We start from the raw sequence: 288,358 nt of genomic DNA on the forward strand, positions 1-288,358 counted from the left end.
TGGCGATGGCTCGGCAGCTCCTCTGTAAAGCCATGGGCTGGGGGATGCCTCGCTAGTCACTGGTGTAAATTACAGCAGCTGTTATCTCCCAGCTGGCTTGGATGGGATTAAACAGTGGGTTGGCCAAGGTTTCTGCTGGAATAAATCTATTTAGCAATGCCAGTTTCTACCCGCTGAGGATTGGGCCCAGTGTCTTCAAGGCCCTTCAAGATACATTTCTGGTTTGCCCGTGTCGATGTGTTTTGGTCACACACAGAAGCCGGGGGATCCCTTTCCACTCCGCTTCCCCTTGCGACAGTTCCTCCTGTCAGCACGCCCACCCTGCAACGCACCTGAGGTAGGCCTTCCCAGTTAGATCTGCAGATTCCTTATCCCTGTCCACGCCCGGGTGGTGATTCTCACTAGGCCAGCTGAACTGCAGCTCCTGACATAGGTGGTCTGCTTCTGCCTCCATTGGAGTCTCCCGCCGACCAATCCCAAATTCCGGTGCTTGTCAGGCTTTGCCTGCCACTCGCGTGTCGGGAGAAAGAGTTGCGCAGCCGCTCAGCTCTGTGGAACCACGCGACAGACAGCCCTGGACTTTAGTTCTGGTAGCTGAGCCGGAGTCTTTATTCTACAAGAATCTAACACAGCCACTCACCACCTCGGAAACCACAGGTGCTTAGGAGGGTGTGTTTTTAAAGCTGTTTAGAGAGAGACCCTTTCTCTTCCTTTCCTGGGGGTATTCACGGTTTGAAAATCATTATCGACAGGGGGAAAAAAAGTCCTCCTTTCATTCTCTAAAATTAACATGAGGTTCTCTAAACGCTCATTGTACTGTTTCAATTTTTCACACCCCCTAGAGTCTAACCATGACAAGGGGAGACACAGCAGTGGTTATGACCCAACTTTCTGGCTAATTAAGAGCCATGTCAAAGAGAAGTCTCTCTCCCCAGAGAGCCCAGGGCAGGAAATGAGTGACTTCCCATGACATGTGAGCCAAGCTTGAGGCTCATCTGTTTCCCTCAGAACTCACTGTGCAATCAGCGCCTGATTTACAAGACAACTGGGAGGCGGGGGGGAAGCATGACTGTCCTGCCGGCTAGCACGTGCTACCGCAGAAGAAAGGGTTCCAGCACCAGGACCAGGGCCAAGGGAGCTTGTGAGGGGCCCATGAAGAGATGTCCAGGAAGGGCGGGATTCCCAAATTATGGAAGTCCTAACCCGCCACCTGCTGTTCTTTTCCTGAGGAGGCAGGTTGGCTTAGTAAAACAAATCTACCCCCCGCTACCACCTGAAATCAGAAAATCTCATTCAAAAAGTATATGCTGTACATGCTTTGCTGAGCCAGAGAGCTGGTCCTGAGCCAAACCCCAGATGAACCACTGGCGAACATCAGAGGGTTCCCAGGACACGACCCTCTTCCAATCAGGATTTTGCAGCTTGTGACTGTCTCACCATAAAGGCCATTTCCCAAACCGCTATCTCCTCTTCTGCTTCTCCCTGGAAAGGAAAAAGCAATTTCATGGGACAACTTAGCCCATGGAGCTGGCGGAGTTGCCACTTACGATGGTGTAAATCAGCAGCGACTCCACTGAAATCAATAAAATTACGTCTGGAAATCAACCTGGTATGAGAACAGTCAGGCCTCTTATTATAATCTTACTTAGCATTTGTCCTATAAGAGCACCCAAAGGTGCCAGTCGGGGTCGATGAGATTTTCAGAAGTACTTACATGACTTAGGAGCCCAAATGTGTGTCTACATGGGAACACTCAGGAAAGTTAATCTAAATTAACTTTCAAAGTGGATCATTTCAAAGGTCTGATGAAGCTTAGCTACTCCACTTTAAATTCACACAGGCCAGGTCTACACGAGGGGGCAAAGTTGAACTAAGAGATGCAACTCCAGCTACATGAATAGCATAGATTGAAGTTGACGACCTTAATTTGACTTCCTATGGCGTCCCTACTGCAGTGAAGGGGAGGAGGTTAATGGGAGAAACTCTTCTGTCAACTCCCCTTACTGCTCGTCAGCCAGTGGAGTACCAGCATCGACAGGAGTGTGATCAGATGTCAATTTAGCATGTCCTTACTAGACCTGCTAAATCAACCCCTGGGAGATCGATCTCCGCATCGTCACTCTCCTGCTAAGTGTAGACTCGTCTACAGGGATTAAGTTGCTTGAATGTTCCTGTGTAGATGAGCCTTGAGTGCTAATGACAGACAGTGAGACTTAGGCTCCTAAGGCACTTAGGCACTTCTTAAAATTAACCCAGTCTCTACCTTGAAATGCTACATCGTAAGTCCAGATCCAACACCATCCAAAATCAAGAGAAACAGCCCCAGGAAGTGGCACTGGGGGACCTTAAGCACAGAGGACCGACACAGGTGAGGGGAAGGGATGAACAAGGCGAATGATCAGAGAGGTGGGTGCTTTTGGATCCCCAGGATCATGCTGTAATTACAATAATGGCTTCAACTAGCTTATAATTAGGGGTGAACAAGAAGATTCAAATAAAAGAAGAGCCCTCCTGATCTACCCTACACAAACTCAGTCGTTTGTGTCCATTACCCCTTTCCCATAGCAAGCCTCTGAACGAGACCTCCCCTCCTTATGCATTAGAAGCACTTTTTAAAACTTCATTCAACACCATTGTACATGCAGGAGGCCAAGTGTGGTTTGGAGTGGGGGTTAACAGCTTGCGACCCCCCATGACCCCTGAGGGTTCCCGACACCCCATTTGAGAACCCCTGCGCAAACCAAAACTTAAAGGAAATTTGAAAAATGTGGTTAACTTCCTTTCCTGCCCCCCCTCCACCTCTTTTCTTTCTCCTGGTTGCCTCTTCTCTTCTCCATTGTGGACTAGAAGCAGAAAGGCCCTTAACCTGCTATCTCCATCCTACACAAGCAGGCGTCCTGGGAATCTCATAAAATTCCCTGTTTGATTTGCAGGCTCTGGGATTCCAGCTCGTCTGGAGAAGCTGGACACACACCAAACTCCAGCTCCACAGGGTTTGCATGGTACTCCCCACCAGATAATCATGACTTCTAGGTTGAAATCATGGCCACTATCACACAACTCCCACAGCAGCAAAGTATATACTGACTGGAGAAAAAAAATAGTTTTACAGCAGCTTTAAAATGGCTTGCGGTGTATGTGAAATGCAGACATGTAAAATGCTGCTTGTTTCTTGTGCACGTGGCTGGTGTTCTCCTACAATCAGGGATGAAATGAAAATGGGGAGAGCAGGACAACTCTTTGCTACACAGCCTCCTCACAAACCCCTCATTCCATCTGGAAGCCTGTCCCTTCCCCACGCACACCCTAGCCTTTCCCTCTTCTGTGAACCGTAGAAAGCAAATGTTGACTGGGCATGTGTCTGGCGCTTGTTCTCAGAACACTTTTGCTTTTAGATATACAGGCAAGCTAGTAAAAGCTTTGGTGGGGCTATTGTGAGTAAAAGGTGGCAGGCATAGACCAGCATATGACATTAACTTCCAATCCTGAAGCAATGTGCGTTGTTATGACAGGCTTTTTCTCCTGAGTCTTTCTATTTGTGCTATTCCATAGCTGGAGACACACAAGGACAAGAGAGAAAAGAGAAGTCTTGGTTCTCTGTTGACTTATTCATTAACAAATGACCAAGTGTTTCTACTAGTCTGGGTGAAGACCGTCTAGACTCCATTCCTCTTTCGACAGAGGAATGTAAGGCTGTGTCTACACTGGCGCGATCTTGCACCAAAGCGGACGCTCTTGCACAAAAACTTGCTGCCTGTCTTCACTGGCCGTGTGTTCTTGCGCAAGCAAACTGACGTTCTACTGTATAAAATCAGGGCTTCTTGCACAAGAACTATGATGCTCCCACTCAGGAGTAAGCCCTCTTGCACGACTGTTCTTGCGCAAGAGGCCAGTGTAGACAGGCAACATGAATTTTTTGCGCAAGAAAGCCCTATGGCTAAAATGGGCATCAGAGCTTTCTTGCGCAAGAGACTGTCTACACTGCCAAGGATGCTTGTGCACAAAAGCACATCTCTTGCGCCAAAGCACATGCCAGTGTAGACGCTCTCTTCTGGAAGAGTTTTTGCACCAGAACTCTTCCGCAAAAGAGTTTTTGCGTGAGAACGTGCCAATGTAGATGTAGCCTAAATGAAGGACTTGGAAATTGCAAATGAAGTGCTGATTTACAAATTTTGCACTTCATTTGCATAATGGATTCCAATCTCTTTTTCAACAAAGAATTTTTTGGAAAAAAAATGTGGTCTGGACACGGTTCTTTCAGAAAAAAACTCTTTTTTGAAAGAACCTGTAAACCTCATTTTTTCAGGCATTAGGGTTCTTTTGAAAAAGAGGGGGTTTTTTTCAAAAGAACCGCATCTAGACCGGGGGAAGGGTTTCAAAGAATCCTTTGTCGAAAAAGCGATTGGAATCCATTATGCAAATGAAGCATAAAATTTGTAAATCAGCTTTTAATTTGCAATTTCCAAGTCCTTCATTTACATTCCTCTGTCAAAAGAGGAATGTAGTCTAGACATAGCTTTAGAAACTCAACATTTTGGTGAAATTTTCTCAAAACTGAATCAAATTTTGGTGGGAAAAAATGAGTCTCTTTTGTTATTTTGCAAAAAGCGTCATCTCTTTTCGAATTTCAAATATTACATTTGGCACCCAAAAAAAGGGCTGGCATTTTTTGTGGAAACTTTAACTGTTCTAATCCCAACCTAACTGCACACCTTTGTTGTGTTTTTAATTCCACGCCTCCAGCCTAAGCCAATTGTGAGGGGAGGATAATTCCCAGACCTGCGCATTCTACACCAGACCACGCCCCTTCTAATCCAGGCTCCACCCCTTCCAGGGGGTGGAACCAGTCGCATGCCAAAATTCATTAAGTGGCCCCCTGTGGAAATTATTGCCCACCCCTGCACTAGGGAGAGGTAAGGCAAAATCAACTAAATGTGTCAAGTTAAAATGCATTAAACGTCTGCGTGGATGCTCTCCTCCAGGAGTGAAAGTGACCAGAGTTTGCTGTCATGGAGGACGATTAAAGGCTAATCTATACTGCACAGGCTTTGTCACTACCTCTGTGCATTGGCATCGTTGTGGCTACCATCGAGGTTTTGCCATAACTGTCAGCTAGAAAGGGTGGTTTTTACTTGAGTCACCTTAACTTTCCTGAGCGTCCCCATGTAGCCAAGCCCTGACTGAAGGTGTGATGTTAAACTTGATGTAGCTAAATCAATGCAACTTCTGTGCATCCACCTGCCTTTCCAAAGAGGTCCTCAGAGCAGCACCAGCTAGTCCTTTCTCTGCAGAACACTAGCTAACATCAGCCTTTAGGTGGCAGCAGTCCTCTGCCGTTGCAACGTGAAGGGTTTGATTTCAGGGAACTGCAACTGTGCAGCTAAGTTTTGTGCAGATACAGAGAAGGCTCCACAATTCTGAGAGAATCAGGGAAGAGCCTAGCCTCTCGGAAATGAAAATTTCTCTACCGTTACCATTCTGGCCTCCACTGCTTGAAAAACGTGGATATGAGGAACATGACTTGTTTTGGGACCGGTTCTGTTCAATATCTTCATCAACTATTTAGATATTGGCATAGAAAGTACGCTTATTAAGTTTGCAGATGATAAAGCTGGGCGGGGTTGCGACTGCTCTGGAGGATAGGGTCATAATTCAAAGTGATCTGGACAAATTGGAGAAATGGTCTGAGGTAAACAGGATCAAGTTTAATAAAAACAAATGCAAAGTGCTCCACTTAGGAAGGAACAATCAGTTTCACACATACAGAATGGGAAGCGACTGTCTAGAAAGGAGTACGGCAGAAACGGATCTAGGGGACCACAAGCTGAATATGAGTCAGCAGTGTGATGCTGTTGCAAAAAAAGTAAACATGATTCTGGGATGCATTAATAGGCATGTTGTGAGCAAGACACGAGAAGTCATTCTTCCACTCTACTCTGCACTGGTTAGGCCTCAGTTGGAGTATTGTGCTCAGTTCTGGGCACTGCATTTCAAGAAAGATGTGGAGAAATTGGAGAGGGTCCAGAGAAGAGCAACAAGAATGATGAAAGGTCTAAAGAACATGACCTATCAAGGACGGCTGAAAGAATTGGGTTTGTTTAATTTAGAAAAGAGAAGACTGGGGGTATGTCTACACTAGCCACCCTAGTTCGAACTATGGTGGCTAATTTAGTCATTTGAACTTGCAAATAAAGCCTGAGATTAAAATATCCCGGGCTTTATTTGCATGTTCCCGGGCGCCGCCATTTTTAAATGCCCGGTAGTTCGGACTCCCTGCCCGCGGCTACACGCAGCATGGGCTAGGTAGTTCGAACTAAAACCCCTAATTCGGACTACTGTTACTCCTCATTACAGGTCTCTTCCAGTCCTAGTATTCTATGATTCTATGACTGCAGATAGTGACTAACCCATGCACTGTTCTGCAGCAAAGAATGGGCTATGGGTGGAGGTTCAGCGACTAGCAGGAGGCGCTGAGTGGATTAGACATTCAAAGTGTCTAATGGGACACTGGGGAAGGCAGTACAGCTTTAGAAAGAAAATAAGATATCTGCGGATCAGTGCCTTGTAGTCAGCTGCCAACAGAGTGGGAGGAAGGAAGGTCACTGGCTTGGTGTTATCAACCTCTCAAACATCCAAAGCACCTGCATCCAGAATACAATGATTCCTTTAGGCCTCAATTTAAGGCCTATCCTTATTCAGCACTTGAGCACATGCTTAACTTCAGGCATTTGCTTAAGTTCCATTTTCTTTGTACGTATTTAAGCATGGAGAACTTGTCGGAAAACTTTCATCAAAACAATTTCCATTGGAAAATACCATCTTGTTGAAACCAACCTTCCCTCTCCTCCCCGCCCTTCCTCTCCCCCCGCCCTCCAAAAAGTATCCATTTTGATTATTGAATTTTGAAGGGAAAAAATGTTTTCAAAATGGCCTATGTTGACATTTTCAGGGTGTAAAGTTTTGATTGTTTTTACTTTGACATTTCTTTGTTTCAAAATTGACTAGATCTGATATTTTAGAATGGGTCAAAATTGAAACAAAATGTCTTAAAAGATAACTTGTTTCATTAATAATGTCAGCATTTTTTGTCTTTTTGTCCCAGCTTGGGAGGTTGTTTTAAGTAAATCTTTTGCAGGACAATCAGTTTTCTGACCAGTTTGTCTTTAATGCCTACTTAAGAGCCCTGCTGAATAGGGATGGACTTAAGCACATTTTGAAATGCTTTGCTGACCTGAGGCCATAGATGTATTTTAATTGAAGATACATTTCTTCAGCAAGGTGATCAGAAGTCACCTGAAGGCTCTCTTTCAGCCATAGTTTTCAGAGAGATTTCAGTAGGCAAGACTGCCAAATGCTGGCCCGCAGGAAGAGTATGAGTATGAGACTAAAATAAAACTCTTCTCCCTCTACAAAATATATCTCTGGGAAGAAGAAACAGTGTTTTCCTTCTTGATAAAAGTTTTATTATTTTTAGAGCATTGGTCTACAAAAGCCCATGTGAATACTGCTCCTTGAACGATGAACATAAGCCTAAATGCATTATGTAAATAAAAATTAATAATAAATTGATGTAACAAACCAATTTGGAGAAAAGAACAAATGAGGCAAACTCATTTGAGCAGAATGTAAACTAAACCTTTTCTGAGCTTGGATCAGGATATGGGACTGTGGTGGGAGCTATAGAAATATCTACACCCGGATCCTCCAATCACTTATGCACATACTTAAGTTTACTTCCATTGGAGCTGCTTGCTATGCATAAAGTCAAAAGTACACATGCATCTTTGAAAAATAAGGGACTTGGGAAGAGGTAGGTCCTATCCCAAAACCCTGGTCTACACTAGGATTTTATTTCAAAATAACCCCCGTAAGGTCAAATTTATAAGCAAAGTGTCCACACCACCAAGCCCGTTACCTCGAAATAATGAGCCGCTTAATTCGATGCCCACATATCTATACAAGTGAATTCATTACTAGAGCCAACAACATAAGCTACCAGATCAGAAGATCATTCAACTGCACATCCCATAATTTGATATATGTCAGCAATGCCCCACTGCCATATATATTGGACAAACTGGACGGTCCCTACGGGAAAGAATCAATGGACACAGATCAGATATACGTAAAGGGAACATACAGAAACCTGTTGGAGAACATTTCAATCTACCTATCACTCTTTAAAAGATCTCCAAGTGGCCTGTCTTGTCACAAACCTCTACAAGCCAAATACACAAAGAGGCGTTGGAATTACAATTCATCCACAAATTCAATTCCTCCACTGATCACCTTCTCAATCGAGATAACAGATGGCTGGGACATTATCAACCTAACGTTCAGTGAAGTTGCCAACAGCTCTTTGTCTGTGTAGATTCTTGCATTACTACCCTTCCTATCTAAGTGCTATCCTTTGATCCTTATCTGCTTCTTTTTAACTATACAGTCTTCAGGTGTTTATAGATTACCAGTTCTGCCTACTTTGTTTTTCCCTTTGATATTTTCATACTTTCTGCTCCTTGTTTCCCGCCCCCTTCCTTTTTTTCCCTTCCCTCCTCTCCCTTCTCCCCTATATATTTTGGGTCTGCATATCCTAAACTCAAAACTCCAGTCATCTGAAGAAGTGGGCTGTGCCCACAAAAGCGCATGATACCATCTACATGTTTCGTTAGTCTATAAAGTGCTACCACACCATTTGTTGTTTTTTAAGTTACTCCCTGGAGTAATTCAAACTAATTACTCCCCAGTGTTTCCTGGGGTCTACAACTGAGGTAGAACGTCCACATTAATGGAGCCTGCCTCAGACTAATTTTGAGGTTTCCCAGTAGTGTCGTCACGCTAGTTCAATTTTGTTCAATCAGGAGTTATTAAGGTGAATTTACAAATTTTGAAATAGTTCCTTAGTGTAGATATGGCCAAAGAGGTTACACGCTCTCTTAATTTATCAAAACCCTTGGTTATAATTTGCAACTGCCGTGTTATAATCTTGTGTCTTATTTCCTGCCATTTACCTGTGCTCTTTCCTGGACATTGTGAAATGTGCTGAGCAAACCTTTCTCCTCCGTGTCAATCACCCGCCACTTATTAGTATTTTCAGAACATCTGGACTGCCCTTTGGTTTTGGCCTCATGGATTTTAGGAGGTTGGGATGCTGCTCACAATGCAAAATTGCAGCATCACTGCAGTCCAAGAGATTGCACCTCACATCGCTCAGTGCTCCATTGCTCAATCATTTCAGAGCTTTGTACAGACTGAAATTAACAGAAGTGAGTGTCTCTGCTTTACAGATAATTCACCTAAGAACATAAGAATGGCCAGACTGGGTCAGACCAAAGGTCTATCTACCCCAGTATCCTGTCTGCTGATAGTGGCCAATGTCAGATGTCCTAGTGGGAGTGAACAGAAAAGAGAATCTTCAAGCGATCCCTCTCTTGTTACCCATTTCCAGACAAACAGAGGCTAGGGACACCATTCCTACCCATCCTGGCTAATAGCTATTGATGGACCTAACCTCCATGAATTTATCTAGTTATTTCTTGAACCCTTTTAAAGTCCTGGTTGTCACTACATCCTCTGGCAAGGAGTTCCACAGGTTGACTATGCACTTAGTGAATTAAAACTTCCTTTTGTTTGTTTTAAACCTGCTGCTTATTAATTTCATTTGGTGACCCCTAGTTCTTATGTTACGGGAACAAGTAAATAACTTTTCCTTATCCACTTTTTCCACGCCAGTCATGATTTTATAGACCTCTATCATATCCTTAGTCTCCTCTTTTTTAAGATGAAAAGTCCAAGTCTTGTTCATCTCTCTTCATAGGGGACCCCTTCCAAGTCCCTAATCATTTTTATTGCTCTTCTTTGAACCTTTTCCAATGCCGATATATCTTTTTTGAGATGAGGCAACCACACAGTATTGAGGGTGTGGGCATACCATGTTTTTATACAGAGGCAATAAGATGTTCTTTCTCTTATTCTCTATCCCTTTTTTAATGATTCGTAATTACAAAGAGTTATGAGTAGAGCTGAAACACCCAGAGTTTCAAAACAAACCCTACTTTATAAAGGAAGAGGGTTGGCAAGTTTGATCCAGTAGGGATCCTAATAGAGCGGGGTGAATTTCATCATCTGAAACCAGATTTGGCAACACTGAAACAGCTCATGAATTCGTGTCACTTTCACCACATTGTTTTGGACCAAAATAAACTGTATTAAAAAAAATCCATGTTTTAAAAGCAAAGGCTGTGATTGGTTTCATCAAAACTACTTTATGTCTCAGGGTTTCCTTCTGGTTTTATTTTTTAAAAATTCAAAAAATGTTAAACGTTTGTCATCAAAATATTTCGTTTGGGGTTGGGCACAGAAAATTTGTGGGGCACCCAACTCTTTCCTTTTTTCCTCATTGCTTTCAGAATTGCCAGCAAGCAGAAAAATTGGTGGTTGGCCCGTTCTAGAAGCCAATGGGGACAAGAGAGGAAAGAAGTCCCTAGGTTACTGTTCCTATCTGCGGGCCTGCTTGTGGACGTTCAAGTAGAGCAAACTACAACTATTCCTGGCCGTACCCCACACCTGACTCTACCCATCAAGTTTGAATGGAGGGGGACAGGGAACAGTCTTGATTCCCCTTTCACAGGTTCTGACTTTTTGAACTTGTGGATTGGCGCAGAAATCCCAGCACTGTGTATCCTACTGTATTTGTTTCACAATGGAGACTTTTAAACATCAAGGAGACCTGAAACTTGGAAAGAAAATCATCTAATAAAGACAACTGAGCTTAATCATTCCACTCCTGTCTACAATGTACCTTAACTTTCGACCAAGTGTAAATTCCGGACCTGATCCTCTGCTCATGCAAATTGCTATGACTCCATTGAAGTCAATAGGCCAGATCCCCAGCTGGTGCAAATTAATGTAGCTCAATTCAAATCAATGAGACAGAAGCTCAGTTCATGTAAATCAGTGCTACACCAATTTAAAGCAACGGATGACCCAGCCTGTATCCTTTAAACATTCCGCTCTTTCTTATAGTTGCCCTTCTATTTTTTAATTTGTTTAATTGTTTTTTCACTCCATTCAGTAGATTGGCTAACAATGATAACTTTGTATCGCGTTTAGGGGACTTTTATTAAGCATGTTGTAGAAAATGTGACATTTCAGAGTTCCTCTTTTATTCTTTATAGAAATCAGTCCTTTTATTCTCTATAGAAATCAGTCAATTTTATTTTAAAATAACCCACAGCGTCAGGCACAATCATCTCATCAATAGCTCAGACCTAAGAATATTCCAAAAATAAGAATCCCCCTTAAAATTAAAATACTTTAAACATACCATTAGATTTTTTTAGTGGCTGGTTTTTACTTCCTGTCCCCATCCCACAAATATTTTATTGTTCAGCATTAATACAATTAATAGCACATTACATAGACATCTATCAGGGATGGTCTAGACAGTACTGGGTCCTGCTGTCGGGCAAGAGACTGGTCTCGATGACCTCTCGAGGTCCCTTCCAGTTCTAGTATTCTAAGATTCTAGGATTCTAGAATCATGTCCCTAAATTCTATTTGTCACCCATTCCCAGCTTCTGACAAATAGAGTTTAGGGACATGATCTCTGCCCATCCTGGCTAATAGCCATTGATGGACCTATTCTCTATTAACTTATCTAGCTCTTTTCTGAACCCTGTTAAATCCTGGTCTTCACAGCATCCTCTGGCAAGGAGTTCCACAGGTTAACTGGACTGCAAAAGCATCCTTAGTTGAAACAGGCATTTAAGCACACTACTCAGGACTCTAATTTATTTTAAGGCCATGTCTGAAGGGGGAAAAAATGGGTCATATGCCAGCTTTTGACTTCAGCACCGCTTCAGCTTGTTGACAGCAGCAGAAGGTGTGGCTCAGTAAATGTCAGTAATCAAAGGTCCACACAACATTTAAATGGAATTATGTTGGGGAGAGATTTACTGTCTTCACTGAGCCTAGTCAACTGCTGCACACGCCACACACTTTGTCACACACACTGCCCGGCAATGCTCCCATTCTGCCAGGGGTCAAGCTGAAAAGTCCTTGCGCCTGGACTTTAACAGGGTTCAAAAAAAGAACTAGGTAAATTCATACAGGATGGGCAGGAATGGTGTCTCTAGTCTCTGTTTGTCAGAGGCTGGGAATGGATGACAGGGGAGGGATCACTTCATGAGTCCCTGTTCTGTTCACTCCCTCTGCGGCATCTGGTATTAGCCATTGTCAGCAGACAGGATGCTGGGCTGGATGGACCTTTGGTCTGACCCAGTATGGCCGTTCTGATGTTCTTTAACGCACGTGCAAGCTGTGATTCATGAAAACTGCTTAAACGCATGCTTAACATTAAGCAGATGCTGAAATCCTATTGACTTCGGTGCAGCAGCGGATTTACGGCAGGGCGAGTGGGGCAGCTGCCCCGGGCCCTGCGCTTCCAGAGGCCCTGCGCATGAGCCGTGGCACCATGGCGCATGCACCGTGTCAAAGGGGGGGGGCTGCAAAATTGTGCTGCCCGGGGCCCCGCAGCACTCTCCCCCTTTAAGGGGGGACATGATAGCGGTTTTCAAATATCTAAAAGGGTGTCACAAGGAGGAAGGAGAAAATTTGTTCCTCTTGGTTTCTGAGGACAGGACAAGGAGTAATGGGCTTAAAGTGCAGCAGGGGAGGTTTAGATTGGACATTAGGAAAAAATTCCTAACTGTCAGGGTGGTCAAATATTGGAATAAATTGCCAAGGGAGGTGGTGGAATCTCCCTCTCTGGAGATATTTAAGAACAGGTTAGATAGACATCTGTCAGGGATGGTGTAGACGGAGCTTGGTCCTGCCTTGAGGGCGGGGGGCTGGACTCGATGACCTCTCGAGGTCCCTTCCAGTCCTATGATTCTATGATTCTATGCTTTAACCATTCTGGAGATGGCGGTAAATGCTTTGCTGAATCAGTGTCTACAGAACCCCGGGGAGATCTTGCAAACCCAGAGGACGAGCTGGTCCAATTCCAGTTTGGGTGATTACCCTGGGGAGAGGCATTGGCCCCCGAGACCCACACACAGAAAGGACACACGAATGGGCAGTTCAGCTGCCTCTGAGGGTACCATTCCCCACCACTCCTGCCCACGGTCAAAGTCCTACAGCCCTCATTCCCCTGAGGACTGATACTCTGTTGAGATTAAGGGGGGGGGGGTAGCTCAGTGGTTTGAGCATTGGCCTGCTAAACCCAGGATTGTGAGCTATTTAGGGGCCTGGGGCAAATCTGTCAGGGAGGGTACTTGGTCTTGCTGTGAGGGCAGGGGACTGGACTCATGACCTCTCAAGGTCCCTTCCAGCTCTATGAGGTAGGTATAGGTATGCTCCAGCAACTACAGGTTTGTTCACACAGGCCTAAGGGACCTGCTTGCATGAAGGGGCTTGCAGAGACCCCAGTGCTGTGAGACAGTCAGACTCCTCAAGAGGAAGGACTGATCCCACAATAAGGAGCACCTCCCCCAAAGTGCTGCAAGCCCCCTGCATGCATTGGTGGTAACACCAGGAAGCACTCAGCAACTAGGCAGGCTTCTGAGACAAGCTGTGTTGCTCTCCAGTATGATAATTGTGTGACTCTGCCTTTCACTGTATCTTCCATTTCCCTCTTTAATTAAAGATGGGCTGCCGAGCCCTGATTCAGCAAAGCCTGTGCTTAACTGGGAAGTCCTATTAAGCCCACGTCTAAGTGCTTTGCTGACTTGGGGGCCTTCGCTGACTTCCTATGAACAAAGCCAGGGGCAGCTGGAGCAGGAGCGAGCCGAGGTTTGAATTGGATTCTGTGCGGCAGCCTCTCGGTCAGTGCTATTCGTTCACCACCTCTGAGGATTTCCACCCTTTAGAAGTTAATTCCTTGGTAACTTTTAGAGCAATTTTCAGTTCCCATTATGCCCGCTGCGCTGGGTGATAAGTATGTGGCGCGTCAACTATCTAGGGAGCTACAGCCCGAGAGATAGTTCTACCTTCCCCTTGCATGGCAGAGGTGATGCTAGGGAGGTGGGTCTAGGGATTACGATAAGGGAATGGGTCACTTTATATGCTGAGCAGAGTTGCTAACTTGTCTTTCCGTACCGGGGGTTGGGAAGGCTGATTTCCATGCTGCTCTCTATCTCCTATCAAACCTAAACATTCAAATACAGCCGGGATATTAAAAGCAAAGGACCCTTCCTTTATAGATACGGCATCATACAAAACAAATATAACCGTGGGCTTTACACGTAATGTAAGTAACTGTTCCAACATCTAATCAGCAGGCCATGAAAATATTTTTAAATGAAGAAGGGGGAAAAATGACTTATTTCATGTTTTTAATTGCGGGGGAGACCTTCCAAAGGTAGATTATCAACATTTTGCCCCCCGGGACTATAAAACACCTTGTGAATGTTAAAAAATTGATTTTAAAAATGTGGAACAAACGCTGATCTGATTTATAATGGCCTAAGTCCAGCCAGAGTAATTCTATTACAGTCTATGGGAGTTACCCTGGATTTTTGCCAATACATTGAAGATCAGAATCAGGTTCTGTGTTTGTAATAGAAGGGGCCCAATCCTATGAAACACCATATACCTTCAACTCTCATTCAAGTCTGAGTCAACAATGGCAGGATTAGCTCTTAATATATAATATTGTATATGGGCCCAATGATGTGAGTGGAAAAACTCCCATGGACTTCAATAGGACCAGACAAAGCCAGCCCTCAATGTTCATGTCCAGTGGTTTAATTGTAAAATTCAGTTCTCCACATGAAAACACATAATTCACTTTCAATTATGTGTTTGCATCAATGTATTGCCTGCTACATCGGATACTAAACAAACAATTGATTTATGGAGAAAAAATAACAAAGTGGAGAGGAATAACCTAACCATTACTTTTCTAATGAAAATTCAGGAAATGAAAATTGACTCTTGAAAAATACTCTTCTGCATTGTTTTCTGGGTTTGTCAGCAGATATTTATTCAACTGTATGGTGCATTAGTAACTAGATTATCTTCCATCGCAGAGCCTTGAACTGGTCTCAAGTAGGGGAATTTCTTTGTTCAGAAGTCAGCACCAAATTAAAGCGAGCTCCCAGAGAACAGTCACTGAAAAAATACATACCTAAGGGCTCTCCAAGTCGACTCCAACTTCTTTGCTTGCTTCCCCTGTTATATTGACTGCAAAAGTTTCTTTTGCTGCAGTTTTTGATGCTGAGTTTTGTTATCTCAGAGCCTATTAAAGACAATGGGGCATGTGCTTAATTGCAGTATTCCTTTCACACCACTTACATGGAGTTATTCCTGATTTAACCAACACAGCTAGGATCACAATATGTCTCACTGGGCTCATCTGCACATGGATTTCTTGCACCAGTGCAAATTATTTAGATTTAGTGCAAACCCCTACCACAAGCATGCAAATGGATTTAAGTCCGAAAGATCCCTTATTCCTTATTTTAAGAGGGATAAAGGATCTTTTGGAAAAGCCTTTATTTTCCGAACGATCCACGTCTAGACTGGCACTTTTTTCCGGCAAAGCTCCGAGCCGGAAAAAAGCGGCAGCCATTTTTATGCAAATGAAGTGGGCGGGATTTAAATCCCCGCTTCATTTGCACTTGCGATGTGTCTAATTTGCATCCCTTTTACAGAAAAGGGATGCAGTCTAGACACAGCCCCACAGTAAGTTGACCTAAGATACTCAACTCCAGTTATGAGAATAGCATAGCTGGAGTCAACGCACCTTAAGCTGAATTTCTGCAGTGTCCCTTTTGTGGGATGTTGACAGGAGGAAACTGCTGTCGACTTTCCGTACTCCTCACGGCCTGGTGGAATACTGGAGTCGACAGACGTGCTATCAGCTGTTGACTTAGGAGGTCCTTACTAGACCCACTAAATCTACCTCAAGAAGATCAATCTCGATCTCAGGGTAAGAGAAGACAAGCCCTAAGGTCTAGAAAGTTGAGCCACTTGTAAATCTTCTTCCATGTTTCTGACGACTTCTCTTTTTCAGACAAAAATATTGTGAATGTCAATAGTGAGATTCCCCCCCTCCTCCTTTACGGCTTAGTCAGTTTGATGCCAGTTCATAATAAGACAATGTCACAATAAATAAAATGGTTAAAACCATATTTTATAAGAAAGAGGGGGCAACTATACCTCAGATACAAAAGCAAAATCTCAATTTCTCACCTAGTTCAAAGGACAGAAATGTCACTCACTGCCTTTGCAGACAGAGAAACTGAGGCACAGATCAGCAATTTTCAAAGGACCCTCACCAGCTGAGGAGCAGAGCTGAAAATAGAAGGCACATTTTTGAGCTCCTCATTCAGAATTCTACCTATTGACCCACACTGCCCCACCCCACAGTTGTAGTCATTATAACCATGACACCCAGGCTATGTCTGGACTGCAGGCTTCTTTCAGAAGAAGCGTTTCTGGAAGAGATCTTCAGAAAAATACTTCTTCCAAAAGAGAGCGTCTACACAGCAAAAGTGCATCAAAAAAATGATCTGCTTTTTCGAAAGATAGCGTCCACATTGAATGGATGCTCTCTCGCATTTAAACTGTGATTGCTATGGTTGTCGGGGCCACCAGGGCACCTGTGCTTTTTCCTCTTTCCTCTTTTTTTGAAAAAACTCCCTCTTCCTGCTCCACACATGCCTTTTTCCAAAAGAGCTCTTTCACCAAAAGGCTTCTTCTTCATAGAAAGAGGTTTACCAATGTCGGAAAAACCCCTCTGTTCTCTCGATTTTTTCCCCAAAAGAACACAATTGCAATGTGGGCATAAGTGAAGTTTTTTTGGAAAAACAGCTGTTTTTCCAAAAAAAAAAAAAACCTCTGCAGTGTAGACATACCCCTAGAGCCTGCTATGGGAATTGGCCCCTTTGCAAGGAGCACTCTACAAACCCAGAAAAGGCCAACCATTTTGAAGCTTTCAGTCGGAAGATGTAAATCAGGCGTAACTCCCCTGGAGCTAACAGGATTGTGCCCGTGTGAAACTGGTGTGTGAGGATGGTGTAAAACTCACCTGGAGTCTTGATGGTGTGAGGATGGTGTAAAACTCACCCAAGACACAGCTGAAGGAGTCAGGCCCATAACCCTGATGTGCAGAATATTTTGCCACCTCAACTCTGGAAGGCTTTTAAAGAAAGAGCATGCCACTTTATTTTTGATTGGCAGTCTCAGAGTCACAAAGAGCGGTTTGCATGGTATTTCTTGACGGGGAAGGGGTGCGGAATCTTGTTTAGTTTATTAGCTAATAAAATGTTTTCCTTTCCTATTGTGGCATCCTCCACCCACCTTCTGACCTTTTCTACTCGGTGTAATTAGAAGCTACCTGTTGTGAATGAAAAGCCGGGAAATAAAGCGCTCCCAGTGGGGCCTTAGGCTCCTTCCCACTTACTGCTTCCCTTCCAGCTCTGGAAGGTCCTGAAATTCAACCTTGCTTTCGAAAACAGATTCTGAGCCTCTCACAAATTACAGCCTGGAAAGGACAGAATTACAGTTCTTGAGGATTAAAACAGGCCCCGCCAGGATTAGGTGATGTGCCAGGGGGAGGCAACGCGGACAAAGAAACAAATGCCACGGTAGCAGGAGCACAGACCTGCCAAGAGAGGACAGTGATGCTTCCAGCTGCTGCTGTTTTAATAGTGGGTGTTTCGTGCAGGTTTTACAGGGCTGGGAGAAGACCAGGAAAAATAAACTGCAATGCTATTCCTTACTCATGTGCTAGGGAGAAGCTGTCCAAAGCACTATCCTAATCATGTGTTTGGTCCTGCTTCACAAAATCGGAGGCTCCAGTTGAGAGCCAGAAGCCAGTCAGGCAGTGTGGACTCATGGTTAGAGCACTAGCTGGGGATTCAGGTCTAGGTTGTAATTACTAGCTCTGACACTGGCCTGGTGGGTGACCTTGGTCAAGTCACTTCTAGGAGCATGGGTAAAGTGGTACACTCTGATATTCCATACTACTGAGCTATGTTTAGCCAAATAGGCATACTGGAATAAAACAGGAGGAACCAGCTGCCCCTCACATCTCCTCTCAGGCTCTCTGGAAAGGTCCATCTAGGCCAGTTCAGCAGCCACTGCACACTGAGTGGCTGTTTCCAGAGAATTATGCACAATGACTCCAAGATCTCTCTCTGGTTTTATCCCCGTCGTTTTCAAGAACGTCTCCCTGGTCCAAACGAAATTGATTGATTAGAGTTGAAGGAATGAACTGCAGGCGATGTATTTGGATATAATGGGCCAACTCCCCATCTGGCATAAATCTATGTAGCTCCATCAAAATCAACAGAGCGATGCTTTTTAAACCAGCAGAGGGTCTGGCCCATGGTTCTCCTAATGGGGACCAAACTGTAAATAACCATTGAGTAATGAACCATTGGAACATACTACTCAGGGCGTTGGGGGTTCTCCATCACTAACCATTTTTAAATCAAGATTGGATTTTTATTTCTAAGCAAACTGCCCTTGGAATTATTTTAGGGGCAAGTTTCTGGTCTGTGCAGTGGCCTTGGAACTGATGAATCTATGAAAACACAAAGAACTTGTTAAAAGATCCAAGGGGGGGGGGGGTTCGGTGATGCTGGAACAATTTATATAGTGGGGGTGCTACGAGCCACTGAACCAAACTGTAAACTCTGTGTATTATGGGAACCACTTCAAGCGGGGGACAGGGAACACCCCTTGTTCCAGCACCGATGGCCCCATTTCTAAGAGGAGAAATAAAACTCTCTATCAATAAGAATGGGAAAGATTTTGAGCCTTTTCAAGACACCAGTGAGCTGGGAACTGAGAGAGAGAGAGCAGGAGTTGGGAGAACCTTTGCAAATGCACTTTTTTGATCTATGGTAACAACCACTATAGAGAATTAAATGGAATTCATTGCCGTGATGAAGGAATTAATAGCAATGGAGAGAATCAGGTTCAGGGAGCAGACCGGAATCCAAAGAAGGGAATAAAGCCTTGATATTCAAATGGAAAAAAAAATTATTATACAAGCATAAAGGGAACCTATTTTACACCTGTACGCCTCACTGTGTAACTATGCACCAAGTGATCCCTCTGGGAAGCAGGGATTGTGCTTTTAATTCACCTAAACAAATATGCAGCCGGGCTCTCCTTGCAGTTCCATCCATTTCAGGGAAGACCAAGCCCCTAGTGTGGCTTATTCCCACAGCCTACCCGCAGCCTCATTCCTGCAGGGGTTTTCACCCTCCTTTTCCATGGGGCCAGCATCTTCCTGATATTATCAGACCACACGGTGGAATATAGCCAGGTGCTGCAGTTAATTCAGCCGCTTTTTAGCTACAGATTTCAAAGCACTTTCCAAAAGGGGGTAAATGTCTAGGTGCCCTGTTTTACAGAGGAGGAAGCGGCTTGCCCAAGAGAAGTGATACAGTTGCCCCCGCGGTGCCACCCGAGTGGAGACAAAGGAAAATGCCATTTGCAAGGGTAGAGCCAAACCCTACTTGAAACAGCAGGCAGCGGGGCCTGGGCAAACCACAGCTTCCTTGGCAGAAGCTTGGGGACTTGCCCCATTGCAGTTACACTAATTGATGAATCGGGGCTGATCCAGAGGAGACACCAGGCCAAATCAAGGGGTGGATTCAGGGGCAGAGCTGAGTAGGGGTTGAGAGTGCCTGAGTGGATTTTTAGGGGCTCAGGGCTTTTTGAAAACCGGATGCCTTTCAGCTACCTCAAACTGTGCACCCCCAAAACAGAGGCACCCACTAGTCACTATTGAAAAAAATCCTTAATCCTGGCTCCCAGATCCCTGCTCTCACTATTAAACACACTTCTTCAACTTGTAGGCTGCCAGAATCCCCCCAGGTCCCTCGCATCTCCCGTGCCTACAACAGCCCTCAGCCTGGAGTACAATCACACACACACACACACTCACTTATCTCATCTGAGGACGTGGGTTTTGCCCACAAAAGCTCATGATACTAGATATAGATTTGTTAGTCTCTACAGTGCCACAGGACTCCTTGTTCCTTCAGCCTCAATGCCACATGGGTTTGCAGTAGCCCTGCCAGTTCACGGAGATGCAATCGGCTGCTTCTTTTTTGCATTATTTACCCTTTCCCCATAGAAGGTGGTGAACAAACCCAACACAGAGAGGGAGAAAAGCCGGGCCACCCCTGTCAGCTGCACTAGGCCGTGGGAGCCTGTGGCAAGGGTCTGGGGAAATCATCCTGCAGGCAGAGAAAACCCAATTAGGATGTTGCACCCTGACAACAAGTAGAACTGAGCCTTTTAGCAAGGAGTATTTAATCTTCTTTAGAAAATCTAAGCAGGGACTAGCAATGGGGTGGAAGTTAGTGTGGCACTGTTGAATATCTCTAAAGCCACTTACAGGTTCAAAGCCTGAACAAGGCCAGTGCCCGCCTTATTATTTTGATTTGTTTAATGAAAATACTTTGCTCATGCCATAGATGTTATGCTTTGATAAGGTAATTGTTCAAGGGCGCAGCTTACATCCTATTAATGCCGCACTCTGGGCAAATTAAACCTGGCCCAATGGCAAGCCAGCTCCGAGGAGCCCTGTGGAATCCAGAGCAGTGTGTGATGACACTTCGCCTTTTGTTCAGGAGCCTGTCAGGGAGCGGAGCTTGAAGGAGTTTTTTTTCGGGGGGGTTGTGTCTTGCTGTCCCTTGAGAAAGTCCCTGGGAAAATAAATGAATTCCCATTACACACAAATTAACAGCCTCCCTAACGGGCCTTCCTTGTGAGTCTAGCAAGGACTGCATCACACACACGCACATGCAAGAAATTGCAAACAGGGTTTTATTTTTAACACAATGTTGGAGGCCAAACTATTTCTCACGGCCACCTTGAGGCTTGAAAAAAACCGGTGGTCTGAGTGCATGGAACTTTTTTTTGTCAAGCAATTAAGTTAAGGGCATCTCTTTGGCAAATAAACAGAGCCTTGTTTTCCTAAGAAATGGGGGTGGGGGGGGTGGGAGAGACGCCGGGGAAGCAGGAACTCAAACCGAGAATTAAAGACCCAAACCTGCACTCTCCATACCAACTAGAACGGTCGCATTCTGCCGCCATCGAAGTCAGGGAGTTCCAGCAGATTTTAAGTTTTTATAACCGGTGTTTTCCCCTCCCTTCTCAATCCATCCACCTACCTAAAAAGCACAAGCTAAACTAAAAGCAATTCATCTGAATATAGAACTCCTTGCCGGGAGATTTTTGCAGCCAGAGAGCAGGGGGATATATGTGTAGATACTATGATGATGGAGTGTGTTGTAACTTAAAAACCACACACACACACACACACACACACACACAAATTTCCCTCTCATCTTGAATTACAGCCCCTTGTAACCAGTGGGAGATTTCACTGCACTTTGGATCACGCCCTGAAATTCTGCAAGGAACGATTCTTGTCAGTTTCGTAAGGGCGTTTATATCTTGACATCTTTTGTCGAGTGTCGTATTTATTGTGCCCGTTCGAATTTTTTTCTTTATTTGTTTATTTATTTTACTTTCCCCCGGACACCAGATCTTTAATGACGTGGAGCTGTTTGAGCCTCGAACTACTTAAAAAAAAACCGACGAGTTTTCCTGTCTCTTTCGCTCGCTTTTAATCTTCGGTCTCTCTGCTTCCCAGTGGGAAAAACATTTTCAGAACGAACGTGCCACTTTCTTTGTACATCTTTTGCAATGGTCGTTTTCCAACAACGCCAAAGCCCTTCCGAAATGCTTTTTTGAAATCCCCAATTGTCCAGATATATGCATCGCGTTTTAAAGAGAGATTTATTGAATAATCGTTTGAAAACCATGCTTATTACAGCGCAATTTCAAGTGACACTCCCCCCCCCCACACACACACACACACATACACCGCCTCCCCCGCATGAATAATCATCGTGTAGGTTTCAGGAGAAGGGAGTAACTTTTTCTTGCATAATTCCTCTCCGGGCATTTTTTTAAAAATGACATTTTAACAAAATAGCCACCGCACGCTTCAGATTTTAATATTTTCCTAGCACAGGGTAGGCACGTTTGACCATCTTTAAGACTTCTCCTTTCAATCCTCTCTTGGAGCAGTGTTAAAATAAACATGCAGAGGCATCCTAATAAATAAAGAATAAAACCTCATAATTAAGAATCTGTCTCTAAAATGCACGCTGGCTAAGCTGGCGAGAGAGAGAGCTTCGCTTTTGGCAGCATGTTCATTGCCTAAGTGATTTTCCTGGGCAAGCTTAACCTATATGCCTTCCTCCAGTCGAGAATTTAATAAACAGACCTTGACAGTAGCATCATGGTGTTAGCCAGCTCCTCAGACATTTTACATTTGCCTCCCTTCTGTTGAATGGCTCCACGTTCTACCAGAAGCAAAAGGAAGATGAGCGGGGGGGGGGGGGATACACCCCTATTCCCTTATACTTATGAGTTGTCTTTCAGAGCTGATTTACAAGCCACTTCTCCGAAGGGAGCGGTGATATACAGCATTTATCAACCAGAAACATACCTTAGGAAACCATGGAGATAGGCAGAGGAGTGAGGGGTCCCTTTCAAGACGAGAGGAATTCTGTCTTGTTTCTTTAAGCAGTTACTTGGGTCCTTTTCTTGATTGATGCTTGTTTTAATCTATTGCTTAGCGCTCCCAGGAGAGAAAAGAAGGGGTCTCTCCTTTGTGCACATGGGTAATGAAGCAAAGCATTGGGGGAAGGGGGGAAAGGGTCCCCCCCTTTCTTGGCTCTCCGCTTGGGCGCTCAGGTAACAAATCCCCCCTCCCCAGTCCCCAGATCTGCATGTGAAATTGCCATTTCACCCCTGCACACTCCTTAATTGTTGGAAAAATTATTTGTGAAATTGCTTTCCACCAGGAGAGCGGTGCACGCTTATTACACACACACACACACACACACTGCATGGAATTCCCCTGATGCTGACAACCTGCCTCCCCCGCTATAAACCTACTCCCCACCCCACAGGCACAATTAAAACAAAATAGGGGCTGTTTAAAATGCCAGCGCAAAAGCAGGCAGATGCCATCTTTGCCTCGTTGGTTCACTGACAAATGCCCAGTCGTTATTGGACTCCCGCTCTGGAGTTACTGCTTTGTCTCCGATGCAATCGTTCGCAGCTGAAAGTTGGAAATCAAGTGTCAAATGGCCACACACCAGCCCCGAAAAATGGGAACGGGGGCCGCTGTTATATCAGAGCGCCTTCGCGCGGCGCCTTCATCAAGCGAGATTACCCATTGTGTGCGGAGATGTTTATTACAAAAAATATATAGCCACGGGACAAAAAGGATGAGGGAAGAAGGAAGGGGAGGAGGAGAGATGAAGTCTCAAGTGTCAACTCTTTCTCGCTTCTCCCTGCTCCTGTGGGCAGGGTAAGAAAAACAAATCCTACCTATGAGCTGAGATTTTTATCCGAGCGAGGATAAAACCTTCGAGCTCTTTGGAAGGCGCCACATTTTCCAAATCATCAGACATCTCTGTATGACTAGGTAGACATGTCCAGTCTCTCTAAGGAGGTGTTAGAAGCAAGAGGTTTAATGGGGACACTTTTTCCCCATTAATCAGCCAGTGAGTTAGCAAAATCAGAAGGCACTTAAGTGTCAACTTCATGTGTTCCCCCTCTGCTCCCTCCAGCAACGCCCTGTTGAAGTGAAGATACTGAATTGGAGCAACGCTGAAGGAATGCAGTTAAATACCGGTCTGCAAGTCCGTCCAAACTGTTCCTTTTTTGCATCCCTCGCCCCGCATCCCTTAACAGCGTGCGTGTCCTCAAAGTTTAGGAGGCGAGAAGGGCTGATAAAGCACACATTTGAAGCAATGTGACTCTGAAAAGAAATCGACACGATCCGTTTTGTTTCTCTCCCTTCTGAAAAATAATGTTGTGGAACAAAATTGTAACTTTAAAAACAAGGAGCATTCTGTGGCACCTAAAGGCATGTCTACACTGTGGAGATATTTCAAAGTAACTCCCATTATTTCGAAATAATAAGACGTGCGTCCACACTATCTGTTATTTCGAAATATTTACTCCTGCTTGTGAAGTGGGTTTTACCCACGAAAGCTCATGATTCTGTATATTGTGGTTAGTTTCTGAAAGGTGTCACAGGACTGCTCGCTGCTAATTAAATAACTCTCTCTCGATATTTAATTCAAATTATGTATCTGAGAGCTGAACATCTTTCAAAATCCCCTCCTCCCCCACCTCCAGCCCCCCCCCCCCCCCAAAACCACGCTGAACGATTCAACTTAAAGGTACTTTTAAGAAGAAGGAATTCTCTTTTATGCCCTGAAAAGTGTCAGATCTCTCGGGCCCGAGCATGGGAGAAGTGCGAATGATGGAAACATTGAAGAAAAATTGAAGAAGAACGGAGGGTCGCTTTTTAATTGTTGGATTTCGGCTCTGCATTGTCCACCCTAAACGCCTCGGGCATGGAGAACTTGTCTATTGTGAGGACAGATTATAGTTGGAGAGGGCTGTTCTCGCATTATCGGAAGGGAGCTGGAGAGCCCTCATTGTTTCATTTAGCAGCATATTAATTATTAGTAGAAAACACAAACCAGGCGGGGAAAGTGATCAGAACCCTGTATTTGCATGGGAATTCTTCTCTCCTCTGGCTGCTTTTCCAACCGGAATGTTCGCTTTCGTTTTGGGGGGCGATCCGATTGAATGGGAGAGAGTTTGAGGGACCTCATTGGGGTTGCCACAAAGTTCCCCCCTCCCCGGAAAAAAAAGAGAGAAAGAAAAACTGCAAATGTCGTTTCAAATAAAACGTCGCCCGTGATTTCTAGGAAAAGATCCTTTTACAGCTGCAAACAAAAGAGTTTGCAAAGCCCTGGCGTCATTCCCTGCTGAGAAGGAGGGTTTTTCCCCCCCTTAAAGTCCCAAAGCAGCCACCTTCAAGGGAAACATTTGCTGTTTGTTCCAACTGTCCTGGGTCAGCGGGACAATCCCCCCTTGGGAAGCCAAAGCTTCACCTCTAGCTAGTGGGGACAAGCCAGGAGCTCGGCGGCCAACGACCCTGGCGTTCGGTAGCACCTTCTAAAGGAGGGGCCGATCCTGCAAAAGGATTTCTCTGGGAGCAACTCTCCCCTGAAGGAGTTGTTGCCCAGGGGCGGGAAGAAAAAGGATAATCGAGGGGCCAAGGGACGGGTCGGTCGGACCCTGCCTGTCCTCAGTTAAGAGCACGGAGAGGCAGCCACTCGAGGTACTTGAGTTAACAGACCAAGAGAACCATATAGACCACGGCGAGGCGTGATCCTTGCCCGGCTCCTTAGGAGAAGTTTCTTTTTCTTTTTCTTTTCTCACACAACACCCTTTGCCGCTTCTCAGGACACCTGGCTACTGACTCGGCTCTTTCCCTGTGGGACTCCTTGGCTGTCTCCCGCCCCCACCCCGGACTGGGGTGGAAGGTCTCCTAGGAAAAGAGAGAAACTTTTGTCCCCAGGTGTGGTGAGGAGCAGCCGGGACACCCGCCTGCCCGTGTTAGGGGTGGAAGTCACCGCAGCCAAGGGGGCTCGCCAAGGAGCCCAGGGAAAGGGGGCAGGTCGTTTGGCGGCGAAGGCATTCGTGGGGGGTTCCCTAAGCACACACAAGCGGTGACAACTGGGGCCCGGGCAGCATCGGCTCCTTTATTCCCACCGAGCACGTTCGCCCTGGACTCTGCTCCCCTCCGGAGGGGTCGATCTTAACCGTGCTTCGGGGGGGGGGGGGGAGTTGGACCAGCAAATTCACACGAGTAATGAGGCTCAGCCGCCCCTCTCCCCAGCCTCCCTGCGCCTGCTTCTCGGCGAGCCAGCTGCTTGGGTTACTGAGCCTTTACTGGGGCCAAACTCCCCTGGGCATCTTGGTTGCCTGTTAGCATCTCTCAAGACACGCCAGGGGCTCGGGGCTGCCCTTCCTGGGGCTAAGCCCTTGCAGGTCCCTTCTCTGGGGGTGGAACGTGTCCCCCCTCCCGGGAGATGCTTTCCCCCAAAGCTCTCCCCCCCCCACCCCACCCTCCAGTCTGTGTTGGAAAACTCCCAGGCCAAGCCCCGGCGTGAATCCCCAACCCCAGACCAGCCCTGCGCCCCTGCGTGGGGAAGCTGCGTGCTGCCATTGGTCCCTCCGCCCCAAAGCAGTGCTCCTTTCCCCGCTCATGAATAAAAGAACAGCGCCGGAGCCTATCACAGCTCACTCGGGCGCTCTCTCCTGCCTCCCCAATGCGCCAAAGTTCGGCGCTTTAACAACTTCCAAACCCTCCAGCTGACATTACCCCGCGAACTCCCCCTCCCCTCCCCGCCCTCCTCTCCCGAAAACAACCACCCCCTAAGTGATCACCACACACTCACACACACACACAGCAACAACAACACCAAAATAAACCAGAAGGGAGGGGGGAATCAGTCCCCCCACAAGCCCAGCCCAGCACTGCGACCACTTGGGATGTGCCTGCTTCCCCCTCCAGTCTGTGCGCTACATTCCTGAAGAGCGTCTGCACTGGCCGGAGGAGCCACAGCAGGAAACTGTAAGAAGAATTTCGGGGGGTGACTTGCCCCCACCTTTCCCCCGGTCGGAGCAAAGATTTCTCCCTTGTGTGTTCCCAGGGCTGGGAAGAAGGTGAGTCCTTCGCCTGGCAGAAGGGAGAAGACAGAGGCGCCCTTGCAGCTCGCGGGACTTCGCTTCGCTCCGCTCAGCCCAGCAAAGGGGGGCGGCGCGGCTTTGATTTGTGTCTCTTTGGAATCCAGCCTGACTTCGGCATGGCAACTTTACCAGGGACCGTCCCCAGAATGATGCGCCCCGCGCCGGGGCAGAATTACCCCCGCACTGGGTTCCCTTTGGAAGGTAGGTCTGGAGGAACGTCTATATTTAAACTGGCTGGCTCGAGTCGTTTCTAAGCAGCTGTCTGCGGACCTTTCCCTCCCTGCACTGTCCATAATGCAACTTTAGCGTCCAGAGCGGGGATCCGAAGCCAATTCCCCGTTAACTTTTAACCATCGAGTAGGTCTTGTTTGAGTAGGTTTTTTGCAGCAGCCGGCAGTGCTAGCGTGGGATTTGGGGGTGGGGTGGGGTTCCCCACCACCACCACACACAGGCTGGCTCGTATCTCCAAAATCCCACGCCCCTAGTCTGAGTTTCTCCCAAAACTTTCTTGCTTTGTTGCCGGACGCGAGTCGCTTCGAACTTGGGAAGCGACGGAGTTGGCTTCCCAAGGACCGAAGGACACAGCCAGCCCTTGCGGAAGGTGTGTGCGTGTGAAAGGGTCCCCTGTGAATGACAATCGTGCGAGGACTGAAATAGGCCAACCTGCAGCGTCTGGGGAAGGTTGGGGGGCTTTTTAGCTCATTAAAGGCCCCTAGAGCTGTCAGATTAGGAGTGTCGTTCCCCCCACCTCTCGGCGTTGCTGCATTAAATTCTCGATTTATCCGCCCTTGCATTGTGTGTGTGTGTGCACATTACCTTTATTAAAATTATTTCTGCCCAACCTGCTGGCTGTGTGGCAGAGGCAAAATTAGCGCGGGACCCCTCTCCCTGCATTTATTAAACCCGGGAAAGGCAGGCAAGCCGTGATCAAGTGGCTAAGCGAAAACCGATGGAAACCCACGCAGGCTGCAAAACACACAAGCTAGTGAGATTTGCTGAAGTGCTTTTCTGTAGCAAATGAAGTAAAGCAGACGGCAAGAGATAGGATCAAAGGATTACAACAATATTTGCACAACATGACTGGGAATAATGAAAAGAGAGAGGGGCCGGTGATTTTAGTACCTCTTGAATGTAAAATTGGCCACTCGAGTGTTATCTGTCGATAATGATGTATCCAGAGAGGGCTGGCCGAGTGACTTTGAATTAGTGGTGCATGATTCTTATTAAATCGTGCGGCAATTTCTGGAAAAGACTCTTCTTTCCAAAGAGAAACTCGGCCTCCCGCCTCGGCTGCCTCACCTCCCACCGTCACCTCTTCGCAAATTATGCAGCTGAGTTCTTCGGTCTTTTCGAGACTGTGAAATTGTATTAATCTGCAAGATATACATTGCAAGATATTAAACCCATTGAGGGTATCAGATCCGGATTAGAAAGCCCGCTGCCCCCACAATTCGGTGGAGGTTGTATTAGGATTCTGTGACTAATGCGAGCTCAGCGCCGGGTGTTAAAACGGGTCCCATGCAAAAGAACCAACAATTTGCTATGCCAGTTTGCGGTGAAAAAAAAGACGGTTTCCGTTGCGTTGCTTCCTTGAAATTAACAAAAAAATATCCCCTTCCCCTGTATACATAAAGCAAAGAAAGCGACAGAGGTCATTTCCATAGTTTGATTTTTTTAATGGACTTTTCTGGGATTTGGAGCAGGGATTAAAATAGCGCAAGGAAACTTAAAAAACCAGTTGTACACACCGTTGCATGTCGGAGCTAGGTTCGTCCGTTTGCAGTCTCGTTTTACAATAGGGGGCTAAACAGCCGTCTAACGTGATCGATCAGACATTGGTCGTTGGGAGAGGGGGCAGAAGGCTTGTTATGTATGGATAGAAAAACGTGCGCTCGCTTCCTTGTTAAGGCTACAGAGAGCGATGTAGGCGAATCGAACTCTAGCTAAAAATTATGCCGATGAACCGAGCAAAAAAATATACACGGGGGGGGGGGGGGGGGGTGGAAATAGATGCAGATGAAAATGCAGACACCGATCTACCGAGACAGTGAGAAAGATGGAAAGATTGCTAGCAAGAAATGGAGAGAAAGGTCTGCAGCCATCCAGAGGAGTATCTGTGGCTGTAAACACAGCTGACATAGGGAAAATAGAAACACGTGGGGCTGTGTATGGTGCAGGGAAATGAACAGGCACAGAGGCAGACGAGACGGTCTAAGTGCAGCTACCAATGCCCCTGACTCAACTTTTCTCCGCTTTCTCTCACTCCCCCCGGTTCTGAATTCTAGTGTCGACTCCGCTGGGCCAGGGCCGTGTAAACCAGCTCGGAGGGGTGTTTATCAATGGCCGGCCTTTGCCCAATCACATCCGCCACAAGATAGTGGAGATGGCCCACCACGGCATCCGGCCCTGCGTGATCTCCAGGCAGCTCCGAGTCTCCCATGGCTGCGTCTCCAAAATCCTTTGCAGGTATCAGGAGACCGGCTCCATCCGCCCCGGAGCGATCGGCGGGAGCAAACCCAGGGTGAGTGCAAAGCCAAGCCGGGGCACCTCCAGCCGGGCACTGGGGGCTCACAGCTCGGACCCCGCGGCTGTGGAAGCCAATGGAAACAAATAGCTCCCCCTCCGATTGGCTTCCACGGCAGCAGGATCGGGCTCTGACTGTCCAGTGTCCCCCCACCCCGTTCCCGGTGCAATTGCCATCAACTCCGATTTCCAGTGCAGTCCGGGCACAGTATCCCCCCCCCCCCAGTGCGCAGGCCCCCCAAAGCTGAACGCAGAAACCAAGAGGCGCCTTTGCCTCCCAGTTTAAAGGCCTTGTTTTGAGGAAATGAATATGTAGGGGGCGGGGAGCTGGGGGGGGGGGTGGTAAGAAAGCGACAATTTGCAGGATCCAGCGGGCAGAAAGCTGCGCGGCGCGGCAGGCTATGAATAAATTAGAATGATTCCCCGCACGCAACAAGTGGCGCGCGCTGACGCATTGGCTTCGGTCCCCGGTGCAGCCCGGTTGCATTTCAGGGAGGGGGATGCATCGGAGCGCGGGGTGCATGTGTGAACTCAGGTCCCCACAATAGATCCCCCTCCCCCAGACGCACCATACATCCACCCTCGGGACTTTCAAGCCACGAGCTCTTTGCGACAAAAGAACCTTTGGCCTCCAGGTGTTTCTTGGAGAGGAGGGGAAGGGAGGTATATGGGCAGATCCTCCCCCCCCCCCCCCCGATTTACTTAGAATGTACCATCTTTCTTGTTAGACCGGCATAGTGACCTCGGTGGGGAAACCCAGTCTAGGAAAGTCCGTGGTTCTTTTTTAAATTAAAAGTGATTTTTTTCTCTCTCCCCCCCCCACCTTTCTCTGCACGTGCGCCCCCCCCCACCCCATGATCGCCATTGATCACAAAAGCAGGTTGCCACTCCCGACGTGGAAAAGAAAATCGAGGAATACAAGCGAGAGAATCCAGGGATGTTTAGCTGGGAAATCCGGGACCGGCTCCTGAAGGACGGGCACTGTGACAGGAGCACTGTTCCCTCAGGTGAGAAGGCAGCTTGGCAAGCAAAACACACCCGGGGATCACAAGCCAGACAGAAATAGATCCAGGGGAATGATTATCTGCACCCCCCTCCTCAAGTTCATCCAGCGGCTACAAAACACCCTCTTGCGCCCTACGGCCAAAAAAGTTTCCACGTGGCAGTTGAGTGATGCAAGAAAACCCATGGACAGGTTCCCTAGAAAGGAACCTGGAAAGCAGGAAAGGGAGTGGAGGATTCCCACCGGAAATACGAGCCTCGGGCAAACTTTAAAGCCTTGCTCGAAAGGAGGCCCAGTTTATGACACTCTTTAGTCTTCCCCTTAGCCAAGAGCTGTGGACAGAGAGCGCCCACCAGCACCCTGGCCTGTCTTTTCTCGGGTGCCCTCCGCCCGCCCAAACTTCCCTTTCGGGGAAGTAGCACCAAAGAGTTTAAAAGAAACTAGCAGCGGGCCCGATCCTGAATTCCTGCTCCCTCTCCCTTCCAGCTCCTTTTGGCCTCGGGGAAGGAAAGCAAAGGGGAAGGCCAGCTGGATTTTCACAATAAAAAATAAAAACCGGCAAGAGATACCCAGTGTGTGTTTGTGTTGTCGAGTGTGGGACCACGGGTGGGGTGTGTGTATGGCTCTGTGTGTACAATTGTACGGTGTGCGTTTGAGATTTGCACGTGTGCGGGATAAGGGTGCCTGCCTGTGATAAACCGGGGGGTAAGAGAGGTAAGTGCTTGTACATTGATGAGTGCAAAGTGTGTGCGTGTGCTCGTGGTGACAAAGCTTGTGACTTGATGTGTGCATGCATGTGATCTGTGTGTTTGTGTAAGAGTCCATGACAATGTGAGACATTCGCCTGTATTGCTGTGTTTGTGTTTATTCCTGAGTGAGGGGGCCGATTTTTTTGTATGTTTGTGTGCAGATCTGTGAGTCTATATTTAAATTGGTTAGCCCAGTGTGTGTGTCTTAACCTGTGCGTGTATGTTACCCCGATGTATTTTTTCTGGGTTTATTTTGTGTTTGGTTTATTTGTGTGTATGTATGTATGTATAGATCTGGGTTTGTGGTGTGTGTGTAGTTTGTGTCTGTATGTATAGATCTGGATTGGAGGGTGTAGTTTGTGTGTGTGTATAGATCTGGGTTGGGGGTGTAGTTTGTGGATGTATGTATATATCTGGGTTGGGGGGTGTAGTTTGTGGATGTGTGTATATATCTGGGTTGGGGGGTGTAGTTTGTGGATGTATGTATATATCTGGGTTGGGGGGTGTAGTTTGTGGATGTATGTATATATCTGGGTTGGGGGGTGTAGTTTGTGGATGTATGTATATATCTGGGTTGGGGGGTTTAGTTTGTGGATGTATGTATAGATCTGGGTTGGGGGGTGTAGTTTGTGTCTGTACATAAAAAAAACTTGGTTAGGGGTGTAGTTTGTGTCCCTTGCACGTGTTTGCCACCTCGCTGCATAACTTGGCTTTCCTTGTGGCTCAACTTTGTCATGTGTCTCTGCCGGCTTCCCCCCGGTTTCCAACCCGGCTTATATTTGCTCTTTTGTCTTTGACTGTCTGAGGTTTAGTGAGTTCGATTAGCCGGGTGCTAAGAATCAAGTTCGGGAAGAAAGAGGAGGAGGAGGACTGCGACAAGAAAGAGGAAGACGGGGAGAAGAAAGCCAAGCACAGCATAGACGGCATCTTGGGGGACAAAGGTAACTCGAGTCGAGGGGCAGCTAGACTTCGCTGTCCCGCCGGCATTAAGCGCCGCTTGCTTTCTATTGGCACTTGCCGAAACTGGGTTTGGCCGGGACCTGATGTCACTGGAGTTAGGGGCGAAATTCAGTAAAAGCGGGATGGAGCCTGCGCCTGCAAATGTCCACCCCATGGCTTGCCCTCCCTTGGAGGGCTTCAGCATTTCATAAATCAATAGCCATATCAAAAGGCAGCGGCTCTATACTACAGTGCTGGAGACCAGCTTTGGAGCAAGGATCCCGCCTCCTCCACCCACCCACCCACCCACCCTTTTTTTTATTATTATTTCCATCACCCCCGGGTTTAAAAAACAAAATTAGATCAGACACGAGCTGTCCCCAGGGCCCTTTCTAAAAGATCTAAGAGGAAACCAGACACATGGAGAGCAAGGCCTTAATGAAACTGTGGGTAGAAAGGCGCTTGGAGGGGGTGGGGGAGGCGTGGGGTTTTAATGTGATACCTGATTACATTTCGCCCCTTCTCCAACGGCCGGAAAAGAGATGTTGGCATTTTGCTCGCAGTCACTGTGGATCAATTATTTATAGAGAAGGGAGGGAGGAATCAGAGATTCCTAAATGAATTTGTTAAACAGATTTTTCTCCTGCTCTCTAAGTGGTCCCCTGAAACTCTGGCTGACAGTTGAGGGATTGGGGCAATCAATATCAATTAGAGAGGCTGGGATAGTTTCTCCTTTTGGGCACCAGCAAAAGCGCCGGGGCTAACCAGGGAGAGAGACCCATGATGCTCAGATAAAGAGCAGCCAGAAATCTCCCCTGAAAAACCATCGGTTGGTGTTGGGGGGGAAGGCCAGTGGGGTGTGGAGGGTGGGAAGGGTTCTGAAATATTTGTTGAAATCTCCCGTCTTCGGTTTCCTCTCGCGGGTTTCGGTAAGAACACCGGAGCAGACTGTAAACTTTTCTAAACGTATCAGTTCTTGTGTCCTGCGAAGCTGGGGGGGGGGGGGGGGAGAGGGGGGAGAGGAGTTTGCAGAAACAAAATGTTTGCAGCTAAAGTGTTTGTCCATTTTGATTCGTTCTTGGACTCTCCCCCTGCCCCCCAAAAATGCCAGTGCAAGTGAATGAGACAAGTAGGAGAAAGGTGTAAACAGCATGAAGTGGATGTTGGGTAAATAAAAAGTTTGGGAGAGGAACGCGAGTATCCGTTTCACTGTCTGTATTTCTTTCCCACCTACATTAATCTTGCCGAAAGGATGAGGGTCCTTCTTCACTAAAAGGAAAAGAGAAAGATCGGGGTTGGGATTTCTTCCAGTCAGGATACGTTCGTCTTTTAAATAATGAACTAGATCCTAACTCATTAGCGGCAGGGGGTGGAGAGAAACCTGTGTGTGTGTTTGAAGGGAAATTCGCCTTTTTTTTTTAAGTCAGAGATCTCGCCCGCTTTCTGTGGAAAGGTGTAAATGTAGGAAAACCTTCGAACGGGGTTTTTCAGAAGGATTTCAACCATTGTCTATAAATAGGTAAAAAGGTTTGTAGCCTGACAAAATGCAACTTCGTTTATGTTTGGTTGGCTGTGTTTCAAAAAGAATCGTTGATTTGGTTTTTTGGTTGGTTTTTAAGAGATTGCGGTTTCTTTGGATCATTTGCAGTAATATTTAGCGATCGAGTTTAGGGTGAGAGAGAAAATAGTTATTTTCTGCCACAAGCACATCTGAAAATTTGTATGTGGAAGTCTTGCAATTTTTCCCCCACTGGCTATAAAATTTCCCCGGTCTGAGACAATGCGGATGTCTTGGAACACTGAAATCCAGCGGTTTTGTTTGTAAAGGGGGGAAGGGTAAAACGGGCAAACAAAAAGCTTCCAAGTGTCAGTATCAAACATTGGTCTAAGTTTGAAATAAAGGTGTACAAAAGGGGGTGCTTTAAGGATCCGATCCTCTCTTTTTTTTTCCAACCTTGAAGATGAACTTCACTTACAAAGACCTTCAAGTCTATTGAATCTTTATAGGCAAAAGATTCCTGGCCACAAAAGCAAACAGTTTAAAAAAAAAATCTAGGCTGCCTTTTAAAAAAATGGAGTAAAGGGTGGGGGCAGGGACCGTTGTCCATTCTCATTCAAAATTCTGCAGGGAGGAGAAAAAGTTTGGACAAAGGGCCAAGGACGGGAAGAAAAGGAGATAAATTATTCAAAACTCCCTGCTGTTAGATAGTTTTGTAATATTATAGTGCCGTCTGTTGGAAAAAGGCGAGCCGTTGGAAGTTGCAAAATGTTTCTTGTGATTTGGAAATAGCCAATGCTCATTTGCAAATCAGACCTATTGTGTGTGAGATTTTTTTTCCCCTTGCGATATTTGCTAAGGATTTTAGTGCGAGCCGATTGCGTACAAAATTAATGCACGAGCTCGTAAGAAAGCTGCAAAATAGTTTCCCTGTTCCCTTCCCCCCAAAAAAAAGAAGAATGAAAGGTGAAAATATTAATATTAATTTCAATCAGCAAATAAATACGCATTCTTTATTCTCCAGGGACAATGTCATGATCAAAGAAAAGCGTGCTCCCCGATTTATTTAGGGGGGGGAACCCACTTTCAGTCGAGTGCGAATTGTGGCCCATTTCGGGATTTTAAAGCAAGCTAAACAAACGGTGAGCTTAGAAGACACCCAACACACACACACCGCTGGTCCACTCCGTGCCGGCTTCGCATTTCACCGCAGAAGGGCCCTGGTTCTGAGCCTTCTTTTCCCAGCGGAGACTGACTCTGAAAGCGCAGGGGACCCGAGCCGGCTGCCCAGGTCTTGAAAAGAAACACAGCCCCGCAGCAGAAATATGGAAGTAGGCGCAACCGCCATTTGTTTTAGGGGACCAAGTAGGAGGCCCGTGTGCTTGGGCTATGGAAGTTGTGTTTGTGTCCAGGGGCTGATCTCATGCATTCAACCAAGCTTTAGACTAATGGGAGGCGATTTTTAAAAACCAAATCTCCTCACACTCTATACATCTTTTTTTAGTGCAAAGAAGTTTTAAATGCCCCTTCCTTAAAGTAACTATCAACACGAAAAAGAAAGAAAGAAAGAAAGAAAGAAAGAAAGAAAGAAAGAAAGATACAACCTGTCTCATTTTTAATAATCTTTAGAGATTTCACCTCCATGTAACCCAACTTGCAACTTTTTTTAACGACTGACAATCTTTTGGCACGAGTGCCTGCAGTTTTTTCAAATAGAGCCACAAAAGGCTCTGGTCTTGATTAAAAAAAATGCTGTGGGGGGAGGGGGGGAGGAAAAGAAAGGGAAAAAAGAAAACGGGGGAGAACTTTGTTTTGGGGCTTTTTCCTCGTGACAAATGCCTTTGCTCTATTTGTGGACTCTCCTCGCGGGGAGCCGGAGGAAGACAGCCCTAAATGCTCTCTCTTTTTAAGTGTTAAAGAAAGATTCCACCCTGCGCCTGTTTCTTTCTATCATCTGCTTGGCATTTAATAATGTTAAGACTTATTAGAGCTGGTAATGAAAACTGTGGCGGCTGAATAGGGAGCTGTGTTGGAGAGGGGTGTAATAGCTCCGAGGCATGCTAAGAAATGTATTTATCCCCAATCAGTGCTCACTCTCTGAGTTCCAAGCACAAACGTTAAGTTGAAGGGTTTTAAGGCAGATTAAATTGAGCCTTTATTTCTCTGCACTTTCATCTTTAAACGGCTCACTCCAGCTAGCCCTGGGCATATATTCATGAGACTTCACTTATTTTTTTTTAGCCTTGTTAAAACCAAGTTATTATTTTTGTTGTTATTTATTGTTGTTATTGGGGTGCATGAGGGAGTGTCACGTGGGACCTGTAAGTTGGACCTGGTTCCATGCGGAGCGTTTGTGGAGCAGAGAAGATGAGTATGGCCGCAACCAAAAGTTTAGGGTGTGGGGAAGATGCCTAGTATTTAATGAAGAAAGGGAGGGGGCCAAGGCCTCATGAAAACGAGGAAATGGTATTAATTGCAGCCAAGCGTGGAAACGGAAGCGAAGGGGTTACGGTTACTGTGTGCAGTATTTATCCATGCAAGGCATGGCCAGAACTGACCAGGTAAAAATCCTTGTGAGCTTTGCGTGTGTGATTTAGTTGGACATATTTTCCCCTTCTATCGTCTGGTCAGTTTCACACACGCGGGCTGACTTCACCTGCGCCGTTTACAATGGCAAAGAGCACGTGTGGACAATATTTAACCCCCCCTGAGCGATGTGTAGGTATACACACGAGTCATACGGATGTGTGTGTGCCTGAACACTGGGCTACAGTCTGAGGCAGGAAGGTCTGTGTGAAATATTTAATTATATCATCAAATAGGCTTAAGAAATTGACCAAGTTACAGCAAGAGTAGTCTGCGCGGAGGTGGGTTCTCTGTGGGTGTGTATGTTTCAGAGAGGCGGGGGGGGGCTTCAAAAATGGATCAATACCTGCATTTGGCTATTGCAAAAGATCCAGAAACCAAAGCTATGGGGGCGAAAAGGAGAACGGCAAAAGAGGTTTTTCGAAGGACAGAAAACGGGGCGGAACCGTGCACAGGTGTGACCGTGAGCGAGGGAAAGGGGGAGGCGAGAGAACTTGGACACTTCCAATTCAAGGTGGTAACAATTTAATTTGGCAGCAGCAATCGCAGCTAATGTGGTTTTCGGAGGCTCGCGACACTGAAGGAAGCTGTTCTGATTGTGTGTACAAGGACCTGCCAAATGTAATTAGGCTCCGGGGGAGTGAATGAATGAGGAGAAAGAGGGGACTCCTTCCCCCTCGCCCCCACCCCTTTCTCGGCTACATTTTTTTGCTGTCACACCTGGAAAGCGGGATTGTTTGCCTGGGTCGGAGATGGGGAGGGGCGGGTTCCAGGCGGTTTATCAGCCCGCAATCTGCATTGATTTAAAACCAACAAGAGCCTTCTCTGTCAATGTATGTTTAGAAGGGAAAGGGAACAGACTCTTCATCAAATCAAGGGATTACCTAAGGTTGGCAATCTAATCAAACAGAGACCAGGCGGGATTTGTGAGTGTTCGGAGTGGGATCAGCTCTGATAATGGGGGGCAGGAAAAAAGATAGGATGGTGTCAGGCAATTCGTTGGCTTTAGGCTCAGTTATTCTGTGCATATTTCAGTGAGGAGAGAGAGAGGGGGGAAAAACCAGGGAGAGAAGAGGGGGGGCGGAGAGAGTCTATGTGTGAGCACACACAGAGCTTACATGTCACAAAAAAAGCTGAGACAAATGAGGTACAACAATAAACACAGATAACAATTACAAAGGCAAACAGTGGCTTTTGGGAACAAGTAGCTGCAGAACCTGGTCTACATAAACAAAGTAGGCAAATGTTTGCAAGATAAACTCCTTCCTAAATCAAGTGTGACGGGAAGGAGAGAAGAGAGGAGGAGAGATAAGGTTGCAGTGGGAATAAACGAGTATAATCTAATACAAGACACTTTTAAGAAACAAACTTAAGACAAGGATGCGGGGAGAGGGAAGGGGGGTCAATTATACAGCAGGAAGGGGAATAATATAAGGAAGATGTTTATAATCCAGCATTTTGGGTGGGGGTAGGCATGGCTTTAATATGAAGCAGATAGTCCATGATTTGGGGCGGAGGGTTTAGGTTCGATTATAAACCAGGAAAAAAAGTAAGACAATAGAAGGAATAGGTATTTATAAGCCATGGGTTGCGTTTGTGTGGGAGGATGGATCCACTCAATTATAGGGCAGGAAGAATAGAAGTCAGATGCATCTGACCTAGGCCATGGAGCAAGCCTCTGGCCCCCAAATATTTTTTTCAACAGTTTAGGGCTGTGGGAACGGGGCGTCTGATGACCTATACTGTATATTATATACGTGGCTCCATCGAAACGAGCGTTGTAAATAAGGGAAGGGAGATGTCTGGAGTGTGGTTAAAGGAATTAGGTATTTACCCGTTTGAAATAAGCCTGGTATAAAAGAGAGCGAGAGGGAGACATTGAAAAGATGAGACGGGAGAACACTTCAAACGAATTCATCATCTGGAGTGGTGCAGGGGAGATTTAGAGACAGTATTGGGAAGTTATTTAGATATTAATAACATATTTTCCTGAGGCGTCAGGAGTGCCTCCATACGCACTTTTTTCTCGCAGCTATTTGGCTGGGTGAAATATGGGAGACCCAAATGTTGGGAAGAGATAACACAATCAGCCTAGCCCTGGTCCTGTGACTGCATCATAGCATTAAACCCGGATTAACCTCCCCTCCCCCCCGCCCCCAGCTTTCCAAATTTTTCAGTGGAATTTCCATGGCCGGATTTTCAAGCACATCTAACACTAGCCTGAACGCTGTAAGGGACTTAGGGGGGACTCGGGGTGTGGGAATGTGTGTGTGTGTGGGGGGGGGGGGTTACCTCGCTGCGAAGTACCTTTGTTACACACGAAATAAGCTAACAAGGGGGCGTCTAGAAAGCTGAACTTTTGGGCTCGTATGGACCGGCGCTCTGCTCTCGCAACCGGTCCTTGCAGAGCGCGCCTGCCCGCTGGATTTTGCGTGGTCATTTGAAAATCGCTGTAGGCGCCGGCTTGCGGGCTAGCCGTCGGCTGGGGAGTCTGGGGCGAGCGACCCTTCCAAGGAAGAGAGAGACCGTAACCGTGAATCCCAACCAACCCTGCCACCCCTGAAATCCTTGGGTGCAGCAGTGAAGAGCTTTTCCAGGCGGACTGCCTCGGCGGTTGCCAAAATGCTCGTCCTGGCTAGAGGAACGTCCCTAGCACTGGGGAGGGGCGGACAGGTGCGTTGGCTAAACTCCCCCCCCCCCCCGTGCTGATCCGCACAGGCTGGGGAAAAGCCCCGAGCGCCCGCGGGAACAGCTGGGCTCGGGGGTTTATTTTCTGACCCATCAGAAGCGCCAGCAATGCAGGGCTGACGTGGCTGCTAGGGACCAGCTCGCATCTGCTTCCCTCTTGTCTTTCAGTTCGCAAGGACAGTTGGGGTAGGTGGGGGGGCGTGATTAAGCCCCCTAAGAAGACCCAGGAAGATGCAAATTATTATGTTGGAAGAGCTGGTAGGGACCCTCTCGGTCTCGCAAGACTGGAGTTGTCAGGGGAGAGGCGGCGAGTGGGGGGGGGGGGAGAGAAGAAGAGAAAAAGTAGGTGAGGAAAAGTCGAGGCAGCTCGAGGAAATTGAGAAGCTTAGACACTTTGATCCTTGGATGCTTTTCCTTATCAGAAACATTTGTGGTGACACCGGTACAAAGAAAGTTCATCATATTACAGACAGCGAGGGCTGTTCGCAGGAATCACTCCCTGTTAATTAGCAGGCGCTCTGTCTTGTGGGACGCACTAGATCTGAGGGTACATATTGCTGGCTTGGCTGGTCCTGTGATGCATTGTTGAAAAGGGGCCACTTCGGTGCCTGGTCCCTGCAGGGCTAGTCAAAGAAGCCGGAGAATTTCGGGGTGTGTGTGAGAAGGAGACGCGCTCTTCTTCCTGCTCATTCATAAAATAGTCGCACGGAAGGGACGCATCTTTGCTCATTCATTGTGTGTGTGTGTAATTATAACATAGACGTAAACCCTTCCAGGCGGTTCTGCTCTGGTCACTTGCACCCCCGTGGTCCTGGTTTTTGCTATTTTTTTTTTAGTGATTACAAAGTGCTTTAACAAAAACCCTCCAATCTACACAGTCTCTCCTCTTTCTAGTTCTTGTTTTTTCTTCCCTGGGAGATGACAACCAGGGGGGCTGGGGTTAAGTTTTATAGCCCTCCTCCCCCCCGCGTTGGAACAGAAATAGCATGCCGAAAGGGAACTCTTCTTGCAGCCTCTCCGGGCTCCATCTGCCCCGGACCTGCTGCGGCAAGATCCTCACGCGAACGGGGTTACTTAAAAGAGGCGCACTCAGGAAGTGGGCACCTCCATAGGCCCAAATGTCCCCCGGGGACACCCACGCTCAGCTCCTGCCTTTGAATCATGCAAGCCTCATCAAGCCCCGCACCGCAAGGAAACTGACCAGGGGCGCTCTAGATAGCCTGGTGAGGTGCAGAGGCGATTGTGGGAGCCAGGCGTCGGAAGGGGAAGATCAAACTACTTTATATAGATATATAGATACACACACACACACACACACACACACACACAATATACACACACACACAGAGTCCGCTTGAAGTCTTCTGTCCTCTGCCCCCAGCCCCCAGGGCTCCGCAACCCTTCTGGATTTTCACTCTCTTCTGTTTTTTTGTGTCTGTTTCTAAAATTGGAAGGAAGCCCTTCGCCTGACCCTAGCGTAGAATCACCAAGGGCAGAGCTCTTTTGCAAGGGTCCTTTCTCGGTTGAGGTCCAGAAGCTGGGGGGGGGGAGGGAGGAGACCCTCTAAGAGTCTTTTAGCCTTCACTGGCTTCTTTGTCTGAAGACCCTAGAGACCGCAGATCAAAGTGACCTGGTCGCTTCGTTAAAAAGGCAGAGGGGGAGGGGAGGAGAGTAGCAAACTAGTTATGAAACTCCCAAGGGTTGGCTTCTCCCGTGGATTTCCCCGAGATTCTGGGCTGCGTTGGAGTTGGGGGTGCTCGGGATTTCTCAACACCCAAAGCAAAAAAGACTGCCGTCGGGAGCTGGTTTTATTTCTTTCCAGGATCAAGGGAGGTTTTCTTCCGCACATCGTCGCATTGGGAGAGGCGGTGGATTTCTAATAGATTTGATTCCTCCTCTTCCCCTCCCCCCAACTCCCCTTTTTATAATTGTCATCATGACTAAGTGTTGGAAATGGGAAATGAGGTCCAATGTTTAATCATGCTAATAAATTCCGCTCCCAGACTTCTTCCTAAATTGTGTGTTGCCAGAACGCCTTTTAATCATGCGTTTGTTTCAGTCCCCTGGCGCCTTCCCCTGGAAAATGCTCCACTCAAAAACTTTAGGGTTTTTTATTATTATTTTATTTTTCTATTCTCCAGTGACCAGCTGGCAAAAGAACTAGAGGGGGGAAAATCTTCTCCCTGACCTATTGAAATTTACATTTTAGTCCAAATCTGGAGTGGGCGAAAAAAGTCAAAAGCTGATTACAATAATTTTGTTGGCTCCTATTATGGGGACGAATTGATTTGCATACATATTGGGAATTAAATGAGGAAAGGAAAAGTTGATTCAACAAGATTATTTAGCCTGTTTTTCAGCAACTTTCCAGCAAGTGTGTGGAGATGGGGGGAGGGAGGACTTGGGTATTTTAGACTTTCCTAAAATAGACCTAGAAAGGAGGCTGCTCAAGTTGAGTTTGAGAAGTGGGATATTTTCACATTTCATTTTTTATTTTAAGCAAACTTTTTGAAAGACAAATACATGACTGGTTTGCAGGGAATAAAGCTGAATCAATGCAGCTGGACTTCCAGGGCTTCACTTGTCCATGAAAGCTCAACAAAACTGTGCAGAGGAGGAATGATTTTTATTGACAAAGGTCTTTTTAAAAAGCGTGTGAAATATACAAAGGCCGGTTCGATTTCACAAGGCGCTCATGTCTAAACGCTAAGCAATTGTTTCCAAAGCATTTGATTGCCAGGGAAGAGAGACATTGGCATGGCCAGAGTTTTAGAGGTGGGAAGAACCCTTTCTGTCTTGTAAATTATCGCTCTCGAATGGATCAGAAGCAGAAGCGAGAATATATAGTCGAGGCGTTTGGTGACTAAAACTATATTGACTGAAATGTTGGCATTTTTTAGTTGGAGTCATTATTTCTGTGCAGCAAACTTAAGGCTTTCAAATTCTTTCAGCTCCATCCCCCGATCCGAGAAAGGATCGTGGATGCTAAAAAGCAGCCACTGGGGCTATTTGAAGCCCCATTCTGAGAGGGGAGGGGTTGGGTTGGGAATATTTGGTTTGTACCTTGTTGCTTTTTTCCTGCATTTTCTCCCTTAATCTCATTCCAACCACAAGCCCTCTCTTTTTCCTTCTGCCGAATATCCTCGCAGCGGGTAAGCAGCAATTTCCATCCCTCCAACTCCAGCAAAGAGAGCAGAAAACTTTTTTTTTTGTAATTTCTATTTATAATACCTCCCCCCCTCCCTTACTATCTTCTCTTTGTTGGAAAGAGGGGAAAGCAGTCCCTGCCTCGGAGAAATGGCTGAGAATGTCCCGGATTAAAACGAATCCGAAGAACCAATTATCCCGAAACGGATGTATTGAAGTTTGGCTGAGGGGGAGGGGGGAAGACATGTACTGTTAGAATCTCTAGTCTACTGAAGGGAACGTGATTAACGATTAATAGTGCATAGGTAAACAATCTTCCCTATTTAGCCTTGACTACAGGCTGTCCCGCAACTCTGGGTCAAGGCGATTTTTTCCCCACTGTTATCAATTGGAAAGAACAAACATTCGCTCTACCGGTCAAACCCGATCTACAGACTAATAAGGCAGCGGGGCAAATATGTAAAATCTATTTTTTTTTCAAAGAAGAGAGGTTCGCATTTGCCAGGGAGGGGAGTGCAACTACCTTACTGCTTTAAAAAAGCACCCTTCTAAGCAAGATCTTCTGTTCTTTCCTCCTCTATTGTGACTTTGTGACTTGGTCGCCTTAGTTTTTAAACTTTATACAAGGCCGAGTTGAATCCTTTTTAAATAATCTATTTCCCCTCCTTCCATCGTGGTATTTTTTCTCACTCTCTTTTCTCCCTTTAACCTTTTTTTTTTTTTTTGTCCTCCTTTCATTTGAAGTGAGCCTTTACAGCTTGCTACACTTTCTGAGTGCATCAATAGCCACTTTAGAAATACAAACAACTTTAAAGATAAAGTAACCAAACCAGAATGGGACTTTCAATGGGGGAATAGTTGTTGTCCTTTACCATGGAGTGTGCAGCCGTCTCTGCCTAATCCTGCTTTCATTTTCACCGACAAATGCCAAGAATCTATATCTGTCTCCCCACCCCTCAGGAGCCTGATTACACAACAAAAGGGCACCATTATCCTCAGAAGAAAACAGGGAGGGGACAAGGGGGCTCTAGGCTCCGAGGAAGAGGGCATCTTCAAACTATTGACTTAGTGGATGAAGTCAAGAGCAAACACGCTGAGATCTAAAAGGGGGGAAAGCAGTTTGAGGGGGGTGGGCAATCTAGCGCCCGAGAAGCCAAGGAAAAGAGCAGAATGTGCTTGAAACCGACATGGAAGTAAATGGCGAGATGGGAAGCAAAAATCAATCCTTACGGCGCAATTTTCTTTCCCCTCCGGCTTTTCCTGCAAAGTCCTGAGTTTCTCTTTTGTTTGGAAAACGTGTTTGTAACATCTCCCTTCCGCTTCTCCTCCCCGCTTCCCCCCCTCCCCCGGGCTTGGCTCGCAATCCAACCGATCTCTATTTTTGTGAGTCTGATTTCAAAGGGCGCACGCAGCCCCATCCCAAATCTTGCGCTTCATGAAACTGACAAGGAAGTAAGGGGGAGGAGGAAGGAGCAGAATTCCGCTCTGAAGACCGCGCTGTGTCGGCTCCTATCAGAATGTCAGTTTTGGAATGTGCGGAAGTGGCTGGCGACTTTTTTGGGTACCCAGCCCGAAGCAAAGAAACCAGACAGCTGAGCATCCTCCCAGTGAAAATCCGCCTCTTTGGCGTGTCTCATCGGACACCCCAAACACTAGTGTTAGCGCACTCAGATCAGGTGGGCTGCAGAGGGGTGGAAAAAGCACAGCTACCCCATCAGCACAGACACAGAGGGAAGAAGGGGGCAGATTCTGACTTCAAGTTACGCCAGAGTCAGCAGGGTGACGCGCTATAGCCTCGGCTGGAGCGAATCCGAATTCACGCCTGTTTTGATGCAGGCAGGGTGTAAACGGTTTCTCTTTTCGTGGAGTGAAAGTTGCCAGGAGTCTCTCTTTCCTTTTGCGGCGGGGGGAGACAAGAACTGGAAACAAGGCATAGCCGGGGGGAAATGCGATAAACTCGCCTTTCCCAGAAGACCTTCCAGGTCCAGTGGCTGCAAGGGCGAAGCGGCTTCTGTTCAGGTTACCTTGCTGTGTTTTGCATGAGCGCCTAATTAGTTGTTGCTGTGCAGGGATTTGCAATATGGGTTCCTAGGGTTTCCAGCCCATCCCATCCGGGACAAAAGTTATTTCGGCCTTATCTGTAATGCATCTGGGTCACCTAGGGAGAAATCAGCACCGCAGTAGCCCCACTGCCCCCTAATTACTCTTTAATCAACCCAGCACAGTGGGCCCTTGAAGAGCTCCCTCTCGGGCAAGCGCCTCAATTAAAGCATCGGCGTGCTGACACATTCTTGCGGAGGAAGGCACGGAGGCCTCTCAATCTGTCAGGCTGGACCACAGCGAGAGTTCCTTGTGCTGTAATTACAGGAGCTTTAAACCGGGAAGGAAGGGGGGGGGGGTTCGGGGATCTGCTGGTAAAACTACAACCCCGCAGACATGGAAACGGGGGGGAGGGGTCATCCTTACTTCGGTTCGCAGATCGGCAGATGCTAGGAAGTACCTCTCTAGAACCAGAAACCAAGGCTGGGCATAAGAAGGCTACTGAGGGACCCTTCCACCGATTCTGGATTCCAGGGTATCTTGCACCCCGGGTTTGATTTCTTTGAGTAGGCAGGGAGGGGTTTGGAACATGGTGTACGCTCTGAGGTGCATCCAGCCTCTGGATATTTGTTGGGCGTCCCTCGCCGTGGTCTCTAGGCGGCTCTCTTCCACTTATGGTGTGTCAGTTTCCATTTTGTGGCCAGGTCTTCAATAGTTGCTTCTCTCTGCAAGCCTAGAGGCCCTTTCCTCCTTAGGATAAGGGTTTTTTGTAGCCCTCGGTTACAGACACCTGTTGTGTTCTTAGCCTGTAAAGTCCTGGAAGCAGGAACCAGGACTTTCGCTGATGTGCCACGCCTAGCATAATGGAGCTTCTAGGTGCTATCAGGCTACAAATAACAGCAAAGACACGGGAAAGGAGTTCCGCGGAGCGGGGTGGATAGGGGAGGCTATTCTTCACTGACCTCCCTACTGACTGTTCCGGCTTCAACTTCTTTTCCACTCCAGCCCTTGAAAGAGGCCTGGAAAGTTTTCTGGCTCCGGAATCTCCCGGGCCGGCCCCACATTGGCCAGGGCGCATGCAGGACGGTAACTTTGCGACTCCCATATTTTCGAGCCATATAGAAAAAGATATTTCCCTGATCCCAGCACCGACTCGCTCCGCCTCCCTGATGCATTTTGCGACCCGCGCCTCGGAAGCAGCCCAAAGAAGTAAATGGTTCTTTTTAACCACTGGTTAAAAGCTTAATTAACCCCCCCTAAACGGATTGTTTTGAAAATTGACTTGGATGAATGGCCCGTGGGCAGAGACACGAGCTCCCGAGCCGCATCGGTGTCTGACTTGTTAACCCCGCAGAAGCAGGAGGCTGTGGGTAGGGCTGGCGCATGGTCTATACAGCGGGGCTTTTTGTCACCCCCTGCAAATAAAGGTGCCTTTGTTAGCCCTGACGGCGTGGACTTTCTGAGGCTTAATTGAATTAAGCGAAGCTCAATGGGGCTTGTAACACGGGGATGGGAGCTGCTCCTTTGAGCCAGACCCTGCTCCAAAACCCAGGGAAGTTAATGGAAGTCGCCACCTTGCCCTTTACTCCTGGGCATGACCTTGGACCAAGCTAAATGCAGCCACTAGGGGCGTCTCCCTCCCCGTTCCCCAACATAGGACTGGCCCTGAGAAAGGTCGTTGCGTTCTCTACCCCCCCGCGCCTAGGATTGGTTCCCTCCTATTTGGGGTGTGGAAGGGGAGTCGATCAAACATTGCTCGGGGCTGCGGAGGCTGCATGAACTGGACCGTCTTGGATCCGTCCTAGAGCGCAGGCGCGCCCCCCTCCCCCCCGCCTCGCCACCTGGCCCTAGTAAAGGTGACCCGACAGGCTGGGGCGGCCTTAATTATTCGCAGCACTTGGCCGAGGAGGGAGGGGGAGCAGCTTGACCTACTCAGAGCAGGGTGAAATGAAAGTTTGTTGGAAGGGGAGGAAAAGGGAAGTCGCATTTCAGAGCCATAATTAGATGTAAACAAGAATAGAGGCAGGGCTCCGTGGTCAGACAACTTGATTGTGAAGGGATTAACACCTCAGTAAACCAATAAAGGCTCCGCTTTGCTGGTAGCAGGGCTGCAGGCCAGATCGAATTTTTTAAAGCAAATCCAGGGCCAATGGGTATTTTCCCCCCTTCAGAGCTAAGACTGCGCATGGATAAATACCAGACAAGCTAGCTGCTATTTAGCCCATTGTTTGCAAACAATAGCTATGCCCAAGATTTTCAAAAGTGGCTCACGATTTTGGGGGAGGGGTCCAATTTAGAACCTTTTTTATCCCTTGAAAAGGGCCGTGTGCCCACCAAACCAGGTCCCCTCAGCCAGTGGCTCTCAGGCAGAAGTACAGCAGAGAACTTCTCAGCTCATCCAAGTATTTGCCTGCTTTCCCACCAGGCTAGCAAAGTCAGTACAAAGTACAATTTCACACAGGGGCTTGTGTATAGGGCTCTATCTATGGACTGAAATGAACTACCCTCTCTATAATCCCATTGATTTATTTACTAATTGTAGGAATGAGAACACAAACACTTTGTCAGCCGCAGTGTGGCTGCGACACTTGTATTGTTGCTTGATTTTTGTAAGCAAGTCGTTTTTAAGTGAGGTGAAACTTGGGGGTTCGCAGGACAAATCCAGTTCCTCCAAAGGGTACTGTGGTTGGGGTGGTTGAGAGCCATTGCCTTAAACCACCTCAAGTTGGGCACCTACGATCTCTAATTACTTTTGACCATCTTTGAAGATTTATATCTAAAAGAAAACTATGAGCTGGGAAATCAATTCTTCTTTCCCTTGGAACAAACGAAAAACCTGCGTGTGCCGCAGTGGTGTGTCTTGGTGTGAACATCCGTGTGTGTTTAAGCGGGTGTCTGGACATACTTGTTTGAAACAGGGATTTTCAGTCAGCTCATAGATTCCTCGAATCGCTTCCACCCTTTCTAGAGAGTCACTTAAAATCCACCCCATGCAAACTTCCGTCAGCTCGTGTCTCCCTCCTTCTCTCTAGGTTTCTTTTCAACTGTATTTGGGTTGAATATTAAATCGGCTTGAATTGCAGTTTGAGCACAGCTTGCGTTCTCCTTCCACACCCGTGCCTCCGACCTCCTCGGTCTGGCCAGACTTCCAGCAGATCGGGGAGTTTAACCTTTTTAAGATCAGGTCTGCCCTGAAGTGATGTGGGTACCTGTAAATCTAATTTCCATGGCTTTCAGCCTGCCCGGATTTCGGGCTGAGCGGTACCTGGCCGGCTCAGAGTCCAACTGAGCTCAATAAGTTCGTTTTGTTTGGTCCCTAGTGGGTTCTTTACGCCACGGGGAGGGCTAATATTGGAGCAATGGGGGGGGGGGGATTGAGGAGGAGGGAGCGTGTTTCTTCCTCCCTGATTGCAAATAACCGAAAGATTAGCACCAGCAGCTGTTTGGATTTGGAACAATGGCGAGACCTAGGAAGTGGAGAAATTGAAAAAGGAGAAACCCTCTTTCTAATCAGCCCGGCTCAAAGTTCATGAAGTCAGACTGCATGACTTAACATGACCTTCAGCCTCGGCTTCACAGGCTGTTTACTTATATGAAGGCGGGAGAGGGGGGGAAAAAGCCCAGGGGCATTTAATGAAATTCCCCATAGCCATGCACACTTGGTCCGGGGCTCGCTGGCCTTTCTCCCCCTCGGGGGAGATTAGCCCCAAACTCCTGTGCCCAGGAGCAGTCAGCGAGGGGGAGCGAACCAGCGAGCAAACGACGAGTTAGGAAGGTGGGGGGGGGGGGGGGCACGTAAAACCTGCCTGGGATGGGTCGACAGTGGAGATCTAAGAATCTGCTCCCCTCCCCCCGATATTTCCCATTTCCAACAGCCCCCCTCCCCTCTTCCGAAAGGCAAACGCTGTGGCCCCCAAATCCCCTCCCCCACCCGGTAGGCGCTGGGTGCCGCGGAGAAGAGACGCTCTTTGCAAAAAGGGCCCGATCCCGGGCAGCTTTTGGCGACGGGCGCGCGGGGCTCTCCGGGTGCGCAGCAGCGGTCCCGGATCGGGCCCCGCCAGGAAAGTCGCTGTCCAGCTGCGGAGTTTTCCGCTTTGCCGGCGCTTGCAGCGCTGCCTCGCCTGGGTGCAGGTCCCAACTCGGGAGAGGCCCTGCTCCATCCACCGAGGGGGGGCAGGTACTAACCGGCCTTTGCTTTCTCCCCCCCCCCCCTTTCCAACAAGATGTCCGGTTAAAGTACGGAGCCATCCCCCCCCCCCCCAGCAGGGAAGAGGCTCCCCCCAGCGCCCCCGGGGTCCAGCATGAGGACCGCCGAGCGGTCCAGACTGTTCCTAGCCCTCGCCCTTGGGAACCGACCTGACTCGCGGGCGGGCGCCCGCTGTGGCGGTGAGTGACTCGCACCCCAGGATGGCTCGCCAGAGCACAGATCACATCTGGGAGGCGGGGGGGGGGGAGCTCCCCTCCAGCCCCAAAGCGGCTTTGCTGGGGGCGGGGGGACTCGCCAGAAGTGAACAGTCAGGCAAGCTTGGCTGATCAGACGCTCAATTACGGGCGAGGGCTGCGAAGCTGTCAGCCGGGGCCGGGCTGGGGTCTCCTAATGGATTTGACTCGGAAATCTCGACTTGACCAGTTTTTTCCTCTTTAAAACAAACTCATTAAACTTGTCAACACTCATTAGGGCTTTAAAACACTGACCGGGGGCCGCTAGGGAGGGCCTGTGGAAACCGATCTAGGGAGGCGAAAGAGGAGCAGCCTGGAGGGTTTCTGCCCTTTATTTTAGCAGGGGGAACTTTTTAGGTGCTTGGCTCCAGTGAGCGGTTTTGGGAGTGGGGGCCCTACGGTTTGGGGATAGAGTAAGAGCGCAGGCTGCCGGCAACCCTGCCAGTGAACGACTTTCCCCCAAAGTTTCCATGGGTCTGGGCCCCTTAAAACTCTGATCTGTGTCTTGGGAGTGGCGAATTCCCGGCTGGAATCAGATACAAGGCTAATCAAAGGGGAGAAAAATATTTGTGTGTTTGGATACGGGGAGGAGAAAAAAACAGGAATGCAAGGGAGGTGTATGGTCTATAGGGAGAGGGGTGTTGCTTGAAGAAAGGGGGAGAGGGCAGATAGAGCCAGCTCACAACCCTAAATCCTCTGTAAATAAGCGTGGCCTCTGAAATTCTTTCTCAATCCCCCTCCCCAAAATATTTTAAGAGCTTTAAAATTAATTTGCCAGCAACGCCTGGATACATTACCTTTGAGAGAGTCCAAATCAACGGTGTATATTTCCTCCCTTCCCCCGTCTCGCTGAATGGAAGTTTTGTTTTAGGTGGATTTGGGGTTTTTTTAAAAGAAGGGTTTCTGATGCTTTTCAAGGCTTGGTTCCCTTTTTAGAAATACCCCCCCCCCATCCACCCACCCTTAAAAAAAAACAACCCAAGACCTTCTGTTATTTCCCCTCTCTGAGAATGAGAACATCAGCTATTCAAGCGTATTGATGAACTCCCCCAAAAAGTTTATTAAGAGAAGCGAAAACAAAAGAACTAAAGGCTGCAGGCAACTGGACAGCCAGTTTATAAACTAGGGTTCCATTGTCCCTTGAAGGCAGATGCATGAATACCTCTCAATGGGCTCCTTTGGAGTGACAAGATCAAGCCAGACAACAGCATGTTAAAAGGAAGGAGTGCTGTTTCTCTTTTTCCAACCAAAAGATCTGTTCCCCCTACTTCTCTTGCATTAATGTACATCTGCAGGGGGAGGAATAAATAGCTCCTTTGGATTGTGTGTGTGTCTGCTTTTTCCCCACCCCCAACCACAGTAATGCTTCTTGGCACCATATGCTGCAGAGCAGACTCCCAAACCTCTATCTAGTCCGTTGGCTAAAAACCATCGCCAGCCTGAGCAAGCTTGTTAAAATTGCAACTTTAGAATATGCACCTTTAAGGCTTCACTCCGGATCTCTTCAGTTTCTGCAGAGAAATTGAACGAGGGGGCTTTGAGGAATTGTTTTAACTTTCTTTTGCAAGATGTTGTCAGTACAGGTTGGGGACAATAGTCGAACAAATGAATCTTAAAAAATGGGTTTCAGAGGGGAAGCCGAGTTAGTCCATAACTTGAAAAACTTAAAAAACAACAAATAGTCTTGCAGCACCTTAGAGACCGACAAAACGTGCTGATGGTATCATGAGCTTTTGTGGGCACAACCCACTTCTTCTGGTGAATGGAATTATTAAAAAATGCGGTTTGACTATTATCTTCCCATGCTAGGCAAGATTCTGTCCTTGGGCTCTGGGCGTGTGTGGGGAAGAGGGAAATGCGAGTTGGTCTCGATCAGAGAATGACCTGAGATGAAACAAAAGGGGAAGAGGCAAAAAGACAGCTATTAAACCTGGGTCAGGAAGATGAGTAAAGGGGCTACGTAATCCAGGGAGCTGTGCCCTAAGCTGTACTCCAGGCTCGTGGCTGAATCCAAGCACATGTCTCTGCTTCACACCTTGGTGTAGCATGTTAAGGAACAGCAATGCTCTCCGTGCTGTGCCAGAGATCCAAAATTCGCAGCCGCCCTCAAAGCAAGATAGGGGCAAGGGATGAGATCCTGTCTCCACAGAAGTCAATGCCATGACATCGTTGGCTTCATGAAGGACAGAATTTTATCAAGAGTTTGCTTTTTCTGCCGTCACTGGGTTTTAGGCGTCATCCACACTGAGAGGAGGGGGTGAACAAGCTTTTAATACAACATTGTTACAATCAGCATTGTCACTTTTTCCACTACTTGTAGCTTGGTTTCTTCTTTTCAAATCAAATTGCTGGCATTTTTGTTCCCCCCACCCCCACTACCCAATGCACACTCTCCTGCCCACCTCCCCTGCTGGTCTAGCTAAGGTTCTTTTTAAAAGGTGTGCACAGGGGCTCTTGTGTGTTAATTTGTATTTACATTTTATGGCATTTCTGTGTCTATGATCCTGGGGTATTATGAGAAAGCAGAGCTCATATTACCTGAAGGCCAGAGCCTCAAAGATATTTAAATCAATGGAAGTTGGGCACTTAGATACCGTTTGAAGACCCCCCCTAACTTCTTGATACGTAACAAACAACCCATGAACAATGTCAACAGCTAGTTCAGGTCACCAGCATGCCACCGCATTTGACTGGAACCGCATTCCTAGCCTGACACACAGCCCTGCTTGGTTGTATGTTCTTCCATGTTGTCTTTGTCGGGTTGCGGCATCCCATTGTTGTGTCTCTTCTCCCCTTGCCTCCCCCTGTTGCAGAGGTGGGCGGCAGGGCAAATTGTGTTCTCCGTCCCATCGGTGCCTGGCTGAGTCACTCCCCCAATGGGCAATGATGGGAATGAGAGGAGAGTCTTGCTCAGTGGGTGCATCTCAGCCGGTAGCTGCATGAGTGGGTGTGGAGGAGAGAAGGTTATCGGGAGTGATAATTCACATGATGGATGGCTACAGTTACACTGTGGTGATTGCCGGGCCATATGCCTGTTTACACAATCCTAACGAGAGGCAGCTCTGAGTGCCGGGTTGGAAGGTCAACCGCTGATAATAATAAAGAAAAAAAAATCCACACATCCCCCTTCTTCTACCAATGGAACAGTTGCTATTTCATGGCTGACTAAAGTCAAACCTCCCTCAAGGGGGTTTGGTGACTTATGACCCTTGTAACCTGCACTTAAAACTTTCAAAAGGGACAAGTACCCCTAGAGAGATGACCTGAGCAGAGACTAAATCACAAGGGCAAATCAAGGCTATAAAAAAGCTGTGATGGAGAAGAAAAGAACTCCTGAGTGAAAAACCAGAAGAGTTTCCTAGTTACACAGATGCCAGCTCAAATTAACTAACCTAGAACAGCACATACGCTCCCGAGGACTATCAGAATGGGACCCATAACATTTTATGCCATGTTTATATAGACACAGAACCGCCTTATAAGGTAGGATAAAAGTCCTGAATTAATTCAACTCAAGATTGGGGCCTGATTCTGGAAAATGCTAAGTGCCTTCCTCTCCCAGTGAAGCTAATATAGAGGGGAGATAGTGTCCCTCTTCCAACACTGTGCAGAATCAGCCTTTGTTTCATATAGGCTGTGTCTAGACTGGCCAGTTTTTCTGGAAAATCAGCCGCTTTTCCAGAAAAACTTGCCAGCTGTCTACACTGGCCGCTTGAATTTCTGCAAAAGCACTGACGATCTCATGTAAAATTGTCAGTGTTCTTGCGGAAATACTATGCTGCTCGCGTTCAGGCAAAAGTCCTTTTGTGCAAAACTTTTGAGCAAGAGGGCCAGTGTAGACAGCTCAGATTTGTTTTCCGCAAAAAAAGCCCCGATCGTGAAAATGGCGATCGGGGCTTTTTTGCAGAAAAGCACATCTAGATTGGCACGGATGCTTTTCTACAAAAAGTGCTTTTGCAGAAAAGAATCCGTGCCAATCTAGACGCTCTGTTCTGAAAATGCTTTTAACGGAAAACTTTTCCATAAAGCATTTCTGGAAAATCATGCCAGTCTAGACGTAGCCATAGTGTACTTTGTACAAGCGGTATCCCCGAATGCTTTACAGATGAAATAGTGGAAGAGTTTAAAATAACCCATAGGCAGAGGGATTTGGACTAGAAACTTGTGAGAGAGAGAGAGAGAGAGAGAGAGAGAGAAATTTAGCCCTGTTGGAATCCTGTGAAATAGTTGCATTTGGAGCCTTAGTAAAATTGCAGAATTCCCCCAGGACTGAAATGTATAAGGTATATAGACAAAGGAGAAAAGAAATGCTTCCTGCTGAGGTTTGAAATGAACTAGGGAAGCCCAATTTGCAATTGTGGTGATGGTAAACCTCTGCTTAGAGTGAAGATCTTTGGGAGTCAAGGGAAGAGAAACTGAGAGCTTTTTGGTCTGATTCTGCACCCCTCCTGCCCAAAAGTGCTCAGTACCTCTAGCTCCCATTGATTTCACTGGGATTTGTGGATGCTCAGCAGCTCTGAAGTCAGGCTAGTAATGGCAGCAGCACGCAGTAACTTGAAGGTTTGAGCCCTAAAGTCACCTCTGAGTTTGCAACAGGTTAAAATCACACCCCATCAATCCATTGCTTCAAATGAACTCTGCTGTTTCAAAACTAACCTCTGCACATGCCCAGTCCTGCTTGCCAGAAGTCAGTGGGAATGGCTTCTGTAAGACAAGCAGGTTTTGGATCCAGGCTCGTTGATATTATGGGCCTGATCCTGCAAACACATACTTACATGCTCGACTTTACACGTGTGAACTGAATGAATTCACTGCAACTACTGACGGGCCCAGAGTTGAACGTTGTGCATTTGTATCTGCAGGATTGGAGTCTCTTGGGTTCTGCTCTGGAGATGTGCAAATATCTTGGTATTTGCAGATTTTTTCATATGGCTTGTTGGCATCAAAGAGTCCTTTCTGGGGCCAAAATAAGATAGGGAACAAAAAATGTCATGAAAAAAAATCAATCATGCAAATGTTCAGTCCCGGAAGTCACTCCCTGAATCATTAAAAAACAAATATCAACTGAAACATTCAAGTTCCCCTATTCACAGACGAGTAACTGGTAACTCAGCCAGTCTACAGAATCCCAAACTTCCTATTTAACTACTCACAGGATTATCACTTGTTGACAATTTGACACCAGCAGGTGTTTCTAGCAATTTATGATCACTGGGTTTTTTTTATACAGTGCCATTGGTGTGTCTGGCATTTAGCAGGCAAATAGGTCTAATTTAATTTGATATCTGCTCAAGGCAAGGATCCAACTTTCTAACTCAGTGAAGGATGAGAATACTCAATATAGGGGAGAGGAATAGGTTCAAATCTTTGACGGTCATGTGGTCTGCATTAGCCAAATCCTGAGCTATACAACTTTTTGTTTTCTCTTTGGATTTCAAACAAATAGACATAGGGTGCAGCTACACTGCACCCTAAATTCAAAATAAGATACAAAGTAAGATATGCAAATTAGCCTATTTCAAAATAAAATCAAAATATTTCAACATTTGGCCTCTACACAGCACCAAATTTCAAAATAAAGCACTATTTTGAGCCATCCCTTAACCCTGATGCAACGAGGTTTACAGGGATGGTGAAATAGTGTGTCCATTATTTTGAAAAATATTTCGAAATAACTGGTGTGTTCCTTGGACATGGGGTAGCTATCTTGGGATACCTTCGGTAGATTCTGCGGTGTAGACGGACCCAAAACCATATTGAAATGGGGGAACAGGATCCAGAATGAGAACTGGATCAGAACTAGGGTCTCTTTCTGGTGCACACATGTAGGGGTAAATATTGCTTTACTATTGTGTTATGTCAGGGCTGATCATTTCCAGCTAAGATGGGAATCCTAGGCACTGCACATATGCATAGTAAGGGACAATCCCTGCTCCAAAGAGTTTACACTATAAATAGACAAGACAGAGAGTGGGGAGGGGAAACTGAGGCACAGCAAGGGAAGGTGACTTGTCCAAGCCAGCATGTAACAAAACCGGAGCAGGAATGGATCTCACATTTCCTGGCTGGCATCGGTCCATTTGCAATAAATCATACTACCTCTCTACTTAGACCCCCCCCCTTTTTTTTTTTGGCTTCAAATCCACCAATCTTTACTCAGGCAAAACCTTCACTGATGTCAATGGGATGATTGTTCCAAGAAGGACTGAATAAGGATGTCAGGATATGGACTTAATTTTTCATTAGAGCTGAAAGAAATTGAACGGTTGATAAAGAGACATCAAGCCCGTTTTAGGCCTGTATTTACATTAACTGAGTTCACACGAGTTAGTCCACCCATTTTGCAGGAGTGTCTTCTACTGGGAGTCAAACTGCCCACAAGCCTTGTTTGTAGGATCAGGGCCGTGTGTTGCCGCCAAGTGTCCCTCTGTTGCAACAGAGCCGGTGCAAGGAGATGCCTTCGCAGATTTTGTGGTGACACTTTATTCAGAGGATGGTCCATATTTTGAAAATTAAATAGCCGCCTCCTGTTAATCTCAGTCTTAAAATCCAAGCCATGTGGGATGTGCCTGGCCGTTGCTCTGGCGACGGCTTGATGCCTGTTGCAACGGGGGAGCCCCCTGTAGCTGTTTGGGGACAGCTCGACCTGCTGCAAAGCTGCATCCATCGGGCCTGCTTTTTGTTTTTGCCTCGCCCCCCTGGAATGTTTTAAATGATTCTGGGTTTTAATGCAGGGCCTGGAGCTCATTCCACTGTATTGAAGGCATCAAACAAGAGGCTGCTGCCCCCAGCTGGGTTCCTCGAATTTAGAAGCAAAGCTCAACTCAATATTACCTCAATTAATTAACTAAAGAGACAAAGGCTTTTGAGGTTTCACCTCTGTTTCCAGGGAGGGGGTCCGTGGGCAGAGACCTGCCATAAACTCATTCAGAACTCCAGCAAAGAGCCACAAGGGGAAGAGTTAAATGAGGCTATTTACTTGTTTACCAAGACAATTTATGTCTTATTTGCCACTCCCCCCCTTCTGCCCCATTAAAATCTCAGTTGGGGGTGATGTGTGGAGGGTGGGGGAGAGAAGGGAGTATTATTCTCATTAACTTAAATCAGTGCATATTCCCATCTTAAGAAAATACCACTTCAGAGCATTCGGTATCTTAATTTTTTAAAAAAATTAATTTGCACAAACTTTTGAAGCATTCCAGGTTCAATATAACAAATCTGAGCTTTGATGCTTTAAAAGTGCCGTAAAGAGCTACGGGCAACTTCACGGTTAAACACCGAACCGTTTCCAGGCTCCCAGCGGCACTCGCATCTGTCCCGAATGTCGTTCTGTTCTTTTGGGGGCAAGTTGGGAATAAAAGGTTCTCTGGCTTCTTCCACCCAGGGGCCACATTTTGCCACCAAGCGAAACCCGCCAGAAAGGGCATTAGGGAACCTGACTAGTTGCATATCTCATGATCATTAGTGGATTTTAGCTTCCCAACACCGGTGAGGCAGGAAAGCACTGTCCCCATTTTACAGATGGGGCACCACGTTCCATTAGATTAGACTCCTCCAGGATCACCCAGGGAGTCTGTGGTTGAGCTAAGAATTGACTCCAGGCTGACCCAATCCCCCAGCCAATGCCCTACCTCCTTGCCATTCTTCCTACCCACAAATCAGTTTGATGCCAAGATTATAATTCAATCATTCTCCTCGGCTGGACCATTCCCAATCAGAGGTCTGGCTAAGGAGATCTATGTTGATTTACGTCATCTGTGGAGCTGGACCATACACTAAGGGCATCTCAGATCACCAGATCCATGTCCCTTGGTATCTATTCTTCCTAAAGGCTTTGTCTAGCCTATTTTCAAATAGCTCTAGGACTGGCATGTTGATGTGTGGAAAGTTATTTGACTGTCTATTGCTCCTTCTGACATGCAAGCAGATCTCTGCTGGGAATGTCTGCACAGGGAATGTACATAGTATTTCAAGAGATCGGCTCAGAGAGAAGAATTTAGCCATTTTTATCCCCTTTGCAGCTGCAGGCCCTGTTCTGGTTTCCCTAGAACCCAGTTTTGTGCATGTAAGTATAATAGGGACAAGTCTGAGTTGCAGGATGAGGTGGGCACGGGAAAATGCCATCGTTTATAACTGCCTCTCCCACATTTGTGATGTGACCCTCTAGAGCCAGGGGATACGTCTAGACTCCAGGCCTCTGTCAACAAAGAGCGTCTAGACTACAGCCAGTTCTGTCGACAAAGCAAGCCGCTTTTTCGACAGAGTCCAGACACTCTCTTTTGACAAAGCACAGTGTGGCTGCAACAGCGCCTTTTGTCGACAGAACTCTGTCGTAGAATGAGGTTTACCGCCGTCAACAAAACTGCAGCATTCTGTCGACATAACGCGGTGATAGTGTAGATGCAGTCCACTTTTGTCGACAAAACCCTGTAGTCTAGACACACCCATGGTGTCCAGCCAGCTCTGGCTATTGCTATAGCGAACTAGCCACAATCAACTGAAAATGTAAATGTAGTGGCTACTGCTATAGCCAACTAGCCACAATCAGCTGGCCAAATAGCCACATGTGGCTAGTGGCTAGCATGTTGGATACACAGCTTGAAAGGCTTGGGTTGAGGCCTTCTTGAATTTTTAGTTCTTAATGCCTCATGTCCCAAACCTGCAATTAATTATGCACATGCTTCACTTTTTTCTGGTGAGCCGTCCCAGCTGGCTGGGCATACACAGACGCTCTACTAAGGAAGGTGCTTCCGCCAGAATCTCCCTTAAAGGTGTTGACCTAGTGATGATTCGTTCAGCCAGGGGGGTGATATTTTCTAGGTTTTTACGGCTGCCCGTTTGGTGCCCTTGTCATAGGGGCTCTTCAGACATTCCACGGCTTACAGGCCAGATCATTAGCTGCTGTAAATTGGCATTGTTTCAGGGAGGCAGGGGAGCTATGCTAATTTACACCAGCTGTGGATTTTGCCCATTAAATGTTAACAGGACGCTACCTTGAGCTATGATGGTATCTGCTTTCTCATGGCAGATGGTCGAATGGGGTGGGAACGGGAGTGGGACTTTGGAGCGAGGAGCTTTCAGCCTGGCTTTGCCCCGTGACCATGGGCGAGTTACTTTACCTCTGTCTTGTCTAGTTAGTAAGTTGTTTTGGTCAGGGACTGTCTCTTACTGGCTACGTCTACATTGGCAAGATTTTGAGCAAATACTGTTAACGCAAGATCTTTTGCGTTCAAGTATTTGCACAAGAGAGCATCTACACTGGCATGTGCTTTTGAGCAAGAGATGTGCTTTTACGCAAAAGCATCCGTGCCAGTGTAGACGCTCTCTTGCGCAAGAAGGCTCCGATGGCCATTTTAGCCATCTGGCTTTCTTGCGCAAGAAATTCATGTTGCCTGTCTACACTGGCCTCTTGCGCAAGAACAGTTGTGCAGGAGGGCTTATTCCTAAGCGGGAGCATCATAGTTCTTGCGCAAGAAGCACTGAGTTCACACATTAGAATGCCAGTGTTCTTGCGCCGGAACTCCCCGCTAGTGTAGACAGGCAGCAAGTTTTTGCACAAAGGCGGTTGCTTTTGCGCAAAATCTTGCCAATGTAGACACAGCTACTATGTATTGGTACAGGGCCTCGTACAACGGGGCGCCAGTCTTGGCTGTGGTCTCTGTGATACGAATAATCAATACTAAGAATAAAACAGCTCAGCACTGGGCTTGAGTGGCCTTTGGATGGGGGATTTTTAAGGAACATGTAGGTAATACGAGAGGCGGTGCTGGTAATTCAGCTGGTGGCACTCTGAATCAGCCCTTGACTATCATGCCACTATGGTCCCAGTAGGTCTTTGCTGGAGCTGCTGTACATTGGACAAGCCCAGTATCCTGTCTGCTGACAGTGGCTAATACCAGATGCCCCAGAAGGAGAGAACACAACAGAAAATTCTCATGTGATCCCTCTTCTGTCACCCATTTCCAAACAAACAGAGGGTAGAGACACCATTCCTACTCATCCTGACTAATAGCCATTGATGGACTGAACCTCCATGCATCTATCTAGCTCTTTTTTGAACCCCATTAACGTTCTAGTCTTCACCACATCCTCTGGCAAGGAGTTCCACAGGTTGACTGTGCGCTGAGTGAAGAAAAACTTCCTTTTGTTAGTTTTAAACCTGTTGCCTGTTAATTTCATTTGGTGACCCCTAGTTCTTATCTTGTGGGAATAAGTAAATAACTTTTCCTTATTCACTTTTTCCACACCAGTCATGATTTTATAGACCTCCATCCTATCCTATTCTAAACTGAAAAGTCTAAGTCCAAGTTAAGGTTAAACATCATTATTCCAAGTGTTGTACTTCTAAATAATAAGGATACATTTTGTTATATTGTGGGTTAACTCTGACTAGCCATGACTCCTCTGGATCCTTGTTGGCTTTGCAGAATTACCTTTAGCTACCCCCGTATTCTTGGAGCCCGAGTACCTGATCTTTGAGGGCTGGGGCAGGGCTGTCTACTTTAAAAGCATTGAGACCAAAAATGATGTTGCAAGAAGTGGTGCTTTTTTGTCTTCCCTCCAGGGACCTTGGCTCAGACCCTCAAATCCATTTAGGCACCTAACTTGCATTGATTTATTTGGGGATTGAGGCCCTCGAGTTTTTGGGACTTTACAATTTTCATGCCAGGCTTTTCCATTCACACAAATGATCCCAGAACAAATTATTCTTGGTTTCCTACAGTGAACTTGGCTTTTCTCGGAGAAAATAACCCCATGGGTCAGTTCCCCATGGAAGTCAGTGGAGCTACACTGCCTTACGTTTGCGAAGTGTCTGGCCCCATGTGGTTAGTGCTCCTAGAAACTCTTCTGTCTCTTCAGAGTTCTCTATTCCATTCTGGGTAGGGGTGGGGTCTACATGAAGAGAGGAAATGTATGGCTTATTCAGCCCTGAGTCTCCTAGTACTGAGATTTCTAAGTTATAATTACCTAAACCTATGGATTTGGGGGAATTTGGTGCCCTAGGGGCTCAGCTGAGGTTGACCCATTCATCGCTTGGGAGACTCCAGTTTGGACTCAAGCCAGGAACCTGAGGGAAAAGGCAGGACATTTTTGAAAAAGGAGGGTATAAAGGATTATTGGATAAGCCACCTGGCTCCCTTTTCCCATCAGGCTCTACTTAAGATGATGTACCTTTAAGTGAGGCGGAGGAGGGAGCAGACTGGAAATGCTTCAGAAATGTAAATGCGGGCCATTTGTTTATAATTTTATCCCCCAACATGTAACCTGAACCTGATGGAGTCAATAAAGAATCAAACCTCCGTATGTTTCCTACCTCAAATATACTGGAGCAAATCCAGGGCTGGCAGAGGCAATGATTCCAAAAAGCTCAAAGGAAAAAAGAAGGAATTAAAAAAAAAAAAAGAATGCAGATTTTTTTTTTTTTTTTTTTTTTTTGGTATATGTGTGTGGTTTATTCCCCCAAAGTTTTGAAAGAGTGCCCTTACTTGTTCTCCATCAACGGGCATCCAGTGCCTTTGCAGGAGCTCAAGCAGCTACACATGAAGCGAGCCCCACAACTTACAAAACATGACATGTGTCCAGGGGAGTTGGGAGAACAGGAACGAATTCTAAAGAGATGAAATTCTTCAAGTGAGAGAATATTTTTTTAAAGGAGAGTAATTTTCCGTTATTAAAAAGCTAAGTAGAAACCTCAGGACAGAGGCAGTTGTTATTATGCAGGCCTTGGTGGCAAAGAAATGGGGAATATGCATTTGCAATAATTTTTCCTGTACAGAAGTCTCAGCGGGGTCGCCGTGTTAGTCTGTAACTGAAAAAAAAAACTTTAAAAACAACTCATAGTCCTGCAGCACCTTATTTTTTGTTAGTCTATGAGGGTATGTCAACACTACAGTGTTTTTTGGAAAAATGGCCATTTTTCCGAAAAAACTTCATTTACGTCCACACTGCAATCGCCTTCTTTCTGAAAAAAATCAAAAGAACAGAGGGGGTTTTCCAACATTGGTAAACCTTTTTCTATGAGGAAGCCTTTTCTGGAAGAGCTCTTTTGGTAAAAGGCACGTGTGGACGGGGAAGAGGGAGATCTTTTGGAAGAAGAAGAAAGAGGAAAAAGTACAGGTGTCCTGTTGGCCACTCCATCCATAGTAATCACAGCTTACATGTGAGATAGCGTCCACAGTGAATTGGATGCTATCTTTTGGAAAAGCAGATCACTTCTTCAATGCGCTTTTGCAGTGTGGACACACTCTTTCGGAAGAAGTTTTTTCAGATCTCTTCTGCAAAAAAGTCTTCTGAAAGAAGCCTGCAGTCTAGACATAGCCTGAGGTGCTGCATGACTCTTCATTCCTGCACAATGAGCTTTTATGCTGGGGAAATGCACTCTTTGAGAGAGAAGCTGAGCTGCAAAATACAAAGCTGGACTTTGCATGTCACAAATTTGAGGGGAGTACAACTCCATGATTGGGCTTGTGCTAAAGCCACAGGTGGTTCAGGAGGTATAGATCTGGTTCTATCTCAGAGTTGTGCTCAACTTTCAGAAGGGCTTGTTTGTCTCCATCCTTAGGCGACGGAGAAGTCCTTAGAAAGGTGCCGGTCGTTCCAAAGCACTGCGGTTCTGCTTTGTGTTTTGGAGCAAACTTTGTAATGGAGAGGGAGGGTGTGTCTTCATGGTGAGATGATCTCACTGCATTTATTATTGCTGCGACTGCTTATTTTTTCTGAGCCCAGAGAGCACACAAAGAGGGATGAGAGCAAAAGCTCCCCACAATTGCGCTATAGGTGCTTTTCTTTCAAACAGGGTTTCCTTTGGGCCTAGTCCTTGAAACAGAAAACAGCAGCTAGCAAAATTCTGTCCTCCCCTATACCTATACAACCACCAGTGCTTAGACTGTACATCTCTTTGGAGGCAGGGACCATATTTTTGTCCTATGGTTGTACAGCGTCTAGCACAATGGCATCCTGGCTTGTGAATGGGGCTTCTGCACCCATAGAAACACTAAGGCTGTGTCCAGACTCAGGGGGGTTTTCGAAAAAAGTAGCCTTTTTTCAAAAAAAAACTTCAGCTGCGTCTAGACTGCAGCCGCATTCTTTCGAAATTAAATCGAAAGAACGCGGCTTTTCTTTCGATGGCGGTAAACCTCATTTCATGAGGAAGAACGCCTTTTTTCGAAAGTGCTCTTTCGAAAAAAGGCGTCAACAGGGCTTTTTAAAAAGAGAGCATCCAGACTCACTCACTGCTTTCTTTCGAAAAAGCGGCTTGCTTTTTCGAAAGTACTGCTTGCAGTCTAGACGCTCTTTTTCGAAAGAGGCTTTTGAAAAAGCCTCTTTCGAAAGAGGCTTGCAGTCTAGACATAGCCTAAAGGAGCAAAGGGCAAAACTTCAGCCTGCCTGCCAGAGATGTAAGTCTGTGTGATAAGAGCTACATAGAAATGACATGCACCTTAAACCACGATATACTTAGCTGTCATCAATTAGGGTGTGTCTAGACTGCAGTATTTTTTCAGAAAAAAGGCCCATTTTTAGGAAAAAACTTCACTTACGTCCACACTGCTATTGTGTTCTTTTGAAAGAAAATTGAAAGAACGCAGGGGTTTTTCCAACATTGTTAAACCTCATTCTACGAGGAAAGAGCTCTTTTGGAAAAAGGCATGTGTTGGACGTGGAAGAGGGAGTTTTTTTGAAAGAAGAGGAAAGAGGAAAGAGGAAAAAGCACAGGTGCCCTGGTGGTCACTCCATCCATAGTCATCACAGCTTACATGTGAGATAGCGTCCATTCAGTGTGCACGCTATCTTTCAAAAAAGCAGATTACTTTTTCGATATGCTTTGTCAGTGTGGACTCTCTTTCAGAAGAAGTTTTTTCGGAAGATCTTTTCTGGAAAAGCTTCTTCCGAAAGAAGCCTGCAGTCTAGACATACCTTAGAGGAGTGGAAGGGAAACACTGGGGCTACGTCTAGACTGGCATGATTTTCCGGAAATGCTTTTAACGGAAAAGGTTTTCCGTTAAAAGCATTTTCGGAAAAGTGCGTCTAGATTGGCAGGATGCTTTTCCGGAAAAGCACTTTTTCCGGAAAAGCGTCCGTGGCCAATGTAGACACGCTTTTCCGCAAAAAAGCCCCAATCGTCATTTTCGCGATCGGGGCTTTTTTTGCGAAAAACACTACTGTGCTGTCTACACTGGCCCTTTTCCAGAACAGTTTTCTGGAAAAAGACTTTTGCCCAAACGGGAGCAGCATAGTTTTTCCAGAAAAGCACTGATGTTTTTACATTAGATCGTCAGTGCTTTTCTGGAAATTCAAGCGGCCAGTGTAGACAGCTGGCAAGTTTTTCCAGAAAAGCAGCTGATTTTCCGGAATAACTTGCCAGTATAGACACAGCCTGGGTGTAGGAAATCTTACGAAGGGCGAACCTTATCCAGTCACGTATCCTTATCCTTTATCCAGCAGCGATGTTAGTGCTACTAAATCCAAATGGCAAAGCTTGCCGACGACTGCATGCCGTGCAGAGCTGCGAGAAGTGAGCCATGAGAAACTGAATCCAAATCGTTTGACACAAAGCAAATGGGGCGGGACAAGTGTCTGGCTGGAGAGATTCGTGTTCTAGAAAGGTGTGTGTGTACGCCGGACTGCATCCTCAGACAGTTTAAAGTGGAGTAGCACACAATGGAAATATGCTGCTGTCACTCTGTCGATAATTTGGCCTTTCTCTGATCCTTTGTGTTAAGTACAAGGGCCATATTTTGCTCCCCGTTACTCAGCTGGGGAGAGCTCCATTGACTTAGGGCCAAGGAGATGGCAGGGAGTAGGGGTTGGCTATAAATCTCTCAAAATGGCCGGGTGGAGGGGAATCACTTTTTGCCCCGCATAGTGTCCTTTTATGTGCCCCATGTGGATTCAGTGCTCCTCATTGGTTCCAAAATCCATCACAGAAAATCTTGGCTCCACTCACAAACTGCAGTAGCTGCACTAGCCTAGCTCAGAGCATCGCAAAGGAAGGCAGAGTCATAGTGGGTGATATAGTAGCCGTGAATGTGCCAGCTGAATGTGAGCCAGATTCCTGGAGGTTTACGCCCTGTTGTCACTGTCCTGTGGACTGCGAGGTAAGCAGCACACTTAACGTCCTGTCATACTAGACGCAACAGACAGATCTCTAATCTGGGCATGGGTTGGGTCAGATATGCTAAAGTCCCCCGGAGGGGAGGGGGAGAAACACTACCCATTGTCCTTTTCACAATCTGCTTCACAGTACAAAGTTAGCCAAGCAGCGGGAACTATTCTCCGTGTGCTTAGATGGCGTTAGTTCCGTTTTTATCCTGGATTCTTTGCTTGGAGTTAGTTGTTGGCTTAGTGATCTCAAAATACCCTTTTGGGGGCTTAACTCACTCCTTTTCCCAGAGTCGTCCATGACCCCCAAGTAACATGCTTTCAGAACAGGATCTCTACTTCTTTCTTTCTTTCTTTCTTTCTTTTTTTGGCTAACTTTGTCCCTGCACCAGCACGCCTCGGAGTGTCAGCTTGACATAATATGTAACAGTAATTAAGAAATAAGCCTCTTGCCCGGTTTCACAGCAATCATTTAGCTAAGTAACTACCATGGTCCAGTGCCTCAAAAATCACCATTAGCCCACGCCACTTATGGCCATAAAATTTCTTGTTTTCTGCTTTTCATCGGCCTCACCCTGGAATCTTCGTTTTGCTTTATTTATACATTTGCACTCAAACAATGGCAATAAAACCCATTCCCAGAGTGTTGCAAATCAGAAATTTGTCCACATTTTTTCCACCACCTTCCTGGGTGAAGCTGCCTTTTGCTTGGGAACGGTGGTGGCTGGAGCCAGCTGGGAGAGGGGGCAGGGTGTCGCATGTAGATTGATCGGTGCTGTTGGAAGTTGCGAGGACGGGGCAGAGAAGGGGAGCTGGCATGAAAAGGCAGTTTGTGGCGACAGGAGTTTCTTTTGAAAGATGTGATTGAATCAGACCTGAGAGGCGAAAAAAAAAGGCTGCTGCTGTTGTGTTTTATCAGCTTTTTCTTTTCCTCCCACCGCCAAGGGAGAAGTTGTATGTTAGGTTGTTTTGATTTTTGTTTTTAATGTTTAAACTGGAAGGAATATACAAAAGATCCTGACGTCTTCATTCGGTCCTTACAACCCGTGGGCCAGATCGTCATCTGGCATAGACCAACAGAGCTCTGTCAATTTCAAGGGAGCTCTGTTGATTTACATCCGCTGAGCATCTAGCTCTTTGATGCAGAGGTTGCCTTGGTAAAGGAGGAGTAAGGAGCTGTCCAACAATTGGTTCTTACTTACGATGCACTTACATGAGGAAGTCTTATGATTCCAAAGGAATGATTTGTGGGGCAAAACACTCACTTAGAAATGATCCATTACAGGTTCTGATGTGACCTTCATTATGCTAGTCCATCAGCGCTTCCCATTCTTGAACATAATTATTATCACAGCACCCCCACGAAGTACCCACAGCACCCACACTCCTCCTTGTGCAGATGGGAAACCGAGGCACAGAGCGGCTAAGTGACTTTACAGGAAGACTCTGATAGAGTAGGGACTGGAGTCTCAGTCTTCCCAGTCCCAGAATAGTGTCCTAACCAAAAGCCCATCCTTCCTCTCTGGGTGGCATGGAATAGCCTGCAGTGAAATGCCTTTTGTAGGGCCAGCATTTGAGGTCCTCGCTCAGATTTTCTGAGTTTTTACTCAGGCAAACTCCCACTGCAGCCTACAGAGTCCTTTCAGATTTACACCACCGCAAGGTCGGGATAGCTTTGAGCAAATGCTTTGGGCTTCGGCCCACTGAGCGTCAATGAGAGTTTTGTCTGAATGGGGAGAACAAAGGAGAACAGAACAAGGGCTTCAGGGTTTGGCTCTGAGTGAACTCCAGAGGCCCAAATTGCTTCAGTTCTCCAGCTCTGGAGGCATTTTAAGACTGGGCAAAGTGCTAGGATGTATACTGGGCTAGCCTACTTTAAGCAGAACTTCCCACTGACAGCCCACCACAGGGAACCATCTTGCGCTGACTGAGATATGGAGGAGAGAACCTACTAGGTCTGTTTACTGTTACGCTGATTGCTGTAGGCCTCTCCTCTCCTCCACCCCCTCCCCCCGGCCACCTTCCCCATCCAATACTTTGCTGCTGAAATTACCTTCCTTTCCCTTTACCCCCTTCACTGGGCTCCTTGACTCTTGCAGCCACAGATTCCAGCTCTGGAGCTTCTCCTGCAAGGTTTACCCCCAATTCCACCTTCCCACTGTCCTTCCTTCTCGCTGCCTGAAGGGCAGTCAAACTTCTCTCCTTGTTTCTTTCATCTCCTCTCCTGCCTGTCATGCTGTCCCCGACGTTGGGAACAGCCTCACTGACTTCCCCAGGAAATGTCATCCCCCTTATTTCAACATTCCCCCTTTAAACGGCTTTCTTCCAGGTGCCCCCTTCTCCTCCACTCCCACATCCTCTTCACTTCCTTCTTCCCTTCCGTGATTGTCACTTATTTATCTGTAGTTTGCTTTGTGTGTCATCAGGCCCAATCCCGCAAATATTTGTACCTGTTGGCAAGATGGGGTCCCTAGGCTGTTGGCTCAGAAATTCAGGGAGCATGTCTTACTCTATGGGCCAAATTCTGACCCCCGTTAAAGGTCTAGAGCAGTGTTTCTCAACCCTTTTTTAAAATAAAATACCCCTTTAAAAAATTTATAAGTACCCCCAGTACCTACAGTTTTCAGACACACACATTTTTTTTCTACCATTGCAACACATTTGACTAAACAACTTAATTGTAGCCGGCCGGGTGATGAAATATTTGGGTGTAAAAAGTACACAAATAAAACGTAGTAAAACTTAAAAAAAAATTCAGTTTTCTCCAGATTTCAGTTGTGTTCATAGACTCATAGACTTTAAGGTCAGAAGGGACCATTGTGATCATCTAGTCTGACCCCCTGCACAGTGCAGGCCACAGAATCTCACCCACCCCTCCCAGAATAATCCTCTCACCTATATCTCAGATATTGAAGCCTTCAAATACTTTGAAGACCCCAAGATGCAGAGAATCCTCTAGTTGTGATCTGCGCCCCATGCTACAGAGGAAGGTGAAAAACCTCCAGGGCCTCTGCCAATCTACCCTGGAGGAAAATTCCTTCCCGACCCCAAATATGGCGATCAGCTAAACCCTGAGCATGTGGGCAAGACGCATCAGCCAGACACCCAGAAAGTTCTCTAGTAATTCCAATCATCCCTCCATTGACCTATTTCCCACTGATAATGAAGGGTCAATTAGTTACCAAGATCATGTTATCTCATCAAACCACCCCCTTCATAAACCCATCTAGTTTAATCTTGAAGCCAGATAGATCTTTTGCCCCCACTACTTCCCTTGGAAGGCAGTTCCAGAACCTTACTCCTCTAGTGTTGACGTACCTCCCAGACTTCTCTCAAGTACCCCTATGGGTACTCATACAACTGGTTGAAAAACACCAGTCTAGAGTAAACCCCGATTAACTGCGCAGATAATGAAGGAGAAGTGAGATCTGAATTAGGCCTTATGTATGCAAACTGATGGTGCCATCTCAAGTCTTAGTCTTGCCTTGTGGCTGGGGATCCTCTAGGACTAACGGGGGTCTGTGCACATGTGGGGTTCTGTCCTCGTGGATCAGGTTGCAGGATCGGGGCCTCAGCGCTAACTAATAATATAACAATATTGTTTACGACTCCGTTGACAGTGGCTGCTGACCCTCTGTGATAAAAGCAGGTGGGGTTTGTTTTTGTTTTTTGTGAAATAACGGCTTTCCTAGATGCTCAGCTGATGAAGTGTTGCCCACGGAAGCTCGTGATACTATATATATTTTTGTTGGTCTCTAAGGTGCCACAGGACTACTCGTTGCTTTGCTAGAGTTAGTCTTTGTGGGTGTAATATACAGTCTATCAATTCGAGTTTCCTAAGGCAAAATAAAAAAAATCATATTCATAGTCAAAAAGACATTGGATTTCAACACAGACAGGGAGAGGGGTGGATGGATAGATAAGAGATAACATCCAGCTATTTCTAAGAAGGCCACTGTGCCAGGGAAACCTATTCTGCAGTGAAAATGAAACAGGCAGTTGGTAAAGCTCTTTGGGGCAGGAGCCGGGGGTGAAATCTGACGTCAGTGGCCCAAGGATTTTGACTCATATGTTTGTACAGCACTTTGCACTGTGCATACTTCTCCTCCTCCGGCTCCCTACATGTTTCACTAGGTGCGCCTTCCTCGCCAGCCTGAAAAAAGAGAGGGTTATTTTTGAAATGGGTATTTTCAAATGAGAACTTTTTAAGTGGGTAGTCACGCCTATGAGGCAAAGGATTATCAGTCCCATTCTCCATGCCAGGAAAGTTACCAAGTTTACATAAGGAGTCAGTGGAAAAGGAATGGAACCCAGGAGTTCTGGTTCCTAAGTCACTTGGTTTAAGCACTAGTCTCTCCCACGTCACCTATGTTCACTGGAGCGCAAACTTTTCTCTTAATTTCTCATCTGAGCTGTTTGGGACAGGGACTGTCATTTGCACTACTGTATATAATTACTATATATGTGTGTAAAACCTTGCATTGTGGATCCTCTGCTTTTCTGGCCATTTGGTACTACCCCAGTAGAAATGTTAGATGATGATGATGATTGATGATGACTTTTCATTCAACCAGTGCCCTCCTTTCTAAAGAGGTCTTAGTAAGTAAGGGGTCTCTGTTGTTTTACTAGTTTGAGGTCCATCTGTCTTTCTGTTGTCCCTTTATTACTGCTTGCGTCGTTCCGCAGCCTGATTTCCAGATGAACTTGATGATTCTGATTCTGATTCTTTAGTCATAGGCTGTGTCTAGACTGGCAAGTTTTTCCGCAAAATCATCTGCTTTTGCGGAAAAACTTGCCAGCTGTCTACACTGGCCATTTGAATTTCCACAAAAGCACTAACGATCTCATGTAAGATTGTCAGTGCTTTTGCAGAAATACTATGCTGTTCCCATTCGGGTAAAAGTCTTTTTCCGAAAAACTTTTGCCCAAAAGGGCCAGTGTAGACAGCAGAGATTTGTTTTCCGCAAAAAAGCCCCGATCGCGAAAATGGCGATCGGGGCTTTTTTGCGGAAAAGCGCATCTAGATTGGCCACGGATGCTTTTCTGCAAAAAGTGCTTTTGCGGAAAAGTGTCCTGCCAATCTAGATGCGCTTTTCCGAAAATGCTTTTAACGGAAAACTTTTCCGTTAAAAGCATTTCCGGAAAATCATGCCAGTGTAGATGTAGCCATACTGTGTACTGCTTTGGAACAACACCAAACACTGATTTTGGGTCCTGCTTCTCTGATGTCACCAGGAGATTTGCTGTAGGTTTCCTCTGGAGTATCATAAGGCCCAAAGATAGAAATGGTGCACCCTTGTAGCCAAAAAAGGTTAATGGCATATTAGGGTGCATTAGGAAGAGCGTTGCCAGCAGATCTAGAGAAGTGATTATTTCTCTTTATTCAGCACTGATAAGGCCACATCTGGAGTATTGCATCCAATTCTGGGGCCCCATTACAGAAAGCGTGTGGACGCATTGGAGAAGGTCCAACAAAGGGCAGCAAAGATGATTAGAGGGCTGGAACATGTGACCTACAAGGAGAGGCTGAGGGATTTGGGCTTAGTTAGTCTACAGTAGGGAAGAGTGAGGGGGGATTTGATAGCAGCCCTCAACTACCTGAAGGGGGTTCCAAAGAGGATGGAGAGAGGCTGTTCTCAGTGGGGACAGATGGCAGAACGAGGCGCAATGGTCTCAAGTTGCAGTGGGGGAGATCTAGGTTGGATATTAGGAAAAACTATTTCCCTAAGTGGGTGGTGAAGCACTGGGATGGGTTCCCTAGGGAGTGGGTGGAATCTCCATCCCTAGAGATTTTTAAGTCCCAGCTTGACAAAGCCCTGGCTGGGATGATTTAGTTGGGGTTGGTCCTGCTTTGGGCAGGGGGCTGGACTCGATGACTCCTGAGGTCTCTTCTAACCCTCGGAGTCTATGATTCTATGAAACGACAGTGAGTCATGCATGGTGGCTGCGAGGGGGTAGAACCTTTCCTCTCTGGGCCAGTGACAAAGCCTAGGGCACCTACTCGGTTGTTCCTACTGCTCACAGGCTGACGTAGCAGCTGCCACCACAACTGCTGTCCCTTTCCAGGCCCCCGGCAACAAACGGCAGCAGTGCAGTCGCTGTAGCATGTTGGGCTACCGTGGTCCACCAAAAGGGGGCGGTAGTGAGTACAAATAAGACATCCATCCACCTTGCGGGGCAGTGTTGTGTGTAGACGTGGAACAAAAACTGCCTGTCCATGTAGATTCCTAAGACATTAAGGACAATATCAGGGATCCTCAAGAGAAATGCAAAGGTAACCTCACTCCACCACGGTCTCCCTCTCCTTTCTCAGGGCCCTACTACAATGGTGCTAAGGACTCTGTTCCTGGGATGGTTACTGCAATGACTATGGTTGGTATTGCTGGAACTCACCCCACTCCCCATGTAGACACACGCTTTCCAAGAAAAACAAACCCCCGCAAGCCAGCTCCTGCTCCTGTCCGAATGTTTGGCAGGTGTACAACAAACTTACACGAGTCTTCTTAGCAGCAGAGCCATAGATCAGGAGGGGCCGAGCGGGGGAGAGTCACTCCAACAAAAATAATAGAAACAGCCCAGCTGAGTTGTTGTTGGGTTTGTTTCAGAGAAAGTTGATGGGTTAGGAAACCCTCTGCTAGGCCTTGTCTCTTGTTGAGCGCCATGACTTCACTACCTGGGCTACCCGCAGCCTCCAGCTGGAAGAGGGAGGAGGAGAGAAAGGGAGCCGGGGGAAGCAGTTTTCCCTAGGCACATGGTCCATGCTCAGAAGTACATTTACACATCAGCGGGCATAAATCAGTGTCGTTCCATTGACTTACCTTTGCAGCTGTTAAGGATCCGTCCCATTGATTTCAATGGAGCAATGCTGATTTACACCAGGTGAGAATTTGGCCTGTTGACTAATGGAGTAATGTCTGTTTGCACTGGGGCTGAATCAGGTCTTGCGTGCCTTTCTTCATCTTTCCCTCTTGTTTTTACCTGGAGACTCAAAGCTGGCCATGTAAGCACACCACTTGCCTTCAGCTGGCCTGATCTCCTCTCCTGCCTCTGCTGGCAAATTTGCTGGTGAAATTTCATACTTCCCTGCCCTTCACCCATCTGCTGACTGATCCACGCATCTGCCAGTCTACTGCATCTCATTTCTATTTCATATTGCCTCAGACGGGCAACCTGCCAGGTGATCATCCCCTCCCTTTGCTCGTGTTAACTCTCAAGAGATGCGCTGGCAGGTGCAGCGTTACCTCCATCCCATGGTGAGACACAAAGGGAGTGGAGAGTATGCTACTTCACCTGGTCAACCAGCAAGAAGAAAAAAGCCCTCTCAGAAGGCAGTGCAACTTTAGTGCAAGTTCCTTCTTTGATCCCCCTTTTCCTGTGTCCCTCCTTCCACTTCCCTTCCCATCTTCTCCCCCATGAATCATCAGCGCTGAAAGTCTCAGCTCCCTCACAGCCCAACCTCATGCCTGTCAGGATGGAATCTGCCACCGGCCCAAATGGAAACTGTTAGACTCCACTTCAATCTTTTAACTTGTCTCTCTTGGCTTCTTGAGCAGCCCCGGAGATCATCCCGGCCAACATAAATGCAGGGAATATACAAGAATATCTTTTACTAATTATGTCAAGAATATCGTATTTCCACTGTGATCCTTACCTTGTCTTGCACAATCCCTCCTCTTCCGGGCACTTTTGCTAGTACCGGTACCAGATCATCTTGGACAACAGATACATCTATCGCTCCGTTCTAAAACCAGCTGGCCCACTAGATCCATAGGAACCAGATGAAAATGTTCCACTAGACTGTCCACTCACAGGCACTAAGCAAGGACCGTTTGCTCTCTTGAGAAAACACTTGGAATGGAAGGCCAATGTTAAATTAAAAGACTGTCCTGGGCCCATGGTGTCGGACTAGGTCTAGACGGCAGCGTTTTTACAGAAAAAGCATTTTGCGTCGCTTTTTCTGGGGTTTTTTTGGTTTTGTTTTTTTTTGGAAGAGGCTTTTGAGCCATCTAGACAGGGCCAAAATGGCAGAAAAGCCTCATCTTTCAGTGGAGCCCTTATGCCTCATGAAACAAGGTATACAGAGTTCTGCAAAAAAAAAAGTGGAAGAGCAAATGCATTCCTTGGACATGGTGGGGTTTTTGCGGGATACTCAAGGTATCCTGCAAAAACCCCGTAGTCTAGACATAGCCTAACACGCTAGTCACTAGCCACATGTGGCTATTTGGCCAGTTGAGTGTGGCTAGTTTGCTATAGCAGTAGCCACTATAGCAGTGGGCCCCAACCTTTTGGGGCTGCCGGGCACCTGGGGCAGGGCCGCACATGTGCCATGCGCCCGGGGCAGCACTGCGCATGTGCCACGTGCCCGGGGCGGGGGTCACGCATGCGCCGTGCGCCTGGGGTGCAAGAAAGGCTCGGGCCGGCCCTGGTCACTAGACTATTTCAGCAGAACCGCGCAACAGCATACATAGGTTAACAGCTCAGCATAAAGAGTCAGCCAGTGGGAGGCAAAAGAGATGGCTTTTCTTCAACCATTTGGTCATTTTATAAATGTTAAAGGAAAATGTCTTACCAATGCAGAATATGAGTGAATGATCCAACTTAGATAAAATATAATCCCCTCCACTAAACCTTCACTTTCCATCACAGCCTCTTGTCAGGAAATAGTGACATGTCCAGATCTCACTTTCGGGTGGGTTAGGGGTAATGGGAGGGCTGCTCTTTCATTCATGCACAAACTTTTCATCATCTGAGATGGGCGCTGCATGGGCTAGAAAGCTTTCTGTTGCTGCTGTTCTGGTGAGATTTTCTATTATTGACCTGGTTGGTCAAACTCAAGGGCTACGTCTAAATTGCATCCCTTTTTTGTAAAAGGGATGCAAATTAGATGTATCGCAATTGCTAATGAAGCGGGGATTTAAAGCTCCCCCGCTTCATTAGCATAAAAATGGCTGCCGCTTTTTTTCGGCACAGAGCTTTGCTGGAAAAAAGCGCCAGTCTAGACATGGATCTTCCAAAAATAAAGCCTTTTTCTCTTAAAATAAGGGATAAGGGATCTTTCGGAAAAGGCTTTATTTTCCGAAAGATCCGCATCTAGACTGGAGCTTTTTTCCAGCAAAGTTCTGTGCAGAAAAAAAGCGGCAGCCATTTTTATGCTAATGAAGTGGAGGAGATTTAAATCCCCGCTTCATTAGCAATTGCGATACGTCTAATTTGCATCCCTTTTACAAAAAAGGATGCAATCTAGACGTAGCCAAGAAGTTCCAACAAGCATCCAAGCTTTTAGATGCTTACCCAAAAGTGACCTGCACTCAGGATAAGATGGTTTTTTTCTTTGGCTCTGAAGGTTTGTATCCCTTCTTTCTAAAGCCAGCCATGAACTGTTGGGGGTAGAGATCAGACTGAGAAGAACCTAACAAGGGTTATTTCTTAATTGCCTGCTACTGGATTTCTTGCACTTTCTCCTGAAGTATTAATGACTGGTTGAGAAAGGGTTAGTGCACCAGATGGACCACAGGTCTGACTTGATATGGCCATTTCTAGTTATTAATGAGGAAAGCAGGAGTATAGATTTCAAAAGAAGCAGCCCATTATTTTGAAATAAAGGGCTTGGTAGTGTGGATGCTCTGCTTATTAATTCGACCTAAGGGGGGTTATTTTGAAATAAAGCCCTAGTGTAGGCCAGGGCAAAAATCCTTGAAATCTGAGGTGTGTTGAACTTGTTGAGATTTTGAAAAAGAAAAGGCCAGATTTAGCAAAAATCCAGCAACATTTTATAACTCCTTGCTTGCAAGCACCATTGCCTTGGACTAATAAGAGAGTTTTCATTGAATATCACTTTTTCTGAGCTTAAAAATTCTGTTTTTGAAATTTTCTCTCAGGAAGATTAATGTTTGCCCCCAAACCTCCAGCCATTTTAATTTTCTGCAAGCCAAGACTGATTTTTGTGAAAGAAATCTGGACATTTTCCAGGCCTGAAACTGATCCAAATAACTCTGTGAACATTTTTTGGGTGGAAAAAAATCACACTTTCACACAGACCTAAGAGCCTGTTACTGATAAATATTAGAGTAGTCTGATTTCATCTGGGAAAGAGCAGAGGGCAGTACAGCTCAGACACGCTGGCTAGAATCTGCTCTGGGCAGTGATTACAACCTTATTACGTTAAAATATGGGTGCAAGTCTTTGGCGCCGATCTCGAAAAGTGGTTTGTGGGGTGGGTGGGGTCCTGACTGGGAGAATGAGGATCCGAGATGGTGGGCTGCAGGGGGCAAGTCCTATGTCATCTTATGTGTTTCTTATGGGTTCCCAAACTGGGGGGTATGCTCCCTTGGGGGGGCGTGAAGAAATTCCAGGGGGGGTGCAAGACGACCCAGCCCCTCCCATCAATAACCCCCAAGAAAGAGCCCTGTCCATCTGTCCGCTCAGGCTGGCTGGGGCAGACTTCAAAATGGCCGCCCTAGAAAGGCAATGCCTGCTCTGCTCTTTTAAAAGGGCAAGTTATTTATTTGTTCAACAAGTTTTGCTGCTATTTTGGGAGGGGAGGGCGTGAGGGTTTCTCAAAAATCAAAAAGGGGGGGTGATGCTGAAAAGTTTGGGAACCACTGCACAACTGGCCCCCCACAGAGTGACCGCAATGTAAATAATAATAGTTTAAAGGGGTTGGTTTTCATAGGCACAAATGGGTGGAAGTCTTGTTTCTCCAACGGTAGTTGGTTGCTCACTGCATGTGACAGCTTAGGAAGGTCTCCCCTGTGAATATCAGTGACCTCTGTAGATCACAGAGGGAGACAGTGCAGAGCACTGAGTCTTTAAAGGCATCTCTTTGCTGCATCATAAACAGGACTTGAGGGGTCTGGGCTAGCAGACTTAACGTTTCCAAACCTGGGCGTGAGCATCCACATGGCATCGTAAGGCTGGATTTGGAGCCAGATCTCACAGCTGTGCTAGCACTTGAGTCTGTGCCTTGAGCTGCATCCACACTGGAAAATGGCAGGGCTCTGACACCTTTCTCCCCAGTGGGGTCTGAGACCCAGGGCCTGAGGGGCTTGCTGCCCCAAGTCAGACCGATGGGGGGGGGGGGTGTACATGGAAGGTGTGAAGCCAAGTCAGAGCCTGGGCTTACTGTGCAGTGCAGACATTGCTACGGAAGCCCTGCAGTGGCTTCCACCAGGAAGCGCAGAATTTGTTGGAATGTCAGGGGCTGGGTCTCTGTGTCAGCTGTCTCTGTGGGGGCAAATCAGACAGCTGAGCTCTGGATGAAAAGGGAGTGGGAAATCTCTCCAGTATTCATTGGAGCCACAGAACCTGCAGTATTGGACCAAAGAGCAGATCCATCGCAAGGAGTTGGCCGGTTTTCCCCCTCCAGTTCCCAGTGTGGTACTAAAGCCAGTTGGAAATACCAGAAGCTCAGCTCCCTGTCAAGTTTCTAACTAGCAGAAGAAAACCATTCACAGAAGTGTCCGTGGGACCCCAAGTAGCCCCCCCCAAACGGTGTCAGCTCCCCTTGTCACCAGTCCCATCCTGATGACTGAATATCACATGGTTTTTTTTCTCTCAATCTACAGCATTCCTGGGGCTCAAATTAACCCAGAGGTGTGATCTAGTCCATTGTTTATTAAAAAAGGTTGAGAAAGTACCCCTTTTAAAAAAAATTATAAGTGCCCCCAGTACCTACCGTTTTTAGACACACACACAAAATTTCTACCATTGCAACACATTTGTTTAAACAACTTAATCATAGCCCAGCAGGCAATGACATTTTTGGGTGTAAAAAGTACAAAAATACTGTCAAACTGGAAACAAAAATTCAGTTTTCTCCAAATTTCAGTTGTGTTGACGTGTCCTCCAGACTTCTCTCAAGTACCTCTAAGGGTACTCATACCACATGTTGAGAAACACTGCTCTAGTCCTTTCACTCATGGTTGGCTAAGGTGTTGTGTCTAGGTTTGATGCCCCCACTTCAAATCATTTCACTGGGAGATTCATTCATTTTGATTCATGGAGAAGACGGTTTGTCATTTACATTAAGACACTGACAAATGCTGTGAATATAAAATGCTTTCTTCTAACTCCCCAAAGCATGACATTTAGTGACTGGTGAGCATCCAACAACTCAGAGGTAACACCCAAACTTGCATTTTTTATCATTCCTCAGACCAAACTATTGACAAGGTTTGGACTTTGTTAGATGAAATTCTAATGCTTTGTCTGATGTTGGGGATGTGTCTTACTGCCACTATCCCACGAATTTGTGCAGTCCTAAGTCTTATGCACTGTGAGTTTTCTAAGCCTGGAAAGAAATATTGCAATAAGAGTTGTATATTTTTAAAAGTGAGGATGATTCACCATTGGAACAATTTATTTATATGTATGGTTGCTTCCTTGGCATTTGAAATAGAGGTTGGAGACCTTTCTATAAGGTGTGCTGAGTCTAGCTCAACCAGAAGTTATGGGCTTGATCCAGGAATCCCTAGGTAAAGTTTTCTGGGTCTAGGTTATGCATGAGGTCAGACGAAATTTTCATAATGGTTCCTTCTGGCAATAATATGTATGAAGAATGATCCAATGGATCAGCACTGGCTTGACTTAGGAGTCAGAAGACTCAAGATTTGTTCCCAGTTCTCCGCTGATCTGCTGCATGACCTTTGACCTCACCTTTTGGTTTCCCCTCCCATCCTTCGTCCTCTTTGTCTGTTCAGACAGCATACAGTGCCTGCCACAAAGTCTGCAGACTTTAGGGGCTACTAGCGTACATATAAGAAATAAATGTACAAAGGTTGAAACGCAGAGATTCAGGAAGATGAAGACAACGAGAATTAAATCACCATCACAAAAACTTCAGGAAACATTTATGTTCCATTCAAGTATGTTCTTAATTTATCCAAATCAGCTGTCTCTGTCCCAAGAGAAAATAGCCACCTCAGCCCCTCATCAGTGAATTATCTGAAAAATGATCTACGCACTGGAAAGAGGTGAACATCTAAAAAGGTTCCTGAAACAACCAAACATTGAGATGCTTCCTTGAGCCTCTTTGGACTGCAAATTTTAGTTAGAAAGAGAGATGGGTGAGGGGTCTTGGGTTTTCTAATGGACTTGCGGTCTCTGTTCAGGCTAGAAAAAGAACAGGTGCAAGAATGGTCTTTCTCGTGGCGTTCCTGGTCCCAATAGAATTTTAAAGAACGTTTGGTTCGGGTTTTTGGCTGAGGCTTGGAATGAGGGGAGATTTGTTCTTCTTTTCTCTACCAGATCACTCATCCCTACTCTTAATCTGTTTGCTCATCTAACTTCAGGCGCCTGTCTGTCTAGTCCCCCCATCTAAGCATCTACAGTCCCATCACCATGCTGTCCTCTCTGTGTCACAGAGTAGATCACTGGCTTTAGCTCTGCTTTCATAGGCCACAGAGCACAACAAGCAGAGTATGGGGTCAAAGCCACAAACAGTCTCCTGGCAGTCACACAAATAGTGAAGGAACGGGGGCGTGATGCTACAGACCTGGGCAGCCACCCTTGTTTAATTCAGCCAGCTGACTCAGAAGTGAGCACAAACCGGTCGCGCACGCCATTAGACCCTGGCAGCATCTTGGCACCTTTTGGCCAGGCTTCAGGCCAAGGCAAAGCTCAAGTTGTTGTCAGCATGTGGACATCGTCCTATACTGGCAAATGTAGGGACGTGTGTTAACTCAGTGTCGCCAAGACGAAGGGGAAGTTTCACAGCGGCTCCCCGTAACCGCTGCGTTCAGCCTAGCTTCGTACCCCACAGTGTGATTAGGCAGCTTCAGGGTAGTTGTCAGAGCCTGTTCTTTTTTCCCAGAGGCCCTGTCTTGCATTCCAACATCTAAGCTTTCAGCCCCAGGCAAAGGTTCTTCCAGTCACAAAGAAAAGCTGTCCAAAGATGAGCTAAATGAAAACTTGATGCAGTGAGGTCTGCCGGAATCTGCACCAGTCTGGCACAAAGGTTCTGGCACATGTAACTTGCCTCTTGTCAACTCAGTTGGGCGTGTTAACTCTGGAACCTAGTGATGTAATTTTAAAATGTATTGACAATGTCAAATATTTTCCTGCTGATCCAAACATCCATGAAGGAAGAGAGGGGATCATTTTACAAAGTTCTGTGCAGTCTTCTGGGAGTGACATTTTTTTTAGGCATCATGAGAGTTGAATCAGCTCTCTGCCTCAATTCCCCATCAGCAAAATAGGGATCATAGGTCTTTCTTTCTCTTGCCATCTTTTGCCTGTCTTGTCTATTTAGACTGAAAGCTCTTTGGGGCAGAGACTGTCTCTTACTATGTGTGTGTACAGTGCCTAGCGTAATGGGGTCTGTAGGGCATTTCCGTAAAATAAATAATTTAGGGGAGAGATGGCCCTTTTGATCCTTGTGAGGATAAAATACCCACCTCATGAAAGCAAATATTGAATAGATGTAGTATGAGTGGTGCGTTGTATTGAGAACATGGACATGCTCTCTGCACCAAGCAGATTCCTGTGGGTTTGGACTGGCCGGAGCCACGGCTTTCTTCATGCCAACACCAGTGTTCCCTGTAAGCGGCATGTTTGGGCGGCCACCAAGGGTGCCATCCAGCAGATTGGCAGAGCACCCTCAGTGTCCACAGGCAGCAGCGTGTGTTTCCATTAGTGGTGCACACCCACACATGCCTTGGTGCACGTAACACAATTTATTCCACACACAGGTGGAAAAACTTAGCGGGAACACTGTCCAAGACCCATAGTGGGGACTCCCATCCTGACTGGAGTATTGAAGATGCTGGGAGCACCCTAAGCATCAAGACTCCCTCCCCTGGCCAGATTGTGCAGCGCTGTCAGGCCTCTGCAGGGTTCCTCTGAAGCCCCTTGTACTGGCCGCCACCAAAGAGAGGATACTGGGCTTGATGGGCCCCAGTCTCATCTGAGCTGGTGATGCCTCGTCTCAGGGCCCTGAGGCTGAGGACAAAAGCAAACACTCACTGGCCCATTTAGTTGAGCAGCATTTTTGGGTTGTCTTGCCCCCCCCCCCCACTAGCTCTGCCCCCCTTCGTCCTCCTCTCTTCCCCCTCCTCTGCTCCCGCCCCCTCCTGCTCCACCCCAAGCTTCTTTCCAGGCTGCTCAGGGTTTTAATATTCAAGCCGCACCTTCCACATGAGCAGCGCTGAAGAGTTGACGTGTCGGAGTTTATTGATATCACATTGGGCAGCACAGGGCTGTCAGCAGCACATTCAGTCGCTAACGGCCCCCTAAGGTGCCGGCTCTGGCAGCTCTAAAGGAATCTGCACAAAAACGCCTTTTCGTTTTGTCCAAGGTGAGACAATGCGACCGGGGCTCTGCACCAGATGACAGGGCTGATAAAGGGCCCGGCAGCGCAGGGATATCTTGCTTTCTTTTTGCTCCTTCATTCAATCCTTCTTTCTGTCACTTTCATTCTCTCCTCCCGTTACTTTTCTTTCTTCTCTTTCTTCTCCCAGCCGGGCTGAGAGGAGAGCAGCAAAGACAGGCAGAAGGGTTCAATTGCAGGCGAATGTCACAGTCCTGCTTCTCAAGGCGTTTCTGACGGCCGCGGAGGTGCCGTTGGCCAGCGTGAGGAGGGATTCTTGAGGGCACCCTCTGCCTGGTGTCTGGCTAGTGGCTCCCAGGGTCTCTGCACTCACCCTGCCTTTGCTTTTTCCGATGCGGGAGGATAGTTCCAGAGGGAAGAAGAGGCAGAAAGGGGAGGGGGCCAACCATACCGCAGAGAGAGTGAGGGAGAGAGAAAGGGAGGTGACAAAAAAGCAGAGAGGGAGGGAAAGAGAAGGGGAGAAAGCAGAGAGGTAAAAAAAAATGCAGAGGAAGAGGGAAAAATATAGAGGGGCAAAGGAAAGGGAAGGTAGCGAAAGAAAGACAGACGGACGAATGTGTGTTGTCAACATGTGCTGCGTTGCTTTGCCGTCCAGTGGCCCTGAGCACAGAAGGGACAAACTAGAACCAAAGAAAACCCCTGCACTCCACTCTGCTTACCCCACCTTGCTTCAGCCTGGATAATTGGCACCAGGCCTCCGGCAGCAGGAGGAACCTGCTTCTCCCGTGGTGTTAACTGGTCTCATGTTTCCTGGCTGGTTCTCCAGGAGTGGAAAAGGTTTCCACTGGCGCATCTTTGCTGTGAGAGCTTTGTCCTGAAAGGTCTGAGCTATCCTTCCGGGGAGGCCCAGGGCTGGCATAGCAGGGAGCAGCGGGACAGGCATGAGGGGCGTTGGCAGAGCTGCAGTGAGGGCTCCGGACTGACCCAGAATGGGGTGTTGCAGGTCAGGACGGAGGTGTGAGGGCAGAGCTGAGTGGGGAGCCCAGGATGGGAAGAGGGAAGCTGCATTCAGGACTGAGGTGCACTGGAAGAGCTTTCGGAGAGCCCGAGACTGGCCTAGCAGGGGGACGCTGTAAGTCAAGTCTGAGGTAAATCCACAGAGTGACAGTGGGCCCAGGACTGGAAGAGCCCAAGTGAGGCGCATTGGACGATCGGTTTGCATGCGTCACGTGGCATAGCGGGGTGTCGACAGCTTGGGGGTGGGGCCCGGCAGCTCGGAGGGAGGGGTCCAAGACTGGAATAGCAGGGGTGCTGCATGTCGGGACTGAGGTTGCTGTCAGGATAGGGGGAGGAGCTTGGAGCTGGAGCAGCAGCCTGGCTGGAGTCAGGGCTGAGGTGAGTGGCCAGGCTTTATGAGCCAGGGATGGGAATGGGTCAGAAGGCTGCTGATCACCTCCTGAGCCCCAGTGATTAGGAAGGAGTGGGGGGTAAGGGAAGGTTCTCTGATATATCCATGTGGGGTGGGACATAGGGACTCAGAGGCCGAACAAGCCCCCTCTGAATTGTTTCCTCTGCTATTATCTTGGACCATGGGGATGGTGAGGAGAGTCGGTAATGGTGCTTTGCACTTAAACCTCCCCTTTCCTCTGCATCATGATCGTTATTTAGCTAGCTCAGAATGTATGTTACACACACACTCCCCAATCCCAAGGGGAGAGGCAGTGTGGCCTACTGGTCTGGGCCTTGGGAGATGTGAGATTTATTCCCTGTTGTGTACCCCAGGGCAAGCCAAGGCTGATCCTCTTCATCCCCTCCCGCCCCTTGGCTCTGTAGAGCACAAGCGCTTTGGGCCGCTTTGGATGTAAATGTAGCAGTGCCCAGAAAAATGGAGGTCCTCATCTTGGTTGAGGTCTCCAGAGGCCTGCCGTTCCAATATATCCCCCAGTGCTTTTGCAAATGCTGTTCAGTAAAGCACCTGTGAGGCTAGGTGGGGCGTTATCATCCCCTTTTCATACATGGGTTGGGGAAACTGAGGCACAGACCGAGCTTTTTAGGCCAACCTTTTCAAACTGGGGTGCTGGCAGCAAGGCCTTTAGATCCATAATGAAGGCCTCTAAATATGAGCAACCAGCTTTTCAACTGCAGCTCCGACTGTCTTCAGCCTGGCTTCTGGGCACTCCCGTCTCTGAAAACCAGGCCAGTCCTATTCAGGTGCCTAACAACAGATGTGGGGGCTCAGCGTTAAGCACCTGAGTTCGACAACCTCAGCCTACGTGACTTGTTCCAGGTCTCACTGTGGGTCAGTGGCAGGAGCCAGGAACAGAATCCTGAGAGCCAGGAGGGGGCTCAAGAGATGATCTCCCGTTACGTTTTTTTTCCTCTTGTGTTTACGGTGGGGAACTTCTAGTGCAGCCAAGATTTCCCCACATCCATGAAATTCCAGAGCGACTTTGTCAAGCAGGCCTCTGGAAAGGCCCTTCCCCCATACGGCGTCTGGACAAAACCTCCAGTTTTTGCCACATGGACATGTATGCATTTGTGTGTTCAGATGAATATGTGTGCATACAGCAGGGATGGCAACACATACATGTGGGATGTTTGCATACGTGAGCTTTGCATGTGTGTTTTGAGGCCTGCCTGATGTCTTGTGTGCACTACATTTTAGTTTTCCAAGGCTAAGCCTACAATTTGTCTTTCTTTTGCAAAGGGCAGTGAGTAAATTGATGGCACCGGATAAATATGTTTTTTAAATGATGGGGATATTGCATTGATATTAGAGAAAAATTCTAAGCCACATAATGCTGATTTAGCCAATACATCAACGTTTAGGGTTAAGCAGGTCTCAGAGAATCTGGGTTTGGGCCCATTTCCAATTGTGGTGTCACAATACAGCATCGTGCAGCTATAATACAACCTCACGATGTTCTGGCATGATTTTTGACCGAAAGGATAAATAGTTTGCACTCTTCCTGAGCCTCTCCGCTGCAGCTTTCTGCTGCCTGCTTCACTGCCAATCCATTGAGTGTCTTCCCATTGATTTGGGGGCGGCTGTATTTGGCCCTGAGCTATGCCTGCCTCTTTCTAACCCAAGCGCAGGCCCAGGGAAGCTAATACCAATCAGCTATCTTCACACAAAGGCCCCTGCTTGAGAGTGGTGCCCTCCACCGAACAATAATGCAATGGGGCTGCCTGGAAAAGCAAAGGGTAAAAGTGTCAGACGTTTTGAGTCCTGTCCCATGGCAAGGGACACTGTGCCAGCACCCAGCCAGGCTTCAAATTGTGACTCGGAGTCCCCATTTAGACTCTGCTCCCTCTAGCTTCGGGGAAGAAAGCAGAACAGCTGTGTCTAGACTGGCAAGTTTTTCCGCAAAAGCAACTGAACATCTGTGTCTAGACTGGCAAGTGTTTCCGCAAAAAGCTTTTGCGGAAAAACTTGCCAGCTGTCTACACTGGCCACTTGAATTTCCGCAAAAGCACTGACGATCTCATGTAAGATTGTCAGTGCTTTTGCGGAAATACTATTCTGCTCCCGTTTGGGCAAAAGTCGTTTTCCGAAAGACTTTTGCGCAAAAGGGCCAGTGTAGACAGCAGAGATTTCTTTTCCACAAAAAAGCCCCGATCGCAAAAATGGCGATCGGGGCTTTTTTGCGGAAAAGTGCGTCTAGATTGGCCACGGACGCTTTTCCGCAAAAAGTGCTTTTGCGGAAAAGTGTCCTGCCAATCTAGATGCGCTTTTCCGAAAATGCTTTTAATGGAAAACTTTTCCGTTAAAAGCATTTCCGGAAAATCATGCCAGTGTAGACGTAGCCAACCAGTTTACTTCTGCCACTGCATCAGCTTGCCTGTCCTGGCAGGTGCTTTGGGGAAGTGGCTCCCAGGCTCCTTCTACTCCCCCTCCCCACCTGGCAACCTGGAAAGGAGAGTCGTGGCTCACCGATATGCACAGACTGGGGTGCAAATAGCCTGTGCAGGGAGTTGTGGGTACGCTCTATCCTCAGAGTCCCCTGTGTGGGCACCTCACAATAAGCCCATCTAGATGCACCTGCTGTGAAGGAGTAAAGGTGTCAGAGCATCATTTCGTCTCTCCTCATTGTTGACGGCTTCCAACGACTCTAAAAGAAAACCACCTGGTTCTTTCCAGCTCGCCAACCATGAGCCAAAGCTAATCAGCGTGGATCCCAGAAAGAGCAGGAAAGATCACACTTTGGGGCCGGGGAGCAGGGCCATAGGCAGCTGCTTTGACATGTGTATCTGTGCTGGCCAATCCCTTGTCCGACACATGCTGTAGTCAACTCACCAGGTCAGTCTAGTCCCTTGTGTTACTCCAGCATCTCCCTGGGTAGTGATGCTAGAGAGGCAATGATCACATCTTCTGTCCCCAGCGCTCCTGAGATTAAACACATTGTACAATGCCTAGCACAATAGGGCCCTGGTGCGCAACTCCATTGGGCTGCCAGGCACTACCCTGGTACAGATAACAATAATTAATGAGACAAACTTTGGACCCATTTGGAGCTGACCAAAAATATCAAGGCAACACTGTAACGGGCGGGCTGGGGATGTTGTGTTTTGTGTTTGGTATGATGATTTTTGCAGGAAATGCCTCTTGTTTTCAGCCACCTCTAGTCCCAGTCAACTCAAGTGCAGAACATCGATTTGAGGCGGGCCAGGGTCTTGGCCCAGTATAACAAATAAAACAAGTAAAAGGACGTTCTTCTTCACACAGCGCACAGTCAACCTGTGGAACTCCTTGCCTGAGGAGGTTGTGAAGGCTAGGACTATAACAGGGTTTTAAAAAGAGCTAGATAAATTCATGGAGGTGAAGTCCTTTAATGGCTATTAGAGGCTAGGGACACCATTCCTTACCCATCCCAGCTGTTTGTCAGAGGGTGGAGCTGGATGGTAGGAGAGAGTTTGCTTGATCATTCCCTGTTCTATTCACTCCCTCTGGGGCACCTGGTATTGGCCACTGTTGGCAGACAGGATACTGGGCTGGATGGACCTTTGGTCTGACCCAGTCTGGCCGTTCTTATGTTCTTATGACTAAGGCTGCAGCTGCAGTTAGACATAGGCCACTTTCGGCCATGATATGGGGTCTGATTTATGCTGCACTCTTTGGAATGGGGACAGAAGGCTGCAGGAGCCCACTCAGGACCCAAATACCTTTGACAATCTGTGCCTTAGAGATGCCGATGCCGCCAATCCTGCTGCGGGTGGCAGGGAGCAAAGGGAGCACAGAAGGTGCAGACAAAACCATGGGATCCCTATGCGTCCCACCAATCTCCAGTGGACGCTTCAGCTCCTTGGAGCAGGGTCTCCCTGAGCCTGGGAACCAGACATGGGTTGGAATTTCCCACTGCTACCGAGGACCATGCATTGTGCCTCGTGGACCAGGAGGCTTTTCCCGAGTCTGGCCATCTTTTCAAAATCAAAGGCAGGGGCACTGCAATGCCCTCCTCTCCATGTCCTACTCAGGTCCCCCTCCCTTGTTGCAGAAGGGCTGTGAGCGTGGGCCATCTGTGTCCAGTTCTCTTTGGCCACCCTTCAAGAGAGCATCGGAGGTGCAGACCCGCCGCTGGTGTTACATTGGCACAGCTCCATTGAGTGCGCCGGAGCTGCCCTGGTTTGCACCAGCTGAGGAAGTAGCCCAGAGGCTTGTCCTATGTGTGTGGAAAATTCAGAGAGGGAGCTAAGGAGGTGGAGCTGGCCAAGGAAGGGAATGTGAAGGGAACCCTCCAGATGAAACAGATCAGGCCCCTCCCGCTCGCTGGCCTCCATCCTCCCTTGCAAACTCCCTTTGCTGCCCAATTTTGGGAGCCCAATTTTGGGAGTGGAAATGCTGCAGCTGCCGAGGCACCAAGCGGAGGAGCGGGCGAGTCCCCTCGGTCTCTCGCACGCTGGTTCCCGTGCCTGCCACAAGCAGGCCGCTATGAATATTGAAGCGAAAAAGGCCTTTTATGGACTTCACAGATGTGCTGAGGAGTGGGGAAGGGCCCCTTTACCTCGGGGTGCTTTAAAAGGCCAAACAAAAGCCAGAAGAAAAGGGGGGGGGGGAGGCGAGAACGAGAAAAAAGTTGAAAGAAAAGAAAAGCGACTGGAGTTGATGGATATTCCATCTGTTTATGCTCAGGCTAGTGCAGGGAATTGACAAAGGCTGTCGGCAGCAGAGTCTCCCTCCCTCTCTCTTCTCCCCACTCCCTCCCTGCCATCTCTCTCCAAATGCTCTGGATGCTTTGGCCTTGTTCGCCACTTGCACGTCACAGAATCCGTTTTCTTTACTGTGGGCCTTTCTGTGGGCACTTCAGCTGCTTGCCAAGCGGGGCCTTCCAGTGGCCCTGATGTTTTTGATTTGGTTTGCCTTCAGAGCAGTTCATGCCGCGGGGGCAGATCCCCAGGGGTGCCGCTCGGTGGACGTGCCAGGATTGACCCAGATGTATGCCCGCGGAGGAGGCGGATGGCTTGGTGCAAGTCAATGTTCAGGGGAAGCGTTAGGAAGCCTCCTTCTGCATTGCCTTGCATCCCCTTGGCACCTCTGAGGCGCCAACACGTAACTGGCAAAGGTCTCCGAATTAATCCTGATCAGTCCAGGAATGTGCACGGGACCTGGAGAATTAGCCAAATCATAGCTCATGTAGCGGACTTTCTGTGTATTTCCAAGGCAATGGAACCAGGCTAGGTGGATGGCTAGGTAGAGGAGAGCGTATGTGATAGACAAAGAGACTGGTATGGGGGGAATGGGGGCAGGACTCCAAAGGGCAGATTCTTGGCCTTCACTCAATTCCAGCCTTAGTAGCAGTGAAAACTCTTGCTGACGGAGGAGCTCCCTAGTTCTTCCCCAACGAGCATCTCTCCAACCTGGAGGCCTGGGTGGTCCTGCTGATGGTCTGGTTCCTGCTTTCCATCCTGCATGTCATGCCCTGCTTCGTTCCTGCAAGGCCTGTTGCTTCACAGTCCACCCTGCACAACAGCATGGGGGTCCTGAATGCACAGCAGGGGTTGTGACATTGTGCAGTTGCCTGAGCAATGTGCTTTCCTTGCACATCATGCCATCGTGTATTGGCCTCATCCGGTGGTGCTCTGCTGGGAAAATTCTACCCTGGCCAGCCCCTAGGGCAGAACCAATGTGTGTCTGCAACTTCAGCCACTCGCTGCCACGTTGTAGAATCCAGCACCCAGGACACCCTGTGCCACACTTCCGCTGGCTCTTATTGTCTTATGGAACTCATCTCCTTTGTGCTGAGACCCAAAACGCACAGCGTTGGGCTGTGGTTTAGTTTAGACTGAGAAAGTGCTTGTATCTAAAGTAGGTACTAATATCACCCCCACACACCCACACACCATGCCATAGCATCTGATTGCATCACAATCTTTGTAATGTATTTGTCATCACTCCTTAGAGGTCTGGATTTCCTCTTATTACTGATGGGGAGTTGGGTCACAGAGTGACTAAGTGACTTGCCCAAGGCCACACAGATGTCTGTGGCAGAGCAAGGAATAGCTCTCCTAAGATCTGCCATCGCCAAAATCCAAAACTAGTGCCTTATCCACTCTACCTCCCTCCCTCTCCTTCACTGACAGTCGTGTGAACATGTCAGGCCAAAGTGCCAAAGGAAATACCCCCCAAATTGACCTTTGGTCTGAGCCCCCAACTCGATTGCAAAGTGGGACCTGAGCACTAGTGGAAGTAGGGCAGTTTTGCCATGTTTTTAATCTGAACCCGTTTCACTTTGAACCTTCAGCTTCATCATTTCACGTTTAAACTTCAGTGTGAATGCAGAGGGCTCAAAATTGGGAAAGAGACTCACATCACTTGCCGCAGATCTGAATCTCTGGGCATTACACGGCTCTCGCTGCACTTAGGTTTGCTGCCTGATGCAACCTTATGACCAAACATGAAGAAGGGAGCTGTGAATGACATTTGATTTTCCATTCACTTCTTTTTCAGGCTATTTCCTCTCCTGCTTTCTCTTCTCACTAGCTTCTCCCCTCTCACGCACCCAGAGACAATCTTGCACCTTCTCAGAAGCCCACGGTGCAGCAAGGGAAATGCCTCCCTGCACCCCATCTTAAGGAGCAACAGCCTCAGTGTTAGTGTTATTGCCAAGTTGTAAAGTCCATAATGGACATTACCTCGATCTGTGGTTTGGTTACAGCTGACCAGTTCAGTGCCTGAATAAAAAAAAAAAATCCCTCATCTCCTAAGGCCCCATACTAATGCTTTGCTGAACACTGCAGTCCCCAGCTGAGCTGTAAATGATTTTTTCATTTTCCTAGCCCTGCTACCCAGTCTGCTTGGTATTCAAGGGCACCCCACCAATACGCACTAGCACTCGGCTTGGACCGCATTACTTGATTAAAACGCATATCAACTATTATGTGATTCAGTTTTCTGCTACTGCTTCACACTGCAGCCCCTAAACTATGTTAAACTGTAATACAACCAAGGTGGGGCGGGGGAGGGCTACAGGAGACAGAGGAGTTTACAGGTTGGGGAGAATGACGAATCCAAGCTATATTGGATGGGCTGGTTATTTTTTCTTTGTGGCGGTGGTGGGAGCTGCATCTGGAGTTGGAATAGCTCTGTGGTTGTCTTTGAAACACACCTGCCACTAAATAGGTAGGGAGAGGGCGGAAGGGTTATTCTGCAGAAATCCTTCATATTTCGGGCTCAACACTTCATCCCTCTCAAAGAGAGAGGGGGGGATTTTTATCTTCACGTTTAAAAAAAATCTCCTGGAAAATATAATTGTTTTGTGCTTGCGATGCCGCGGCCGCTCTCCTTAACTCACTTTTTAGATGGTCTTGTTTGCATTTTGATGGATTTTGTTTGCTTTCCGCCTGTCCCTGCTCCAGAGAGAAAGGCAGAGACTCTATTCCCAGGGCTGCTCAGCTCTTGCTCAGAGAGAGCCATCCACTGTGCTCAGAAAAGGGGTATCTCTGCAAATTAAAAAATGCATCTTGCTGTTCTGTGTTTATCCCCCGAATTGCTCCCATCTCCAATTGGGGAATCAAAGCAGGGATTTTATGACCCACCTTGCCACCTGGCATCCATGCCCTGTTCTTTCTGCATCCTCCTCCAACCCTATCGGTATTGATTCTGCCTTCTAGACAGCAACTCTGCGACAGATGCAGCCGGCCGAATAGAAACCCCCTTGCTCTCCTGCGGCAGTCTTGGCCGTTGTATAAAAACTTGTCTGGGTCAGTAAACTAAACAGATGTGGGCTGCACCAAAGGCCATTCTTAACCTGGACAGACTCGTTTTCCTGCAAAAAAAGAATAACTAGCCTGCAGGGCAAACAAAGCCAGTCTTTGGATGTCCATGCGAACCTGTGGGTGGCAGTTCGGTGTGTTCGTACATTAGGGTTTTATATTGTCACCCATGCCGGAGTGTCTGAGTGTCATCCAAAGTCTTTTTCAGGAGGTAGGGGGAGGAGAAAGCAAGATGGTCCCAGAGCCAGAGAGCCGGGCTGTAGTCCATTCAAGCCAGTAAACGCCAATTCAGAAGGAGGGTGCAGAAAGAGAGGAAGAATGCAGCCGAGAGAGGGGGAGTCTTTCTATTGCAGAGCCAGACTGTGATGCCCGTGTTCCCACTGAGTGGGGCCTTACCTCATGTGTAGCCCCATTGATTCAGCAGCGTGGAAGGTGCCGCTCACCATGAAAAATGTGGTCACAGTCTGGTCATGGGCATGTGCCATCGGGTCCTCATCAGAACTTAAACCACTCAGTGAGCAGGGGCAGCAGGTTTGTAGAAATTTTGGTGGTGCCCAAAATGCCCAGATCCCAACACTCCGCCGCCCCCAATTCCCTCCCCCAGCTGCCTAAGGCTCTGGGAGGAAGTTTGGGTTAGGGAGGGTGAAGATTCTGGGTGGGATCAGGGGAAAGCCCCAGCCCCAAACTTTGATGCAGCAGGATCTCCAGGCCAGGAATGTTCCTGGTGCCTGGGCACCACCAGCCCATATAACTCGCCACCTATGCCAGTGAGCCTTTTCCTGGAACACTTTGCTGCACGGTGCCAGCATGGCCCCTGCTATCGAGACAGAATCGTTATGTGAGGACACGGCGTCCTCTCACCACGGGAGCTCGCCCTTGGGTCCCCAACCAGACACTAAGGCCCCAGCATGGTGCCCTTTAATTGCCCTGTGAAGGTGGGAAGAGCACACGGCCCAAACTCAACGGCTTCAGGGCGGAGCTTGGGAGTGGGTGGCGGAGTCCCCCACACGCTTGCCCAGGTATGGCTCCAGGCAGTTGCCTGCGAGGGCCACCCTGTGGGTTGGAGCTGGAGGACGGGGTGGGGGGGGGAGTCTTCAAAGTGGGTGAACGGCGCCCTCTTTTGTGCTGTTGATTTGAGGCTTCCCAAAGCCGTATTGAGTAGGCACCACAGCCCCTTTGGTGAAGTCTTCCTGGGATGCCCCAGCTTCTCCCAGGACTTCAGAGTCGTTTGGGATACAGCCCCTTTTATGCCACGACTTACCGTCCGCTGACAGTGCCCTGACTGGCTCTGGCAGGCCCTGCCAGCCTTGTTCCCTTCCAGAACCGTTCCCTCTCTCTTCCGCTGGGTCACTTTTTAAGAGGGTGCCGGTGGAGGCGAAAGACAGAGGAAATGGAGTTAAAGGAGAGCAAGTGACCGAGGGAGATGGCAGATATTGAAGGAGAAAACATGCAGGCCCTCCCTTCCCTGCTGCCAAAATCCGATTTCCACTATAATGAATGCGTCTTCATGTCCGATCCTGTCTGCGAATCCTTCCAGAAAGCGCCGAGTGCTTTGAGATGAGGCAGCGGGCCCTTGTAGAGCATCGAGGGTTCAGTCTGAGCCTGGAGGGGCTCGCTGTGGCCGATTCCACCTAATCCTGTTGATTAATTTAACTCCAAGGCTAAGAGGCTCCCAGAAGGAATGGAGGGGGAAGGGCTGAGAAGAGACAGGAGAAGTCTGCCCCTTAATTATTGAGGGTTTTTCTTCTCTCCCCCGTCGCCCCGCCGTCATCCCTATTCCAATCGCAACCCTTTCAAACTCCCTCAAACTCTCTCTGCTCAGCTCCTCCTAATTACACGCCCCACCTCAGCTGGCATCGTTACCCAGGAATGCGCATTCGTGGGCCATAATTTACACATTTTCTCATGGTAGACTGGATTGTAAAACCAGCTCCCCCACCCCTCCAGCCCTCTCTTGTCTGTCAGACCCGCTCCCCGAGGCACCAAACACACCTGCACGTGCTGCTTTGACCATACACCCTTCACCTCAGAGGAGGAGCCATCTTGTTTTATCCCATGCACCCTCCCATCCTCAGATCAAACACGGGGCTTGAAGCGGAGCACGCAAATCTCCAGTTAGCCCCTCCTCACCTTCTTTTCTCCCTCCTCCTGGGAGGATGTGATGGTGTCAGGCTGTTATTGGGATAGTGAAAGTTGACACGCCAGTTGGGGGTAGGCTGTAAGTCCAGCTCTGAATGCCCCCAGCATTGGGACAGTTTGGATCCGGTTTAAGTTTTGCCGTGTGGGCTCATTTCTACTAGCCGCTTTGATTTACTGAGCCAGTATCAGCATAGCTCCCCTGATTTCAACGGATCTGTAGTGACTGACGCCGGCTGCGGTTCTGGTCCATTCCTATCTTTATACGTGATTCTATATTACAGCCATGCCCTCTGGCTCCAGTTGAGAGCAGGGCCCATTGTGCGAGGTGCTGTACACAAACAGAACATCAGCCCTTCTCCAAGGGGGGAAACTTATAGAGTGTTGCAAACTTTGCCAATTTTTCAAGTTGGCAAACTTCCTCCTGTGCTGGAAACCCACATTTGTTGCTTGTTTCCAAGGGTGATTCAATTAAAGAAAAGAAAAATGTTTTTTCTAGCCCCAGGGCAGCTGTGCTGTGAATTGGAGATAGAATCACCCCTCAAGAACTAGACCCAAACCAGAGTGTGCAGAGGGGTTGCTTTTTCATCACAATTCTCCCTCTCCCCTGTCTGTGCCATTTTTCAGTTCTCTTCTTTCTTTTCACATGCAAACCCTAGGCATCTTTGTGTGGTTGAAAGCAAGTGAGCTCATCTCTCCTCTTTAGCAGGGCTGATGTGTGACTCACCCAAGAGGTGCTGCCTGATTTTTTTCATGACCTTGCCTTTCGGGTACTCTCTTCCTTCCGCACAAGTGTGACACACAGTACTCCTCAGTCGCAATTCTCATGACTGTTTTCTGTGCTGTGGTCGCACCGGGAGGCCCTAGCCCCATTGCACTCAGTGCTGAACAAACGTATCACAAAGAGACAGCCCCACACCAATGTGTTTACAGCTAAAGTGGGGTTTGCCACCCTCTCACTCCAGTAGCAACATTACACCCCCACTTTGCACACCGTTCCTTAGGTGCAAGTGATTACACCTGGTGTAAGGAGGGTGAAAATCAGGCACAGAGGCTGTCTCTAGACTGCATCCCTTTTTCGTAAAAGGGATGCAAATTAGACACATCGCAATTGCAAATGAAGTGGGGATTTAAATCTCCCCCGCTTCATTAGCATAAAAATGGCTGCCGCTTTTTTCCGGCTCGGAGCTTTGCTGGAAAAAAGCGCCAGTCTAGACGCAGATCTTTCGGAAAATAAAGCCTTTTCCAAAAGATCCCTTATCCCTCATTTTAAGGCTTTATTTTCCGAAAGATCCGTGTCTAGACTGGCACTTTTTTCCGGCAAAGCTCCAAGCCGGAAAAAAGTGGCAGCCATTTTTATGCTAATTAAACGGGGGGGATTTTAATCCCCGCTTCATTTGCAATTGCGATATGTCTAATTTACATCCCTTTTACGAAAAAGGGATGCAGTCTAGACGCAGCCATAGAGTTTATATTTGAGGCCTTGTCTACATGGAAATGTCCCCCTTTAACTCAACTGCAAAAGCAGCACAAAAGCCCTAGTATGGATGCAATTATATCTATATAACAATGACAAGGGGGATCCAGTGGCTATAGTGTACTTAGATTTCCAGAAAGGCTTTGACAAGGTGTCTCACCAAAGGCTCTTAAGTAAAGTTTGTTTTCATAGGATAAGAGGGAAGGTCCTCTCATGGATTGATAACTGGTTAAAAGACAGGAAATAAAGGTAGGAATAAATGGTCAGTTTTCAGAGTGGAGAGAGGTAACGAGTGGAGTCCCCAAGGGTCTGTCCTGGGACCCATCCTATTCAACTTGGCTACGTCTAGACTGACGTGATTTTCTGGAAATGCTTTAAATGGAAAAGTTTTCCATTAAAAGCATTTTCGGAACAGACCGTCTAGATTGGCACGGACACATTTCCACAAAAGCACTTTTTGCCGAAAAGCGTCCGTGCCAATCTAGACGCGCTTTTCCACAAAAAAGCCCCGATCGCCATTTTCATGATCGGGGCTTTTTTGCGGAAAACAAATCTGAGCTGTCTACACTGGCCCTTTTGTGCAAAAGTTTTGCGCAAAAGGACTTTTGCCCGAACGGGAGCAGCATAGTATTTCCACAAAAACACTGACAATCTTACATGAGATCATCAGTGCTTTTGCAGAAATTCAAGCAGCCAGTGTAGACAGCTGGCAAGTTTTTCAGGAAAAGCGGCTGATTTTCCAGAAAAACTGGCCAGTCTAGACACAGCCCTTATGTATAAAAGGGGTAAGCAGCGAGGTGGCAAAATTTGCAGATGATACCAAATTGCTCAAGATAGTTAAGACCAAAGCAGACTGTGAAGAACTTCATAAAGATCTCACCAGACTAAGTGATTGAGCAACAAAATGGCAAATGAAATTTAATGTTGATACAATATGATGGGGACTAATTTAACTACAACTACTCAAGAGCGAGATCTTGGAGTCACTGTGGATAGTTCTCTGAAAATATCCACTCAGTGTGCAGCAGCAGGCAAAAAAGCAGACAGAATGTTAGGAATTATTAAAAAAGGGATAGAGAATAAGACAGAGAATATCTTATTGCCTCTATAGAAAACCATGGTACGCCCATATCTTTAATATTGTGTACAGATACGGTTGCCTCATCTCATAAAAGATATATTGACATTAGAAAAGGTTCAGAAAAGGGCAATAAAAATGATTAGGGGTTTGGAATGGGTCCCAAATGAAGAGAGATTAAAAAGACTGGGACTTTTCATCTTTGAAAAGAGGAGACTAAGGGGGGATATGGTAGAGGTCTATAAAATCATGACTGTGGAGAAAGTGAATAAGGAAAAGTTATTTTCTTGTTCCCATAATATAAGAACTAGGGGTCGCCAAATGAAAATTAATAGGCAGCAGGTTTAAAACAAACAAAAGGAAGTTTTTCTTCACTCAGTGCTCAGTCAACCTGTGGAACTCCTTGCTACAGGATGTTGTGAAGACTAGGACTTTAACAGGGTTCAAGAAAGAGCTAGACAGATTCATGGAGGTTAGGTCCATCAATGGCTATTAGCCAGGATGGATAGGAATGGTGTCCCTAGCCTCTGTCTGTAAATGGGTGACAGGGGAGGGATCACGTGATGATTACCAGTTGTGATCCCTCCCTCTGGGGCACCTGGCACTGGCCACTGTCGACAGACAGGATACTTGGCTAGATGGACCTTTCTTATGTATGTCTCAGAAGGGTAGCCAGATTAGTCTGTAGCTTTAAAAACCGAGTGGTCCTGTAGCACCGTAGAGACTAATAAAAAATGTTATATAGTATTGTGAGCTTTTGTGGGCAACCCACTTCTTCAGGTGAGCAGAGTGGAGTGAAAAGCAGGAACCCTCACAATTTACAGCAGAAAAAGAAGCTGGGGGTAGTGGAGGGAACCTGTCAGTTGTAGTACTGGTGCTAATAAAGCTAATTATATATTTCTTTAACCATTCTTAGACCTCTATTGCTTATTCCTATAAGGGAAGAGGAGTAAATTAGAAGGGTATGTCTACACTGGGCCACTTATTCCGGAAAAGCAGCCAGAAGATTTTACAATCTACTGTAAAATTGTCAGTGTTTTTCCGGAAAAACTATGCTGCTCCCGTTCGGGCAAAAGTCCTTTTCCGGAAAAACTGTTCCGGAAAAGGGCCAGTGTAGACAGCACAGTAGTCTTTTCCGCAAAAAAGCCCCGATCGCGAAAATGACGATTGGGGCTTTTTTCCGGAAAAGCATCCTGCCAATGTAGACGCGCTTTTTCCGGAAATACTTATAATGAAAAACTGTTCCGTTTTAAGCATTTCCGGAAAAGGGTGCCAATGTAGACGTAGCCGAACAGTATAAGGCATCTTTGTCATAGTGTAACTGTATCTAAACATGAAGATTAAAAAGCCCCTCAGAGGTGGAACTGACGTATTTAGGGCCCCAGACTTTGTATTGGTATAATTAAATGATGCTTCTCAAAACTATCAAATACCTCGGGTTCCACCTGTTTTGAGGAACAGGTTGGCATGCCCTTGTCAGGGATGATCTAGGTATCCGCAGGTGCTGCACAGCAAAGTGGGGTGGCCTGGATGACCTTTGGAGGTCCCTTCTAGCCCTACATTTCAATGAGAATCAAGCTGGGTATTTTACCCGGTTTCTTTTTCTAGCCAGGACCCACCTCCAAAGCGGCCTGTGTTGTACTGTTTTGCTGCTTCTGCTTCCTCTCCTGGCTGGAGCCCCGTTGTTCAGCGGTGCCCAGAGAAGAACAGTAATAAACAGGAGAGGCGAGGAAGGCATCCAAATGTTTTCAAACAGGAAAAAAAAAATCCGTTCAAGTTTAGCTGGAGGCTCCCGGTGGTGGAGGGGAGGCCATTATGTGTGTGTTATACGCAGGTCGTGGTTATTCCTGTGGCTTTGTTAACCTTTTGTTCGTGAACTTTGCTGAGAATAATAGCCGTGGGTCTTCCCCCGGCCCAGGCTCCCCCTGACTAGGAAAAGACCTGTTAGAGCATTGAGGCCATTTTATGTCGTTACGGGAGATCATCCCCTTGATAATAGAGGATGCATTGGCTGAGACTGCACTCAATCTTAGCCAGAAGGCTGGCCGCATTATTTAATAAAACAGTGCCTGACAGTGGCAGCTGCATCCTGCTAAGACCAGCTGGTTCCAGACATGCCCTGGGATTTCTCTTGCTCCCTTGTTGTTCCGTACGGGCTTGTGGTTGAAACACAGGACTTGGCATCAGGAGTTGTGTTCCCAGCTCGGCGGTGTGAACACAAGCCAGTCGCTTCCACCCTCCACGCCCCGTTGGTTAGCTAGCGCCGCGTGGGAATGATCAGACGGGCAGTACTAGGGAAGGCCACTGTCTCATGGCAGTTCCTTTAGAATAGTGGCTCTGACTTTCTCCCATCTGGCACTTCAGGCGGGTAGAGGGCCGGCCAGCTGCAAGGGACCGTGTGGGTACGGCAAGCTGAGTGTCATGACAACTGGCAATTTCTTGCCAGGCTTCTTGTGAGGTATTTTAACCTGCCAATTTGCAGATGTTTAAAGAAGTCTGGCTCCATCCCATGGCAGACCACCATGGAAAACATGCACTAGGGACACGATGGAGAGCCAAAGGGGTGGGGGAGATGATGCTTATCTGAGGTTTGAGTGTCTCTCTTGGTCTATTTCCCGTACCCCTATACCAGTGGGTAATATTTGGGGTTGCAGCAGGGCTGTACGGATTAGTGGCAGGTATTCTGGCAGTAATTCCACATAGCTAGATGAATTGGATGTGCTGTCCATAGAGAGTGCAGCATTCCCCCTAGCTCGACAAAGGAGTCGGGTGTATTGTTCATAGATATTCTAGCACCTCTCCTAGGTAGACAGGCGAGGTGGATGAAAATACGATTGTTTATTGTTAAGGTAACAGACAAGCTCTCTCAAACAGATCACAGATAAATGTCTGTCTGTGAGCGTGTCTGTCTTTCTGTCCGTCTGTTCAAGAACTCCTCCGAAATGAACAACAGGTAGTCCCGTAGCACCAACTAACAAAAAAATATAGACAGTGTCATGCGCTTTCGTGGGCAAAACCCACTTCTCCTAAGGGCTTGGACCACCACATTTGGTAAGCCGTGTCCTCTTCTCATAACTCAAAGCAAGGTCAGGGTTTGGTTGGGCCAGGACAATGGGAGGTGCCTGGAATGGGATTGCTTCTCAGAAAACAATACAGAAGAGAGACAGACTCACTAGGCAGTGAAAGAGCATTGTTTTCTAATGGCCAACAAGACCCTCCAAGCCAATAGCACAGTCCATCTGAAACTCCATGTAATTACTGCACAATGAAAAGAGAAGCTCTATGTAGCTGTTCCTTATGCAACAGCCGTTCTGCGTATGTAGTTGTCTATGCACCCCAACATATTCAGGTGCAGAGCGAAATAATGTTCCATTTGATTCATTCGCCTTCACAACTCTCTGTGGTGTATGGAGGACTGTGTTGCAATTGCAAGCGATCACAGGGTATGGGGGAGCTTCCTGGCCCAGACTGCAGGTCTTAGGAAAGCATGTGAGCAGAGTAAGTCCGGAAGGATGCAGTGTACAGCAAAGCGGGGAGAATTGTGCCTTGCTGCCGTAAGGTGCTTCTACCCTGCACCATAGCTCGAAAGAAGATACGTCATTTTAGATACACAAATGGCACATCTCATTTCAAAATAGCTTATTTCGTCATTTGGCGCTGTCTACACTGCACCAAATTTCAAAATAACCCACTCTTCCGAAATGTCCCTTATTCCTCGTGGAATGAGGTTTGCAGGGACGTCAGAACAGCAAGCCCGTTATATTTCGAAATAACGGGCTTGCTCTGAAGATGCGGGATAGCTATTTTGGGATACTCCGGTATCCTGAAATAGTGTTGCAGAGGAGATGTAGCCTTAGAAAGCAGCCTGCTTTCTCTCTCTCTCTCTTTTGGGTTACTGTGTATTGTTGTGGAGTCTAGGAACAAAAGAAATGTCCCTCTGACCTTTTCCAGCAAGAATGTTTTACATTTTCTTTAATCTAACTTCTTTGGTGGAATGCTGTGGACAGAACTCAATCAAGCACCCTCTCATTACCAGAGAAAGCCTTCCAAACTTACCCCTGTGCTAACCTTTATTATTGAAATTTATTCCCATCAAGAAAGCCAACCAATGACAGTGACAGTAGCTTGTGAAATATATAATTATATTTATGCCAATGAATTAATAGTATGTTAATGGATTCCAGATGTGCTTGCACACAGACTGGATCTACAGAGCCCAGATGTGCTGGCCAGAATTGTCCAGGGCCCAGCTGTGTCTGTTGCACCATTTAAGAATTTAGAGAGTTTCCTGAAAGGCAGGCAATGACGCTGACTGTATACCAGATTTGTACTGCTATCATGATTCTAAAGGCTTCAAAAAATATTGGCCCAGTGCAGGTCTTAATGAGGTCAACAGCAGAACTGTTGTTGATTTTATTGGACCCACAATTTGGCCCAATGGGAATAACACATGTGAGATATCAAAAATGGGAGGACACTTGGAAAAGGATCTAGGGGTCATAGTGGATCACAAGCTAAATATGAGTCAACAGTGTAACCCTGCTGCAAAAAAACAAACATCATTCTGGGGTGTACTAGCAGGTGTGTTGTTAGCAAGATACAAGGAGTAATTCTTCCACTCTACACCATGCTGATACGGCCGCAGTTGGAGTGTTGTGTCCGGTTCTGGGCACCACATTTCAGGAAAGATGTGGACAAATTGGGAAGTCCAAAGGAGAACAACAATTACTAAAGGTCTAGAAAACATGACCTATAAGGAAAGATTGAAAAAAATTAGTTTTGTTTAGTCTGGAGAAGAGATGACTGGGGTAGACATTTTCAAGTATAGAAAAGGTTGTTACAAAGAGAAAAAATTGTTCTTTAACCTCTGAGGATGGGACAAGAAGCAATGGGCTTAAATTGCAGCAAGGGAGGTGTAAGTTGGACATTAGGAAAAACTTCCTAGCGCTCAGGGTGGTTAAGCATTGGAATAAATTGCCCCAGGTGGTTGTGGAATTTCATCACTGGAGCTATTAAAGAGGAGGTTAGACAGACACCTGCAGGGATGGTCTTGAGATCAGTGTTTCTCAAGCTTTTTTTGTATAAGGTACCCATCTTTAAAAAAAACCTATAAGTAACCCCAGTACCTACAGTTTTAAGACACACACCATTTTTTTTTACATAAGAACATAAGAATAGTCACATCCATCCCAGTACCCTGTCTGCTGACAGTGGCCAATGCCAGGTGTCCCAGAGGGAGTGAACCGAACAGGTAATAATCCAGAGATCTCTCTCTTGACATCCATCTCCATCCTCATACAAACAGAGGCTAGGGACACTATTCCTTACCCATCCTGGCTAATAGCCATTTATGGACTTAACCTCCATGAATTTATCTAGTTCTTTTTTAAACCCTGTTTAGTCCTAGCCTTCACAACCTCCTCAGGCAAGGAGTTCCACAGATTGACTGTGCGCTGTGTGAAGAAGAACTTCCTTTTATTTGTTTTAAACCTGCTGCCCATTAGTTTTGTTTGGTGGTCCTATATTATGGGAACAAGTAAATAACTTTTCCTTATTCACTTTCTCCACACCACTCATGATTTTATAGACCTCTATCATATCCCCCTTAGTCTCCTCTTTTCCAAGCTGAAAAGTCCCAGTCTCTTTAATCTCTCCTCATACGGGATCCGTTCCAAACCCCTCATCATTTTCGCTGCCCTTCTCTGAATCTTTTCTAATGCCGGTGTATCTTTTTTTAGATGAATTTTTCTACCACTGCAACACATTGGTTTAAACAACTTAATCGTAGCCGAGCGTGTGATGAAATTTTTGGATGTAAAATGTACAAAAATAATAAAGCGCTGTAAAACTTAAAACAAAATTCAATTTTCTCCAAATTTCAGTTGTGTTGATGTACCTCCCCAACTTCTCTTGAGTACCCCTAAGGGTACTCGTACCACTGGTTGAGAAGCACTGGTCTAGATAATACTTAGCCCTGTCATGAGTGCAGGGGACTGGCTGGGAAGACCTTTTGAGGTCCCTTTCAGGCCTCTGTGTCTATTGGTGGCCCACGGAAGGAAACAGAGGTTGGGTTACAAGCAGTGATTCCCACAGCTCTGAGAACATGCGCTCACTACAACTACACCAGAGCCCATAGCGATCCTGGTCCAGGTTAACTCAAACAGACGTGGTCCATCGTGCCTGCATCTAACAGCTCAATTCAGACACTCCTCCCATAGAACCAAGAAATGAAAGCATCCTGCATTGCAGCATGCTGGATCCAATGGCATGTTTAACCTGCTCGTTATAAATAATTGGCCCCCATTGGGACATTTGCCTCATGCTCCACAGGCCGCCCGCACTGTTCAGCAGCTGTTGAGAACCACAGCTGGGATTCCTGGTCCTGGAAGGAAAAAAAAAAAAGAGGTTTTGGTGGAAAGTTCTGATCATCACATAAGAACATAATGGAGAAAGGGGCCAGATTCCTCCCTGAGACAGCTCTGTTGACTTAGATTGATTTGCCCTAAATACTTTCCTCTTGGATTTAATCATAGCTGATAAAGGTTTGGCCTAATAGCAGCAGATTGGGGTTGTGTGTGAACTATGCACCGAAACAGATTATGGTCCTGATTCTGCTCCCAGCTCCATTGGTGTGAATTGGGAGTAACACCATTGAAGTCAGTGGAGTTAAAATGCTGCAAGGAACATCAGAATCAGGCCCCCTGTAGGTTATGCATTAAACTAATATGCATTTAACTAATATGCATTTAAGGATAAACCACTGTATTAATGAGAGACAGAGGAAGAGAAACAGACAGCTCAGCTCTCTTGTGGCACTGAGATCTAACACTTTATGTCATGCTCTCTGATCTGCTTCCATGCTGACCAAAGGCCTATATCACCAAAGCTGGAGTTGTCACTCACCTTCCCAAACAGAGACACAGGATACAGGCCTAGATGAAGCATCAGGACCTGCACCAGAGGTGGCACTTAACCTGCCGCAGGGTCGCAGAGCATCTGTCAAAACAAGTTTTGCACTGAATGGCCTCAAGGAATCACTAAAGCGTGATGCACTCTAGCATCTTTCTCCCAGTAACGTTCACTGGGCCTCATTTTTACACTGGTGTAACTTTGTGGACATCAGTTGAGTTACTCCTCATTGGCACTTGTGTACATGAGACCAGAATCAGGCCCACTAATAATAATAATTTGGACTCTTAGTCCAAATAAATTTCTTTCTTCCTTTCTTTCTTCCTTTCTTTCTTTCTTTCTTTCTTTCTTTCTTTCTTTCTTTCTTTCTTTCTTTCTTTCTTTCTTTCTTTCTTTCTTTCTTTCTTTCTTTCTTTCTTTCTTTCTTTCTTTCTTTCTTTCTGACAGGTCTTAACAGGAGACCTCTGAATAGGAGTAGGAAACTGACTTAACAGAGAGTGCAGGAATGTAGAGAGCTATCACTCATTTCCAAACAGCTCACAGGGAGATTTCTCCTGTTAAGATGCTCTTAGCCACTTAAAAATACTACTTTATGGACTCATCATCATAACTCCCTCAAAGCGGGGTCTAAGGGATGTCCTATGTGCAGAAATCAGGGAGTCAAATGCTACCTTTGAGGATGGGCTATGGGGGAAACGTCTCTGGTTTTTCTCATGACTTTGGTCCCAGTAAAAGATGCTGGATTGCCAGTTCTGGAGAACAATTTCCCTTCATTTACTCCTGGGGCAGGTGGAATAAGGGAGCAGCAGTGAAATCTTCCTCGATACTGCCACCAGACAGGGGCACCATGCCAAGCAGAAGAGAGGCCCCTCTAGGGTTGACCCTGGGTGGTCCACCCAGCTCATGCTCTTTCTGCAGAGATGGCCAACAGCAAGCATCTGTTGTGGTGGGTTTGAGGGAAAGAGGGTGCTTGTTTACAAGGAACTGAAATGAGACCCCCTAAACTCAAGTCACAAAGGGCCACCAAACAGCCACCAGCCAATAACAGCTACCAACTCGGGTTGGATTTCAGCTGGTGCTGCAGAGACCAGGATGTTTTACAAACATTATTGATCCCAGCTATCTGTTTCAGCCCCAGGGACTCTCTTATCTCCAGAGTTTGGTAGGATTTCCTCCATCCTAGCATCCCTGTCTTAATACACTAAGGAGCTGTTTCACAGCAGTGTAAACTGTCTGTACTCAGGCTGCAACCTGAGTTCTGGGACCCTCCTAGACCCCAGGCCCTAGCCCAAGACCGAATGTCTACACCACAATTAAATATCCCTTTAACCTGAGTCCCATGAGTCAACTATTACAGGCCTATCCCGGTGTCTAATTGTGTAGACATACTCATTGTGGTCTCATATTGGTGCTTGGTCCTCTGCCCTGCATTTAAAGCCCTTGCTTAGTCTACAGAGAATGAACGTTCAGTCACTGAGAGGTGCGGTTTCCATCAGCATGAAGTCAGCAGCTCTGTGTCCTCCAAGCAGGCCAGGTCTAGACCTGGGCTGGAAACTCTTTTGCTTTTGAGATTTTGTGTTTGTTTCCTTGCTCTGAAACAGAACAAAAAGTTCACAAATTCTTACAAACCGATCATCCAAAAAATATGATGATAATAATTGAACTGGGTCCATTTTGATGTGTTGATGATGATTCGGTGTTTCCTTTCAATTCTGACTTTTTTTTTTTTAACTTTGAACCTTTTTTTTAAAAAAAATAGAAACATTACAAAATGAAAAATAGTTCTGAACTCAACGATGAAATATTTTGTTTCGAAATATACCAAAATGGGATATTTCTACCATTTTTCCCAACCAAATTTTGAATCAGAAGATTCATCCAAATGGATCCTTTCCCACAAACTGTTTTGGTTTCCAACAAATCAGTATTTTCCTGACAAAAACGTTTTGTCAGAACGTCCCTGACCAGTTCTATCCAGAATTAGAAGTTGACTGGACACTGCCACTGTAGACTACAGCTAATTTTGATTGTGAGGTGGGTAGGAGGTCAGACTAGCTGAACTGATGGTCTCATCTGGCCTTAAATTCTATGACTAACTTGTATTCCCTTTCCCTTCCTGTAGTTGTTTAATTCTTAGTTCTACATCCAATTCCCCTTTGGCTTTTCCACCATTTAAGCCTCAATTCTTCCCTCTTTCCATCACCAGGTAACAGGCTGGATGAAGGCTCAGATGTTGAGTCTGAACCGGACCTACCCTTGAAGCGCAAGCAGCGCCGGAGCCGGACCACCTTCACGGCCGAGCAGCTGGAGGAGTTGGAGAAGGCCTTTGAGAGAACCCATTACCCAGATATCTACACACGAGAGGAGCTAGCCCAAAGGACCAAGCTCACAGAAGCCCGAGTACAGGTAAGGACAAGAGTCGGAAATGGCTGAATCCCGGGATAATAGAACATCCAGAGAACTCTCTAGGCCCACTGACAAGGAGAAGGGGCCGCTTCCATTTATCCAGGAGGAGGAAGGGCCGGGAGCTGAAGGATGACATGATGGAAGTTCTATTTCTAGAGAACCAGGTGACTTGGGTCTGAGATGCACAGCTAGGATCCAGATCCAAAGTTTCTTCATAGTCCAAGGATGGTCCCATCTGGGATTTTGGTTTCACCCATTCAGTCCGGTTTGGGATCATGATCCGAACTTGCCCAAAGCTGATGGGGTGCTCACATCTGTGCATGGTGCCTTGAGTGGGGAAAGAGGCTGTATGTCATTTACCAAAGAGTGACAGGGGCTGCTTCTACCATTTCCCCTACCCCCGCCTCTCCTCTCCCCACCCTGGAGTTTGGCTCATTTTTTGCAAAGGTTGCAAATTCGGCGTGTGAATTTTTGTCTCTTTTTGTAAATCTCCGGAGAATTGGCGAAGCAAAGGGAGGGGAGGGGAGGAGGATGGGGAGAGAGCTATGACATTAACACCATTAATAGCCCTTATGGGAACTCCACACACAGACCCTTATGTCTTCCAGATAAAGGCTGGGTCAGCAGTGTGTGCAAACATGCCGAGGGATAAGGAGTGTGAACAGATCGGTGGGTATAATAGAGTCCCCCGGGGAAAGGGAAGGGGGGGGGCTGAGGATTGTGCTGGGCTACAGAAGTGAAATGGAGACCCCAGCAGCCAGTGCGGGCAGAGCTATTAGGTTTCAGGCTCAGCACCAGGATCTCTGTGTGTCGAGCCCGGAGTTAAATTGCGGACGTGGGAGGGAGAGAAAGAGTAACCCCGTCTCATGCTGGGGAAACAGTTCTGCGGTTAAACAACTGTTGGGGAGCAAAACGGGCATTTTTCTGTCTTCAAACGACCAGACCACTCGTAGGGCTGCCTCCTCCCAAAACTGCCTCACGCATCTCGGACATCCACCTGGGTCACGGTCTTGCCCCCGCCACCTCTTTCACCAAAGGAGGTGGAGAGCCAGCAATGCTAGGGCTCACGGAGTTTCCCGTGTGTCATTTTGCCTCCCGCTGGCTTTTCCTGCTCGATGCAGGTTCTCTGAAAGCAGCCAAGACTCGGGCTCCAACTCACAAGTTCAGTGACTGCAGCATGTCCCCTGGAGCCACCTAGTGTCTCTCTGGGCCTCAGTTTCCCCTTTGGGATCATGGAAACGATGACATTGTCCTACATTGTAAAATGGTTTGAAGCCTATTGCTGGAAAGCTGTATAGGAGAGGGAAGGGATTATTATTATCTTCCTGGGAAGGGAAGATCTGACCCATTGGACCTTGAGCTAGAAAAGATTCCCTGTGTTGGGGTGAATCCTTCTCCCTGTGAACACAAGCTGAATTGCCCCAACAGATGTAGCGGGCATTAGAGCGGTACTAGACATGACCTTAGCCCAGAGGGTCTTCCTGAGATTTTAGCAATAATAATGCCCCCTTGTGCATGACGAGCCCAATCCAACTCCCACTGAAACTCATGGAAACCTCCTCCCCACCCGCTGCCCGATAGCCTCCGGTGAGCATTGGATCAGACCCTATGCTGCTCCAAGCATTTATCTTTCGCTCTGCATTGGGCTAGGTAGCTCATCCTCTCAGTTTACAGCACATTAGTGGAGGAAGCCCATCTAAGATAACTGGTCCAGAGCAGACGCGGCAGCAGCAGCAGCAGCACTGGAATGCTGCTTTATTTCCTTATGGGCAAGGCCAGCACAGTCACGGAGCTGGGAGCCCAGCTCTGAGTGCCCTTCTCCAGGACAGTCAGCATGGGGCAGAGACGGAGACACGTCCCTGGCTCGAGGGTGGGCCGGGAAGAGTCTCCATGTTAGCGGTAAGCCAGCAAGGAGAAGGCAGCTCCACTAAACAGGAGCACCACGAGATCTTCTGAGCTCTTGCAAATTCTCCACTCCCCCACCTGCTCCCAAAGCATGACACGCTCCACCCGGCTTGGCTGTATGGACGGCAGGGGTTTAGGCTGGAGGTAAACTGCAAAGGGCGCTTGCGTGCCCCTGGCCTGATTTACTTTGGCTGATAAAGACAGAGTAACAAGAAGTGAGTAACAAGAAGTGAGAACGTGCAGGTAGGCCAGAGAATGGTGCTCGGGGTGGGGGTGGGGGACTTCTACTTGGGCAAAGGCTCCTACCCCCATTTTTAGGGTGACATCCGTATTCAGTGTACTGTGGTGGGACTGGCAGGGAGCGGAGGGAAAGTGCCAGCGAGCTCCAAATCCTCCCCACCGCTCTGCCAAGCCTTCTAATCCAGGCGCCCACGCAGCTGGAAGAGCCGCCCTGTGAACCAGCGGCAGGTTCCTTCCTTCCGAGGAGTTCCAGCCGGAGAGCGACGAGGGGGTGGAGGGAAGCAGAGCCCACAAAATAAATAAATAAATAGCCCCCTTCCCTCAGCTCAAGCTGTGGTCTCTGAATCCCTCTCCTGGCTCCCAGGCAGCTGTGGGCGGGGGGGGGGGAGAATGCTCCTGCCAGAGTGCTGGTAGCAGCTGTTCTCCGAGGCACATTCCTGATGGCTTTTTCATTCCGACATCCTGGCAGGCTCGGCTTCTTCCCACCACTTTTAAGCCTGCCGCCCCTTGTAAAATTTTCTGGATATCAAGAGTGGACCTTTCACTGGCTCTCAGGAGCCACAAACATTAGTCAATCAAGTTCTCGCGGAAAACACACACACACACACACACACACATATTCATAACACTGCTGCCCTTTCCCCCTCGCTTCCCAAATGCTGCAGCCAGAGTGGATGTCTATTAGCAGTAGGTGATAGTGACATTACAGTAATGGGCAGAGACCCCAGACAACATCATTGTGCTAGACACTGTGCGTCCGCATACACACACACACACACACACACACACACACACAAAACATACAGTGTGAGAGAGAGTCCGCACCCCAAGGCATTCACAAGGCAAAAAAAGACAAAAGAAAGCCAGAGGGTACAGAGAAGGGAAGTGTTTTGCCCCCTGTGACATAGCTGATCCAAGATCTCCTGAGTCCGACCTAATGCCTTACCCATTGGGCCCCACTGCCTCCCAGAGCAGCTAGGCTGACTTCCTACAAGAGAGAAGCAGTGGAAATTCCCCCAGTCAGAAGAACATGTGGTCAAGCTAAGGCACACTCTGGTTGTGTCTAGACTGGCAAGTTTTTCCACAAAAGCAGCTTCTTTTGCGGAAAAACTTGCCAGCTGTCTACACTGGCCGCTTGAATTTCCGCAAGAACACTGACAATCTCATGTAAGATCGTCAGTGTTCTTGCGGAAATACTATGCTGCTCCCGTTCGGGCAAAAGCCCTCTTGCGCAAATCATTTGCGCAAGAGGGCCAGTGTAGACAACTCAGATTTGTTTTGTGCAAAAAAGCCCCGATGACTAAAATGGCTTTTTTGTGCAAAAGCGCGGAAAAGCGTCCATGCCAATCTAGATGCGCTTTTGCGGAAAAGCGTCCGTGCCAATCTAGACGCGCTTTTCCGAAAATGCTTTTCACAGAAAACTTTTCCGTGAAAAGCATTTCCGGAAAATCATGCCAGTGTAGACGTAGCCTCTTAGTATAGGCCGACTAGTATTATTTGTATTACTGTAGCATCTCGGAGCCCCAACCCTGGGCAGGGATCTCATGGTAGTAGCACTGTTCAAACACAGGACGAACCCAGTCCCTCTTCTGTCTCCCTTCCCGTTGCCTCTCACTCTTTCCCTCACCACGGTTTGGTTTCACATCTGAAATGCCTTTGTGAACTCGCCCCCGCCCGCCCAGTTCCAGTTAGTGTCTCTGATCCCTGACCCTTCCCCACACATGCCCCTCCACCTGAGCGGCCTGTAGGTCTGTTGAACTCACTGGCAGAGCTTTGGAACTTGGCGGGTCCTGCAGCTGTCCAGCTAAGTGGAAGTTTGACATGTTGACAGCTAATAAAAATTTGCAAGCTGCAGAACAAGGGGAGGGAGAGGCAGGCCAGTGGCGGGCTCCTATTTCTCATCTGCTAAGCTCGTTGAAGAGTGAGCAGCATTTTCCAGAGGCGTGTGGTCAGGGTGCAGGGTTCCTGCCTGCAGGCACCGACAGCATTCAAGATACAAGTCCTTTCAAGACATGTTAAGTGAGTGGAAAGGCTGCCACTGATTTCAGGGGGGTTTGGATCAGGTTCTTAGGGCCTGATCCTATTGCCAATGAAAAAAGCAGCCATATCCCCCTTGATTTCAATGGGAACGGGATAACGCCCTTACTTGCGTGCTCCCCCAATTCTCCATGATGGGGCTCCTTTTTCTCACTTGCCTCGTTTGCCCCCGCTCCTACCCCACACAAGCAAACCACTGGGGCTGTGTCTAGACTGGCAAGTTTTTCCGCAAAATCATCTGCTTTTACGGAAAAACTTGCCAGCTGTCTACACTGGCCGCTTGAATTTCCGCAAAAGCACTGATGATCTCATGTAAGGTTGCCAGTGCGTTTGCAGAAATACTATGCTGCTCCCATTTGGGCAAAAGTCTTTTTCCGAAAAACTTTTGCGCAAAAGGGCCAGTGTAGACAGCAGAGATTTGTTTTCCGCAAAAAAGCCCCGATCGCAAAAATGCCGATCGGGGCTTTTTTGCGGAAAAGCACGTCTAGATTGGCCACAGACACTTTTCCGCAAAAAGTGCTTTTTCGGAAAAGCATCCTGCCAATCTAGACGCGCTTTTCTGAAAATGCTTTTAACAGAAAACTTTTCAGTTAAAAGCATTTCCGGAAAATCATGCCAGTGTAGACGAAGCTTGGGAGTCCAGTGGGGCCACGCCTGCGGAGCACTTGCATTTAGTCCCCAGTCTGGTCAAGCTCCCCATAGCCAGGTGTGAGACGTTCAGGTGGGGTCACTGCGGGGCTGGTTGCTCATCAGGGTATGTCTGCACATCACCGTAGGGAGGGCAATCTCAGGTCAAGGAGATGAACCACACTAGCTCTAATCCAGCCTCATGCCCTGTAAATAGGGGATACCTGCTACACCAGGCCCTGTGGGAGGGGCTGGTCTAGCTGAGATGCAAGACCTGTACTCAGCATGCCTAGCCCCTCCCGTTGCTCACGCTCCATTTTTAGCAAGCTCGCTCCCTCAGATCTAGTCTTCTCGAGCTGGGAATTACACCCCCTGCTTGATGTGTTGACATGTCCTTAGCCACATGGTGTAGAAGCCGGTTTGGGGCATCTGCCCTGCTGATTCCGATGGTAGCAGGGGAGCCTGAGCGGACACTGGATTAGAGTTGAGGGTCCAGTCTCAGGAGGGTCTATGGTTTGATAGAACCTAGAGTCATAGAATCATAGAACCCTAGAACTGGAAGGGACCTCGAGAGGTCATCGAGTCCAGCCCCCTGCCCTCACAGCAGGACCAAGCACCATCTAGATCAGGGGTGGGCAAAAGGGCCTCCGTGGGCTGGATCCGGTCTGCCACGCAGGTTGAGTTGGTCCGTGGAGGTCCTGCACTCCCCTGCTGCCAGGCTAATCAGGGCCTAGGGACAGCGGAGTGCACGGTGCTTAGAGTCAACCCTGGCAGTTGACTCTAAATGACATGCACCGGAGGGCAGGGAGCAAGAGACTTCACGCTTCCTCCCACCCCCAGGTCAATCAGAGCCTGGGAGTGGAGAGGAGAGGGGAGAGGATGGGAGGGGAGGGGAGCGGAGCGGGGGGGAGGAGGCGCAAAGTCTCCTCCTGCCCTGCCCCTACCCTGCAAGGAGTATGCAGCACTTGGAAGTGCCCCCAGTCAAAAATTATTGCCCACCCCTGGTCTAGATCAGTCCTGATAAATGTCCATCCAACCTGCTCTTAAATATCTCCAGTGATGGAGATTCCACAACCCCCCTGGGCAATTTATTCCAGTGTTTAACCACCCTGACAGTTAGAAAGTTTTTCCTAATGTCCAACCTAAACTTTCTTTGCTGCCATTTAAGCCCATTACTTCTTGTCCTATCCTCAGAGACAAAGGAGAACAATTTTTCTGCCTCCTTGTAACACCCTTTTAGATACTTGAAAACTTCTGTCATGACCCCCTCAGTCATCTTTTTTTTCAAACTAAACAAACCCAGTTCTTTCTGTCTCCCTTCATAGGTCATGTCTTCTAGACCTTTAATCATTTTTGTTGCTCTTCTCCGGACCCTCTCCAATTTCTCCACATCTTTCTTGAAATGTGGTGCCCAGAACTGGACATGTAACTGCCACTGGGCAGGTTTGAACCTGGGATTTCAGGAGCTGACTATAGGAGCCTCTACCCTCTGAGCTAAAAGCCAGCTGCCTCCCAGCCTATGCTATAGAGGTCTCTTGACCTTAATTGTTGCTGTGGTCTAGGTGCCACTTGCATTACTCAATAATCACACTAGGGCTATATCTACACTGGTGGGTTGTTGCACCAGAAGTATGCAAATGAGGCTAAGCATGGAATATTGCCGAGCCTCATTTGCATACCTAATGAGCCGCCATTTTTGCGGAAGAGGCTCTTGCGCTAGAAGGAGCTGTCTACACTGCCCCTTCTTGCGCAAGAAAAACCCTCTTGTGCAATGCCGTTATTCCTGAAAATAATCACGCTTAGCCTCATTTGCATATCTCTGGCACAAGATCATAGCTTAGGTGTGTGGGTTACAGACACAATACTCCAGGGCTGTGTCTAGACTGCATCCCTTTTCCGTAAAAGGGATGCAAATTAGACATATCGCAATTGCAAATGAAGCGGGGATTTAAATCCCCCCCACATCATTTGCATAAAAATGGCTGCCACTTTTTTCCAGCTCGTAGCTTTGCCGGAAAAAAGCGCCAGTCTAGACGCGGATCTTTCGGAAAATAAAGCCTTTTCCGAAAGATCCCTTATTCCTTATTTTACAGAAAAGGGATGCAGTCTAGACACAGCCCAGTTGAGGCCTAATCAGCGCAAAGTAGGGCGGAAGAATGACTGTGTCTCTTGCTTACAACACTCCTGTTAATGCCTCCCAGGATCATGTTTGGTTTTTTTTTTTTTTTTTTTTTTTTTTTTTTGCAAGAGTGGCAAACTGTTGACTCATATTTAGCTTGTGGTCCACTCTAACCTCTAAATCCCTTGAGATTAATGATGGAAAGCTCTTTGCTTTGTTATGTAGCCTTGTTTTCAATGAGCTACCTGTGCCCACCATTCAGCTCAGCATGTGGTCCTGTGGGTGCAGTTAATTACATGTTGTCTGGCTAGTAATTACTGTCCGGTGATCAGGTGTGTAGGGCCTGATTCTTAAGAGGGGCTTTGGATTGTGCCCTGAATATCAGGACAGTCAAGCTTGAGGGGGGATTCAAATCAAGATTCAAGAGCCCTGATATGGGGCATCTGCCCTGCACTGGCCCTTTAAGGGTAAAACCTCGGCTGAGGGCAAAGCCCACAGCTGAGGCTGATATTGCCAATTAAGACCCAGCTGTGGACTGTATAAATAAGGGCTCCAGGAGTGTAGAGGGCAGAGATTCTTGCTGGGGGGAGTGAGGGATTTGGCTGCTGTGGAAGCTGGGCTGGGCTGGGCTGGGCTGGGCTCCTGATCCAGAGTAGGGCTGGAAAAAAGCAGGCAGAGCTGGGGAGCCCTGAGCTGGCCTTGATCCCAGGCTGCAGGGCCTGAAGCAAGGCCTGAGAGTACTAGGGCTGCAGGGGAGCAGTTAGGATAGAAAGAGGCAGCAGGTTCACCCCCACCTCCTTGCCAATGCTGAGTGGCCATGTCAGACTGCAGTTTGCCCTGTGCCTGGGGCTAGGTGAAGAGTGGTTGTGGGTCACTGAGGCAAGGTGGGTCCAGGGGAATTGGGGGTCCCTGGGAGGGGAGGACCCCAGAGTGTGGAGACTGGTAAACACTCTTCTCCCCCTTCCCTTGAAGGGGGCTGAGAGCTACTGGAGTGGGCACTGCTGGAGGGCAATGTCATGAAGGGGTTGCTGTGGTCTGGGAGTGAGATGGGTCCAGAATGGAGAGCGTGAAGTGAGGACCCGGGGGATGCCAAGCGGCTTTGCATGTCTCAAAGGCAGGTGGGGGAATTGGTGACCACCAGCCTCCCAGCTGATTGTTTTCATTGCTCAGCTCTCCCAATTTCAAAAGTGGACAGTGATGCACAGGGCCCAGCGCAAACAGCTGGGCACCATTTCTCCTGCCATTACAATGAGTCAATGTATGATGCTCTGCATAATTCAGTAATGCAGGTTCGCGGGACAAGAGCCTCAGGGGGTTCAAATCGATATTGACTGCAATGATGATCAGTGACTTCAAGGGAGCGAGACTAATTTCCAGCAGCTGAGGGTCTGACGTGAGTGGCTGGGAAAGTCCTAGCTGGGGAAGGTAGCCGAAGCCCCACCCACTTCTGCCCAAAGCCCCACCCCTTTCCTCAAAACCATGCCCCTTCACTTCCTTCCCCTCGTCCAACCAAACCCCACCCAACCCCAGCTGAGGGCTGGTGCTGCCACATGGCATGACTCCAGCCTTCCTCGGCTGCCACAGAGGAAGCTGGTGGCTGGGCAGGGTAGGCAGTTTTGGGAAGGCAATGCCTTCCCTTGCCTACAATACCTCCCCTCCCCCTCCCATGGTCCCAGCCCCTTCCTGTTCCAGCTGCAGAAAGCCCTCTGGTCCGGAGTCCAGTTCCCAGCAGGTAAAAGAGGATCCCTGCAGTGTGTCAGGGTGTTGGGGAGCCCAGTGCTCTGCCCAACAGGAAACTCTGGTCAGTGGCTGTTTTGCATAGCAAAGTCTGTTTGTGATGTTGTCGGTCCCAGGATATTAGAGAGAGAAGGTGGGTGAGGACCAGTCTGGTGCTGGACCAACTTCTAAGGGGGAAAGAGGCCAGCTTTTGAGGTGGCACAGAATTCTTCTTTGGGTCTGAGCAAGGGAGCCAACCGCCTCTGCGGGATCCTTGGCAATGGGGGAGGAGGAGGTTCCACACTCCCAGAAGGGGTGGGCCTTAGGTAGAAGGGGCGGGGCCAGAGGCAGCCAGCTTTCTGGCAGCCATTTAAAGGGCCTGGGCTCCAGTCGCTGCTGCTGAATTGCTGGGCCCCAGGGCAACTGCCTCCTTAGCCCCCTTCCCGTTGGCAGGCGTGGGCCTGGGAAACTAACTCCGCCTTGTACCGAGCTGTGGCGCCGAGTTAGTTCCCCAGACGTGAAGACCAAATGTGCGCAGCCCCAAAAGCTGTCCCCACGCCCCCGGGTCTGGCCGAGGCTGGTCGTACTCAGCAGGAGGTCCCTCCAGCGCGTGGGGGTGTTCCATGACGCCGGTCAATGTCTTCCCTCAATCTCAGTGTTACTCGGGGACATGTGAGGCCGCTTGAGTCTCATTCCGCGGGCCTGACTCGTTGATTCCAAAGGTCTTTGGGCCGTTTCCAAAGGGGAGCTGTTGATGCAAACCTTCCTCTCCCAAAGGGCAGCGGAGAATGTTTTCTTTCTTCCACGGGGTTTGCCTCGTTTGCATTGCTGGCCTGGGGGCCTCAAGGAGGTTATGACACAACAGCAGCAGCCAGGAGAGACTATGCTCAGGATAAGGGACTTGCGCTGGCAGAGGCCAGGTTGGCATGTTCATTGTCTGTGGCACGCAGCCAGCTACATGGCTCTCTCCTACACGGGGGCACCCACACCGAACTGCTCCTGGCATGATGGCAGCCATTTCAGTGGCATTTCCTGTACGTGCCCATGCAAGAGGCTGGCAATGAAATTGATGCCTAGGCATGCCAGTCAGCCCCTAGCTCCTGGGGAGAGAGGTTGGAGGGAGGTTAGAACATTTGCCGGTCAAGTTGAAAAGGGTATTCCCCACTACCACCAGAGAGGATTGTTCTGCATTCCTCTCCACCATACTGCTCCTCCCTCTCCGCCTCTCCCCTGCCCCAGTCTGAGAAACAGAAATGGAGATGGATCAAATAAAAGGAAAGCCCACAACCCCTTTGCCTCAAACCACACTCTCCAAAGAAGCCCAATACCTTTCCATTAGCCACTAGCTTGTAACTAAAAGCTTCTGCTCTCCCAGATCTCCCAAGCCCTGGTTGGCAGTTCTTCTCTGCCTGGAGGTCTATAAAATCAGGACAGGTGTGGAGAAAGTGAATAAGGAAAGGTTATTTACTTGTTTCCATAACATAAGAACTAAGTGTCACCAAATGAAATCAATAGGTGGCGGCATTAAAACAAACAAGAGGAAGTTTTTCTTCATGCAGCGCACAGTCAACCTGTGGAACTCCTTGCCAGAGGATGTGGTAAAGACCAGGACCTTAACAGGGTTCACCAAAGAACTAGATAAATTCATGGAGGGTGGGTCCATCAATGGCTATGAGCTAGGATGGGGAGGAAGAGTGTCCCTAGCCTCTGTTTGTCTGGAAATCGGTGACAGGGGAGGGATCACGTGATGATTACTTGCTGTGTTCCCACCCTCTGGGGCACCTGGCATTGGCCACTGTCAGAAGACAGGATGCCGGGCTAGATGGGCCTCTGGTCTGACCCAATCTGGCCATTCTTATAGACTTACAAAGTTAAAATCTATAAAAATTGCCAGGATGCCCCTCACCTCCCGTCTGTGTGTGCACCCATGGGTGAGCTTAGAATTGCACCCGTGCTTGCTGCTATGCACGACAGAGACCCTGTAACTGACACAGCCCCAAAGGGAAACAGAAAAGTGTCCGTTAAGGGACTGAGGCCAAGGGGAGGGCACTTTACTGGAGAGAGTCTCTCCCGCCTCATTGAGTGTATTAAACATCACAAAATAAGACCATAGTGGGCCCTGTAAAAAGAGTTGCCTGGGGGTGTCACCCTAGCTGGGCTGGAGCCCCTCCCCCTGCCCTGTTTCCAGCATGGCGTTGGCCTAGAACAGCTTGTAAGGTTGAGACTTTGGTCCATCAAGATTTGCCTATCCTGACATGCTTCTGTGTGTGGGTCAGACTGGGTCAGACCAAAGATCCATCTAGTCCAGTGTCCTGTCTTCTGACAGTGGTCAACGTCAACTGCCCCAGAGGGATCCATCAAATGATCCATCTCCTGTCGCCCATTCCCCCACTTCTAAGGACGCCATTCCTGCCCATCCTGGCCAATAGCCATTGATGGACCTAACCTCCATGAATCTATTTAGCTCTTTTTTGAGCTCTGTTATAGTCTTGGACTTCACCACGTCCTCTGGCAAGGAGTTCCACAGGTTGACTGCAGGATCTTTGGTCTGACCCAGTGTGCCTGTTCTTATGAGCTAATGAAGCTGTTTGTCAGGGTAGGCCTATAATGGGAAATCTTGATGGACCAACGTCTCAACCTTACACGTTGGTCGATAAGGGAGTTCTGTGAACTCTTAAAGAAATTGGAAACGACAGTCTACCATCCTCAGACTGGTGACCTGCTGGAATGTGCGAAGAAATACTTCCTTTGGTTTGTTTTAAACCTGTTACCTATTAATTTCATTTGATGACCCCTAGTTCTTGTGTTATGGGAAGGAGTAAATAACTCTTCTTTATTCACTTTTTCCACACCAGTCATGATTTTATAGATCTCTATCATATCCCCTCTTAGTCTCCTCTTTTCCAAGCTGAAAAGTCCCAGTCTAATTAATCTCTCCTTATATGGCAGCTGTTCCATACACTAATCATTTTTGTTGCCCTTTTCTGAACTTTTTTCAGATGCCAAAATATCTTTTTTGAGATGAGGCAACTGCAAATGCACGTAGTATTCAAGATGTGGGTGTACCATGGAGTTATACAGAGGCAATACGATATTCTCTGTTTAATTTCTATCTCTTTCTTAATGATTCCCAACATTCTATTTGTTTTTTTTAATTGCCACTGCACAATGAATGGATGTTTTCAGAGAACTATCCACAGCGACTCCAAGATCTCTCCTTTGAGCGGTAACAGCTAATTTAGTCCCCATCATTTTATACATATAGTTGGGATTATGTTTTCCAATGTGCATTACTTTGCATTTATCAACATTAAAATTCATCTGCCATTTCGTTGCCCAGTCACCTACTTTTTTGAGATCCTTTTGAAGCTCTTCACAATCTGCTTTGGACTTAACTAATTTGAATATTTTGTTTCATCTGCAAATTTTGCCACCTCACTGTTTACCCTTTTCTCCAGATCATTTATGAATATGTTATGAACATGAATACGTTGAATAGTGTTGATCCCAATACGGACCCCTGGGGAACAACCCGAGTTACATCTCTCAATTCTGAAAACTTACCATTTATTCCTCCCCTTTGTTTCCTCTCTTTTAATCAGTCTCAGAGAGGTAGCCATGTTGGTCTGTATCTGCAAAAACAGATAAGCTGTCCAAATAAATCTGTTAGCCTTTAAGGTGCCACAGGGCTCTCATTATCTTTTAATCCATTATCATTCCATGAGAGGATCTTCCCTCTTATCCCATGACAGCTTACTTTTGCTTAAGAACCTTTGTGAGGGACCTTGTCAGAGGCTTTCTGGAAATCTAAGCACACTATAACCATTGGATTTCCCCTTGTCCACTTGCTTGTTGACCCCCTGAGAGAAATCTAGTAGACTGGTGAGGCATGATTTCCCTTCACAGAAACTTTTCCCCCAACAAATTATGTTCATGTATGTGCCTGACCATTCTGTTCTTTACAATAGTTTCAACCAATTTACCCAGTAGTGAAATTAGATTTAGTGGCCTGTAATTACCAGAATCACTCAAGAGCTCTTATAAAAAACTGGCATAAAATTAGCGATCCTCCAGCCATTAGGTACAGAAGATGATTTAAAGGATAGGTTAGAAACCACAGTCAGTAGTTCTGCAATTCCACATTCGAGTTCTTTCAGAACTCTTGAGTGAATGTCATCTAGTCCTGGTGACTTTTCTTATTATTTAGTTTATCAATTTTGTTCCAAAATCTCCTCTAATGACACCTCAATCTGGGATAGTTCCTCCGATTTGTCACCTGAAAAGAATGGCTTGGGATTGGGAATCTCCCTCGTTTCTTCAGCCATGAAACCTGATGCAAAAATGCATGTAATGTCTCTGAAATGACTTTATTATCATCCTTGAGTGCTCCTTTAGAATCTCGATTGTCCAGTGGCTGATTGTTTAGAAGGCTTCCTGCTTCTGATGTACTTAAAAAATTGCTGTTGCTTTTTGAAGTTTTGTCTAGCTCTTCCTCAAATTCCTTTTTGGCATTTCTAACTATATTTTACACTCCATTTGACAGATTTTATGCTCTTTTCTATTTTCCTCACTAAAATGTAACATCTATTTTGTAAATAATGCCTTTTATCTTTTACTGCTTCTTTTACTTGGTTGATAAGTAACAAGTGCACCTTTTTGGACTTTTTGGTTCTCTTACTATGGTTTTGTTTTAAATTCGGGGTATACATTTAAGTTGAGCCACTATTATGAGAGCTCGCTCCCTATCATGCTCGCATTGCTCAATCACAGACATATGGCTTCTGGGCAATATGTTGCATAATCTACTACTGGTACTAAGATATATTAATGGCCCTCTGAACTATCCTCTCAAAAGGAGTTCCCGGAAGAGACAGTGGAATGAGGGGCACCTGCTTAACACCCTTAAGCTTAGAGAGGTGGCTGTCTGGACTGGAAGCCCAAAAATCCACATCTTGGAATACCTGAGGCCTATAAGGAGGTCAAAGTTTTCTCCCTCCCCAGATGTCCTGCACAGAGGGCCTCTTAGGCCAACCTTAGTACCTTTCACTGATAAATGTTAAGGACTAGCAACAAGACCCTGGCTTTCCCAGTCTGTCCGTTTTGTTGTTTGCAATACAGCCATTCCCCTCATAGCTCAAAGTGAGTCATCTCTCTGGGCATCTATGTTCCTCCATGTTCACTACAGGTTGTTTGTCTCCCCCATCTGTTGTTGCCAAGTTCACCAGGATAGTTATCGGGGAAGGGCACTAGAGTTAGCAACCTCTGAAGCCTAGGGTCTCCTGAAGTTTAACGACTGACAGCATCTGTTGCACCAAGTTCTGTGGATGTTCCTGTTGGCATGTGGCTAATTCCCTCAAAATGTGATGTTGGGCTAAGAGCTGTAGCCTATTGCTGCTTGCTTTTTGTGTCCCATTTTAAGAGCCATTCCAAAGCTGCTTTGGTCAGGTCCTTCTCAATCTTGAACCCTTTCTCCCCACTCCAGCAGGGCCGAACCAATGCCCGCATTCTCCACCACCTGTAAAAAGAGTATTTCTTGGACATGCCCGTAGCTGAGCTGAGGCCCCTTGCCTTGCCCAGTTTCCATGAGGGGATTGGCCTAGAACAGGCCACAATTTCTTAGTCCTAATAGTGGTCCTGCCCTTGTGGGCCTGTTGACTTTGCATTTGGATGGGGAAAAGTGAAAGTCCAGATCTACACAAACCAAGCTCCTTCTGGGTGCCTTACTTCAGAAGTGCCTGGATAGCAGCTTTGTTGGAGTCCCTATGGTTGGGTAGCTGAGTCAGTTCTGCCCTAGAAGGGTTACCCTGGGGTTTGTTTTATAGTACTTCCCCCTTGTGTATTGCAGCTTCCTCCTTTAAAAGGCCTCCTCCCTACCTCTCATGATTGGGCAGGACTACATTAGCACATGGAGTCTCCCAAACCCTTTGCCTGTCAGTGAAGGATTTATATGGTCAGATAAAACCACCATTGAAGTCAGTGGGAGCCAGAACTGAGGCCAGGTCTCTACTACACTCAAAAAGTCAGCTGAAGGGTCGCAATTCTAGCTACATAAATAACGTAGCTGGAGTTGATGTATTTTAGTCCAAACTTGGCACCATTTCCACAGCAGGAGGTTGATGGGAAAAATGCTCCTGTCCACTTCCCTTAGTCCTCGTGACAGCGAGGAGTAGTGGCACCAGTGGGAGTATCCTCAACATTCAATTTAGCAGGTCTTTACTAGACCCACTAAGTAAAATACAGGAAGATCGAGCACCACAGCATCACTCTTTCCCAAAAGAGGAGACATGGCCTAAATAAGAACTTCAGGACTGGATCTATCATTAGGCAAGATCAGCTTGTTTTGCTTTCATAGTGTGGGGGTGGGGGGGGTCTATATGAGGTAATTTACAGCAGAAAATGATGGTCCTTTTCATACTTGTTTAGTAGTGAGTGTAAGCTTGCAGAGTAGATGGAATGAGTGGCGGAATGAGTTCAGATGAAATAAAAATTGGAACACAGTTTTCCCTGAAATGCTACCTGGCAACTTTTTTTGAGATTCAGCAAAGTTTGGAGCATGGGCTGTAATAACAGGGATACAGGAGAGAGAAGGCAGAACTGGTGGGGGCAAAATCAAATCAATATCTTAGTTGTCTGTATACAAATGCAAGAAGTATGGGGAATAATCAGGAAGAACTTGAAGTACTAGTAAATAAACACAACTATGACATAGTTGGTATCACAGATACTTGGTGGGATAATACACAATAGATTGGAATATTGGTATAGAAGGGTACAGTTTGCTCAGGAAGGATAGGCAGGGAAAAGTGGGAGGAGGTGTTGCCTTATATATTAAAAATGTATACACTTGGACTGAGATTGAGATGGTCATACGAGACAGACTTGTTGAGACTCTCTGGGTAAGGTTAAAAAAAACAAGGGTGATGTCATGTTCGGGATCTATTACAGACCACCTAACAAGAAAGATGAGGTGGATGAGGCTTTTTATAAACAACTAATAAAATCATCCAAAGTGCAAGACTTGGTGGTGATGAGGGACTACAACTATCCAGATATAATACAGCAGGGCACAGATTATCAAACAAGTTCTTGGAATGTAATGGAGAGAATTTTTTATTTCAGAAAGTGGAGAAAGCTAATGGATGGGAGCTGTTCTAGACTTGATTTTAACAAATAGGGAGGAACTGGTTAAGAATTTGAAAGTGGAAGGCAGCTGGGGGTGAAAATGATCATGAAATGATAGGGTGTGTCTAGACTACATGGCTCCGTCGACGGAGCCATGTAGATTAGGCAGGATGGCAAAGGGAAATGAAGCAGCAATTTAAATAATCGCCGCTTCATTTAAATCAAAATGGCCGCCGGGCTGTGCCAATCAGCTGATTGTTGGCACAGCGCGGCAGTCTAGACGGGGACCTACCCCGTGAAACTAGGCTTACAGGATCTGCTGATGAAGGGTTCTGGAATCAGCAGATCCCCAGCTAGACTGCCGCGCTGTGCCAACAATCAGCTGATTGGCACAGCCCAGTGGCCATTTTGATTTAAATGAAGCAGCGATTATTTAAATCGCTGCTTCATTTCCCTTTTTTGTGTAAACTAATCTACATGGTTCCATCAACGGAGCCATGTAGTTTAGACGTACCCATAGAGTTCATGATTCTAAGGAATGGTAGAAGGGAGAACAGCAAAATAAAGACAAAGAATTTCAAGAAGGCAGACATTAGAAAACTTAGAGAGCTGGTAGGTAAGGTCCCATTGGAAACAAGACTAAGAGAAAAAAACAATTGAAAACGGTTGGCAGTTTTTCAAAGGGACATTATTAAAGCAAACTATTCCACTTCATAGAAAAGATATGACACATAGCAAGAGACCACCCTGGCTTAACCAGGAGATCTAGAGTGATCTTAAAATAAAAAAGGAGTCCTATAAAAAGTGGAAACTGTCAAAGTACAAAAGATTAATATAAACAAATAACATAAGAATGTAGAAGCAATATTAGGAAGGTGAAGGCACAAAACAAGCTCATCCTAGCTAGAGATAAAGGGGAACAAAAAAAATCTACAAATATATTAGAAGCAAGAGGAAGACCAAGGACAGGGTAGACCCATTGCTCAATGAAGACAGAAAAACAATAACAGAAAATGTGAGACAGGGATGCTTAACGACTACTTTATGTTGGTTTTCACCAAGGAGGTTGGTGGCGATTGAATGCCTAATATAGTGAATGCAGGTCAAAATCAGGTAGGCTCAGAAGTTAAAATAGGAAAAGAACAAATTAAACATTTCTTAGAAAAGTTAGATGTCTTCAAGTCAATAGAGCCTGATGAAATGCATCCTAGAATACTCCAGGAGCTGATCGATGAGGGATCTGAGCCATTAGCTATCATCTTTGAAAAGTTATGGAAGATAGGAGAGGCAAAGATAGGAAAGAAAACTGGAAAAGGGTAAATGTAGTACCCATGCATAAACAGGGAAATAAAGAAAACCCCGGAAACTACAGACCAGTCAGCTTAACTCCTGTGCCAGGAAAGATAATAGAGCAAATAATTAAGGAATCTGTCTGCAAACATCTAGAAGATAATAAGGTGATAAGTAACAGCATGGATTTGTAAAGAACAAATCATGTCAAACCTGCTTGATAGCTTTCTTTGACAGGATAAAAAAGCCTTGTGGATAAGGGGGAAGTGGTAAATGTGGTATACCTTGACTTTAGTAAGGCATTTGATACAGTCTCACATGACCTTCTTATCAATAAACTACTAGGGAAATACAACCTAGATGGGGCTACTATAAGATAGATGCATAACTGGTTGGATAAACATTCTCTGAGAGTAGTTATTAATGCATCACAATCATGGTAAAAGGGCATAACAAGTTGGGTTCTGCAGGGATCGGTTTTGGAATGGGTTCTGTTCAATATCTTCATCAACGATTTAGAAAATGGCATACAGAGTACGTTTATAAAGTTTGCTGATGATACTAAGCAGGGACAGGTTGCAAATGCTTTGGAGGATAGGGTCATAATTCAAAATGATCTGGACAAACTGGAGAAATGATCCGAGGTAAATAGGATGAAGCTCATTAAGGACAAATGCAAAATACTCCACTTAGAGAGAAGTAACATTAGTTTCACACATACAGAATGGGATGCAACTCTCTAGGAAGGAGTACTGTAGAAAGGGATTTAGGGGTCATAGTGGACCACAAGCTAAATATGAGTCAACAGTGGGACACAACTGCAAAAAAAGCAAACATGATTCTAGGATGCATTAACAGGAGTGTTGTGAGTAAAACACGAGAAGACAGTCTTCCACTCTGTGCCGATTAGGCCTCAATTGGAGTATCGTGTCCAATTTTAAACACCACATTTCAGAAAAGATGTGGAGAAATTGGAGAAGATCCAGAGAAGAACAACAAAAATGATTAAAGGTCTAGAAAACATGACCTATGAGGTAAGATTGAAAGAATTCGGTTTTAGTTTGGAAAAGAGAAGACTGAGAGGGGACATAACGGTTTTCAAGTACTAAAAGGGTGTTACAAGGAGGAGAATGGAAAAACTGTTCTCCTTAACCTCTGATGATACGACAAAAAGCAATGGGCTTAAATTGCCGCAAAGAAGGTTTAGGTTGGACATTAGAAAAAAACTTCCTAACTGTCAGGAAGGTTAAGCACTGGAATAAATTGCCTACAGAAGTGGTAGAATCTCCATCATTGGAGACATTTAAGAGCAGGTTAGATAAACATCCATCAGGAATGATCTAGATGGTGATTGGTCCTGTTGTGAGGGCAGGGGACTGGACTTGATGACTTCTCGAGGTCCCTTCCAGTTCTAGTATTCTATGAGGCTACGTCTACACTGGCCCCATAAAACGGAATAGTCATGCAAAGCAGGTAAGTCAGAATAGGGAAATCCGCGGGGGATTTAAATATCCCCCGCGGATTTAAATAAACACGTCCGCCGCTTTTTTTCCGGCTTGGGGAAAAGCCGGAAAAAAGCGTCTAGACTGGCGCGATCCTCCGGAATAAAGCCCTTGAAAGTAGGAATAAGAGATCCTCCGGAAAAGGGCTTTATTCCGGAGGATCGCGCCAGTCTAGACGCTTTTTTCCGGCTTTTCCCCAAGCCGGAAAAAAAGCGGCGGACGTGTTTATTTAAATCCGCGGGGGATATTTAAATCCCCCGCGGATTTCCCTATTCTGACTTACCTGCTTTGCATGACTATTCCATTTTATGGGGCCAGTGTAGACGTAGCCTGAAAGTTTGCTTGAACATCAGGTTGTTTGCGGCCGTCTCCCAAAGCCCTCTGCATGTCTTGGTTTGAGTCAGAACCCAGAGCTGCCAAACTCATGGTCATCGGGGCATGAGCAGCAACCACCCAGCAATGTGCGAGTTGTTTTATATTCTTATGAGGAGCTCAGATGCTACAGTGATAAGAATGGTTTCAGTGTCTGGATGACTAATGGGTGAGGTCCTCAGCTGATACAAATGTCCCTTCCTCCATTAAAGTAAAGGGAGCTATGCTGATTTACACCAACTGAGAATCTGGCCCTTTGTATTCAGAAGCAGAGCATTCTAGAGGCCTCCTACGAAAGCACTCTCTTCCATTATTTCCAGCCCCAAAAGGTCCAGTTCATTAAAAAAAATGAACACATATGAAAAGGACAAATCAAATTTCAGAACAGAAGGGGGATGCGGGGGGAGGGGGGAAAGGTAAATGTCTGTGAGCTAATGGTATTAGAGGTGACAATTGGGGAAGCTATCTTTGTAATGGGTGAGATTTTTTTTTAATTGTTCATTTTTAAAAATTATATCCTTTGGTATATATGGTTGTGACTATTTTCTTCCACTATTTGATCTGAGGAAGTGGGTCTGGCCCACGAAAGCTCATCATCTTGTTAGTCTTTAACCAGCTAATAAACCATCTTGTTAGTCTTTAAAGTGCTACATAGTCCTGTATTTTGTTTCAGCTACACCAGACTAACACGGCTACATTTCTATCACCCTTCTCTAAACAGAATCTCTAGCTCCACCACAGCCATCATCCCATCTGCCATTTAAAGGACACAAGTGTGCCATTTATCCATTGCTTAGAGCCAGTGAAATTCATGGCACTCAATCTATTCCCCTGGTAATCACCCCGTTAAGCAGGTCTGCTATTTATTAGGGCACCAATTTAGTGGATTTCGTTGTGGTTAACAATGGAAAATGTTTATTAGACTCCAGTGTGGTGTTTGCCAAGATATTTTAATCGTTTATCTATTTCCTTCAGCGTCTAAGCTATTTTTGCAGGCGATTCATAGCTTTTAATACTGCAAAGAAAATCTCCATAATATAAATCAATGTGCTGCTGTTCTGTTGTTAAAGCCTATCACCAGCCAGACAATAGCAGTGGGAAATCTACTTCCCAACACCTTATTCACCTCAGTGAGGTGTGTACATCAAAGCCTGTTTTGGAAGGCTTAAATGCAACGGTAACACTGTTAAGATTGGGCCATCTAAGAAGCAAGGTATTCAAGCGAAGATCAGGCACTTAAAAAAACCAAAACCCACATCACTCTGCAACTGCTTTATGCCATTGGTGAATTTATTCTAATGTCTTTCAGCTTCCCCGTTTATCCCCAGGACATACAGTTTGTAGGGGAGATAAATAGATAAAACAGTGATTTTGTTCTTTTTGTTTACATAATGGCCTTTCTTTTGCCCACTGTAGAACGGGTAGATGCTGCAAAACAATGTTTGCAAAGGTTCATTCATATTCCAAACAGCTGTTCTCTCCCGCTATAGTTATAGTCCTTTTTCTCTGCTAGCTACAGATAAAAAGGATCCTTCAAAAAGCAAGTAGGAAGGATGCACAAGTATGCAGTACTCAGGACTCTAGACATGAAGGTCCAGTTCATGGCTCAAACAGAAGATCCCTGTATGACCTTGGGCAAGTTACTTCATTTATCCTGTGCCTCAGTTTCCCATCTGTTACAATGGAAGTGATAGTTTTCCACGGTACAGGAGTGTTGATGAGAAAATCCATTTGTGATTTGAGATGCTCAGATACTATGGTGATTAAGTACCATATAAGCAGTTGGTTGCATACGTGCTTGGAAAGTGAGTGATTCATTGGATTAACGCATGTACTTACATGTGAATGGATGCATTCTTGAATGGACAGTAGGGTTCATAATTTGTTGTTCATTCTCTGCTATTCATTATTCCTTATCTTCTTGTTTAAAAACAATTTCAGGCATCCAGTCAAGGATCAAAAACAATGCCATGAGACTTAGCTGGCCAGTCATCTTGAATAACTAGCGGTGAATAGCACATAGCTGAGCTAAACAGCTGGCAAACTGTCTATACAATTCAGTTCAACCCATTCTGTAGATACTTACAAATTAGTAACATTCACAGGCACTAGGATTTTCAAAGAGAAAATTTGGCTAAATTAACTGGATAATTTTCTTTGTAAAGAATAATTGGATCAGCTCTAATAAAATATTTAATTATTTATAGTGTGGCAGGACCCAGAAGTGGTCGGGCCCTAGTGTGTAAGGTGCTGTACATACATAAGGCCTGTCTACACAGCCAAAGCTGTGCATAGGCTAGCTTACCTGAGCTAACTGAAATCCAACTAAAACAGGAAACAACAGCAGTTAACACAGGCTTCAGAGTGGACTAGTGAGATTAGTATGTACCCAGGGTCCATGGCAAACTTGACCTGCTGTTGCTCCCCTGCTAGTTGGATTCAAGTTAGTTTGCATATGATAGCTCAAGCATAGCTTTTGTTCCGTAGCAATATCTGTCCAGGTAGATACAATCCCTTGTTCTAAACATATTCATAAGCAATATTCTAAATAATCTGAGTTCCCTCTGTTATCTTTCTTGCATTTCTCATTTTCTAGTAGAGGAAGTCCATGGATAGCTCTGTTTAGCTCTCTTACATCATTATATGGTCCCAGCCCTGTCATCTATACACCGCACTAGCTTTACTGTATGTATGCCTGCTGCTTCCTTATCCCCATTTTACAGATGGGGAACTGAGGCACAGAGAGACCAAGTGACTTGAACTGGGGACCCAAATTAGTGCTCTAACCCCTGGGCCATCATTCCTTGAGCATATGTGTTCAAAATTTGTGCTCTTGATGGGTGATCAGAGAAAGAAGCCATGGTCTTCTGTTTAGTTGTTACGTCATTACATTGTAAATACACAACGGCTCTAGGGGCCCTGACAATTACATTTCCAATACAAGAATCCCCCTGGGTCGCCCGCATTAAAATGCAAACATTTAGACAAAAACGCTACTCAGCCAGCCAGTTCCAAAACGTTCCTTTCCATCCTACATCCCCACCATTCCAGGACAATTGCAGGTAGACGGGACAAAGCGCACACACACAAATTTGCCGTCGGAAACAATGTGGCGCAGTCAACTAGGTGTTAATTAAGGACTCAGTCGTGCAAACTGTAATCCCATGAGCAATCATCATGCCTAGAGTTGCCAGTTTGGGTTGGACATATTCTTGGAGGTTTCATCACATGGCTGCAGTTTTAATTGAAGATTCGTCTTTAGTTCCTGGAGACTCCAGGACAATCCTGGAAGGGTGGCAACTTTAGTGATGCCGGCAAGTTGCCACGTTGACTTAAGTGGATTCTTGGTGTGGTTGGGCCATCTCTGATTGAATAGGTCTTTTCCATCCCTGAGTTCTGCCACTGTCTGAACATATGGAAGCAAACGCATGTTGCGCTTATTCCCTTCTGTCTGAGGAGGAGGGCAGAACTTGACTGTTCCATCCCTGTTTTCACTTACCAGCTCATTCATTCTGTCCATCTTCCTCCAACATCAAGTCCTCATTAGGCTGAGCAGGAACACAGCAGCCTTTCTTTCCCACGGGAGACTCTTTCTGACCTCCCTTCCTTCTCCTTGTCTGACAAATTGTGGGAGCTGACCCAGATCTCAGTGGCTGCTAGGATAATTCAGTCCAGCCCGCCCTGGCAGGCAGCTGACTCGGCAGTGTTGCTGTACTGGGTGAGAACAAGTGTCTAGTATAGCAAGTGTAAGTATTGGCAGGACTGGGTGCACGGGTTCATTTAAAATAAGAACCAGCTCTAACCTTTGTCCGAAGCTCAACCCGAATCGACCTGAGCTGCCAAGGCAGAAGGTGGGTGGTTTTGTGGCCAAGGCGTCTGCCTGGTATGCAGGAAATCTGGATTCAATTCCTGGACGTCCTCCCTGAATGACTTGGGGAGGCTTTTTTGTCACTCTGTACCTCATTTCCCCATCTGTAAAATAGGGTGGGTGAGGAAAATGCTCTCAATTTTTCTGCCACCCTTATTTAATTAGAACAAAAGATCTCTGGGGCAGGGACTATCTCTGACTATGTGTACATGCATCTCCCAGTACAACGGGGCCCTAATCATGGTTGTGACCTCTAGGCAGTATGGGATTACAGATAACTTTTTTCTACTTTGCAAGTCCCCCATGCCTATCTACCTACATGGCTCCCCTGCACCTATAGCAATCAAAGTGGTGCACAAAAAATCAATGTGTTTGTCCTCTTAAGGCAGGGAAGTATAATTACCCCACCACCACATTAGAGAAGAGGTCTTCACATAGTGGTCCATATTGAATGATTGTGGCTAAGGTAGGATTTGAATCGAGATATCCTGGCTGTTAGTCCCATGACTTCACTGCAAGACCACATGTCCTAGGCTGACTGGGAGTCAGATCAATGAGGAAAATAGTGAAAGTGAATCTGTTTGGGCAGGTCTACACTTGCACCCCCTTTCAAGAGAGGGATGCAAATGCAGCTGAGTGAAATTGCAAATGAAGCATGGATTTGAATTTCCCATGCTTCATTTGCATATTCGAGTTGGTGCTATTTCAAAATAGCGCTATTTTGAAAAAAGAAATGCTGCCGAGGCTTGGTTATTTCGAAAGAAAACCCTTCTTCCGAAATAACTGGTAAACCTTGTTGTATTTCATAAGAAGCATTTTCTTTCGAAATAACCTTGTCTCGATAGTGTTTCTTTTTTCGAAATAGTGCTATTTCGAAATAGCTCCATAATGCAAACCCGTGCTTCATTTGCAATTTCGCTCAGCTGCATTTGCATCCCTCTCTCGAAAGGGTGCAAGTGTAGACACACCCTTTGTGCGGTAGAATCATAGAATACTAGAGCTGGAAGGGACCTCGAGAGCTCGTCAAGACCAGTCCCCTGTAGCTTTGTATGACTGGAAATTGGAAATACGAGTGGTCTCACAGCAAGCCCAATTTGAGAGGTGTTAGTGGGTTGGCTAATTCAGCCAAGCGCCCAAACTTCTGACTGCTTGTCAGAATCAAGCTCAAACTTCCAAATCCTTTGAGGGTCATTTCATTAACCCCAGCAACAGGGAGCAGGGAAAGGAAGAGAGAGAATCTTGTGCTTTTCCTAAAGCCTCTCTGATTAGAATCAGATTCTCACGGAGCACATGGATACACCAGGATCACTATGCAAAATAGGCGAGATGAAGGAGCTTTCGGGGGGATTTGGAGCAATATCTGAGCTCGAGAGTCTGCCTTTGAAATAAGGGCTGGATTTTCTCCTTAAAATGAACCTGCAGTTCCTATCTGTCCAGGCAAGCAAGAGCTTCTATGTTCATGAGCAAATATGGGTTCCTACATGACCAGTGGGAGAAGGTCACCCATGAGCAAGTCTACATGAGGCCTGTGCACCATGTAAGCCCACAGCGGGTAAATGTCAGTGTTCCCTGTAAACTGTAAGCTGAGCAATTGGGCAGCCACTCAGGAGAGATTCAGGTGCCACCCAGCTGATTGGCAGAGTGCCCCCAGCTGACCACAGCCAGCAGTATGTGTTTCTGTTGGTGGTGCACATCCACACATGCCTTGATGCACATAACATTTATTCTGCACATAGATGGAAAATCTTAGTGGGAACATTGGTAGACGTAAGTGTTGTATAGGCTTGTTGGAGCACAGGCTTTGTGGGCTTTCTGCACAGGGATAGGTTTCCCCTTCCAGTGACTGGCGGGGCATTCTGAACTGCAATGCCATGCCACCTGTCCGTTTGTAAGCACGTCTCGTGGCATGATTTACAGAGAGTCACTGGCGGGCTGTCTGCTTTGTTCTCTCGGACAGGCCATGAAGATCACTGCAGTGAGGAAGAGTTAGACTGGAAATGGGAGGTGGATTTTGCTTTGTGTTTGCAAGCCTGAAAAGGGCACCTCCTCATTCCATCTCCTTGCTCCCTGCATGTCTGCCAGCCACACCAACTACCTTTACTGAAACTAGCCTGTTTTTCCTTTCCCGCGATCCCTGCTGAGACAGTGCAGCTATGAGAGAGCAAGCTGGGTTCTGAACTGCACGACGCAGTCAGTACAATTGCCCGGCTGAAGTTGTGGAATCTATATTCTCATTAGAGATACCAGAGGAAGAAACAAGACAGGTTGATTCTCAGATCCCTCGTGGTGCCGGTAGTGCAGACAAGAATCTCTTCTCCTGTTTCCAACAGCATCAACTGCAGCTGCTATATTTGCAACTGCTTTTGTGATTATACACACAAGAGAGACCATGTGGGTAAGACAAGAGGCAAAGTCCCTCTCGGCATCGTATATAAAATGAAGATTGACAACTCCCTGTTTAGGCTCTGCCCAAAAGTAAATACATTTTTAGAGTAAGAATCTTCATGCAGGGATATGGGAACAGTAATCGGCTCTTTGTGACCTTTTATGTCTCTGTATCGCACTGATGACCTTGCTCTTGGAGAAAGACCCCAAATGTCTTTAAGCAATGCAAAATGCTGCCTGCTGTGTCCTATACTACTTCAGCAAGACAAGAGAGTTTACAGGATCCTCTTGCAGTTAATGGATCATGAAGATCATGAACCCAGGGGACCTTTTACCTCTTTATAAAAGAGGCAGGCAGTCTCCAGATAGACATGACCATCTGCTTCCAGGTGTCATAGAATACTAGAACTGGAAGGGACCTCAAGAGGTCATCAAGTCTAGCCCCCTGCCCTCAAAGCAGGACCAAACACCATCTAGATCCTCCCTGATAGATGCCTGTCTAACCTGCTCATAAATATCTCCAGTTATGGAGATTCCACAACCTCCCTAGGCAATTTATTCCAGTGTTTAACCATGCTGGCAGGTAGGAAGTTTTCCCTAATGTCCAACCTCAACCTCCCTTGCTGCAATTTAAGCCCGTTGCATCTTGTCCTATCTTCAAAGGCCAATAACAATGTTTCATGCACAGCCCTTTTTCCAAGGGCCAGACAGCTCATCCTACAAGAAGATACTAAGTATGCACATCTGTCCAACCCCATCCCAAAGGCCTACCGATAGGACAGTGCCACAGCAGGCAGACCAACAACTTCAAGACTGCTTCCTTTTCCTCCTCTTCCCCTGCCATGGTCTGGTTTTATCAGGCATGGCCTTCACCCAGGGCTTAACATGCTGGTAACAGGATCTTCGGGTAGGAGACTCTTCAGTGGCTGATAAAGCCTTAACTGTTGTGACGTGAAAGCAGGTTCCCTTTGAAGTGAGCCTCGCATTCCAGTTAGATGCTCTAGCCTGCGTATTTTAACTCCCAATAAAATGATTTTTAAGCATAAAGCCTTGAGCCACCTTTAAGGGGCAGGAGGGAAAGAATTGCTAACGTCATTAGCTGGAATGTATCTTTTTTTTTTTTATTTTGTTCCGGTGGGTTATAAATAAGGTGCAGAATCAACCTGTTTCAGCCATGAAATGTCCTTTCCTCTGCAAAGGGAGATAAATCCTATACATTCCTTTGTGGATGCTTTCAGCAGTATGGTTGGTTTTGTTTTGTTTTAAGGCTCTAATATCTACCAGTCGCCAGTCTCGGCTCGGCATCACTAGCATGCAGTTGCGTAGCTCCTTTGGCTTGCTTTTGTTTTTGGGTTAAAATGACTATTTATGATTTGGCTTACAACAGGGCCTGGAGACCCCTGCTGTTGGGTGTTCGCTGTGCTAGGTGCTGCCCATATCTGCAGTAAGAGACAGCTCTTGCACCAAAGAGTTGGCAGGTAAAGAGAAAGAAAACAAAGAGGAGGGGGAAAAGAAGTCATTTCATCCTCATTCGAAAGAGTCCTGCTGGCTGCAGATTAAATGATTTTCCCCCCAGGTCACACAGGATGCATCTACACTACACCATTATTTCGGAATAACTAGCGTTATTCCGAAATAACAATGTGAGTATCTACACAGCAATGCCGTTATTTTGAAATAATATCGAAATAACAGGCGGCTTATTCTGACTTCTATAAACCTCATTCCACAAGGAATAACTCCTCTTTCAGAATAGCTATTTAGAAATAGCTGCAGTGTGAACGCTCTGCTTCTATTTCAAAATAGCTCCTCACCAGGACCATTCTAAGTAATTTCTCCCCAGTGCTTCCTGGGGCTGTAAATCAAATTAGCACGTCCACGTTAGGGGAGCCTGCCTCAGACTAATTTTGAGGCTTCCCTTTAGCGTTGATGCTCTATTTCAAAATAAGCTATTTTGGAATATTTCTTCCAGAATAGCTTATTCCGAAATAAGCGTGCAGTGTAGATGTACCCACAAGGATCCTAGGACAGAGTCATCTCTTGAGTGCTTGTCTAATATTTTAACCACCAGACTAGCCTTTCTCTACAAATACATGCACTTGTTGGTTTGAAATGTGGAACACATCTGGGCAGCCAACAGGAAGACATACGTACACACAAAACAAAGCAACCATGGGGCACTCTGATCAGTTGTATTGCCCTGCGAAGGTCTGTGTATCAAGAAGACATGGTCTGTTCCAACACAAAGAGAAACAAAGCAGGGCAGCAGGAGGGTGCTGCGGACAACACTTGCGAGCAGATCAGCGTGGAATGGGTTGGAGGAAGAAGAGGCTGTTAAGGAGGGATATTAAGGAGAAAAGAGAGGTCACTGGTGAAGAGATGGGAAATTCTGCCAACTGTGGGTAGATGGGATGAATAAAATATGCAAAGATGAGACTTGGGAAAGAGTATAAAGACAGAAGAACACAATGGGCCTCTCTACACTTCTGAGAAGAGCAATGCTCCGGAGATTGATCTTCTAGTGTTTGATTTAGCAGGTCTAGTATAGACCCTCTAAATCGAACACAGAGGGAAGCCCCTGCCAGAGTCCGATACTTCTCTTTCTGCAAGGATTAAGGGAAGCCGACAGGACTATGTGCTCCCATTGGCCTCCCTCTGTGTGACACTGCCACAGCTCAGCTTAAGGTAAAATGACTCAGCTAGCTGGAATTACGTATTCTGAGCCAACTTGCCTGATCTAGTACAGACCAAGCCTATGAGAGTAGAAACATAAGCAGATGAGCACTTACATAGGGCCTGATCCTGCTAGCATTGTAGTCAGCAGTCAAATTTCCAGTGATAGTTCAGTATTAGGCCGATGGAACCTTGAAGAGGTGTGTGTGCGCAGGGGTTGTATCTTGACTGGGATTCTCATGCTCTCCCAATAGTTGCACAATTGTAAGTTTGCTCTGGTTCACTGGCTGGCACTGCTGTCGTGAGGAGCCTTGTGCTTCAGTTTTGAATTTTGTGTGCGTGCATCCATGTGCCAGTGTGTGTGTGTATGAATGAGTGCGAAGACAATAACCTTAAGGGATGTAACATAATATAACACAAATCTCCCCAAAATTGCATTTTGATCATACGTTAACCAATTCAATAGACAAAATCACCCAGGGGGGAACAGGAGTAATTGTGGGTAGGTTGGTTGCCCATTCCACTCCATGTGTTTCTTCTAAAACTCCTAATCCACAGTGGATTTGCCAGCATCTGGCTCTCAGTTATAAAAAGGAACTTTCCCACCCTATCCAGCTTCAGAAAAGTGTCAGAATTCAATGAAGTAGCTTTTACCCCCTTGGCATGCAAGCTCTCCTTCTTTTCTGATTCAGAGACCTTGAAGCAATTGATTATTTTTTTATTGAGACAATTTTTCTCCTGAACCGTCTTCATCTCTTCACCGTCTCCAGCTCTCTTGAGTGGAAGCTCTTCAAGCTGAGACCTTGGTTTTTTTTTTTTTTTTTTTTTTTTTTTGTCTGCCCCCTACCACTGCTACGCAATTGGTCAGAATGTCGGGTCATTCATTGATAACTGTTGCAGTAGGAGCAGGATAGGATGTCATAAACAGAGGAAAGATGCCCTGTTAGCATGAATGAGCAGGAACTCTGTGTGTGTGTGTGTGTGTGTGTGTGTGTGTGTGTGTGTGTGTGTGTGTGTGTGTTTGGAGTACAACCAGGGGAAAGGACAGGAACATCTACTTTGTATGACAAAAGAGAAATAAAATGATAAATGTTTGATATTATTTATTTTTTGTATTTCCATAGCATGAAGAAGCTCTAGGCATGGTCTGGGATCCCACTGTGATTGGTGCTTTACAAACTCAGAAAAAGACAGTCCCTGCCCCAAAGAGCTTACAGTGTTATGAACCTTGATGTAAACTCATCCCTTTGACTCTCAGATCTATCTTTGATTTACCTGGTAATACTTGGGAATGAGTGCCAAAAATTGTACATGGGGAATGTGCGTAGGGAGGGTAACGGAAATTAAAGCAAGGAAGCGGAAATCAGTATTTCTAGATTCTGTGTTCAGCTTAGTCACTGATGTATTTGTGGCCCTGGATAAATCATGTAAGTGCTTTATGCCTCATTTTACCTATATTTAATATAGGTTTAATATGGGTATAATAACTATCACAATAGAGTTGTGAGTAATGCAGAAATGTGCCTGTGAATTAAACACACAGTGCACAATTGACGGTGGAACTCATTGCCACAATATATTCCTCAGGCCAAAGGTTTAACAGGATTCAGAAAAGAATTAGCCAGTTGCGTGAGTAACAAAAATAACCTGATTGAGAATAGTAAATATTCAAAAAACAAGGCCTCTAGAAGAGTTGTTATAAAACCACAAGCTCGAGGGCTTAAGGCAGCCCCTAAATAGAGGAGGAAATTTGCACTGGAGGAACTATCGCATAACTAGAATTGCCAGAATCCTTCCTCTAAAGCTGGTGCTGGCCCCTGCTAGAAATAGGATCCTGCACTAGATGTTGCTCAACCAATTTCACCCATGTGTGCACACTTTTGTGTCTGCTTTGCAATCAAGTGTCACTAAGAAGAACACACACCATAGTCAGAAACCTAGGCAGTTATGCTCATCCAGTCAAGAAACAGTGACAATGTCATGTGACTTAGGTGGCCAATCACAACAAAGCAACATCAGCCAAGCAGTAAATGAGATGGGGGAGGGAGGCAGAATTAATTGGTTATTTTTAAATAACAAATAGACCCAAAAAAATCACATGCTCACATGATTGTCCCACAAAAACAAAAACAAATTCAATATGTTTGATAAATGACTGTGTGTGTATTATTATTATCATCATTTGTAATTCGGTAGCACTTAGAAGCCCAAAATGAGATAAAGGCCTCTGTGCTATGCACAGAACCAACAAAGTAAAAGCCAATCCTTGCTATAAAGAACATGAGCTCTATTTGCACAAGGCAGACAACTGATGGGAGGAGAAAAAGAGGCACATAAAAAGGAAATGATTTGCCCAGTACCATGCAGTAATTAAGTAGCAGATCCAGGTTCCCTGACTTCTAGCCTAACCTCCTACCTATTAGATCACACTGAATCTCAGTGGGTCACCTGGGAATTGTTTACATAGATAAGTTATACCAGTATAAGCTAAAGTGTGAATTGAAAGAGCTGTCGTATAACTTCCCATGTGGGAACTCTTATACCAGAATAAAGTGCCTGTTTTCAGTTTCTCTATATCTCTTTGGAAGGTTTTTATGCTAATGTGGAAAAAGTCACTTTGATTCCAAAATAAGTGTGTGCCCATGGAGAGATATACCAGTATGACTATAGTATAAATGGTAACATTTGCTCATATAGATGTATCCTTAGCTCTAGCTGTGCAGCTGAATGATTTGTAAAGTGCTTTGAGATCTTCCAATGAAAGATGCTATGGAAGTAAAGCTGTTTAGATATTTTCTGATTAAATGAGTTTTAGCTGGAAAAATGCCAGTTTTTCAAAACCAAAACTGTGAGAGAGAGTATGTTTCTATGAATTATAGAAAGAGAAAGAAAGAAATGTGTCAAAACAGTTTTCTAGTTCAAATTATTTTACTCAAATAATTGGAAAATAAAGTTTAAAATGTGTAAATATAGTCTGACATTTTCAAAATGAAATATTCCAGTTTTCTGGTTCAAAGTTTTTCTTGTTTCAAAATTTATACTAAGAATAGTAAAAATGCAAAATGATCAAAATGGAAATGAAATCTTTCCAAATTAAAGAAATGAAATGCTTTGATTGGTCTAATTCCAAAAGCATGTGTCAGATTCACAGTTTGTGAAATTTTGACTTTTCTACTGTTTAATATTTCAGAAATGCTGCAGGACAGGAAATCTCTTTCCCTCTCATCTGCACACAGAAATACAAAATATTTATAATTTGGCACACCCACTTTGCCCTGATTTAAAGGACTGCATGACGTACGGGGCTATGTAGGATCAGCCCATGTTCTTTTTCACAGTTATGACCCAACAGCTTCCAAAAACCAGAGCTACCGGCTACCCCTCTGAAGGAATAACTCTGTTAGATGACACCAGTAGTAGGCTGTTATCCATGAGTGTATAGACAGTAGCAAACAGACAGTTTGCTAGAATGTTAGAAACAAGCACTTCTATGAGCTTTTCCCCTTTGTCTTGTTTGATCACGTTGAGTGTAAGTCCATTTCACAGCCCCATCCCTTTGCAGGGTCAGCAATTTTAATCATAGAAGATCCATTATGATCCGTTAGACTGATCTCTGACATAATATAGGCCAGAGAATCTCCTCAGAGATTCCTGCAACAAGGCCATCTCCTTCCTCTTGCAGCCTGCAAGTCTTCCCTGCCCTTGGCCATCAGTCCTGCCACCCAGATATGTGTCATAGAATATAGAAGATTAGGGTTGGAAGAGAACTCAGGAGGTGATCAAGTCCAACTCCCCACACAAAACAGGACCAATAAATCACCCCAGCCAGGGCTTTGTAAAGCCTGGATTTAAAAACCTCTGTGGGTGGAGATTTTCCACCATTGCCTTAGGGAACCCATCCCAGTGCTTCACCACCCTCCTAGTGAAATAGTTTTTCCTAATATCCAACCTAGACCTCCCCCACTGTAACTTGAGACCGTTGCTTCTCATTCTGTCATCTGTCACTATTGAGAACAGCCTCTCTCCACCCTCTTTGGAACCTCCCTTCAGGGAGTCGAAGGCTGCTCTCAAATCCCCCCTCACTCTTCTCTTCTGCAGACTAAATAACCCCAGTTTTCTCAGCCTCTCCTCATAAGTCATATGTCCCATTCCCCATATCATTTTCATTGCCCTCTGCTGGACTCTCTTCAATTTGTCCACATCCTTCCTATAGTGGGGGATGCAAAACTGGACACAATACTCACCAATTCCAAATATATGGAAGAAATTATTCCCCTCTACTTGCCCATATTGAACCTCGCTGGTTGCTGTAACCTCCCCAAGCCATGGTGCCCCAGCCTACATCCTAGTTAGTAGCAGAGTGCCTGCAATTAGAGAGATCCAACCATGCTTACACGGGAAGAGATGAAAGAAAACCCATTCCTCATCGCCCCTCACCCCAGGAAATTAAGCTTATGCAATATGACACAAAGTAGCCCGTGAGGGACATATTTGTTAGGGGTTTGACCCAAAGCTTGTGAAAAGACCCCAGTTGACTCAGGTGCTAAGTGAAAGGAGATTCAGACCCAGAATTTTCACCCCCCCCCCCCCCCCCACACACACACACAAAGAGATTTGCTTTGGCTCACTAAAACAGAGGGTGCTTTTGGGAACTGCAGCCCCCCAACCTTGTCACCCCAGCTCCTAATCTGTCCCTGAGCAGCCTGAAAGCCTGCTGGAGGACATTCCCCACCCCCCATGCTTTTCACTCTTGATTTTTGCTCCATTTTTTTCTCGTCGCTGTGAAATTTAATCACGTTTTCTAGCCCTTTAGGCCTCACAGAGTCCAGCAGCTGCATTCTCATCTGGCTTGAAAGCTTATCCGCATACTTCTCAGCCCCAAACAGGGATCGGTCCTCAGAGCCCTGCCGATTCACTACAATAAACCAAATCCTAGAAATGGCTCGAGCGGCCCTTCCTGCCATGGAGGAGGGAGATGGCTTGTGATAAAACACCTCGGGGCAGACGTAGCCACTTAGAAAAGCTCTCCTGAGTCTCCGCGGTAAAACAGGGGCAATGCAAGCCCAAGTTTGCAAATGCATAAATCCTGGGTTTATTTTAATGAGCAGCAATTTAGATCAGCTGCAGCCCAGAGCTGCAGCACCGAATGCAGGGAGGCCGTATGCCAGGACTGCTGGCTTGTTGCAGTGCACAGGACTTAGGAGAACTCTGTGCTCTTTCTGCTCTCTTTCTGTCTTATTAGCTTGTCAAACATAGGCACTGGGATGCTCATCAGTCTCCTCTGTTTAGTGCAGCCATGTTGCCATTATAGTAACCTAACCCTGCAGCACGAGTCACATAGTTGCCAGATAATGAGGCAGATTGGCCAGATGACAGCAATACTGCTACTTTATAGTGGCTCTCTTTATAGGGCTTAGTAACTAGACTTTCTCTCATGCGGCGTCCACTGCCGTTGTATCTGAACCCATCACCGTGTTAAGGTAAGGGGCCTGAATGGAAAGGATAAAATCCTTATGGAAAGCAGGATCTGCCCAGGGATTGTGGAAATATTTTATCCTCTGTGTCGGGGGAATGGTATATGTGGAGAGGGAGTTGCCATCTGCAAGTTTCCCTCAGCTAAAAACACGAAAACAGCTAGTTGTTGTACTTTTAAAGTTATGGTATTTTTGATACCATATTGTTTTTGTTGACCCCCTTTTCCACTTACAGAGCTAGGTTATTGTTTTTCTTTGAAATAAATATTCATGTAATTTTATTGGTATCTATCTTCATTTTTTACATTTACCAGTAGCTGCCTCATTTCCTACCCTAGGCTTATACTCGAGTCAATATTTTTTCCCAGTTCTTTGTGGTAAAATTAGGTGCCTCGGCTTATATTCGGGTCGGCTTATACTCGAGTATATAGGTACTTCTTCTCCCTGCACTCTTCTAACATAGGACATTGCTATGATCCTCAATGCAGAGATGGGAAACTGAGGCACAGGGAGCCTTGTCCAGGGTCACGCAGGAAGTGTGGACCAAAGCAGGAACTTGAACCTAGTTCACCCCAGTTGTAGGCCAGTGCATTAAGTGCTGGATTATTCTCTGCCTCTCTCTCACCTGCCCACCCTCTGGTGCTCTGGTCGATATTGACCAGGAAGAGCATCAGAAATCAGAGTGAAACAGGACAATCCCTGCAATGGATGGAACCCAGCACAATTCACCCTTTCTCTTTCCTGTCCTCACTTGCAGGTGTGGTTCAGTAACCGAAGAGCCAGGTGGCGCAAGCAAGCAGGAGCCAATCAGCTGGCAGCTTTTAATCACCTGTTGCCAGGGGGCTTTCCGCCAACTGGAATGCCGACTCTACCACCCTACCAGCTGCCAGATGCCACCTACCCAACCACCACCATTTCCCAAGGTGAGCACCGACTACCAGGGTAATGGGTATTTCTTGGTCTGCTCTCAACTATTATTCCACTCCCCCAGACAGACCACCCTGCCACTCCACATTCCCATCACTGCCTTCCTTTGAAGCACTTGCTCTATGCCTTGATCAAGAGGGCAACATTTGATTCAGGCTGATGGAAGCTCAGTATTTCCAGTCTGGATACCAGGCAAAGCCAGTCTTCTTAATGTCCACAGGTCCCTCTTCCCACATCAAGTTATCCTGGAACTATGGCTGCTCCATTTTCCATGCCACATAGTCCTGGTCTACACTAGGACCATAGTCCAAAATACGCCCCCCAGTTCAAATTAGTAAGTCGTGCGTCCATACTACCAAGCCCATTTTTTCAGAATAACGGGCTGTGGAATTCACATTCTGTACTCCTGCTTTACATCAGGAATAACACTAATTCCGAACCTGTAAGACTGAATTATGTTCGTGTGGACGTGCCGGTGCTGCTAATTCGAATTAATTGGCCTCCAGGAGGCCTCCCACAGCTCCCCAGACTGCTTCCAGGGGCTCTGATAGTGTCCACCTTAACAGAGCCCGTCTCGGACTCCATTCAATTTTTCCCCATAGAGATACATGCAAGCTCAAATTTGTTAAATCGGGAGTTCTCAAGTCGAATTTAGTAATTTCGAAATAACTTCCTAGTGCAGACGTGGCCGGAGAGTGCAGACTAATGAATCCAAATGGCTCAGCGGAGTGAAACACTGGCCTCCCAGCCAAGGGCAAACCTCTGGGCAGCTGCATTAACCAGGAAACTGGGCCGGTGGGAGAATGTGCAACATTTTCTCTCTATTTTTCCCCTTTAAAAATAACTTCAAACTATCATCTAAATTTGAAAAACCATGGCCAGCTCTGACCAATTTTGCACCAGCAGCAGCTGTAGCAGGTCACCCGAGAATAGCATTGGATCCCATTTAACAGCAAAACGCTCTCCACACACACAAAGCTTTAGGCACTGGGCAGCAGCTGACAGGTAACCTCTGACTCTGGGGTCCAAATTCAAACCCCTTGGTTTTGACACTAGAGCTGGCTTTCTGGCCAGGAAAATGCTGGGATTTTAGTCAAAGGCCATTTAAGTCAATGGAAAAGCCTCTGTTGATTCGAAGGAGCTTGGATTGGTTCCTAACAAAGGATCCTACAACCTCAGGGACTTCAGACCAACATCACTTCATGCCTTATGTTTCCTGCATATTTCTTTATAGCTTGAATCGTCCGTAATGTCCCTTTCTCCCTTCAGCTGCTCCATCCTCTCTAAGGGTATGTCTACACTGCCACACTATTTTGAAATAACTAGCGCTATTCCGAAATAACTTTGTCCAGGTCTACACAGCAGGCAGTTATTTCGAAATAATGTCAAAATACTGTCACGCTTGAGGACTTCTTCCTCCGATTCCTGTAACCCTCATTGTACAAGGAGAAAGGGAAGTCGGAAGAAGAGGGCTCTATTTCAAAATAAGTGCTGTGTAGACCCTCCCAATTTCGAAATAAGCTATTTCGAAAGACGTAGCTCAAGTTGTGTAGCTTATTTCGAGTTAAGCCCTGCAGTGTAGACACACCCAACCATGGAGAAAGGGGCAATGTTGCAGAAAGAATTTTTTTTGAAATATTGTGGGGTGGGGAGAGTGGAATTTGGGGGATGCTCCTGGATCTCCTGACCTAGGGGAATAGAGAACTCCAAATGGAGAAAATCTCAAATCATCTGGTCTAGACCAGCCTGCAAGAGAGAAGCTGTTGTTGTAAAAAAAGAGAGAGCTCCTGAGATGAGGAGCAAAGAGGCCTGGTGGAGACCAGAGCATCTCAGACTCCCATGGCCTATGGTCATGTCTCATGAATGTTTACCTCTGCATGATTTCTTCACAGATGGGGGCAGCACAGTGCACAGACCCCAGCCCCTGCCACCATCCACCATGCACCAGGGAGGGCTGGCAGCTGCTGCTGCTGCTGATACCAGTTCTGCCTACGGGGCCCGACACAGCTTCTCCAGCTACTCGGACAGTTTCATGAACCCTGCAGCTCCTGCCAATCACATGAACCCCGTCAGCAACGGCCTCTCTCCGCAGGTATGCAGTGCTGTTCTGTTCTCCTTCTCTGGCCTTTGGCCAGCCCAGATCCTATGGGAGAGGAACGGCTTTATGCTGTCCAACACTGTTACGGCAGAGTCATCATTGCATGCTCTCAGGGACCCTCAACATGTCTGTCTGTCCAGCCACCCAGCCTGAGTCATTGCATCTGAGGTTCTGCATCCTATAACGAAGCTCAGATCCTGTTTGTTTCAGATGTCACACTCTGCTCCTGAGAATAGAGATTTAAAGGACAGAGATTTGCTTGAGCCATCCAATGGAAGGTTGGTGGGAATAGGGCGAGGGGAGGTTGTTCCAGCCCATCACAGAGATGGGCCTGGCTGAGAAGTTCCCATGCCAACCAAGGTCTGAGCGTTTCAAAGTTCGGGGATGTCTGGTCTGGAATTTTGGTTCCCGTTTCTACCTGGAACTAATTGTGATGTGATTGATTTTGTCTGACATCCTCATGAATAAGAAAACCACATGCACTGTGAGAGAGACAAGGTGCGTTCCCTGTATGTTTGTTCAAATAAAAGATCAGAGCACATCTGTATTGAACTTACCAGGCCAAACTGGTACCTGGTGAATCACCTCTGATCACAACCTCCCTGAGCTCAGGATAGAATGTGGGGCTCCTGAGAACCACTGGACTAAATCGTTTGTGGGGGTGGGGGTAGAGTGAGGTTCAAAAACTCCCAGGGCTAGATCCACACGTGGTGAGCTCCACTGAAGTCAATGGAGTTAGAAGGATTTACACAAGCTGAGAATTTGGCCCACTATGGTGTCTCCAGTCTTTAACACTGAATTACCTGGACTATTAAGTCTAATTTTCTGTCAATCCAAAATATCCCCAGATTTGTCAGACAGCGTTTAATTTTCTCCCTTCTCTGATGTGTCGTACTCTGGGTCCCATATGCATATTTTTTTTTTTAGCTGTAATAAGACATTTATCATACGTCAATGGGTAACAACGAGTTGTACTCACCTCGCTTCTATTAGCCTGAAAGATTCCAAAGCGCTTTACACTCTTGCTTTTGCTCACCAGTGAAACATAGCTGAAACGTGGCTTGTTTTTAAGGGCTTGTCTATGCACTGACGTAATGTGCACTACAGGGATTTGATTTCCAATGTGCAGTAATGTGTTGTGCATTCACTGTTCCACATAGACCATGTGGATGTGCACAGAAAGCTGGTTAGTGTGCTTTTACATAGTCATATGTACATATAGTGAGGATACGTCTACATTGCACACTTATTTCGGAATAAGCTGTTCTGGAAGAAATACTCAGAAATAGCTTATTTTGAAATAGCACCTCTACACTACAGAGAAGCCTTGAAATGAGTCCGAGGCAGTCTCCTCTAAAGTGGATGTGCTACCTTGATTTAGACCCCTAGGGAGGAGCTATTTTGAAATAGCAGCAGGGGAGTGTCCACGCTACAGCTATTTCGAAATAGCTATTTCAGAATAGGCGCTATTCCTCATACAATGAGGTTTACAGAAGTGGGAATAAGCCGTCAGTTATTTCGAATTTATTTCAAAATAACAGAATTGCTGTCTAGATGCTCACATTGTTATTTCGGAATAACGGCCATTATTCCAAAATAACACTGTTGTGTAGACGCACCCTAAGGCTGTGTTTAGACTGGCAAGTTTTCTCCTCAAAATCATCTGATTTTGCGGAAAAACTTGCCAGCTGTCTACACTGGCCGCTTGAATTTCTGCAAGAACACTGATGATCTAATGTAAAATTGTCAATGTTCTTGCGGAAAGACTGTGCTGCTCCTGTTCGGGCAAAAGCCCTCTTGCGCAAATCATTTGTGCAAGAGGGCCAGTGTAAACAGCACAGTACTGTTTTGTGCAAAAAAGCCCAGATGGCTAAAATGGTTTTGCGCAAAACCACGTCTAGATTCCTGTAACCCTCAAAGTGCTTTTGCGGAAAAGCGTCCTGCCAATCTAGATGCGATTTTCCAAAAATGCTTTTAAGGGAAAACTTTTCCGTTAAAAGCATTTCCGGAAAATCATGCCAGTGTAGACGTACCTATGAGTGTTCAGCAGCACTGTTTAAGACAAGAAGTGCAGGATAATTTATTTAATTGAAACTACAGGAAGATTTTTAGTAAGCATTTGAAATGAAAAGGTTGGAACCGTTCAGTTTCGAGAGAAAGCAAATAAGAAGGGTCATAACAGAGGTATGTAAAAATTACCGGTCTAGAGAAAAAGAAGGGAGTATTTAAGGTAACAGTACAACACATTTAAAACTGATACAAAGACAAACTTTTAACACGATGCCTAATTAATGGGGCTGGCAGTAAAAACTTTGACTGAACCCTTTCCTACTGGATAATGCAATTCTGTTAAAATTGTGTTGGTTTTGCTGAAATTTGATTTAGGAGAAAAACAGCAACCAAGTTCCAACAGCGCAGAAAAGTCCCATTTCATAGATTTCTAAATTCCAAAGGCAGAAGAGACCACTGGGATTATGTAGTCTGACCTCTTATATTTTATAGATTAAAGAACTTCTTCCAAACAATTCCTATTTCTACATTTTTGGATCTAAATGTGTTTGATTTTTTTTTAATTTTGAATGTTTTGATATTTTGTTTTGAAATGATCTTTCCTTTCAATTTTTTTTATTATATTATATATGATAATATATTTAGAAAAGGTCAAAATCTAATTGAAATATTACAACTGATCCAAAATGGTATTTTTCTCAGTTTTCCAGCATGGAGAATTTTGAAATGTTTGGGTTTGATTCTGATTCAAAACAAAACCACATTTTGAAATTTCATGAGTATTCAGGGGATGAAATTTTGGTTCTCTACCAATGTTCCCTCTAATCTTTTCCATCTATGTGTGGATTTTTCCCATCTATGTTGCAGAATAAAAATGTTTATGTGCACCAAGACGTGTGTATGTGCACCATCAGTAGAAACAAAAAAATCTAGCTGTGGGCACTTTGCTAATCAGCTGGATGGCACTGGCATCTCTCCTGAGAGGCAGCAAAAGTGCATAGCTTACAGTGAATACAGTTTTCCACCCATCTGCAATAATAAACCTGTGGAACTCATTGCCACAAGATATCATTGATTTCCCTGGAAATGTGACAGCTTAGAAATGCTGTCCTGGACTATTAACTGATCAAGAAATGTACTAACAAAAAGAGGAGTATGGGTAGGGACTCCTTTATGACTCTGCATATAGGGAATAAGTTATGATATACTTTAATGTAGAAAATACATTAGCCTGATTTTGGAAAAAAAACACATTCCTTACAAATGAAGAAGCTTCCATGTGTGAGCTGCCCAGGTCATCTCAAATGCATCCCAATACAACATTTATACAACATCACATCATAGTGAATTTTGTTTCTCTCCCATTAGTTATGGAAAAACTTATTTTAGAAACCTACCAGAGAAATGGCTCTTTCTATGCTTACCCCGACCCCAGATTATCCTGCCTTCAGGCCTTGGAGGTGGATAAGAGAGAGTCCCAGACCAGTAAAAGTCTTTTAGCCTTTAAAAACGTAAAGCCCACGATCTTGCTTGTTCTTCAAGTCCCCTTGAAGAAATGGGGTCTTGATGCAGTGGAAAAGGTGAGATTCAGAGCACTCACTTATAACGCTAGAAAGCCCAAGGTATCCACATGTAAATATATCCAGATTTTTGTGTCTAGCAAACCTGTTTTCAGTTATGTTATCGGTATTTTATACTCGTTCGTTTTACCTCCGCTTTGTCCTTTTGAGCTACACAATCAGATTTGTGGTAACCAAGACCTTTGGTTTTAAAGGCAGAAGGATACAAGAAATAGTCCTGGTAATGGGAATAAAAATCTACAAGGCATTCATAAAGTCTCTTTCCCATAACATATTTACACATGCAGAATACGTGATAGGCTGGGGTGGGGTAAAGGTTTTATTGGTCCTCGTTGGAAGACAACCTGCATAATTTACTTGGAAATAGGGTTTCCAACTTTGTATCTGAACAAAACTGGACACCCCAGCCCCACTCCTGCCCTGAGGCCCCACCCATGTCTCATCCCTTCTCTGAGGCCCTGCTCTCTTTTTGCTCCACTCCGACTGTCACTCAGTCTTCCCCACCCTCATTCACCTTCCCTGGGCTGTGGCAGAGGATTGGGATGTGGGAAGAGGTATAGACTCTGGGCTGGAGTGGAAGCTCTGGGTTGGCCCAGGGTACAGGAGAGGGCTCCAGGTGAGACAGCAGGCTAAGATGTGGGGCAATGAAGGCTACAGCTAGGATTGCAGGCTCTAGGATGGAGCTGGGGTGAGGAATTTGGAGTGTGGAAGAGGAATCCAGGCTGAAGCAGGGGGTTGGGGTCTTGGTGGCACGTGCCACAGCTCCCAGGAAGCAGCTACCAGGTCTCTGAAGTCCATAGGCACATGATCAGCCAGGGAAGTTCCATGCACTGCCCTTGTGCCCATAACCACTGCCTCTTGCAGCTCCCATTGGTCACAGTTCCTATCCAATGGGAGATGTGGAAGATGGAACTTGGCGTGAGGCCAGTAAGCAGAGTTTCCCAGTCTCTGGCTGCTCCATGTGCCTAGGGGCCACGGGAAACTGACGCTTCCAGGAGCAGCATGAAGCCAGGGCAGGCAGGGAGTCTGCCTTAGCTTTGAGCCCCCCGCTCTGCTGCCAACCAGACTCTTAATGGCCCGGTTGGCAATGCCAATTGGAGACACCGGAGTCCTTTCTCAGCTGGGCACTTTGACTACCCTTCATGTAAGTCATGCAACCCTCCACAGCCCTACAGATAAACTATTTGTACCGTTCTATCTGTCTATAAAGCTGTCTGTTTGTCTTTCAATCTATCTCTTCATTTGCAATGGCTGCCCACTGTTGGTAGGAGTAAACAAAAGGGGTTGTAGGAGACGGAAAACTTGACCAGTATGAGCCGCAAAGAGACAGTTCTCTGGTTTCATCCCTCGACAGCAATAGGGGGAAGCTTTCTCTGCAGGCTGGGCAAGGAGACAGACAGAGGTGGGGGGCCTGCCCCTGAGTCACAGCAGGAGCCCTCTGTATTGGCTGCCACGGGGAATGCTCTCTGATTACCTCTGGATTGGGTATCCCGGCCAGAACCTACTAGACAGGGTTGGTGCTGGCAGCTGAAATTCTATAAGCCAGGCACTGTGTTTCCATTCTCACGAGAGAGAAGGGGGATTAGATCCAGCCTCCTCAGGCTTGAGCCCCTCCCAGACAGAGGGAGCAGAAGCTGCCAAACGTTTTGCCTAACGCCCGTGGAAAATGGTAGCCCTTTGTGTGTGTTTTGTCTACACCTGGTGCGGGTTGGTGCTAGCGAGGGAATGCCAGCACTGCCAGTGGGCTGCTGCATAATCCGCCTCCAAACGGTGTTGCCGAACCCCCTCCAGGCTCAGTCACAGCGCCCCCTGCTGGTCTCACCCTCTTCCCTCCCTCTGGGGCACTGCACTCCGGGCCTGCAACACACCGTGCTAGTCCAGTGCTGATGCTTGGTCACTACACACGGCATCCCACTCCTGACCTGCAGCTTTCCCTTCTGTTCCAGTCCTGGGACCTCCAGATGGGGCTTGCTCTGCTGTTGCACCTCAGTCTGGACCCTCGGCATCCCTTCATGTTCTAGTCCAAGGGCCGCACCACATCTATGTCAAAGCACCTTTGTCTTGACCAGCAGCACCCTGTTGCTGTCCTGAGCTTTGCCTTCCCAAATCTACTGGGGGCCCCTTTTTCTCCTCCCACCGTTGGACAGATGCTGGATTAAGACCCCTCCTCCCGCACACAATTAATTTTACGTGGCAATCCACCTAAGAGACCTGATCTCAATGAGACGAAGGATGGTCCTGCATCAGTAAACCCCTGCATAACTCAATCCAGCCCCCGTCCTGATCCTTCATGAGAGAGCTTACAGTAACTTGAGAATTCATCTGTGACGGGTTTTACACTGGGGCAGCCTCGATAGGAGACCGCTAATGATCATGCTCTGAAGGCTTTTTGTTCAACAAACCTAACACCATAGTCCAGCCAGCTGCAGCCAGATGAGTCCTTGTACATCTGTCAGACTGGACTCAGTGACGACAACCCACCCGGGTGGCTTAGGAGGCGCTCGTCCCAGACCCAGAACCTGGATCTCTGAGGGCTAGGTCCCCATCCATTTCAGAAGGTTGCCCCACTGACTGCAGAAGTCAGAGAATCTATCAGGCTAAATTGGTGACTTGTGATCTCCTTCCGCCAGGCCGATGTTGCTCCAATGTCTGAGCAGAGCTCCGCAAGGTGGAGAAGGGAGACAAACCCAGGGAGAGATTAAGTAATAAGATCAAGGGACAAGTTAACGCTCTGAACGGCTTTCCCAGCAGCACACACTTCTGCATGGGAGGCTGCGCAGTGAGTTGAACCTACCATGCTGTCCTCATCTCCAAACCCACACGCCAGCTGGTACCCTGCCTGCCTCCGTCCTCCTGCCTGATGTGTCGTCATCTAGGGCGTCGAGTGCCTGCTGCTATGCCCTGTTAGTGGCCTCCTCCCCCTGGAGGCTGCCTCCCTTTTGTGAGCATTCCCCTCCCCACAAATGCACCGTCATTTTAAAGAAACAGAACGAGGAGTGGGGGTGGAGAGAGATTCTCGAGCCCCACCCCCACTACCGCATCCTGGCACTGTTTAAGGAGGGACTCAGCATTCTGTTCTGGAAAGGAGAAGAGGCTCCGAAACAGGAAAGGAAGGACGTTCTCTGCCGTTCCCCGAGTTCTTCAGAGAGGCTCCGGTTTGCTAAGGGACCGTCTCCTGCAGTCCCTCCAGCCAAAGAGTGGGTGGGTGGAGAGGGAAAGGACCGGTGGTCAGATGATTGAGACCCTCCATCCTAGAGATTAACCCAGCTCTGACCCTCCAACATCTTTGAGGGTGTTTTGAAGTCAAGACAGCAGTTCTGCAGCACGATCCCTGTCCACCCTTCAGCATCTCCCATCTAGGATCTAATCCTACTCCCATAGCAATCCACCATAACATTTCTATTGATTTCAGAGGTGCAGAACCTGGCTCAGTCACAGCTTCCTGGCCGTAATGATGCTGATGCTGGTGGAAGGATGGATTTAGCCATCTAAGTCCTTTTTGGGAAGCCTGGCAGTTGGGAGGGACACGGTGTTGGCTGGGTAGGGGGTTAGCAAACAGTTCCTGGCTCCGGAGAGACAGTGCTCGCTTGCTCGCTCGCTCGCTCGTCGGTGACACAAAACCTTTCCGTCTGGTTCCTTTTCTTTTTTTTTTTGTTGGAGACACTGTGCCTATAATAAGCATTTAAAATGAGTCTTGCTGGGCTGGGGAGGGAATGGGAGGAGGGGGCAAGATTTGGAGGGGGGGTTAAATAGCAAAGAATTAGGGAAAAAAATCTGATGCAAATCACTAGTAGAGAGAAAATTATGTGCAATTACCCAAGCGCTACTGGGCAGCCTGGCCCACCCCAACCAACAAGATCTCATTAACAAGCAGAAAATAAGATTGAAATGGTGTGTAAAAGAGCTGAAAAATGAATTTGAATGCTGCATTTGTCCACAATTACCCCCTCGTTCACACATATTTTATTGCAATTTTTTTATTATTCTTAATCTTTCCATCCCTCAAAGCAGATTGGGAACATCCTGGCATTACAGTTGCTGAGGGAGGAAGCATTAAGGATTTCCCGTTTCCCTGAAAGGAGACCCTTCTCTCGCTCGAATTTTAAAGGGTTGGTTTTGGAAGGATAAGGATTCATTTCTCCGGCTTATCTTGGTGTAGAAACATGTTCTTTTAATAGTCTTTAGCTCTGATGCGCTTCGGTGCCATCCCACTCGGGGTTTTTTTCCCCCCTTTCCTGCTTTTCTCTTGTTTTCTTCTTGTCACGTTTCTGTCTTTTGTTTCACTTTTCCTGTCTTTTAACTCTCTGTCCCATTCTTCCCTCCTCCCACCCTGCTTTCTCCTCTCTCCTGTCCCCATTCTGACCTTCCAGTCCACGGTTTTTCTCCCATTCCTATGCTGCCCATCCATTTAGCTTTCTCCTCTCTTCCTTCCTTTTCTCTTTCCCTTTTGGATCTGTGCTACACTCACGTTCATCTCCCCTCTCTTCCATTCTTCCTGTCCAGTATCCACCTTTCCATTCACTCTGCTGGCCCCCCTACCCTGCTGTTATGCCCCATATTTCTCGCCTGTGGCAGTGTCTCTAGGGGAACATTATTCTCCTGATGGCCCCTCCCTCCAGACTTCTTGGAAAACTGCTACCCCTCCTGGTTTTTGATTTGGGAGGCTGAGCTGCTTTTTCCCAGTGAAGGGGAGCATGTGCAAGTCCCATCAAGATGCAGCATCTTGTGGAATGGGTGTGTGTGACCCAATCCGTGTCCTTTAGAAAAGCGGGGGGAATTGAAGCCCTCTTTTTCCCCCTCAGAGATGCTGGCTTTCCTGACCCCTTTGGCACTCTCTGTTTCTCAGTATCAAATCCAGCTCTGTCTCTGTAAACTTTTAACCTACATGGCCCTGCAAAGCTTTTCCCCTCCACCCACTCCACTTAAGTTTTTTACCAAACAAAGCCATCTGCTCTTGTCAATTAGACACCTCAGCTACAGTCTACCAGAAAAAGGGAGAATGGAACATTTTTCTCATGTGAAAAGAGACACATATTTATTTGACTTCTTTCTAATTACTTTGTTTATAGGGTCGAAAGAAGTCGGGGGGAGGGGGAGGCTCATATGTGGGGGGCCTGAGAAACTGTTGCAGCCCAGCCCTTTCGTGTTTTCTTTCAACGTTTCCCATATGGTCAAACCATAAATATTCCCCATAGGTCCATTCAGCATTATTGCCTTGCTCTATAGTATGTGCGTAAGCCATACAAACAGTGGCCCCGCTTCTAGGAAAGCTGCCCCCCAAGAGTAAAGTCACACCCTGTGAGTAAAAGCATGCACAAGCATCTGCAGCGTCTGGCATGCATCTCGTGTCACACCCAAGCATTAGTAGGTATGAAAATACAGCCAAGCTTTCAAAAGCTGCCTAAAGGATTTAGATACCCAGTTCTCATAGGAAACAAATGATAGTAGCGTGTCCAAATCCCTAGGCAGCTTTGATCACCGGACCCTAACCTATTACTTTAAATGCATTCAGAATAATGTGGTGTCTATTCTAGATATTACACAGATATATCCTATATAGGGACAGACATATCTATGTCCTGATTCTTATTTATGTTATGCTGGCAGAGTAAAGATATCTGTGCACCCTAATGTAAACTAGAAGCAGGTATACACACAGCCATGTGTACAGCGAGGCACAGAGAGTTGTGAGGTGATATTGAGACAGACAAGCATTTGGCACGCTGAACTGTTTCCAAGAAAACGGCCCAATCGTGAACCATTGAACGCAGCTTTGCCTCTGACTTTGATCGATGCAGGATCAGCCCCATCATTCCCATGTTACATGGTAATCTAAGCAGTCGGGAAAAGGACAGAGGGGAGAAAGGGAAAGGAAGTATAGGAAGGGGAAAGGAAAGAACAGTGAAAGAGGGGAGGAGGGGAGAAGAGAAAAAGGTCCCATATACAGTCCTCCTATGGCCCATGATTACACCTAGTTATACATTTTAATTATCTGCCTCTAGGAATCCTGAGCCTATTTCTTTGTCTAACAGACTCACTCACATAGATCTCTGAACTGCCCAACACGCTGAAATGATACCTCCTCTGCCCAGTGTGGCAGCAGATCTTGGTTTCTGATGGGAAGCCAGGCCAAGATAGCGAGGATCACATCTGTACAGCTAGAATTGCATTGCTGTGGTCGATGGTTGCCATGCAAGCAGTATGTTTCCCCCCGTAGGCTAGTTCGTTCGAAGTCTGTCTCCTCTGGGTTGTAGAAAGAGAAGGCAGATGAGGGAATATCTTTTATTGGCCTAGCTTCTGTTGGGGAGAGAGACAAGCTTTCGAGCTTACGCAGAGCTCTTCATCGGGTCCTCTGGGCTTTGCCTCTTCTCTGCGCGGAGGTGGTTAAGAGTGATTGAGCTCCTGACTTGGCTGGGAGACATGGACTTGGAGAATTCAAATGCCGGATTTGCCCTTCTTTATGATTATTAAGGGAACTCGAGACAAGGCAGGCAGGGCAGATAGAGAGCGAGAGAAAATGAGAGATTAGCAATTAATACAGAATCCAGACGGGTGACAGGCATTGCCAAGCGACCTTTGGAATTCAGAGGCGAGTGTTTTACCGCAGGGCTGCCACAACCCAGGGACTTGGGAGCGGGTGCTGAGCTGTGAAAGGAATCAAAAAGGCCACAGTGCAGAAGAAGGCTGCCCAGGAAGGAGGGCTCCTAGATAGAGAAGCTTAAATTGAAAGAATGTTAAGACAAATAGACTATAAATGCCTGAATGCATGTATATGTGCATGCACTCATGCGTGTACATGTATGCCGCGTGTGGGCATCTATGCATGCACATGTATGTTGTGTGCATGGACCCATGCAAATACACATATGTTGTGTGCACTCATGCATGCACACGTGTAGAGGGGTGTGCATTTGCATGGGTTCAGATGCGAATACATGCATTCACATGCATGCTCACACATGTGCAAAGGAGTGTGGGAGGGCAGAAGTGTATGTACATTTGTGTTTGTATGTGCACATTTAAATCCAGCTGCAGCTTGACCAGTTTCCCAACAGTCTTTGAGAAAAAAGAGAGGATCTACTTGCGATTGCTTCCAGTGGATTCAGTTTTAAGCCGAAGCCCGGCTCTTTCTCTTTGCGTAAGCAGGGCCTGATGCTGAGGGTTACACACGGAGACATGTGTTTGGCGCATTAATTTCCTGGGGTGCTGCACATACTCAGCACCCTTGGGATCAGGCCCTAAATGCTATGCTGCAGACTTTTTACCTTGCTAAGGGCCGGGCCCAGAGGCAGTCCTGTTGGGCAGGAGAGATGGGCACAACCCCACCGTATATTACAAGTAGATTTCCCTCCTGCCCCAACCCCTCCCATCTCGACGAGTGTTGATTTTGCCCCGTCACCATTGTCAAGCAGGCTGTACATCGTGCGGTGCAATGAGTTGGCAGCAGCGGCGTGTTGCCGGGGCCCAGCGCTGGCAGAGTTAATAAAAATGCTCAGTGAGGAGTGGGAACGGAAGGGGGTCGGGAAAAGTCCCTTTCTTGGTTGGGGCACCAGCCCTCCCGCACTGCCTTGGGCAGCAGCAGCCAAAATCTTGGCGCTGTCCGTCGGAGGGAAGAGTATTTGTCATTGGCATGAGTCCCGACTTCGCCCCCTCCCAGCCCTGCTGCTGAGTGCTCCTGGGGGCTACCAGCCCCTGGGACGCAGGGCCTTTGAGCAGAGGGTGCAAAGAGCAAACGAGAGCGCTTCCCCTCACCCCGCCACTGCATCCAGGCTGCCTGCTCACTTCATTGTGGAGCGCCTCCTGCTGGCACAATGGGTGAGCGACCTGCACTGGCAGGGCAGGTGGGGGTTGGGGTGCAATGGTGGGGATGGGTGGCACATGGACCGGCTTTTGGCATGTTGCAGTGGGGCATGAGGGTTGCCTTCATCCCCTGGGGGGTGTAATCGGGCAGAGATGCATTACGGGAAGGGCTGTGGGTAAGCAGAGTTGCATTTTGGGAAGGGCTGTGGATAAGCTGTGCCAGCTCTTTGAACATTGGACGGGGCCTCTCCCCCATCACACACACAAGACAGACTCTAGGCAAGGTAACGATACTCTGCTGAGCCTCTATGCTCCATGGGGCCAGTCAGCTTTTCTGGCCCTCAGTGGCATAGCTAGGGGCTGGGCAGGACCTCGCCACCTTGCCTAGATGTTGGCATGGAGATGAGCCCAAGCGAAGCAGCATGTATGCAGCTGGGCCTCCCCCTGAAAGATGCTTTCTCCCCTCCCCCATCCGACAGGCATGCAAGAGATCAATGTACAGCAGAGGCTGAAGATCAGCAATTCTAGCAGGGCCTGGGGTGGGCAACTGGTAAACTGATCAAAGGTGCAGATGGTCTTCGCTCCCGTGATAAGCTAGGGTCAGTCCTTAAGCCTGTCCATTTGGGAGATGAGGGGGATCTTATGGCAGAGAATAAGTACCTGAAAGGGGATCATAAGCCACACAGGGAAGGGTTGGTGGAGGGAGGATCTAATCTGGCTCAGTAGCAATAGGAAAATCCACAGAATGCTCCTTGGAATTTGAAAGGAAATAAACAAGTTTTATGGAAGAGGCTTGCAGCTGGTAGGGACTGATCCTAGCTCGAGTTCGTCCCCCAAAGACTGTCCCAGATGGCCAACCCAAGGCTCAAGGGAAAAATAAAGAATAGCTTAGAGCCCAAAAGGATTGGCTGTTTTGTGGTAAAGAAGCTGGTCCCCATTTGGCTCCTGAACCCTATTGGCAGTAATCGAGGACGGCCGAGTCCCCTTCCTCGCACGCACATTGAGTTGGGCTCGCCTGGTGGGAGGGTGGAAGGGGCACCTCCCACTGAGTCAGTTTCAAAGGCAAGGGGTGGGGCATTGGCAGGGCTGCATCCGTGACCTTTCCCGTCCCCCATGCGGCTGGTGTTTCTAGGACTCCTCTGGGGTAAGACCCAGGGTGCAATGCAATGATGGACACAAAGCGCTGAATGGTGCAGGTCTCGGGAATGAGACTCAACCAGACAAGGCCAGCCTCAGGAAAATGTCTTTCTTGCTGCTGTTTATCTATCTATCTATCTATCTACACACACATCCTCTCTCTCTCTCTCTCTCTCTCTCTCTCCAAACAACCCATCTATCTATCTATCTATCTATCTATCTATCTATCTATCTATCTATCTATCTATCTATCTATCTATCTATCTATTACCATAGCGCTTGGGAGTCCCAGACCAGGGCCCCATGGTGCTAGGCGCTGCACATTCACAATACAAAGATGGTCCTTATGGACCATATGCCCCCGTCCAGGCAGGGTTGCAGCCCCTTGGTCAGCTCAGAGCAGGGGAAAGGGCATGAGGGAAGAAAACCCAACTCCATACCTGCCACTCTCAGCCCTTCTCAAGCAGCAAGCGTCTCCCAAGAGGTGAAAGCTGCCCCCCTGCACCGGCTGGAAATCTGGCCCCCCGAAGGTGTCACTGTCAGGCTCTCTGCTTGCCCCCTCTGTCTGCCAAACGCCCGCCTTGCTGCCAGTTGGCTTTCTATAGAACTGCCTGAAGCAACCCCTTGTAGGTGCTCCAGACACCAGTTGGGGGAAGAGGGAGAGAGTGGGGTCGGAGCCCAGGCACTTAGTTGGGGACAGCACACACTGATGCCTTCCCAGCCCACGCAGCCCTCCGTCTTTTCTTCCTCTCCTCCTTCCTCTCGTTTCTCTCCCCGCTTTCCTTCTCCCTCTCCCATCTCTCTTTCCTCCCTCGCCTCTCCTTCCATTTGATGTCGCGGAGAGCTGTCTGCCACTGGAGCGTCTGTACCGAGAAGGGATCAGAAGTTTCAGCGCGCGCTCGGCGCCTCTCCTTTGATCCATGTCCTGAGGCCTGCTTGACAGCAAAAAAAGCATGGAGACAAAACGACTCAGTCAAAGTGATTCCTGACAACTGTCTCCCTGAGATAAGGAAGCTCTCTGTGTCTTGTGGTTTTTTTTTTTTTTTTTTTTTTTTTTAATACCTCCTCTCTGTTTCCATAAGAAGCGGAGTCACTTTAAACCAGGCAGCAGCCACGCTGCACAGAGAACAGCAATACAGAGAGAGCCTGGCTGGGGTTTATCGTGTTTCCCGTCTTCCCCTTTCTCCACACATTCCCCCCCCCCCCCCCTCCATTTTCTTTCCCTCCTTTCTAATACGCTGCGATGGATGCTGTCGGTTACCCTGGCGCTGAGTTTAATTACGTGCTGCAGAGAAAGCCCAGCGAATTTGCAGGTGGCAATAACATCAGTGGGTTATTCTGTTCTATCCTAACCACAGGGAGATGCCTGCATTCAAAGGGAAAGCAGGGGGAACCTTTATATTATCTGACAATAACCAATCCTTTTAGGGATCGGCAGCAGGCCTGCTCATTATGAGCAAGGCATTATGGCCTGCCAGGTGCTAAGTGGTCCTCAAAGCTGTTCCCCTGCTGCTGGGGAGCCATGAGTTTGTATGAACAGTTGATGTGTCTTGGACAGGGAGCTTTTTTTCTCCCCTGGCCTCTCCAGGCTGCTCAGTGGAATGAGTTTGGTAGGGCTCAGCTCGGCGCGTCGCCAACACTAATCCGCATTTTGAGGAAGCGCCGCCATCTTTCTGCATGGTGGAGGAGGCAGGAGGACGTGTGTGTGGGGGGGGGGGGGGGGGGGGGGAGGGAATTGTATCAGAATCAGGCCTCGAGCAAGCGCTAGCCCAAAGGCCAGTCCTGGCCCTCAAGGCACCAAGCAGCTAAAGTTAGGCTCACCAACCCTCCAGGATTGTCCTGGGGCCTCCAGGCATTAAAGCTTAGGTCCTGTGATGAAACCTCCAAGAATATGTCCAAGCAAAGATGGTAACCCTAACCAAAGCTGCTGAGTGGACTGGGCATTGCTAGATTCCTCTCAGGATCAGGCCCACGGGTGGGAGCTGATCCAAACTCCCTGTCAGTGAAGACGCTCCCTTACCTCAGAACAATGGGATTTAGTAGAGGGAATGAAGGCCATGGAAGTGAACTGGACTTTCCCCAATCTAGACGCGGTTTTCTGCAAAAAAGCCGTCATTTTCACAATAGGGGCTTTTTTTGCGGAAAACAGTACTGTGCTGTCTACACTGGCCCTTTTGTGCAAAAGTCTTTCGGAAAAAGACTTTTGCCCGAACGGGAGCAGCATGGTATTTCCGGAAAAACACTGACAATCTTCCATGAGATCATCAGTGCTTTTCCGGAAATTCAAGCGGCCAGTGTAGACAGCTGGCACGTTTTTCCGCAAAAGCAGATGATTTTGCGGAAAAACTTGCCAGTTTAGACACAGCCGAAGTGTTTCCTAATGTCCAGCCTCAACCGCTCTGGCTGCAATTTAAGCCCATTGCGTCTCATCCTATCCTCAGAGGCCAAGGAGAACAATTTTTCTCCCCCCTCCTGCCCTAGAGCAGCTGGACGTGCAGTAAACACAAGTCAAGGAAGAGATTTCAGCCTACGGGCCTGGAGAGGTTGTGCTCCTTTGAGCGTCATCTGTGGCCATGGGAAGAGAACCCACGTAACTAGGGCTTGTGATCTTCTAGTTCGCTGTCACAGGTGAAAGGGGACAGCAGGCACTGGAAATCAGAGCTCATTGTGGGGCGCCATGGAGCCTCTGGAAAGAGTTTCTCCCTGCTTTTCTCTGGTGGAAATAATTAGGCGATTGTTGTCCCGGCTGCTCCGAAGTCAAACTCCATTCATATGCGGGAATTGTCGGGATGGCGGGAAGAGAAAGAAAAGTGAGGAGACACAAGAGATAGCACGAAAGAGAGAGAGGGTGAAATCCCTCCCCCCAGACACCCCCCACCCTCAGAACCGCACTGCACTTCGCTGATAAACAGTAAATATCGGGGAACGGGATTTCCACATTATCTAAGCGCGGCAGAAAATCAAAATTTCAGTCTAAATCCGAGGAGATGAGGCTCTAAGCTCCTCCAGCTGATAGGGACACCGAGCCCAGCTAGAGAGGCTCAGGAGGCACCAAATAACATTTTCATTCAATATATATATATATATAAGGAAAGAACGAGAAAAAAAGAAAGGAAAAATATTTCTTTGGCTAAATTGCGGGAAAGGGGGAAAGGAGAAGTGAGGGCTGAGAGGAGTCAGCCAGCTGTGCCCCAGTTTACAAACTCTTTGTGATGCGAAGTAGTAAGCTAGTGTGTCAGGAGACGGGGGGGAGGGGGAGACAAGAAGGGGCTCATATTTGAGGCAGCCCCTCCAATGAACTTCCCAATATGCTGCTACGGATCAGCAGAGTGTTGCTTGGGGATCGACCTGTAGGACACTAACAGCTGCTTGAGGATGATGGCAAACCTTTAATTAGTGATTAAAGTGTGCAGCTGAGCACAAATCCAGGCTCGAATTAGGAGCCACATGGGGTCTCCCTGACCCTAAAAGCCAGTGACGGATTCAGCAGCTCAGTCGGGAGCACAGTTCCATTGGATATAATGACTCTCTCGGCATTGCGTGCCGATAATAGCGCCTCCGTGCCGCTGTTTGTGCTGAGGAGGATTAGCCGGCGTCTTTGACTGAGTAACTTCACACCCCAGTCGAAGCTGGTGCCTTTGCCAGGGAAAGTGACAGGGCCTGTGCTAGGTGGGTAGAAAATTCCACTTCATGGTTTACCGGCAAATGCCATAGGCAAAAAGTGGGAACTGATGAAATCTAGCCAGACGGCACGCCGTGTCTGTACCATTCTCCCAGGTAGAGGAAATTACCTTTATTGTGTTGACTCACTTGCAGTGATACAACAATGGGTCGCTGTGGTCACACACACAGGGTCAGGACTAAGGATGCCTGGGTTCTATTTAGAGCTGGGCGATTATGGCCAAACTCACCCCACCCCAAAATACTGCAAATAATCAGGTTTTTAAAGGAATTGTCTCCATCTCTGTTCATGGTTTTTTTGTATCCACTTTCCACAAGCGTTTGAGATGTCAAGGTTTAGGCACAGGGAACCAGGAAGCCACTGACCAACAATGGCATTTAGACAATAAAGAGCCTAAATTCCATGTGAAAAGTAGATTTAGGCTCCTAAACCGCTTTACAAATCTGGGCATGGGTGCTTTGGAAAATTCCACTCTCTTTTAAATATGTTTAAAAATCTGACCTGTTTCAAAAAATGACATTAGCACTTTAGAAGCCTTAGTCTTGTTGAAAGTCAGTGGGATATAGGCTCCTAAATGCCTCACGTTCTTCTGCAGATGGGACCCAGGCCCCGAAATAATGTAGGGGCTTGATGTCTTCAACGTCCTTTGAAGTCAGGGTCCACCTCAAAAAATTGAATGATTCATTTTGGATGAGTGCCCAGACGCGTCTTTGAAACACTCTGGGTATGTCTACACTACCCCGCTAGTTCGAACTAGCGGGGTAATGTAGGCATACCGCACTTGCAAATGAAGCCCAGGATTTGAATTTCCCGGGCTTCATTTGCATAAGCCGGCCGGCGCCATTTTTAAATGCCGGCTTGTTCGAACCCCGTGCCGCGCGGCTACACGCGGCACGGGCTAGATAGTTCGAACTAGCAAGCCATTCCGAACTAGCAAGCCATTCCACGAGGCGTACAGATAGTTCGGAATGGCTTGCTAGTTCGAACTATCTAGCCCGTGCCGCGTGTAGCCGCGCGGCACGGGGTTCGAACAAGCCGGCATTTAAAAATGGCGCCGGCCAGCTTATGCAAATGAAGCCCGGGAAATTCAAATCCCGGGCTTCATTTGCAAGTGCGGTATGCCTACATTACCCCGCTAGTTCGAACTAGGGTGGTAGTGTAGACATACCCTCTGATTCTCTTGGATTAGCAAAACTGGGCTGAACGTCTCAGCTTGTCATGGGATGTTGTCGCATCCACTTCTAGGCAGGACCCAGGAGCAACACAGTATTGGGAATGTATATTCAGTACAGGTTGATGGCAAAGCCCCGTGGTGTCTGTAACACTCTAACATGGAGGGCTATTCCCATGGACAAAACACTGGGCAATGCAGGGTCAGAGCCTCAACTTGTATAAATCGAGATGGTTCCATGGACATTCTCATGGAGCGACACCCATTTACACCAGGCGCCTGGGAGGGAGGCGCTCTGGAATCTGGTCTCTGCAACTTTCAGCAAGACACTCAAATTCCCACTGATGTCTGTGAGAGATTCAGCTGCTAAGCACCTCTGAAAATCAGGTCAATGGAAAGGTACCTGAATATGGCTCTTAGTGCCAAATCGGAGGCACCCCGCTCGGAAGGTGTTGGGCAACATTTTCTAAAGTGCCTCAGTGATTCAGGAACCTAAGCCCAATTGAAAATCAATAGGATTTAGGCTTCTAAATCACTTCCTGTGTGATAACAGCAAGCCCTTCTCTCACTGGGGTGAAAGATTTACAAAGCTTGTTCCATCTCTTTGCATAGCGACATGGGGCTATAATAGCGGGTGCCCCAAAATGCCTATAATCAAATAATAAACAAAAATGTATTAATAGCCTTCATCTATTCATAGCTTTCATGGCCAATTCACCTGAAGAATTGGGCTTGTTTAGTTTGGAAAAGAGAAGACTGAGAGGGGACATGATAGCGGCTTTCAGGTCTCTAAAAGGGTGTTACAAGAAGGAGGGAGAAAAATTGTTGTTCCTGGCCTCTGAGGAGAGAACAAGAAGCAATGGGCTTAAACTGCAGCAAGGGGGGTTTAGGTTGGACGTCAGGAAAAACGTCCTAACTGTCAGGGTGGTTAAACACTGGGATAAATTGCCTAGGAAGGTTGTGGAATCTCCATCTCTGAAGATATTTAAGAGTAGGTTAGATAAATGTCTATTAGGGATGGGATAGGCCATGGGGTCCCAAACTGGGGGTGCGAGGCGATTTTTCCCTCTCCTCCCCTCCATCAAATTTTGCTGCTCCAAATTTTTTCTTCTTGCTCAACAAGTTTTGCTGCTATTTTGGGGAAGTGTGTGAGGGTTTCTCAAAAATCAAAAAAGGAACTGGACTCGATGACCTCTCGAGGTCCCTTCCAATCCTAGTATTCTATGATTCTATCTCCCTGGAAGGGGGTTCCAAAGAAGATGGAGAGAGGCTGTTCTCCGTGATGACAGAACGAGGACCAATGGTCTCAAGTTGCAGCAGGGGGAGGTCTAGGTTGGATAGTAGGAAAAACTATTTCCCTAGGAGGGTGGTGAAGCACTGGAATTGTGTCACCTAGGGAGGGGGTGGAATCTCCATCCCTAGAGGTTTTTAAACCCTGGCTTGACAAAGCCCTGGCTGGGATGGTTTGGTTGAGATTGGTCTTGCTTTGGGCAGGGGGTTGGACTCAATAAACTCCTTAGGTCTCTTCCAACCCTAGGATTCTAGGATTGATTCTATGAATTAATGTCAAAATCAGATCTCTTGATTCCCCCCACCTGGTTTTACAGCACGCGCCAACCTGAGCCACTTCCTCTGGAGTCACGTTAATGGTACACTGACTTCCAGCTCAGATGCAGGAAGGGAAATGACCCGGCCTTTGGGGGACTCCTGCCCCATACACTGTGCTGCTGGCTGGATCCTGTTCTATGGGGTGGACCCTTTATGTTACCATGAATGTTGGAGAAGTGCTGGGTGCTCCTTAGATATTTGTCCAGCCTTACCTCAAAGAGTTCCTTTGAAAGAATCCCAAGCTAGAAAACCTGACGGTCCCAGGTATTCGGACACCCTAGTCCCCAGGCTGCCTGGAGTCAAGATCAGCGCAACAGCGTGGGTATGCCAGTTATCACCAGACGAGACTAGAGCTCATACTTTTTAAAGGGACAACAGCCCACATTTAGTCTTAGCATTTAGACCTCAGAGTACCTCCAGCTCCTCTAGGCACACATCCAGGCTGGCTGGAATAGCTAGCATTACCGTCGCAGTTGCACAGTTACTGCAGCGTGTTGGCCTAAGCGACCTAGCGGAATGACGGAAAATCAACGGGCCTTCGGACCCTAAATCATGTGGACGCGATTCAAAATCCCACCTTTGTTACCTCAGCGTCTTGCTTTTTCCCTGCTGGTCAACCAGATCTCTGCTGTGGTTCCCCCCAGAATCTCTATGTCATTGGGTCAGCTGCCAGACCAGCTCCCCCAGACTGCCCCTGGACAACTCCCCCTGCCCCGTGCAGCCGTTGGCCTCTTTCCTCCTACCCTGCTGCTTAGAAAGTGGTTTCAGCCCCCCTCCCTGCTGCTTTCTCGCCTTCTCTTCTTGCTGTATTTCATCCGGGGTCTCCGAGCCACAGCCGCAGCAAAATGGCTTCTCAAGCAGCTTGAGAGCGGCAGGCTTGTCTGGGGGGCGAAAGGTCGCCCACAAGCAAGTGTTTTCATTTAGTTCCAGATTCCAGCCTGACAGGTGTGTGCCTCTTGATTAATTCCCAGCCCCTCTACATGTTCCCATTGTCATGTGCACCAACCCTGCCCTTGCCACCAGAAAGACGAGGTATTGGAATGCATTGGGCTTTAGCCAGCCAGCTTCCTGGAATGGCACCTACTTAATGCCCTGGACTAATGACATATTTTCAGATTCTCCCCTATAGAGCTCCTTCCATCCAGTCCACCTTTAAACACAGATCCAGTCCAAACTGGCATCCTACACCCCCAAAGATTAGCCCTGTGAAGAGTTCTCCCTTCTGACCGGTCTGCCCCTCCTACCAGTTCTTTGGAACTGATGCCCAAAGAAAGGATTTACACATTGATATCTTATTAGCCACTCAGTGAGGATATGAAAGCATCCCAGTGAGGCCTCAACTAGAATCCTTCTCATTTGTGGGCAGCTGTTTGATCAATAGAGCATCCTGTCTAGTGGGGCTGCCAGGAGCTTTTCTAAGATGGCCTAGGTACCCAAATATGGCCCTCAGTGCAGAATTGGAGGTGCCCAGGTCAGGAAATGTTGGACTCTGCAGGCCTCGGGTCTTTGAGTCTGAAGAGTGATTCTCTTAGTTGCTACTGAGCACTCGGTGAAAACCAAGCAGGAAAGAGCATCCAGTATCATGCCAGTCTCTCAATGTTACCAATGTGATGGGGATTCTTTATGGAGGCTGCAGGATACAGACTGACTCCTTAGTGTTCTTTGGCTGCCAGACTGACCCAGCCTGTGTTGCCTGGGAGCTACCTGATGTCTGCCTGGATGTTGTTAAACCCTGGCCTGGACCAAACAGTCACAGAATGGATTGCTGACTATGCTATGCCTTTCTCCCACCCCACCACCACTCAATCCCCCCAACTTCAACCTTCTCCCATTTCCACACCTATACTGGAACGCAACTTTTTTCCCCCCTCCAAATTCTGAAATGTTCTGAGAGGTTCGTTTAGTGATGGGTCCGGATCTGTGATGCTTGATCTGAACCCCCATGAATATGGGGAAAGTTAGACAAGAAAACCAGGTCCAGACTCCAGATGCAGGCGCCCGGCCCCAATCCTGCTAGTAGAGGGCTGTGCAGAAACCTATTGATTTCATTGGTGCTCCTTACAGTCACAGGGCTCTATCCACACAGAGCCGGCTGCAGGATCAGACGTTGTCTCTGCAAATAAACCTGAACCAGAGCCGCAAATCTGAACAGTCTAGACTGAAAAGGGAACTGGATAAGTCAATGGACGGTAGGTCCATCAAATGGCTATTAGCCAAGATGGTCAGGGCAACCTTCCAATTCAGTCTCTGACTGCCAGAAGTTGGGAGTGGAAGACAGGGGGGGTTAAATAAATTAATGGAGATTGCCTATCTCCTAGAACTGGAAGGGACTTTGAAAGGTCATTGAGTCCAGCCCCCTGCCTACACAGCAGGACCAAGTACCACCCCTGATGAATTTTTGCCCCAAATGGCCTCCACAAGGATTGAACTCTCAATCCTGGGTTTAGCAGGCCAATGCTCAAACCACTGAGCTATTCTTCCCCCCCTCTGTAGTCACTCTGGATCACTCTGTAATCACCTGTTCTGTACACAGTCCTGAAGCTGCAGCACAGACCACTGCTGGAAACAGAAGCCTGGATGGTCTTCTGGTTTGACCCATGTGGCAGCTTTTATGTTCCTAACACTCCCAGCATTTGGGGCTGTCCAGATCTGGATTTGAATTCTGTGGTAGCTAGGGCCCATCTCAAAGGAGTTTCCTCTTCCTATGGCTTCCCAGCTGGTCCCAGAAATGCTGGCAATCTCATGAAAAAATCTTTTCTCAGAGGTCTTTCGGCCAAGCTTTAGAGACTCACAAAAATAAGCATGAGAAAGCATCCCACGCCAATTTATGCACTAGAAATAACCAAGGTCCACTTTGGGTGGCTAAGTAAATGGGCTGAAGATGAGTTAAAGAAGAAATAAAGTTTAGTGGTTACAGCATAGAACTGAGTGCCATGAGATCTGTTTCCTCTGCCACTGACTTGGTTGTATGACCTTGAGCAAGCCACTAAAAAAAAAAAATCTTCTGTGCCTCTGTTTCCCCATCTGTAAAATGGAGGCAATAGTACTGACCTGTATCACAAGAGCATTGCAAAGCTGACGTCATAATTGTTTATAAAACATTGAGCTACTCAGATGAAAGGTAAAAGTCAAGGACATATCCAGACTCCTGCATGTTTCATGACCTCACAAATGGGGACATGGCCAACAATGCTGAGCACCTACGGGAGCACCCGGTGCACTCGCTTCTTTCTGGTTCGTGCATGAGTATTTTTTTAAACTGATTAAAATTTTGCCTGGTTGCATTTCTTGCTTATTCAAATGCTGTCAGTTTCACTGTGGATCCGATATTATCTCTCATCATATTCCAGCTTCAGTGTTTGGGTTATACGCAGAGAGAGAGAGGAAAAAAAACTGCAAGCAAAATAAAAAGCTGCTATCTGACAGAATCTCTCCTGGGGATCTCAGTTATAAAAAAAAAATAGGAATCATTTTTCATTTTTCTCTGAGCTGGTGTTTGTTAAATGTGTAGGAGCCATCGGCAAATTTTTGCTAATTTTGTGCATGCTTTTATCATACTGGTGATTCACTGGCAGCTTTATCCTCTGATAAGCGGATTAGTTGTTGAGCTAAACAAAAAGGTGTTTGACAACCAGGAAGCTCTAAAGAACATATTTGTTTTCCAAATAATGGAGCTGTGTATGCTGCGCAGTGCAGTGTGAGATGTTGTTGTGAATTTCATTAGCCAAAAGGAAAGACCTCAGAGCTTTTTCCCTTGCGTAAGGCAGTAGCTCAATAGGAATCTCTCCTGTCTGCAGCAGAGTTTGGGGGCGTTCTTTACCCTGGTCGAGCCCTAGATCTGGTGTAGCCCAGAGGCGAGGGTGATTAGGAAGTGGCTAATGAGCTGTGTCTGTGTCAGACACTGGCCTTGGGGGTGAGATCCTGTCTTCTTCTGGGGGCTCAGCCCAGCAAGGATAAGTGTTTCACGCAGCAGCTACTGGAGTTACTCATTCAGCACAGGCAGGAAGGACTTGTGCTTTCCCTGCTGCGGGACCAGGTTGCTAGCAAGACTGAGCGATGAGGTTTCTTTGCATGTGTAGCCATCGCCGAATGGGGCCTTTCCTGGTGTTGAAGGAGGTGACGCAGTTCAGAAAGATACTCATGAGAGGGTGGGGGGAGCCACGGGAGTTGGCCCTAAACTGCAGCTGGGGCCGCCCTCTCCATGTGCCAGCTAATTGCAGGCCCGATTGCTGGTTGTGCCCATCCACATGCAATTTTTAGTCACTCAGCAAGGCCAATTCAAACACAAGCAAGAGCTCAGCCTGTTTATTTCTGCATGGCAGGTTACATGCCGCCCTTGGGCTCCTGGAGAGCTGGCAAGCGAGGCCTCAGGGTTAGGATATTTGGCTCCCCTGGCCAAAAGGGTATGTTGCTGAACTGGCTACGTAGGAGCCGATGGAGGCTAAAATGTAGCACGTGTCTCTGTCTATGGCCCCATCACTGTACTCGCTGAGAACCTCACAATCTTTAATGTGTTTGTCCCCACAACACTCTGGTGAAGTAGAAAAGTGCAACTGTCCCCAGTTTACCAAACAGAAACACGGAGAAGCTGACAGGAACTTGACTTGTCTTCTGTGGCATGGGCTAGTGCACTAACCACTGGACAATACTACCTCTCTCGATCACTAACCCTAATATGCCAGTTCACCAAGGAGACTCAAGAGAGTCAGTGACTTGAAGACAAACCCTTTATCGGAGCTGGAGGGATGCTGCTTGCCAGAACTTTGTCTCTTTCTGGAATGATCCCTCTGCCTCTAGAACAGCATTGGTGGGACACTAAGAGGGCAGTCAGGTCCAGCCAGATGACAGGTTTCATAGTGCAGGTGGTCAGGCACACAGTGAAAAAATGCTACTCCCACCACTCCCTCTTGCTAAAAGTCAGAGGAGAAATTTCTCTTGTTGACTCCCACCCACAAGCCGAACCCTTGTTGCGGCTGGTGGGGAGCCCTCAGCGCTGTAGCGTTGGAAAGCCCATGGCTGGGAGGGAAGTAGGCGGTGTCCCTCATGTCGTGCGGGGGCTGCACGGCTGAGGGACCAACGATGGTCCCTGGTTGGCTAAGAGAAGGGGCTCCCCCAAAGTGTCAGAGCCGGGTTAAGCAGCCGGGCTGAGCGATACCAACCGTCCATCAGCTGGGAGGCGTCTGGGACGATGTACAGTTTCCCCTCTCGCAGGCATCTCTGCCTCCCAACGAGGCACTGGAATGAGTGGTGCCGGGAGAGGGTATTGTGGAGGGATGTGTTTTGCCTGTGCGTAGTCCTAAACTCAGTCTGACCCAGGGGCCGTGGCTTCTCAAGCAATATGGGTGCTACTGAGAATACTGGACACCAGGAAACAACGCTTCCTTGTTGGCTTACTCTGTTAATCAACCCCTGCGGAGCCAAGCATCTTCTCTCTCTTGATGCCAGCTCACAGATAGGCACTTCCCTGCACCCTTTTCAAAGGTGGACGGCGTCAGTACGAGGAAAGGTGTAATCCCAGTGCTGGGAGAAGAGATCTCCCGTCTGCACAGCAATGGGACAGATCAGGGGCCTGTTTAGAATTTGTAGAGCCCCCCCTGCACTGAAGGAGAGTTCCAGGCTGCATTTAACTGTTCTTCATGTCTGTACTGGGGAGCTGCCGCACCGCCCGCCTTTCACGTGTATTGGCCAGAACTGGACGTGGGACACTGGCCAAAGAGGGCCAGGGCTCGGAGGTGTCGCTGAGCATTCAGGATCTGGCTGATCACCTAGGCAGGGTCATGAAGGAATTCCCCCTCCCCCCCAGATTGGCAATGACCTTGCACTGGATGGGAGCAAGTCATTGGCGAGGTGTATGAGCGTAATTCTTCAGTCTCGTTTTGGTTGTTGGGTTTAGTGTACGGGTGCCGGATGGGGTAGGTGGCCTATAACAGGAGGCCAGGCTACAGTCTGCTGGTCCCTCCTGGCCTTGGACTCAGTGACTCGGTGACACTGAAACCAACACCACAGCCATACGGGCTGGAACTAAAGATGTTGCTGCACCCCATGGCTTGAAGTGGTTTCCATTGTTTACAGCACCTCCCTCCCCCCTCACACACACACACACTTTTCAAATTGTTCCAGCTCCCTGAGCATAACCTCCTCCCCCCATCACAAACAGGTGTCTCTAGATGGGCGAAGGAGAGCTGTAAAGAGGGGGTACCGTCGAGGCGGGAGTGAAAGAGAATTCTTTGGGTGAAGGCGACCATGCGCTCAGCTCCGGCACGGATGAGATTGGGGGAGGGCAGAAGCGGGGGGAGGAAAGCAGCCGAAGAACGAAAGGTCCCCAGCTGGCTGTTAGCGGCATCTGCACTCAGAGTGCAGACTCCAGCTGAGAGCTATTTCACTATTTATTTACATGTAATTATTGCTATGAGGTGCAGATATTAACACTGTCAAGAGCAATTTGCCCTGACATTTTTCACTTGCTCTGTTCCCTGACGTTTTCAGAGTTGTTGGTTTCTCTCTCTCCCTATCTCCTCCCCCCCCCCCACGCCACACACATGCACACCTTTTTTTTTTTTCCATTGCCGCAGCCGCTAACCCAGTGCTTCAGCTTTGCCAGCGTGCAAGCTGGCCTTTCTAATCCAGCGTCTTTCGCAACTCATTAAACCTTGGAATTAAATTTTGTCCAGGAGAGGCACTAGGGTGGGGGTGTCTCCCCCTCTCCCTTTCCTCGCGTGCTCTTGCACCCTGCCACCCCTCCACAGCAGTTCAAGCATTTCCACTCTAAACAAACCAAATTTACCGGTTGCCGCGTTTTCAATTGGAATGCAATCTCAGGCATTAACCTTTGCTTTCGATGCTGCATTTAAAACACAGAGAAAGGTGCCCAACCGTTCATTAAGGAGCGGTTTATAGTGAGTGCGGAGAGGAGTAAGCAAGAGACGGAGAGCGACTGCTGTTGGAGAACAGATATTTTCACCAGGCCCTCATGGCTGCATGGAAATAAGAAAATCCTTGGATGTGTGGGTTATAACCTGTAGCTATCTTCCTCCTCCATAAACCCAATTTCCATCTCTCCCATCCGGCCCAAGCCATCTGATTTCAATAACTTACAACCAGTGGCACTTTAAATTAAGACTTCCAACCCACACTGAAACGCTGATTTAACGAGACAGTTATTGTATATCATCTAATAACGATCAAGTGTGCACTAAAACTGACGCCCTTCGCAGTGACGTGACAGATACAGGTGTCTTCATTCTCCACCAATGTGGCGCTTGCCCTCTGCTGCTATTGGTTTTATGTACCTAAAGCCACGTCCCTCCCTGGCATGACTCCACTTCAGCCAGGCATTGACCTGACCCACTACCTCATTCTGGTGGACGTGTTTTATGCGTGTCCCGTGTGGAAGCCTCTGTGTTGGAAAAGATCAGCTACATGCTGATTTAGTCTCTGTCTGAAGCATTTGATGGGTGTCTATCACAGAGGTATGTATTGGGGCCTCCCTTTGGAAAAGGGACCACTAATTCTGGGTGCAACCAGTTTTGACCTCTGACTTCTTGCTGCTGATCTGCAGCACCCCCAGCTCCTCCTGTCTGAGGACACGTTGAGCCTCTCCAAATTGGTGGCCACTTCAGAAAATTTGAGCCCATCCTAAGTCTTGGCCTTGGAGGGTTTTTTCAGCCTAACTGGCTCACCCACACTGAACGTAGAAGGCAGGATCAGGTGCAGCTTCCATCTGATACCCAGTCTCTGACCACTTTACCCTTACAGAGGGATGGACACTGGAACCTGATGGGTTTTTCCTGGTTCTGTTTCCTCTGGGTTTGAGCTGTCAGGGTAAAGGAGGGGGGTTTTCACTGGAACTGGCAAATCCTCAAATCTCTGCATCCCGGGGATACATGACGGGCCCAGGAAGATCCCTCCTGGAGTGGAAATTCCAGATACACATTTTCAGCTGATTCTGGTTTGTTCCATGGAGCTATTCAATGTGTGAACAGTAACAGGGGCTGCCAGTCCCCGACAGACACCAGAGAGAGCAATGCAAAGATACCACTGAGATTTCCTCTAGTGCCCCCTTTCCGACAGGGACTCAGTTCTGGAACTGGAACTGGAACTGGAGGGTAGAGAGTCCTCAGGGTTTGATAAAGGGGTGATGCCTGAAAAGTGCCCACCCCTGTGCACATGCAGATCTAAGTTTTTCCATCTAAATCTTTTCAATGGGTTTTCAGTTCAATGAACATTTTCACTGAAACTGCCTGCTTTCTCTGGAACAATTTGACTTTCTTGGTCAAAATCTGATTTTTTTTATTTATTTTTTTAGTTAAAAAATCCATTTTCTGCCCCCATCCTATTAATAAACATTGAACAGATGTTTTAGGTAAGTAGGTTATTAAAACCAGGACTTATCAACCTCGTAACACCTCCTGCTGATGAGCTTAGACAGTAAAGTCTTACTGTTGTGGGTCTGAAAAAGGATCACTATTTTCCATCACAAATTTAAAAAACTATTCTTTTTATTTCCAGTTTTTCAGGCGTTCTCCATTTTTTTTCATTTAATGAAACTTTTTTTCATTTAATTCAAATCAAAAGCTTTTGTTCCATTTCAAATGGAAAATTTTAAGTTTCTTTAAGCTGTTAGAAACTAAAAACATTTCCCTTTTTGAGTTTTGATTTTCATGTTCTATCTTTCTTTCCTCTCTTGCCTTTTTTAGAAAACCCTCCCAATTAATTGGACAATCATTTCATTGTGTTTCATTAAAAAGATGTAACCTATCAAAGGAAACTAAAAATACATTAAAAAAATACCATTTGAAAGGTGGTCCTGTTTTCATCTACAAGAATATGGTGACTGTCTCTGTTTGTAACACCTACTCTTCACATATTAACATATTATAAATGGAGCCTTAAAATGAAATCAGACTTTTGTAACTTGCGAGTTTTCACAGATTTCATGTGTAAGTGTGAAAAGAAAAGGGAATGGGAGCCAGAAACTTGAACAAATTTATTCATGGTTTCTTCTTCCTTGTACCCGTCTACCTTCTGTTCTTCAGTTTGTCCAGCTGTCAAATGGAGTTAATAAAACTGTCTCCACCTTTATAAAGAACTCTTAGCTCTTTGGATGAGAGCTCTATATTATAGTAGATTTATTATTATTGGTTTTATTATATGACAGCAGTGTGGTGAAGCTCTCCTCATTACTCTTAATTAATACTCTTTAAAAGGTGAATGGCAGGATGATCCAGTGGTTAGAGCCCTAACCTAAGATTTGGGATCAAATCCCTACTGCTCTACCACAAATTTCCTGGATTCTCTGTCTCTTTCCTGTCAGGTGGACATGTTACTACTCCCCTACTTCCCAGGGTGCTGTGAGGATAAATCTATTGAGGTTTGTGAAGTGCTCTGATATCATGGTGATTGGGACCACCGAAAAAGTGCTGCAGAACTGTAACTAAGTCTTGTTATAATGCAGGCTCCACTATGACATTTGTGTGATATCTGAGCCTCACTGAGGGCTAGCCTCTGGGATGTGTCTAGACTACACCTCTCTGTCGACAGACAGTTGTAGATTAGGCACATTGAAAATGCAAATGAAGCCGGGATTTAAATATCCCCGTGCTTCATTTGCATAAACATGGCCGCCACTTTTTTTTCGAAACGGAACTTTTTCAAACAAAAAAAAAAGCAGTCTAGACACGGATCTCTCAAAAATAAAGCCTTTTTCGACAGATCCTGTAAACCTCATTTTATGAGGGATAAGGGATCTTTCATGAAAGGGTTTTATTTTTGAAAGATCGCATCTAAACTGCCTTTTCTTTTTTCAAAAAAGTTCCGTTTTGAAAAAAGCAACGGCCATGTTTATGCAAATGAAGCACGGGATATTTAAATCCCAGCTTCATTTGCACTTTTGATGTGCCTAATCTACATCTCTCTGTCGACAGGGAGGTGTAATCTAGACACACCCTGAGATAGCTCACAACCTGCCATTCACAGCAGAAAGAGTGAGTCTTTAGCCCAGGGGTAGGAACATAAGGCCAGGGGCCAAATGCGGCTCCTGGCTTCCCTGGATCTGGCCCCCAAGGTTCAGGGCTCCCTTCCAGCACTGCGAAGCCCACACTGGTGCTCTATCCCCTCCAATATGGGGCCGGAGTACATAGAATCTCCTCTCTCAGGCTCTATAGGTTCTGGTGTGGGAGGGGAATAGGGCGAGTCTCTTTCTTCTTCTCAGTCAGGGGCCACGTCAATGAAGGTTTGGGTTTGGGGGATTGTTTTCTTTTTTTGCTTCTTGTGTGCACTCCCCGACTGATTTTTCTATGGGTCCCTGACCCAAAAAAGGTTCCCCACCCCTGCCTTAGCCCAAGTGGTAGGGGGTGGTTGCATTTGGTGCTACCGCTCTTGAGTTCTGTCCCGGCTGACAGTCGTGGTGTCTGTGTGCATGGGCTGCAGCTTGTTACCCCAGTGAGACTAAGTCCTGTGACTCCTGTGGAGTCTTTTGAAAACCCCTGCCACAAGGCTGAAAGATTCTAAGCCCCCAAACCTGTTGGGTGGAATGTGGCAGGCCAGGAGAGGTGGCTTTCCTCACCGTATCATGACAGGGGGAGGGAGAATTTGGTTGGCTGAAGGCTAGTGACCAGAACACATCCTAGCAACTCAGAAATGAAATGCATTCCAAAGGTCTTTTTTAAAAAATCTCCTTATTTGTAAAGCCAGTCTTATGATGGAGTGGGAGGCGGGAGGGGAGACTGTCATAGTTGTAGCATCCTTGGGATTGACAATACAATGTGTTTAAAAGATAAATAAGAGGATCCTGTAGAGCCTCCGTGCAAGGCTCTTGAAGAACATTTGAGAATGAAACATGCCAAGACGTGTTCACAGAGGGAGAAAACGGGGCAACCCTCAGGCTAGTGAAGACAGGCATCACCGTTGTTTCGACATGACCGGTGCCTCTCCACACTGGTGTGTCCTCACCCGTTTCCCTCCCCGCCATCAAGCCTTCCTCCATGGAACCCAGAGAAGAATGGGGTTGTCTTCAGAGGCAGCTGACCCCTCTGCCACATAATCAAAACCTCCCATGGAAGGCCTAGAGTATGCAGTCTGGCCCTGGATGAGATGTCAAAATCTGGCTCACTACATCTACTGGCCAATGTTCCCTCTAATCTTTTCCATCCTTGTGTGGATTTTCCCACCCACATGCGGAATAAATGTGTTATGTGCACTGGGGCATGCACAAATGTGCACCACCAATAGAAACACAAAAGAGAGAGTTACTCACCTTGTGCAGTAACGTCTGTTCTTTGAGATATGTGCCTCTGTGGGTGCTCCACTTGAGGTGCTGGGCTCATCCCGGCGCCACAAACCGAAGGATTTTTGCTAGCAGTAGCCCCACTGGACCGCACATGCACGAGTGTTGCCTTGCGCCTCTCAGCTGAGTGCGGTCTGGTCTTGTCAGTTTCCTTCTAACCGTCTGCAGCTGCAGACGGAGATAGGACGCGCTCCCTCTCCGATCTGAGGAGAAAGGGAGTTTTAGTGTTTAGTTTTAGTGTTTAGTGTTTAGTACTTAGTTAGTAGTTCATTTGTTCAGCGTTCATGTTAGCCGTTCCCGTTAGTAGTTGTAGCAATTTTATCGCGGTTTAGTAGTTCTAGGATATTGATGTGCAGCAACATTTCTGCTTTGGACCATTTGCCTTGGACGGTTAGGTTGACCATGTGGGCGCCCCTCCCTGTAAGGGATGCGTCGGTGGTTATTTTCTTTGAAGATTGGGACCGACGAAAGGGGACTCCCCACAACAGATTTTCTGGTTTGGTCCACCATTGCAGGGACGCCTTGACGTGTGGTGGTAGAGTCACCAATTTGTGGACCCTGTGCTTCGCCGGACACTGTGTTTCACCACCAATAGAAACACAAAACCTAGCTGTGGGTGCCCTGCTAATCAGGTGGGCGGCATGGGGCACTCTCCTGAGCAGCTGCACAATTGCACAGCTTCCAGGGAACGCCGGACGCGCTACAGCGCAGCACGTCTCCTTTCACCAACCTCCGTCCACCTCCTGAAGCCCAGCCGCAGCAGTAGCAGAGAGGGGAACTAGGGATCAGGTGGGCGAGAGGGGGAAAGCAGACAGAGAACGGGCGATCAGCATCAATGTTGTCAATGTAGCTGGGACTTAACGTATTGTGAGATATGGCAGCTTGTTTGCACGGGTGTTAATCAGACTTTCCTGTCCCCTCCTTGTCACTGCCCAGTCCCTGCCACAGCCAATCTGTGTCCTAATCTCCATCAATTAATGAGGAACACTCTCACCCCTCTCTCCCACCAACACACGCCCCCACCCCGCAGCATAGGAGGCCTCAAGAAGAAACAGCCGCCCCCCTTACTTTCCACTAACTCAGCGCGGCCAATTAGGCATCTGACACTCGCACTGGCTGACAAATTGTTTCTGTCATCTGCTTTCTGTCTTTCATTAAACGGGAGGCGGAGGGGGAGACGGGGAAGGGAGGGGGGATTGGAAGATGTGATCTCCCATGCTTAGCGAGGCCAGATACATTAATTACAAAACGGCCATTTGCGGCATGAAAATGCATTAATTAAATTTATGCAATCATTATCTTTAAATAGTCTTATCTTTAAAATAATCAGCCCTTCCGGAGTCTTCCCTCTCCTCCGCTAAGTCGCTTCTAATCCCCTTTCCTCCATTTATCTCGGGATCAGCAGGAGCTTGTGGGCTTTCAAACTTCTGCACGCACGAGGAGCCTGAAACTCTTCCAGGGTGATGCAGGGCGCGATCGATCCGTCTGCTCACTTCGCAGGGCAGGGAGGGTGGAAGGGAATGGGCTCAGACCTATGCAGGGATGTGCTGTATTCGTTACATCAAGAAGTCTCTCCTCAAGCTCCAATAGAAGTTATGGGCTTGGTGCTGAGCTTATTGCATGAGGGTCCTGCGTGCCAGTCTAGACTCACGTTTTGTTGCAACACAAGTGTTGCGGGATGTGATTTTTTTTTCTAGTGGCCTTCCATTGTCACCATGGTTCTATCAGTATGAAGGTGGCTTATAGCTAATGCCCCCTTTCATATGGGAACAGCTTTCCCAGTCTGAACCCCTTTATTCATGTCTCTTAGCATCCACTGTAGGGGCCTTGTACTACTTTAACTTCAGCAGTCTGATTAGCTAGGTGTACTATCCATCGGGGCATTGACATGCTGCAGCAATAGCACTAATAGCAGAAAAGGGCTCACAGAAACGATGAGCTATTTTAATGAAAATGGGGAGTTTTGCTTGTTTGCTTTTGTTTTGATTTGAAAAATTCCTTGCATTGTTTACAGCCCAACACTTTTAGGCTGTGCCTCCTCTCCCAAAATATCCTGGATGGGAGTTGCGGTACTAACGAGACTTGTGTTTTCAAACAAGCGTTCCCACCAGCTGGTGGGAACCCTTGTTTGAAAACACAAGTCTATGGTATGTCTACACCCATCTATGGTACGTCTACACTGCATGGCTATTTTGGGATATGGGAGGTATCCTGAAATAGTTACCCTGCGTCTACACAAGCCACCCGTTATTTCAAAAGATTTCTTGAAATAACGGGTGCGCTATTTCGACACCCTGGTAAACCTCGTTGCACAAGGGATAAGGATGGCTTGAAATAGCAAGTTATTGGGTGACCCGCCCACCCAACCTGGGGTCACCCAACATGAGCTTGGCGATGGACAGAGCTGGCACACTTGGGACAAAGGATAGACAAGGGGGGGAGCCCAGACTGTAGGGCAGTTGGGGGGTTCCTCCAGTGATGCAGTGGCTATGGTACCTGCTGCCAGAGCCAGAGGTCCGGGACCCAAGCCCTGCCCCCCCCTCCCCCCCACCAGCTGGGGACAGCCAACCATGCCAAAATCTCAAAATAAGCTATTTTAAAATAATTTCAAAGATATGCAATTTGCGCCACACAGATTGTGTGTCTTATTTTGAATTTAGGGTGCTGTGTAGATGCATCCGTAGTGCTAGTACCAATGAGAATTTTTTTGTAAAATTCTTCAAGCTAGACTAGGTGTCAGTGCATAAAGGTGAAACTACCGAGGCCATCTAACCAATGGGGTGATATTCATTGTGCAAATGGAGTGAAACACAGACAGTAAGCAAACAACCTAAAAGGTAAAACAAAAAAACTAAAACAAAAAAATCAAATTTTTCACATGATTCCACTGTTAACAATCTGTGATGTTAGTAAGAGCAGGCGGGATTTTAAAAAAAATGGTGCTTCACTAATTTGAAATTCTCTCAAAGGTACACTTTATAATCCACACACACAAAAATCGATGATCTCTGCCTATTCCTTTGCAAAGATTTAATAATAGCCATGGCTGTGAGGTCTCCTACCATGATTTCAAGATTTGCAATAATGCAGTATACTCTGAAAAACGATCAGTATTATTGTTTAAAATCCTAATATACTCTTGGAATAGCATCAGAAATAACCAAAACTGAACCACCGTTGGCAACAATGAGAAAAGTATCTGATGAAGTAACCCTGGCATTTTTTTATTGTGCTTGTTCTTTTACTTGCTGATTCACAACATTCAGCTATTTGCAACGATTATGCAGGTCACCACTGCCAGTTAGTGAGGTGTTGCTATGTGTGGATTATATCTGCTGTTATTGTCACCTGTCTTGGCCCCGTTAAAGCACGTTTACACCAACAGAGAACCTGGCACTGTGGTTTTGATAAACTCAGGGTGTCTTCTGCATAATATAGAACCAAAGCCTCAATTCAACCAAACATTTCAGCGAGTACTTATGTCTTTCCCTATTCTGCAAAAAAGCATTTAAGAACATGTTTAAACCCATTGACGTCCATTAAGCATGTGCCTAAAATTAAGCACATGCTTAGTGCTTTCCTGAAGCAGGATGAACTGCTGAATGGGTCTGGAGTCTTTTTACCAAAGATTTACGTAAAGAATCCAGGATTAGTTCCATTGATGATATTGTTATTCTACGGTGATATTTTTAGGACCAATTAGGGAAACATGACTAATTCAGATAAAAAGCCAACTGAGCTGCAGCTTCTCCTAAAATACAAGCTGAACTGAGTTTCAATGTCATTATTGTAAAACTTTGCTCAGCTTTTATTTTATTTTGTTCTTTCTTCCTCTTTTTCATTTTGTGCTTCCTTTTCTCAGCCAAAATATCAAGGGAAGCTGCTTCCCAAGGTACTCTCACCTCAAACTGAGGTCAGAAGAGCTATTGATCTTATGTTATAAAAAAGTTGTTCTCATGAGATTTCCAGCCCAATTACGCTCGCGGGTTGGAAGGTTCAGAGAAACAATGGATGCTTGTCTCAACTGAATCTGGAAACTTTTTGAGTTTTCTCATCATTTGTGCCAATAAGACTTTATAAAGTTGTCTGTGAGTCTATGATACTATTAACATATTGTAGTCATTCATTCCTGTCTGCAATATAAATCTTAGGAAAAGGGCAATGTTTTGAGTCAAAATCTGTATTAGGATAAAGCTGCAATTTGGAATTAAGATCCAATCAGACAGAGAGTTAGGATCAGAAATGTGTCAAAAATCTCGCCAGATTTCTAATGCTTTTGAGGAGTGGAACTCAGCTGATCACACTAGACTTCTGCCATTTTGGGATGAAATCCCATGAGGTTTGCCATCAGAATTGTAACTGGAAAACTCTTCTTCCCCCATTTCCAGCATAACCCCAAAACCACTAAGGACAGATTTAAGAGCTAAAACTGAATCCAACCCCTCCTAAAATGTAAAGCATAACTAAAGCTTAAGCTCTTCAGATCTGGGACTTTCTGTGTTTTATGACTTGTACAATGCTGAAGCACATTAAATAATAATAAATAAATCCACAGGAGCTCAGTTTCAGGGTTCTTTTCTCTGGCCCCTCTCTAATAACGATACACTCAAGCAGAGAGAAGGAAAAACTGCACATTATAACTGCAACTGGGTAGGGAAAGGGACTGTGAGATTTAAAAAAAAAAAAACGCTAGCCAGACAGGACTAAGGTATCAGTTAAGATCATCACTCTGTCCTTTTCCTACAGTGGTATCTTCGTCCCAGAGAAATGTTAGGGTCAGGTCCGTAGTGTGTGCAAATTGACAGAGCCCCCTTGTCTTGAATATCCTGAGAACCCGTCTGAGCTCGGGGCGTGTATTTTGATTTAGAGATGGATGGGGAGTGTCGATCACCGTTGTGCCTTTGAAAATCTTTCCCTCAAATCTTTGTTTCGGCCTTGAGCAGCGGAGAAGACCATAGAAACCAATGCATAGGGCTGGGAGGTTGCACAAGCCACTTCCATTGGATTCATGGCTTGTCTTGCAGGAGAGGAGGGAAGGACACTTGATTTTAAAACTCATCCTGGCTGCAGGTTCCCAAGACCCCAAAATTCTCTCAAGTTGCTACGAGTTCATTAGGGAGAATAAGCTGAAAAGGAGCCCGCCTTAAACACACAAAGATGGGAAACCAAGAGAGCAAATGAGCAGGCAGCGGCAGTGTGAGACGCTGCTAATTTTCCCTTTCTTTCATTCTTTTGCCAGGCTGAGTTATTAAATGTTTGGTTTGAGTCTAGCTAGCATTGCAGTTGCTGAACTTATCGGGGTTATTTCATCTCCCCATGACCTCTCCGTATTTACGATGGGGACCCTGAAGGCATTGGCTTGACTTAACTGGTGTATCTTACAGTGCAGTTAAGCCGGGCCTTAACTGATTACAGCCCTCGATTGATCAGAGGGGGAGAGAGAGGAGTTCTAGAGCAGATACGCAGGGCTATCAGTGCACCAGGCAGCTTTGCCTGAGGCTGGGATATGCCACTCGGGGGACTCTTTGTAGTGCAGCTTCCTTTCACATTTAGAGATGCTTCTCTCCACACTCCTGAAAAAAAAGAGAGTGAAGCGGAGAGGGGAGGTGTGGGGAGGACTCAAAGGATCTCAGGAAATCTTGTTTGGAAGCAATAAGTCAGCACCCACACTCTATTACCAGTGTCCGCGGGGGGTTGTGATAGTGAGTGAGCACATATCGGCTTAGCTGAGAATTGAAAAAAAAATTGAGAGAGGAAAAGATGGCAAGGGAGGGAGAAGACAGGAGACACCTCTGTGAATTTTGGTTTGGTTTTGTTAATCTCTGGTATGGAACTGATGATAGGAGCGTTCTCGGGAGTTGAATGACAGAAGAAGTTTATAAAACAGGTTAATTTGTGCGACTTAGCCATGCTGTTTGAGCTCTTCCTTCAGACATTATTCATATCAGGCCGACATACCATAACAGATTTAGTAGTTAGCTTTTTTTTTTTTTTTTTTTTTTTTTGTCCCTTGGCATTGTAAATCTCTTGCCAACTCCTTTCTTTCCAGCCCTTAATACCAGCCATATTTCAGAGATCACCCCAAGATGAACAAACAGGTGCAGAAAATAAGAACCATTTGATCTCCAAACCCTTGCCGGTCTCTAAAACCAAACCCAAATTGAACCCTTTTGAAGGTTCTGAAATGTTTGGGGGTCCTTGCTTTTCTTTGTCGGGAATCTCTGCTTTTGCATCCCAGATGATCCTGTGAGCGCGGAAATGCCACAAGCAAGACTGTTCACCAGACAGCTGTCTTCTGATTGGAACCTGGAAATAATTACATTAATAAGTAATCATTTAATGGATAAAGTGCCTAAACTGTTAGCCTAGCTCAGGAGATGTCAAACTTTTCCATAGACATCTTAACAAAGAGATGGTCCTATGGACAACTCTACTCCCACTCTGTCCCTGCTATGATCAATGGATTTACACTGATGTAAAACCAGTGTTAGTGGAGAATCAGAGCCATTATCTTTGTTCTGTATTCGGAGAATGCATCCCAGGGCAGAGGAATACAGGCAGTCCCCGGGTTACGTACAAGATAGGGACTGTAGGTTTGTTCTTAAGTTGAATTTGTATGCAAGTCGGAACTGGTACATATTGTAGGGGAAATTCTAGACAAACATTTCTCCAGAGCTCAGTTTTATTCTCCCACACCTCACTTCCCTCAGTCCTTTATTCTCAAGCTGAGGGGTCTGCTGAGAGAAGCCGCTCCACGTCTCCCTGGTCTGCTCGGGCGGGGGGGGGGGGGCACTAGTTTCGCGTCTCCCTGGTCTGCTGAGGGGAAACAGCTAGAGCGGGGTTGCCTCACCCCGTTTGTAAGTAGGGATCCGATGTAAGTCGGATCCATGTAACCCGGGGACTGCCTGTATACACATTCATTGATCTTTTGGTGTCAAGGAACCATTTGTATACATGTAACTATTCTTGAGGGCAAGATTTGCAGAAGTGAGTAGTGATTTTGGATGGCTGAACCAGAAACACCATAAAGAAACTTCAGGGGGTAGCCGAGTTAGTCTGTTACAGCAAAAAACAACAAATGGTCTGGTAGCATTTTATAGACTAACAAAACATGTAGATGGTATCATGAGCTTTTGTGGGCACAGCCCACTTCTTCAGATGACCGGAGTTATGAGTAAGGGATTTGAAAAGTCGAAATAGGTAACTTGATTTTCAGAGAGAGAATTATTTCAGGTATCTCAATTTGGGTGCCAAAATATCTGGTCACTTTTGAATTTCTTGGCCTGTATTTCTTCCATCTCCAGGATTTAATTATCATAAATCCATACGCACATAACTGAAATCTCCCTTTACCTTAGCTAATGTGCTCTAGCATCTTTGTCTCACCATGTGCAAAAGTTGAGTCTACTACTATTGCTGACACAATAGATTTGGTCCTTTTGCTCAAAAAATAGAGACTCATGCTTCTAGATATGAAGGTTTGGGATACAAGCCCCATATGTAACAATGCTCCTGGAAATTACTGTTAAGCTGCAAGAAGATTCCCGATACCTCTTCTTGCTTTCTTAGGGACTCGTACTGCAAGGAGATACCCATTCTGTTTTCCAAACTGTCTGGCTGTGTTTACATTGGCAAGATTTTGTGCAAAAACTTGCCGCCTGTCTACACTGGCCGCGAGTTCTTGTGCAAGAACACTGACATTCTAATGTAAGAAATCAGTGCTTCTTGTGCAAGAACTATGATGCTCCTACTCAGGAATAAGCCCTCTTGCGCAAGTGTTCTTGCGCAAGAGGCCAGTGTAGACAGGCAACATGAATTTCTTGCGCATGAAAGCCCAATGGCTAAAATGGCCATCAGAGCTTTCTTGCGCAAGAGAGCGTCTACACTGGCATGGATGCTTTTGTGCAAAAGCACATCTCTTGCGCAAAAGCACACGCCAGTGTAGACGCTCTCTTGTGCAAATACTTTAACGCAAAAACTCTTGCATTAAAAGTATTTGCGCAAAATCTTGCCAATGTAGACGTAGCCTCTGGGCCTAAGTAATTCATCTTACCCTCATAGCTAAGACCCACCTTTAAATAGTTTAGAAACTTTTCTCTGGGCCATCTCCATAATTTGTACATCTCTACAGAAGCAGGGTGCCCAAACCAAGAGGCAATTCTCCGCATGGAACCTCATGCTAGCCTTGAACAATCAGGTAATGACTTCCCATTGCCTTGTTTCTAATGCCTAGAACCTTATTGGCTTTCTTTGCTGCAAGCGATCATTATATTCCCAGCTTTGTGCCATTCCCAACTGGAATCCATAAGTCCCTTTCATTGTCAGTATATGCCAATTCATCATCCATCGGTGAATAGGTCAGCTGAGGCTTTTTAGAACCAAAAATAAAATTGTTCATGTGCATTTCACCCCTAAAATGTTCCCCTTTTGTATTTATATAATTCTGAAGGCACTTTCAGCCACTGGTGGTGTTAATGGTATTTCTGATTTTATTGCTACCTGGCAAATGGCGCCACACCTAAGGCCCTACGAGAAAAGGGAGACCACATAGTCTCATAGCATAGCACTGAAACGGGAGTCAGGAGTCACATGTTCTGTCCCAAGCTCTGTCCGTGACTCATGGCATGACTTGAGCATGATCTCTCTGTGCATGTTTTTACATCAGAACGATACTTGCCCTTTTGTGGAAAACTCTTTGAAATCTGCAAATGGAATCCAAAGATGTGTTATCTGCAGGCATCTGAGAGCTCCTCTAGAGACCTCACTGCAACCCAGTGCTATTTGCAATAACCAACTCTGGCGTCTCTCCATTCAATATATACTTATCCAATCTAGATACTCGACTTTCAAAAAGATGTTGGCTAGTATAACAATCAAACCTTGTTGCAGCACTTCATCCAAATCTGTAATAAACCCTGGATAGATAATATTTTATCCATTCCCTTACTTATCAGTTGCCTGACTGGCCTCTTGTGGAGCACAAATTATCCAATTTTTGCAAGACTCTGTTGATTCCCATTCTCTTCAGCCCTAGCCACCATGCTCTTATCCCATACCGATGGTTTCATGATAAATGTCTACATCGATTAGAGCCCATTCCACCAAGCAGTCATAGATTCCAGGGGTGAAATCTTGCCCCCCTGAAGTCAAAGCTGAAACTTTCATTGACTTCCCTGGGGCCAGGATTTCACCCTAGATATTGAAAACCTCCTTAAGAGCTTGATTGCATTTACATAACATAAATCACCAGAAATAAAACACGCTTTTCTAGGAAAATATATTTGGGCCTGTTCCTGCTCCCGCTGATTCCACTGGGCAATGGAGAATGGAGATTCTCCAGTCTGCCATGCTGATTGCGTGCCCACATCACTCAACCACAGTCTATGGAGTAAAGATGGTGTAACAGAGAGAATCAGACCCACTATGCTCTAAGGCAGCGGTCACCAACCAGTAGATTGGGATCTGCTGGTAGATTTTGGAGCCTCTGACAGGTGATCCTGTCTAGTTTGGCCAAGAGGTTATTAAGCCCACTACTTCAGCTGCCCTCTTCCCGAGACTGTTGCACATCTCCTGCCTTTTGCCTTGGAGCTGTCCCCTCAGGAGCATCTGCTTTCTGTGTAGGGTAGGGGAGACAGAGAAGGGATACTGATATCAAGGTGCCCCCTCTCTCACCCTGTATCCTATCTCTACAGAACAGAGAGGGGGCACAACAGGGCTTGGGATGGAGTTTGCTGGCTGCTTTTGGGAGTGGTGCAGGGCCAGGACAGGGGTGACCCTGCATTAGCCCCACTGCTCCACCACCCAGGAGCCATCGGATGTCAGCAGGGCCCAACTGGTGCCCACATCCCAAAACCCAATCTCAGTCATGAACCCCCTCCTGTACCCCAAATCCATGCCCTAGTACTGAGCACCCCTGCATCCAACCACCCTCCCAGAGACTGCACCTAGAACCCGCTCTGATACCCCAATGGCCTGCCCAAGCTCAGCTCAGAGCCCCTCGTGTACTCCAGATCTCTTAATCCAAGACCAGAGCCTGCACCCCAACATGCTGCCCTGCCTGGTGAAAGAGAGGGAGGGAGGATGGAGTGAGCAGGGGTGGGGCCTCAGAGAAGGAGTACAAAGGAGGCGGGGCAAGGGTATTTGGGTTTGAGGTAGATTGCAGATTGCACTTAAATTCAAAAAGTGATCTCATGCTTAAAACGGTTGGAGACCCCTGCTCTAAGGCATGGCAAGGTGGAATGACAAGACTAGAGTCTCCTCTTACTGACTCCAGAGTAAATCAAGAGTTACTCTGTTGAAAATCCAGTTTAAGAGAACTAGATCTGTAGACACTATAATTTCACGGGGCGCTAGCGTTAGACGAAATCACCTATGATCACTTGATCAGACCTTTTTCAACTTGCAGATAAATATGAGCTCTTATCCAGTCCTCTGCTGCCATGCTTCACTGCAAGGATATATTTAATTTTTACACGTGACTGGTTTCAGTACTCTTTTCAGAATTCCTTAAGTATGCTAGGATACAACTCATCTAGGCCTGGTATTTTTAGAAATTCAATATTAAGTGCCTAGTTTTGTAAGTAAAGTGTTAGTGACTGAGATATAGTCATCTTATTTCTCTACCCAAGGGTACATTTGGTTATACTCAACTTTCTCTAATGCGGGGACCTTCTGGTCTCCATATAATCTATCTATAACTTTATTTGTCTTCTCCCGAGTCTTTCATCAGTCCTACACTAACCTTTCCCCTCTGCTACGGTTTAATGTAGCTTTTAAATAATCTGTTCTCTCACTAAAAACACCAGGATGGCCTTACAAGGTCATACCCAGTGCTTTTTTTGTAAGAAAAAAGGTGCTGGTACTCCAGGAGAAAAGTTGTTGAACAACAGAAAAAAAAAAGCTGCACCAGTGACCTAAATGCTGTCACGGCCCCTTTAAGAGCCACATATCAGGAGCCCAGCGGCCCCAGGGAAAGAGGTGCGTACCATCACAAAAAAAGCACTGGTTATACCCGTGATCCATCTAGCCCAGTGTCCTATGTTCTGACGGAGGCCAATGGTTTCAGAGGAAATGAACAGAAAAGGGCAATCGTTGAGTGATCTAGCCTGGGTTGTTTAATCCCAGAATCTGTCTGTCTGAGGCTTAACAACCAGAGCATGGGGTTTATGTCCCTGGCCATCTTGACTAACAGCCATTGATGGACTTTTCCTCCATGAACTTATTTCATTTTTTTTTGAACCCCATTATATTTTTAATCTCTGTGCCACTGAGATATATAAAAGGCATTGATATGAAAAAGGAGTAGGGGCTTTGTTCAGTAGGTGAGCGATGTGAAATAAGGTGAAAGGATCTCAAATTCAAAACGGGAAATATTAAGTTAGGTATAAATAAAACATCTCGGAAATGACTTGTTGAGCAGAGAATGCATTTCCAAAAGCAGGAACCGCTTCACTTCTAATGATAGTGAGACTCTGCTCCTCATCTTGGTATTTAGAACAGAGGAGGAACTGTTCCGTGCAGGTAGAAAGACTAGAGGAACTGATATATTTCCCAGAACACACGTAGGCTCTGTCAACTTTTTCCTCTTTGGACAACGTTTGCAAATTCAAGTGAAGCTAAAGGAAAGAAGTTTAGAAGTGTCACCACAGAAGTTAAATTGGATTGTTCCCTACAAGGAACCTTCTAGTGTTTTGTCCAACCTAGTTTTAAATGTTCCAAGGTATAGGGTTTCCATTCTTTCCAAAGTGATGGGTTTTCCACTTCATCCTTTGGTGGACAATTCCGTGGCCCAAACAATAAACTCAGTAACAGGATGTTCTACCTAAAGTTTCCCCTTTTTACTGCCTTCCCATTACTCCAAGTTGCACTCTGTCATACAACCTTATGTAAGATTTTGGTTTTGTTGAGTTGACACGCCCAATATTTGTAGGTTGTTATGTCCTTCCTTTATTGATTATTTAGCCAAGCTATGTATATTGAGGCCCACATTTTCTAAGGTAGCCTTGGGTTTTGGATGCCTTAAGATGTCTGAAGATGGACAGCCAAGAACTGAGACACTCCGACTCACTTGAGAAACTATTAGCTTTTAGCTCAGTTCTCCTTTTCTCAAGAACCAATCCTTCCAGCATCCTGTTCATTTTTGTTTGAACCCCTTGCAACTTCTATCTTCCTGGTGATAATGTGTCCAGAAATAAATGCAATGTCACCTTCCTGCTTCATGATGTGAAGCCTCTGTAAATGCACCTAAAATTATATTAACCTTCCTTGCTCTCCTTCCCCTGGGTATCAAAATAATAATAATAATAATAATAATAATAATAACCATCTCTATGCCTACAACCAGTAAAGATTTACTTTTAAGGAATGATCATATGTTACAGTTGTTTGCCATTGGTTATTCGAATCCAGTGCCACTGGTGTCTTTTCTCTCTAGTCCTGGTATCTTGCTCATCTACTCTTGGCATCACAGCAGTCTAGCCATCTGTTTAGCAATCTGCTTTTCAGAAACCTCACACTTAGATAAATATGAAGATAGTCAACTGAGAACGTACAAGATTCATGGATGGGATATGATCAGTCACCGTGTGACTAATGAGGAGACATCCTTCTTCCCGATAGCTCTATCTCCCTGCAGTGAGTCATCTCTTACTTATCTATCGGCCTGCTGCTGTTTGGTGTCACCATTTGAATGTATACAAGTTGTTTCCAGATGTTTGTGTGTCTAGGAGAGGCATTGTAGCAGCCGTGATTTTGGCAACCAGGGGGCAGAAAAACAACTGAGGGCTGGGATTGCCGTTTCTAGTGTTTGTTCTTCTGGAAATAATGTTACAAACCATGACACCTTGCTGAAGGGAGAGCAGGGGCACCAGGTCTGTCCATAGGAGTCTAACTCTGCAGTAACAACAACAGTCATATGCACCAATATAGCAAATTTCATCCCTGGATCTATTATTATTCTCACTCGTAAAAGATGCAGAGAAGTTGACTTTAGCAAAGCTTTTGATGCGGTCTCCCACAATATTCTTGCCAGCAAGTTAAGGAAGTATGGATTGGATAAATGGACTGTAAGATGGATAGAAAGCTGGCTAGACTGTGGGCCCAATGGGTAGTGATCAACGACTCAATGTCTGGTTGGTGGTCGGTTTCAAGTGGAGTGCCCCAGGGGTCGGTTCTGGGGCCGGTTTTGTTCAACATCTTTATTAATGACCTGGATGAGGGGATGAATTGCACTGTCAGCAAGTTTGTGGATGACACTCAGCTAGGGCGAGAGGTAGATATGTTGGAAGGCAGGGATAAGGTCCAGAGTGACCTAGAGAAATTGGAGGATTGGGTGAAAAGAAATCTGATGAGGTTCAACAAGGACAAGTGCAGAATCCTGCACTTGGGACAGATGAATCCCAAGCATTGTTACAGGCTAGGGATCGACTGGCTAAGTAGCAGTTCAGCAGAAAAGGGTCTGGGGATTACAGTGGATGAGAAGCTGGATATGAGTCAACAGTGTTATTGGCAGGTTAAAGCAGATAAAATATATGGACAGGTAAGTCACAGTTTGTAACTCCAAATGGTACCCAGATTGTCTCTGGAGATTTCTGTCTTGGATCTGGTACATTTCCCAGTAAGAGTCCAAACAGTTCAGAGATGAAGAATCATTCTTTGAATCCATACATTTTCTTACAGGAAACAAGCTGACAGGGTCACTATGCACATGAGCTTTTCTTTTGAAAAAAGAGAGTGAGGAGTGCTTGACTTCCGATCACTCACAGTGACCACTTGCTTTGAAATTATTTATTTTCTGCTAGTGTTCTTCATTGGCATTCTACAAGGTTTCTTTCTCCTGTGATGGGTTATTTAGTTACAGGGGTATATCCAACATAAATATTTGTGACTACTTTATAACTGGATATAGACTAAGTGAAAATGTGCCAGTAATATCCCATTAGTTTTCATGAAATTTAAACACCAAATATACTCTGATACATTTAACAAGCACTGATCTAGACTGTGCTAACTAAGCCTCAGTGGGAGTACTGTCTCCAATTCTGAGCATCACATTTCAGGAAAGATGTGGACAAATTGGAGAAGGTCTGGAGAAGAGCAACAAAAATTATTAAAGGTCTAGAAAACATGAGGCATGAGGGAAGATTGAAATAATTGGGCTTGTTTAGTCTGGAGATGAGAAGACTCGGGCAGTGTAGACATAGCCTGACAGGGGACACAATAACAGCTTTCAAGTACCTAAAAGGTTGTTACAAGGAGAAGGGAGAACAAACTATTCTCCTTAACCTTTGAAGATAGGATAATAAGCCATGGGCATATATTGCAGCATAGGCGGTTTAGGTTGAACATTAGGAAAAACTTCCTAACAGGGTGATTAAGCACTAGAATAAATTGCCCAGGGAGGTTGTGGAGTCTCCATCATTGGAGATTTTTAAGAGCAGGTTAGACAAACACCTGTCAGGGATGGGCTTGGTCCTGCCGTGAGTTTAGGGGACTGGGCTTGATGGCCTCTTGAGGTTTCTTCCCGTTCTGTGATTCTATGATTCTAATACACCAGTGCATTGGCCTGGGGCTGGCCCTTGATGGGGAGAGGGGGCAAAGAAGACAGTTGCCCCGGAGCCCAGTGATTCAGAGCTACTGTGGTAGTGGCAGCAGCTGGAGCTCTTGGCCCGTCAAATCGCCACAGAAGCGCTATGTGGCACACTCCGTGTGGTTCTGAGGGTTGGCTTCCCCTGGCCCCGCCCCTTCCACCCAAGGCCCCGCCCCTTCTGGGAGCATGGAACCGCCCCCGCCCTCCCACCTTGCCGGGGGCCTGAAGAAGCTGTTGGCTCCCCTGGCCTGGGGCTTGAGCGTGCTCTGCCAATGTCCCAGTGGCCGTTGCCAGAGACAAAGTGCAGAACTAGATGGAGTGACAGCCAGCAGGGTGTTGACAGTCCCTTCCATCCCTATGTCCTCCAGACCAGCTCTTAGAAAGGCCCTGGGTAGTGACACTAGGCAGCCCAGGGGGTGAGTCCCCAGTGAGGAGTCCCCTTCACATTCACTGCAGCCTGTCTCCTCTCCAGAGCGAGTGGGCACATCCTGCTTGTTTTCGTGTGTGTTGTTTTTGTGCTCCCTTTCCACACCGAGTGAGGCTGGTCCTGCTACCTGGCCCGTCCCCATCTTGGCAAAGGGCTGCTGGGGTCAAGCAGAGAATAACAAGAGAGGGCCAAAAGCAACGGCTCCAGCTTTGGGGTGCGGCAGTGGCCTCTGGAGTTCGCTTTTGAGAGGGGATATTGGGGGGTTGTCTTCCTTTGCATTTCTACTGATTGCTGAACTTGTGTAATATTCTCTCCCTTTCCCCCCTCCACTCTCTTGTGTATAAAAAAATCACCCCATCATTTCACTGCCACTCAAGCGCCTTTCCCCCAACACGCCCTCCTCCTCCTCCCCTGCCCCACACTCCCTTCCCCACCATCTCCAAACCTAAAAATCTGGAGCTCTGATTGCAGAGATTGAGGCTCCTAATTGCACTTCGCTTTCCAAAGCCGCATTCGTTTATCATAAAGGGTGCACATTTCCCCTGCTACCGTTTCCACGGCCAGAGGCCCTGAGGGCCAGCTCAGAAATGGAGGGAATTAATTACATTTTTTTAACTCCCCTTCTTTTAAAGTACAGGAGAGAGTGATGAAACGTCCCGGGGGGAGGGGAACTGGGGGACTGCAAAATGATGGAGGGGAGCGGCAGGAAAGGAGGGGCCTATTATTTCATCCATTTTACCTCAGCCTACCCCCCCCCCCAACTCACTGAGAGCCTCCTTTCCCCCATGACGAGCAGGCTCCTAAAAGGGTGGAAATGAGGCCAAGGGCTCAGAGCACCATAGCTCTTATTGACTTGCCCTTAAGTGCAAGCTCACACCACGCCTGTGACTGATTCGGGGCAGCAGCAAAGGAAAAGGAGATTGTGGGGGTGAGACAAGGGAGAGAATTGACAAGGAGGAGGGGAAGGGATAGCCGCCATGGCCATGATTGACAGGTAACAGATTCCCCGCCAGATAAAGCCTAACAGATGTGGAGGGGTATTGATTTTTCGTTAGCGATGGTAATGCACCAAGAAGTAATAAATTAGAGGAAAGCAAGGTCAAAAACGGAAAGGTAAAAGGACTTTGCATTCTTAAGGAGGGGATGACTCCATCTGCCCTCAACTTCCCCAAGTTCAAAAGGTTGCTGGAAAACAAGTTGCACCAGTTGGAGCGAAATGCCGGAGAGCGCTCACTAGCCTGCCCCACGCTGGGAGACCTCTTCTTCAGCCCCTCTTGTGCCAGGGTGGCTGGTGTCAGCTGGGGTATAAGAATCCAGGGTCCATTCTTGCCGTTTCTATTACAATAGCATCTAGAGGTGAGCTAGGGATCCCACTGGGCTCGGGTGGCGCAATCGTACAGGAGGAGAAAATCCCTGCCCCAACAAGCTCTAAATAGACAAGCCAGACCAAAAAAGCATCTTACAACCAGAGAAGCATAGAGTAGGGAGGTTAAGAGACTTGCCCAAGCTCACAGACAGAGCTGTTAGTACCAGCCCAGTACCTGAACCACACCACCAGCCTTCTTCCCTTAGAGCCACATTGGAGCATCCATCTGGAATACCACGGCTGTCTGCTTGGTGTTCTTTGCCTAAGAAAGGGATGGGCAATCATTTTTGATGGAGGACCACCCCAAGAATTTGGTAGGTGGTCAAGGGCCGCACTCATCCATGATATGAGGAGGGAGGTGCAGGGTCTGGGATGGAAGTTGGGTGCAGAAGGGAGCCTGGGGTAGGGGACTGGGGAGCAGGAGGGATGTGGTGTCTGGGATGGAGTTTGGGTGAAAAGGAGGATAGTGACCTGGAGCAGGGGATTGGGATGCAGGAGAGGGTGCAGGTTCTGGGAGGGGGTATGGGTGCAGGAAAGGATTTTGACCTGTAGGAGGGGATGCAAGGTCTGGGAGGGATTTGTGACCTAGGGCAGGGGTACAGAGGTTTGGGTTATAATCCCAGGGCAGAAGGGGGTTGTGGCCTGGGGCAGGGGACTGGGGTGCGGGATCTGGGAGGGGGTCTGGGTACAAGAGAGGGGGTGTTGAGGGTTTGGAGGGTGACCTGGTGCAGGAGTGCAGGAGTGGGAGCAGAGGGTTTGGGGCATAGGAGGGGCTGAGGTGCCGGATGCAGGCTCTGTCTGAGAGGTGCTTACCTAGGTAGCTCCCAGCCAGCAGCCCAGGAGGATCCCACGCTCACACACACCGCTCAAAGCAGCCAGCTGTGAGCCACGAGCCCTGGGGGGAAGGTACTCTGTGCACTACCTGCCCCACAAACACAACCCAAAGAGCTCCCATTGGCCAGTTTCCATGGAGCTATGGACCAGCTCTGTTGCATTGGAGGGCCAGATCTTGCCCACAAGCCATATTTTGCCTGCCCCTGGTCTAAATGTATAGATCTACAACAAGAATCCACATAGAATCATAGAACACTAGAACTGGAAGGGACCTCCATCATCTACACCAAGCACCATCTAGACCATCCCTGAGAGATGTCCGTCTAACCTGCTCTTAAATATCTCCAGTGATGGAGATTCCACAATCACGGTTCAGGGCACAGAGCTTCAGAATTTTGCTCCTGTCTCCTTTAGATGCTGATATGCTGAGCCTCTTGGTTTCTAATATAACAATAAGTGCACTTCTGTGCCATAGCATCTTACGTCCTAAGATCTCAGAGCTCTTTAGAGGCACGCACTAACTCAGCCTCTCCACGCCCTTGTGAGATAGCAGCAATCCCATTTTGCAATGGGAAACTTGTAGAGAACTTAAGTGGCTTTCCCAAGGTCTTCCAGAGAGTTGGTAGCAGAGCTGGGAATAGAGCACGGAGGCCCTGTCTTCAGCTGCATGAAACGCAGCTGTTGCTTTTGCAAGGATGTAACTGGCATCCCCTTTGAACGAATGGGCACACTGGGTCAGACCAAAGGTCCATCTAGCCCAGAGTCCTGTCTGCCGATAGTGGCCAGGTGCCCCAGAGGGAATGAACAGAGCAGGGAATCAAGTGATCCCTCCCCTGTCGCCCATTCCCAGTCCTGACAAACAGAGGCTAGGGACACCATTCCTGCCATCCTGGCTAATAGCCATTGATGGATTCTATCTTCCACGTATGTATCTAGCATGGCCTTCTCATGCTACCAGAGGGCAAATGAGGATCAGCCCTTTAGTTTCACTCTACAGTTTTGAAAGCTCATCCAATTCCTCATGATTGCAACATGAAACGTCTCTGAATTTATACTTGTACAGCACTGGACAGCTCACTCAGGAGCGTAAGAGGAAAGCAAAGGAAATGATGGTTTGGCTTAGCTGAGCTGTTGCATTCCGCAAATAATTAACAGCAGCCGTTTGTGTGAGAGAGTTGTGGATTTAAAGCACCTGATCTGAGTCATGAATTGAATTTAAGATCTCAGTCTGGCCCCACATGTGCCTGGGACAGGTGCTCTAGATGTAGGTATAGCCAAGTTGCTTGCTTCACTGATGAACAATTCCTTCTGAAGCAGCTCACCTATGTAGCTCCTGCCAGATGGTGTGAAAGCAGGTGACATTAGACGAGGGGTAGCAAACTGCCAGCCTGACCCTGACCACCAGGGATATTTATGTGGCTTGCTTGACCTATTCAGAGTCTGCTTACAGCAGAATCTTAGTGCCTGTTTCAAGGGAAAAAGCAAGTTCCTGACTCTTGTGATGGCAAAGAATACTTCCAAATATGAGCTGAAGGAAAACCAGAGCAATGTTACCTTCCTGCGTCTTCACAGAGCCTGCAACAGTAGCTCAGAGAGGTGTAAAATCCTCGGGCCCCTATAAATCTCATTAGACAGGTCAAACAAAAAAGCTCACACTTTAAAGTCAAGATGAGCTACTGCCTAGCTGATCATGCTCGCAGCTGGAGTGTGGAAGGGGGAAGGAGAGAAGTCCCAGGTGGTTGGAAACAGGCGCGGTACAGAAATGTAGAGGGGAGGAGCCGAGGAGAGAGACAGAGAGGAAGAAGGGGAGAAAGGAGGTTGGGGAAAGAAGAAAAAGGAGGGGCAGACACAGAAGTGGCCCAAAAGGAGACTTATTTTTCTATAGTGAGGGATTCATTAGTAACTACAAGTTCAGTGAGCAGTTAAAGGCCTGATTCTCTCCTGGATCCCATTTCACTGCTCAAGGTAGAATTTGGCCCATTCTCCCACAAGAGTTTCCCACCACTGCCCCTCCCATCCTCTGAAAGCAGCTGAGTTCCCAAAGACAGGTAGAGTTCTGGGGTCAGGGAGGAGTTAGGGCTCTCTGCTAGCCATATTGGAGCAGAGGTGATAGAAACCTCTGGGATCCTGGGGTAAAGAGCCCCCTATTCTGAACTGTACCTGGAATCGGAGGCTGCAGCATGCACCTGGAGCCAGAGGGACAGAAAGGTTCAGTGGCATTGGAAAGGGTTCAGAAAAGGGCAACAAAAATTATTAGGACATTGGAGCAGGTCCCCTATGAAGACAGATTAAAAAGACTTGGACTTTTCAGCTTAGAAAAAAGGAGAATAAGGGGGGATAGGATAGAGGTCTATAAAATTATGACTGGTGTGGAAAAAGTGAATAAGGAAAAGTTATTTACTCATTCCCATGATATAAGAACTAGGGGTCACCAAATTAAATTAATAGGCAGCAGGTTTAAAAGAAACAAAAGGAAGTTTTTCTTCACTCAGTGCACAGTCAACCTGTGGAACTCCTTGCCAGAGGATGCAGTGAAGGCTAGAACTTTAACAGGGTTCAAAAAAGAGCTAGATAGATTCATGGAGGTTAGTTCCATCACCGGCTATTAGTCAGGATGGGTTGGAATGGTGTCCCTAGCCTCTGTTTCTCTGGAAGTGGGAGACAGAGGAGGAATCTCGTGAGGCTTACCTGTTGTGTTCCCTTCCTCTGGGGCATCCAGTAGTAGCCCCTGTTGGCAGACAGGATACTGGGCTAGATGGACCTTTAGTTTGACCCAGTCTGGCCGTTCTTATGTTCTTATGAAAGCTTAGGCCTAAGAATATTAGAATTTCAATTCTGGCCTAGCTCAGTGTTTGGCCTAGTCCAGCAACCTGTCCCCAGTACCAGCCAAGTCACAGGGAGGTGCAAGAAACTCTGCAGCAGCCTTTATGGGATACATGCCCTGCTCCCAGAGGAATTTCCCTGCTAATCCCCAACAACTAGAGACGGGCCTCAGCCATGAAGCAGGAGGGTTTATGTCCCTTCCAAAAAATGTTGTGGATAAAGATGGTGAAGATCTCAATGACACATAGAGCATCCAGAGTAAAATGGCAGATGGCTCCATACAGTATGTGCAGGGCTTAGTATAGAATAGATAGTGCTTCCTTCTGCTGGCTTTATGATGCTGGAGCGTTCCCTGGTTCAAACGGCCAGGGTGGAAATAATGAGCCAGGAAGAGGAGGCTCTCTGAACCCCCAGCCCAGTAAACCCCAGGGATCAAGATTATACTGATTTTCCAGCTGATAAGCTAACACCCTCTCCAATTCCCCCTCACCTCCTTCTCCAGTGGGCTCCAGCCGTTGCTGATCTATGAACCCAGCATTCCGACACAGCTCTGAGACAGGACTCACCCTGTCGAAGTCCGGAGGGGACACCACGTTAAGGGAAAAGATCTTAGCTGGACTCCTAAGTCCTTCCGGGAGAGGCGGAGGGGGAAAAGCAAATGTCAGCCCACCCCCCATCCTTCAGGATAAGCTCCTGACTTAGGGAGGGGAAGGGGGTGGAAGGGAGGAGGGTGATGGGGTTGAGTGGAGAGGGAAATAGCTGTTCTATGGAATCTCCCCTTGTGTCATTCCGAAGAATGAGTCCTCTGCACAATAACTCACCAGGCCGCCGGCAGGGGATAAAGGGCTCACTCTGCCACTCGCTGGGCTGCAAATATTTTCAATTTGCCACTTTAATTGATGTCAATAAGGTTATGCTAAATTGGGAGATTTTCAACATTTCTGCTTTCGAGCGTCACGCTGGCCTCCCGAGATGACCGCCGGCCTCCCGGCGAGCGGCCAGCACAAACACCGCACGCCCGCCCTTCCCCGGTGACAAGCGACGAGACCCGCCTAAACGTGTCAGTCGTCTCTCCTCCCCCCCGCCCCCGCTCCTCATCCGGGCTCCCAGCCTGCAGACACTCGCGCCCGTGCGTCACTTTACATGAGTCACCGGGCGGATTTCAGGACAACGGCACGCGGTGGTAAAGTGAAGCAGGTGCACAAGGTTTTTCAGGATCGGGGCCCCACTTCCCAGTCCTAGAGGCAGATTGACCCGGTTGGCTTTACAGAGGGGGTCTCTTTGAACAGGCATTTTCTCCATCCAATCAACTAAGGGTGTTTATGGCCCCACAGAGGTTTATGGGTAGCCTTCATTGCATTTTACTATCAAATGTATAACACTGAGAGGGGCTGGACTAGTCACAACAATTTAACCCCCATTGCCTCGCCTGGGCTCCTGAGGAAGGAGAGGGTTTTCCCAGCTGGAGTCAAAACAGGGAGGTGATTATTCAGATCTGGTTCAGATGGGGGCCCAGGATCACGGAAATCTCATGAGAACAACTGATCTGCATTCTACCTTTATTTCACTCTATTCTCCAGGACTTTCAATCTGGCACCATCTGGCAAACGTATGTAACTCACACACCTAGTGTGGGTCACTGTCCCATGCAGTGGCACTTAGACCACAGCAACAGATAAGACCAAGAGACCTCTACAGCAGGGGCTGGGAGCCAGCTGGCTTTTAGCTCAGAGGGTAGAGGCTCCTATACTAAGTTCTAGAGGTCCCGGGTTCAAATCTTCCTGGTGTTGGTTACAAGTGGGGACTTGTCCGGAATCTCAACTGGGTCTTGCAAGCTCAGGGACATGCTTCCTCACCTGGGGGAAGTATGTAACCCACACACCTAGGCTATGTCTACACTTGCAGCTTCTTACGTGAGTAATATGCAAATAAGGCTACGCATGGAATATCGCCCAGCCTCATTTGCATACCTAATGAGCCACCATTTTTTTCAGAAGAGGCTCTTGTGCAAGAAGGAGCATCTACACTGCCCCTTGCGCAAGAAAAGCCCTCTTGCGCAATGCCGTTACACCTATTACTTGACAGGAAGAACGGCATTGCGCAAGAAGGGGCAGTATAGACAAGAGGCAAGAGCCTCTTCTGAAAAAAATGGTGGCTCATTAGCTATGCAAATGAGGCTCGGCAATATTCCACGCTTAGCCTCATTTGCATATTACTCGCACAAGAAGCCGCGAGTGTAGACATAGCCCTACTGTGGTTCACTGTCCCATGCAGTGGCACGGTAACGATTACGAGTTAGCCACCCCATTTATTGGCTGGCCCTAGACCACTTGAAGGCAGATCCAGCGATGTTTAAGCACACGCTCTTCCTGAGCCCATGCACATGCTTTCCCCCTTTGCTTCCCCAGGTGATGAGTATCCTGAGCAACCCGAGCGGGGTTCCGCCGCAGCCCCAGGCTGACTTCTCCATCTCGCCCCTCCATGGTGGTTTGGACACCACCAACTCCATCTCTGCCAGCTGCAGCCAGCGGAGCGACTCTATCAAGTCCGTTGACAGCCTCCCCACCTCGCAGTCCTACTGCCCTCCCACCTACAGCACCACTGGTTATAGTGTGGACCCTGTGGCCAGCTACCAGTATGGACAGTATGGACAAAGTGAGTATCGCTCCCACCAGAGTTGGCTGTACTTAAGCAGAGTTAGGTGCAAGGGGAGCTGGGATAGAGCAACCAGCAGCCAGATGCGGGATTGGCTTTGCCCTCAGGAAAGGATGCCCATGAATGTCTGTACAGAGAATTAATCTCTAGGGAATGACCCACCAGACACCATCCTGCTCTGTCTGTGCTCAGTACAGGGTCGCCCGCTTGCCATCTATTGGAAAAGTTGGGATGAAAGACATTAAATAGAAATGTTTATCTTGTGGGAGGAAGAAGGGTACCTCCAGGATCCCTCTGCTTCCCCATCTCCTACTCCTGCACCCTAAAAGGTCCGACCTCATAGTGACCCTGCTTCTGTCCAAGGAGAGTGAGCCATGACTCCCTGTAGAGTCCATCAGTGCAGCTCTTCAGGGATATAAAACAACTTGTACTTGCCTTCCTGTCCTCCATGTGCTGTGTTCCTAAGTCTCTGCTGCTCTTCCGTGGAGGCTTCCTTGCAAAAACACCTGTTTCCAACCCCCCTGGGGCTTCCCTCCTACCCCCTTCCACATTCCAGCTGCTGACATGATCAGCGATACAGTAGCTTGCCATAAAATGTCAGTTTGGTTTGACTAAATGAGATTTAGAGAGGACCAAGGATTTTACACCTCTCTGAGCCATTGTTTCAGGCCCTATGAAACCACAGGAAGGTAACATTGCTCTGGTTTTCCTTCAGTTCCTGTTTGGAAATGCTCTTCACCTTCACGAGGGTCAGGAACTTGCTTTTCCCCTGAATTCAGATTTCATTTAAAGCAGAATCTCAGCATCTGTTTAAAGTCATGCAAGCTACATAAACTACCAAGGGTTCCACTAGGTAGATGCTTCAGGTGACACACCCTCTCAGCTTTGGGGCTTTGTTAAACAGAGGAGACTCATGCCAGACACACACAGGTGGATACGTGGCCTCTGCTATTACACACGCAGACCTATTGGGAACGGAATCCAAGCAGCAAAGAAACAAAAACTAAACCAAATGAGCTTCTCTAGCCCTTTTATTTGAACTCCGTTCCATGCCAGCAGGTCCACAACGTGTGGGTAGGTTCTGGAATTTCACAGGCATAGGAATTATTGTTTTTATTCCCTCCAGGATAGGAATGGTTGGATGGTTGAATGAATGGAGGAAATATGCCTTTCCCAACATTCAGAAATTGTTGACTGGGAATGGGAAGTGATTGTCTAGGAGGGAGTACTGCTGAAAGGAGTTTAGGGGTCATAGTGGACCACCAGTTAAACATGAGTGTGACACTGTTACAAAAAAAGCAAACATGATTCTGGGATGCATTAACAGGAATGTTGTGAGCAAGACACGAGAAATCATTCTTCCACTCTATACTGCACTCATTAGGCCTCTTTTGGAGTATTGTGTCCCGTTCTGGGTACCACATTTCAAGAAAGTTGTGGAGAAATTGGAGAAAGTCCAGAGAAGAGCAATAAAAATGAGAAAAGGTCTAGAAAGCATGAGCTATGAAGGGAGACTGAAAGAACTGGGCTTGTTTAGTTTGGAAAAGAGAAGGCTGAGAGGGGACATGAGAGCAATTTTCAAGAATCTAAAAGGGTGTTAGAAGGAGGAGGGAGAAAAATTGTTCTCCTTGGCCTCTGAGAATAGGACAAGAAGCAATGGGCTTAAAGTGAAGCAAGGGAGGTTTAGTTTAGACATTAGGAAAAACTTCCTACCTGTCAGGGTGGTTAAACACTGGAATAAATTGCCTAGGGAGGTTGTGGAATCTCCATCACTGGAGATATTTAAGAACAGGTTAGACAGACACCTGTCAGGGATGATCTAGATGGTGCTTGGTCCTGCCATGAGGGCAGGGGACTGAACTTGATGACCTCTCGAGGTCCCTTTCAGTTGTAGGATTTGAGGGAAAAACAGTTCTGATGTTACTACCACACTGTCTCCAGATTCTGCTGAAACATTCCTTCCTGAAGTCTCCTTCTAGAAATATTGGCTCAGCAGATCCTGGGAAATCACCATCCAATGGTTGAGACAAAGGTCTTTTGAAATCCACGCTGACGGGGTGAAATTGCCAGGCACGTGTGTGTTTCACAAGTGACATATCCAGGAGTCCTTGTGGAACTAAAGTGGTCATTCCAAGTCTGGTGCCAGTTCCAAACCTTAGTGCTTCACAGCTACTGGGCTTTTTATGCCACCACTTCCCTTGTGACCACGGCAGGTCAGGGCCATCAGATCTCACTTGTTGCCGCAAGAGAGTGTGGGGGCGGGGCAGGGGGAGGTTGCAGGGGGAAAGAGGTCCCAGCCACTCAAGAAGATTTTGTATCGGAGTCTAGTATCAGAGGGGTAGCCATGTTAGTCTGAATCTGCAAAAACAATGAGGAGTCCTGTGGCACCTTATAAACTAACAGGTTTATTGGAGCATAAGTTTTCATCGGCAAAGACCCACTTCGTCAGATGCATGTAAACTACAAAAGCTTATGCTCCAATAAATCTGTTAGTCTATAAGGTGCCACAGGATTCCTCGTTGTTATTGGAGTCTGTGGGTATCTCTACACTTGCACCCTAGTTCGACCTAGGGTGCAAGTGTAGACATACCCTGTGACTCTTGCAACTCGTGCTGAGCAACACTGAGGATTAGGATTCGTTTGGCAAAACCTCGTCAGCCCGGTTTTGGTTGTAGGAAAATTAGAGAGAGACCAGAATCAGGGTCCCGTGTGTGAACACACTCAAGCTTTAGAGACAGGTAGATCTGGAGCTAAACCCAGCTTTGATTTATTTGACATTGGACGGTTGGGAGATGGCGCATCCCTGAACCAAAACCAGTGTCAGGGAGTCTGAGCATCCAAGCCCAGAGTGTCAAGGGTCTGCCCCCTGAGCCCAGGCTCACTGAAATCATGTGGAATCTCTCAATGGACTTTGGATCAGGCCCAAAAGACAGCGGGTGGGAGGATCTGTTTCACCTCTAGAATGACTGGGTCACAAAAGCACTGGAGACCCGGCAGAGGGCTCACCTGCCGGTGTTAAACTAATAATAAGTGTGTGTTGTGAGAGAGTGACCCGCAATGGGTTAAAGGTGCATCCTCTTCCTCCCCTAACTCTCCAGCTTGCCTATGGCTTGTCCTCAGTGACCTTTCCTTCCATTCGGCCGTGGCTTTTTATTCCCCGCTCCGTCACAGCCCTTTAATGTCTTTAACTTCTATGGCTAAATAAGAACCGGCTGTGGCGGCAGACAGGATCAATAGCCACTTCCCCCTGGCCCCTCCTCTTTTTGTTTTTAGGGAGCTTGATCTGCGACCCCTTGACCCTCCCCTCACCTCTGGACGCAAGACTGGACACACGTGCTATTGATAAAAATCTTAAACAAATTCCAATACCATGTATTTCCAATAAAGATCCCTTCGGGCAGGACGTTAGTCACACCCCATGTGTGTTAAAAAAAAAGGAGGGGGGAGGAGGAGGAATAAAAGTTTAAAATAAGAAGGAGTTGAGAAAAGCCTCGAGGAAGATCAAAAAGGAGAGGAAAAGAGAAAGAAACACTTGTCTTGTGTTGCTGCAGGGATTCCTATTTGGGGTTCTCTGTGTCCGTGAAAACACCCTCTCCAGTCCCTGGATATTCTTTTATTTGTCTCCCCTTTTTTGTTTCTGTCTCGTGTCTCATTCTTTTCTGCAGAGGGTTTAGACTTTCATCCAATTTCAAAGTCCGGTTTTGAGCTTGCGGTTCAATCTATGGGACTCAATTTGCCGTGGGAACATTGTCCGGTTTATTTCAAGCAGAATCCAGGCTCCCAAACGTTCGGTGCCCAGCAAAAAATCTCATACTGTTAGACCAGAGGTGCCACGCTCTCCAGAGACATTCAGGTAGCCAGCCACAAAGGGTCCCTTCCTGTTCCTGAGGTGAAGGTATGGTGAGAAGTTTTTAACGTGCACACACACACACACACACACACACACACTGAATCCCCAATATGTCTTCCCATTGCTGGGAACTGGAATCACACACACACACACACACTGAATCCCCAGTATGTCTTCCAATTCCTTGGAACTGGAATCACACACACACACACACACACACACACACACACACACACACACACACACTGAATCTCCAGTATGTCTTCCCATTGCTGGGAACTGGAATCACACACACACACTGAATCCCCAGTATGTCTTCCAATTCCTTGGAACTGGAATCACACACACACACACACACACACACACACACACACACACACACACACACACACACACACACACACTGAATCTCCAGTATGTCTTCCCATTGCTGGGAACTGGAATCACTCACACACACTGAATCCCCAGTATGTCTTCCCATTGCTGGGAACTGGAATCACTCCCATTCAGATGAACAGTCTTGTAGATAAGGACCAGCAATGCCTATATGACACGCCTGCCTTTCAGCCGGTAGCTATGTTATGCCACTGTTGTGTGTGTTAAGATGAGATGTATCTGAAACTGCAAAATCCCTAAGTATATGCTGCCTTGTACAGGACCTGCTCAAAAATCCACGGATTTCAATAGGCCGTGGAGCAGGTTTACAGAGTACATGATCCATCTGTCTGAGCACATGCAATACCTGGCATAGTCAGCGAGGACTGTGAGTATACAGCACAATGCATACACGCATGCGCACACCTGTATGCTCCTTTTTGTTTTCATTTCCACACTATTAAATCAACACAACATGACTCTGATTTTTGGCAGCAAACCTTCCTAGGAGACCAGAATGAGACTGTTGGGTGGTTTTTACTGGTTGTTTGTTGGGTTTTTAATAATAATGCCACTGCATTTCTGTCACTAAGGGTGTGTGTACACAGCAAAGTTATTCCGAAATAACTATGCAAGCGTCTACACAGCAATTCTGTTATTTCAAGATAATTTTGAAATAACAGATGGCTTATTCTGAATTCTGTAAACCTCATTCTAAGAAGAATAGCGCCTATTTCAAAATAGGTATTTTGAAATAAGGTGTGTGTAGAAGCTCCACTTCTGATAATTCAAAATAGCCCCTTACAAGGAGTTATTCCTCCTGGGGCTCTTAATCGAGATAGCACGTCTACATTAGGGAAGCCTGCGTTGAACAAATTTTGAGGCTTCCTTGCAGTGTAGACGTGCTATTTCGAAATAAGCTATTTTGGAATAACTATTCCGGAATAGCTTATTCCAAAATAACTGTGCAGTGTGGACATAGCCTTAGTGAAGCCCAAGGAAGAGCAATTTCTGACCAACCTTTAGAACATACTAATTCCCCCAGAGAATTAATGTTCCCAGCTTGTCTGGCTTTCCCTCCCTCAGCAAGTCCGCCAGAGTCCGTGTCTTGCACAAATGTCCCCTTATGTGGGATATACATAAGGATGGATGCACAAAACCAGCATAGGCATAGACACAAATACTCTCCCAGCCCCATACCACAGCACCGCCAATTGTATGGGCAATATGGCCATGGGTCAGGTATGAATGTGGTCCACTAGCCCATCTCACATGCACACACCCACCAAGTACATCTGTGCCTCAGCACAACTATTAAGGGCTGAGCCTTAGGACCAAGCAAACTAGTTTCATGGGAATCTCGTTCTTCCAGAATCTTCCACGCGTCTTCATCCACCCCACATTTCTCAGGCTGTTGGTCCCGTCAGACTGGCCACTTCAGAGACTGAACTCCCTCATAGGCCTCAGGCTGCCCCTCACACCTCAGTGTAACGTCACCCTGTGCCGGAGTCCATTTGCCGCTTCCGTGTACCAAGCTATGAACGTTCACACATAGAGGCTCTGTCCCAGCCGGTGTGGAGCAGGGGTGCCAGATTAATGCGGTCCTTGCAGTTCCCAGAGGCCGGAGCCACGCTAATGATGCCGGTGATGGAACGCAGAAGCGTGAAAGGAATTCTAATAGATATGACAAGTCTAATAAGAATTTGTCTCTGGAAGGGACCCCCTTTGGGGCAGGCATCTGACAAGATGTTGATGGCTGAAATTTGTTTACTCATTGGCACCGATGGTGCATCTCCTGCCAGCTCTTTATTAATCTAATTTGAGATGTTATAGCTAGAGAGAGACTTTGACTGAAGCTCCGCTAATGAGCAGTATCACCATCCTGCCCTGTCCCTCTTCCCCGTCAGTCCACGGGGCAGTCTGTGGATCCAGAACTTGGTCGCAACTTGGGCTATGGAGTGCCAGCATCGCCTCAGGCGTTGCCAGGGTGTCTTCCACGCTAAAGATGATCAACAGAGGCTTCTCCCAGGGCGTGAAATGATCAGAGAGGTATCGACAGACAGTGTGTGGGTCAGATTCTAAGCTCACTCGCACTGGGCTAGCCCCACTGAAACGAGTGGAATAGTCTACACCCGTGTAACTGAGATCAGTCCCTGGGCTCTGTGGCTGAGAGGTAGCACAGGGAGTTGAGCGTGGAGATCTCTGCGCTCCAACCAGCTGTCCTGCTCTTCAGCCTTCATCCTTAGGCAGCTGCCCAGGAGAGTCTGTTGTCCGTGGGTGATGGGGAAATCTTGTCTTTTTCCAGACATTTGCAGTGCATCTATAGCAACGTGTGCAAAGTTCTGTGAAGGCAACAGCTGCATTGAGCTCCTGCAGGGCCTTCTCCTGTGTCAGGCGGCTCTAAAAGGGTCCGGGTCCATCTGTGAATTTCCTCCCATGACAGGGCCTGTGTGTCGGCAACTACCCCCTCTGCAGGGCCAGCCTGTCTGCGGCTTTCTCTGCAGCGGGGCTCCTCTGTGGCAGGGCCTGTCTGTCTGCAACTCCCCCTGCGGCCGGGCCTGTCTCTCACAAACCTAATGGCGAGACCTGTCTCTCTCCCCACGCTGCCTCAGCAGGCCCCTTTGTGTTCGTGACTCTGCCTTCTCCACAGCGGGGCGCACACATCTCCAACTCCCTCTGCGGGGATGCTCATGCATCTGTGACTCCCCGCTGTGGCAGGGTCTCTCTGCCTGTGACTGCTCCCCATGGTGGGGAATGTGTGTTTGTGACTCCCCCCACCCCCATAGCTGGGCCTGTCTGTTGGCGATTCCCCCCTGGCCGGTCTTGTTTCTTATCCTCTTTTAACTGGATGTTTTCCCCTCCTTTCCCCCCCCCAGCTGCTGTCGACTACTTGGCCAAGAATGTGAGCCTGTCTACCCAGCGCAGGATGAAACTGGGAGAACATTCAGCAGTGCTGGGCCTCCTACCAGTAGAGACAGGCCAGGCTTACTGAAGAATCCGTCTGTGCCAACAACCTACTCCAGCAACCTGGTACCACCGGAGAAAACACCACCAGCAGCCTTCCAGGGTTCCACCTCTATCCGGACCCCGCTCCTTCCCTCATCTCCTCCACCCTGCACCAACTCAAGCTGTGAAGGAGATGGGAAAGAGTAGGGATGGTTCTCCATCTATCCAGTTCCTTACTGAGCACTCTTGCCAACCCAGCTTCTTTAACCGTGACTCCTTCTGTGGCCAGAGACAATGGGTTGGACACATTTATTAACCCTAATGTTCATGCCCTCTCTCCAGCCCACCTGGCCAGCGTGGCATAGTGCCCACACTTAATGACTTTCCATTGATCTTGGTGGTTGGCACAGTCAACGCTGAATTTCTTTTCTCTTGTAAAATATTTGTTTTTAATGTTTCCCCCTTTTTTATTGTAGTAAATCGGTGGACGTGGTATAGAAAGAGTAACCAAGCTGATCATGTAATTCGGGACCATCAGACCTTTGGACCAAACCCAAGAAGGGGTTTCAAAAACAAATGAAAGTTACAGCAGAGCGCTCCCCTTCCCGCGCTTGCTGATGGGATCCCATAGCAATGAAAAAGCCAGGAGGGGTGTTGCTCAGCATGGGTGGGATCTGATGGGTGCCGTCAATGCTTCACCCGGGGACCTTTGGAAAGTGTAAACGTCATTTGCTGAGCAGGGTTAGGAGAAGTTGCGGGCAGGCCTGGGCAATGCTCCATGAACTAGATCCTGACAGGGTGGTGGGGAGCTGACTGAAAGCCACTTGCATCCAAAAGCTGCAGAAGATTCAGCAGGAAATGTTGGCGCATGTGCACGTGGAGGACTGGCATGGGCAGTGTGTAGGCTGGGGGTTGCCGGAACCTTCTTTTGCGCCACAAGTTAGATCCTGGTAGGGAGGGAGAGTGGTTGTGTGTGCCGGCGATGCCTTGCGAGGGAGGGGCACTCGAGCAGAGCCTGCGTCTGGCCTCGCTGGATGTACTTCAGCTTTCAAAACCGGGTCCTTCTGCTGCTAGAACGTGATGGAAATGAAAGGAGACTTGTTCTGAAGGCACCTGTCAGGGCTGTCTCCCATCAATTGAAGGGCTGAATGACGAGCTAGTTGCAGGTCTGGAGGAGGCGCAGTCGCTAAGGCACAGTGCCACACAAAACTGGAGTGTGCATCAGGCATGGAGCAGACAGAGGACTATAGGAAAGTTCTGACCACAAGTTTGTTTCCAACTGACCAGAGACAGAGAGGCATAAACCCACAGAATGTAGCTATTTGTGCTGTACTATAGAGAGGAAGAAAGACTCTTGTGTCCTCATCCACACAATTCTTTATTTCCCAGCCTACCAGGAGAAGTACTTGTCCCTCACCTTAAGTCTCTCTTCCTTTTCACCAGCATCTGGTCCCTTCTCTTCACATGTCTGTGATTATTTGAAAGGTGGATTCTCTCTAGGCCGCCGACTGTTTGGGTTTTTTTCAGATTTGCCTCCCACTTTTCTGTAGCATACAGCACTCTTTTCCTCTATCCCAATCCATGATCCTGCTCAGTTCAATGTTCAGCTAAACCCTCTTACGTCTGAGTCATGAACCACACGGGGTTCATTCAATGTATTTATAGGGTGTGGTCACAACCCTCACCCATCCCAATAAAATGCTGTAACAGATCCCTGGCCATTTAGACTTTCTTCACCCTCTAGCTGCATTTAAATGTCTCTCCTGCAAGAGTACACTTGCTGTTTGCTCATCACTCAGTAGAGGATGGGGAAAGCTGCCACTCAAGTAATCTGTCTTGTGCCTTTCCTTTAAATGATGCACAGATTTTTGTGCCAGCCAGTGACTGATTTGAAAGGCCCAACATTCATTGGATTGGCAGCACATGGTGCATGCAGGGCCAGCCATATACAGCTTTCTGGTGTCTGTATTAGACATTCCTTCAGTGGAGTTGAGAGAAGTGTGAGGATGTTGTTTCTGCCTCCCAGGGGCAGATGATTAAAAGGTAGATGAGAGGGCAGACTTGTTCCTAGAATCATAGAATCCCAGGGCTGGAAGAGACCTCAGGAGTCATCAAGTCCAGCCCCCTGCCCAAAGCAGGACCAACCCCAACGAAATCATTCCAGCCATTCTCTGCATCCTTCAGCTCCTTCTTTTGGCATTTCCCTCAAACCATCCATCCTGGTCTTTACATCTGACCCCACATCTTCTGGGCAGTCTCAGGCTTTCTGGTGCCTTGCTTTTGGCTGCATTTTATTGTTAACCTACAAAGTTGCCAACTACTATGGACCCAGCAGGCCACACAGGCAAGCTGCCAGTTCTTAGTCAAAGCAGATTTTTGCTTCATGTGTTGCTTTGTATTTCATCAGACCCCATCCCTGGCTTTCATCCAGCCCACACTTCTTCACTGGGGTTTGTTGTTCCAAATGCCTCAAAGCATTTTAACACGCTAGACTCATCTCTCTTCTTTATATACGCACACTGCTGTTCAGTAGCTGGGACACTGACAATCACACTCAGAGAATCCTCTGCAGTGATGGTTACTGAAAATCCAAATCCCTCCTTCGCTCGTCCAACTCTTCCATGAATAAAACGGTGATTCCAGAGCCACCCCTCTGACTACAGGAGGATTTCCAAGGAGAATAGAACTTTCGTGAGGTCTGGCACTAAAAACATGCATTTCACAATGCCATTTCCAAGGCTAAAGACAGCCTATAGAGCAGGCATTGATGAAGACGGGCACACTGGCTTCTTAGTGCTTACTGGAAACCTGAGATATGTTAGACAAGAGGTGTTGTCTGAAGCCAGCATGGTAGGAAAGGAAAATGAAGAGTTATGTGATTTTTTGGTTTGGATCTAAAATGAAGAAATGACTTTTGAGTTCCACATCTGGCTTGAAGGTCCCTTCCAATAACTATAATAATATTAACACCCCCACTCCAAAGGAACATCTGGAAACTCAAAGCAAATGCTAGGTGTTTCTATGAGCTAGCCGATGGGGTAAAACATCCATTTTATCCTACTCCAGTACTGCATGGTTACCTGTAGTTTTTGAACAGACATCAGTAAGTCCTGCTGCAGCAATAGGACACGTGCTTTTGGAGAAGATTTTATTGCATGCCACGAGCTGCATTCATCAGCAAAAATATTGACAGCTGAGTGATTATAAGCACCCAAGAAAGCCTGCCATGCCCTAGGAATGAACAATGGTATGTCTTGGTGCTTTTAGGAAATGGACTGTACAAACGAAAAATGTTAGTTACCTGCATTAACTGAGCATTGTTATCACTGGCAACCAATCAAAAAGCCTCGTTATATCCCAAATCCTAAAAGCTCTTTTATACTTCAACTAATTAAAGCCATTTTTGACCAAATTGATTTCTTGTCACCTGCTACACAGTACAACCAGCAGGTAAGACCCAGCCTGTAACAAGAAACATCTGGCCCCGATCCTGCCCACAAAAAGGTGCACTTCCACTTTTCCCCACCTCGTTCTGTTTCTGCGTGCATAAATACAAAAGCAACAGACACACAACAGCTCCCAGTCTGCCAGGTGACCCTCAACTGCAGAAGCAGGTTCCAGCAGTGGGTATGTTGTTAACAGACAACTTCAGTTAAGCTAAGAGCCAGAGTGCAGGAGCCTACAATAAAAGTCTTAAAAAGAGGGAGCATTATAGAATTCTGTTTCCAAATCACCTTCACCAGAAAGTCCACAAGCATCCTGGCTGCTGCTGTAAATAGAATTGTTAGAGGAATGTGAAAAATGCCCCAAATGAATAGCTATTCTCTGACTCTCCTCCTGAGGTCGCACTTATGTACATTAGTTGGAAATTTGGTCATGTGCTGTATGTTTATAGAAAGTTGAGTTTTTTTATATACTAAAAACACAGTGAGTGCCGTGCTAGTTTAAAAAAAATGGGGCAAACTGTAGAAATTTACATATTGTGTCTTTTCAAAATACATTCCAGAATCTTTGGGGTGGGATGGGCTTGCTTTGGGGGGGGTTGTTTTTTTGTTTTGTTTTTAATTTTTTAAGGAACATTAATGTATGAAAGTCAAAAGATTTTGGTTTGGTTTGGTTTATGGATTGCCAAGCTCAGTTCTGGCAAATTAAAAAAACAAACTTGGAGAACGGGGTGGGGAAGCAAAATGGAGGGAGAGACGCTTTAAAGGCCACGCGCTAGGACGGTGGAACCACAGCACGTGGCAACGAGCAAGCATCAGACTCATGGGAGCCTAGAGAACGTCTGGCCAGAAACTGAAAGTGAAATGAACTGGCCATGAGCAGACATTCCAATCTTGGGGACGCAGGGACGCCTCTGGGAACCCAAACAAATCGCGCGCTTAATGACAACAAACCAACCGAAGGGCACATCCAGTGGACGTTCTCTCCGGCTGATTTTTTTTTTCCTCCATGCCTGTGAACAAGATCCTTGTGGGAAAAGAAGTAATGAGTTTGCTTTATCTCCCCACCCACCGGCACCATTCCGAGACCATGTTGGACATTCTCTCACGACATTCTGCAGCTCAGCAGATTAGCCTCTGTTGCTCAGAGACTTTGTGTATTTAATGCTTCTAACACATCATTCTTAACACCTCCATATACCCATCTGGGTAGTATCTACATAGCACTATAGAACATTCCTTATTCCTAGTAACTGCGGATATGTTGCTTCTGTGTGTGACTCATAGCCATTTTGCTCCATGTGTCTGCGTGTGTGTGTGTGTGTGTGTGTGCGCGCGTGTGTGCGTGCGTGCGTGTGTGTGTATATATATAATCGCACCATAATTTATTCAGCTATATGGAGTAGTAGAGTAGAAAGAGAAACTGGTATTTGCTTTAACTACCTGCTGCCTGTAGGTGTCTCTCTGTAACTCAGGCATAACTGTTATACATTAAAAAAAAAAAGATTTAAAAGATGTCTTTGGAGGAATTATTTATTTAATTCACTTCGCAATGTGTGACATACAATAAAATGGGAGCTTCATGACAAAGATTTTGGAGTTTTCTGGGTACTTGGTACATTTGAAAATGAAGGGCAAATCCTAAGGACAACATTTTTCAAAAGTCGTCTTTTTCATAGGGCAACACAATGATTGAACTTATCCACGACAGTAGTGGGTTCACTAAGGCAAACACTTCTCAGAGCCGGTGGGTGATTAGATAACATGGTAATGTGCACAGCATAAGATCTGAAATAGTTAAGTAGAGAGGGAATCAAAAATTTTCCATCATGTCCATGTTGGTTTTGATTTTTGGTTCAATTCTGGTTTTGGTTTCGTTGTGGTGGTGATTTTGTGTGGGTTTTTTTTTTATGAAAAATGGCTTTTTGATTAATCAGAAATTTCTGCTAAAAAATTCTGTGAAATTCAACAAAAAGTTCACCAACACTTTTCATTTTCAACAAAATTTTCACAGAGGGAAACAATTGTTTCCCAACCCACTCTAGACATAACCAGTGATTTTTGTGCACAAACAAATGTGTTTTGGGCTTGGCAAGCTGGTGGAACATGTTGTTGAACAGAAAAACCATAGTTTTAATTTGAGCCATTGCCCAATGAAAAAAAATATAAAATGAGAAATAGGTTTCTAATAGGGAATCACAAATGATGGGATTGGGATTGGCAATTAGGCATGGAGCATTTCACCTCTAAATCAAATAGAGAAGAGAGAGGTCAAGAGTTATTATCATCCGCTGACTCTTGCACTGTGTCTGTGAAATAAGATTATCTTAGTCCAATTTCTCCTGGCCAACATCACAAAAACTACCACAACATGTGGCATCTTTGCTGGTTGTCTCTCAGCGGACACAACAATTTGTGAATGGGTGCAAAGGCTGAACTAACGCCTCATTCCTAGAGGCGGTCCATTTTGGACCACTGAGCTGTCAACGATAGGCCCTTGAAGAGGGAACAAGTCCAGGTCACTTATGACTAATTTGCTGCCATCCAATTGGAGGGCACCTGGCCATTCTAAAGAGCCAGACAGCGGTTAGGGACGGGCAAATGTAGCAGCAGCATCTCTGTCAGCAGCTGCATAAGCCCTGTGAGAGCACTAGTTGGACTGGAGAAGAGCTGGTGCAGACACAGAATTGGCCAGAACAAAACATGCCGGGAAGAAGACTCATGCAGCGGTTCCCCTGTTCACATGGAAGACCAAACCCAAGAGTCTGATCATGGAGGCACTTAGCAGGAACAGATCTTGAGACCAGAGAAACCTAGAGAGCCAATGGAAGGAGCCCTGAGATGAGGGATAGCAGCTGTTTCACAGTGTGGGAACCTTGGAATAGGGGTGGGGCAGAATTGAGGTGAGGACTGGTGGAGAGTGAGGACCAGTGTTCCCTATAAGCTGAGCGTTTGGGTGGCCACCCCGGAGAGATTCAGATGCTGCCCAGCTGACTGGCAGAGCGCCCACAGCTGATCACAACCAGCAGCATGTGTTTCTATTGGTGGTGCACATCTGCACATGGTTTGGTGCACAGAACAACATTTATTCCACACATAGCTGGAAACTCTTTGAGGGCACATTGGCAAGGACACAACTGATGGGGGCTGTGGGTGGGGGGACATTTAGAGAGGGCAAGGGGGCACCTGCTCCCATCTGCATAGGAGATGGGGAGGACATGGGGGCATTGCTTCCCAAACTGAATATGTCACAATGGTGATGTGGGTGAGGAGGCATATTTTTGCCTTTCATTTGGCTCTGCTGCTTTGCCACACTCCCCCAGGGGCTCAGGCTGGCCATGTCCCCGACAAGGGCACAGAGGAATGTTCCAGTGGAGGGGAGGGGCTGCGTCAGAAGCTCCAGGTGTCCAGATCAGTTTGCACATGTGGGCTGGCTTAAGGCTGCCACGGCCTTTCCTTTTATGCTGCATTCATAATATGGCCACCAATTGCTCAGGGGAAGTCCCTAAGCTTGGTCATTCCTTGGCAGAAAATCGCATGCGAGGTTTCACCCTGAGCCCACTCGGCTAACTCAGATCATTGGAAGGCACAGCGCCCCGGGGTCAGAATGCACCGAAACCTCCCAAGCTGAGTGGCAGAACCAGCAGGAGCCTGATCAGTTTTTAAACAAGGCCAGCCCTTCCCCTCCGCCATTCTGCACAGTGCTGTTTTTCACCGAGGCTGTGTCTAGACTGGCCAGTTTTTCTGGAAAATCAGCCGCTTTTCCGGAAAAACTTGCCAGCTGTCTACACTGGCCGCTTGAATTTCCGCAAAAGCACTGACTTCCTACTGTAAGAAATCAGCGCTTCTTGTGGAAATACTATGCTGCTCCCATTCGGGCAAAAGTCCCTTTTGCGCAAAACTTTTGCACAAAAGGGCCAGTGTAGACCGCTCAGATTTGTTTTCCGCAAAAAAAGCCCTGATGGCGAAAATGGCGATCGGGGCTTTTTTGCAGAAAAATGCGTCTAGATTGGCCATGGATGCTTTTCTGCAAAAAGTGCTTTTCCGGAAAAGCGTCCATGACAATCTAGACACTCTGTTCCGAAAATGCTTTTGACGGAAAACTTTTCCGTTAAAAGCATTTCCGGAAAATTATGCCAGTCTAGACTTAGCCTGAGAGTTCACTGACAGTTTGGTCAGATCCCTTGCAAAGGCAGGCAGCTTTGAAAAGGCTCCAGCATGTTGCCGCCTTGTATTCCCGCTAGCTCCAGTGAGCTGGGAAGGAGGGAATGGGGACTGGCTGAGAGATCTCCAAGATAAACCTGGGGATAGCCACCACCAGGCGGGTTTGAACTTGGGACCTTTGAAGCTTACTATAGGAATCTCTACCATCTAAGCCAGGGGTTCTTAAGCAGTGAGGTGCGTCTCCCCAGGGGAGGTGTGAAGGGGATGCAGGGGAGGTGTGAAGTGCCTCCCAGAAAATTTATCACAGGGAAGCCTTCGCTGGCCTGAGGGAAGGCGGCTGTGGGAGACCCGGGCCAGGTCTCAGCCTCGTCAGCCAGGAGCTCTGGGCAGGCCTCTGCCTCCCTCAGAGGCTGGGCCCTGACTGAGCTCCCTGGCAGAGTTCTTATAGTCCTAGCCACGCCCCTTAGCTTCCTGTCAGGTGAGGGGGCGGGGCTAGGCTGTGCACAAAATGACTCCCAAGGGGGTGTGAACATGAAGTTCACTTTCAGGGGAGGTGTGAAGGTAAAAAGGTTAAGAACCCCTGCTCTGAGCTAAAAGCCAGCTGGCTCCCAACCTGTCCTGTAGGGGTCTCTTGATCTTGGCTGTTGCTGTGGTCTAGGTGCCACTGCATTGATCAGTGAACCACACTCGGTGTGTGAGTTACATGGGCACTGCAGTAAATCATGGTGGTAGTTTAAAAGGGGGACTTCTTCCCTCTAAATCAGGGCTACTCAACTTTGGAAGCCCCCGGGGGCCACAATCATACTCACAGCACATGCTGAGGGCCACAACTGAAGTGTGGTTGCATCTACATGGAGGCAGGCCATGTGCTGGGCCTTGTGTGAACCCAAACCACACCACGAGCCACAAATAAAGGGGCCGTGGGCTGCATGTGTCCCACAGGCCATGTGTTGAGTAGCCCTGCTCTAAATCAATGGCCCACCATAATGTTAGGGGCATCGTGCTATCTGCTACATCCGCTGGCTTTGTGATGACATGTAAAATTGGGGTTGTGACCATGGTGGCTATTAACAAACCCCCAGAAGTTTATGTACGAGCAAAGGAATTACCTCCCAGCCTCCCTGCCACATTCCAAGGTAAATTACATCCTGCCTTTGCAAATGTGATATTCTTAGTCCTCGCTTCCTGCCTTGATGTATCACAGGAAGCTGCTGCGTTCTGTTTAGCAGCCGTTGGGTTCCACCCCCAAGACGGCTGCACTTCAATGGTGACTGCAGTGCTCGCTGATTGAGTTGGCATCTGGAAAGCTCTTTGAATGAAAGGTCCCGTGTAAACAGGAGATGGTGATGATTACCCCTTAACTAGGGAAAATGGCTGCCAGTTGCATCCCCTTTTTTAATAGGCAGGCTTCTCCGGGTGCTGCTGGAAAAAGGTGAAATCCTTGCGCCTTCCCATAGCCCCTTGCAGGTGCTCTGACAAGGATAACGCTTAGTCATGTGTTGCCTCAGGCCCTGCCATTGCTGGTGTTTCAACACTGCCCCCCACTGTTCCCAGGGCTTTTCTCCCTTTCGCCGAATGATTCAAACCGTTATCTGAGCAGAACAGGATATTTGCCTGACCTTGCGAGATTCGATCCATCACCCTCCGGAAGACATCAAGGGCACAAGCCATCCCATGAGGGAGCTGCTCGGACTGATATGTCTCCTGGTACAAGTATCAATGGTCAATTATGGCTCTGAGCTGATAAGCCGGTGCAAAGTCAAATTTGAGCCAATTTGACACCCGTGGCCAACTTTTGCAAATACGCTGAACCCGCCACATAATTCCCTGCCGCATCAAGGGTCGGCCCAGCATGCGCCCATTCACACACGTGTATTATACACGGAAAGCAGGCCACTGGGGTCTAGTTCCAGCCAACTTGGATTTCTTCATCTGCTTTCCCACGACCCTGGCGGGTGCTGTCCATAGCACCAGTCTTCTGCGGGTGCATCTGCACTGCAAGAGAGGGCGTGATTGTAGGCATGCCCAAGGTCACTTTAATCAAGCAGCGTAGCTGTAGCTGTGATGGCACAGACAAGCAATCAAAGTTTTAGCCCATTGGAGAATCCTTGGACGTACTTGTCCCTGGCCGAAGTCCATGATGTCACAGCTATATCACTGTTGATACCCAGGATAGGCAGACATGGGCTCACACAGATATGCCTACCCATGATACCCACTTCACTTGCACCTTGAGAGGTGGGTTGGTTCCATTAGGGGGACTGGAGTTTTACAGCAGAGGACAGGGAAGTGGAAGAATGCCATTCCTCTTCTGAGGACACCAGTAACTGCCAGGAGACCACAGCATGCTGGAGATGGCTCTCAAACAGAGGATGGTTAGGATGACCTTTCAGCCAGACAAGGCTTATCCTGAGGGCTCATAAAACACTGGCGAGAGGGGAGAGCTTTGGCTCTTGAAATGGATCAGACTGCCTCAAATGGCAGGTGTGTTCCGAAAGTTGTTCCTGGCTGGGTCTCAACTCCCACCCATCAGTCGGCACCGTTTCTGACACCACTGGGTTGTGGTCTCACTATGCTCCACACCTCGCTCACCTCCTGTAGCTCAGTCACATGTGGCTCAGAGAGAGTGGCTGGGTGGGCCCAAAGCCTCAAAGTGCCTAACTCCCAGAGCTGGTCAGAGCCAGTCATAGGGGCAGGCTGCACTTTGGTTTCCCTGGTTACTCCTCAACCTTCCTTGGTTACTCCTCAAGCTTTTTCGGCAGCTCCTGGACTCCTCATTTTAAGTATATTCCTGTACTCAAAAAGCTCCATTTTTGAGAAGTACAGGAGCTGCTGAAAAAACTCCCTACTGTCGGCAGAGCCGCGGCTACATTTTACTTTCATTTTCAACACTGAGCCTGATCGGCACAGCATCGGAACGTGAGTATGCAAATGAAGCCCAGGATATTTAAATCCCGGGCTCATTTGTACTTCCTCATGGAACAAGGTGTACAGGTAGTTCAGAATAGGAAGCCTATTCCGAACTACCTAGTTCGTGCCGCGTGTAGCCGCGGGCACGGAGTCCGAACTAGCGGACATTTAAAAATGGCGGCGCCTGGCAACATGCAAATGAAGCCCGGGAAATTCAAATCCAGGGCTTCATTTGCAAGTTCGTATGCCTACATTAACCACCCTAGTTCAAACTAGGGTGGTAGTGTAGACATACCCATAGACTTTAAGGTCAGAAGGGACCATTATGATCATCTAGTCTGACCCCCTGCACAGTGCAGGCCACAGAATCTCACCCACCCCTCTTAAAATAATCCTTTCACCTATATCTCTGATATTGAAGCCTTCAAATACTTTGAAGGCCCCAAGATGCAGAGAATCCTCCAGCTGTGATCTGCGCCCCATGCTACAGAGCAAGGTGAAAAACCTCCAGAGTCTCTGCCAATCTACCCTGGAGGAAAATGCCTTCCCGACCCCAAATATGGCGATCAGCTAAACCCTGAGCATGTGGGCAAGACTCACCAGCCACACACCCAGAAATTCTCTATAGTAACTCCTATCATCCCTCCATTGACCTATTTCCAACTGAAAATGAATGGTCAATTAGTTATCAAAATCATATTATCTCATCAACCCATCCCCTTATCATAGAATCATAGAACTGGAAGAGATCTCAGAAGGTCATCAAGTCCAGCCCCCTGCTCTAGGCAGGACCAATACATCTAAATCAACCCGGCCAGGGCTTTGTCAAGCCGAGACATAAACACCTCTAGGGATGGAGACTCCACTACTTCCCTAGGTAACCCATTCCAGTGCTTCACCACCCTCCTAGTGAAATAGTTTTTCCTAATATCCAACCTGGACCTCTCCCACCACAACTTGAGACCATTGCTCCTTGTTCTGCCATCTGTCACTACTGAGAACAGCCTCTCTCCATCCTCTTTGGAACCTCCCTTCAGGAAGTTGAAGGCTGCTATCAAATCCCCCCTCACTCTTCGCTTCTGCAAACTAAACAGACCCAACTCCCTCAGCCTCTCCTCATAAGTCATATGCTTCAGCCCCCTAATCATTTTGGTTGCCCTCCGCTGGACCCTCTCCAATGCGTCCGCATCCGTTTTGTAGTGGGGGGCCCAGAACTGGACACAATACTCCAGATGTGGCCTCACCAACGCTGAATAAAGGGGTATAATGACATCTCTTGATCTGCTGGCAATGCTCCTCTTAATGCAACCTAATATGCCATTAGCCTTCTTGACTACAAGGGCACACTGTTGACTCATATCCAGCTTCTCATCCATTGTAACCCCCAGGTCCTTTTCTGCAGAACTACTACTTAACTGGTTGGTCCCCAGCTTGTAACTATGCTTGGGATTCTTCCGTCCCAAGTGCAGGACTCTACATTTGTCCTTGTTGAACCTCATCAGATTTCTTGTGGCCCAATCCTCCAATTTGTCTAAGTCTCTCTGGACCCTATCTCTGCCCTCCAGCGTATCTACCTCTCCCCCTAGCTTAGTGTCATCTGCAACTTGCCAAGGGTGCAATCCATCCCCTCATCCAGGTCATTAATAAAGATATTGAACAAAACCGGTCCTAGAACCGAACCTTGGGGCACTCCACTAGAAACCGAACGCCATTCGGACATCGAGCCTTCCAAGAAGAAGAAGTCCAAGACCCGCCAGATGGACAGGAAGGAGACTGGATAAACGATCTAGTCTGGGGGAAGGACATGCTGGGAATGGGGGAGCTAGCCCTGAAAGACAGCGTTCTTATACTGAAACAGGATAGAAGTAAGAGCTGAGCCCAGGAGGGGAAGAAGAATTTGAGAGTCTATCATTTATTTTTGATGTTGGGGTTCTCTGGAAAGGCCCAAAACTATCGTGTGACCTGGCTGGGGAGCTATGTCCCTACCCAGACCAACCGAGTCCAAAGAAGAGGGGTGGCAATGCAGAGTCATGCCATGAGGAGGAGCTCCAGGATGGTGAGTCTGTCATGGTCCAGCATGGCCAAAACAGAGTTCACTGGGTAGGGTGACCAGACAACAAGTGTGAAAAATCAGGATGTGAGGTAATAGGGAGTTATATGAGACAAAGCCCCAACCATTGGAATCGTCCCTATAAAATCAGGCCATCGGGTCACTCGATGGAGGCCATATGACAAAGGAGACTCAGGCTCAGCATCTTTCCATCTAGAGCTTCTTGCTCTACCATAGCAGAGTCTGGCATCAGCCTCTCTTGCACCTGGCTCATAACCTCTGTCATTTACCTCGTCCAATTAAGGCAGCTCCAACCAACTTTCCCTCCACATTTCTAACATCTTTCTTTATGTCCCAGACGCCACACTCCTTGCCCAGGCCTTAATCCATATCCTCGGCTGGCTATTGCAATCACCTTTCCTCATGCCCCATTATACTTCAACTCACCTTCCCATGGAACAAGTTAGTTTGCAATGTGAGGAAGGGTAGCAGAATGTAGCCCCAAATAAGCAGAAATGCTGGAAAATGCTGGGAAAGGGAAGAGCAGCCATCTTAGGGTATGTCTGCACTATAGAGTTTTGTCAGAAAAACGGCCATTTTTCCGATAAAGCCTGAGGAACATCCACACGGCAATCGCATTCTTCTGAAAGTAAATCAAAAGAACAGAGGGGCTTTTCTGGCATTGGTAATCCTCTTTCTAGGGGAAGATGCCTTTTTCCGAAAGAGCTCTTTCAGAAAAGAGCATGTGTGGATGGGGAAGAGGGAGTTCTTTCGAAAGAAGAGGAAAGAGGAAAAAGCACAGGTGCCCTGGTGGCCACTCCATCCATAGTAATCACAGCCTAAATGCAAGAGAGCGTCCATTCAGTGTGGATGCTATCTTTCGAAAAAGCAGATCGCTTTTACAATGTGCTTTTGTGTAGGGACGCTCTCTTTCGGAAGACATTTTTTCCGAAAAAAAGCTTCTTCTGAAAGAAGCCTGCATTCTAGACATAGCCAGAATTACTTCTTTTCTCCTGAGATGGTGAAAGAAAGCAGGGTTTTCTCTGCAGAAAATATAGGGAATGTATTTTTTTTTCAGAATTTCTAATAAAAAATGTTTGTTTTTCTAATGAAAAACTGAAACAAACAATGAAATATTTTCAGGGTGTTCTTGTTTCGTGAGGTTTTATCCTTTTTCCTCTTCTTCTTTTTCTTCTTCCCCACTGTAAGGGGGAAAGGCAGAAGTGGAGACAGAGGAAAACATCCCAAAACTGGAAACCAAAAAATATTTCCCATTTTGAAAATTTGAAATAAAGCATCTTTCAATTGAGACAACAGAAAAAGGACACTTTCTTTTTGTTTCATTTAGACAGAAATATGCTCATGACAATGTTCACTTCCTTCAAAAATTCATTTTTAATCAAAACAAAACAATTCAGCAAAATGCTTTCACCCACTTTACTTTTCTCTTTACATGGTGAATCACTTAACAAACATTAATTTTCACAACTACCCTGCAAAGTAGGGTTTTAAGGCCACATTACAAATGGTTAATGGTGGTTAAGGCGGGATCCTTAAGAGTAGATTCTTAACAAGTGGGGTTCCGCAGAGGTCTGTTTTGGGACCGGCTCTATTCAATATCTTCATCAATGATTTCAGTATTGGCATAGAAATTGGCATACGTTTATTAAGTTTGCAGATGATACCAAGCTGGGAGGGGTTGCAACTAATCTGGAGGATAGGGTCATAATTCAAAATGATCTGGACAAATTGAAGAAATGGTCTGAGGTAAACAGGATGAAGTTTAATAAAGACAAATGCAAAGTGCTCCACTTAGGAAGGAACAATCAGTTTCACACATACAGAATGGGAAGCAACTGTCTAGCAAGGAGTATGGCAGAAAGGGATCTAGGGGTTATAGTGGACTACAAGCTGAAAATGAGTCAGCAGTGTGATGCTGTTGCAAAAAAAGCAAACATGATTCTGGGATGCATTAACAGGTGTGTTGTGAGCAAGACATGAGAAGTCATTCTTCTGCTCTACTCTGCACTAGTTAGGCCTCAGTTGGAGTATTGTGTCCAGTTCTGGGGACCGCATTTCAAGAAGGATGTGGAGAAATTGGAGAGGGTCCAGAGAAGAGCAACAAGAATGATTAAAGGTCTAGAAAACATGACCTATGAGGGAAGGCTGAAAGAATTAGGTTTGTTTAGTTTAGAAAAGAGAAGATTGAGAGGGGACATGATAGCAGTTTTCAGGTATCTAAAAGGGTGCCATAAGGAGAAGGGAAAAAACTTGTTCATTTTGGCCTCTGAGGATAGAACAAGAAGCAATGGGCTTAAACTGCAGCAAGGGAGGTTTAGGTTGGACATTAGGAAAAAGTTCCTAACTATCAGAGTAGTAAAAAACTGGAATAAATTGCCCAGGGAGGTTGTGGAATCTCCGTCTCTGGAGATATTTAAGAGTAGGTTAGATAAATGTCTATCAGGGATGGTCTAGACAGTATTTGGTCCTGCCATGAGGGCAGGGGATTGGACTCGATGACCTCTCGAGGTCCCTTCCCGTCCTAGTATTCTATGATTCTATGATTCTAAGGGTGTGTCTAGACTACAGAGTTTTGTCGACAAAAGTGGATCCAAAATGAGGGATGCAAAGATTACTCATGAGGGGAACCCAAGATTCTTTAAAGAATCATTTCTATAACTTGAATTCTGTATTTTGGATGTATTTATAATTTTGAAAAACAAAGTTCAGAGGATACCAAATTTACAGTAATGTATTTCACTTTGAGACTAAGCCCAAAAGGGGTGCATTTAAAAGGTATGCTATGAGCCCATCGTTATACATTTTAAACAACATTGCATCAAGTTTTTCAGAAGTTATTAGCTGTAGTAATTTGGGGAGTCTGTCTTGTACAATTTATGAATTCTGTGTGAGATTATGAACACCGTGCATGTACCTTTACCAAGCTGCAAACTCCATTTTGAATATGGCAGCTACTTGCATGCTCTGTGTGAGTTTGCCTCCAGGGTGGACTGAAATTGCAAAGGAGGTGTCAGGACTCGCAAAAGGGAGTAGCTGATTTAAGGGCTGGAGCCATGAAAGTTAATCACCCCATTTAGATGATAACTGACCCTCAATAGAAGAACTTGTTTGTTAAAGGACGACTTCTCCTTAAACCCTTGTACTCCGCATGGGGCATAGGTCATCTACAAGTCTCCTCCACTTCACTCTGTCTTGAGACAAAACTTCTAGCTGACCCCAGGAGTACCCCAGTTGCTGTCCTTCAATCGCAGTAGACTTCTCCACATTGTCCGAGGTCTTCCTCTTCTGCGTTTTCCTTGTAGGTTCCATGTGAGAGCATGACAGACTATGCTGGAGGATGGTTTTCTGAGAGAGTGGCCTAGCCATCCCCACTTTCTTCTCTTGATTTGAACGTCAAGTGGTTTTTCTCCTGCTCTGTTCCTAGCTCCTCATTTGTGACAAAGTCTTGCCATTTGATGTGAAGGATGTACCTCAGGCATCTGTTTATGAATGTCTGTAGCTTGTTAAATGACTGGTAGCCTCTTAATCAAGTAACCTGGTAGGGCTTTGTGATCACCTATTAACACTGATCAAGACATCACATGACACAGAAGACAGGAAGGTTAGAAAGGGCAGGTACAGCTCTTTTTGCATTTTCTCTCTCGCCCTCACGAGCTTATGATGAACGAAGCTGCTGCTGGAGCCAGAGAAGGCAGGTTAGGCCTGCTAACCTGAACACAAGAGGCCTTCCAAGAGAGGGTGAGAGGAAATATAAGTAGGACTTGTTATGGATGTATGTCTTCCTCACATGATTTAAGTAGAGAACAGCAGTTGTGTAGCCCTCTCTGCAAAATGTTTGTGTGTGTTATAGAAACAAAAAGGAGTCCCATGCCCCCTTAAAGATTAACAGATTTATTGGGGCAGAAGCTTTTTTACTTACCAAGTGTAGGACCCGTGTGAACAAGGCCAGTCCAGTCGGGGGGTGTGGCTCACTCCCAGCAGTTGATGGAGTGGTGTGATTGCCAAGAGAAGGAAAATTCTGCTGTGAAAGTTAAACTGTAACCCAGAAGGGTGAGGCTCTTGGAGAGGGCGTGTTTAAGCGAGAGGAGGATCTGAGGAGTCAGCCTAGGGGCTCAGGTATCGGCAGCTGGGATGCATTGCAGCTTTCAGGCAGGAGAATGAGCTAGCAGGTCTGCAGTCCCAGAGTGCCTAGGGACCTTTCTCTGGAGGCTGAAAACCCCACTTTAGATTCAGAGACTGGGATTTCTCCTCAGCAATCTGGTGTGGTGCCAGCAGGGGGAACTCAACAGATAGAGTTGCCAGATGGTTTCAGAAAAAATACTGAACAACAGCAAAAAAAACACGCCAGGAAAACAAGTTTGTTGAGCAAAAAAAAAAAAAAAAAAATCATGGCCCCTTTAAAAAATGCATGGTGAGGCTTTTTGGCCCTAACAGGCTGCCAGCAGGGCCGCCCACCATCTTGTCTCCCAGCACCTCTGTGGGACCCAGTAAGCACCAAGGTTGCCAGTCTGCTTCCGTATTGAGCTGGACAGCCCAGGATTTTCACCTCCTGGCTGGGAAAAAACAGAAAGTACTGGACATTTTAAGTGTCCGGTATTTTCTGAATTTTTTTACCAGATAGGAGGTGAAAATAACGGACTGTCCGGGTCAATACCGGATACCTGGCAACCCTACAACCAGACCTGTGACACTAGTGATTTTGCATAGTTTGATGTCTGAGGTGCCCAATAGGAGACACCCTGCCAGGCCCTGACTTTTCCAGAAGTACGGTGCACCCACCCTCTGGTCCTCAGGCTCCTTTGAAAGGTCTTATGCTGAACATTTGGCCACTTTTGAAAATTTAATCCTTTTTCTCCCAGCACGGCCAAGATCAAGCCCTACTGAAGTCACATGTGTGTTGAGCTGGTTTGTTTCCAGTGAACGCAGCATCACAAGCTAGTAAACAGTGGCTGGGCTAGCAGGGAGTGTGTTGCAGGTCATGATTTAGATGTGATGATAGAGCTGTGGAAGAACTTGCTCAGGGCCCATCTGCCTGGTACCGTCATCTTGTCGCTTTACTCTCAAAAGCAGTGCACATCGCTCCATAATTTTCTCTTAAAAATAGGATTTGGTTTGTATTCTTATCTGCTGAGCCTCTTGAATGAACTTGGAAGTTGGCCTATGTTGCCACACGAGGCATAAGACAACTCCTAATACACAAAACTCCATGTCTGGAATGCATCTTAATGCATTCGCTAGCATTGCTTATCTGAACTCATTGCTAACCAGAGTGGCACGCCCCAGAGTGTTGACTCGAGTCCCACAACTTGAACTCGAGTCCGACTTAAATCGCTAGGTGACTCGACTTGAGACTCAACTCGGGTTCATTGTTTGTGACTTGAGACTTGACAATTTTGTTAAATCGACTTGGTGAAAAAATTGTCCGAAAATGCTGATATTGATGGCTTGTACAAAAGTGACTTGATATTTTTTAAATTAAGACTTCAGACTTGACTTGGGACTTGACTTGAAAGTGACTTTAGGGACTCGAGACTTGACTTGAGACTTGAACTGTAGTGACTTGAAACTTGACTTGGACTTGACAATGACGACTTGAAGACAACACTGGCACGCCCCATCCAATCATTTAACTGACAGGGTACATTCGCTTGCCCCAGACATCAGTCACACCTCATGACCTGTGTTTAGTCCTGTTGTCAATGATTTCAGTAGCTGTCATACAGTTTTACTGTGCTGTCAAATTTAGCTTTGAAGCCTTCAGCATTACAGCATTTCATGATCAATTTCTTTTTGGAATAAGTATAAAAAAGTTTCTTACAATAGAGAATGTGGACCTGCATAAAATAAGGGCATTCTGAGCAGGGAGAAGTATGTGAAAAGAGAATTAAATGGCTTTAAAAGGATTTTCATGTGGGTCTCATATTTGTGAAGTTTAATCTAATTAATATTCTGTACTTTATGGACCAAGATTCTTGCTTGGCATAAATCAGCTTAGCGCCAGAGCAGTCAATTTTCTGTGTGGATCCTACACCAGTGGAGACTCTTACCCTGCATGTGTGAAACACACAACATTTTTAAGCCAACTTCTAACTTTACGGGTGTGTCTAGACTACATGCCTCCTTCGACGGAGGCATGTAGATTAGCCAGATCGGAAGAGGGAAATGAAGCCGCGATTAAAATAATCGCGGCTTCATTTAAATTTAAATGGCTGCCCCGATCTGCCGATCAGCTGTTTGTCGGCAGATCGGGGCAGTCTGGACGCGATGCCCCGACAAAGAAGCCTTTCTTCATCGACATAGGTAAGCCTCGTGAAACCAGGTTTACCTGTGTCGATGAAGAAAGGCTTCTTTGTCGGGGCATCGCGTCCAGACTGCCCCGATCTGCCGACAAACAGCTGATCGGCAGATCGGGGCAGCCATTTAAATTTAAATGAAGCCGCGATTATTTTAATCGCGGCTTCATTTCCCTCTTCCGATCTGGCTAATCTACATGCCTCCGTCGAAGGAGGCATGTAGTCTAGACACACCCTACTAGCGGGATTTAAGAAGGACGCTTCCTCAGGACATGTTATCTCAGAGCTGTTGATGCAGGATTTCTTGCAGCTTCCCCTGATGTAGATGGTACCGGCCACCATCAGAGATTGGATACTTGGATGTGACCCAGAGTGGCAATTCCTATGTTCCTTTTGGAGGAACTCAAAGCAGCCTGTGAACTTTGATTCCTGCAACCCCAGTAATGGAGGTATGCAGCTCTGTTTTCCTGAATTCTCACGCAGGGAAGGTGAATTGCCCAAGATCACAATGGTGGAGCAGGGAGCAGGTCCTGGTCAGTAAGGCCACATTATATAGCCTCTGATTAATCAGATAGAAATCTGATTTGGTTTCAGACACTGTCTCTCTCCTTGGCAATGGTGGAGCTACGAACTGTGGATACAGCCCTATGGAGAGGTGGGATTTCTTGGCATCACTGTGCAGTGATCCTGTGGCCAGGCATGGTGTGAGAAGGAGGAGACCCCTCCATCTGGACCTGCCCGGAAAGGGGGAGTTGGTGGTGTAGTGGTTAGCATGGCTGCCTTCCAAGCAGTCGGTCTAGTCCTAGCCAATGTAGGCTTTGGCTCAGCTTTTCCCTCTCAGGACAAGAAGTAATGGGCTTAAATTGCAGTAAGGAAGGTTTAGGTTGGACTTTGGACCCTGGTCTATATTAGGGAGTTATTTTGAAATAACCCCCCTTATTTTGAAATAATAAGCTGTGCATCCACACTACCAAGCCCGTTATTTTGAAATAATGGGCTGGTTATTTCAAAATCTGTACTCTTGCTTTCCTCAGGGAGTAATGCTTATTTCAAAATAGTTATTGAAACAACTGCTGCTATTTCGAAATAACCACTCCCCAGAGTCATTCAAAGGAATTACTCCCCAGTGCTTCCTGGGGCTCTAAGTCAAGGTAGTGCATCCACATTAACGGAGCTTACCTCAGACTAATTTCGAGGCTCCTCCATAGTGAGGACACGCTATTTCAATTGGTTTTTTAGGAGTTATTATTTCAAATTTAGTTATTTTGAAATAATTTCCCAGTGCAAACGTGCCCTAGGAAAAACTTCCTAACTGTCAGGGTGATTAAGCACTGGAATAAATTGCCTAGGGAGGTTGTGGAATGTCCATCACTGGAGATTTTTAAGAGCAGATTAGACAGACACCTGTCAGAGATGATCTGGATGGTGCTTGGTCCTGCCATGAGGGCAAGAGACTGGACTCAATGACCTCTTGAAGTCCCTTTCAGTTCTAGTGTTCTTTGATTCTAATGTAATTTCAGGAAGAGGTCAAGTCGATCATTTTCTATGGAGAATAAGTATGATGTAGGTATCAGATTTGTCTTCCCTTCCAAACAGCCTGAGTATTGAGCAAGCCAGAGTCTAAACTCCTTCTATCTTAGGGTGTGTCTAGACTACATGGCTCCGTCGACGGAGCCATGTAGATGAGTTTACTAGACATAGCAAAATGAAGTGGCAATTTAAATAATTGCCGCTTCATTTACACCAAAATAGCCGCCGCGCTGTGCTGATCAGTTGTTTGTCAGCACAGCGCGGTAGTCTAGATGGGAATCAGCCGACCCCAGAACCCTTTGTCGTCAGATCCTTTTTGCCTCATGAAATGAGGCTTACAGGATCTGATGACAAAGGGTTCTGGGGTCAGCTGATCCCCATCTAGACTACCATGCTGTGCCAACAAACTGCTGATCGGCGCAGCGTGGCAGCCATTTTGATGTAAATGAAGCAGCGATTATTTAAATTGCCGCTTCCTTTTGCTATGTCTAGTAAACTCATCTACATGGCTCCGTCGACAGAGGCATGTAGTCTAGACACACCCCTAGAGTAAAATAGAAGGCGTTAGGAGACCTGGTTTTCATTTCTGTGCCCAACTCACTGTGGGATCTTGGATAAGACACTTAACATCTCAGGCTCTGCTTCCGTCCCATTAAAATGGGGAAGATGATTAATACAGATCTCAGAGTGGAGATGCGACACCGGAATAAATAACATTTGTGCGTGCATTTTGAAAGCATGGGGGAGACAGTGCAAAGTGGGATGGATGGATGGATGGATGGATGGATGGATGGATGGATGGATGGATGGATGGCATCACTACTGTCTAGAGGCTTGACAACCACTACAGCCAATAGCAGGAGAACCAAGTGTGGGGGGGGGGGGAGGGAACCCCATGGCCAACTGAGGGAAAATTTCCCCCAAGGCAGGCACTGCACCACATCACTGTAGTGACCATGTACAAGCTCCCATCACCCTCTGAATCCTCAGCATCAGGGAAATGATGAGGGGCGGACATGGGGAGGGGAGAGAGAGGGGGCAGAAGGAAAATCCCTGCAGAGTTAGGATGAGGAGCATGGGCAGTTCTAGTTTGCACTACTACCTGCCCTCAGGCACCCCAAGCAAGTCTGCCATAAATTAGAGCACCCCTCAAATTGCGGTGGAGGTCACACAAGTCCCCAATTGGCCCAGAATCACCAGGCCCTCAGCCTCACCCTTGGGCTGGGAATTGTGAGCTCTATTTCCCAGACGCACTCCACAGAATCTCTCCCATAACTCTCATTGCAGCATCAGGGCCTTGGAGAAAGCACTTCTCCCCCCCCCCCCCTTCCCCCCCAACTCCTTTAGCCTCTTGTTTCCATCCAAAGCAACCTCAGAATAGGGCATTTAAAAAAGCAAGAACGGTGAAGGCTTTCTACCTACCCGCAACCATATTCCACTTCCAATTGTTTTTCATATACATCCAGGCTAATTATTATTAATAGCAGAAATGGTTTAGTTCAGCCAAAAAAAAAGGGGGAGGAGGAAGGAGGGGGACGAAGATAGGCGATGGAAAAAGGGAAGAAAAAAAAAGAAGAAACCCACAAGAAACTGTTCACATTTCCCGAGACGTCGACCAAGCTTTTATGAATATAACTGGATTTGTAACAAGCATTGCAGCTGCATATAAGGCATTCAGACATGGAGACAATTTTACTAGATAATAGACTATCACGCAGGATACAATTTAAATTAAAAAATGCAATTTTCACCTTGAAATGAACAAATGATTACAATTTCTATACAAATTAAGGCATTCAGGCTCTCTTTCAGTAGTGGCATCAGTCCATGAAATATGACATAATTACCATGAAATACATTTTCAAATATTTTGATTTTTGTCCGCCGCTTTTAAAAAACATAGCCCCGGCTTCTCTGTGTGTGTATGTGTGTGTGAGCGCTGCTCGCATTATCCCACCTTCTGGGGAAAAACACATTAAACAGAAAAGAAAAACTACCCAACGATTAAGCTCCCCTTCAGACACACACACCCTCTTTCTTATTCTCCTTCTCAACTTGCGAGATAAAATGGGGGGGGGGGAAAAAACCTTACAGAAAAAAAGAAAGAGAACGCAAGCGAAAGCTCTAAAGCCTCCAGATTTATCTAAATTACTACGCTTATCTGCAAAAATCACATCTGCTGGTTATCTACTAACTTTGCAGATACCCCCCCTCCCCTTTCTCCCTTAAAATGATTTTTTATTCCCTTCTTTTATTTTTTAATTATTTTTCCATTATGTCCTCTTTTTATGGCTGGAGATACAAGGCGAATCAGAGAAATTATGAGACAGACTCGCACATGAGAACAGATGGCCAATGAAACTTTGCAGAAGTAGCAGAGAAGTGGGGAGTGGAGAGTTAGGGGCCGTGTGCAGGAAGAAGGAAGGATGTGAAAGAAGCACTTGCCGCTTTCCTGCAGTGTGAAAGTGACAAGTTTGGCGATCGCAAGAGAGGAGCAGCACTGTCTGCATTCTGCCTATGCCTGGCCTACCTCTTCTGGGCCCTTTTAGCTGGATAAGGTGGAAACATTGTTTAATGGTTAGACAAGTGCCTGGGCTCCTAGGCTCCCCAGCACTGACTGACTATAACATAAGGCAAGTTATTTTGGTTAAAATTTTCAGATGTGTATGTCTAAAGTTAGACACCTGGATCTGTATTGAGACATCTAAGTGTTCTGATGCTCAACGGTCCCCAAAACCCAGAGTGCCCATCAATCTCCTCTAGTCTGAAAACTATTTCCAATAGGTGCCTATGGATTTAGGTGCCTACCTCTAGATTCACAAGCTTGAAAATATTGTCTGGAGCATCGTTATGAGCTCAATCCTGCCTGGTGCTGAGTACTCTGGGCCCGATCCTGCACTATCCTTAAACGTATGTTTAGATTTAAGCACATGTGTCAATCCGCTGATTGCCGTGCTTTGCTAGATCAGCGTTAAAGAGCTAAGCACTAAGCAGAATCAAGTCTTATCTCTGCACCTCAATTAATCCGCTTTCTAGAGGGCTTGTCACAGGCCTTCATCCATATCACAGGTGTTTGGCTGAGGTCTAACTGCTGCCTGTGAAGAATCTGGAGATCATTAGATGACAGGTGCAAGGGCTTTTACAGCAAACATTTACTGTGCATCAGTTTTAGTTTCAAAATGAATATTATTCTGCAAAACCCACTTTTACCTCCAACCTTCCAGAGCTGATATTGAGTTATTGAATAATAACTATGATGTCTCAAATACATGATCACAATACGTTATACACCAACATACCAACCTGGCAGGTCAGAGTTAAAGTTGTGCACTGCACTGTGATTTTCCAGGTGTTTGGTATGCGCCCTGAGGGTGAGACAGGGTATACCACCCTTGAGACCTGACTGGACTAGATAAATTTGCTGGACTAGAGGACGTCAAAGCCAGGCCCCCAGCTGCTGCCAAGCGGGGAGTGCGTGGGTGCGTGGGTGAAGAGGCCCTGCAGCCTAGGGGCCAGGAGCACAGCCCCACAGGTGCACACTGAGCCCCGCAACCACTGGGCTACACGTATGGCCCTCGCTGCCAGCCATAGGGGCCTCCGGCTGTGGAGCTTCGCAGCTACCCTGTGTCTTCCCCCAAGTGCCTCCTGCCCATCCCTGGTGATCCAGATGGTAAGAGGTCCAACCTGTAGTATGGTTGATTGAAAGGGAGTGTGTTAGAGAGAGCATTAGTGGGCTGAAATGGGGGTGTCAGGCGAGTGCGGGAATGATGCTGTTCTTAGTGCTGCAGGACGCTGAGCAGCTTTTGACGTGAATTGTGGGACAGACACAGGTGAATTGTGGGAAAGCATTGGAAGACTCCTCGCTCCCAGGCGAGTTAGCCTGCATCCTCTCTGCAAAGTGAGCAAGTTACAGGCCGGCGTGTAACTAGTATTGGGGCATTAGGAGGGACCAGCAAGCCAGAGTGCCAAGGATCTCTTTGCTTGGGTGAGACGGTTTTGTGTGTGACTGGGAGTTAACTCTGCAAGGACGACACGTTGCATTAGAGGGTGAGCTGGGATCCAAGGGTCTTAGAGGTGGCTTAAAGACACCTATTCATATACACACTCTCCTAGATCCAGAGTTAACCATTGCTCTTATTTGCGTGTTGGCCCAGGGCCCCCCCATTCACACGTAATGAGTATGGTGGTGCTTTACACCCAGGCTAGCTGGCCAGTCCTAGGATATAGGCTAGTACCTGAGTACGGTATTAAAAGTATGTGGCCAGAATTGAAAATCCACTTTAACCATCAAATTTGGTGGCAGGATGCTACTGGACAGCTGGAATGGACCCTGCTTCACGGGATGACCATTCCAACCAATGTGGCTCCCCAGCTTCCTTCCCTGCTCATTCCAGTCACCTGCACCCTTGGCATGTGGATCATCTCCACACTAGCCGCAGGCTGCGTTGATGCTGTGATGGGGTGGATCACAAAGATCCCCCTGAGACAGTCACCAGATGAGCTGATCATACCATAGAGCCTGCCTACATGCCCTCTGGGGAGTCCCACCACCCTGTCTTGCTGAACTGGAAACTCTGGTCTCCCCTAGCAAAGGCACAATGTGGGGGGTAACAGCCCCACCCCAACAGAGTAACACAGACGCTGGCTACAGCTCAGCTCTAGGAGAGCTCAGTTTCAGACATCTGACAGCCCCTAGGAGCACTACCCCTATGGGACCAAACCCTCATATAAATCCATCTGACTTCATATAAAGTTCAAGTTTTATATAAAGGGAGTGAAGTTTATGAGCTTTCTCTATCCAAAGCAAGAGAGAGATGCATAGCTCTCGTTCTGCCACCGCCACCTCCCCTTCCCAGTAACACTCATTTACACCTGGTTTGAAAATAAGCAAAAGTGATTTTTATTAAAAAAGTAGGATGTAAGTGATAACAGACAATTACTAAGCTAAAATAAAACAAAACATGCCAGCTAAGCCTAATAAACTAAGAGAAGTTGTTCTAAACATACTTTCTCATCCTAGTTCTCATTTCAGGTGAAGTCTTTTCAGGCCAGAGCTGGTCTTTCTGACTTGGATCTAGCAGCTCCCCGCTCTCTAACCTTCCCTCCCTCCCCCAACTTATAGCTCTTTTGTTCCCATGTCTTTTCATGCTTCATTTGTGGTGGGGAGCAGTCTGTGAAGCCAGCTGGCGACAACCATCATTAGCTTCTCATTTCCCCAGGGAAGGAAGTCCTTGTCCCATTCCCCTCATCCCCCTTGTGGAAAAATACCAATTCAAGATGGATTCCAGAACCAGGTGACTTGGTCACATGTTTTTGTAGGACCAATCACAGTTTAGTCTTACAGAAAAAAAAACTATTCACATATTCTTATCTTGAGCACCAGGCCATTGAGTCTGTTAAGTCCCACAAATGGCTTTTGCTAGAAGACCTGGAATTAGTAAACAGATTTACACTTTATATTTCTAACTTCACATGCAATAAGGGTACATGCACACAGATAGAATATACGTGTTCAAGGGGTTGCACACTCTTGAATGATAGGTTACTCACCCTGCTTTCCATGAAGCATATTTCAGTTATGCAAATTCATATTCATAAACACATTTCCATAAAAATATGGTGGCACTAAAGCACGCCCGGGGCATAAGAGCAAAGAACAAGTTAGACTAAAATGACATTAGTCCCTAGCAATGGGGTGTCTTGTTTTAGCTATTACACCGAACCACCCAGGCAGTCTATCCTAGCAGTTCTCACAAGGTTGCAGTTCTCTCAAGCAAGGATCATTTGGGGGAATGGGAGACCTCCAAGCACAACTGTGGTGCGGAAGGTGGCAGTGATGGTGACTCAGCAGAATGACAGGCTACTGAATGTGGAAACAATTCCCTTCAGCACAGCTGGAGGCGCTACCATGCTGCCTTTCAATGAGTAATGCTGAGGCTCTGACCAATGGTCCTTGAAGATTTAATGGTCACTCCCCTAAAAGACTGGGAATTGCATTTTGCCCATTTAAATTTCTGGGACAATTTCTGTTGGATGTAATAGCATCATTCACTTCGGCTGTGTCTAGACTGGCAAGTTTTTCCCTAAAATCATCTGATTTTGCAGAAAAACTTGCCAGCTGTCTACACTGGCCGCTTGAATTTCCGGAAAAGCACTGACGATCTCATGTAAGATCATCAGTGCTTTTCTGGAAATACTGTGCTGCTCCCGTTCAGGCAAAAGTCTTTTTCCGAAAGACTGTTGCACGAAAGGGCCAGTGTAGACAGCATAGTACTGTTTTCCGCAAAAAAAGCCCCGATTGTGAAAATGGCGATCAGGGCTTTTTTGTGGAAAATCGCATCTAGATTGGCCATGGACGCTTTTCCGCAAAAAGTGCTTTTGCAGAAAATCAACCTGTCAATCTAGACGTGCTTTTCCGAAAATGCTTTTAACGGAAAACTTTTCCATTAAAAGCATTTCCGGAAAATCATGCCAGTGTAGACGTAGCATTCCTGTACTAACATACTGAGTGCTGAATGGGGAGGATATCTTTATTCTATTCCATAGGTGGCTTCATTTGAGCAGTAGGTTAAGCATTTCCTGTGTCTTTTACCTCTCTCAGGGTGTGTCTACACTATACCGTAGCTCGAAATGAGCTACACAAATTGCTTATCTTATTTCGATGCTATTTCGAAATAGCTTATTTCCTACACAGCACCAAATTTTGAAATAAAGCGCTATTCCAAAACATCCCTTATGCCTCATAGAATGAGGTTTACAGGGATGTCAGAATAGTTGTCCAAAATAATGGACTTGCTGTGAAGACACAGGATAGCTATTTTGGGATACTCTGGTGTCCCAAAATAGCATTGCAGTGTAGACGTAGCCTCAGTAGGGTTATGTGAAACTCCATTAATTAAACTTCATAAAGTGGTTTGAGATTCTTAGAGATCTTCCATAGATGAGTATGTGTTCATTCTATGTGTTGAGAGTTCTTCACCAAGAAACTCGCGTTATTCCCCAATTTGGACTTCTCTGCTTGACAGTTTTTAGAGCAAAGACTACTAGAACCGAAAAGGGTTGTTCAGGGAGGTTTTTTCCTCCCTCCAAAAAATGTTTCGCTTTTTCCAATCTTTTTCTTTGACATTTTTCAGGTTTTCATCACAAACTCCAAAGCCAACATTTTTAGGCTTAATTCAGAGAATGTTTGCATATCCACTGATGCGACTATTAAAAAAAAAAAGTTTGTTTTTCATAAACCCCCCCCAAAATGTTGATGAAAATGGACTTTAAAAAAAAAAGTATTTTGTTGAAAAACCATTTTTGGTCCGGAAAAAGAATTTTCTCAAAAAAATAACTGACTGGCTTTCATGGCTGTGAATGTCTGTAGGGCTCCTAGGAGTGCAGTCGGTTATGGTGCCACCAATTGCGCTGGAGGTAGCATTTGGATCATGTCTTCCGGAGGCAGCAAAGGTTTGAGCAGATTTTCTGCTACTTTAGACTGTTTCCTCTCTTGTTGGCGTCCGAGTTCAAGCAGAGGTCACAACTGAAGTAAATTTGTGTGGCTTCAGCTCAGTCTTTCCTCCTGCCCCCTTGTACCAGACAGAAATGAACTGCGCTGGGAATCGCAGTGGATCCAAACTTGGCTCTGGGTCTCATTTCACCCATCAGAATGGCTTACTAGAGGAGCTAGCGAAACCCCAGCTGCATTAGCAACTTTCACTGTCACCTGGAATACCTGCTCCAAAACATAAAGGGGCAGGTTTTGAGCTCAGTTAACATGCACAGGTGTAAATCTGAAGTAAATCTACTGATTTCAGTGGAGACACATGGATTTCACAGGTGTAACTGATGAACGTTTGACCCAAATAGTAAAACCTCCCTTTGGATACTGCAGGTGTGCGGTTTATATCTTAAATGCCTGCTCCCCCAGTACTTGGACACGTGATCCAAATTCTGCTGTGCCCAGATCCACTGCTGCTGACTGGTTTCTGGGACTGTAACTGATTAACATCAGCCAGGAGTAAAGGGGGGAAGTTGAGCAAAACTATTTCATGCAAAAGGTAATAAACATATGGCATAAGTTACAGCGAAGGCAATTGAAGCAAAGAGCATAAATGAGTTCAAGAGACATGATTTTTCTCTTAAAGAAGGAGAGGATTGAAGGAGTCTAGAGGAAAAAAATAAAAAGCAGGAAGGTGGGGATTAAGATCAGCCATTCAGGGTTAGATGAACTCTTCCTGTTCTTATCAGAGAGTGGAATTATGAAATTAGTTATAGAAAAATCTCCAGCAGAAACCTGTTTAGCACACAAAGCAAACAGTTTCTCTTGATGGTCCTACTCCTTGAATGAATAAGTATTCCTGCAAGAGAGTTCAGCTCTTTTATGGAGTGTGGGTTGGCTGCATGCTCAGATTTGTGCCTTTATCAGCTTTGCACAGTCCTGCATTTTACCTGCCTTATGCTCTGGAAGTTTATTCTTTTAACGAAAGCTGCAAACGAAGGGTCGCCAGAGCGTTGAGTCCTCAGCGAATCAAAAGCTACAAATCTCCTGAGCCTATAATAAGAAGCAGAAGAATAGTTTACATGTGTATTTTCACTTTCAGCCTAAAGGATGCCAAAATACTTTGCTAGCCTATATACAGAACGAAATTCAGTCACTGCTGGGGAGGATGGTGGAGGCTAACTGCCACTTTTCACATCCATGGGAATTCTATGGAGGCCCCAAACTCCTGTTTCTTGGCCTGAAGGGGGTCAGAGTCTCACGTCAGCCTTTCTGAAAATTGCAGAATGATCCCAGTGACTATCAGACCTGCATAGCAAACGTCGCTTTCACCGACACATGCACCTAAGCTACAATGTTTGGATACAGATTTTTGAAAACAGCCCTAAAGATTCAGTGGAGGCTTGGACAGTCTCGTTCTGGCCCATCTCTCCTTTTTACAGGGTATAAATAAAATGCTGCTGGCAAATTTATGCTTGTCACAAATACTCTGAAAGGGCCTGATCCTGAGAAGTACCAACTATCCACCCCTACCACTGAAGTCACTGTTAGCACTATTCAGGATTTACTGAAAACCTGATTTTAAAAAGTCCATGGACCAGGGTTCCCACCACACACTGGGCAATGCAGTTTTGTCAAAACCACAATATTTTGAGGGAGTTTGTCAGTTACAACACAATTTTCATTGGACACATGTCTAAACAAATTGTTTTACCATATCGGAATGAAACAAAGATAAAAGTTTCAACTTCATCATTTCAATTTATTTCAACTTTTATATTAAAATATTGTGATAAATAGATTTATATAGATTGACTCTTATGTTCTACATGTTAAACTGGAAGTGTTATAATATATTTACGAGAACAAAACACTTAGATGGTTTTGAATAGATTTTTGGTTTTCATTTCCATTCCACCAGAAATTTCAAAATTTTCACTTGTTCCAATTTAGAAGGAAAATTTTGAAATTGGATTTTCCCACCACATTCAGGTTTCTCACCAATTGTAATTTGCAGTCTGAAGTATCCACTTTGCTGCCACCTACCATAGCCATGTGCAATGGGCATTTCAAAGCTGTCCCATATAGCATGATCTGACACAGTCATTTCACAGGTCCTTTCTTATAACAGCCTGTCCCTGCTCCTGTTTAATTCAACATCAAAATTCCCCCCTGTCTCAGTGAGAGTAGAATTGAGCCCTTAGAAGAAAGTTCAAGGTCATTACGAGGGACACTAGGTTGGGAATGGGCTGACAAGAGACAGGAATATGAAAACTTCTTAGAACTGCTGAGCCTTCTTGGGTCATTTCTTCCACCAAAGATAAAGGACTGGGAAAATTAAAGGACTTACTTTAAAAAATCACTTCCCTTGCCAGCTACTTAAAGCTTCAGTAGCATGACAAGATTGTACATTCAATTTATAGCATACACTAGCAGCCAGCCCACCGGGCACATCATGCCAGAGATCCATACAGGTGCTGCTTGATTTGCAAGGAGACCACATCCCTGTGGGATTTGCCAGGGTGATGCTGAATGTCGCCTAAATTCACCCAGCCTTTGCTAAGGCCCTTTGCTTTATTCCTTTTGAGGTCAGGACAAAGAGCGTTTTTTTAAATTAAAGATCATTTTATATCAGAATCAGAGAATCCTAGAACTAGAAGGGATGTTGACAGGTCATCGAGTCCAGTCCCGTGCCCTCACGGCAAGACCAAGTACCGTCTAGAACATCCCTGATACATGCTCATCCAACCTGCTCTTAAACCTCTCGGCTACGTCTACACTGGCATGAATTTCCGAAAATGCTTTTAACGGAAAAGTTTTCCGTTAAAAGCGTTTTCCGAAAAGCACGTCTAATTTGGCAGGATGCTTTTCCGCAAAAGCACTTTTTGCGGAAAAGCGTCCGTGGCCAATCTAGACGCGGTTTTCCGCAAAAAAGCCCCGATCGCCATTTTCGCGATCGGGGCTTTTTTGCGGAAAACAGTACTATGCTGTCTACACTGGCCCTTTCGTGCAAAAGTCTTTCGGAAAAAGACTTTTGCCCGAACGGGAGCAGCACAGTATTTCCGCAAGAACACTGACAATCTTACATGAGATCGTCAGTGTTCTTGCGGAAATTCAAGTGGCCAGTGTAGACAGCTGGCAAGTTTTTCCACAAAATCAAATGATTTTGCGGAAAAACTTGCCAGTCTAGACACAGCCCTCCAGTGATGGAGATTCCACAACCTCCCTAGGCAATTTATTCCAGTGTTTAACCACCCTGACAGTTAGGAGGTTTTTCCTCTTGTCCAACCTCAACCTCCCGTGCTGTAATATTGCACAGAAGCAAGCATCAGTACCAAGAAGCAGCATCCAGAACAGTGAGCTTATATCTTGTAGCCATGCCACATCAGCCTGTGCTTCTACCACCACTCCCAATTTAAACAGGGCTGAGTGTGGCCAGTTCTTGAATAGGAACCCTCTAAGCACTTGGGCTCCCTAAAAATCTCATCGTACTTTTTCTTAAGAGCTTACTCGCTCCAATGTCCGCTTATTTAGGTACCTATATGGAAGTTGATGTGTTTTGTAAATCTGCCATTGGTGGTAAATGCTGAGGACTTTTGAAAATCTGGGGCCTAACTAACCCTGCCATCCATTCCCCAGGCAGGTACATTTGGCCGTGAGCATCCTCTTCCCTGCACATCCTGCCCCGCTGAATAGCATTGCTCTCCATTCGACCTCAGAAGCAGCTGCACTGCAGTGGAGGCTGAAGAGTTTTTGAAGCTCTCTGGTATTCTCTGAGGTGGAAGGCAGTATTATAGTTTAATAGGACATTGATTGTTAACTTTTACGGGGGTCCTCATATTTCAGTTCTCAAAGTTGGTGCATGTTATTTTAAAAGGGCATCATGACCCATTTCTGAAGCTACGTCTTCCCTTTGCTAGACCTTGTCCTGGGATAAATCAGTGCAGCTTCAACTGAAGCCAATGGATTTGCTCCATTGTACACCAGGGCTATGTCTACACTGCCCCCACTTGTGCAAAAAAGTATGCAAATGAGGTGAAGCGTGGAATATCACCATGCCTCATTTGCATAATTAATGTCCAAGAGGCTTTTGTGCAAAAAGGAGCCGTCTACATGGCTCCGTTTTTGCACAAAACTCCCCTCTTGAGCAAGAGCCGTTCTTCCTCTTTTTTTCAGGAAGAATGGCTCTTGTGTAAGAGGGGGTTTTGTGCAAAAAGGAGCCATCTACACGGCTCCTTTTTGAGCAAAAGCCTCTTGCGCAAAAACAGAGCCTCATTAATTATGGAAATGAGGCATGGCAGTATGCCACACTTTGCCTCATTTGCATATTTTTTGCACAAGAGGGAGCAGTATAGACATAGCCCAGGTGAAGATCTGGCCCCATATTTCTGATTTATAATCCTACAGCTGGAAGAGACATCAGGAGGTCGTCAAATCCAACGCCCTGTTAAAAGCAGGACCAACCCCAACTAAATCATCCCAGCCAGGGTTTTGTCAAGCTGGGACTTTAAAACCTCTAAGGATGGGGATTCCACCCCCATCCCTAGGCAAGCCATCCTAGTACTGCACCACCCTCCTAAGGAAATAGTTTTTCCTAATATCCAACCTAGACCTTCCCCACTGCAATCTGAACACAAAATGTGTTCTTTCAATGTTCCTTTAGATGGGTGCTAGTGACCTCTTCCATCTGGAACTTATATGATCAATTTCCTCATTTGTTTTTTATAGATTTTTAAGGCCAAAAGAATCCACTAAGATCTCCCAGTGCAACCTCTTGCTCTGCAAAGGCTATAGAACCTCACCCAGTAATTCCTGTGTCATGCTGTGCTGTGTGGTCCTCCCCACACAAACCCTTGTGCAAAAGGAGCCAAGAGAGGAATATAAAGCCAGGAAGTGAGCACAGAAGGAGGCTGCAGGAAAGGGGACTGCAGTCATCCTCTAGAGGGAAAGAGAATTGGCCAGGGACAAGCAAAAAGTCCTGTGATCCTGTCCTGGTCTAGGAAGTCCATCAGAAATCTGAGCTGGGTTAAGTAGCCAGGGAAGCAGCAGAAGTCTCAGTAGCAAACTAATGAAGGCTAATGGCATATTAGGTTGCAGTAAGAGGAGCATTGCCAGCAGATCTAGAGAAGTGATTATTCCCCTTTATTCGGCTCTGCTGAGGCCACATCTGGAGTATTGTGTCCAGTTCTGGGCCCCCTACTATAGAAAGGATGTGGACGCATTGGAGAGGGTCCAGCGGAGGGCGACCAAAATGATTAGGGGGCTGGAGCGCATGACCTGCGAGGAGAGGCAGAGGGAGTTGGGTCTGTTTAGTCTGCAGAAGAGAAGAGTGAGGGGGGATTTGATAGCAGCCTTTAACTTCCTGAAGGGAGGTTCCAAAGAGGCTGGAGAGAGGCTGTTCTCAATGGTGACGGATGGCAGAACAAGGAACAACGGTCTCAAGTTACAGTGGGGAAGGTCTAGGTTGGATATTAGGAAAATCTTTTTCACTAGAAGGATGGGGAAGCACTGGAGTGGGTTGCCTAGGGAGAGGGCGGAATCTCCACCCCTAGAGGTTTTTAACCATGAATAATAGCTGGACGTGATGACCTCCTGAGGTTTCTTCCAGCTCTATGATTCTATGATAAACCTGGAGACAGAGCGTAGAGTTGGAAGGAGCCCAGGGAAACCACAACGGAGAGTGAGTAGACTAGATTTCTAGCCATTGGGTCCCTGGGCTGGAACGTGGAGCAGTAGGTGGACCCGGGTTCCCTTCCAGCTGCCGGGAAGTGGCACAGGACCTAGAAAAGGAATGGAGATGCTGTCCAGAGGGACTTTCATACCCCAGAAGTAGAGGACTATATAGCAAGCTGGCCAGAGGGTGAAGTCACAAAGCAGGGGGCATCTCTAAGTCCTAGGGAGAGCGGTGGAGCCACACTAGGGCTACGTCTACACTGGCATGATTTTCCAGAAATGCTTTTAATGGAAAAGTTTTCCGTTAAAAGGATTTTCAGAAAATCGCGTCTAGATTGGCAAGATGCATTTCCGCGAAAGCACTTTTTGTGGAAAATCATCCGTGGCCAATCTAGACGCGCTTTTCTGCAAAAAAGCCCCGATCGCCATTTTATCCATTGGGGCTTTTTTGCGGAAAACAGTACTGTGCTGTCTACACTGGCCCTCTTGTGCAAGTGATTTGTGCAAGAGGGCTTTTGCCCGAATGGCAGCAGCACAGTATTTCTGCAAGAACACTGACGATCTTACATGAGATTGTCAGTGTTCTTGCAGAAATTCAAGTGGCCAGTGTAGACAACTGGCAAGTTTTTCTGCAAAAGCAGATGATTTTGGGGAAAAACTTGCCAGTCCAGACACAGCCTAGAAGCACCCAGACAGGGTGAGAGCTAATTCCCAAGGCTTACCACAAGAGAACTTGCTGGCATCCAGTGGAACCCCTTTACATAAGCCCATAACTTCCGTTTCAGTTGTAGCATGTCTACACTGTAAGGGGCTCCAGAAGAGACTCCTCTCGTCTGACCTCCACCTTGATACAGCCCCAAGATTTAACCCTGTGATTGTTGCATCCAGACCCACAATTTGTGATTGAACAACCGTGTATTCCATTCCTCTGAGTTAAAACGCACAATGCCTCATTTCTAGGCTGTTCTTTCATAAAGGAGTGTAGCGAATCAAAGACTGAAACCAAGTGTCTGAGTCTAGCTCTCCTTGGGTTTCAAAAGCCACACGGCCCCTTTAAAGCTGGCCTCAGCTGGGGTTGCTGCAGTATCAGAAAAGACACAAAATTAAGTTATGTGAGGCTCCCGCAGCTGAACCAGATGCGACTGAAACCAGCCTCTTTATGTATTCATGAGCTGTGTGGAAGAGAAATAAAAGGATTCATTACCACGCAAACTGTTACTAATGACATGTACCTGGCGCCTAGCACCTCTGGAAATCTAATGCGACACACTAGAAGAGAAAATGTATTCGCTTATTCAGAGGCCAGAGCTGAATGGAAAATTTCCCCTCCCCTGGCCCTTCCTCATTCGGCATTCACTAAAAGCAACATTTACAATTCTTCTGCCATTATGTCCTACCAGGGCCTCTGCGCTTTCTGTCATGACCTTGATATTAGCTGAAAATTGGAAATTCACTGGCATAGCAGAGGTGGGGAGGAATGTGAACCTACTTACTTTGCCTCCTGGTTTGCCGTGCAGTGAAGGAAGAAAGAAAGGAAAAGAAGGAAAGGAAACACCCACTCTTTGTAAGGCAGCAGTAGCACAAGAGTCTGAAGAGGTCCACAACTTGAAACTGCTGGCAGCGCAAGTTGGAATTAATTGGCAACTAAGCAAAATTCTTCTGCCATTAGAGAGGATGCCGTCTGCATGCCAGAAGATGGTTGGGAGCCACATTTCCATCAATGGCAGTGAGAGAGAAAATAGGGGAGCAGTTGTGGAAGCAAGGACTATGTGTAGCCATTTTAGAATTGTTAGGAATGGATCTAATCCTAACTCTAACCCTAACCCTAATCTCGCGAGAACTGTAATGCTGCCTTTGCTCTCACCTCGCTTTAGGCGATAATGATGGAATGCTGACTCTAGTGAGAATCCCAAGATAAGGTAGCGTCTGAAGGGAATTATTATGGGAAGGAGAATAATTGTTTATTGTTATTATAGGTAATGGAAAAGTATATATATTGGCTTTAATTGTTTTGGTTTTTGAAGGTCTGCCTCGCAGTACCTTCCCTTGCAATTGCTTGTAAAATAAACTGCCTCTGGCTACATGTTGCTAACAAACGCAGAGTGAGGGCCTATTTTCTTCCACACCATCAACTGGCCAATCCAGTTCTGTAAAAGATCTACCCCTGAGCCTTCAGCCAGGGGACAGGTTTGGTTTTTATTCCCCCCCTCCCCCCAATCTTTCTCAGGTCTGAGACGCTTCCAGTCAGGGATCTGAGCTCATCAAACATAGGAAGCTGCCTCTGAAAAATGGGGCACAAAGAAGTAAGCGGTTAGTTTTAGTGCTTGGAGAAACAGTGAATCCAGATAACTTCAGGGTAAGCTTCCCTGACCCTGTCAATGTGCCTTCCACAGTGACATTTAGGGTATGTCTACACAGCAACAGTATTTCAAAATAACCAGCGTTCTTTCGAAATAACGTAGTCCTCGTCTCCACAGCAGGCAGTTATTTTGAAATACTGTCAAGCTGAAGGACTTCTGACTCCAACTCCTGTAACCCTCATTGTTCGAGGAGAAAGGGAAGTCGGAGGAAGAGGGCTCTATTTCGAAATAAGGGCTGTGTAGACCCTCCCAATTTTGAAACGAGCTTTTTCGAAATAAGTTGCGCAATTGATGTAGCTCAATTTGTGTCGCTTATTTCGAGTTAAGCTCTGCTGTGTAGACGCACCCTTAGTATAAGAAAATAAAGCCATTTCCATGCTCTTGGCCCCTGGACCGAGACTGTCAATAACTGGGCCAGATCTGGTGCTCTGGACACACCATTCCTTCAAGAAGTGAACTGAGAACCACCACCTTATTTCACACAGGCAGCCATTCAGTTGTAATGAAACGAAAGACAGGACTATGCAGCACTTTAAAGACTACTAACAGGATGGTTTGTTAGGTGATGAGCTTTCGTGGGCCAGACCCACTTCCTCAAATCAAATTGTGGAAGAAAATTGGCATGACCATATATACCAAAGGGATACTATTAAAAAAAGTGAACACATATAAAATTGACAAATCAGATTTTAGAACAGAGGGGGGGGCGAAGGGGGGAGGTTAGTGTCTATGAGATAATGATATTAGGGGTGATAAGTGGGGAAGCTATAGCACTGAGAGCCCTCAAACTATGTTCATTTCCAGGAGTCAGCCAGTCCAATCTGATATCTCAATTGGGAAAGGAGAGCAGAAGCTGGTGATGGTGAAATTATGCCATGCTACTAAGTGCCAATCAGTGGAGATTTATTTTCCAACTCAGTGAGGTTCTGCTTGGTTTCCAGACAGAGGGTCTGTGAGCAATTATAGTTCAAAGAGGAGAATAAGAAGCATGGTTAAAAGACAGGAAACAAAGGGTAGGAATAAATGGTTGGTTTTCAGAGTGGAGAGAGGTAACTAGTGGGGTCCCCCAAGGGTCTGTCCTGGGACCAATCCTATTCAACTTATTTATAAATGATCTAGAGAAAGGAGTAAACAGCGAGGTGGCAAAATTTGCAGATGATGCCAAACTGCTCAAGATAATTAAGACCAAAGCAGACTGTGAAGAGCTTTAAAAAGATCTCACCAAACTAAGTGATTGGGCAGCTAAATGACAAATGAAATTTAATATTGATAAATGTAAAGTAATGCACATTGGAAAAAATAATCCCAACTATACATACAATATGATGAGAACTAATTTAGCTACAACTGCTCAAGAGAGAGATATTGGAGTCATTGTGGAAAGTTCTCTGAAAACATCCACTCAGTGTGCAGCGGCAGTCAGAAAAGCAAATAGAACGTTAGGAATCATCAAAAAAAGGGATAGAGAATATGACAGAGAATATCTTATTGCCTCTGTATAAAACCATGGTACGCCCACATCTTGAATACTGTGTGCAGATGTGGTCGCCTCATCTCAAAAAAGATATATTGGCGTTGGAAAAGGTTCAGAACAGGGGCATCAAAAATTATTAGGGGTTTGGAACAGGTCCCATATGAAGAAAGATTAAAAAGACTTGGATTTTTCAGCTTAGAAAAGAGGAGACTAAGGGAGGATATGATAGAGGTCTATAAAATCATGACTGGTGTGGAAAAAGTGAATAAGGTTTTTCCTTGTTCCCACAATATAAGAACTAGGGGTCACCAAATGAAAATGTTAGGCAACAGGTTTAAAACAAACAAAAGGAAGTTTTTCTTGTTAGGCCTCAGCTGGAGTACTGTGTCCAGTTCTGGGCGCCACATTTCAAGAAAGATGTGGAGAAATTGGAAAGGGTACAGAGAAGAGCGACAAGAATGATTAAAGGTCTAGAGAACATGACCTATGAAGCCAGGCTTCATGAACTGGGCTTGTTTAGTTTGGAAAAAAGAAGATTAAGGGGGGACATGATAGCGGTTTTCAAATATCTAAAAGGGTGTCACAAGGAGGAAGGAGAAAATTTGTTCCTCTTGGTTTCTGAGGACAGGACAAGGAGTAATGGGCTTAAAGTGCAGCAGGGGAGGTTTAGATTGGACATTAGGAAAAAATTCCTAACTGTCAGGGTGGTCAAATATTGGAATAAATTGCCAAGGGAGGTGGTGGAATCTCCCTCTCTGGAGATATTTAAGAACAGGTTAGATAGACATCTGTCAGGGATGGTGTAGGTGGAGCTTGGTCCTGCCTTGAGGGCGGGGGGCTGGACTCAATGACCTCTTGAGGTCCCTTCCAGTCCTATTATTCTATGATTCTATGATTCTATGATTCTTCACTCAGTGCACAGTCAACCTGTGGAACTCCTTGCCAGAAGACTAGGACTTTAACAGGATTCAAAAAAGAGCTAGAAATAATGGATTCATGGAGGTTGGGTCCACCAATGGCTATGAGCCAGAATGGGTAGGAATGGTGTCCCTAGCCTCTGTTTGTCTGGAAATGGATGACAGGGAGAGGGATCACATAGAATCATAGAATACTAGGACTGGAAGGGACCTCGAGAGGGACATGATGATTCCCTGCTGTGTTCCTTCCCTCTGGGGCATCTGGTATTGGCCACTGTCGGCAGACAGGATACTGGGCTGGAAGGACCTTTGGTCCGACCCAGGATGGCCATTCTTAATGTTCTTATGTGTGAGAGGGAAGAGGAAACTCCAGGCCAGGTTATCAACCGCTATAATTCAGGACACTTCTATAGCTACTGGAGTGACACTGATTTACACCAGGTGAGGATCTGGCCCTCTATTCTCAACTGGTTCACCTTGAATAAAGCGGTCATGTCACTTTTCAACTACTCTGATATGTGGTAGAGTTCTGGCTGATGGATGGAGGGGTGTGTGGGCTTCCAGGAAGCCATAGCGAAGTTACATGGGGAGTTGGGATTCTGGATGTGAGTTTCTGGTATCTGTGCACATCGCAAAGATCAGGTTTGGGAAATGGTGAGGTAGGATTTGCACATGACCTTGGATATAGGATACAAAGGGGATGGAGGAGCTAAAGATGATTCCTTGGGTTATGAGCGTCAGTGATGGAGAGGATGCGGGGGAGAATCAGAGAAGGACAATGTTTGGTAGTGAAGGACAGTGCTTGGTAGTGAAGCTGATCCAACATTTTTCATAAAAACTTGTAGGGTTTATTTGTAAAGAAGAATGATTTTTTGGTCATATTTTTTATTTTTGTTGAGATTTTCCAGTTCTCCATTGGGTGGGGGGGAAAAAGCCCCCCTAAAAAATTAAAGGAAAAAGGTCTGGTATTCAGAGTTTAAAAACAAAGACCCTTTCTCCTCCTCAGTCCCCCCCCCCCCCCTTCTTGGCTGAAATGTTTCATTGACTGAATCAGCATTTATTGTTTGTTTAAACCACTACTTGACTGAACACAGATTTTTTTTAAAACAAATTAATTGGGAACAAAAATGAAATTAATTTGGAGGAAAGTTTAAAAAAATCCAAACCAAGAATAATAGTTAGCATTTTCCAAGTGTTCTGTATGGGAGAAGAGACTACAAACTCGGTTTCAGCTGTGGTAAGTAAACTGGTAGTAAACCATCTCAGAAGACATCTCAGAGAGATCATCTAAGAGATGGGATTGAATTAAGGGCAATAGGATGTTAATGCTGTTGAAACCAGAGGAGTGATGTCTACATCAGAGTCGGGCGCTTGCCAAATCTCTATTTCTGATGCCACGGTCTTTAGAGTAAGCTGAAGCCGATGGAAATGTAAACAGGAACATCAGAGCAGAATTTGGTCCCTGATGGGGCATGGATGTATTTTGAGATGGTCCCAGAAATAGATTATTCCTTTTAGCAGAGGGAGTTTCCATCATTCACTGCAGCCAACATTAGGAGAGCTCTTTTGTGCAGGTAGCACTTGTATGCAGAACTACAGGCGACAGGTTTCTGCTTGGCTTTTTGCTACATGCAGTCTATTGGGTCTGATTCTGATTTCACTAAAACTAATGTAAATCAAGAGTCAATGGAATTACACTGGTGAGAACAGACTCCAGCACTAGTGCTGTTATTTGACCTGAGATGCATACTTCTGTAATAATACAGGATTAAATTATGGTGTCCACTGTTTTAGCAGTAGTTTCACTGGTGAACTGAAAGCATCCAGTGTCTTTTTCTTAATGCCAGAGGAAGCCTTTGCTACTGACATCTTATAGCTATTTTAAAGCTGCCTGATGCATTCATGTATAATTTAGCATAGTCCTGTGTCTATAAAGTCACATGTGAATTTGTGGTGGTTTTCCAGGGCAGAGGTCTGAAAGGTTCGGATTTATATTTCATCCCTCCGTCCCCCTCCATTTGCCTCTGTCCCTTCCCTTCCCATCCCCGTGTGTTCCTTTCCCTTCTTCCAGTCCCACCTTCTCTCCCTTTGAAATCTACTTTTCTGCCACTAACTTCCTCCCTTTCTCTAGCCAACCCCTATCACTTGTCAACTTGCTTCTTATTCACTTCATTAGCCCTGTTCCGAGCTGTTTGTCGAGGGGTGTTTGTATTAGTTGGAAAGCTTTCTAATTTAATCAAGGTTAGAAACACAATTCCAATGCTTGTTTGCCCGGCACGCTGATTAATTCACAGGACGTCAGATGCACTGTTCTGCTTTGTTTGTCATCCTCCCTCATCAAATCCTAGTCTGTACTCTGCACACCAGGTGCACAGAGCTTTGAAACTGTCCACATAAACAGCCCTATTCAAGTGAATGTAAGGACAGCAATGCTTCATTCCTGGGAACAGAGCTGATCTAAGGCCTGATTCTCTGCTTGCTTACACTAGTGCAAATCAATTGTGACTTCACTGTAGTCAATGCCGTCACCCCCCCGAATTATTAGTCATGTTTGAAAATCTTGGCCATACTGTAGAGCAGTGTTTCTCAATCTTTTTTTATAAAGTCCCCTTTAAAAAAAATTACCCCAGTACCTACAGTTTTCAGAAACACAAACTTTTTTCTAGTACTGCAACACATTTGTTTAAACAACTTAATCATAGCCGGTAGGGTCATGACATTTTGGGGTGTAAAAAGTACAAAAATAATAAAGCGCTGTACAACTTGAAACAAAAATTCAGTTTTCTCCACATTTCAGTTGTGTTGACGTAACCTCCCAGACTTCTCTCGAGTACCCCTAAGGGTACTCGCACCACTGATAGAGAAACACTGCTGTAGAGGAGGCCTAAATCTGAAGTGCAAGTTGGCCCCGGGCTGCTTTTCCGTTGCCTCGCCAAACCACGAGACTTGCCTCCCTCCTCTCCGCCCACCCTAGGGAAATGGAATATTTTTTCAGACGTTATTGTTATGTTTAGTAGCACATGAGAAATGTCCTTGCTGCAGATTATCAACTACTGCTGCCCTCGTGTAAATTCAATTAGCTAGCATGTGTGAAGAGGAACATAAACCTCCTCCAAGTCACCTCTCCCGAGCAGAGATCAGGCTCCGGGCCTTCATCGCTTCCTGCTACGTTTTTCACACCTCCTTGCCAGGAAAGGCTGGCGGAGGAGGCTGAGGTCAGGGCCGGCCCTCCCATGAGGTGAACTGAGGCAACCGCCTCAGGTGCCAGACTGTGGAGGGCGCCACTAGGACCCAGAGTGTAGAAAATTGTGTTTGCTGCTGGTGGAAGGTGGAGGTGGCCCCACAGCAGTGTTCTCAAGTGATCATGTTACATCCCTGCACCCCTCTCCCCGCTCCCACCCCGGAAAAAAAAAGTCCAGAACCAGAGGGAGAGTGGGAATGAATGAATCGAACTGGGAGCCAGGGGACTGAGCTAACGATAGAGCCGCCACTTTGGTCCCTGTAGCATTTCACAGCTGTTAGAAGCTGCCGCCTCCTATTGCAGTGATTAGGCCCAAATTAACGAAGGGACTTTCAGCCATCAGCCTTCATTACTGCTCGGGGCCCTGATGCCGTATTGGAGGGTCAGGAGCAAGGCTGGGCTGAGGCGGCTGCGGTCGTGTCTCTCTCTGCCCTGGGCCCAGAGGTTTTCTTTTCTTTTTTTCCAACCTAGGTTTCTTTGTTACCACCCCGTTCCCTTTCCAGAAAAGATTCTGCTCCTTAGAGGGGACCCAAAGCACAATCCCAAGCCCCCATGAGGTTGGGGTAGCGCCCGTCTGGCCTTCTCTTTATAATGAGCTAGTCCAACACCTTGAGCTCTAAGGGCATGTCAAGACTACATCCCACTTTCGAAAGAGGGATGTAAATTAGACCGATCGAAATTGCAAACGAAGCTGGGATTTAAATTTCCCACACTTCATTTGCATAATGGCGGCCGCGCCAAAAAATGAGGAGTACAGGATCTTTCGAAAAAGGAGGGTTCTTTCAAAAGAACCCTGTCTAGACGGTGGTTTTACTGTCGAAAAGCCCTTTTCCGAAAGACCGCGCGGCCGCCATTATGCAAATGAAGTGCAGGAAATTTAAATCCCGGCTTCATTTGCAATCTCGATCGATCTAATTTACATCCCTCCTTCGAAAGAGGGATGTAGTCTAGACATGTCCCTTGGGAAGGGGGTGTGTGTCAGAAATGGCCTCCTGCAACTCTGGCAGACTCCGATCAGTCCTGAACTCCCCTCTTAGGGCGTCACCTGTTGCAGGAAATTGATAGCAGGGCAATGACTCTCCCTACTGTGCCGTTACAATGCAGCATTACTGCCTCCCCCATGCTGCCTCCCAGCCTGATGGCTCGGAGCTGGACTGCCGTGACGCACAGATCCAGCGCAGAACCCTGCACGTCTGCCCAGTTTCCCCTATGTGAAAGAAATGTCTCTTGGGCGCGACAGGGCACCCAGTTTCTCTCTGCCTCCCTACGGGGAGCAGGGCTGTTCTCTCCACTGTCAGAGGGTAGGTGGGAGCTCTCCTCTGCCTCCCAGCAAAAAGCATGTGTGTTTGTAGCCTATTCCCCCTGGGTCGGGGTCCCAGGTACCAAAGTCTTGCAAAGCCAGGCACCTACATCCATCCCATGTCCCCCCCATCCCATGTTCAAAGGATGTTTCCCAGAAGTAGGCTCAGCTCCCCTGGCCGCCTCTTCCTCCATTCATTTAGCTCAGGGGTGATTGTTCCCCCTTTCATTCACCCTCCACAGCTGGCAATAGAGGGAGCCTCTTGCATTCAGACTCTAAATATATAACCAATCCCCATCGGCTTCCCCCCCAGCCCCAGTCTTTCCTGAGATGTCTTCTCGGCAAATAGCCAGCTGGGGCAAGGAGTGGAATGGCAGGAAACGTGACAGTAAATCCCCCTGGTGTCTCAGTGCCAGGACTTGGTTGAGCCCAGCCAGCTGGGGTCATCGGAGACAGTCCAGGAGGTCGGATTCCTTTCGACAGCCAGATGTGCCTTTCCCATGCGAGGGAGCTTAGATCAGAGTGAAGGCCTTTGCCAAGGACATGGGGGGAGACTTCCTCTTACCCAACAGTGAGGGGGAGGTTGGCAAGGAGGCATGCCAACCTCACAAAAGCGATCCCACCTCCACCCTTCCGTGGTGTCCTGGCAGTCCTGCTAACGATTGTGCTGGAAGATATTCAGAGGGAGATTAAAGAGAAAGAGGGTTCCAGATAATGGAAAACAGCAGGAAGGGTGGGGCGGGGGCGGAGAGGAATGGGGTAGGGGTCAGACACCAGGTCCAGCTGTCATTCCCATATATGGTCCATATTTGTTGGACCTTGGCATTCTGTCTGCGGCTGGCCATGGGTGAGGTTCTTTGGAGTCTTGGGCCTTGGAAATGATGGCCCACACTAAGTAAAAAAATCTTTGTTGGGCCATAGCAACCGTGGGAAAGAAAATGCCTACTCGGAGCTCTTGTATGTTTTGAAGACTCAACTGTCTTCGATGCAATAGAAAGGAAATCAGCTCTTATTTACCCCAAATTCAAGTGATCTTAAGCTGGGAGATGGGCTCAGGGTGCTTAGATATGAGTAAGTTTTAGCTAAACTTTGGGGTTTGGATTCACTGGCAACAAAAACTTTGGAGCTCTTCCTGCAAGATTTTGATCCCAAATGTTGGAGACCTCACTACCTTCCTTGCTCTTGCCAGACTGCCGTCCTATTGAGCCATGAGCTTGTGATAATGGCTGTTGAGTCATCTGCATTTGAATCAGAATCAGAAATCAAGGCCCTTCAAGTTTTAGATCAAACCTGGAATTAAAACCATAGAGGAAGGTTAAAGTCAAGGCACTTACATCTGAGCTGCCTTACCATTGAAAGAGGCTAGTTTGGCCAATCTAATCTAAATCGTGCAAGGCCAGTGACTGATGGAAATCACAGACGTGCTTTCAAAGCATCTACCACTGCCCACTGCTGGAGACAGGCTAGTCACTAGATGGACCACTGGTCTGTTCCAATAAGAAATCAAACTTCTTGTGGCTAAAACAGTCACGTTTCTCAGCTGCAAGGAGAAGAAGAAGAAGAAGAAAGAGAGAGAGAGAGAGACCAGGAGAAAAAAGGATATTTTTGCACATAGGATAAAAGGAAAGGTGGTGTTTCAATGCAGGTGGATTTCAGTCTGTAAGATGCCCTTTGCCATTACAAACAGTAATTTCTGGATCCCACTAAAATATGGTTTGGTATTGCAGAGCGTTTAAATTGTTGCATCCTTAGCCTTTTACAGAGTTGTGCTGTCCAGGACCATGGTTAAAATATAGTGCAGTCCCGCAAGACTGCATCATAACTATTTTGAGGGACTACCGTGTTGTAAATCAATTTCCCCACACTGGTAGGAATTTCAATGAAAACAAGACCTCAAGGATAGCAGCCCAGAGGTGCAATCAGACCAGCTCAGAATGGTTTGGCTAATCTTTGGCTGCTTGGAAAACTTGGAAATGAGGAAACTACCTGCATTCTGGGTATATTTTGGCATCAAAATGAGAAAAAATTGTGGAAAATCATGAATGTGCAATATGAATCATGGCAAACCATTACTTTGGTAGGGTGTTGTCTTAATGTTTGGACTTTATTCCTGAGCAAACAACTCCAACTTGTTTATCTTTATCCGTCTGGACTCCCCTATTTCTTCCCTTTCTTTATGGTTAGGGAGCTCCCCAAACTTTTTTTTCTGTCCTGTCACAAAAGATAATGCAAAGTTACATCCAGAAGACAGCAACAAAAATGATTAAAGGACTAGAAAATAGCTGAGGAATGACTGACAAAACTGTATTTGTTTAGCCTGAAGAAGGATAAGTCTACACTGGACGGCTACCCCGGGTCTACACAAGCCTCCCATTATTTTGAAATATTTTTTGTAATAAGGGACACGCAATTTTGACATCCCGGTAAACCTCATTGCACAAGGGTTAAAGGATGGCTCAAAACTGCGCATTATTTCAAAATCCGGTGCTGTGTAGATGTGCCAAATTTCAAAATAAGCTATTTCAAAAAAAGAATTGCAATAAGATACACAATTTGCATAGTGCACATTGTGTATCTTATTTCGAGTTAAGGGTGCTGTGTAGACGCACCTGAAGGGGAACATAACAGACTTGGGGTATACAAAAGGCTGTTATAAAGAGGAAGGTGATAAATTAGTCTCCTTAATCACAGGAGAAGAAGCAATGGGCTTAAATGGCAGCAAGGAAGATTTCGATTGGACATTAGGAAAAGCTACCTAACTGTCAGGATAATAAAAGTTGTGGACTCTGTCTAACCTGTTCTGAAAAACCTCCAAGGCCTGGGATGGTGTGGCTAATACTTAATCCTGCCTCCTGGCAAGGGGACTGGACTAAATCACTAACAGAGGTCCCTTCCGGTCCTACGGTTCTAGGATTCTGTTGTAGCAGGAGGTCATGCTATGGAGAAAGGTGAGAACCGCTGATGCAAACATTTATTCTTCGCTCCTCTCCTTGGTCCCTACATGCCTGCAGACATGAGCCCAGTGTATTATTACCCATGTCCCTATACTTGGCCTCCACCTGTGCTCACCATCGCGGCAGCAATCAAACCCCTAGAAAAGAACTTTGAGACACACATTGGGGAGTCTTTTCACTATTTCTCTCAAACTGGTCTAGAGACTGCAGCAAAGGACGGGGCTTCGGGGTAACTGGGTTCTCTGCCTACCTCTGCCAGAAGGCCTGAATCTCCACTGCCCTGCACCTCGGGTCAGCATTTACACTACAGGTTGAACCTCCCAAATCTGGGACTCTCTGGTCCAGCAACATCCCTGGTCCAGCAGGGCCACAGATGATGCTGGACCAAAGAGCCCCAGAGGCCAGGAGCGGGAGCCAGGCAGGAGAACGCAGGGCTGGGCCAGCAGCAGCTGGGCCAGGTGATGACTGGGGAGCCCTGGTCCCAGCTGGGGACCCTGGCATCAGCAGGGCAAGGTGGGGAATGGAAAGCTCCCACACAGCCAGAGAATCCCCAGCATTAGCCGGGCCAGGTGACAGCTGTGAAGCTCCAGGCCAGGGTACCCCCCAGTGAGAGCAGGACTGGCCCCGACAGTGAGGCCGGTGACAGCCGGGTGGCCCCAGCCAGGGAACCCTGGGAAACCCTCAGCAGCTTCGGGCTGGGGTGGCCGAGCGCTCCGGCCAGGGAACCGCTCATCACACAGCAGTGGGGCCAGGTGGCAGCAGTGGAGCTTTGACCAGGCAGCCCCGAGGAACCCCTGGGGACAACAGCATCCAAGCGGGGCTGGCGGCGGCCAGGTAGCCCCGGCAGTGGAAACCCAGGGAACTCTGGCGGCAGCGAGCAGGTCTGCAAGGTGAGAGCCCCAGAAGAGGAGCCTGTGAGTGGAGCAGCCAGCAGGGGAGCATTGGCCTCTCCTGGTCCAGCAAACTCCCTGGTTCGGGATCACTGCCAAAGGTGCCGGACCAGGGAGGTCCCACCTGTCGTGTGAAGGGGGTGTTACAATTCTGCTAGTAGGATCTGGTAGCATTATGCACTGGTGTAAATAATCCCACATGGTACAGGCAGGATTGGATTAACTCTTCTGGGGGCCTGGGACTAGTAGATTTGGGGGGGACGACCCCTCCAAGGCTCCAGGGTGGGGCCAAACATGAGGGGGTCAGAGTGCAGGAAGGGGCTCCTGGGGAGCTGAGTGGGGTGTGGGCGCAATGATGCAAGTGAGAGGGGGGTGGGAAGTAGGGTGCAGGAGTGGGCTGGGGATGGGGGTGCAGGGTCTGGGAGGGAGGGTAGGTGTGGGAGGAGGCAGGAGACTGAGGAGCTTACCTGGTGCAGCTCTGGTATGGTTTGGTGGTGGGGGGGACAGGTAGTTCTATGCCACCCTGCACTTGTAGACACCACCCCCTCCACTCCCAATGTCTGCAGTTCCCGGCCAATCGGAGCAGCAGGTGGAAAGCCTGCAGGCACAGAGCTTCCCTGTGCTTATGGGGGATGGAAAGGGGGGAGTAGTACACAGCCTCTCCCAGCCCCACCAGACAAACCCGGCCAGGAAAGTAGCACACAGGGGCTTTCATGGCAGCATCCCAGGGCCCCTGGCTAAGGGAACCTCCCTAGCTCCAGACCCTAGGCTGCTGCCTCTAAGAGCCCCTTTCGTAATCTGGCCCTGGGTACAGGGCAAAGGAGAATCAGGCCCAGCAGGGGGTGGCAACGTGCCAAATGAAGCTGGTGACAGCTGCTTCGAAGGGCTTTACAATGCACCCAGGCTCCCCCTGGTTTGCTCAGGCCAGCGCACGAGTGCCTCCAGATGTTCATCATGAAACCCCGTTTCCAGCTACGTCTGCCCATCCGGAGGCAGCAAAACGTGGCGAGCGGCGCTGAGAACCAGGCTATGGGCCACCAAAAGGCAGGCGGGATGCTTCTCGCATGCAGCCCGCCCCTCCAGAAGAGCCAAGTTTCACAGGGGTTTCCAGAGGTTCTGATGCAAAAGCTTTGTGCTCCCTTTCGGCTCGCAGTCATGGCAGTTTAAGCAAGGAGCAAAGCAGCAGGACAAATCAAACACCTGGAGAACAACCCCCCGAGAGTTGCAATTGGGGGAGTTTTCCTTCTTCTCTCCAATTAGATTGTCTAGTGGCTGCAGCTGAGGTGGGATCTAAGTTCTCTCCTCTCTCCTGCTGATGCACCGTGACCTCTGAATGACTCAGTTTCCTCATCAGGAAAGTAGAGAGACTATTGGTTGGAAGCGAGCTTGGAAGTCGTTCAATCGTTAGTGCACTAATCTAGCAGGGCGGGGACTTTGCTTCAGGTCTGCCATACACGTTCTGTGTGACCTTGGGCAAGCCAATTAGCCTCAGTTCCCGATCTGTACAATGGGTACAACAGCACAGCCCTACTTCACAGGAGTGCTGAGGATGAATGTGTTAGAGATGGGGAGGTACTAGGTTACTACAGGGATGGGGGCTGTGTAGATACAGGCCTGGAATAGAGCAGCATGGCTCATTAAAGTGTGAGAGGAACTTGGAAGGTCTCCGATCTGGGGGTTCTTGTCACAATCAGGTGCCGGGGGGATGCGGCCAGCCTGCCTTTGCTAGATAAAAGGGTGTCCCAGAACAGTTTCTCAATTTTATAAAGTACCCCTTTTTTAAAAAAAAAATTTTAAGTACCCCCAGTACCTACAGTTTTCAGACACACACAATATTTTTCTACTGTTGCAGCACGTTTGTCTAAACAACTTAATTGTAGCCAGCCTGGTGATGAAATTTTTTAGTGTAAAAAGGTCAAAAATAATAAAATGCTGTAACTTAAAACAAGAATTCAGTTTTCTCCAAATTTCACTTGTGTTGACATGCCCCCCCAGACTTCTCTTGAGTCCCCCTAAGGGTACTCATACCGCTGGTTGAGAAACACTGTCCTAGAAGAGGTGAGGTTGACAATGACTGTCTTAGAGAAAGGGACAAAAGACAGGACTATGCAGCACTTTAAAGACTAACAGGATGGTTTATTAGGTGATGAGCTTTTGTGGGCCAGAAGTGGGTCTTTTGTTTCAGCGAGACCAGACTAACACAGCTACATCTCTATTAGAGGAAGGGGACAAGGTTAATGTTTGCTAAGGACACCCTATGTCTCCCTCAGCTAGAATGTGCCATCCTTAATACCTGACTTCTCGCTGAAACTGATGCAGAAGAGGACCTGGTCCAACCCGGGTAAGAATGGTTCATTTTGTTCCTCTGTGAGTAAATCGGGGCACTTAATTTAATAAGAGGGAGAGAAAGAAGAGAGAGAGATGAGAATTGGGTGAGAAAAAGGAGGGGAAAAATGAAAAAGAAGGGGCAGAGACGGGAAGGGGGGGCAGGTGGGGAGGGGGAAGAGAGAAGGAGCCAGCCACTCGGGTTTCAGGGGTCTGAGGGAAAAGTTGAGTCCTGAAGTATTTTCCCAGGCTGTGAGAAGGCCTTGCAGCTGGCTCCCATCCCATCCCGGGGAAGGAGAGAAAGTCTGAAGTGCTGCCAAAGTCTTAGTGTTTGTAATGAACACGAGAGGTTGAGAGGTTAGGGAAGGATTCTCCCTGGCTTGACTAGAAAGATGAGACTTTCTCCGTGTGCAGCTGCTCACCACATTGCCAGCCCAGGCCAGGCGAGGGGTGTGGGGAGAATCAGAGTCCCAGCAAGTTATCAGCTGCAGTTAAAAAAGAGCTGACAAACCGGGGCGGAGGGGGGGGGGGGAGAGGGAGGTTGAGCTTCCGCAAGGCCCATAAACACAGGTGTTATGAAGGCATTATCACCAGCCCCGGATGGCAGTAAATCAGGGCTGCTAAGGACAATCGAGGCTGGCAGAGATTTCTGGTTACAAACCAGGCTGAGTCTCCATAGACTCCTAGGGTATGTCTACCCTAGCCCCCTAGTTCGAAGTAGGGAGGCTAATGTAGGCATTCGACCTTGCAAATGAAGCCCGGGATTTAAATATCCCTGGCTTTATTTGCATGTTCCCGTCCGGTCGCCATTTTTAAATGCCACTAGTCCGGACTAACTGCCCGCGGCTACACGCGGCAGTTAAACGGTAATTCGAACTAAGTCCTTAGTTCAAATCATCTGTTACTCCTCCTGGAATAAGGTGTAACAGGTAATTCAAACTAAGGACTTAGTTCAAATTACCATTTAACTAGACGGGAACATGCAAATAAAGCCCGGGATATTTAAATCCCGGGCTTCATTTGCAAGGTTGAATGCCTACATTAGCCTCCTTAGTTCAAACTAGGGGGCTAGTGTAGCCATACCCATAGACTCATAGACTTTAAGGTCAGAAGGGACCATTATGATCATCTAGTCTGACCCCCTGCACAACGCAGGCCACAGAATCTCACCCACCCACTCCTCGAATAATCCTCTCACCGATATCTCAGATATTGAAGTCCTCAAATGATGGTTTGAAGATCCCAAGATGCAGAGAATCCTCCAGCAAGTGATCCGTGCCCCATGCTACAGAGGAAGGTGAAAAGCCTCCAGGGCCTCAGCCAATCTACCCTGGAGGAAAATTCCTTCCTGGCCCCAAATATCACGATCAGCTAAACCCTGAGCACGTGGGCAAGACTCACCAGCCAGACACCCAGGAAAAAGTTTTCTATAGTCCAGTGTGGCCCAATGCAGATCGGAGGCCTAATCTTCAGCTGATTTAAAAGGGGGCAGAGTCGCTGGTCTCCACAGACCAGAGCCTCCACTGGCTTACCATAGAATCATAGAATCATAGAACTGGAAGAGACCTCAGAAGGTCATCAAGTCCAGCCCCCTGCTCTAGGCAGGACCAATCCCAACTAAATCAACCCAGCCGGGGCTTTGTCAAGCCGAGACTTAAACACCTCTAGGGATGGAGGCTTGGATCAGCTCAGCTCCATTGACTTCACTGGCAAGTTGCTGATTTACAGCAGCTGAGAATCTGCCCCAACTCCTCCCAGCACACCTGAGAGATCCATCTGGACCTTCCGGCTGTGTAAAGGGAGACACGGACAGGAGAAATTGTCTATCCAGCCCGAGACCTGCCTCCTCTCACAGTGGAAAAACTTAAAAAACAACAAATAGTGTTATAGCACCTTAGAGACTAACAAAACATGTAGATCAGGGCTACTCAACCATGGAAGCCCCGGGGGTCACAATGATACTCACAGCACATGCCGAGGGCTGCAACTTAAGTGTGGTTGCATGTACATGCAAATATATATGCAAATATATTCAAATAGCTTCTTTCACACTGACAGGCATGAATACAAAGATTAAGGCAAGACTACACAACAGGCAGGCCCCATATAAGTCGGTTCTGATGTTATTAATAAAACGCAACATTTACCCGATTTCCATCCATAGGACAGCACTTTTAATGAGCAAATGCAGTCCAGGAATGTAACTACTAAAATGCATCTCAACAGAAGACCATTCTATTGACTCGCCATTGTGGAGCATGTTCCCAGTGGAGTTATGTTCAAAGGACCCCACCTGGGCCACATGCTGAGCCCCGTTTAAACCCAAACCGCACCGTGGGCTGCAAACAAATCGACTGTGGGCTACGTGCCCATGTTGCGTAGCCCTGATGTAGATGGTGTCATGAGCTTTCGTGGGCACAACCCACTTCTTCAGATAAATGGAGTTATTAAAGGTCCAGTTCTAAATAAATTGGGGGGGAGGAAAAAGAAGGAAAAAAGAAAAAAAGGGAAAGAAATAGTAAATTAGAGTGTCCATGCTACATGAAGCTGATAGAGAAGGTGCTAATTGTTCTTACATACCCATTGTTTGGTTTTTTTATGTTATCTGGCTGGATGGCTCACTACATTCCTCATCCTATGTCTTTATTCACACCTCTGTGATAGGAATCAAACTTGTAAATGAAGTTAAGTTCTAAGGCTTCCCTTCTCTAATTGACTATTTCTTTCCCTTTTTTTTTTTCCTTCTCTTCCCCCTGTCCATCCCCTATTTATTTAGAAACTGGACCTTTAATAACTCCATTCATCTGAAGAAGTGGGCTGTGCCCATGAAAGCTCATGATGCCATCTACATGTTTTGTTAGTCTCTAAGGTGCTGCAAGATTATTTGTTGATTTTTAAGTTTTTCCAGTTACAGACCAACACGGCGACCCCTCTGAAGCCTTTGATCCTTCTCACACTGCTGTAACTGGGGAGTGACTTCCCTGGCATCACAGACTTAGGAGAGGAAAATAAAACCCTGAGTTTCCTGCTCTGACCACTGATGAGATTCCCGAACGTCCTATGCCATGTCAGGGGTGGGGAACCTTTTTTGGGTTGGGGGCTGCTGATGCACAGAAAAAATCAGTCGGGGGTTGCACAGAAGTGAGAAGTTAAAAAAAACAAACTAACCCTAAAACACCCCACACTACCGTGGCCCCACATTCCCCTTGCACACCAGAGCCTAGGGGGGCCCAGACTAATAGATTTTGGGTGCTCCAGCCCCACCGGAGGTCGGCAGGGAGTGGAGCGCCAGTGCAGACTCCTCAATGCCAGATCCAACCCCCGGGCCTTAGGTTCCCCAGAGGAGGGGCCCAAATCCAGGCTTGGTAAGCCCAGGAAGGCAGACGAGATGGTGAGAGACACCCAGAGTTCATACATGTCTCACTTTGGTGGAGTTCCCCAGGAGTAACTCCTCTGAAGTTATGTGTGTTTAAAGCTGGGGTAAGTGCCCCTGAGTCACATGGCACAGCCAGGGATTGGTCCCAGGTCCCCGGACTGCCGGTCTAGTTCCCTGTTTGCTTACCCCTTACCTCTTCAAGCGTGCTTTCCCCGTGGCAAATTCGGCTGCATTTTGCCCTCTGGGATTGCATGCTGTAACCCTGCAGTCGCCGAATCGTCAAACAAAATGCTGAGTACAATGCCGGAGTCCGCTTCCTGCCAACCCAGTGGAAATCAGGCCTCATTTAATCAGCAGCATCCTATTTTGGATAACTCGGAAACTACTTCAGTTCCTCTCCGTGGTGTGCATTCAATTTATTCCTTCAATAGACTCACTCATTTATGATCTGCCATTTGCCAGCCGGGGCTCCTTGTGACTCCAGAAGTCGCAGGGACTGGCGTACATGGCTTGTCTAGAGAAGCACTTCAGCTCCGCAGGCAGGGCAAGACGCTGATGCCTTCGGCCCCCGGAGACCTGGGGAGCGAATTAGGCAGCGCATCTGGGCACCTCTCAGCCCCGGGATTCTGCTTTGTAAGTAATTAACTAATTCAGTCAATTATTACCTGGTTAATCCTCACTGCAAGCTGGTCACCAGGGTGTTACCCCATTTCCCAGGTGCAGAAACTGAGACTGGGGGGCACGTTCTTGGCTCATTGCTGCCGCTGGAAATGCAGAATAACTATGGTCTTGAATGGTGTTGCTCTGGATTTACACCAGTGCAAATGAGAACACAATTGGGCCTTCGGATTCTGAACTCCTGACTCTCTGTCTGGGCCACTCTCTCATGTTGTAATAACTCCCCAAGCAGCAGCCAACAGCTGATTACACACAGGTGGAACGCTGGGCAGAGACCCAGGGTCTTCCGATCCCGCCAAACCAGTCCTTTTCACTTGAGCTAAAAACCACCTAGGACTAGTGGAGTCAGCAAGTCTTCCTGGGCCAGTGGAGAATAAGAGACAAAGTCCCCAGTTAAAGGGGCAAGGAGGGGTGTACAATTAGCTGCGATGAAGTAACACACACCTATGATCCTGTCATTTCTCCTGGAGGCTTTGTGCCATGGGCTTTGTGCTTGTGGCACAGTCGAGGCCTCCCTTGGCTGAGCCCCAGAAGGATGTTATAGCTGATGACGGAAGACAAATTCCAGGCTGCTCGGGAGCAAGGAACCAGATGGCTTCCGGACTCAAGGGTTCCCTCTGCAGCTGCAGGATCAGACGAGTTTTGGATGCCGCCTGTGTACGTGACACTGATTGTTAAAATGAATGAGAAGGAGCGAGGGGGTTTCTCAGCCCCGTTGTTGGGTACCTTAACTGAAGGGCATCCCTGAAGATAAGGGGCAGATGCCCACCCTGATGCTCAGCCGTTAGAGAATTTGAAAGCTGGCCAGCTGCTCGAAATGAATCATTAGGAGGTGGGTGAAAGCAGCATAGTTACTTATTGTTGAGTCCCAGCTGTGTCCCCCTGTGCGGAGCCGAACTCCCACGTTTGTGCAATGTGCCCACAACATACCCGCCGCTTTTAGTCACACTCTGACCATAGGCTCAGCTGGGAAACGTTCGGGGCGGGAGGGTGGGAATGGAGAGGAGAGGAGGTGGGTGGCAGAAGGAGGGAGAGGACGAAGGGGCTGGTGGAGTGGGCAAGAAAAGAATGCGGGTGAGGCTAGAGAAAGAAAAGGGAATGGAGGGCCGCTGAGGGATGGGTGGAAAAAGAAAGAGGGAGGCATTTTGGATAAGGGGAATGGAAAGTTTTGAGGAGAAAAGGGATTACCAAGTGTATTTTGCTAGCACAGTGGTTCCCAAACTTTTTGGCATTACGCCCCCCTTTTTGTTTTTTGAAAAACCCTCACGCTCCCTCCCCAAAAAAGAACAGCAAAACTTGTTGAGCAAAAAAAAAAAAAAGGAACTGAACAGGGCAGCAAAACTTGATGGTGGGAGGGGAGGCTGGATTTATGGGGCCCTAAGCAGTACCATGAAACTGGTGCCCCTATGTCCAGCAGCAGCTTGTTGGGGAGGAGGGTGATTGCGATTGTATAGTTGTCAGCCACACACTAATACAATATTTTTAATGGGGATTTTTACACTAAGCTCCTGTCGACTAAGGGTACATCCATCCAGAAACTGACTGTATGGCGCTCAGAATGGCAAACGCCTGTGAAATGGCCTCATAACACTTGCATGGCCCTTTCACAGGTTCTGCTAATAGCTCTGGCAGGCATTTCCACTTTGACGTTAACTAGATCCTCTCTCTGGGGGAAGCAGAGCCACAGAACAGGGATAGGGAAGAGTAGGCGGGTGGATCTTAAGACCCAGCGGTGCCCCAAATTTTCAGGAGCCCTACACAGTGGCTTATTCTGCACTCAGAGTGGGACAGCCCTGCTTCTGACAGCAAGGCCCCATTGTACCCAGTGCCATCGAAACACAGTCAGAGGTGTCCTCTGCTCTGAAGCCGTTAGAGCACTGGCAACAAGCAGGAGAAAGGATATTCTTCAGGGCTGTGTCTACACTGGCATGAATTTCCGGAAATGCTTAAAACAGAATACTATTCCGTTTTCAGTTTTTCCGGAAAAGGAGCGTCTACATTGGCAGGCTGCTTTTCCGGAAAAGCCCTTTTTCCGGAAAAGCGTCTGTGGCCAATGTAGACGCGTTTTTCCGGAAAAGAGCCCTGATCACCATTTTCACAATCGGGGCTTTTTTCCGGAAAAGACTACTGGGCTGTCTACACTGGCCCTTTTCTGGAACAGTGTTCCGGAATAAGGACTTATGCCCGAGCGGGAGCAGAATAGTTTTTCCGGAATAGCGGCTGATTTTGTACAGTAGAGCATCGTTGCTTTTCCGGAAACTCAAGGGCCAGTGTAGACAGCTCGCAGCTTATTCCGGAAAAGAGGCTGATTTTCCAGAATAAGTGGCCCAGTGTAGACACAGAAATGTGAGCGCTGTGAGGTCCTTGCTCCATTCCCCAAAGGTGTGGTGCTGAACATCTGTGCTTCAATTGGAAGTCCCAGGTGCCCAGCTGCTCTTCAGGGCTTGTCTACTGAAGTGAACAGGCCTGATTCCACTTTGCCCTATAGCCTCTTGGCAGCACAACGGCTGTGAGGCCAGCTGATCCAGTCTCCTAGAATTGCCCTGATCTCAGAGAAGTCCTGTGTGGAACAGAGTTGGCAGAGACATAGAAGTAGACACACTCTCCAGTACGTGAGCTATTTAGGTGGTAGTCTGGCTGAACGGAGCATGGAGGAAGAGTTCTCAGATTAGACTGATGCTCTTAAAGACTACGGTTGCCAGGTATCTGGTATTAAACAGGACAGCCCAGTATTTGCGCCTTCTGTCTGGTAAAAAAAATCCAGAAAATACTAGATATCTAAAATGTCCGGTATTTTCTGTTTTCCCCAAAGCTGGGGCGGAGGGAGGGGGAAGCAGCCCAGAAGGGGTTGCATTTTGGTTCCTTTTTTTTTTTCCCCCTCAACATCTTTTCCTGAAACTTTTTTTTTTTCCAACATAATTTTTTCCCAGCATTTTTTTGGGGGGAGGGTCGGTATTTTTTGTGAAACCATCTGGCAATCCTATTAAAGATGTCACAGGGAACCAGGGAAATTGATCCTCCCTACTGCTCTGGTGGCTGGCTCCTTATGCGTTGATTTGGGTTCAGGGCCTACACAGATAATCTCGCTGCTGGAACTCAGAGACTGGGCTACGTGGTGCATTCCAAGGCTAGAGCTGTGCAGAGACTTTCAATAGAAATGCACTGGGGTTTTATCTCCAGTTATGTCTCAACTATTCTAGTCATAGAATCATAGAATCATAGAGCTGGAAGAGACCTCAGAAGGTCATCAAGTCCAGCCCCCTGCTCCAGGCAGGACCAATCCCAACTCAATCAACCCGGCCAGGGCTTTGTCAAGCCGAGACTTAAACACCTCTAGGGATGGAGACTCCACTACTTCCCTAGGTAACCCATTCCAGTGCTTCACCACCCTCCTAGTGAAATAGTTTTTCCTAATATCCAACCTGGACCTCTCCCACCACAACTTGAGACCATTGCTCCTTGTTCTGCCATCTGTCATCACTGAGAACAGCCTCTCTCCATCCTCTTTGGAACCTCCCTTCAGGAAGTTGAAGGCTGCTATCAAATCCCCCCTCACTCTTCGCTTCTGCAGACTAAACAGACCCAAGTCCCTCAGCCTCTCCTCATAAGTCATATGCTCCAGCCCCCTAATCATTTTGGTTGCCCTCCGCTGGACCCTCTCCAATGCATCCACATCCTTTTTGTAGTGGGGGGCCCAGAACTGGACACAATACTCCAGATGCGGCCTCACCAAAGCCGAATAAAGGGGAATGATGACATCTCTGGATCTGCTGGCAGTGCTCCTCTTAATGCAACCTACTATGCCATTAGCCTTCTTGGCTACAAGGACACACTGTTGACTCATATCTAGCTTCTCATCCACTGTAACCCCCAGGTCCTTTTCTGCAGGACATATTGAATGTCCTTACTCATGCTGGGTAACCCCTGACTCTGGGAGTAATGCCAGGCTATGTCTAGATTGTTTTCCAACCTGCAACTTCCTGGATGCATCTTCTTGTCTACCTGTGCTTGAGTGGTTCTTGTCTTAGGTGGTCCCCTAGACAGACTCTGGATCCAATAAGCTCTTTTAATGTATACAGTACCTCTGCCTATCCCAGGCAATAAAAGAGTAAATGATAGCGAAGCAGAGGTGGGAAACCTAAGGCTTAGGGGCTGGATGCAGTTCCTGAGGACTCCGCCCCCCCCCCCCCCAGCATTGAAGCAATCGCCAGCTAGAGTACACATGGATGTGCTAACTCCGATTCAACTAGTGTGCTAAAAATAGCAACATAGCAGTGATGTCATGGGCTAGCTGCCCAAGTATATTCCTAGGATCCTGGGCAGGATTGTACGTCAGGCTGTTGTTGGGGCTACACTGCCATTTTTTAGCGCACTTGCGCTATCAAAGCTAGCATGCGTCTTTCTACTCAAGGGTACGTCTAGATTACACGCCTCTGCTGACAGAGGCATGTAAAATAGGCTACCCGACACAGTCAATGAAGCGGGGATTTAAATATCCCCGGCTTCATTAAAATAAAAATGGCCGCCGCGCTGTGCCGGCTCAGCTGATCGTCGGCACAGCGCGCGAGTCAAGACGCGGATCGGTCGACAGGGAATGCCTTTGTCACCCGCTCCCTTATGCCTCGTGAAAGGAGGTTTACAGGAGCAGTTGACAAAGGCTTTCCCTGTCGACCGATCCATGTCTTCACTCGCACGCTGTGCTGACGATCAGCTGAGCCGGCACAGCACAGCAGCCATGTTTATTTTAATGAAGCCAGGGATATTTAAATCCCTGCTTCATTGACTATGTAGGGTAGCTTATTTTACATGCCTCTGTCAACAGAGGCATGTAATCTAGACATACCCCAAGATGGGAATTATGCCTCCAGCTTCAGTATAGACAGTTTCTCTTCCAGGCTATGTCTAGATTGCAGACTTTTTGCACAAAAACGGCCATTTTTGTGCAAAAACTTGAGGAGTGTCCACAATGCAAGCACGTTTTTGCACAAGAAAATTTACAGTAAATCAGAACAAGAGAGGGGTTTTTTGCACAAAAACAGCCAATAGAAAAAAGCACAGGTGCCCTGGTGGGCATTCTGTTGATGGCAATCAGAGTTTTCTTGAGAGAGCGCGTCCATGCAGTCTGGATACTCACTTGTGCAAAAGCACATTGCTTTTCCAATGCGCTTTTGCAGTGTGGACCTGCTCTTGAGCAAGAAGTTTTGGGGGAAGATCTCTTCTACAAAAAGCTTCTTGCACAAGAAGTCTGCAGTCTAGACATAGCCCAAAGATCTTGCCATCTAAACAGACAAGACAATCAAAGGCTTGATCACACAGTGGGCTGGTCACTGAGACAGGAATGAAACGCAGGGCTCCTGATGTCCAGTCCAGTGCCTAGCCACCATCCAGCACTGCTCCCTCATTGTGTATCAGGAAGCAATCTATGCACTTACGTTTGACAGGGTAGCGGTGTTCCGTATGGGAACTGTTTGCACAGAACTGAGTGTGTCTCACAGCAGGCTCTAGGCATACATGGTATTTCTGCGTGTGGCTCGCTGGAAATGCATGGCTGTTAGACATGCACAGTGAAATGCAGAAACTGGTACTGAGTATTTGAGCAGCATTGGGGGGGGGTATACTGGTTATGCCTGGTGGGGGAGGGGATTCTGCGCCACTGCGCAGCGCAGAATTTTGCAGAAATTAATGTTGTCCATGTGGACTTTCCTCTCCCCACCCTCAAAATGGGCTGCAGTGTGGCTGCCAGCACTAGGCTTGCATGCACAAGACACTGCTGGAGGGGAGTGGGAGGAAAGGTAGAGGGGACTTGGCAACTGTAGTTCCCTGCATGCCCTGAGGGGAGGACAGGGTGGTACACAGGATACTCCATGCAAGCCTGGGACTGAGCATTGGGCAGTTCCTCTCTCTGGACGGTTAGAGGGAGGAGGACAGGGTTTGGGTATCTGAGCAAAGGGTTTGGGTGATTGGCTGAGGGGGCACCATGGCTGGGCTCTGGGAAAGGGTTTGTCAGTGTCTGGCCTCCCAGCTGTGCTACGGGGAGAAAGGGTGCAGAGAAACAGGAACTGGATTGTCATATGGGCTTTCTTAACTCTACTCCTGGGGGACTTTTCATGTGTGTCTGCATTGTCATAGGCATACTTACTGACAAGTATTTTGAAATAAATTGCCAACATAATTGAAGTTGGAGTGATTAAATAGTGTTATTTTGAACATAAGAACAGCCGTACTGGGTCAGACCAAAGGTCCATCTAGCCCAGTAGCCTGTCTGCCGACAGTGGCCAGCACCGGGTGCCCCAGAGAGGGTAGAGCGAACGATCAAGCGATTTGTCTCCTGCCATCCCTCTCCAGCCTCTGACAAACAGAGGCCAAGGACACCATTTTATCCCCTGGCTAATAGCCTTTTATGGACCTAACCTCCATGAAATTATCTAGCTTCTCTTTAAACTCTATTATAGTCCTAGCCTTCACAGCCTCCTCTGGCAAGGAGTTCCACAGGTTGACTACACGCTGTATTTTGGCAACAAACATTTGTAGAATTTTAATTTTTTTTGGGGGGGGGCACAGAATGCCCTCAGGAGACACTGCTCCATTTGTGATGGCCGCCATCATGGCTGACAGGGTGGGGTTTAATTGGAGACACCTCCTCAGCTTAGATATGAGCTGCCAAAGCTTTGGAGTCTAGCCTCCCTAGCTGGGCCGGTAACAGTAAGGGTGCATCTACACTGTACCGTTATTTCAAGATAATGAGCGTTATTTTGAAATAATAAAGTGAGCGTCTACACAGCCATTCCGTTATTTCAAAATAATTTCAAAATAACGGCTGGCTTATTCTGAAATCTGTAAACCTCATTCTACAAGAAATAACGCCTATTCCAAAATAGCTATATCAAAATAAGGCATGTGTAGACGCTCCACTGCTGCTATTTCGAAATAGCCCCTCACCAGGGCCATGCTAAGTTATTCCTCCCCAGTGCCTCCTGGGACTCTGAATCGAGATTGCATGTCTACATTATGGAAGCCTGCCTCGGACCAATTTTGAGGCTTTCCCTGCAGTGTAGACGTGCTATTTTTAAATAAACTGTTCTGGAATAATGTTTTTTGAAATAGCCGTGCAGTGGAGACATACCCTAAGTCGCCAGAAACCCTAAAGGAGCGTCTGCTCACAGAGAACACAAGGAGGACTTCCCTCTTCAGATGAATCCTTTTCTGGCTTGCATGGCAGCAGAATTCCCCTGGACGTCGAGATGGAGTGGCTGAGGAACGGCAGCGGTTAGCCTAAAGCTGAGGTTGAGAAAGGGGAGGAATGGTGCAAGCAAATGGCTGAAGTTTCCTAAAGAATTCCATCTGGAGGGGCCCGTCACAACAGGACCGGGTTACAGGAGTGTCCCAGTTTTTGCCTTTCTCTGCCAAGCCGGCAGAACCTGGAGCTGCTCTGGGGCTTGGGTTTCACAAGCAACGCTGGCTATAAAATATGATCATGTCTCGTGCGCTGATTGATGGTTCCAAAGTAAACACCAGGCAGATAGACCCAGAAAGATCAGGTTTTCCAGGGCTCAGACGTCTGACATCTTATCCCCGCTTTCAGCCCAGTGGCGACCCGGGATCCGTCGCCGTTGCACCACTAACAAATCGGCAGTGGAGGGAGGTCAAGAGAGGAGGGGGGGAATCCCCCCCCCCCCGAGCAGGATTATCTCTGTCGTGGAAATCATGCCCGTGCATCCAAACTGTTGGCTTGCTTTGCCTGGCCTCGGCGCCATGGTGCTAGAAGCAATGCGAAGGCAGGGGGAGATCTTGCGGATTCCAGGTGGGGAGAGCAGTCCAGGGAGTCAGGAAGCGTACACAGTCGATTCTGCCTGTAGCATGGGTACGTGTGCTCATTACCAGAGAGGAGAAATCTTTGTGTGAAAGGGCTACCCAGAGAATGCCACATGAAAAGGCCTAACCCCAGCCTGCTCCAGGTCGCCTACCTACCGAGGCTCTTTCAGCTGACCTGGCAATATGGCAGGCATTTATTTTACCAAGCAGAGCAAGAAGCCACGTCCTCTGCTTTTCGTTTTCACAGTCGTACACCCAGGGGCAGTGGAACCCACTAATGCAGATTGTGCTGGCCTTCCAGCCCAGGTTCAGAACATCCCGTGTGTGTGACTGGCATCAGAAAGGGCTCCAATTGCTTTCCGAAAACAGAAGTGCTGTCCCATAAGCCCCCAGGAGCATTTTACCTCCTTGTCTGCTTCCGTAAAGGGGGTGGGGGTCAGAGATACAGCGCTCTCAGTGGTGGAAAGCCATGCTGGGAGATATTCCCTGGAGAAACAGCCCATCTAAAATATCCTTTTCAGGTGACGGAACAGAGCAGGATGTCAATAGCCTTCCAAGTGAGTGATATTCCGCTTGGGCCCAGTGGATATGTCTGTGAGGTTCCCAGTCTCCATTACTGGCAATGAGGCCCACTAACGAGGGGGCAAAAGGGTCAACTGCCCCGGTGCCCAGTGATTCAAAAGGCCCCAGTCTCTTTAAATTACCGCTGGAGTACTGTGCAGCAGCTCCAGCCCCGCCCCTTCCACTCAAGGCCACTCCCCTTTCAGGAGCATGGAGCCAACGCCGCAGCCTTGCCCACGGGCCTGATGAGGCTGTCAGCTCCTCTGCTAGCAATTCTAAAATCCAGAATGGATATTTTTCTAAAAGAGCAATTGGAGGAATTATTTTGAGGCAGTTCTATGGTCTGTGTTATATGGGAGGTCAGAAAGATTATCAGAATGCGCCCCCCCCTTCCCCCCAGCCTCGGTAGGTCTGAATCATTGATATAACTGTGGCATTGTTGTATAGTCTCTAAGCATTTTGCAATGCCTAGGTATAAATGGCACTGTCTAAATTAGTTCACCAGCCACTAAGGCTGTGTCTAGACTGCAGGCTTCTTTCGAAAGAGGCTCTTTCGAAAGCATCTTTCGAAAGAGCCTCTTTCGAAAGATCGCGTCTAGACTGCAGGCGGATCTTTCGATAGAGGAAATCCGCTTTTTTGAAAGAGAGCACCCAGCGAGTCTGGATGCTCTCTTTCGAAGACGGCCTCTTTACATTGAAGAACGCCTTCCTTCGAAAGAGGAACTTTCGAAGGAAGGCGTTCTTCCTCGTGAAACGAGGTTTACCGCCATCGAAAGAAAAGCCGCGTTCTTTCGAAATAATTTCGAAAGAACGCGGCTTGAGTCTGGATGCAGGGGAAGTTCTTTCGAAAAAAGGGTACTTTTTTCAAAAGAACCCCTGAGTGTGGACACGGCCTAACTGATTAGAAACGTCAGAGGGGTAGCCAAATTAGTCTATAAGTGGAAAAACGTAAAAACAAAGAATAGTCTAGCCACACCTTAGAGACTAACAACACATGTAGATGGTATCATGAGCTTTCGTGGGCACAGCCCACTTCTTCAGATGAATGGAGTATTAAAAGTCCAGATTCAAGAATAAATAGGAGAAGTTGGGGGTGGGGAGGGAAAAAATAGTGAATTAGAGTATTCAAGTTACAAGAAGCTGATAAGAATAATTTGCACCTTCTCTAAGTACCCATTGTTTAGTTGGTTAAGTCATTAGGATTTGAAAGGTAGTGTGCTACCCACCCAATGTATTTATTCATACCTCTGTGATAGAAATCAAACTTGTAAATGAAGTTAAGTTCCAGCCCTGTGTATTTGGCTTGTGGAATTGGCCTGAAACAACACGGGGACTTTGAGATCCGTTAATGAGTGTCCAGGCAGGTTAAAGTATTCTCCAACAGGTTTCTGTGTGTTGCCTTTTCGGATATTTGATTTGTGTCCATTAATTCTTTCCCGTAGAGACTGTCCAGTTTGGCCAATACACATGGCAGAGGGGCAAGAAACTTTCCCCATGAGCAAATGAGGTCACGGAGGGTTTATTCCAGCTGCCGCTAAAGTATCACAGGCCGACTGCTGTTGAAATAGGCTCCTTGACTAGCTGAACTGATGTTATGTTCCTAATATTATGATTGCTGTTTATTAACCACTGACCCAGTGGTACCTATCAAATCAGCAACCGAGATGGGAATAGAACCCAGGAGTCCTGATTTCATCTCCCCTCATCAAAGCACTAGAGCCAGGTGGGCAAATTATGGCCCATAAGCTGCAGCCGGCCCTTCAGACCTTTCAATGTGGCCTCATGCTGCTGCCAGGGTGCAGGGTCTGGGGCTTGCTCCTCTCCACACCTGCTGTGACTCTGCATAGCCCCTGGAAGCAGCGGCCTGTCCCTCCTACGGCTCCTATGCATAGGGACAGCCAGGGGGCTCCACACGCTGTCCTGGCCCCAAGTGCTGGCCCTGCAGCTCCCATTGGCTGGGAACCACAGCCAATTGGAGCTGCAGTGGTGGCTTCTACAGAAGGGGCCACCACCACGTTGGCATGTAGGACCCAGAGTAGTGGGCAGACTGTATTCCTGTAGGGTTGAACTGGTGCAGCTACTCAGAAGAAAAAATCCCCAGTGTGTCCCTTTGCCCTAAAAACAGTTTAGCATTAAGGATTGCAAGAGGAGCCCTGTTAAACCATCTGACTTTGCCTGTTACCAGCGTTATCCAGAGTCCAAAATGTCTGAGAAGCCAGGACATGAAACTGAACACACCTGCTAATATCTCACTGCCCAGCAGAGAGACTTCTGAAAAGTCTGCCTAATTAAGGTGTCCTATCTGCGGCTGTTCTTAACAGTAGATTGCAAGTTGTGTGCGCGCGACTTTTTATTTGTGAGTCTATGAGATTGGGCCAGTACTGGTATTGTGGGAGAGAATTTGGCTTTGTCCAGGAATTGTACAGATCACCAGGCAAGGAAAGGACCGCATAAAACTACAAAGAACTTCAGCTAAACAAATAGAACGTCTTTGGAATGTGGCTTAAAGATCAGTTAGAAATAAATCAAATCTACACTTCCGACGGGCTGGATATCCAATCTGAAGGTTCTAGTTTATGAAAATACAAAAGCTCAGGTCAAACAACCAACGTTCCTCCTCTCCTACCTCTTCCCCCTGAACCTTTACCCTCGATTTTTGATGCCACATCCATATGGGATTGTAGGTATGACATCTTACCTGGAAAGATGCCTCTGCTGGCAACACCTCCCCTTTCTCTGTGTTGTGCCAGGTTCATACTGGGTTTGAACTGGTGTGAGACTTGAATTCAAAGGGGACAGATCCTGACCTTAATCAATAGAGTTAGCCTGGATTTACATTAGTGTAAGTAGGACCAGAAGCAAGAATGGCGCTCCATGAACGCTGCAGAGAGTGTTTGTATTCTCCTTGTTTGTGTTTTGGGAATAACTTTTTAATTATTACCAGAGCACTTGGGGATCCCAATGGATACTGGATAACCCTGAAGTGAACGAGAGCCCCTGCCCCAAAGTGCCTGCAGTCTTAAACAGAGAGGTCAAGCAAAGGAAGGGAGTGTTGTTCCCATTTCACAGCTGGGGCGCTCCAAGAGAGAGATGTGTAGGGACTTGCCCAAGTTCACTCAGGCATTGTGTGGCGGAGCGGGGAATAAAACGCACAAGTCTGGAGTCCAGCGCCATAGTAACAAGATCTTCCTCCCTCTGTTGTGTTCCTGTGTCCAGTTGGTGCTTTGGGGCTTTTCTTTCCAGCTTCAGGTCAGAAGGCTGCTCTGGGGTGTTTCCTGTGTGTGGCTGTTGCACTGTTTCAGTCTGCGGTGGGAGAGTTTGGGGTTGTTTGAATAAAAAGCCAATTTTTGTTTGGTATTTGTGGACATTCCCTCTCTCCCCCCCCCCCTTTTTTTAAGAAAGCAAGTCAATTTGCAAAGGGTGGGGGGACATTACTGGAGCCTTATGAGACGGGTTCATGCAGCCCTCTTTGGATCCAACCCTTAGCAGTCTCTGGTGTTGATAAGAGAGTCCCAGGCGCTGGGGTTTGGATAGTAGAGGTCACAGCACTGGTCTGGGGCAGACACCTTGGGGAACCTCTGGCCTCTCCATACAATCCTGATGGCCCATGCGTGCACCCTGGCCCTTTGCTACAGACATACCCACCCAAAATGAGGCCTTGAACTCCAGCTGCAATAGGCTCCTATGCTGCCATCAGCCTGGCCTGTAGATTTCAAACCCAGCGGGTGGTTTTCTCAATTCTCTAGCCTCCTGGCCCAAAGACCACCTGGCACGCATGAGAGCCATTCGGCAAACACGGGGTTAATGCGCCTTGCGAACCGAAACTCCATCTGCAAGGAGCGGGCTCGTGTGTGCGGAAAAATAGGAGACGCGCCCCCCTCTGCCAGCGTTGCTCATTCCCGGCCCTTCATAGCAGGCTTGTGATGTCAGGGGGCTGAGAGGAACCAGCACAGCTGTCTCCAGCCATCCCGTTGCCACCGCAGGATTAGAGCGAAAGGGGGAGACGCCGAGGGGCGGGTGAGGAACACATTCTTCAGGCACGGACGTCACTCTGGCACTTTCCCCCCCTTTCCTTGGGATTTGTGTGTGCGTGTGCGTGTGTGTGTGTGTGTTTGTTCGGACATGTGACCTGGCTCCCAAACACCAGTCCCGCTCCCCACCCCACCCCCGCACGCTCGGGAATCCCATGCCTCTGTGTGGAAACGTGAACCGGGCAGAAGGAAGTTTGTTCAAGGGCCGAGGCGCGGGTGATCCGAGCCCTGCATCCCTCCAAGCTGAGGGAGCGGTAAGATGAGTGGGCAGATGGCCCTCGGCACCCCGATCCCCAGGAAAGAGCTCACCTGGGAACAGAAGTGGAGGTCCAAGTCGGAGCCTTGGCCTTCAGCCTCTGTGCTGTGAATTGGTACTGAGCTCTTGATCCACCGGTGGGGCTGGGAGGTTGTTGAGCCGCTGGCAGTGTGGTCACATGAGAGCGGCTTAGCACTCAGAGCGTGACTGCACGTGGGCACAGAAAATCTCATGGTGCTTTCAGTAGAGGCTCGGGCAGTGTGCACATTAGAAAAGCAAGAGTTAGGGATATCCTGGCCAGATTCCAGCTCCGTTACTTGCACCCTCCCTTCCTGCAAAGATTGTTGCTTCCTTGCTGCCTTAGCCTATGTGAAGTAGGGAGGTATCGCTGTCCAATGGTCAGAGCAATACCAGGGGGCTTGGAATCCATTGGTTTCTATTCCCATCGACTCACTGTGTGACCGTGAGCCCATGATGTTAACTGCTCCGGGCCTCAACTTTCCCATCTGTCAAATGGGGTGATCAATACTTACCCGTCTTTGTAAAGCAAAGCGGTTACAGGCAGTAAGTGCAAAATAGCCTTGCTGGGTGCTGTTCAGCCCCAGAGGGGGCTGCCCTCAGGGACCCAATCGCTCTATGTCTCTGGCCTATTTTAGGGCGGTGCTCTGAGGCTGAACAGATCTGCGTTTGCAAAGCACTTCGACATGTCAAGTGAAAGGCACTAGAGAAGGGCCAAGTCCTCTTCCTCTGGGTTGCTCTGTCAAACTGAAATTCACTGATGAACGAAAGAATCCAGGGCCCTATAACTGGGCGGTGTCCATCTGTTTCTGGGATTCTGAGTCATGCTGAAGGGGAACCGCAGGGATCTGCTGTTTCTGCCTTTGCCAGTCTCACCCCGTAATGCTGGTGGCTGGAGTGTGCTGTGTGTAGCCACTTCTAAGGTTCCTGGCATGCAAGTTTTGCCTCTTTGTGTCTCCCGTTCCCAGGCACTGAGCAGCAGTGGAGTTTGTGAGTGCTTGGCCCCGCCAAAGTTCAGGCCCAGCAGAGGCTTGCTACTTCGGTTCAAATCTTGATTGAGCTCGTCCTGTCCCTAGCACAGACCTAAACCTGTCAACTTCAGCAGGAATTCACGTAGGTGAGGCACTCAGAATTTACCCTTGTCCTTTCTAGGGTTGCTTTTGTTTAGCTGGGACAAGTCCGTGTCTTGCTCACAATAAACTCGCTATCTGGAAAGCCCCAAAATACCTTTTTGGGGAGGAGTGCCACTCCGCCGTGTGCCATTACCACCCGACCACCCAACACACTGACATGCTGAGGAAACATTGCAACCGTTCGAGTCAAGAGTTTTAGCACTGAGGCATTTGCATTTGTCCTAAGGGGCCAGACAGACTGGGAGAGGCAGCAATACAGCAATTGCCCCACTGAGAGAGGATGGCCTAGTGGTTAGAGTGCAAGCCAGAAGACCTGGTTCCATTCCTTGCTCTGATATGGAAGTACCTTGGGTATGTCACTTTTGGGATCTGGGCCTACCTCTCTCTCTCTCTGCCTCAGTTCCTCATTTGTAAAAGGAGGACAATAGCACTTGCTTGGGTTGCAAAGACAAATGCATCAACTGTGTTGACGGAGGCTGTGTAAGTACCTTAGGCTATGTCTACACTGCAGTGCTGTTTTGGGATACTTGTGGTATCCTGAAATGGCTATTCCACGTCTTTGAAACAAGCCGTTATTTCAAAATATAGCGGGCGCGGGATTCCGACACTCCTGTAAACCTCATTACATGAGGATTAAGGGACATTTTGGAATAGCAGTTTATTTCGAAATTTGGCACTGTGTAGACAGCACCAAATTACAAAAAAAGGATAACTCAAATTGTGTAGCTTATTTCGAGCTAAGGGTGTAGTGGAGACGTACCTTTAGATTCTTTCCTCTAGTGGGGTTCTCTGACCAGCTGTGCCAAGCAAGCTTAATCTCAAACACTGGCCACGCGAGTTTTGGGTGTATTCTATCACAGCATACAGGGCTGGTCATAATCCTAGCGTACAGGACTGTCCTACTTGCCCAGTTTGTATTTTGTTCCACTCTCTCCATTAAATCAGATATTTGTAATTAATCACAAAGTCCTAATTGGTCGTTATTCTTATTGTTTCACAAGCTCCTTCCCTGGCTGAACCTGCATCCCAGAAGTGCAGGGAAATGGGTGTACATTTGGGTTGGCGCACGCGGGAGTTTCCAAAGTTGGCTTCCCTTCATGGAACTGAAAATTCCACCCTCGTTTACATTTCTCTCCTTTCCACAGGAGCGGCCTCTTTCCTAGCCTAAGAACCCAGTGGCCCCTTCTTCAGGTGTCCTTATTCTCTGGAACCCCCTGCAGCTCCAAAATGGGATTCTTCACGAGATCAAACAGCGAAAGGTCAACGCAGGATAGAGATATTAGAGCTGTGGTTCCCTGCCGAATAGGAAATAGGTAACTCTGCCCTGAGAGAGCCCCAGGAAGAGCCAAAAGTCCTAAAGGCCTTAGATGCTCAGAGCTGGTTTTAATCCTCAGCAAGAAGGCAGGAGCTGGCAAGGGCCCCCCGATGTGGGCTGGGAGGCAAAGCATGCTGGGAAAGAAAGCAGCGGGGCAGCAAAGAGACATGTACAGAGGGCCTGATACTCCTCCCCTGCCTTTCCCAGTGTGTAGCCATTTTCATCAGTGCACAAGGACACCACAAGGTGCAAGGCCATGGAGATCCAGGCCCAATGGGGAGTCAGCTGGGTGACCTACAACCCCCTCACACTCACTTGGTCCAAGCGTACATGATGACACTCACAGCAGGGGAGAATCAAGCCCCTGGACTTGTATACACTGCTACCTCTGAGGTATACAGGTGTAACCACCACTGGGCAGATTTGAACTTGGGAGCTTAGTGTAGGCACCTCTACCGCTTGATCTGAAAGCTGTCTGATGCTCAGCTTAGGCTGTAGCACTCCCTTGTTCTTGTCTCTCTCTGTAAGTGGTCTAAGGGCCGCTACATGGGACAATGAACCACACTAGGTGAGTGGGTTACACGGGCATGCTGCAGGGGTGTGTGTGTGTGTGTGTGTATGTGTGCGCACGCATGCACACATGGTAGATGTGAGCCACATTCCTGCCCCAGCTCGGAGCTAGCACACTAAAAACAGCAATGTAGTCAGCTGGATGAGTTAGCTACCACCAGTGCGATCCTGCCCAGGACTCCCAATATGTACCCATCCTGCCACCCTTGCAACTGTTGTTACACAGCCATTTTTTGCATGCTACTTCAGTCAAGGTTGTGGCTGGTCCTCCACACTGCAGTGTGTCCATGCCCTAAGGGAGCGGTGAGTCAGGCCCTGAACTCCTCAGCATGCAGGTTTCTCCTCTCCTGCCTCACCAGCCACATTCGTAAGGGACCAGCTGAATGGCTCCTCTGGTTTCTGTGGCCTGCTCATGTCCTTGGCCTAGCCCACAGCCGATGAGATGCCAGTTGCGATGGTGGAATTTACGTAGCTGGAGATTATGCACTAGGTGCTAGCCTGAGACACGCCCCCAACTCATGCCATCTCACCTGCCAAACAGCTCCCAAGCCTGCTGAGATGGACCAGGTCCATACCCGCGTCCAGTCCCAGGTGGAGAAAGGCCCCTGCACTATCCCCTCGGAGCTCAAAGGAAAGTGAAACATCCTGAGGAATTTTCTCCTTCGCCCCAATGGAAATTCACAAGGGACCAGACAGGGCAGTGCCCTCCCAGGACTGGTTCACAGAGTAATTGCGGCGGGGGCGGGGGCAGATGCAGGCTGGGCTGCGAACCATTACTAACATGCATCATTCCCCTGCCTGTCTCCGGAAATCCCCCTCCAATCCAGCGTGGCAGGCACTTGGCATCTCCTTTGAGAGTGAGCTCCCACTGGAACATAGCTGTCTTCTCCAACGCAGATCCAGCAAATCTGGATTTCTGGGTCCCTGTCCCTAACCAAAATCAGGAGCAAAGAGCCCCCAAATTCTTCCAAAAAGGCCAGGCAAGGCAGGGCCCTGATTCCTCAATTTGCAGCCAGATCCTCTCTGCTTGTCAGCTGGCTCTGAGAGCCTTTATCTCTTGTATTGCAGTAATCCCTAGGAGCTTCACCCAAGGATTGGTCCCCACTATCCAAAGTGATGTACTGACAGAGTCAAATATATATTCCCTGTGCTAGAATATATAGAGAACACCAAGTCTGTGTCAATTTTACCTGCCCACTTTCAGGTGTTGCCAACTTTCGTCAGAAGTGGAGAGGGACTCGCGATAGCTTTTGCAACAAGCTTTTGTGTGTGTCACTGCCCACTCTGCAGCAGAATCAGACTGCTCTGTTGTGTGTCATAGCCCCTCTGTAGCTAATGACGATTCTCCTTTCGCTCAAGTAGCTGGGGACTGAACCTTGTAGTGCTGTGAATTTCAGGCTGGCTGTATCGTGCAGCATATTGATAACCAGGCTGTCCTACAGGATCATAGACTTGTTATGTTCATGTCATAGCTGTATTGATTTTACGAATCATGGGAATGGGCTGACTTTAATATGTTTTAAATATGGCTGCATACTTTGATGGCCTATGTGAGATCCAAAATGAGGAGGAGTATCTTGAATGCGGCACTTCCCTTTACTCTGTGCAGAAGAGGGCAGGCTAGGTTGAGAGCACCACGGCACAATGACCAGCTCACTCTATATACAGTTCAAGTTTTTATTTAGGCGCATATGTTTCAAATTAGTTTCACATGGAGCGTGGAGGATCAATAGGGCGCCTGGACGGGAAACCAGGTAACCACAGAGCTTCTGAGGCAGCCCTCAGACTTGCAGGTCAGAGCTGTCCGTGTGAAAGTCTGGGGATGCAGCCCCAGCTAAGAAATAAAATCCTTCATTCAACTTCTCTTAACTCTAAATTCTACAAAAGCATCTTCCAGCTGAGCTTACCTGAGGACTTGTCTTCACTTACCCTGAGACTGAGACTTCAGAGATTGATCTCTGAGGGTTCAGTTTAACAGGTCTAGTAAAGACCCACTAAATCAACTGCTGATGGCACCCCCCCATCAAACCAGTACTCCACCACGTCACGAGGCATCAGGGAAATCGACTGGAGAGTTTCTGCTGTTGACCTCATGCAGTGGTACGTCGACTCCAGCCTCACTATTCTCCTAGCATATCTTAGGTCAACTTTCTCTGGGTATGTCTACACTACCTTCCGAGTTCGAATTAGGAGGGTAGTGTAGACATACCCTCTGGTAGTGTAGACCTGGTCTCAGATCTGATAGAGGTAGCTAGGAGAGTTGGATTTAGTTCAGCTGGTACCTCTAGGATCCTGGGTCAGACCCCAGCTATGGTAACACAAGATGCATGTGTAACATATACTGGGAGAATGAGTTTTTGTCCCCCGCCTAACGTCTGGTCCATTAAGAGGAGCCCTGTCCATTACGGCTGACAGCTTGGCAGGTTTCTATAGAGGCTCATGCATCCTAGTTCAAGCTCCTCAGAAGGCCCAAGGGCTCACACTGGGCCTAACACTGCTCATACATCAGCTTGACTCCTCCATGTTTAGTGGAGCGCCTCCTGATTGACGCCAGTGTGTGAGGAGCATCAGGCCCAAGTAACCCATCTGGTGTCTGGAGAAGGGAATCTGCTAAGTGCTTCTACGCACTCTGGTGCCTGAGCATCACTTCGCAGGCACATTCGGGCAGAATTAGCTAGCCCTGAGGAAGTTGCTTGGGGAAGGGGGAGGAGAGGGATAAATTAAAAGGGCCCACTGCGGGCACGATGAAATCTTAATTGGTTTTGTTAATTCATCATTATCCACTTAAAGAAAAATGTGTAAACTACAGACTGAAAGGGACAAACACGTCAGTGGAGCGAACCAAGGAACAGCCCTGCATAGGACACAACTACATTGTGATGGGCCAAGGTACAAGAGAGGAGCCACTTGTGAAATAGAACCTGGCGCCGCACCTCCAGCAGCTTCTGCGCACAAGCAGAGTGTTGGGGTGATTCTACCACCAGACGGGGGAAGAGCAAGGTGTTAGCTGGCATTCTGGAATCAGGCCATGGCTAACCCTTCATTTTCCTATCCCCAGAATGGGGGCACTGAGGTGCAGATTGCCAAAGCTGAGTGTGCGATAAAGAAGGCTGGTCCTTGTGATGAGGGCACCAGCCTGGTATGTGGCAGACCTGGGTTTATGTCCTTGCTCTGCCACAGACTGCCTGAGTGACCTTGGGGAAGTCACTTAGCCACTGTGTGCCTCAGTTTCCCCACTTGTACAATCGCGATCATACTAGCTAGCGGTCAGGTAGGACTCTGTCTCACAGAGTTATGAGGATAAACCCGTTAAAGACTGTGAGGTGCTCAGATTTCATGGTAGATCGTTGTGCTCTCCAGGTCAGACTCATTAGGCTCCCAGTTTTGCCCCACTGAAGTCAATGGGAATGTGGCCATTAAGTGTTGTTGGAGCAAGGTCCTGCCTTCATCCAATTCTCGCTCCTCACGGGGCAGCCCAGCATGAGATGGCTTAAAGCTAGTAGGTTGGCCTGGTTTTATCCAAAAGTTGGGGCCGTGGAATGCAGGGTGCAGTGACGTTAAGGGGACTCCATGAAGTCCCATCAGCCGATCCATTTGACCCATCCATGGCTCGCAGAGTTTCTAAAATATTTCAGCTGTCTCCGCTCCTCATTAAACCTCCAGATGCAAAGCCCCGCAATTCAATCCTATGCAACAGGCTTCACTTTGGAGTATCTTTTGGTTTGTATTTTCATGGACTGGAAAAAAAAAAAGAGAGAGAGAGATGCCGGAAGGGTTGATCTCGCGTTGATTAAATGTTTTGGATGGTACAGATAGATTATGCAGAGAGAATCAATTGTTCAAGGCAGCATCGCCCTCGTGGCATTGTGAAGCAGGCACTGAAATGTCAGGTTTGTGATCTTAAATCAGCAACCACAACACAGGGAAAAAAAATTAAATGGGGGGGAAGAGGAGGGAGGGAGGAAAATCTTAAATGAAAACAACACTGGAGCAGGTTTGAAACTGATGATAATATTAATAATTGGTACCAAAAAAAGTGCCGTGGAGGAGATTGATGGTTGTAATTTTCTGAGTGCTGTGTACACACACAGATGCTTATCACTGAAGGATGGAAAATAGCAGCCGAGATGAAACTTTAGATACATTTTAAACACTAAAATGAAGGGGGGGGAGCCTGGAGTATGGGGGTGGGGGAGGAGAGTTTGTATTGCAAAGCACTTTTCCATTTGGATACTGAGAGTAAGCAAGAGATTGTAGCAGATAACGAAGGTGCCTCAGGCCCCGGAGTGAAAGCAGCAAAGCTAAGCAGAGGGGGAGTTTAAGGACAGGGGGCTGGGGAAGGTGGGTTGTTTCTTTTTATTTGGGGAGAGACCAGAGTTAATTTTGCAGTTGACGAGGGAAAGAGCTGGTTTCTGTCTGGCATAATTTTGCAGACCCTGCCACTCACCCTCATTCCTGCTACATGAGCCCCTGTAATTCTAGCTCTAGGCTACCTACACCCACTCTTCCCTATCTAGCCTAGGCACTTCTATCGCCCCTCTTTCCACAGTACCTGAGCATCTCAATTAATAGTTATTCTCACAGCACCCCTGGGAGGTAGGGAAGTGCTGACCCCATTCTACAGCTGGGGGGACTGATGCATAGAGAGACCAAGGGCATAGCCACAGGGCAGCTTGAATGGGCCTGAGCTAGCTTGGGTATTGCCAGCAATGGAGCTGTGGCAGGCTGGGCTGGACAGGTCTGCCTGGGACAATTCGGCTAGTCTACACTATGAGTTTTCTCGGCAAAAAATATGCAAACGAGGGACTCGTTTGCATGAATCACAATCTCATTTGCATATTTTCTGCTGATCCGTTTTTGCGCAAAAACAAGCAGTGTGGACGTTTTTGTTTCGTGCAAAAACCCCTTTTTCCACAAGATCCTTATGCCCCCCAAAAAGGAGGTATAAGGGTATGTCTACACTACAGCTTTTTGTCGGGAAAACGGCTGTTTTTCTGACAAAATCTGAGTAATGTGTACACATTGCAATCACGTTCTTTCGAAAGTAAATCGAAAGAACAGAAGGGTTTTCTACGAGGAAGATGCCTTTTACCAAAAGAGCTCTTTCAGAAAAAGGCATGTGTGGACCGGGAAGAGGGAGTTCTTTTGAAAGAAGAGGAAAGCGAAAAAAGCACAGGTGCCCTAGTGGCCATTCCACCCATAGTAATCACAGCTTACATGCGAGAGCGCGTCCATTCAGTGTGGAGCAATGTGCTTTTGCAGTGTGGACACTCTCTTTCGGAAGAAGTTTTTTCGGAAGATCTCTTCCAGAAAAGCTTCTTCCGAAAGAAGCCTGCAGTTTAGATATAGCCTTACTCAGCTACACAGCCCTGGCTTGGCTGCTACTGGTATTAAAGCCGGCTTGTGAAGGCCCATACATCCAGCAATTGCAGTGTAGACATACTCAAGCACAGAGCAGAGAATTGATCCTGGCTTTCCCCTGACCTGTAAGAACCACTAAGCTATCCTTCCAGTCTAACAACATCTTCCTCTCCAGCTCTCCTTACTGTTCTGAGCCTGGGTTCTCCACACAACTCAGCCAATGCCTCTCACACCTGAGTGGTAACTTCCCTGGCTCTTATCAGAAGCGTTCTCCTGTGCAAAATCTGCTAATCACACCACATTACATGGTAGTTTAGAAATGGAGCAACTAGCCTGAAACCATCCAACTAGTGTCACTTCAGAACCTCATTGCAACGTGAACCCGGATTGCCCCATAGGCAGGACATGCAGGTGTTGGTATTTTTCATGTTAATCATTGTGTTCAAAGCACCATTACTCCATGATAGGCATAGGGTAGCCAGAAGCGAGAGAGACACTGTAAAAGGTCAGTTTGTTATTAAGGGCTCTGGAATCCACCTGACCATCCTATACACAAAGAACAATTCATCCTACATTTATTTATGAGTTGTTTATTGCTCGGGGGCTGGTGGTTAACAAGTGAGTGAGTGAATGGTCCTTCTTATTGCCTTTGGAAAACAATATCATCATTATTATTTCTGTGTATTACAGCAGTTCCAGGGAGCTTCTGTTTGGGATCAGGGTTCGTTGTGCTAGGCGCTGTACATACATGATGAAAAAAACAATCCCTTCTCCCCCTTGCAATCTAAAGAGCTCTCTGTCTATCTTAACTATCTGAGGTTAACTACAGGACCATTCATTGTTTTTTAAGCATTTTTTTAATCCAAGGTACTGACAAATATCCAAGCAGCTCACAATCTTTGATGTATTTATCTTTGCAACACCCTCATGAGCCAGGTCAGCGCTTTATCTCCATTTTACTGATGGGGAACTGAAGCCATAAAAGACTAGGGATCAGATTTATGATGGTATCTAGATACTTAAGTCTAGTCTAGTCTGAGTAAGTATAATATAGTAAGGGCTAGCTCCCATGGGGTCTATACTTACTCGGAGAGCGATGCTCTGGAGATCAACATTCCAGGGTTCTATTTAGCAGGTCTGGTAAGGGCCAACTAAATCAACCGCTGATGGCACCCTCGTCAATTCCACAGGGTCATGAAAAGGGAAAGCCAACAGGAAAGTTTCTCCCATCAACATCCTGCAGTGGCAATGCTACAAAAATTCGACTTAAGGTACATTGACTCCAGCTATGCTAGTCTCATAGCTGGAGTTGCGTATCTTAAGTTGACCACCCCCTCTCCCAGTATAGTCATTCAGGAAGTCTTGGGTGGAGCAGGAAACTGAACCCAAGCCTAAACTGGCATCCTAACCCTGGGCCATCCTTCCTGTTTAGGCTATTAGTCTTAACAGCCTCTAGGTTTAACATCAGCATTGTTGCAGGAAGTTGATGGGCAGATAGGACAGCAGTCCCACGCTAGCAGGAGCTGGAGAGAGGCCTTCTAGTCTCATTTACTGGTGCAAACCAATGTACAAACACCAGTGCCACCCCAGTGCCAGCATTAAGAACACCAGAACCACCCCCGGGATGATGTGCAAACATCAGCACGGCTTGCGAGATGGTATGAAAAACTCCCCTCAGGCTTGGCTAGTAGCTGTTTCTTCCAGCTGCTGGGATCAAAGACAGGTGTTGAGGCCATTCGGTTAAACTCAGGCCCCACGTACACTTGGGAAAAACCCCAGTGCTCTGATCCGTAGCCAGCGACCAGCGTGGCAGAACCTGGGCTAACGAGGAAGTGTTGCAGGGACTCACAGGGCCTGACACCAACTGAGTTAGTCAAGGTTAAATCTTCTAACTGTTATCACCAGAACCCCTACAAGCCCCAACCATGGACAAGGACCAGCTAAGGCAGGTGTATTCCCAGACCCAGAGACAGCGTCACACTGGGCACTCCAGGGGGTTCATCGATTGAGACCTTATACGTAACCAGGCTAGGAGTGACTTAAAGCTATTTGCCGTCTGTCAGCTGTTTGGGGGGGGGGGACCCACTCCAGTTCCCAGTGGGCCGTGTCCGTGTCACAGAAGTTGCCTTTGCCGTTGGCACGTATGAGCTGCCATTTCTGCAATCGCAGCCCAAGGGCTTTGGGCATGTGGAGACATGGCTCCTCTCAGACAGGGTGGAGGCGCATTGGTGAGGTGACATGGCAGGGAGATTTACTGCCATTTCACAGGCTGTGCCCATCCTGGGGCCTCACAGAGGACTTCCTTCTCCCCTGTAACTGGCTACCTGAGTACAAGGGACGGTTTGGCCTCTTCACCATTTCACGTCAATCGCGCCTCGTCTTCTCCAGGCTGCCCATGCCTGACTCCTTCACGCCCCCTCTGTGATCAAAGATTCTTCCCCCCCTTCAGCCCCGCTCACCTCTGCAGCTGCCCTGGTAGCACCAAGCAACTCTTCCCTTCCGCAGACTTTTTGTTGGGCCAAGCGTTCGCCTCAGCTGCCCCCCGCCCCCGCCCTGGGAGCCCCATCGACCATGCAAAACGGCCTTAACGTGACAGGGGAAGCAGCCAACACACTGCGCAGCTGGCGTAGGAAAGGCTGAGATGAAGGCACCAGGGGGAATTCGGAGGCTTGGCAGATGGAGGAGATTGCTCTTAATCCCAAACCACGCTGGGCCAACTTTGCTGTGGTTTCCCGGGCTGTCAGAAGCCTTCTTATTTGCCATGTGAACCAACCTTGAGGTCTTTCGACAACAACGAATAATTTATCTCCCAGGGGGTGTCCCCAGAGAGCCATAAGAGGAGAGGCTCCAAGACAGAATCTGCTGGCAGCGGAGCAGACTGCGTTCACCTGTTATTCTTCTCAAGCAATTTGGCACCGAGGCTTCAGAAATCCAGACAGGCCTCCCTGGAGCCCGCTGAGAAACATGGGGGTAGGTATGTCCTTCTCCCGCTCCTCTTCCCAGTCCACATCCTGAGGCTTCCCACCTATGTGCCCTAAGAGCGGGCCCCTCTGAGAAATTCAGACCTCTGTTCCAGAGAGTGGCACATGGCCAGTGCTGTCCACTTCTCCACGGCAGTGGAGCTCTGAGCGTCAGTGGAAGAAGATGCCTGGGTTCTGATTGTTGCACGTCCCTCTGCTTGTACTCTGGATTCCATAATGATCCGGAAAGCAGGGGCCGTGTCCAGCACCAGGATGGGAATGGGGAGAGGTGGGTTTCAGTTTGCAAAGGGGCTTTGATTCTGTCTAATCCAGTCACTCTTCGTAATTACTCAAGGAACAGCCCTTCGTGCAAACGCATCTCAGCCTGAGTGGCTCTTTGCAAACCAGTCGCTTCAGCCACATGCTAGTCAAAGTTTTCATGCCATGAGGTTGGTCCCCCTAGTAGCCTGACATTTCTTCTGCTTTCTGATTGGGAAGCTGGAACTTCCTGCATGGGTGCTCATGCAAAGCAGGAGCAGCCAACAGAAATCCCTGGATGCACATGCAAAGTGTATTTGGAACACCTGGAGGCTGTGCCCAGAACAGGTGCCTCAATGTAATTCCAGCTTCCCCACCAGTGTTCCTTCACCCTAACCATGGCATGCCCACATCCTGAACACTGTGTACAAATGTGGTTGCCTCATTAGCATTGGAAAAGGTTCAGAAGAGGGCAACAAAAATGATTAGGGTCTTGAAACTGGTCCCATATGAAGAGAGATTAAAAAGACTTGGACTTTTCAACTGAGAAAAGAGGAGACTAAGGGGGGATATGATAGAGGTCTATAAAAGCATGACTGGTGTGGAAAAAAGTAAATAAGGAAAAGTTATGTACTTATTCCCACAAGATAAGAACTAGGGGGTCATCAAATGAAATTAATAGGCAGCAGGTTTAAAACAAACAAAAGGACTTTTTTTCTTCACTCAGCACACAGTCAATCTGTGGAACTCCTTGCCAGAGGATGTAATGAAAACTAGGATTTTAACAGGGTTCAAAAAAGAGCTAGATAGATTCATGGAGGTTAGGTCCATCAATGGTTATTAGGTAATACTGACATGATCCTTCTCCTGTCACCCATTTACAGACAAACAGAGGCTGTTATATTCCCTCCCTCTGGGGCATCTGTTATTGGCCACTGTCAGCAGACAGAATACTAGGCTAGATGGACCTTTGGTCTGACCCAGTATGGCCATTCTTATGTTCTTATAGTCTAACCTGGAGGGTCTTCCCCTGGATGTGAGAATGACATTCACTCTCCATTGCCCATTCTGCCACCTCCAGCCATCCTGCGCACATGCCAAATAGAAGGCCAGTTATCCGCAATGTCATCTGGAAACCGGACTCGAAGATGTGCACACTCTCAGAGCCTGCAACTATTTCATGGTAGCCACGACAGAGCCACCAGATGCTAACGCTCTTCAGCCATGGCCAGACTGGGCTGGATTGAACTGGGCAAACGGGAGTTGAAAAGTGCTGCACCTCCTGACAATCCCTTGAGTCCCTCAACATGCAGTCAGCTGCCCTGATTAATTGCAGCAATGCCAATGGACACCAGCAGAGAATACACCCTCTATTTCCAAGGTGACCAAGAGCAGCTTTGGAGCAGAGGGAGATGTGCGCATGGGTAATATACTCTGAGTACCTTCTGCCCACCTGTTGGACCAGTGTTCATTCATGTCTCTGTGAGCCCATCACCCGAGTCTGCCATGCTGCTTCCCCGAAATGCAATCTGGGTTTATTCTCTGGATCTCTTCCCATCTCTGTCCCATGGGCTTAGCTGCAGCGTCTAGCATCTAGCTCGTCTTTGCGAGCAGGGACCCAACTCGGCAAGAGAAGCACAATTCTCTTTCAGACAGCAACATTCTAGGTTTGCAGGGGCCTGAGAGACAAACCTTTTGTGCCCAGGGTTCAAATGTGCCACAGGCAAGTTGGGACTGAATGTGCTTACCACCAAGTAGCTGCACCTCCAAAACTGCCTCCGCAGAGAGGTGCAGAGGCACAAAGAGGCGTATCGGCAGCAGGCCTGGCCAAAAAGTTTGCGGGGCCCAAGGCAGCATATTGTGGTTGACTGCAGCGAGCAAGCAGCCAGGTGGGCGGGAGTCAGGTAGCGCCGGGCCTTGAAGGCGTAGGACCCAATGCCTTACCCTAAAGCTGGGCATGATTGGAAGGATAATACAAGCAGGAAATTCCATGTTGCTCTGACTCTGATCTCTAAATTGCCAACCGCCAGCATTAAAACATCACGTGTCAAGCACCCACATAATCCTGAGATTGGCTTTAAATTACAAGATTAAAAAAAAAATAAAGCTGATTCCTATGTGCCTTCTGGGTTTTGTCCCTTTCGGGGAGAGGGACGGAGGGGTACGGTTCACGTTTCAGAGCTTGCTTGCCCAACCACAAGGCCTAGAAACTTATTCCTTTGGTTTGGCTTGGTAATGAAAGGTGAGATGCTGGTGTGTTTATGTGACTGCAGGGGCGTGTCTAGTCTGGCAAGATTTTGCGCAAAAGCAAAACTTGCCGCCTGTCTACACCGGCCGTGAGAATTTGCGCAAGAACACTGATGTTCTAATGTATGAAATCAGTGGTTCTTGCACAAATACTCTGATGCTCCCGCTCAGGGATAAGCCCTCTTGCGCAAATATTCTTGCACAAGAGGGCCAGTATAGACAGGCACGTTCATTTCTTGCGCAAGAAAGCCCGATGGCTAAAATGGCCATTGGAGCTTTCTTGCTCAAGAGTGTGTCGACACTGGCACGGATGCTTTTGCGCAAAAGATGTCTTTTGCGCAAATACTTTTAACAGAAAAACTTTTCCGTTAAAAGTATTTGCGCAAAATCATGCCAGTCTAGACACAGGAGTCAGGGTTTCCAGAAAAGCAGCAAATAAATAAATGCCCTCAAAGTGAATGGGGGAGACAGACAATTTCGCTGGGCCCTAGAATCATTTGTTGCAGGTGGGGTTTCTCTGGCTCATTAAAACTCCATCCCCTTCTTGCTTTTTCTTACCCTGGGTCCTTCTTTCTCTGCTCATAGAGCTTGTGCCTTCACATTTCACAGCGTTCGTCCCTATTACACCTGGAACTGTGTGAAGGGTTAGCTCTTAAGTAGAGCTCTGTGATTGCCGTAACTCTCTGTAATGGTCTGGCCCAGCAGTCCTCCTCCCCACCCCCATCCCTTCAGACTCTGGTGATGTTTGATCCTAACTTTGCACCTTGAGCCACTGTGGGGGATGGATTACAGGCCACCTTTCCCGGAGCTGGTGGAGAATGAGACCAAGAGCACCATCTGCTGTCTGTTCCCGGCACTGCGTGCAACTGAAGTCCTTGACAAACCACTTGCTCCCAGTTTGGTTTCCAGGAGTTGAAGGCCAAAGTGGTAGCACAGCCTGGGGAGAAGAGACACTAGAGACTCCGAGATGTAGGGTTGCCAGATGGTTTTTCAACAAAAATACCGGACTCACTTAACATGACATCACAAGCTACATCACAGCTTATTTAGAAAATACCCGACATTTATATTTTATCATTTATATTTTCTCAATTTGTGTCCCAAACAGAAAGTTCAAAACTGAACACCTGCCAACCCTACAGAGCTGGCACGAGAGAGAGGGTATGTCTACACTACCCCGCTAGTTCCAACTAGTGGGGTAGTATAGACATACCCAGAGAGAGCAACAGACAAGGAACCAGGGAGACCCAGAAAGCACAATTCAGAGGGAGAGGCCTTCATTCTCCTAGTGAATCTTCTCCAGTGTTTGTGTTTTACTCCTGATATTTACACACACACACACACACACACTGTGTTTCTCTCTCGCTCTCTCTCTGACACACACACACACACTGTTTCTCACACACACACAGAATGTTTCTCTCTCTCACACACACACACACACACACACACTGTGTTTCTCGCTCGCTCTCTCTCTCTCAGACACACACACACACACTGTTTTTCTCTCTCGCTCTCTCTCTCTCGCAGACACACACACACACAGTTTCTCACACACACACAGAATGTTTCTCTCTCTCTCACACACACACACACACACACACTGTTTTTCTCTCTGTCACACACACACTGTGTTTCTCACACACACACACTGTGTTTCTCTCTGTCCATTATTTATGTTTCTCTCCTTTGCCTGCTTGGGTGTTCAGGGTGAGGCAAGGCGCATGCAGTGGTCTCTTGGGGCAGAGCCAGAGGTAGATTTGGAGGCTGCCACAAGCAGAAATTGGCTGGCCCACAGCCTGGGTGGCCCGGTGAGGTGAGTGCAGGGTGGAGATGGCTCTCCCTCCCTGAGCCCCGCAGCCTGGCATCACTGCTCGCCCCTCTATTTGAAAATCTCTGCCATAGCCAAAACCAAACCAAGCCAGTCGCTGATGGCTTCCCGCCACGGTTGGGGGGAGAGATTGGTTGACGCTCTCTGGCAGGTGGGGTGAGGAGATTTCCCTCAGACTGTCACAGCCAGCAAAAGAGACACCCTCTGGGGAAGCAGCGGCAGCCGGAGGAGCACCCCAGGGTGCAAGGCTTGAGGCATTCAGACCGCTCAAGCACATTCCCACATTTTCTTCCCTTTGCAGCGACAGTAGGCACTGCAGCTCACTGCGTCAGGGAGGCCGGTGCTGCAGGATGTCCACAGCCCCTTATCTGACAGGACCATGGCCAGTGAGAGGTTAAAGGAGCCAGGCAGATGTCTCAGCCAGCTCCTGCCCTCCCCTGCCCTTTTCCCCTCAACAACCCCCTGAGTGTCTTGAATTGGTCACCTGGCAACCTTGCCCCAGTCACCCACCAGCACACTGGAGCACCTCTTAGGCCCCACCTGCCTGGGAGCAAGGGGAAGGCTGGGGGGGCACCAGAGGCAGGCACATGGGCCAAGTCTGGCCATTATGATGGTCCCAATCATGGCATTGTCCAGATGGAAACAGCAGCGTCGCCAATCCCAGGTCAGGACTGATACTCCAGGGGGCCTGAGAGTCACAGCAGCTTAGTGTGGGAATGGCCGTGAACCTTCCAGTCCCCTCCAGCTGACCTGAGAGCCTCTGCCAATCAGGGCCAGCCCCTTCTCCTTGCTCTCTGCCTGGTGGCTTCACATCACCTTCTGCTACCTGCCGGGACACTGGGAGCCTCCGGCCTTGGGCGGGAACCATCGCAGGCCCCCTCGCCGCCAACATATATTGTTGGGGGGAGGGGCACAGCCATACTCAATGACACTCCAATCGTCAAGACAAACTGGGCTGGGCACATCAAGAATCTATGCTTGTGGGGGGAATAAACTGGCCCTGGAACGATGGAGAGATAGGAAGGGTGGGTGCAAAGGAGCTCAGTCCTAGATGTGAAATATGTAACTCTTCCTTTCTGGCATAAGGAGAGCAGACTTTGGTGAGGCTGTGACCATGATGGGTACCACAGAATGAGTTTGTCCCAAAGACAGAGCAGATCCTACTGCCAGTAAGGGGAAGGGAGCAAATTTTGGCATCTTATCTCCAATAGATCAGAGTATATGATGGTCTGTATGAGTCTGCACACATAATACCAAGAAACATGGACTTGATACATTGCAGAGCATAAATGTGCCTAGAAAACAGCAGTCCCCGCCCCCCAAGGATGTACCCCTAAAGGCAAGGGTGGGTGCAATGCCATGTGATAGTCTACAGAACCAATGCAGTTGCACATGGCCTGAGAGGTTTCCTGGACTACATGGATCTCTAGGAGACTTCTGAAAGGAAAGGTTGGGGTGCAGAGGGTTAGGGTTATGGTTGGGGTGCAGAGCTCAGAGAAATGTGTGCGGGGGGGGAAGAGTTGTCCCCCCCCTTTAAGATGCCATCTAATGTGCTGAGATACCACTGAGCCCACCTGTTCCGCCAGCCTGAGCACCCCTTCATCTTGTCTTGCTGAGCCAGGCTCTTAAGCCTCCTCCAGCCTCACACAGACAGAGCCACACCTAGCTGCAAAAAGTCACAGACACTGAGATTATTTCTGGGAAGACTCAGCTTAAGGGACTGGCCTCGGCACTCAGGCTATGTGTACATGACAGGGATTTTGCTCAAAAACGGCCTTTTTTGCACAAAAACCCGTGGAGTTTTTGTGCAAGAAAATTTACCGTGAGAACAGAGGGGGTTTTGTGGGATAGGTAGTCCTCTTTCGACAAGGAAAAGGTTTTGTGCTCTTGCGCAAAAACGTGTGTGTTATTGGGAAGCAGGGGGGGTTGTGCAAAAACAGCCTATCGGAAGAAGCACGGGTGTCCTGGTGGCCATTCTGTTAATGACAACCAGAGCTTTTTTGCGAGAGAGCATCCATGCAGTCTGGACACTCTCTTGCACAAAAGCACAGCTCTTTTCCGATGCGCTTTTGTAGTGTGGGCGTGCTCTTGCGCAAAAAGCTTCTTGCACAAAAAGCCTGAAGTCTAGATGTAGCCTCAGGTGCCCACCTCCCTTGGAGTGTAGACCCAAAGGTATAACGGGAAATCAGCCCCCTCCCTCAATGTGGGAGGTATGTACAACCTCTTACTCTGCCCCCTCCCCAATTATAAAATGCACAAACTGGGTTTCAGAATAAACAAAAACAAATTTATTAGCTAGAAAGGGTCGATTTTTAAGTGATTTTTAAGTGACTCCATCGATGGAGCCATGTAGATTAGTGTACTCAAAAAATGGAAATGAAGCAGCAATTTAAATAATCGCCACTTCATTTACATCAAAATGGCTGCCGTGCTGTGCCAATCAGCTGTTTGGCGGCACAGTACAGTAGTCTGGATGCTCTGCGGTCAACAAGGGAAGCGGCATAACGGCATATGCCACAAGGTATAATGGGGCAGTCGACAAGAACTTCCCTTGTCGACCGCAAAGCTTCCAGACTACTGCGCTGTGCTGCCAAACAGCTGATCGACACAGCGCGGCGGCCATTTTGATGTCAATGAAGCAGCAATTATTTAAATCGCCGCTTCATTTCCCTATGTCAAGAAACCTCATCTACATGGCTCCGTCGACGGAGCCATGTAGTCTAGACATACCCTAAGAGATAACAAACAGGAAAAAGTAGATTATTGAGCAAATAAAACAAACTATTCAAGCTACGCTTCATACGCTCAAGAGACAGGTTATGAGAAGTAATTTTTTAGCTCAAATGTTATTTTAGGCAGATTGCAAAGTTTCTGTAGCTTAGAGTTACAGTTACATCCGTTATACCCCTGTCTCAGCCTGAAACCCTCCACCTTTACCTTGCCTTCAGGTGTCTTTAGCAGACTCTCCTCTTGGGAAGGCAGGCCCGGCATGGAGCAGAATCCTGCTTGTCTTCTTCCCCACACTCAAATAAGATTTACATAAGGTGGGGACCTTTTGTTTCCCAAATTTCCCCCCACCCTCTTTTTAGTGGAAAGTTAAAAGAAGTCCAATATGATGTTTAGTATCAGGTGACAGGACCACCTGACCTCTAGTAGTGTCACAGCTCCCAGGATGCCTCAGAGGAAGGAAAGGCGTTACTATAATCACAGTCTTGTTTCTTCCTAATAGCCCATCCAGGCTGATGGCCAGTTGTCTGTTGGGCATCTCCTATATACACATTCACTTGTAATTGTTGAATACTCCATAGCTCAACTTTAGATACAGAAATGAAACATGCATACAAATTGGATACTCACATTCAGTAATTCATAACCTTTCCAGTGATCCTCACATGACCCATCTTGCGTAAAACGTATTTTAGTTATGCCACATTTATATCAACACAACATTTTTAAGAAGAATATGGGGTGTAACGTCCCAAGGGGGTTGACTTGGGACAAGTTAAAGATAACACAGTCCCTACTGGCCACTATTAAGATCTTCGGAAGCTAATCATTATTTTCTTTAAAGCACAGACTGACCTATTAGACAAGTCCTGAGCATCATTTCCTAGTCAAAGGGAATTCAGATATTGACCGGGAACACCCAGCTGCAGCATGAAAAGAGCTGTTACTTGCCAAACAGCTGGTTTAGTGGCAGAAATGGGTAGAGCAGAGACAACATTTGTGTGTGGGGAGGGGGGCACATGTGGGGTTACATCCCCCAATACAGATTTCTGCCAGTGTGGGAGTCAGGCTGAGCATGGCTAAGGGGGACAGAAAGCACATACAGGGAAACACCCCCAGAACACCTCATCCTCTCTGCAGTGTTTCCTGCCTGCTGCAATCATCTATTTTGCAGCGTTCAGGCAGGGGAGTGAGGTCATGGAGTGCTTGGAGAAGGGGAGGAGCTGGGTGTGAAGCAGTGAAGGGTGGAATGGGGGCATGAAAAGGTGGGGCAGGGACAAGGCAGGGGTTTGGACTTAAGGAGAGGGTTGGAGTCAAGCGCAGAGCCTACGGCAGAGCTGACACAATAGAAAGTTGGTGCCTGTGGAGGCGGACATGTCTGGGAAAGGCACCAGCATCTAGCACTTCTGCTGGGCCCTGTTAGGAGGCACCAGGAGCAACGAACACAGAGTGAGCTGGGGGCACAGCTCCTTCCAAAGGGACATGGGAAAGCTCTCCGAGTCCCATCCCTTCCTCAAGCCAGTCACTGATAGAGTTGCCGGATACTTTCACAAAAAATACTGAACATGCAGGTAAAAAAATTGGTTGAGTTAAAAAAGGGGGGGGGGGCAAAGTGGTTGAGCAAAAAAAAAAAGGTCACTGTGCCTTTAAATCCACACACTCCCCGCGCCCCCTGCCTCCACCGGACACAGCATGGAAAGAATGTCCCAAACGGCCTTCCGTCCGAGAAGAACAGAAAATACTGGACATTTTACATGTCCGGTATTTTCTGGGTTTTTTTTACCGGAAATACCAGACTGTCCGGGCCAATACCAGACACCTGGCAAACCTTGTCATTGCTCAACGGATGGTGTCTAGAACCAGTTCCAGCCTGCATCAGGGAGGCATGGGCAGCGGGTGTATAATAAATCAGGGAAGGTTAAGCACCCCTAACCCAGATCTTGGTCCACCCACACTCTGCCCTGAGGCCTCACCTTCCAAGCACCCCCATCTCCTCCAGTATCAGCAGGGGCTCAGCTCAGTCCAGCCGCTTGAAGCTTGGGCGAGTTGACAACTCGAGCTGGCCAGTAGCCCAGAGTGGGGTGGCTAGCAGCCCAGCCCAGGGCAACTCAAGCTTGTATTCGGATGAGCCTTTAGCCTAGAGTGGCTTGGAATAACCCAGGGGTCAAGCTGGTCTTTAGGCTAGCCCAGGGGTTGGGTTGAGGTTGGGGCAGCTGGGGCGGACGGGGTAGTGCTTGGGTTGACTAGCAGGGCTAGGACTGGTCAGCCAGTGGCAGGGGTTACATAACACTGGGCATGAAGGCTGGTGCTGAGAGAGGCTTGGGGTTCCAACATGCAAGGGGGGCATGGGACCTAGATTGGAAGGAGCAGGGCCAGGGACTGGCCTCCCTGAAGTGGGGGTTCATGTGTTCCCCCTCACTGGAGAAGTGGGGAAAGAGCTGAGTGGGGGCAAGGCAGTGCTAGTTTGGGGACATGTCAAGTCTCACTCAGTGGGTGTGAGGTTCAGTCTCGCACACACTCCTAAGCTTGGCTTGCTCATTTTGCGTAAATATAGAAAGATATAAAATATTTTTACTCGGGCAGTGCAAGAGACAGCAATACAACCAGGCTCCGCTGGCCAAGCTTAGGTACGGCAGCCATATCGGAGGCTGCAGGTTTCCTTCTGCACATGCAAGAAAGGAGGCAAACATGGATTTTCTTTTCTTTTTCTGGGGGGGGAGGGGTGAACACTTGACAGTCAAAAACAAAAAGAATTTACCCCCCCAAAAAGCAGGACTTGATCGAAAGTTTCAAGTTCTGTGGCGTACTGTTCAAAATTTAAATCCCACTGGACAAATTCATGGCCCTCCATAATCCCAGTTGCAGGCAAGAGTTCTCTTTTTTTAATGTCCGCTATGTCTCCAGGAGCTGTCTTATAGCCATCAAGGAGAAAAACAATACAATTCATCATCTGGAAAGTGAAATACACCACACAAGTAGCGGAGCAATGTCTTCACAGCCACAAATGCCTGTTGTTCTTGTGTGAAATTCCTTCACCCTGCCTGATAAAGTAAGTCAAATATGGTTAATAATTGTGATTGCAGTTGTTAATTAATTATCAATGTATTATAATTTCAGGGCACTGAAGTAATTTGCAGACTACCTTACTACCAAAAAAAAAAAAGAGAGAAATTTATTGTCAGAAATTCTGTTTGCAATGTTTTCAGAAAGAGCTTGATTGTTTTTATTAATTAATTTTTATTGGGTCTAGGATTTTCAGTTTGTAATACAATCTTCAGTGCGTCCCAATGAGGGTTAAACATTAATTAATTAATTTAGCTGGAGCCCTTTATCTAAGTCAATGGGATTATTAAAATACAGTGGCTGTGTCTACACTGCACCCCTTTTCTGGAAAAGGGATGCAGATGAGACAAGTTGGAATTGCAAATGCCACGGGGATTTACATTTTCCCTGCTGTATTTGCATGAACATGGCTGCCGCTTTTTGCGGCTCGGGGCTTTGCCGGAAAAAAGCGCCAGTCTAGACAGGGATCTTTCGGAAAATAAAGCCTTTTCCGAAAGGTCCCTTATTCCTCTTAAAATCAGGAATGCATCTAGACTGGCGCTTTTTTCCGGCAAAGCCCCGAGCCGGAAAAAAGCGGCAGCCATGTTCATGCAAATGCAACGGGGAAAATGTAAATCCCCGCAGCATTTGCAATTCCAACTTGTCTCATCTGCATCCCTTTTCCGGAAAAGGGGTGCAGTGTAGACACAGCCAGTATGTTACATATACAAAGTTACATAGATACAAACTCAAAATCTTATCATCACATAAAAATTCGCTCAATATTTTTACCATACAAATCACTTCCATGTTTGTGAAAATCTGGTGATAGTGGATTAAACCAAGCCTGGGCAAAATATGGCCTGCAGGCTGCATATGGCCTGCCAAGCCACCAGATCCGGTCCGCAGATTGCCTCACTCCACCCGCACATTGCTCAGAAATGCGGCTGTGGGGCAGTTTTTCTATAAAAACTGAGAGTCTGGAGAGGGGCAGAGGAGAAAGCTTTAGAAGCTGCTCTTGTCCCCAGCACACTCCCATTGGCTGGTTTCTTGCCAGAAACCGGCCAATGGGATCTGCTGTTTCAATAACAGGCAGCCATGAAGTACAAGGGGCTCCAGAGCACATGGCTGTATCCTGTGCGGGGGCATGGCAGGCAGGAAGGCTGATTTAGGAACCGCTGCTCTTGGCAGAGTCTACTTCTGGCACCCCAGTCCCTCCCTTCCCCAACCCTCTGCCCCCTACTATACATGCCCAAATCCTCTGCCTCCCTCCTGTACCCATATCCCCTCCCAGATCTGGCACCCCAATCCCCTGCTCCAGATCACAGTCCCCTCCTGCCCTAGCTCACAACCCAAATCCCTGCACCCCCTCTTGTACCCCAGTTCCCTGCTCTAGGTCACAATCCAACTCCCTGCTCCTCAGTCCAGTGCCCCAGGACACAACTGTCTCCTTACCCTAATATCTCTTCTGCACCCAACCTCCATCCAGATCCTGCACCTCCTCCATTACTATAGTAGAAGAGTGCAGCCCTTGACCACTTTCCAAATTCTTGGAGTGCCCTTCCCCACCTCCCTGGAAAAAATTATTGCTCACCCCTGGATTAAACACTTAGACCATTGAATGTCACCAAGGACCTTTCTTAAGCAATGACCTAATACACTGCCATGAAAGTGTCACTCTTTGGCCTTGAAAATCACTCATAAGGACAGCAAGGTGGGTGGGCAAGAAAGGCGCCAGAGGCAACACATGGGTTGATCATAGGCTCCCCCCAACCTTTACATTGTGCCACACACACCACATCAGGAGTTTAGAGTCACCGCTGCTAGAGCCTGAGAGGAAGGGGCCTATGCCCAGAACTACACGCAATGCCTAGCTTTCAAGGTCGCCATCTGTCGTCTTCTGCAGCAGCCTGCGCCCACGTCCCAGCTTTAGTGAGCCAACCAATGCAGCCCCCGTCTACAGCACACACGTGCCACGGGGCTGCCTTACTTACAGCACTTAGGCCCGGCAGCTCTACGTGGATCCTGCGAAGCAATGCACATTCAGGGGTGGCATCGAGGGCTGGCGGGAGCCAGGGGGCGGGTGCACTTTGGTGTGGAGAGTTGGCTGCCCCACCCCTTCCAGGAGCACAGAGCCAGACCCTCCCTCCCATGCTGCCCCGGGGTCTGGGGGGGTTGTCAGCACATCTGCATGTAGGCTACTCTGTTCAGGGCATGAGCTTTGGATAAAGCTTCTTCCCTTCAGACATCTCCTGCCATAAGGAAAGGTCAAGATTCCTTCCAAACAGGTTATTTGGGAGAGCAGGCTGGCCCATAATGGGAGAATCCTAGCAGTCTCCAGGGATGATCACAGTACACTTACTATATATTTGAGAGAGTCTGTCTGTCTGTCTGTTTGTTCAGGCACTCCTCCTAAACAGTAAGAGCTAAGACCACCAAATTCAGTATACTGCTTCCTCTTATCACAACATATAGCAAGGCAAGGGCTTGGTTGTGCCAGGAAAACAGAATGTGCCTGGAATGAGATTGTTTCTCAGAAAACCCTACAGAAAAGTGACAGACTCACCAGGCAGGTGAAAGGTACTGGCTGGGATCGTGCCTCCCCTCATGGAGACCGCCCCAGCCTTGAGCCTCCCACCCCTCAAACACCGTGTAGGGATGGCAGGGAGGGAGGGGGGGGCTGAAGCTCCCCTTCCAATTTGTACGGGGACATTGCTGGCTGTTCCCTTTTGTCAGGGAGTGAGGGGAGGTGCACAGTTTTCTGCATTCCTCACTCTGTCTGGGGAGCACAGAGGGCAGATGAGTTGTGCACTTTGCTCTTGCTCCCTGACAGGGACAGGAAAGGGAAGAGCCAGCATCCCTGG

The 288,358-nt window shown here is 47.2% G+C and overlaps 1 protein-coding gene across 7 annotated transcripts; it reads left to right on the forward strand.

Moving 5' to 3' along the window:
• The first annotated feature begins 26,158 nt into the window (after window positions 1-26,158).
• PAX7 (paired box 7) lies at window positions 26,159-203,248 on the forward strand. Of its 7 annotated transcripts, XM_075906833.1 has the most exons (10): window positions 26,159-26,583; window positions 26,712-26,808; window positions 28,893-29,128; window positions 30,008-30,137; window positions 31,689-31,823; window positions 101,601-101,800; window positions 135,888-136,053; window positions 137,950-138,149; window positions 190,873-191,119; window positions 194,785-195,183. In XM_075906833.1, exons 2-10 carry the CDS (start codon window positions 26,724-26,726, stop codon window positions 194,937-194,939), a joined length of 1,554 nt encoding a protein of 517 aa, XP_075762948.1. In that variant the 5' UTR covers window positions 26,159-26,583; window positions 26,712-26,723; the 3' UTR covers window positions 194,940-195,183. The 7 variants fall into 7 exon arrangements, with proteins under 7 accessions (XP_075762948.1, XP_075762949.1, XP_075762951.1 ...); XM_075906834.1 differs by having other exon boundaries at window positions 26,159-26,808; window positions 30,011-30,137; window positions 194,785-195,185; XM_075906836.1 differs by having other exon boundaries at window positions 26,159-26,808; window positions 30,011-30,137; window positions 31,695-31,823; window positions 194,785-195,184.
• The last annotated feature ends 85,110 nt before the right edge of the window (window positions 203,249-288,358 follow it).

Source organism: Pelodiscus sinensis, chromosome 23, assembly GCF_049634645.1.
Source record: "Pelodiscus sinensis isolate JC-2024 chromosome 23, ASM4963464v1, whole genome shotgun sequence".
NCBI classification, from domain to species: Eukaryota; Metazoa; Chordata; order Testudines; family Trionychidae; genus Pelodiscus; species Pelodiscus sinensis.

Coding starts and splice junctions, on each gene's coding strand:
- PAX7 (XM_075906833.1), top strand. CDS start 26,724: ATGGCAACTTTACCAGGGACCGTCCCCAGAATGATGCGCCCCGCGCCG. Junction 101,801..135,887: donor TCACAGAAGCCCGAGTACAG/GTAAGGACAAGA, acceptor CCTCACTTGCAG/GTGTGGTTCAGTAACCGAAG. Junction 138,150..190,872: donor GCAACGGCCTCTCTCCGCAG/GTATGCAGTGCT, acceptor TTGCTTCCCCAG/GTGATGAGTATCCTGAGCAA.